Source organism: Bos indicus, chromosome 10 (assembly GCF_029378745.1).
Source record: "Bos indicus isolate NIAB-ARS_2022 breed Sahiwal x Tharparkar chromosome 10, NIAB-ARS_B.indTharparkar_mat_pri_1.0, whole genome shotgun sequence".
NCBI classification, from domain to species: Eukaryota; Metazoa; Chordata; class Mammalia; order Artiodactyla; family Bovidae; genus Bos; species Bos indicus.
Window position 1 is genome coordinate 11492688 of NC_091769.1, and position 288358 is coordinate 11781045.

The 288358-nt window shown below is 38.2% G+C and overlaps 3 protein-coding genes and 2 non-coding genes across 8 annotated transcripts; 2 read left to right on the forward strand and 3 right to left on the reverse strand.

The window, feature by feature from the left end:
• The first annotated feature begins 6954 nt into the window (after window positions 1–6954).
• On the forward strand, window positions 6955–60040 carry ERO1A (endoplasmic reticulum oxidoreductase 1 alpha). Of its 3 annotated transcripts, XM_019968113.2 has the most exons (16): window positions 6956–7350; window positions 16635–16754; window positions 17562–17645; window positions 24711–24749; window positions 30149–30225; window positions 30317–30390; window positions 38072–38192; window positions 40304–40350; window positions 43055–43066; window positions 48974–49000; window positions 49120–49212; window positions 50073–50319; window positions 50811–50880; window positions 55210–55296; window positions 55380–55513; window positions 56715–60040. In XM_019968113.2, the coding sequence occupies exons 1-16, from the start codon at window positions 7237–7239 to the stop codon at window positions 56773–56775; spliced, it is 1407 nt and encodes a 468-aa protein (XP_019823672.1). In that variant the 5' UTR covers window positions 6956–7236; the 3' UTR covers window positions 56776–60040. The 3 variants fall into 3 exon arrangements, with proteins under 3 accessions (XP_070652995.1, XP_019823672.1, XP_019823673.1); XM_019968114.2 differs by lacking the exon at window positions 43055–43066; XM_070796894.1 differs by lacking the exons at window positions 24711–24749; window positions 43055–43066 and having other exon boundaries at window positions 6955–7350.
• A 1320-nt stretch (window positions 60041–61360) lies between these two features.
• Window positions 61361–123750, reverse strand: GPR137C (G protein-coupled receptor 137C). The gene is made up of 7 exons (XM_019967729.2): window positions 123245–123750; window positions 88055–88098; window positions 86297–86525; window positions 67211–67360; window positions 65364–65489; window positions 65076–65194; window positions 61361–64171 (listed from the first exon to the last, which is right to left on the reverse strand). The coding sequence occupies exons 1-7, from the start codon at window positions 123662–123664 to the stop codon at window positions 63994–63996; spliced, it is 1266 nt and encodes a 421-aa protein (XP_019823288.2). The 5' UTR covers window positions 123665–123750; the 3' UTR covers window positions 61361–63993.
• A 503-nt stretch (window positions 123751–124253) lies between these two features.
• Window positions 124254–217639, forward strand: TXNDC16 (thioredoxin domain containing 16). Of its 2 annotated transcripts, none has more exons than XM_019968118.2 (21): window positions 124254–124364; window positions 131065–131182; window positions 132220–132517; window positions 133709–133791; window positions 141171–141244; window positions 142041–142115; window positions 157872–157993; window positions 162778–162868; window positions 168390–168540; window positions 173475–173641; window positions 174020–174080; window positions 178381–178498; window positions 182491–182634; window positions 183385–183444; window positions 188748–188916; window positions 189247–189383; window positions 198170–198254; window positions 199881–200019; window positions 204784–204944; window positions 208006–208196; window positions 215854–217639. In XM_019968118.2, the coding sequence occupies exons 3-21, from the start codon at window positions 132343–132345 to the stop codon at window positions 216120–216122; spliced, it is 2472 nt and encodes an 823-aa protein (XP_019823677.2). In that variant the 5' UTR covers window positions 124254–124364; window positions 131065–131182; window positions 132220–132342; the 3' UTR covers window positions 216123–217639. The 2 variants fall into 2 exon arrangements, with proteins under 2 accessions (XP_019823677.2, XP_070652996.1); XM_070796895.1 differs by having other exon boundaries at window positions 124303–124496.
• On the reverse strand, window positions 158442–158548 carry LOC139185551 (U6 spliceosomal RNA). Its single transcript, XR_011569122.1, has one exon. It is a non-coding gene; the product is annotated as a U6 spliceosomal RNA (small nuclear RNA).
• Window positions 217640–285491: 67852 nt separating the features above from the next.
• TRNAC-GCA (transfer RNA cysteine (anticodon GCA)) lies at window positions 285492–285564 on the reverse strand. The gene has a single exon. It is a non-coding gene; the product is annotated as a tRNA-Cys (tRNA).
• Window positions 285565–288358: the final 2794 nt, after the last annotated feature.

Consider the following 288358-nt stretch of genomic DNA (forward strand, 5'->3'; position numbering starts at 1 on the left):
CTTGAACGAATTCTCTATTTTCCCCCCATCTCTTCTTATCTATTTCTACATCTTTGTCTTTTTATTTCACTATCTAGAAGATTTCATCAACATTTCTTCTGGTGTTTCTATCGAAACTTCTTATTTTAGCTACCATATATTTGGTTTCCAAGAACTCTTCCTTGTTCCCTGCTTGTTCTTTTTAATGTAATCCCGTTCTTATGACTTTGATGATTCTGGTATAGCTTTTTGATTGTCTTCCTTTCTTCTCTCTGTGTTTCTTCAAAGTTCCCTTTTTCCTATTTATTTTGGTCTATTTTAATTTGGAGGCGTTCTTTAATCTGGTGAGCTTTAATTTTCTGATCATAGAATGAGTGAGGCACTAAAGTAAAAAAAAAAAAAACAGTAGTGTGAGTGGAGGGGACCAGCTGTTTTGTTGTTTTTGATGCCATTGTTTATTCCTAGAAAATTCTCCAATCCCCTTTTCTTTTTCTTTTTTTAGGCTGTTCTGGGTCTTCACTGGGGTACACAAGCTGTTTGTCTCAGCCTGCTAGTTACCCTACTAGGGATCAAACCCTATGCTTTGATCCCATGCTTTGGAAGACAGATTCTTAATCACTGGACCACCAGGGACTCCAGTCGCCTTCTAGAATGGAAGAGAAAAGGATCAGGAGTGATGAGGTGAGTGGAAAGAAGTGTATAAGGTCTGCAGTTTTGAAACTGAGCGTTATAGGTGGTCTGCTGAAGGTGGGGGAGGAGTTTTAACATTCAGCATGGAGGGATTTCACTTAATCTACACTTTTTCATTTTAGAATTTCCTCTGTGTTTGGAATCATGCTGAGTCTACAGTCCCTGGGTTTGTAGCCACCCTTGTTTCTTGACTGGAGAGTCCTGATCTTGAAATGTTTTCTAAATGAATTTTAGATAACGTTCTTTTATTTTTTCTAATGAATCAATTAGTAGTTGAGATTCTACTGTCATCAGTTTTCCCACATCCATACCTTTTGTTAATTTTCTATTGTCAATTCCAATTCTGCTCTGTCCTCTCCCTGATCCAAAATTACTTCTGCCCAAAATGATGGATTTGTTTCTAAGTTTCTAAGTGGTTGTTTGGATTGTAATCATACACTGCCCTGTGACATCTCATGCTGCTCGTATCTTTTTACGTTCGTTAGTTAATTTGTTTGTAAGTTGACTAACTCACTCAGAGGTCATCTTGTGAAGCACAAACATAATGCTGAGTGCTGGAAAAACTGAGACTACCAAAGGCAAGTTCCCTGCTTGCCTGTTGAATGTGGAAAACCTATACATAAGTTATATTTAATTCCATGTGGTAGGCACAATTATATGCTCTTATGAGACCAAAGAAAAGGAATCTATACAACCATAAACGAGGTGTTGGGGGGATTTCCTGGAGGTAGCAGCTGCCTGAGCTGAATCTTAAAGCAGTTGAAAGTGAAAGTGAAAGTTGCTCAGTCGTGCCCGACTGTATAGTCCATGGATTTCTCCAGGCCAGAATACTGGAGTGGGTAGCCTTTCCCTTCTCCAGGGAATCTTCCCAACCCAGGGATCAAACCCAGGTCTCCCGCATTCCAGGCAGATTCTTTACCAGCTGAGCCACAAGGGAAGCCCCTTAAAGGAATTAGCCAGGTATATTAAGTTGATGGGTGTTGGGACAGGGGAGAAAACATTTCAGGGGTGGAAATAGGGGGAGCAAAGATGTGGCATCTGGATACAAGCTCTCTGTGCATGCGTGCTAAGTCTCTTCAGTTATGTCTGACTCATTGCAACCCTATGGACTGTAGCCCGCCAGTCTCCTCTGTCTATTCTCCAGGCAAGAATATTGGAGTGGGTTGCCACTTCCTCCTCCAGGAGATCTTCCCAACCCAGGGCTCAAACCCAATGCCTTATGTCTCCTGCATTGGCAGGCAGATTCTTTACCACCAGCACCACCTGGGAAGCCCAGCAAGGTCTCTATGGGGATAATAGCAGTTCACTAGCTATAAGGCAGAGAGGTGTTGGAGATGAAGCTGGAGAAATAGTGGGGACCTTAAATGTTGTGCTGCGAATCTTGAATTTAATTCTTCAGAAGCACCAGATCAAGAGCATGCAGATTTTAGACAGAGATGTAATTTACATTTTTGAGAAATCAGGTTAGCAGGGAAGACTGTTTTTTGAGAGTACAAGCCTAGAAGCTGGGTGATCAGTTAAGGAAATATTGTAATAAATCAGGTGAGCAACAGTCAGGGCTGAAACTAGTCCTAGGTCATAAGGATGGTGAGGAGGGAATAAACTGATGACAGAACTGGTGGGATTTGATTGATCAGTAGATCATGGGAGATGAAAGAGAGGGGGAAACTGAGACTGATTCCTGATTTCTTGCTGTCAATATATATACGTGGTAATGTAAACAAATGTGAGAAAACCAGATGGCTGTGTTCCATAGAAGCTTAAGGGAGAGATCTGAACTGGAAAAACAGATTTGGGAGTTATTAGCATAAAGGAAATATTTAAAATCATGAGATTGGGCAAGTTTCTCCAAGGTAGAGTATAGATAAACAAAAGCACTGAAGAAAGGATAGAATCCTGGGGAAGACTCACATCTTAAAGGAGGGCTCAGGGACAGCCCATGAAGGAGACAGTTGCATAACATCAGACGACTATAAGGAGGATCTGGAGTGTTTACCACATAGAAAATTGAATCTAAGGAAGAAGGAATCAGCTTTGTCAAAGCAATGAAGCTGTTATGATTTCAATGAAAAATGGTAATTGGGTTTGGTGATAAGAAAGTCAGGTAAAGAGGAGTAGGAAGGTGGAGCTGGCACACAGTGGGCAAAAGTGTGAATGGGAAATTAAGAAGTGAAGTCAGTTACTATTTATAGTTTGCTCTTTCAGAAACCCAAGGTAAAGCAGATGATGACAGAACTTAGATGGCAGCTCTCCCCAAACTGGGCTTCCCTGGTGGCTCAGTGGTAAAGAATCTGCCTGCCAATGCAGATTTGATCACTAGGTCAGGAAGATCCTCTGAAGAAGGAAATGGCAAGCCACTCCAGTATTCTTGTCTGAGAAGTCCCATGAACAGAGGAGCCTGGCAGGCCACAGTCCATGGGGTGACAAAGAGATGTGACTTAGCAACTGAGCAAAACAACTCTCCAACTCAGATGATCTGAAGCAGCTCAACAGAAAGTCTACTGATAAGGCATGTGCACACACATTCAGTAAATATTACATAAATAGATCTAACCAAATATCAGCACAAACCTTTTAGGTGTTTACTTAGCCTTTCTTCCTCTTGTGTGTCATCACAATCTTTTTCCTTGACCACATTTTTTCCCTTAATCATTTCCTTCTGGTCTATTCAATGTCAGAAATTATTTTATGTAGCTAGAAGCTTCTCACAAAAATCTCCATGTCCCATTTTGAGAAACTGGCCTCAAGCCATTTCCTGCTTTGGTCATTAAAAAAAAATAATAGCTGTTATTTGCAGAGTAATCAGAATTCCATCAAGAAATGCGGTGTACATTAAATCTAAGTCATGTTATTGTTATGATTGCTAGTATTAGAATAACAAGGTGGTGACCTTGTTCATCTCTAAAACATTGGATACTGTTTAGTGAAGTTATAATAAATGAGAGGCTGGACTTTCAGAAATCCAAGGTTGAACTATGTACCCTGTGGATGCTCCTTAAATAGTTATTTGATGACTAATCGGTTATTTCATGGGCCTTAACATAGACGAGATGATGCCAGAGCAGGCAGAGTTGAAGAAGTGAGCTCACACAAAGGACCAACCCGAAGAATTCCCAGGGAAATGTCAGTAATAGTTGTAATATGTATAAAACATTCAAATATGTAAAAACCTTTATACAATCTAAAATCCCTTACAAATGTGGAAGGAATAATTATAATTATCAAGACAATAAAGTAAGATCCAGCAATCTCACTTCTGGGTTTGTACCTGGATATCTATACTTCTTTTTGTTTGTTTTTGACACCACACAGCATGTAGGATCTTTATCTATACTTCTTTTTGTTTGTTTTTGACACCACACAGCATGTAGGATCTTACTTTCCCAATCAGGACTCAAACCCGTGCCCCCTGCATTGGAAGCACAGTGTCTTAACCACTGGGCAAGTAGGGGATTCCCTGGATATTTGTACTTCCACATTCACCCAGCATTATTCACAATTGCCAAAGTATGGAAACAACCTAAGTGTCTGCCAATGGATAAATGAATAAAGAAGATGTGGTATACATATACAGCAGACTATTATTTCGCATGAGAAAGGAAATCCTGCCATTTGCTGCAACATGCATGGGCCTTGAGAGTTTTGTGTTAAGTGAAATAACTAGACAAAGACAAGTACCGCATGGCATCACTCATATGTAGAATAATAATAGGTCAAACTCATAGAAACAGAGAGTATAAAAGTGGTTGGCAGGGACAAGAGGGTGGGGAAAGCAGGAAGAGGTTGGTAAAAGGGTTCATTCTTTTAGCCGTAAGATGAATAAAGTCAGGGGATCTACTGTGTAACACGGCAGCCATAGTCGATAACACTGTAATGTATCACTGATATTTTCTGAGAGTTGAACTTAAATACTCTCACCAAGGGAGGGAAGAAGGATAAATATGTAAGATGATAAATGTGATAACTTGATGGCGGAAATCCTTTCACAATGTCTATGTATGTCAAATCACCAAGATATACTCTTTAATTATCTTACAATTTTATTTGTCAATTATACTTCAATAAGGCGGGCTGGGGGCAGACAATAAAGTAAAAAAGATTATTTTAAATGGTGATTGCTTCTGATATGTTTGCTAGAAATCTGTTCTGGGCAAGAGTTTTAAGTCATAGAATAGAGCCTTTTTCATGGGAATATTGATGTTTTTAAACTCTTCCAAATTTCGGGCTATTACATCAGCATGAAATTCAGAGCTGATTCATGTTGAGATTGCTTCTTTCTGAAATTTTAGGGTTTATTTAGTTTCCCCTTTTTCATATGGTGTCTCTCATTTTGATAGCTTAATCTTCAGACATTAATGCTCTGAAAATGAAAGTCGCTCAATCGTGTGTAACTCCTTTCAACCCCGTGGACTGTAGACTGCCAGGCTCCTTTGTCCATGGAATTCTCCAGGCAAGAATACTGGAGTGGGTTGCCATTCCCTTCTCCAGAGGATCTTCCTGACCCAGAGATCGAACCCGGGTCTCTTGCATTGCAGGCAGATTCTTTACTGTCTGAGCCACCAGGGAAGCCTGTTAATACTCTAGCCATATGAAATATATTCATTCATTTTTACAAGTGCATGCAAATATTTTCGGGAGTCACAGGCATAATCCCTGTTTAGGGAGTTAAAAGAGATCACAATTCAGTAATAGAGACATAAAGTAAAACTGTCATAAAAGATGACATGCTAAAGTCCATGGGGTGTCCATCCACGTGCAGGGACTGGTTTTCATACATCTCTGTATCTCTGATGTCAGGCTCATTCTGGCAGAGTGTAAGTTTATTGAATTGAAATTAATTTAGACATTGGAACCAGGTGAAAAGGAAACCAAGAAGACCCATAATAAGGGATCTAATGAGTTAGGTCTGTCCCTAGAGGGATATGAGAACCCATACACAGTATAATGAAAAGACAACTTTCCAGGTAAAAAGAGAGTGATTGTATTAACATGCATGTTGTAGAAGAGAAGGAAATGGCACCCCACTCCAGTACTCTTGCCTGGAAAATCCCATGGACAGTGGAGCCTGGTAGGCTGCAGTCCATGGGGTCTCGAAGAGTTGGACACGACTGAGCGACTTCACTTTCACTTTTCACTTTCATGCATTGGAGAAGGAAATGGCAACCCGCTCCAGTGTTCTTGCCTGGAGAATCCCAGGGACGGGGGAGCCTGGTGGGCTGCCGTCTATGGGGTCGCACAGAGTCGGACACGACTGAAGCGACTTAGCAGCAGCATGTTATAAATACTAGGATCAGAGCTACTCTGGTCCACCAGGGTATCAGATGACTGGTGACTTTTTAATTACATGTTCACTGGCATCGATGGACAGAGCAGAGGGCATGAGTCTCACCTCTATCACACTAAGTGATTTTTAATAATGTATATAAATTTTATGCCTATTTTTCTCAGTTAGAAAAATAGGAGTATAAAACCTATTTTAGGTCTACCATACTCTAGAGTTAAGTCAATAAGTGATGACTTCTTAAGAAAAAACAAAAAATGGTTTACCAAAAAATAAACGGAAATATTTTAACTTTTAATGCAATGTGTAAGACACTGGAGAGCTTTCCAGTTTCACCTTGAAAAGTATATCCTTTAAGAAACAAACAAAAAAAGCTGACGGACCAGTCCCGGGGCTGATCTCAGAAGACCTGGCTGTCTCACGCCAGCTGCCAGGCCTAGGTCATATCCCCTCACCTCTCTGGGCCTGTTTCCTCCTATAAAATAGAGTGATCTCCCACCTCGGTCCACACTTGACTATGAAATGTGGCTAGTTTGTATAAAATACATGACAGATTTCAAAGTTAAAAATGTAAAATATATTATGAATCGTTGAATATTGAGTTTTTTTTGAAATATTTTGCATATATTGGTTTCAATAAATCTATTATTAAAATTAATTTCACCTGCTTCTTTTTGCTCTTTTGATGTGACTACTAGAAAATCAACATACGTAGCCCTGGTATTGATGATCACAAGTATCCTTTTCAGCTTTATGACTCAGCCAGGGCCACCTTGGACACGTAATTCACGGTTTGATTTCCTCGCATTGAGATACGGAAGGATTGGCCAGGAATGAGGAGGCTAGGGCGGGGCCCTGCCGGGAGACACAGACCCCTCCGGCTTTGGCTCGGGCTCGCGGAGCTGGGAGGATCCCGACTCCCGCGCGGAGCTGGTGGCGGCAGCCTGGTCAAAAGCCCGGGGCGTTCAGGGGACTCGGGGCGGGGGCGGGCGCGGCTCTCCGGGCTAGGCGGAGTCGGGAAGAGGGTTGGTGCGTCAGCCACACGCGCGGGGAGGAAGCGGGCCTCAGGTCCCAGGCGGCCCGCGCGGGCGCCCCGGCACGTCCGCAGGCTGCAGCGAGAGGTGGCGGCTTCTGAGAGGAAGGAGAGACGAGGGCGGGCCTGGGAGGCGGCCGGGAGGTGGGGCGCGGCCGGGGGCTGGCCCGCGCGGGCTTCATCTGCGGACGCACGGCCTGCTCGCGAGCGCTGGGGATTCCGAGGCGCGGCACGACAAGCGGCTGGAGCGGCTATGGGCCGCCGCTGGGGCTTCCTGATCGGCTTCTTGGTCGCCGTGGGGTTGCTGGGCTTGGGCCACGGCGAGCAGCAACCCTCAGAGACGGCGGCGCAGAGGTGCTTCTGCCAGGTAAGGGGTATGCGCGGCGGGGCTGCAGGTCCCGGGACCCCTGGCTGCGCCTTGCACTGCGCCCCGCGCGCCCGGGCAGGTGGGGCGCGGGAAGTGTGTCTTTATTTCTCCACCCTTCCGGGAGAAGCCCCTTGTGCTTTTGCTCCCTGGCCGGGGCTGGGTCCTCTGCAGCTCTCCTGGGTTGGTGTGAGCAGGTCCCCCACCCGAAGACCCTGAACCGATGTCAGGGCGCCCTCCCGCGCTTCTGATCAGGCTTGGGGCGAGAGGTATGGGTACACCGTTGTCTGTTTCTACCTAGTTGGTTTGTGCACACACTATTTATTATTTTCACAGAACACACACACACACACACACACACAGTTTGTTATTTTCACAGAACCTGGGTCTTTTTAACTTCCAATTTGGCTTGGAACAGCGTGGGCTGTGCCTCTGCTGGGTCCCTTCTCCACCCTTTCTGGTCAGGACAGACTTTTGAAGGGGGCTGCCCTCAGATGGCTTCGTGTGGCTTTTCAGTGTCTTAAGCTCAACTGCCTGGTGTCTTTGGGGCCGCGGTTGCCCTGTGTCCTTTCCTTTTCCTGAGTGTAGTGGAACTCTTTAACCGCGGCATCCGTATTGCTGGTCCCAATTGGGAGACCAGTCCTCAGTGTACAAGTTTGATTACAAGCTTATAATTATTTCCTTCGGTTAGTAAGACATGTGGATTCCTTGAGCAAAATATTTAAAGAAACGTACAGGTTTTTGGCATCCACGAGATGTGATATTTTAATGTCATTAAAAGTCACCTTTTGGTTGATTTCTGTTGATAAAAACGACATTTGATATAACATTGAGGGATGGGGTATCCAAATTGTTCCTTTTAAGTAGATTTTACTGTTAACTTACTTAGTTCCGTTATGGTCATGGAACCTTCCGTAATGGAAGGGATGGGGGTGAGAAGAGGAGGAAGAGGATGGTAACAAATAAACATGAAGAGAAAAATGGAGACAAACATATCGACATCTATGTATCGACCAAATCAGAGGAGAGATAAAATTTTAAAAGTGGAGAAAGAAAAGGGAAGGTGCAAATGATCCATTCAGCAAACATTTATAAACACAACGTAAATTGATCTGAGAATTTGTAATACAGAAATACAGTGGCATAATTCTCACCCTGAAGAGCTCACAGTTTAGTAAATCATGTTCTTTGGGGCTTGAGGAGAGGCGGGGATCCTCAGTATTCTTTTTTTGTTTTAGTTAATAAATATTGCTGCTGCTGTTAAGTCGCTTCAGTCGTGTCCGACTCTGTGTGACCCCATAGACGGCAGCCCACCAGGCTCCGCCGTCCCTGGGATTCTCCAGGCAATACACTGGAGTGGGTTGCCATTTCCTTCTCCAATGCATGAAAGTGAAAAGGGAAAGTGAAGTCGCTCAGTCCTGTCCGACCTTTGCGACCCCATGGACTGCAGCCCACCAGGCTCCTCTGTCCATGCTGGAAACTAAAAAAGCAAATTTTCACCTAAGGTTTGGCAATAAAAGTTCAAATCTTCTCTGGTTCTATTAGCATTGGCCACAGAGTCCTTTTGATTCTTTTTTTGTTGCTAGTTGTAGCCCTATCTTCCTTCCTGTTGCCTGTCCTTACCACTTCTGCCTTGAGTTACCACACCATCACTCCTCACCACTGCTGCGTGGGCGCCTGGCTTGTTGTACATGAGGGTTCTGATTTGACCCAGGGCAGCATGTATTTAGGGCTTCTGTGGTAGCTCAGGGGTGAAAGAATCCTCCTGCAATGCAGGAGACACAGGTGATCCCTGGGTTGAAGATCCCCTGGAGGAGGGCATGGCCACCCACTCTAGTATTCTTGCCTGGAGAATCCTGTGGATGAAGGAGCCTGGCGGGCTACAATCATAGGGTTGCAGAGAATCGGACACACTAAAGCAACTTAGCAGCAGCATGTAGTTATTGGACCTCAGAAAGCCAATGAAGTATGTGCAAAGCTCTACAAATAATTGGACTGAATTCAACAGGCATTTATTGAGGCCTAATGTGAACAGACTTTGAGAGATCAAAAAGTTAATTAGAAAATTACAATTTAGTATCAATTCTTGCCACTCCAGAATACAGAGACTGATACATAATTCAGTTCAATTCAGTTCAGTCCTTCAGTTGTGTCTGAGTCTTTGCAACCCCATGAATTGCAGCACGCCAGGCCTCCTTGTCCATCGCCAACTCTCGGAGTTCACTCAGACTCACGTCCATCGAGTCGGTGATGCCATCCAGCCATCTCATCCTCTGTCGTCCCCTTCTCCTCCTGCCCCCAATCCCTCCCAGCATCAGGGTCTTTTCCAATGAGTCAGCTCTTCGCATGAGGTGCATAATTGGTGCTTAGCAAATATGTGAATGCTACACTAGCTGAAGTATATTCTTAATTAAAAATGGGTTGATAGCTCCCAATGCATTCCCCGCCCCCCCAGTGAATCTTTAAACTTAGTTATTGCATATGCCTGTTAGTTGATATCACATCCTAGTAAAACCATTTTCACTGTATGTTATAAGTTCTTTTGAGAATAGTGCTTCAGTTTAGTTGCCCACAATTAGTGACCAGTTGTCTGGAAGTTATGAGTCTCCCTTGTACATTCCTCATCCCCCTCGTAACTGCCACTCGTATCATTATGTTAAAAGATGTTAAAAAATTTTTTTCTTACACAGAAAATTGGCTTTTTTTTAAACCTTTTGGTATACAAGTCAGTGAAGTCTAACACATGAACAGTTTCGTGTAAAAATCCTGTAAATAAGGACTCACCCTTCCTTTAAATTAAAATAGTATTGTAGCAGGTATGGGCTTGAAGTAAGTGAAGATTTTTCAGAGTTTATTTCTTTTCGACAATTATTTTCTCATTATGCACCATTAGAGAGAATGAATATAACTGAACATTAGTCCCAATTCATAGAATCCCAGGATGCATTTTAAAGAAATCATCTCAAGAAGAGATATTGAAGCCAGGTATGGAGGCAGTATGGACACCTTTTTCAGGGAAATTAATTAGAAATGTGTTTGTAAACTTTTATACTCAGAATGTTTTGTCACTCAGTATAGTTAGTGCTAATAAACACTCAGGTCCACTTCTTTGAATTCAGTAAATCTCCATCAGCCTAATGAAAGGGGAATAGTTTGGATAATCCAAAATGGCTACGTCAGAAGTGGATTATTTCTTGCTTGGGACGCACTGTGGATAGACTCTATGTATATGTATTTTACCTGTCTGGGTGTCTTGTTCAGGTCAATTTTAAAAAGTTTGTCTTAGTCAGAGTGGCAGGACAATGGAAAAGACACTTGAAAATATGTTGGGTAGTGGGTGGAAATAAGCCCAGGATTAAAAGTTAATCAGAGGGATCTTTGAAACAGGTTATATTGGAGAGATGTCATTGGCTCCGAATGCCACCTGCATTCCAGCGTTTTCTGAACAAAGCATGTGGCAAAGTGTGTTTCATGTTGGTTGCTATGCTTTGGGTCATTTAACAATGATTCTAGTTATAGCAAGACCAAGACTTTAAAGCAGAAATTGCTCTTAGTGTTTTATGTCCTTAGAAAATTGCCTACTACCCAGGATAGAGTCTTTTTGGTGCGTCTACGCTTTCTTTTGACAGAGTTGTTCCAGTCTGCTCTGTCAACGAATGAATGTGTGTGTGTTTGTGTGTATGTCTTAATGGTCACAAAACTCAGTAACATTAAGTGCAACTAAAGTTCTTTGCCAAGTAAAGCACATTTTGAGCACTTTAAAAGCTGTTTCATTCAAGTATGAGGAGTATACTCTTACAGTGCTTTGCAAAAAAAATAATAGTCTATGGTAGGACTGGAAGTTTTTAGGACACAAGAAAACTCTTTAGGAAAAAAAACTATTTTGATAGTGTTTTTTATTTTGTCTTTTGTTGCAAAGTAAAGGATACCTGTATCCAAAAACTTGAGAACAAGCAGACCAGTGTTATTTTCGTTTCCCTTGCCTTTTATATTTTGGAATTTGGTTCAAACCGATCAGAGTCAATGGAGAAAGTAGTGGAGTTAACTTTTGATTGTCGGTTCTGTGGGCTACAGATGTAAAATTTTTGGAGAATTTTAACTGCAAACTTGGCTTTTTTTTTTTTTAAATCTTGTTCATTAAAAAAACAATGTTGTAGGGTGCTTTAGGGGAATAGTTAAGATCCCTATCACTGGAAACACTTAAGCAGTGGTAGAGCAATAAACTGTGGAAAATTCTGAAAGAGATGGGAATACCAGACCACCTGACCTGCCTCTTGAGAAATCTGTATGCAGGTCAGGAAGCAACAGTTAGAACTGGACATGGAAGAACAGACTGGTTCCAAATAGGAAAAGGAGTACGTCAAGGCTGTATCTTGTCACCCTGCTTATTTAACTTATATGCAGAGTACATCATGAGAAACGCTGGGCTGGAGGAAACACAAGCTGGAATCAAGATTGCTGGGAGAAATATCAATAACCTCAGATATGCAGATGACACCACCCTTATGGCAGAAAGTGAAGAGGAACTCAAAAGCCTCTTGATGAAAGTGAAAGTGGAGAGTGAAAAAGTTGGCTTAAAGTTCAACATTCAGAAAACGAAGATCATGGCATCCGGTCCCATCACTTCATGGGAAATAGATGGGGAAACAGTGGAAACAGTGTCAGACTTTATTTGTTTGGGCTCCAAAATCACTGCAGATGGTGACTGCAGCCATGAAATTAAAAGACGCTTACTCCTTGGAAGAAAAGTTATGACCAACCTAGATAGCGTATTCAAAAGCAGAGACATTACTTTGCCAACAAAGGTTCGTCTAGTCAAGGCTATGGTTTTTCCAGTGGTCATGTATGGATGTGAGAGTTGGACTGTAAAGAAGGCTGAGTGCTGAAGAATTGATGCTTTTGAACTGTGGTGTTGGAGAAGACGCTTGAGAGTCCCTTGGACTGCAAGGAGATCCAACCAGTCTGATTCTGAAGGAGATCAGCTCTGGGATTTCTTTGGAAAGAATGATGCTAAAGCTGAAACTCCAGTACTTTGGCCACCTCATGCGAAGAGTTGACTCATTGGAAAGGGCTCTGATGCTGGGAGGGACTGGGGGCAGGAGGAAAAGGGGACGACAGAGGATGAGATGGCTGGATGGCATCACTGACTTGATGGACGTGAGTCTGAGTGAACTCCAGGAGTTGGTGATGGACAGGGAGGCCTGGCATGCTGCGATTCACAGGGTCGAAAAGCGTCGGACACGACTGAGTGACTGAACTGAACTGAGGGTAATAATAATGATCAGCATTTACTGGGCTTTACTCTAGGTCATTTTATCCTGATATGAACTCTTTGAGATGAGAGCTACTATTCTGTTGGGTTCGCCAAAAAGTTCATTCAGGTTTTTCCATAGTTTCTTATGGAAAAATTCCAACAAACTTTTTGACTGCCTCAGTATTTTTGTACTCAGATAGGAAATTGAAAGTGTTAGTCACTCAGTTGTGTCCGACTCTTTGCTACCCCATGGACTGTAGTTCGCCAGGCTCCTCTGTCCATGGGATTGTCCTGGCAAGAAAATTGGAATGGGTTGCCATTTCCTCCTTCAGCGGATCTTCCTGACCCGGGAATCAAACCCTGGTCTCCTGAGTATCCTGCATTGCAGGTGAACTCTTTACTGCTGAGCCATTAGGTTGAAAAGCATGGGGAATGTCAACAACTAAGAAGTATCAGGGATGAGACTCAACCCTAGAAGGCCTAACTCCAGAGCCTGCCTGCTAACCCTGTTGTTACACACTGCCTCCCCTCGAGGGTGGGAGAAGGGGATTGCTGGGTTGCTTGGAAGAAAGCAATGTAAGGCCTTCAAAGGCTTCCCTACTCTTAAAAGACCAGGATTGAATAGTGTTAGGCCTACTTCGGTCCATATAGCTACCACCCCTCAGCAAGGGCCTTTCCATTGCTTCCTATTCATTTGGCCTCCTGCCCCGCCAAGGCTGATTATTACCTGAAGCCCAGAGCAGCAAGCTGCACATTTTGGCATTTATCAGTCACTTGTGTGTGTTGTGGGAGCAGGTAGGGGAGTGCATTTTTTTAAAAATTCAAATTCTTATGGTAGGGCCACAGTTCTGTTTCACTTTGGGAGATATGATAGTGGTTACTTATGCCCCCATAGCACATTCTGAAGGACAGCACCAAGCCATCCTTCTTATATATCAGCACCCATCTTTTGGTCTTAGTTTAGGTAATAGGACTCTGCTTCATTTTCAAGGTTCTGCTCTGGGTCCATTAACTGGAATTCTACCTTAGACTTTTCCTGAGACTGTTCTGGTAACATACATGGTTCTTTAATTTCTAGAACTGGGTCTGGTATCATACCTAATAGACTTCCTTCCAGGGATCAGGTTCTGCTGCCTGTTGGCAAGCTTCTCCGAACAGTCAGATGGTTTGGATTTCCAAGTATCTTCCTGCCTCTCCTTTGCTGGACTCTTCCATCCAGTGAAGCTCCTGTCACCCCTGTTCCACCTCCTTAGCTGCCCTTCGAGCTGAATTGTAGTTGATAATACCTCCCACTTAATATCTAAGGTAAGGGGCAGAAGATTTCTAAATCGACCATTGTCCTGCTTTCTCTTCTCAGTGGCCTCTAGGCTATAATCCACCTCTGCTTTGGAGGTATCATGTATTTCTTTCTGGTTTGGAGCTTCTTATCACTTTCTTTGTAATTAGGATGTGATCAGCAGAATATTGGACCCAGAGATTTGTTTCTTTGCTGCTTGCTTTCATTCTCCCGTGCGTGCCTTTCTGTCCTTTGACCTGGCATGGCCTGGGGCACTCACCTCCAGTATAGGTGACATGAAAGTGCCTACTTACAATTAGGCAGCGCGGTGCTGGGCTCCAGTGAATCAGAGTGACAGTGGACAGCTTTCATTCATTTATTCACCAATCCAAACCAAAAAAATCGTTGAGCATCTACTGTGTGCTTTCTAGAAGTACAGTGCTCAGTCCCAGGCATAAAAAAATGAACAAACATGAATTTGCTCTCAGGGTTCTTAACTCTAGTGAGAGGGAGTGAAATATAGATACATTCAATACAGTGAGGTCATTCTTGTGTAGGAGTATGTGGAGTGTGGTGGGAGCTCTTGGGAGAGACAGTTAACCCAGCTCGGGGTGAGTGGTACCTTAGGGGAGCTTCCCAAAAGACAGGAGGATAGTTTTTTACCTTAAAAATGAATTCCTCAGGGGGAGAAATGGATTGCCTCAAACCCTTCTTCTTCAGTCTGTTTGTGTTTTTTCTTCTGTGATTTAATGTGACTCTCTGTCCCCTGTCCCTTTGGCCTTTGCAGCCTTTGGGCCTATTATTCTTTGTGTAATAATTTGTATCCAAGGGGAGAAACAGTAGCTTATTTTATGTTCTTAGAAGTTTTGCCTTGAAAGCACAAAAAGAAAGAGGCATGAAAAATCAAATCATCTATGTTAGAAGCACTTTGGGCTTCCTTCATGGTGGTAAAAAATCTGCCTGCAATGCAGGAGACCCAGGTTCAATCCCTGGGTCCGGAAGATCCTCTGGAGAAGGGAATGGCAACCCACTCCAGTATTCTTGCCTGGAGAATTCCATGGATAGAGGAGCCTGGCAGTCTACAGTCCATGGAGCTACAAAGAGTTGGACACGACTGAGCAACTTAGACACACACGCACAGAAGCACTTTTGTTTTGTTGGTACCCAGAATTAGGACTCTAAGATTATTGTAAGATTATTGTATACTGAGAAAATTTTTAGCAGGAAACAAGGACACATTTGCATATGAAATGAAAATAGTTATTACAGTGACAAAATATGCAGCTCAGATTTCTAGAAACTGAATTCTTTAGTCCAAAACAAATAAGACTAGGCAAATTGGATAAAAAACAAACAAACAAACAACTTATCTCTTGAATATTGCTGTCATCATTCCGAGTATTCTTATTTCTTAGATGAAAATTTCCCTTACTGTTTTGTGATGTTTTAAAATTAAAAGATAGTGTAGGATTTTACATATTCCAAAAGGAGAACACCTAAATTCAGTATTTCAATGAATTATTCTTTATTTGCTTCCTTACCAATAGACTTTTAAGTTATTATTTTATTGGCAATACATCTCCCAGAAATATAATCCAAAGTAGTTTATAATGCAGATATTCAGGCCAAAGTCTAAGGATCTCTTTTCTGCAGCATGCTGTATATTAAAAAAATTTTTTAAGTTACTTAAAAAGCCATAATGTGTTTTTTACTTATTTAAGGCAATGCTTAATTAATTCTGTTAGACATTTGCCTAATCCCAAATAAATATCTCAGAATTTTACCTTCACAATTGATAACATTGTCTGATTATAATATGTTTTCCCACTGCATATGATTATAATATGATTTAATAATTTGATTTCTTAAATACAATTAGGACATTGGTTTTAAACATTTGAAGATCAGGATTGGCTTTGTGGGTTAATTTGCCATCTCAGTGTTGCTGATGATAAGTAATTTTTAGCATTATTTCAAATCTATAAAATTTATCAAGGCCAATATTTGAGGGTTGTTATATCCTTAAAATAAATTATTGTTTCACTTATAAATTCAGTATCACTTCTTACATTCACCAACCTTGTCTGTGACCTACACATCCTGTTGGAAACTAAAAGGAAAGAGAGAGACAACTGAATTATAGGAATACTGGGTCTCAAAGAATTCAAGGGTGGTAATGCCTTCAGGAAAGATGGTAGAAGTGGGAGCAGGCAAACTCTAGGGAATTTAGCTAGCATATGTTCTCCATCTTCTACTTCTGCTTCTTCTGATTCTTCTGTAGAATCTCTCCTCTCTCTGCCAGCTAGCTGGCTTATGTGTTCCTCAGTTCACATGATGGAACATGGTCTGAGTTTACTTCTTTAGTGACATGGGGAGACATCGCTCCTTCTTAGCCTCAATTCCAGGGTCCTGGAGTGGAGACAATGACTCGTTTTGGATTAGAAGCCCACCCCCGGTCAGTCTGGAGGGTGGGGTGGGGATACTGAGTGGCTGCAGGGAACCAACTCTTTGGGAATATGTGTATCATTTTGAGCTCAGTACACCCTCCCTACAAATGGTATCCACTGCATTCCTATAGGTATATAGTAAGAGCAATAGCATTACTCAATTAGGGCCATCTCCCAGCTCAGAAAATTATATGGAGGCAAGAGGCTAGGGGCTGGTTGAGTAAAGGGCTCTTTTATCATAACAATGTGAGGAAAAAACTCTGTTGCGTCTATGATATTTTGATATAATACTCCATTTTCTTTGTAACAGGTTAGTGGTTACTTGGATGATTGTACCTGTGATGTTGAAACCATTGATAAATTTAATAACTACAGGCTTTTCCCAAGACTTCAAAAACTCCTGGAAAGTGACTACTTTAGATATTACAAGGTATTTAAAAATTTGTGGGGTGGTATAGGAATACTTAAAGCTTAAATGGATAATTACATTTTCTTAGGAATCACTGACCTTCAAAATTGTGTTTATTATTTAAAATTGAGCAAGGCTATATTAGGAAAACACAGTTCATAAGAATGAACCATATGGTTCTGAAATGACCCATTGAATACTTTTAATTTCAAAAACTGAGTTTTGAACTCTAGTGTTGGAATCTAGCTGGTTAAATTGAAGTCTGAACAGAAACTATTATATTGTTATCGAAGTCATGAGTTGTTCATAACATTCCAAAACATCAGATTTGCTCCAATTAATTTAAAAAAAGAAGTATTTTTAAGAAGCATGACTTTATTCTGACCAGTACTATTTTAACAAGTAACTTGTGACGTTTTATCTTGAGATATCTGTTGAAAGAGTATAGAAAACCTGATCATTGGACTCTGCAGTACACTCTGTGTTCACAATTGTCTGTTAGCTATTACTTTCATTGAAAGTCTTCGAGTTGAAAAAAAAAAAAAAGACTGTAAGTTGAGCAGTGATGACATGAACTACTTTGGCTCCCAGTTGCCATCTGTTCAGGAACTGTTTAGTAGCATATTTTGTCTTTATGACCAAGTCTACCAATTTGCTTAGACCAGCTACGTGTTTATACCATCACTGAAACTTGACAACTGGTAAATGGATGAAGTAGAATAAGTGCAACTGATAACATGACCAGGTTATAGTATCATAATTCAACATCTGTCTGTTACAATCTTGAGATTCTTATTTTTATAACTTTTCTCTAATTTTATTTTGCAGGTAAACCTGAAAAGGCCATGTCCTTTCTGGAATGATATCAACCAGTGTGGAAGAAGGGATTGTGCCGTCAAGCCTTGTCACTCAGTAAGAACAGTCTATACATTTAAGAACTGTCACGTTTTTGGAATAATTGCAATTTTTGAAAGGGTCCAATATAACTAAAATAATATTTGAATCCTTAGGTTAAATATCAGTTCAGTTCAGTCACTCAGTCGTGTCTGACTCTTTGCGACCCCATGAATCGCAGCATGCCAGGCCTCCCTGTCCATCACCAACTCCTGGAGTTCACTCAGACTCACGTCCATCGAGTCAGTGATGCCATCCAGCCATCTCTTCCTCTGTCATCCCCTTCTCCTCCTGCCCCCAGTCCCTCTCAGCATCAGAGTCTTTTCCAATGAGTCAGCTCTTCGCATGAGGTGGCCAAAGTATTGGAGTTTCAGCTTTAGCATCAGTCCTCCAATGAACACCCAGGACTGATCTCCTTTAGAATGGACTGGTTGGATCTCCTTGCAGTCCAAGGGACTCTCAAGAGTCTTCTCCAACACCACAGTTCAAAACCATCAATTCTTCAGCTCTCAGCTTTCTTCACAGTCCAACTCTCACATCCATACATGACCACTGGAAAAACCATAGCCTTGACTAGATGGACCTTTGTTGGCAAAGTAATGTCTCTGCTTTTTAATATGCTATCTAGGTTGGTCATAACTTTCCTTCCAAGGAGTAAGCATGTTTTAATTTCATGGCTGCAGTCACCATATAACGTTGTTTAAAATCAACATACTAAAACTCTAAACTTATGACTATAAAGCCTATTTTGAATTGTTCTGTCTTCACAATAGTAGAATTTAGATTTTATGGGTAATACAATCTCTTGATTTATTACTGAGAGTAGTAAAAGCTATTGCTCTTTGGTGTGATATTTTTATTTATTTTTTATTGGCTGTACTGGGCCTTGGTTGCTGTGCAGACTTTCTCTCGTTGCAGCAAGTGGAGGCTCCTTTCACTGCGGCACACAGTCCTCTCGTGGTGGTGGCTTCCCGTTGTGGAGCACAGGCTCTTGGCGCACTAGTTCCGTGGTTGCAGAACTCAGGCTCAGTAGTTGAGGCTCGTGGGCTCTATAACTCAGTAGTTGGAGTGCACAGGTTAGCTGCTCCATGGCCTGTGGGATCTTCCCAGACCAAGAATCGAGCCCCTGTCTCCTGTGTTAGCAGGTAGATTCTTAACCAGTGGACCACCAGGGAAGTCCCTTTTGGTTTATTATTTGTTTTTCTTATGTCTTAACTAAAGTTATGTATGTAGTATTAAAAAAGTGAAATTTATTGAGGTACAAATGCAGTCTTTCCCCTTTTCTGAGGATGTATTCATTTTCCTCCTTGGCAGGGATTTGAACAAAACCACTGGCTTTGCTTAGGAGTTCTGAGAGCATTAAAATTTGAAATATTCTACTCTGAAAGCAGAGAATTTTATCCTTTTCAATGAAAGCATTTTTTTTCCTTTAAAGGTACATATTTTTATTTTACTTTCTTTTATTGAGATAAAATATATATAACATAAAATTTACCATTTTATTTTAGCCATTTCTAAGTGCACAGTTCATTGGCATTAAATACACTCACCCTGTTATACAGCCATCACCACCATCCATCTCTAGAACTTTTTCATCTTTCTAAACTGAAACTTCATGCTCATTAAACAATAAATTCCTATTCCTCCCTCCCTTCAGCCATGGGAAGTCACTATTTTACTTTCCTTCTCCATGGATTTGACTACTCTAGGTACTTCATATATAAGGGGAATCTTTATAATATTTGTTCTTTTGTGTCTGGCTTATCTCAACTTAGCATATTTTCCAGGTTATCTATATTGGAGCATGAACTAGATTTTTATCTCTTTTAAAGACTGAATAATATTCCACTGTATGTGTGTACTACATTTGGTTTATTCATTCACCTGTTGATTGACTTTTGGGTTATTTTCACCTTCTGGCTCTTGTGAATAATACTGCTATGAACATGGATGTACCAATTATGTTTGAATCTCTACTTTCAGTTCTCTGGGGTATATACCTAGAAATAGAATTTCTGGATCATTTGGTAATTCTTAGTTCAATTATTTGAGCAATACCATGCTATCTTCTGAATTTGGCAATAAGGAGTTCATGATCTGAGCCACAGGCAGTTCTTGGTTTTGTTTTTGTTGACTGTATAGAGCTTCTCCATCTTTGGCTGCAAAGAATATAATCAATCTGATTTTGATATTGACCCTCTGGTGATGTCCATGTTTAGAGTATTCTCTTGTGTTGTTGGAAGAGGGTGTTTGCTATGACCAGTGTGTTCTCTTAGCAAAACTCTGTTAGCCTTTGCCCTGCTTCATTTTGTACTCCAAGGCCAAATTTGCCTGTTATTCCAGGTATCTGTTGACTTCCTACTTTTGCATTTCAGTCCCCTAGAATAAAAAGGACATCTTTCTTGGGTGTTAGTTCTAGAAGGTCTTATAGGTCTTCATAGAACTGTCAACTTCAGCTTCTTCAGCATTACTGGTTGGGGCAGAGACTTGGATTACTGTGATATTGAATGATTTGCCTTGAAAACAAACAGAGATCATTCTGTCTCTTTTGAGATTGCGTCCAAGTACTGCATTTCGGACTCTTGTTGACTGAGGGCTACTCCATTTCTTCTAAGGGATTCTTGCCCACAGTAGTAGATATAACAAAGGTCTGTCTAGTCAAAGCTATGGTTTTCCTGGTAGTTACATATGGATGTGAGAGTTGGACTGTAAAGAAAGCTGAGAGCTGAAGAATTGATGCTTTTGAACTGTGGTGTTGGATAAGACTCTTGAGAGTCCTTTGGAATGCAAGGAGATCCAACCAGTCAATCCTAAAGGAAATCAGTCCTGAATATTCATTAGAAGGACTGATGCTGAAGCTGAAACGCCAATACTTTGGCCACCTGATGCAAAGAACCGACTCATTGGAAAAGACCCTGATGCTGGGAAAGATTGAAGGCAGGAGGAGAAGGGATCGACAGAGGATGAGATGGTTGGATGGCATCACCAACATGTTGGACATGAGTTTGAGTGGGCTCTGGGAGTTGGTGATGGACAAGGAGGCCTGGTGTGCTTTAGTCTAGGGATCGCAAAGAGTTGGACACTACTAAGCGACTGGACTGAACTGATGCTGTCTTCTACACTGACTGTACCATTTTACTTTCTCACTTGCAGTGTACAAGGGTTCCAGTTTCTCCACATCTTTGCTAACACAGGGGTTTCCCTGATGGCTCAGACATTAAAGAGTCTGCCTGCAGTGCAGGAGACCCAGGTTCGATCCCTGGGTCGGGAAGATCTCCTGGAGAAGGAAATGGCAACCCACTCCAGTATTCTTGCCTGGAAAATGCCATGAATGGAAGAGCCTGGCAGGCTATAGTCCATGGGGTCGCAAAGAGTCAGACATGACTGAATGACTTCACTAAAATTGCTAACACTTGCTGTTTTCTGTGTTTTTTTGTTTGTTTGTTTGTTTTTTGGGTTTTTTTTTGATAATAGCCATCCTAATGGGTGTAAAGTGATAGTGTTGTTTGAGCAGCTTATTTGTATACATGTAAATATTGCTACATATACGTGTCTAGTATGAGGAATAAGGCAAGTGTAAAGTGTTATTTATGAGTATTTTATCATTAGCTGAACGAAAAGCAAGTTTTTAGTTATTTTAAACATGAGCATATCATTAAAATGATATCAATTTAAATATTTCATTTTATTTCACTAATTCTAGGTATTTATATTTAGTAATAGGAAAAGTATTTGAGGAAATTCACATTTACCAAGTACTTTTTTTGTATGGCTTTTTAAAATGCTAAAACTATGGTGGATTCTTATTAAAGACATTTAATTGCACTTGCACATTAAATGGGCTATTAACATTAGTCAGAACAAGCAGTTTGGCAATTATTGCAAATTTGAATCTCATCTTGCAACAGCGTTACTTGTAATTATTTTAACACAGTGTAGAACTAGGGGTTGCCACCTTCAGAAGAAGATTGGAGAGGGCAGGACAGCCTGAGAGACACGTCGTATAAAGGAATAGCTTATTGATTCCCAGGTTGACAGACTGACAGATGAAATCCATTTCACTGTAAATCCTAGAGAAAACAGCCAAGTGTAGCATTTAAGAAGCTAAACCTTAAGATGTTTATTATCTGACTTGAGCCCACAGAAATACTAAAATAAAATAATTTGGTGAAAGCTACCAATTTGTGCTGAGAGACTGAGAGAACCTACTTATTTCACCTTCTGTAGAACTGGAGTCAGTTGCCTTTCATGCCAATACCCTCCCCCCTCTTTTTTTTCTTGACCTGGGTTCTTGATGGAGAGAAGTCTTTTTTTTTTTTAAAGATATTTGGGCTTCCTTGGTGGGTGCAGTGGTAGAGTCTGCCTGCCAATGCAGGAGATGTAGGTTCTATCCCTGGCTTGGGAAGTTCCCCTTGAGAAGGAAATGGCAACCCACTCCAGTATTCTTGCCTGGGAAATCCCATGGACAGAGAAGCCTGGTGGGCTACAGTCCATGGAATAGCAAAGGAGTTGGATATGACTTAGCAACTAAACAACAACAACAACAGAAAATATTTATTCACTCCATAAATATTCTTATATTTTAGTGTAGCAGAGGAGTGCCATAATTAGACCGAAGACTCAGAAAGATTATTGGTAGTATTGTGGAGAGTAGGGAGCGAAAGATGAGATGGAGTGGAGACTGGTGAAGGACTAGCAATTAGCAATTGAATGTAATTTTATTCAATAATGAATATTTTTGAGAGTCTACTATGTACCTGGACCTGGGCAAGTAAGATGAGCACTTGTCATGACGAAGTACTGGAAGAGAAACACTAAGTGATCATTTCAATACATCTAGGATAAGCCAATAATAGATATGCCGAAGGTGTACACACAAGGAGCAGAGGAAAGGGAGGGTAGAGGAGAGAGACACCAAGGAGCTCCACTCCAAATGACAACAAGGGAATGAGCCATTTTAATTCCTCTTAGGACAAGCCTGGTCTCAGTTCTAATAGTTCCTGAGTAGGGCAGTCTATCACAACTAAAGAGTGATTAGAAAAAATTTCAAATACTTTGAAATACTTGCTTCAGCCTAAATAATCAGCTGTCCCATCTAGCATTTTATATTGTACATTACTGAAATCTTGACATCTCACTATTATATTCTTCATTGTGTATCTTAAAAAGACATTGCAGGAATTCCCTGGCTGTCCAATGGTTAGGACTCCATACTTTCACTGCTAAGGGCCCGGGTTCAATCCCGGGTTGGGTAACTAACATCCCACAAGCCACATGGTGTGGCCAAAAGAAGAAAAAAAAAGGACACTGCATCATGAGTACAGTGCAATTATCACATGTGCAATACATGTACAAGGTGAAACACGGTTAACTCACTACTGCATAAGGTCTGCTGATGTTTTGTTAATACCTTTTTGAGCTAAATGAGGAACTAAGACCAGCTTCTTTTTGTCAACACTTTGATTTCTTTTTTCAGTTCATGTATATACTTGGTTCAGGTTATATGTTGGGACACAGTGGAGATAGAAAAATAATAAAAAATTGAAATTCTGTTCTTCATACGGGGCTTCAATGGAGAAGGCAATGGCAACCCATTCCAATATTCTTGCCTTAGAGAATTCCATGGACAGACCTTGGGGTTGCAAAGAGTTGGACACGACTGAGTGACTAATGCAGCACAACATTGGGGCTTTAAAATGCACATCTTTTGATTTGCACCCCTGATTCCAGAGAATATTTGAATGAGGCAGATTGTGTGCCCATGGAGGCTGGACTCTCTCTGAGAGTTATTTATTACCTTTACAGTTAATCAGAACAATGTTCTTTCACTTCCATTATTAATTGGCCAATGTGAAAAAGAAAAACAATATTCAGCGTTAGTCCAGGAGTAAGAAATGAACACTCTGGTGGATAAATCTTTTGGAGATTAATTAGAAAGATGTAGCCAATAAAAATAGTACATATCCTTTGACCTAGCAATTCTACAAAGATTTTCACTTATAATTGGATAGATGTCCAAAGATGACCATAAAGCAGTACTGAATATTGTAAAAATGTCAGTTCTGCTGAAATCAACCTATAAATTTGACCTGGTTTATTATATAAAAAAATTAGACACCATCTAAATATCTGGTCATAGAAAAAGACTATACATTGATCTAGTTCAAAGTCTAGATGAGTACTCAATAAAGTGTTCATCTCTGTGTGGGTCTTTCCCTTTGGAATCTATTTCAGGACAGCACTGAATATATTTAGCATTGGAATAGGACCCTGCAACTTACAGCACTCTCTCACATACGTCATTATCTCTACTAACAGCATCACTTTGAGAATAGGCAGATAGATCCTGTGTTATGCAGTGGTCAACACAGAACTAAAAACTAGTACCATTTTCCTCTGAAAAGAACTAGAGTTCCTTAAAAAATGGTTGATTCCTAGACTGGAACAAGAAATATATAGGAGCCTGGAGTGTCGTTTCATAACAGAAACAAAAAGTGCTGTTAAAGATTACTGGGGTAGGGACTTCCCCATGGTCCGGTGGCTGAGATTTCTTGCTCCCAATGCAGGGGACCCGGGTTTGGTTCCCTGGTTGGGGAACCGGATCCTGCATGTGGCAACTAAGGTTCCTGCATGCTGAAACAAAGATCCAGCATGCCAGCAACTAACATCTGGCACAGCCAAATAAATAGAAATATTTTTTTAAGAAAAGATTACTGGGGAAACATATAAAAGACACCAGTGCAGCTGAAGACACAGGCCACATAGAAAAGACACAGGCCAGCACTTAGTCTCCTAGTGGTCAAATGTGGGACAGTTTGAGCATTAAGAAGAATAATGGCCAAGATTCTGTTTTTATATTTCCATGCTCTAATATGTGTAATCAATCCACAGCATGACTTATTGAATTTTTTGTTTATTTTTAAGAAATAATATAAAGACTGCCTAACTGTTCTCAGTTAAATATTAGCCTGTTAACTTCAGTCATTTGTTCTGTGAATTCTTCTTACAAATCATAGAACTATAAAATATTTTTTTCAGAAGATAGAATAACTGTCATCTAAAGCATTTTAAAATTTCTTTCAGGATGAAGTTCCTGATGGAATTAAGTCTGCAAGCTACAAGGTTTGTATACATACTTATTAATGTGTCTAGTATTGGGCAAAACTAAAAAACTCACTTCCCCTACCAACTAAAACCTCACTTCTCTGGTCCCCTGTACAGTGATACTCCTTGAAAGTTATGTGTACTCAGCGGCTCTAATTCTTTTTTCCTCCATTTTCTTTACCTTTTTTTTTTTTTTTTTTTAAATTAAAGCTTAAAAGAAAAAAGTAGGGGGGAACCCCAAATTGTGTACGCGTCACCCAGCTTAAGGCATTACCAGTATATACGGTCAATCTTGTTTCATCTATCCCTTCCACTCCATTCTCCCAATTATTTTAAAGCCAGTCTGAGATAAATCATTTTGTTTACAAATACTTTGTATGCATCTCTAAGACAGATGATACTTTAAAAACCCCACATAACCAAAGTCAGGGTTCTAGTCTCTCTTGTTTCGTAAATATCTTAATGTATGTGCATGCGAGCCCAGTCGCTTCAGTCCAACTCTGCGACCCTATGGGCTGTAGCCTGCTAGGCTCCCCTGTCCATTGGATTTTCTGGCGTGGTTTGCTGTGCCCTCTTCCAGGGGATCTTCCTGACCCAGGGATCAAACCTGCATATCCGCATCTCCTGCATTGCAGGCAGATTCTTAACCCCCTGAGACACCTGGAAGCTCTTAATAGTCAATTTCAAATAGGATTCACACGTATTCCACACATTTCACTTTGTATGCATCATACCTGTTATATGTCCTAAGCTCCTAAGGTGCTATTTGTGTTAGTGAAAAACCTGGGAAATTATAGATTAAGTTTATGAGAAATATGTATGAGAAGCAGAGGATGAGTAGTCCTGCATAGAGAGAGTAGTCCTATTTTATAGTGGCTTTATCCTTCATTGCATGGTGCAAATCAACCACTTATTACTATTTAGTACTTTTAAAATTTTACAGTGAATCCTTTTGACTGAAAGAACTAAAAGAGGAAAAAGAAAGTACATGTTTAATGAAAAATGAAGTACTGAATTTCCACTTCTCACAGCAGTTGATGACGATATATAACTCACACAAGTGTTATTGTTTACCATCCATAAGAACCATGGAAGTATCACTGATCATATGAAAATCAAAACACACAGATCTGCTGACAAAGCCTGAGCATCTACTTTGTAAGTTAGTGGTTGTTTTAAGAAGAGTGTGTCTAAGACAGCTTAACATGTGCAGCTGCAGACGATACATTTACATATCATTTTGGGATGTGTGATTTTCCATTTAGACTAAATAACTGTTAATTTTCTGATACTTTTATTATGAAAATTTTCATACATACAGCCAAGTTGAAGGAATTTTCATGTGAACACTGGATCATACTAATCATACTAATCACCTAGATTCTACTATTAACATTTTCATAAACTCACTTTACTACATATCTGTCTATCTGTTCATCCTTTTAGCCGTCCATTAAACCATTTTATTTTTTGGATGTATTTCAAACAAGTTGTAAGCATCAGTATACATTGCCCTCACTATATGTCATTAACTATATATATATATATAATTAGAAGTATATCATTGAGTAGAGTTTAATATTTGCTTACATGTACCTTTAATAAAATTGATATACAATGAAGTGCACACATCTTAAATGTGCATTTATTAAATGCATACATCTTTGTAACTTAGGCTTCTGTTTCAATATAGAGCATTGCTGTTACCCCAGAAAGTTGTTTCCTACCCCATCCCAGTCAATCCATACGCCTTCCCCAGAGGCAATGGCTGTTCTGCACTTTTTCTGTGTTAGATTTAAACTAATTTTGATCATTTTTGATTCTGCATTTTTTTATTCATACACAAAGAATGAAGTCATAGCTATTAATGTGTTGGCTCTAGTGCAGAGCTTTGCGTGTAATTAAATGATGCCGTCATCAGCTGTTTCAAATAATCATTTTAATTCCAGAATTTTAAAAAAAATTATTTATTTTTGGTTGTGCTGGGTCTTTGTTGCTTTGCATGGGCTTCTCTAGAGTGCGGGCTCAGCAGTTGTGGAATACAGGCTTTAGTTGCTCTGAGGCATTTGTGATCTTCCCAGATGAGAGATTCAACCTGTGTCCTCTGCATTGGCAGGTGGATTCTTATCCAATGCACCACCAGGGAAGTCCCAGAAATTGTTTGATTTTTTTCATTCAGTTGATGCTCAAAGTAAAATTTTCAGAAGTTCATTCTGTTGAAGAAAAGCATTTGTCACTGAATGTTAGTATAAATTCATTTAAAGTTCAAAGTTGAAGATGAAGTATTTGTTTTGTGGGGATGATACACATATTAAATTTTGATGAAACAGTGTCCTGCTTCCCTGGCGGTCCAGTGGCTAAGACTCCATGCTCCCAATGCAGGGGGCCTGGGTTCGATCCCTAGTCAGGCAACTAGATCCCACACCCTGCAACTAAGAGTTGCAAGCCACAACTAAACATCCCACACGTCACAACTAAGACCTGGCACAGCCAGATAATAAAATATTAAGGAAAAAGAAACGATGTCCTGGTAAATCAAGAAATGTCCTTACTAAATCAAGAAATCTTAACTAAATCAGAATTGTAATTGGTTGAGGTACATACATAATTGTATCCTGACATGCTGTGATATGTTATTACTTAAGATAGAAGTTACTACTTCTATCTATTTGACGATTACTATTGTCAAAATATATATATTTGTCAAAATATATAGGAGATGCTGAAGGACAGGGAAGCCTAGTGTGCTGCAGTACATGGGGTCACAGAGTTGGACATGACTGAGCAGCTGAAAAACAAAATAAGATTTTGTATTTATATATACACTAAGTAATGACTGAAGTTTTGGGGATGAAGCTTATACTGAATAAAATATTACTTCAGCGTGGTAGTGGACTTTCTTTGGTCTCCATCATCAATCCAATTTTATAAATGCTTGAGCCTTTGAAGAACTATTAATAGTCCAAGAATGCTTCATTGATATTGATCATTTTTAAATAAATGAGCCCTCTAAATGTTGGTTGCATTTTCAAAATCAGTAGAGAATCATTATTCAAAGTATCTATTGGTGGACTGCTTAAAGAAAAGAACAAAACAAATTTCAGCTTTTGAAGCTTTAGCAAGTTGTACTTATTATAACAAAGCTTGTAAACAAAGACCTGGATATTCATTGATATGAAAAGTAGGAAAGAACTTTACATATTAAGTGAAGAAAGCTTAAATGGTATACTAGATTAAATTCTGAAATTTTACAATTGTGTTTTGGAGACTCTCCCCTTGTGGGAAGAGTCTCCTCTTGATGAACTCTTGCTTTTAACTGGATACATTTATATTCTGAGCTATGAGGGAGGCCCAAATTCTGACCTGAAATGGATTTAAATTAAGAAAGCTTACAATTTCATTTCTACTTTGAAGATAATTTATTTGATGATTTTTATCTTATTTATTAAAGAGATGTACTTAGAGGCAAAGAATAGAACTGTGAAAATATGTGGGCTAAAATATTTTCATATATTTACCTGTAGAAGTAATATTTTTCTCAGTTAAAGTGAAAGTGGCTCAGTCATGTCCAACTCTTTGCAACCCCATGAACTGCAGCCTACCAGGCTCCTCTGTCCATGGGAATTTTCCAGGCAAGAATACTGGAGTGGGTTGCCATTTCCTTCTCCAGGGTATCTTCCCAACTTAAGGATGGAACCTGGGTCTCCTGCATTGCAGGCAGACTCCTCACCAGCTGAGCCAGGAGGGAAGTCTTCTCAATTAAAAACTGTATCTTCAGAGAAGAGTCAGTTGAAAGTAGGGATGATTTCAAATTAACCTTAAAATTAACTTTGAAGAAGATTGTGGGCAATTTTGTAAAACATTGAAAATAATAAGCATCTTAGAAAAATTATTTTTCTCCAGAAAAAATGCCACTGACATAGTTTTGAGACAGATGTGACTTACAAAGCTAACTAAGTTATTAAATAGGAGCTAGGAATAGTTATTTTCTTTAACTTACATTTTAATATTCAGGTAATCAATAATAAACAACTTTTGCTTAAATATAGATAGGTATATTAAAATACATAAGTGTATGTTATCTTTTGAACAAATTTTGTTTACTTTTTGCTAAGTACTTTTAACTTTTTTATTTTGAAATAATTTTTAACTTATTGAAAAGTTGCAAGATTAATATAAAGACATTTGTACATTTTTTATAAACATTCACTAATTTTTAATATTTTGCCTCAGCTGTCTTAGCATGCTTAAATACATAAAGTTTTTTAAACCATTTAAGAGTTATACATCATATGCCTTTACCCGTTTATACTTAATTATGTATGTGTGAGCACATGCTCAATTGTGTCTGACTGCAACACCAAGGATTGCATCCCTCCAGACTCCTCTGTCCATGATATTGCCTGGGCAAGAATACTGGAGTGGGTTGCCATTTCCTTCTCCAGGGGATCTTCCCAACCCAGGGATCGAACCCATGTCTCCTGCATTGCAGGCAGATGCTTTACCACTGAGCCACCAGAGAAGTCCTAATTATGTATAAAAATAATTTTATTTTTGAAAGTAGTATTTGAGTTGAATTGTCTTTAGGTCAACCAGTGTGATGAAACAAATCATTTCAAACAGGTATGTTATTTCAGTTATTTCAGTGTTCACTTTTATCCTCAAAAGAGTCCTTGTCTGGACAGTCATTTGTACGATCATCCTTACAATAAGGACATAATAAGCACTCAGTTTATATTTGTTGAGTGATTGAATTTGTGGTCTCCTGCTTCCAGTGTCATCTTTTAGCTGTATGGTAGTGATGCCTGGTGTGTTGTGAAGTCTCATGATCCATATTACTTCCCTTGTACACAGCAAGCAGAATACATATCGTGACTTTGACTTTGCAAAGAAATACAGTTGTTAAAGAATGTATTTTAAGCACCTAAAGATATTGGAGTACTTTTTATAAGACTTGGTAGCCTCCAGGGCATTTTTAGAATCATGGTATTTAGAGTTGAAATAGATCGTAGACGCACATGATCTAGCCCAACCACTTATTTTATGGAAAAGAAAACTGATGCTCACAATTAGGTCATTAGAAAAGTGGAACACTGCGCCATGACTCCTTGCCAACTGATTTCTTTAACCTCTAAGATTTTCTTAGTGGACATTTTGATAGTTGTTGGACTATAAATTATTCTTTATTTTGTAAACATAATAGTAAATTGTGTTCTCCAACAAAACAAAGAGCAAAGCCTTTTACTTATAGTTTAGCTTCAGGAGGAATGTGAGGCTTTTTTTTTTTTTTTCTTGTAAAGTTTTGAAACCAAGGGGATGATGCTAGCTCTAAAAGAACCTCAAATTCCTTAGACAGTCTTCTTAAAAATTTTTTAAATACAATTAATTGAATTCTATTTCTTTCCCTTTTGTTTTAGTATTCTGAAGAAGCCAATAATCTCATTGAAGAATGTGAGCAAGCTGAACGACTTGGAGCTGTGGATGAATCTCTGAGGTTTGGTGTTTTATTTGCAGTAGTATTTTGTGCTTTTTCAGGTGAAATGTTAACTTAAGAAAAAGAATAACTCCATTTTCTTTGTTTAAAGTGAGGAAACACAGAAGGCTGTTCTTCAGTGGACCAAGCATGATGATTCCTCAGACAACTTCTGTGAAGTTGATGGTATAACATTTTTTATACTATGCATGTTAAGATTGTACCTAAGGAAAAATATTCTTTTGAAATAATTTAAAGAAAAAAATCCTCAGTTTCTAACAGTTTGGGAGTTCCTCAAAAAGCTAAACACAGAATTACCATGTGACTTAACGGTCAACTCCTTAGCATTTACCCCCAAAAGATTGAAAACAGTAAAGCAGATACTTGTACAACCTGTTCACAGCAGCCTTATTTGCAACAGCCAAAGCACCCATCAGCAGATGACTGTATAAACACAGTGTCGTGTACACGTACAGTGGAGTGCTGCTGCTGCTGCTGCTGCTGCTGCTGCTGCTAAGGCGCTTCAGTCGTGTCCGTCTCTGTGCGACCCCATAGACGGCAGCCCACCAGGCTCCCCGTCCCTGAGATTCTCCAGGCAAGAGTACTGAAGTGGGGTGCCATTGCCTTCTCCGCAATGGAATGCTATTTAGCCATAAAAAGAAAGGAAGTTCTGATACATGCTGCAATATGGATAACACTGAAAACATTAGGCTAAATGAAATAAGCAAGGTGCAAAAGGACAAGTGTCCTATGACCCCACTTACATGATATACCTAGAATAGGCAAACTGATACAGGCAGGAAGTGGTTTTAAGTTACCAGGAGTTAGCAGGAAGGAGAGTGGGAGTTATTGCTTAATGGTTTCAGTCTCTGTTTGAAATCATCGGAAAGTTTGGAAACAGTGATGATGGTTGCACAACACTGTGAATATAATTAATGCCACTGAATTGTAGTCTTAAACATGGTTAAAATGACAAATTTCATGTTGTGTATATTTTACCACAATAAAACAATTTAAAAAGATAACCCAGTTTCTGGAAAAAAAAAAAAATCACCTCCTGAGTTTGCAGTTCTGTGTACTTAGTAATATATATATTTAACTTTTGTAATATATTCAGGTACTTGTATAACCTGCTTTGTTATACTGACCTTGGATTGTTAAATATTTTCCTTAATGATGATTTGTGTTGTTTTTTGGAAAGAAAATAATGAACCATGAGTTATGTCTGTGACATTTAAATAAAACCAAGCCAGAGCTCTGGTATGATTAAAATCTGGAGTCCTAGAATGCATTAGAACCATTTGATTTATGGATTTTTAAATTAGATTTTTTTTTTGTATCTCCTTTTTTGTAAGTTTACTTGTTAGCATTTTAATTGGCTAAACAAAATTAAACTGAGTTGAGTTTTTGTATCCTTCTTTGTTTCTTTTGGAACAGACTAATGATTTTTTTTAAAAAAATCAGTGAAAAGAATGATATAGATCATTTTAAATGTAAGCAAAAGATGAATCTGAAACACCCCCCTCCCCAAAAAAGGGAAAAGAAAAAGGGAAAGTACTTGTATTTAATTTGTGGCTTTATTTTGGGGAAAAAAAGTACATAAACTTTACTTAATGAAAACCATGACCACATTTTAGCAGATACATATGTGTAATCCATTGTTTCTAATTCCCAAATCTGAAACTTTAAAAAATGACTATTTTTCTCCTTAAATTTAGTGCAGATTCACTCAGTATGAATATTCATGTTTTTTTACTACAGAAATATTTATGTGTTTGTTTAAAGGTTGCTGCCCCAATCTCTGCTGGAATAATATTCAGCATATGTTGCATGTACTATATTACTGTTCTAAAATCTGAAAAGTTCTGAATTTCAAATCACATTTGGGGCCAAGGGTGTTGGGTGAAGAACTGTGGACTTATACCTAGTGTTAGGCCAATAAGGAAAGGATGATAAAATGCTCTCCCAACCCTAATTTTGCCATCTTTTCTGCAAGGATTCTTTGGCCTATACATTGCTATGTGAGATAAAATTCACCTTGTAACATGGCAACTTATATTTTTATTAGGCCTGCAGTATTAGAGAAAGAATGGGAATACCTTTACCAAAGCGTCCTTTTAAAGCTACATGCTTACTTTTGTGTCACAAATCAGTAATTCACTCTGTATATGATGGAGTTCTGTTATCTTGGCTGAATAACTTGTCCACATATTTTTGTTTCTTCTCTTACAGGAAGGTGAATATATTTTTTTAAAAAGGACAGCTTTATAAGAAATAAATAATGTATGTAATGATAGGTAGAAGATAGGTATTTTGTAAATCTTTTTTTTTCATATATTATTTTTATTTTTCTTATAACAAGTCTATAAGATAAGCATTTGTCTTATTTAGGACTTGGTTTTTTTTTTGTTTATAGCCTTTCAGTATTTTTTTTTTAATTAATTATTTTAATTGGAGGCTAATTACTTTACAATATTGTAGTGATTTTTGCCATACATTGACATGAATAAGCCATGGGTGTACATGTGTTCCCCATCCCAAATCCCCCTCCCACCACTCTCCCCATCCTATCCCTCAGGGTCATCCCTGTACACCAGCCCTGAGCACCCTGTCTCATGCATTGAACCTGGACTGGCAATCGGTTTCACATATAATAATATACATGTTTCAATGCTATTCTCTCAAATCATCCCACCCTCACCTTCTCCCACAGAGTCCAAAAGACTGTTCTTTACATCTGTCTCTCTTTTGCTATCTCGCATATAGGGTCATTGTTACCATCTTTCTAAATTCCATATATATGCGTTAGTATACTGTATTGGTGTTTTTCTTTCTGACTTACTTCATTCTGTATAATAGGCTCCAGTTTCATCCACCTCATTTTACTGATTCAAATGCATTCTTTTTAATGGCTGAGTAATATTCCATTGTGTATATGTACCACAGCTTTCTTATCCATTCTTTTGCTGATGGACATCTAGGTTGCTTCCATGTCCTGGCTATTGTAAACAGTGCTGCGATGAACATTGGGGTACACGTGTCTCTTTTAACTCTGGTTTCCTCAGTGTGTATGCCCAGCAGTGGGATTGCTGGGTTGTATGGCAGTTCTATTTCCAGTGTTTTAAGGAATCTCCACACTGTTCTCCACAGTGGCTGTACTAGTTTGCATTCCCACCAACAGTGTAAGAGAATTCCTTTTTCTCTGCACCCTCTCCAGCATTTATTATTTGTAGACTTTTTGATAGCAGCCATTCTGACTGGCATGAGATGGTACCTCAGTGTGGTTTTGGTTTGCATTTCTCTGATAATGAGTGATGTTGAACATCTTTTTCATGTGTTCGTTAGCCATCTGTATGTCTTCTTTAGAGAAATGTCTGTTTAGTTCTTTGGCCCATTATTTGATTGGGTCATTTATTTTTCTGGAATTGAGCTGCAGGAGCTGCTTGTATATTTTTGAGATTAATTTTTTGTCAGTTGCTTCATTTGCTATTATTTTCTCCCATTCTGAAGCTGTCTTTTCACCTTGCCTATAGTTTCCTTCATTGTGCAAAAGCTTTTAAGTTTAATTAGGTCCCATTTGTTTATTTTTGCTTTTATTTCCATTACTCTGGGAGGTGGGTCATAGAGGATCCTGCTGTGATTTATGTCAGAGAATGTTTTGCCTATGTTTTCCTCTAGAAGTTTTATAGTTTCTTCTTACATTTAGATCTTTAATCCATTTTGAGTTTATTTTTGTGTGTGGCATTATAAAGTGTTCTAGTTTCATTCTTTTACAAGTGGTTGACCAGTTTTCCCAGCACCACTTGTTAAAGAGATTGTCTTTTCTTCATTGTATATTCTTTCCTCCTTTGTCAAAGATAAGTTGTTCATAGATGCATGGATTTATCTCTAGGCTTTCTATTTTGTTCCATCGATCTATATTTCTGTTTGTGCCAGTACCATACTGACTTGATAGTACTGTCTTTGTAGTATAGTCTGAAGTCAGGCAGGTTGATTCCTCCAGTTCCATTCTTCTTTCTGAAGATTGCTTTGGCTATTTGAGGTTTTTTGTATTTCCATACAAATTGTGAAATTATTTGTTCTAGTTCTCTGAAAAATACCATTGGTAGCTTGATAGATTGCATTGAATCTATAGATTGCTTTGGGTAGTATACTCAGTTTCACTATATTGATTGATTCTTGATTCATGAATCAAGATTGATTCTTGATTCTTCCAATTCATGAACATGGTATTTTTCTCCATCTATCTGTGTCATCTTTAATTTCTTTCATCAGTGTTTTATATTTTTCTATATATAGGTCTTTTGTTTCTTTAGGTAGATTTATTCCTAAGTATTTTATTCTTTTCATTGCAATGGTGAATGGAATTGTTTCCCTAATTTCTCTTTCTGGTTTCTCATTGTTCGTGTATAGGAATGCAAGGGATTTCTGTGTGTTAATTTTATATCCTGAAACTTTACTATATTCACTAATTAGCTCTAGTAATTTTCTGGTGGAATCTTTAGGGTTTTCTATGTAGAGGATCATGTCATCTGCAGACAGTGAGAGTTTTACTTCTTTTCCAGTCTGGATTCCTTTTATTTCTTTTTCTGCTCTGATTGCTGTGGCTAGAACTTCCAAAACTATGTTGAATAGTAGTGGTGAGAGTGGGCACCCTTGTCTTGTTCTTGACTTTAGGGGAAATGCTTTCAATTTTTCACCATTGAGGATAATGTTTGCTGTGGGTTTATCATATATGGCTTTTATTATGTTGAGGTATATTCCTTCTATTCCTGCTTTCTGGAGAGTTTTTATCATAAATGGATGTTGAATTTTGTCAAAGGCTTTCTCTGCATCTATTGAGATATGGTTTTCATCTTTCAATTTGTTAACGTGGTGTATCACATTGATTGATCTGCAGATATTAAAGAAACCTTGCATCCCTGGGATAAAGTCCACTTGGTCATGATGTATGATCTTTTAATATGTTGTTGAATTCTGTTTGCTAGAATTTTGTTAAGGATTTTTGCATCTATGTTCGTCAGTGATATTGGCCTGTAGTTTCCTTTTTTTGTGGCATCTTTGTCAGGTTTTGGTATTAGGGTGATGGTGGCCTCATAGAATGAGTTTGGAAGTTTACCTTCCTCTGCAATTTTCTGAAAGAGTTTGAGTAGGATAGGTGTTAACTCTTCTCTAAATTTTTGGTAGAATTCAGATGTGAACCCGTCTGGTCCTGGGCTTTTGTTTGCTGGAAGATTTCTGGTTACAGTTTCGATATCTGTGCTTGTGATGGGTCTGTTAAGATTTTCTATTTCTTCCTGGTTCAGTTTTGGGAAGTTGTACTTTTCTAAGAATTTGTCCATTTCTTCCAAGTTGTCCATTTTATTGGCATGTAGTTGCTGACAGTAGTCTGTTATGATCCTTTGTATTTCTGTGTTGTCTGTTGTGATATCTCCATTTTCATTTCTAATTTTGTTGATTTGATTCTTCTCTCTTTTTTTCCTTGATGAGTCTGGCTAATGGTTTGTCTATTTTATTTATCTTCTCAAAGAACCAGCTTTTAGCTTTGTTGATTTTTGCTGTGGTCTCCTTTGTTTCTTTTTCATTTATTTCTGCCCTAATTTTTATGATTTCTTTCCTTCTACTAACCCTGGGGTTCTTCATGTCTTCTTTTTCTAGTTGCTTTAGGTGTTGAGTTAGGTTATTTATTTGATTTTTCTCTTGTTTTTTGAGGTAAGCTTGTATTATCATGAACCTTCCCTTTAGCACTGCTTTTACTGAGTCCCATAGGTTTTGGGTTGTTGTGTTTTCATTTTCATTCGTTTCTTTGCATATTTTGATTTCTTTTTTTATTTATTCTGTGATTTGTTGGTTATTCAGAAGCGTGTTGTTTAGCCTCCATGTGTTTGTATTTTTAATAGTTTTTTTCCTGTAGTTGACATCTAATCTTAATTAGAAATTTGAGCTTTTGTCATCTGGCAAAATATGGTTATAATAACTTTATAAAATGAAGTTGGAGAGAGATGAAGTATGTCATAAGTAAAATTATGAGTCAGCTAATGTTTATCTCTAATGAGGCAGAATATTAAAAATTTAATCATTCTTTGGTGGTTTGTTTTCTGTCTTAAAATACTAAATGCTGAGTATTATTTATTTATTTTGAAAGCCAGTGTTATTTTTTATAAATTTATTATAATTTGCTATACTGAAGCAATCTCTATAGTACTATTAATAATTGAGATGAACAGAGTTATCTGTTCCTAAACTAGGTGATTCCATACAGATTTGTTTTTAAAGTTTTTATTTTTATTTCTAGTTATTTTAATTGCTACTTTTACCTTGAACTCTCAGTTATTTCTAGGTGCTATCACTGTGCTGTTTCCAGAAGCAAATTCCCTTCTAATTTATGACTCTAATGAACTGCGAATTGGGTTAAAAATAACCAAGCTTAGTTTATCTTAATTTTTTAAATGAGAAGTAGATACTGTAGAGAGCTTGATGGACTGTCATGTAAGCACCTTTTGGCTCAGATTTTTGTCATCCACTTTGGTTGCTTTGAGGCCATTTTCACTCCCTTCCTCATTCTTTGTTAGTTCATGCTGTTAAGCTTTATAGATTAGTTATTACTGTATTATTAACTAATTCCATAAGGCAACTGGAGGACTAGGGGTCATATTTTTTTGGTTTCATTTTAAAGTTTTAATACATTATACAAATTTATAGAACATATAAGAAACCAGTATCCCACCAATTTTGGTGTGGTTTTCATATATATCTATAATTATCTTTTCTATAGTGCTTATCTTTTCATTTTATTAGGTTGCCTTTGTACTTAATAGTTCTCTTGATTGTAAAGTGGTCTATTATATATCATAATACCAGTGGAAGTGGAAATGGAAGTGTTAGTTGCTCAGTTGTGTCCAACTATTTGTGACCCTGTGGACTATAGCCCACCAGGCTCCTCTGTCTCTGTAATTCTCCAGGCAAGAATACTGGAGTGGGTTGCCATTTCCTTCTCCAGAGGATCTTCTAATACCACTAGTTAATATTTATTTTACTCTTATTATTGTTCTCAGCACTCTGCATCTTTAAACTTCTTTAAGTCTCACAGTAACACTATGAGTATTATCCCCATTTTACAAAAGAGAATTTACATGACTTGCTCAGGGTTTCAAAGTCAATAAGTAGTAGGTTGTTTGTTGTTTTGCCACTCAGTTGTGTCCAACTCTTTGCAACCCCATGGACTACATCATGCCAAACTTGCCTGTTCCTGGCTCCTAGAGTTTGCCCAAACTCATGTCCATTGGGTCAATGATGCCATCCAGTCATCTCATCCAGGTACTCTGGCTCCAGAGCCTGTGCTTTGCTCTGTTGGACATTTAGGATGCTTCTAATTTTCCCTTTAATAAATAATACTGATACACATATCATCCTGCTTATAATTTTTTGCATATTTAGGATTATACCTTTGGGACAGCTGTGTAGTGGTCATGTAAAAAGGAAGTGGTACTAATACGTCTTCACTTACCTCAGTTACTTATGAACTACTTGTGGTTAATGTGATGGGAAATGTACATATATTCTTTGCCTGGATAGCTTACTGGAATCAAATTACTATGTTCCTTCAATTCTGTAATTCACATACTCCTTTTTTTTTTTTACCTTTGTAAAACCAGGATGCTTTTGCCACTGGTGTGTAATTTAATGTGGATGTTTTTGTTCCTTCTTCTTTTCCCTTGTATTTTTCTCCTTAAAAGGTGTTTTTAAGTCCCAAATGCATTGTTAACATTTGTAGTGCCTTAGAATCAATGCAATACAGTCTGTCATACTAGCTTTTTAAGGTAACTGAAAAAAAAGAAAGATTATTATAAAACATGTTGTTTTACAGATATACAGTCTCCTGATGCTGAGTATGTCGATTTGCTCCTTAATCCCGAGCGCTATACGGGTTACAAAGGACCAGATGCTTGGAAGATATGGAATGTCATCTATGAAGAAAACTGTTTTAAGTATGTGTCATTTTCCTTTCAAAATTCCTGAAAGATGTGCTCATTTCTCTTTATAAACAAACAGAATCATAATGACTTAAAATTACAAATCAAATTCATTTTATTAAAGGATGTATTTGGACATAGTAACATATTCATTCATTAATCCAGTTTCCCTCTGGGGAAACATGTAGACATGCATGTCAACAAATACTTTTTTAAAAGACTTAGAATAATATTAGACTTTTATGGGAGTGTTGTAGGCATTTCTCAAATGTTCCTTAAGTGGGTTATAGAATCTCAGGTGAGCTAACCTAGAGCCAGAGAGATGATATAGTTAGTGCAGGGAATAAATTAGGGTGTATAGCTGCATATTCTTTTCGGTGCTCTATACTCCTCTTTTTTTGTTGCTGTGGTTATTTTACCTGCTTTCAAATTAAAGTTAGGTTCTTTTCAGAGAAAAATATTACTTATTATAAATAAGTAATATTTGAGCACTCATGATGTGCCAGTTGTTGTGTTAAATATGTTATAAACATTTCCTCCTTAGTCCTTGTAACAACTCTGTGTTGTAGCCATCACTGTTTACACATGGAGAAACTGACACTTGGAAAGGTTAACTGATTTGTCTGGTGTCAAAGACATAGTCAGTGGAAGAGCCCTCTTTGTCCTCCTACCGACTACAGTGGAAGCTGTCAGTTTGAACAGTGGGAGACTGAGACATGCTTCAGGTTTTCCCACTTGTAAGCCTCTAGGTTGTAAACAGGGTACTTATTGGGTTTTGGAAGGGACGTGTGTGTGCACATGGATGTTATGCTATCTCAGAGGTGGGGATAATTCTGGGAAAATTTCAGGAGTTTCCAAGTATGGCAAAAATAGTTTTTACTTTTTGTGTCAACTGTAAGCATTTGAGATCAGCAGTTTCTTTTTTTGACTTGCAGAATTTCTGCAATTTAGAAAGTGGAGAGTTTTCATTATTTACTCATTTCTGCCATGTGTTACATTTAAATTCTCTTCACTCTTATTAGGAATGTTTGATTTATAGAATTTATTGACTTACTTTAGAGGGTTTTTCCTAATTTTTTTATATAAACTAAAATAGAGCCCAACTGAAGCATTTGTTAGATTTTGTATTAGTTATTAGTTAGTTATTGTTTCCTAATTGATTTATATCATTGTCCGCATAATATTTCTAAAATACAATGTAGGAGGCACTAAAATTGACTATATTAAAACATAGCTTACGTGTTCTGTTCTCAAAGTGTCTCAAGTTGTGCAATTGTAAAATAAATACAGTACATTAAAATGATCCCTATACTCTAGTAGTGATACTAGATTTAATTTGGGATTTAAAAACATTTTAGTGACATTACTCTCTTTTTTCTTATTAAATACTTATAAAAACTTATTTTAAACTTATTAAAACTTATTAAAAACCATCTTTATTGAAATTATAACAAACTTGAGGCCACAGAGCAAATTGATAGACTTAAAATTATCAAAGTGGAAAATAATCTAACCACAACTGTTTTTATCCCTTTTTATTTTAGTGCTTGTATTGAGTATTTGCCTCTTTTTCCTGCTTGTCTTTGAAACGAGTATATTTTATGACATACACATGTATATAACATATATAAAAATATGTTAGTAACTAGGAGAAGAGCTTGACTGGTGTTTTTTATCTTCCTTTGTTTGAAGAAATGATTATGAAATGACTTTTTGGCTGCTACAGTGGGAAAAGATCAGAAACTTTATCACTAAAACAAATAACCATCCTCCCTTATAGCAGTTAGAAAAAAGAAATATTTTATAAAATCAGTAAAACAGCTTGATTTTAGATATAGTTATTAACCAATGCAAGAGACATAAGAGATGCGGTTCAATTCCTGGGACAGGAAGATCCCCTGGAGGAGGACATGGCAACCCACTCCAGTATTCTTGCCTGGAGAATCCCATGGGCAGAGGAGCCTGTCCCTGAGGTTGCAAAGATTCAGACACAACGGAAGTGACTGAGCACACGTGGACACACATAATTAGTAAAAAACTTTCTGAGGTAATTTCACTTTTACTTGACTAATTATAGCATGATGGGTAACATATTTATATTTTATACTTTAATTTTTTGTTTCTAGGCCACAGACAATTAAAAGACCTTTAAATCCTTTGGCTTCTGGTCAAGGTAAGTTATTTATTTGCCCTGTTATTTATCGGCTAGTGAACTTTGGTTAGAAGGAAGGAGGAGGCAAGAGAAGGATTGGCAGGAGCATTTGAGATCATATATTCCTGTTTTCACAGAAGTTATGACTCATTCTTGCAGAGAAATTGGTGTTGAAAATATTTACACTTTAGTAAGGAATATTTTTGTAATGAATGTAGACTATCATAGGGTGAAGTTTAAATTATACATTTTTTATATATTTTTGCAGAATGTGTGCGTTCAGGCTTTCAGTTATTTTTACTCATCTTTTAGTTCAATGAATATCCAAAAAACTTCTGCCTCACTTCTTCCTAAAACTTGAAATTATTGTATATCTTGGGAGTCTGATTTCAAATTCAGTTGACTTTATATCTCATTAACATTTTTCATTTTCTGCTTATTCTCAGGGTCTGGCTTAAATGCTTCCTTGCCCACCCCATCAATTTCTCTGCTCTCCCCTAACTGGCAGTAATCTTTCTCCCCTCATAAAATGATCTTATGTATTATTTTGTTCCTCTTTCAGCTCTTTCCACTTACTAGCATTATTTTACTACTATTTATGTATCTATTGGCTTCCCAGCTGGTTCAGTGGTAAAGAATCCGCCTGCCAAGCAGGAGACTTGGGTTCAGTCCCTGGGTTGAAAGATCCCTTGGGGAAGGAAATGGCTGCCCACTCCAGCATTCTTGCCTGGGAAATCCAATGGACAGAGGAACCTGGTGGGCTGCAGTCCATGGGGTCGCAAAGAGTCAGACACGACTGAGTGACTAAACCACCACCACCATCACCATGTATCTGTTAATCTACCCTAGTACTTTGGACATATGAGTAGCATTTCTAGGTTTCATCCCTTAGTAAAGAGCCTGAAACTAATAGATGGATAGTTAGTTAAATGATCAATGAAAATCGCCCTCCTCATTTAATGGTCTTGTCTACAGTAGTGAAAATCACTTGTTCCTTCAACAAATGATTATCCACTATTTACTATGTGTTAGGCACTGGAGAAGGCAATGGCACCCCACTCCAGTACTCTTGCCTGGAAAATCCCGTGGATGGAGGAGCCTGGTGGGCTGCAGTCCATGGGGTCACTAAGAGTCGGACATGACTGAGCAACTTCACTTTCACTTTTCACTTTCATGCATTGGAGAAGGAAATGGCAACCCACTCCAGTGGTCTTGCCTGGAGAATCCCAGGGACAGTGGAGCCTGGTGGGCTGCCGTCTATGGGGTCGCATAGAGTTGGACACGACTGAAGCGACTTTAGCAGCAGCAGCAGCAGGCACTGGATAGGTGCAGAGGGGATGTAAAATTGAAAGTCACAAACCTTTCCAGTCTATAATAGGCAGAACAATTTGTTGAATAAATCATTTTAAGTGTATCATTTCAGGCTTTCTCCCTAGGAAATACATATCCATGTTTTCTGAATATATGCTTACTGATGAATTCTTTGATGTACTTTTAGCAAATGTGGAATGGTTTTCATTTTTAAAATTTATTTGAAAAACTGCTGATCTTATAGAGTCAACAAACAGAAATTTACTTCTGGAAAGCAGTGAGATTGCATCATTCCATAAATGTTGGCAGACTAGTCACTCTTAGGTTAGAAATGAAAGAATGTCTTTAAACACGGCTTATGAAGTCACATATGGTACTCAGTAGAAACTATTGATTTAATATCAGATGAGATGCAAATTCCTAGGCAAGAGATGATCTTCACTCTTAAGTGAAGTCAGTCACATTATGATCTGATAAGTTAATTAACCACCTTCGCTTATTTTAGATAAATGGGAACAACGTCAGTGTTTATCATCAGGGAACTGGTTAAATGAGTTATGGTATTTTTATATAGTGGAATATAGCCATTCTTAATGTTGCTGAAAATTTTGTATTCATTTATATCAGTGGTGATCAATAGCACATTTAGGAGACGAAGCAGGTATTAGTATGTATTAATATATTTTTTATAAAAACATAATTAGTATAATATCTCACTATCCTATGCACAAAGAAAAAAGACACCAAAATGCAAATGGTATTTATCTTTGGGCACAGGGAGTTATGAATGATATTTTTTATTTTGTCTTTGTCTTATCTTTATAATATATATTTGCAATGAGCATCTGGTACTTTAATAAATGATGGCATTAAATAAAAGTGGCAAAATGAAGGCAGTTTTTCAGCACTTAATGAGCAGCTGCATACAAACTGCTGGACTGTGCATATTTGGATCCTACACATACTCTTTAAAAATATTGCTGAATAAGGTAAATTTTTATAATGTCAGTTCTGCGAGTTTTGAAGCAAAAACACAGATCCTTAGCAGACACTGTCTTATAGCCGTAGGATAAATAAATAAGTAAAAAGGCTCTGACAGCCAAATAACTGTGAGTCCTTGAGATATTTAAGAGTACTCTTAGATGATAGATTACATTTCTCTTTCCTGTCAGCCCACATTAAATCTTGAACAAGCTGAAACTACTCTTTATCCAGGCTCTTGGAAATGAGGCCATTTAGTTAAATTAGGCATAATTCCTTTTATGACCAGGAAGAGTTGCATTCACAAGCATATCACTCTCAGATGGCATCTATGTGGGTGAACTGATGGACTAAAAGTAACGGAAGTGTAGCATTTTAAAAGGGGCATCTGGAAGCAGTTTTCAATAATATAACTTTTGTTTTCTTTTTTCAGGTAAAAGTGAAGGTAAGTATAATTTCTTTATCATACATGACTGATATGAATTTGCTTATATTCAGAGGTTTGTGGGCAAACTTGTTTTTTCTTCCCACACATGAGACTTGAGAAGTTACTTTTTATTTGTTTATCTAAGATGCTGACAGGGACAGCATAGGTTAAAGGAAAAATGACTCTTTGTGCCTGGGATCAGACAGTAGAGACAGGCTGCCTCAGACTCTGATAATTCACTCATACATTTTGTGTGTGTGAAAGTGAGGCATTTCCTGGCCTCTGTCAGGGAAAATTTCTTCTTTATTGACTGAATCTGGGATCTGCTGGGTCACCCATAGGAAGGTTCTAGGCATGATCACTGAGGAAACAATAGAATGGGAAAGACTAGAGATCTCTTCAAGAAAATGAGAGATACCAAGGGAACATTTCATGCAAAGATGGGCTCAATAAAGGACAGAAATGGTATGGACCTAACAGCAGAAGAAGATATTAAGAAGAGATGGCAAGAATACACAGAAGAACTGTACAACAAAGATCTTCACGACCCAGATAATCATGATGGTGTGATTACTCACCTAGAGCAAGACATCCTGGAATGTGAAGTCAAGTGGGCCTTAGGAAGCATCACTACGAACAAAGCTAGTGGAGGTGATGGAATTCCAGTTGAGCTATTCCAAATCCTAAAAGGTGATGCTGTGAAAGTGCTGCACTCAATATGTCAGCAAATTTGGAAAACTCAGCAGTGGCCACAGGACTGGAAAAGGTCAGTTTTCATTCCAATCCCAAAGAAAGGCAATGCCAAAGAATGCTCAAACTACTGCACAATTGCACGCATCTCACACGCTAGTAAAGTAAAGCTCAAAATTCTCCAAGCCAGGCTTCAGCAATACGTGAACCGTGAAATTCCAGATGTTCAAGCTGGTTTTAGAAAAGGCAGAGGAACCAGAGATCAAATTGCCAACATCCGCTAGATCATGAAAAAAGCAAGAGAGTTCCAGAAAAGCATCTATTTCTGCTTTATTGACTATGCCAAAGCCTTTGACTGTTTGGATCTCAATAAATTGTGCAAAAATTCTGAAAGAGATGGGAATACCAGACCACCTGACCTGCCTCTTGAGAAATTTGTATGCAGGTCAGGAAGCAACAGTTAGAACTGGACATGGAACAACAGACTAGTTCAAAATAGGAAAAGGAGTATGTCAAGGCTGTATATTGTCACCCTGCTTATTTAACTTATATGCAGAGTACATCATGAGAAACTCTGGGCTGCATTGAAGCACCAGCTGGAATGAAGATTGTCGGGAGAAATATCAGTAACCTCATTAATGCAGATGACACCACCCTTATGGCGAAAGTGTAGAAGAACTAAAGAGCCTCTTGATGAAAGTGAAAGAGGAGAGTGAAAAAGTTGACTTAAAGCTCAACATTCAAAAAACTAAGATCATGGCTTCTGATCCCATCACTTCATGGCAAATAGATGGGGAAACAGTGGAAACAGTGGCTGATTTTATTTTTTGGCCTCCAAAATCACTGCAGATGGTGACTGTAGCCATGAAATTAAAAGACATTTACTCCTTGGAAGGAAAGTTATGACCAACCTAGACAGCATATTAAAAAGCAGAGACATTACTTTGCCAACAAAGGTCCATCTAGTCAAGGCTGTGGTTTTTCCAGTGGTCGTGTATGGATGTGAGAGTTGGACTGTGAAGAAAGCTGAGTGCTGAAGAATTGATGCTTTTGAACTGTGGTGTTGGAGAAGACTCTTGAGAGTCCCTTGGACTGCAAGGAGATCCAACCAGTCCATCCTAAAGGAGAACAGTCCTGAGTGTTCATTGGAAGGACTGATGTTGAAGCTGAAACTCCAATACTTTGGCCACCTGATGTGGAGTTGACTCCTTTGAAAAGACCCTGATGCTGGGAAAGATTGAAGGCAGGAGGAGAAGGGGACAACAGAGGATGAGATGGTTGGATGGTATCACTAACTCAATGGACATGAGTTTGGGTAAACTCCAGGAATTGGTGATGGACAGGGAGGCCTGGTGTGCTGCAGTCCATGGGGCTGCAAAGAGTCGGACACGACTGAGCGACTGAACGGAACTGAACTGAGGCATGATCAGAGCGTTGATCTACTGGCTTCTAAGCCTGTGCTGATTCTTGGGTGTAGATATCATTGCCAGCGCTTTCAGTTATTGTAATGCCCCAAGTTTTAACATATTTTAGATTTACTGTGTCTTTTTGAGAATATTTTTGCTTTATGAATAAGATTGAAATGATTTTTGTTATTCCTTAAGGCCACGTGTTTAGCAATATGAGAAGACTCAGCAGTACGTAGCTTTACTCTAGCTAGATGGGATTGTTAAAATGTAAAGGATCACTTTTCTCTCACTCTAAATTCTCTTCTTTTTAAAACAATTTATTTATTTATTTATTTTTCGCTGTGCTGGATCTTTGTTGCCATGCAGGCTTTTCTCAAGTTGCAGGAAGCAGGGCCGACTCTCTAATTGTGGTGCGTGGGCTTCTCATTGCCGTGGCTTCTCTTGTGGCACTTGGGCTCAGTAGTTGTGGCTCCTGGGCTCTAGAACGTGGGTTCAGTAGTTTGGCGCACAGGCTTAGTTGCTCTGTGGCGTGTGGGATCTTTCCCTACCAGGGATCCAACCCATGTCTCCTGCATTGGCAGGTGGGTTCTTTACCATTGAGCCAGGGAAGCCCACCATATTATCTGTCTTCTGAGCATTATTTTTACAGGTTGCTTTAGATAACAGAATGCTAAAGTCTTATAACTTTGTTTTTTTATTATTATATTTTATTTTATAGTAATGGTAGCAGCTAAATAAAATATACTTTATTTTATAGTAATGGTAGTAGCTAAATAAAATACTGAATCATAACTATACTATTTGGAAGAGAAATTCTTTAGTGTATGATTATTTTTGCAAAGGTGTCTCATATTTTGTTACTAGTGGTGATCCTATAATTTCCAGTTATGAATAACTTTATTCCACCTTGGGTGTTCCCAGTTCTATGCTATATTCTGGCTACATTAAAAGAAGCTATTTCACCAGTGCAGAGCGCCCTTCCTCCTGGGCCATGGGGCATGGCCAGAAAGGTGGCCGCCCCCTCACCCATCATGCACCACACATTGGTGGGGAACCTGGTGCTGAACCATTGGTAGACGACCTGCTTCTGGGTCAGGGTTTCGTATGTAGCAGAGCAGCTGCCTCACTGCTATCTACTGAAAGTCAGCCCTCAACACAAGGGTTTATTTTAAAAATTTAATAAAATAAACATTTTAAAATAAAAAAAAGAAGCTATTTCAGTTTTTTAATACCATTTCAAGATCTTAACCTGTCTCATTATGAAAGTAAAGATGGTTAACCTGTAGAGGCTATCCTTAGAGAAAACATCTTATTTATGAGTGTAATTTTAAGTGTTCATTTTGGTAAAATATGAAAGCTGACATATTAGGCGATTATCTAACTGGATCATATTCACAGACAATCTACTTCAGGACTATAAAACTGAATGAAAATTCCTTTGGAAGACTAGGTCCTAACTTAAAAAAAAAAAACAAAACCCAAAACATAGAGGTTCCCAATAAGGAAACAAATTACTTGTAATCCCACAACCCCAAAATAATTGACATTAATAATGGCTAAGAAGACATGCCAGTACTTTTCAAAGTAATTTGCAAATATGAGTTTATTTAATCCTTCCAACAATTCCAGGACATTTTGTTAGGATTTTTATTTCCATTTTTATAGACAGAAAATGAATCCCAGAAAGGTTTAGCAACTCAGCTAAAACCATATGATTTGTAAGTAGCAGAGTTTGGGATTCAAATCAGGCAGTTTGGTTCAGGGTCTATGCTTTTAACTACTTCATACTGCTTCTCTGCTAACATTTTGATAATTATTATTATTTTCATGTTTATACCAATATTTTTGTAATATATAAATTATAATTTTATATATTATTATTAGCATGTCAGCTTGCTTCCTCAGCCTGTGTCCTCATCAGCTCAGGCTGCTCTAACAAAATACTATAAGCTAGGTGGCTAAAATAAAAGACATTGATTTTCCCAGAGTTCTGGGGGCTGGGAAGTCCATGGTCAAGGTGCCAGCAGATTTGGTTCTTGGGGAGGGACCTCTTCCAGGCTTACAGATAGCTGTAAAGACACTGATTCCATCATGGTGATCCCACCCTCATGACCTCATCTTAGCCTAGTTATCTCCCAAAGACCCACTTCCAAATACCATCATATGGTGGGGGGAGGAAGGGGAAGTTTAGGGCTTCTACATATGAATTTTAGCGGGGGACACATTCATTCATCCATAACAACTTAGATTTCTAGAAATGGATTTACTGGATCAAATGATAAGGACATTTTAGGCTCTTGATACATATGACCAGAAGATCCTTTTTGTCATTGAAAGGGTGTGCTAATAATTTACACCCCTTTCAGTCATTGTGCCACCTAGTTTTACCTGACTCTTGTCTAAATTAAGTACCATATTTCTTCTTTACTCTTTAAAGTTCTATCTTTACAGTTTTAATTTGCATTTTAATTTATTTTTTCATGAAGGTATAGTTGATGTATAATGTTATATGTTTCAGGTGTACAACATAGTGAGTCAGGATTTTTCAAGGTTATATTCTAGTTATAGTTATTTAAAAATATTTGCTTTGTTCCCTGTGTTGTACAAGATATGCTTAATTTGCATTTTTATTATTAGTGTGACAGAACAATTTTTATCTGTTATTACCATTTGTGTTTTTCCTTTATGGATTCTCTGTTCATATTACTCGCCCTTTTTAATGGGTGCTTTGGCATTTTTATTTGGTGTATGAACTTTTTATACACTTAAGATATTATCCTTTGTTGCATTTGCAACATGAATTTTACTCAGTTTGTTTGCATTTTGCTGATGTTTGTAAAGTTTTCTGACACAAATGTTTTAAGTTTTTATGTAATCTGTAAATATATAAATGCATGTTTATTCTATTTGTCATTTCTTCCATTACTTTTATGCTTGTTTGGTTCATTATTAATATTACTGTAAACAACTCTGGTGAAAAGGACCATATAGTACAGTGTCTGCCCTCTCTAGTAGATTAGACATAGAATGTTCACATAGGTATAATGTTTCTTATGCCTTTTTACATGTTATTTCAAACAAACCTTTTCATGCATTGTCTGTGTTCCACACGCTTGGCATTTTAAGTTTTATATTATTCAGTCCTGGTAACTGGTATTCTATCATGTTAGCTCAGGCCTTGCTGTGCATTTTAGTTATTTCAGGTTTTAAAAATTCTGTAGAACATAATCATCTTTCTACATATTATCCCGCCACCTCCATTTTGAGTTATTTCTTTAGAGCATAATTCTAAGAGCAATTATCAGGTCTAAGTATATGAACAGTGATTGCTGTAGATCATAGAACATAAGTGATATTTGGTTTTTGTTACATTTCCTTAAATTGTTCTTTTGAAATACTGCATGGCATAAAATACTATCAGCTATAGACTAATAATATACTTCGAATTTTATAATTTTGACTTCTCTCAGTTTAAAAAGTGTATAATGTGTTCTTAATTTTTATAACATGAATTGTTATTAAGGCTAAGTATTTTTCCATGTATAGGTTTACTATTTAATTTCTGTGCTTTGACCTCATATGAAACACTTTATCCAGAAAGTTATAAGGCTAGGGCCACCTAAGGCAATGCTAAAGCCTTCTAAAGACTGAGCAACTGAGTGGCGCTTAAAGTGAATCCATACCAAGAACATTTCTCCTTTGCAAACAAGACTGGGACCTTTAAATTGCTGTTTGGCACAAATTTGCTATAATATTTTAAAACTTTTGAAAAATGTATATTTTGGCAGTTTTACAATCTTGTGACTTATTTTTCTTTTAATTTCAGAGAATACTTTTTACAGTTGGCTAGAAGGTAATTGGACACTTTTAAACAAATTTAATTTTTTTTTCATTTTAAAATACACATAAAATTAATTTTATATCTTACAAGTTTCACATATGAAATTTCTATTTCCAAATTACCTTTTGTAGGTCTCTGTGTAGAGAAAAGAGCATTCTACAGACTTATATCTGGCCTCCATGCAAGCATTAATGTGCATTTGAGTGCACGGTATCTTCTACAAGGTATATAATAGTCACTTTTATTCACTTTACCACACTTAATTTCGGGTATTCTTAAAATCTTCTTGGTGTTTACCTGGATGGGAAAAGATTGGCCCTGTTAAATATTAGGCAGGAAAAATTAATTCCTAAGTGGCAGTAATCAGGAATGTGGAATTGTGAACATTATCAGGAAAAGTTCAGCCTGTTCTTAGCAGTCTTCACTTTCTTTTGGGAAGCTGCTCAAAATCATACACATCACTTTGGAAATGTTCTTTCGTTTTGTTGTGGGAATTGAAATAGCTTCTAAGAGCAAAGTTGTTTTCATTAGACACTACTGTATCTGAATCCTTATGTTTGCATGTCAGCTTCAGGCCTGCAGTTTAATGGGTAAAAGCGTTTTTTGTTTTTTTTTTTTTTTGCTGCTCTTCATGCTTTACAAGGCTGTTGAAAAATGAGAGCATGTTGGATTTTCATCAGTAACATGTTTATTCTAGAATTAAAGTATCTCTTACTTCTTAGAAACAAAATCATATAACTTTAATTAGGACTTCAAACTCATTAGTAATTTCAGATAGTCATCTTTGACTTCTGTATCTTGGTTTTATGAATATATTTATATTCAGAAATTTGATTAGATTAGTCCTGGTTTCTCAGTAAAGTAATTGAGTTTATTTTCCTTTTAAGTATGGGTTCTAGAAGATAAAATATTAATATGAAACTGTTAAAGGCTCAATTATGTAAAGCAGTTTTCATGGTTGTATTGATTATACATTTTAAAATATAAAATAAAATTAGCTTCTGCAAGCATAAATAACCTAATATAAGTACAATGAAACTTAATTTTAAAATTCGCTTTTTAATATTTAATTCTTTCTTCTCAGATACGTGGTTGGAAAAAAAATGGGGACACAACATTACAGAATTTCAACAGCGATTTGATGGAATATTAACTGAAGGAGAAGGTCCACGAAGGCTTAAGAACTTGTATTTTCTCTACTTAATAGAATTAAGGGCTTTGTCTAAAGTGGTTCCATTCTTTGAGCGCCCAGATTTTCAACTCTTCACTGGAAATAAAGATCAGGATGCAGAAAACAAAATGTTACTTCTGGAAATACTTCATGAAATCAAGTAAATTGTGTATTACAACTCATACAACTTATATATTAATAAGAGTGACAAGTGATATCCAAAATTAAATTCTTAAGGAATCAACTTAAAATTATCTAAAAAATAATTAAAAGCTAATTTTGCTCATAGGTCTTTTAAAATTGAGTTTTGGTTTTATTTTCATTTTGATTTTGTACTAAGAGGTGCATATTTTTAGTTTTAAGAACCGTTCTTTTGGTATTTGATACTTGGCATTATTTTTATATTTAGTTGAACAGGTTGGGTTTGGGCCCTAATTCTACTATGTTATACAGTTAGCTTGTATATTGAGGATAAGAATTCGTTGGGGGCATCAGAATTTTGATTTTTACTATATGTTCTATTCTGTTGTACTTGTATTATTCATCACTGACCAGCGAAATGTTGTATTAGCAGGACTTTTAATATTTTATAATACATGAAAATGATTATTTTTTTTGTTTTATTCAGAGAATATGTTTTATTTAATGCAGGTCATTTCCTTTGCATTTTGATGAGAATTCATTTTTTGCTGGGAATAAAAAAGAAGCAAACAAACTAAAGGTAATAATTTTATACTTTTAATTTAATTTTTAAATGTGAACTCACATGCAGATATGACTATAAGGCCATGTTTTTATTCTTAACAGTAAATCCGAATATACTTCTTGAAATTATAAGAAAAAATCAGAGTCATAATCTTTCTTTTCCTCAAGAAAAAGAGGAAGTCCAAAAGCAGGTCCAACTTAAGATTTAGTCTGTGTTGTTTTCAACATAACAACGGAAATGTGTGTGTGAATGTACTCTTTACAGAAGGGTTTCATTTCACACTGATTCTCGTGTAGTAAATAGAGCTTACGAATGAAAGGAAAGAGATCTAGGGCTGGAGAAGCAGAAACTGTCTTCTGCTGGAGAGAATTCTGAAAATAGTTTTGGCTAAATTATACGATGCTCTTTAGGGGGAGCGGGCGTAGTGTTGCTTTGTCATTCATATCATTCCCTGGGAACTAAAGGCATCTAGGCCTTCTTAGGTGGCTCAGTGGTAAAGAATCTGCCTGACAATTCAGGAGACACGGGTTTGATTCCTGGGTTGGGAAGATCCCCTAGAGAAGGAAATGGCAACCCACTCCAGTATTCTTGCCTGGGAAAATCCCATGGACAGAGGAGCCTGGTGGGCTACAGTCCATGGGGTCACGACGAGTCGGACACAGTGAGTGACTGCACACACAGAGGCATTCAGGTCCGTCAGCATGCAGTCCTGGAAAGAACAGAAGACCTGAGATCGCACAGGATGGGTTCTGGTCTTTGTCTTGCCTCTTAATGGAGGTATGACTCCAGGCAAGACCATCTTTGTGCCTGTTTGCCTCAAAATACAACAAATAAGAAATTTCATTGAAAAGATTTATTAAATGCTCATTGTGTGTAGAGTGTGATTTTTGTCATTAAAGGGAGAGATGGCTTCCATCCTCAAGGGATTTCTAAGTCTTCTTGAAGACTTAGAAGGGCTTCCCTTGTGGCTCAGCTGGTAAAAAATCTGCCTGCAATGTGGGAGACCTGGGTTTGATCCCTGGCTTGGGAAGATCCCTTGGAGAAGGGAAAGGCTACCCACTCTAGTCTTCTGGCCTGGAGAATTCCATGGACTATACAGTCCATGGGGTTGCAAAAGGTTGGACATGACTGAGTGACTTTCACTTTCACTTTGAAGACTTAAGTAAAATTATATTATTGTTCTCAATTATAAAGGTATAGGTAAGTAAAGCAGGTGGTCCTCAGTAGAAGTGGGCTTGATCTGGTGTCATCAGAATATTTATGACAGTCTACCTTCGTTTCTAATTTTTTGTTTCTTTCGATATTGAAAGAACCTTATTTTTTATAGCTTGCAAACAAAATACTTTTTGCATTCTTGTTTTTTTTGCTGTTAGATAATAGTTATTTTTGACTGCCTATCTACCTCCTACTTAAAGCATTCTTGCTAGAAATACATACCTCAGTGCTTATATAACCTCCCAAACAGATTCCAGGAACTTAGAAGTGAGGGGGAAGATGCTGTAATGACTCTTTTTCCCCTACTATTTTTTGCTATCTGTCTTATTTTTAGTACACTTGCTGGTTTATGGAGAGAATGTTTTGACATCTACTTGTTTTATATTGTGCAGATTAGAAATACTTCTCACATTGTTTTATCGAAACTCCGAAATACTCAGCTTTGATATCCTATGAAATTTAACACATAATTTTTCTGAGTCCTTTTACAAGAGAAGAATAAAACACCAAGGAAACTTGTTGATATTGGTATTAACTTTTTTTTGAAATTGTAGTTTATAGTGAACATCACGGATTTGAACAGTCATAAGCTTATTTTAATATCTCTTGTCTCCTTTACACTCTATCAGTGTATGGTTATAAGTAGAGGACTTGTATGAAAGAGAAGTGTTCAGTGTTCACTTCAACACAGAATAGGATCTCACTTGAAGGCTTATAAAACATCTGAGAATTGGGTGAGAATTGTGTTTTAGCCAATTGGTTTCATTGAATATAGATCACAGTGTTTAACCACAGAATGTTTGATCATTCTCCTCACTGTAATTTTTAGTATTGATCTTAAAACTATGTGTATTAACAAGGAGAATTTGTAAGTGACTTAGGGTCTGTTTATTTTAAGGATAATACATTTTTCTAATCTGAGTTAATTTTAGAATATACTCAGGTTATTGGACATGGATTGTTATTTGTGGAAGTCATAAGGATTTTCTCTTTGTTCTGGTCTAGTAAATTTCTAGCTTATTAATTTGGTTCTTTTATATTACATTCATTTAAGCATTTGTGCTTGGTTTTAATTTTACAATGTTACTTTGACTCTTGTTAAGCAACCACGTTTATTCTTCATATATGTCATACAAAGACTCAAGAGCTGCCACATTCAAGTATTTGAATTAGTGAACATAGATTCAGATACTGAGTTTAGACACTGTACAAAAGCATGCCCATTGTTTAGAGGCTTCCAAGCTTTAAAAGTGTAAGTCTAAGTCAAGAGCTTTCACGCCTTTCCACATGATAATAGTGTTTTACTAGTGAAAATATAACTGCCAAAGTCCACCGTGCATTTATTGACACTTGTAAAGTAAAAGCTGTGTTTTATTGACCATAATATTTATATCCATTTGGAAATTTATAGTGTGTACATGTGAGCTATTTGTTCTGTCTATATACAAATACTTGTCTACTCAGGGATTTTATAGACTTTTACACCAACTATTAATCCTCCAGAGGTCAGCACCTCATAGGATGGGAACATCAACTTCAGAGTAATTTTAGTGCTCTGTTTCTGTTTTTCTTGTTAAAAGTGTGAGTTTTTTTTAATTTGAAGTTGAAATACAAGTTTAAAGGAAACTTCAAATCACCAAAAATCTACTTAGAGTAATATTGCTGGGTAAATATTTTTTAAAAGTTGAAAATTAGAATTACTTCTTATTCTAAAGGGTATAGAAATACACGATATAGAATATTGCTAACATATGGTAACGTTTAATATTAATAATTTGGGCTTTGTATTAAATTAATAAGATATAAGACCTGGGACCTTATTATAAATCTTTTACATGGTACAGCTGTTGACTGTTTCAGTCTCAGGCTGAATGACGCATCTGGGGAAAGACATGTCTCCAGAGTGAACTGAGGTCTGCTTTGAATAGTAGGTTCCAGTCTTTGCTGATTTATTCCCACTATTAGATCTTTGCTTATGTTCTCTTCTGATTGAGCTCAGTGTGTGGTTTAGCACAATAAAAACAAGCAAACAAAATTATTACCAAATTATAGGCCATTTGATATAATGAATGTTTCATCTGAAATGTATGTCAGATTTCCTGCTTCAAGTACTGTAAGCCTGGGATTCCACTATAAATTCAGGACAGGGGAGTCATTGGAGAATTAATTAATAATTTCCACTGGTGTGAAAGAAGGATATGTTCTTGGCTTCCTTTCTTTCTTCCTTACCCCTTAAAGACATATACTGTTTTTGGATGAGTTTAATGAGTTTCTCTCTGAAACTTGGTGGAGGGTACATGGATTTCACTCTGTTCTGTAGATTTTTGTATGATAATAAAGTATGAATGATAATAATAAATGGTAAAAGATCTGGTTGTTTTTCCTTATACCAGAGAGAAGGGCTTTCATTTAACTATTATGAAACCAAAGGTTTTTACTTGTTGCTCCTTCCATTATTTATTCCTTTCTCCCTTCCTTTTTTTCTTTTTTGGTAAATGATGTCATACAACCTCTGCCCCCTCTCCTGATACTGACATGTGGTTAATAATCACATACAATAGAACATCTCAACTCATTTACTTTGTTTATATTTACAGATAGTCTAGTTTTGGAGGCAGGCAGTCCTGGGGTTTAGATTTGCTATTTACTAGATATGGGAATTTGGGCAAGTTACCTAGCTTCTCTGGACCTTATGTTTTTAATTCATTAGCTGTAGATTGTAATAATACCTTGGGCTTCCCTGGTGGCTTAGCTGGTAAAGAATCTGCCTGCAACGCGGGAGACCTGGGTTCGATCCCTGGGTTGGAAGGATCCCCTGGAAAAGGGAAAGGCTACCCATTCCAGTATTCTGGCCTGGAGAATTCCATGCATTGTATAGTCAATGGCGTTGCAAAGAGTCAGACACGACTGAGTGACTTTCACTTTTGCATTTGTGGTGAAGGTGAAATACAATTGTATGTGTAAAGATTCTGGTGTGTAGGAGGTGTTCCGTGTACACTGACTTCAGTTTTCTTCCCTTCTTTGGTGCTCTCCAGTGCTTTGCATACAGTGAGGCACATAGAAGGCACTCAGAGATACTTAGTATTTGACCATATACTACATCTTAATAAAATTTTAAATTATTTTTAGGAGGATTTTCGACTGCATTTTAGAAATATTTCAAGAATCATGGATTGTGTTGGTTGTTTGAAATGTCGACTGTGGGGAAAGCTTCAGGTAAGCATATCAAGCTCAATCCTGTTTTCTTTCTCTGCACAAGGAATTTTCTGATTTTTCTTTTTTTCTTATTTCTATTATAGACTCAGGGTTTGGGCACTGCTCTGAAGATCTTGTTTTCTGAGAAATTGATTGCAAATATGCCAGAAAGTGGACCCAGTTATGAATTCCATCTAACCAGACAAGAAATAGTATCATTATTTAATGCATTTGGAAGGTTAGTTTGCACCAAAATTTTTTTTGCTAGCCAAGTAAGCCTAATGCAACACATATACTCTCAGATAAAACTGGGTAAGAAATATCCTGTTTAGTGAAATTATCTCACTACAGAATTCTGTGATCTTATGAAATACTTTAACTTTGTAGATACATGCAATCATTAGATGATATTCTTTATTGTCACCTCTTGACTCTTGTAATCATTATTAATTCACTGAGTGCTTCAATATTCATCTTACAGAATTTGTAAACTTTTTCTAATCTATGTGCTATCCAAATGTTTTTTTGAAGGTCCTAGAAAAAATCATGTTGTGTAATGTAGGTGTACATATAAAATTTGTGAATTTGCCATTGTGTAAAAAGGCTAATCATGCTTTTAAAAATAATTTTCATCAAAATGATCAGAAAATAAGCTTAAAATTAGGAACTTACATTTTAAAATTTAAGTACAGATGCATTTCCTCCTGGCCTATCATATCTAAAGAATGCAGAGATTTATAAAAAAAAAAAAACCTAACACTTTCTAAGGACTATATTTCTTCACTTAAAAAATTGATTTAATAATTGACCTTCAAAATTATTCTTTAGTACACAGAAGCTTGACAGTTATATTTGAGTATTTTGCTACTTTTTTCATGGTGGAGAACAGAGCTAAAGTATACTTAAAATAACAAACTTTTTATAAGTTTGTGAAAACAATTTGGTCACACGTTTACTGTTCTCACTCTTTGTAGTCCAAAGGCTTTGATTCTTTGTGTATTTAATAAATATGGTAAATTGATTAGTTTAAGTGTTCATATACTTATGCATACTTAGAATACATATTTTAATGCTATGTACTTTATAAAGTATATACCTATACTTTATATCTAGGTATATACTTTAAATAATAAGCATGTGAATATACTTATGAATACTTAAAAATACAATACTTAAGCACTTTATAATTTTGTACTTTGAAACTTTAATACTTAGTTGTGACTAATTAAAAATAACTGATTTCTGGGGAATGTTATCTTAGTTTTAATATGTCAAATTAAGAACACAAGTGCATCAAAACAGATTAAATGTTTTATGCACCTTTATGTTTGCTGAAATAAATTAACATTTTTTTTCTGTGTTCTGAAAATGCAATGTGAATAACTTGTAGAGAAAAGTTATCTAAAATAGTTTCTGAGTGAAATTTATTTTGTTTACAGAATTTCAACAAGTGTGAAAGAATTAGAAAACTTCAGGAACTTGTTACAAAATATTCATTAAAGAAAGCAAGCTGAAAAGTGCCTGTTTCTGGACAGTGGAGGCCAAAGAATGGAATTTCATTCAAAGGCATAAATAGCAATGACAGTCTTAAGTCAAATGTTTTATATAAAGCTGCTTTTGTAAAAGGGAATTATGTTGTTTTAAATAACAATTTTTTAAATTGTGTTAAATCTATGTGTAATATTATTGTGAGTAAAACTTTGATAATGTGGTATACCTTTAATGTTTAATATTAAGTAAAATCATCAGGATTATCAAATTCACATATGGTAAATCTAAGTAAATGATGTTTTAAGTCTCTCAAACTAGAATTTTGTGTAAGAAGACATAATATAAATTAAACTATGGCCAATGTGAAAAGTGTTTATAAGAGAATGTTATGACCCATTATTAATAGCCTAAATGTTCAACATTTAGGGTGAACAGATTTAGTAAATAAAAATACAGAAGTGAAGTGAAGTGAAGTCACTCGGTCATGTCCGACTCTTTGCGACCCCATGGACTGTAGCCTACTATGCTCCTCCGTCCATGACATTTTCCAGGCAAGAGTACTGGAGTGGGTTGCCATTTCCTTCTCCAGAGGATCTCCCTGACCCAGGGATCGAACCCAGATCTCCCGCACTGTAGGCAAACGCTTTACCGTCTGAGCCACCAGGGAAGTCAAAAAAAAAAAAAATACAGAATGCCTAGTTAAATTTGAATTTCAGATATACAACAGTTTTTTTATATAAGTATGTTGCATGTAATATGGGACAAACATATACCAAAAAATTATTCCTCCTTTCAAATTCAGATTTACCTGGGAGTCCTGTGTTTTATTTGGCAACCCTACAATACATTGGTATGAAACAAATCACTTTTAGAATTATTTTGCTATTTTGATTGGCTTATTTTGGTGTGTAGAAAGATACAATGATAATGCAAGGGTGTAAGGGATTTCTAAACAGTGTGAAAAGTTGAATAGATTTATATATTTATTCTCATAGTACTTTCCCTGATTCTGAATAAAAATTTGGGGAAACTTTTTATTTTTATATAATTTCAAATTTATAGAAATGTTTCCAGGATAGTATCAATACAAAGAACTCTTTTACCAGATTCCTTAATTGTTCATATTTGCTTTCTTGCTCATGCTATCTCTGTATATATACACACATATACTATTTTTTTCTCTTGAAGAGTCAGTTATAGGCATCATGTCCTTTGAACCATGTGTAATATGAATAATGTTTCAATGATTTTTTTTTTCAGGAAAAATATCTGCAACTATATACTACTATAAGCCTTAGAATAAGGAATCATTTTGAGTTCCAATCTAAAATTCTTTTTTGAATTTTGTTACCCTTTTTATGCTGTATAGTTATAGGCATAAAATTTTGGGGTTTTGCACGTGATATTTCTTTCTTTCTTCTCCCCATAACTAAACTGTAATTTTTAGAAGTCTTCATTAAGGGAAGATCTTCAGTGATAAAAATATTTGAAGGGGTTTAGGAATTTATAGCACATGGTAATTGTAGGAAAAAAGGAAGTGTATACCTCAAAGTTATGGGTTCTTTCTGTATGTCTTAGCAGGTATATCAGGTTGAGATGTAACATTATTCATAAAGCAGGGTTTATTTATATAATGGCTTAGAAATGCTACTTAACACTACTGTATACTTTTTCTTCTTTATGTCCCTACGGCCTGATACAGTGTCAAGCACATAGTAGGTGTCCAATAAATATTTTTTGAGTGAATGTATGAAAATGTATTCAATATATTTAAATTAATTATCACAGAACTAAGTTTAATAATATATGTCCTATTTCCTTTCCCCCCTAATTTGAATAGGGCAGGAAAAGAAAGATATTAACCTACTATGAAGTCAGTATTCTTAGAGACTCAAAAGACTATGAAATGAGCACCAAATATAGAAGTGTAAGGACATTTGTGGTACTCTGAAAATCTGGTAGAGGGGTTTAAATTTATTTTAAAATTATTTTGCCTGTGTGACTCTCTCTCATCTTATGCCCCTACTCTCTCTCTTTTTTTAACAGCCAAACTTTTGGAAAGAATATTCCTGTCTTCACTTTGTCCCCCTCCACTTGCTCCCTTAACTGAAATTTGGCTTTTTTCCTTAGTAGCTAACAATCTTGCCTTTTGAAGTCTAAATCCCAATTTTAAATCTATGGTTTGGTTCACAAGCCATTTCTTACTTTTTTTCTGCATTTAACACTGTTGACAGCTCCTTCTTTAAAAATCTGTTTTCCACTAGGTTTCTTGTATTTCCCTCACTTCTGAGTGCCTCTTTTCATGTATTCTTTAAGTTATTCCTTAGGCTTTTATTCCTGCTGTCTTCAGCACTACCACTTCTCACTCTTGAGTCCTTCCAATTCAGTGATCTCTTAAATCTGTACCTTTAGCCCAAACTTCTCAGACCATCTTCATTCTACGCATCTTCACTTGGTTGTCCCACAGACACCTGTGTGTATCTTAAAAAGTTATTCTGCCCCAAACCTACTCTTATGCCTATGCTCCTTCCTTTGGTTAATTTTAGAACCATCACCATCTACATCATCTCTAGGCTAACCCTTCCACTCCCCTGTCCAGCCAGTGTCTAATCTCTATGGATTTTATTTCCATATCTCTGATATATCACTGTCTTTCCATTTTCATTGCTCTTGCCTAAAGTACAAACCTTTTTCCTTGTACCCAACCTGTCTCCTCTCTTTTGCTTCACAGTGTTACCAAAGTGGGCTTTCTAGAAGCACTCTCACAATGTTACTCCCTGCTTAACACACAGTGAATTCATGAACCTTTAGGAGGAAACCAGACTTCTTTCCTTGGTGAACAAAGTACTCTGATAGGGGTCTTTCTGTTTCCCCCAACCTCATGTTCTGCTAAAACAGACTTAGAATTCTTCAGATGCAGCATCGTCAGGCCTCCACACCTTGGTGCCTGCTGTTCTCTATCAAGTGCCCTAGCCATCCTTCCCCACCTGGGAAATTTCTATGTATCCTTGCAGGCCCAGCATAGCGATCGCTTCTGTGAATTCGCCCTTGCTCCATCCAAGGAGGATCATCTAAGTTCTTCTTTTGCGTCACCACTGTAATTACAACCTACCTCTACTGCGTCACTTATTGTACTGTATTGTTTTTGTTTTTTAAAGTTTCCTTTACTAGAATGTGAGCTCCTTAAGAGCAGGAAAAGAAACTTTATCCATGTTTGCATCTCCACGGCATAGTTTTTGGCATATGAACACTTAATAAATGTTTGTTGAATAAACTGCTTTTAAAATGACAACTTTATTATTGCTAGTGATCATACCTTCACTCCAAATATTCTTCACAGTAAGTCAATAGGTGCCCAAGGATTTCCGGACTTTAGGTGATCAATAAAGCTTCTGAAACTATATTAGAAATTTAGTGTGGTTTTGGCAAGTTATGAAAGGGGCCTATTATGGAAAAAATGGTAAGAACTCTTTTTTCAGGGGAAAGCATTACTGAAGAATTTCTTGAATAATCAAAGAAAAGCTGCCCAGGATTATGAGCTAGATAAATTTCTACCTGTTTAAGAATCTAAGGGGAAGGAGAGAGGTGTTGTAAGTTCTTTCACACAAGGATTTTTCTTAGCTTAATGTTTCAATAAACATGTACTATCTAATATGGTCTTCCCAGGTGGCGCTAGTGGTAAAGAACCCACCTGCCAATGCAGGTAGACGTAAGAGACACAGGTTCAATCCCTGGCTCAGGAAGATCCCCTAGAGGAGGGCACAGCAACCTACTCCAGTATTCTTGCCTGGAGAACCCCATGGACAGAGGAGACTGGCAGGCTGTAGTCCACAGGGTCGCAGAGTCAGACATAACTGAAGCGACTTAGCACTTACGCACGTACTATCTAATAACATTGGTATTTTAAAGTATGGCATTTCATATCAAATTAGTGTGTAATACTAATTAGTGTACAGCTAATGTCGTACATGGTTATCTCAGTGTTCAGTACGTACAGTTATCCACGTGTACAATAATAGTTCGACTTTAGATTTTTCAACTTGACAACAGTGCAAAAGCAATACACATTTGATAGAAACTGTACTTCCACTTTTGAATTTTGGTTTCTCCTCCCAGGCTAGTGATATGCGGTACGGACCTCTCATGATTTGGGGCAGTGGCAGCACCACAGTACCCGCTCAGCCACGCAGTCACAAGGGAACACAACCCATACCCAACCATTCTGTACCGAACACAACCATTTCGTTTCTCACTTTCAGTACAGTGTTCAATAAACTCTACATGATATTCAACACTCTGTTACAAAACAGGTTTCGTGTTAGATGGTTGTGCCCAACTGCAGTTTAATGTAAGTGTTTTGAGCATGTTTAGGGAAGGCTAGTCTAAGCTGTAATGTTCCAGGCCAGCTGTATTCAATGCATTTTCACTTAGGACAAGCCAAGGAATATCTGTAATGACAAGCTCACTTAAAGTAAACTGTCATTTGTAACTCTACATATTTTTCTCTTTCCTATGGTAGGCTTCTTATCCTTACATGACAGAAGCTCAATGGGTGTAGTCTGTTAAAAGAGATTAAGAAAACCCAACCTCCAAATAAAAGCACAAACACTTTTATTTTTAACAGTAGTGTTTTGTTACAATTTAGTGAAACAAATAAATACATTCATTGGCCACAGCTATACTTTTATAACCAGTTTGACACTGATTTTATAGCTGAGAAACACTTAAACAATAAAAAAGGCAGCTATGCTTAAAAAAAGCCACTTTAGCTATAAATTACATCTTTCATAAAACTACTACCAGCTATAATGAGTGGCAAGAGTTTCAAAATTAATGACCGTCCAAATGAAACAATAAAAACAAGTACTGCTAATCACTGTAGAATTACACACTTAAGCAATGAAATTCTCTTTTCTAGTTAGTGAACCAAAAAGAAGGTTTGAAATTGTCATCATGTGCTTCAGTGCAGGATGAACAGGGGATCGACAGCCCTTTGATTTGATAAACAACTCCTTCTTTCAAGACCAGACTTAAAGTGCTCCTAGTGCTTTGAAATTTTTAAGCAAAAACTGGGCCAGAAGCTTATCTTTCTTTGAATTTGGTGATTTATTGTGGAAGATGTCTTTAAGGAGACAAATGCAAGAATTCAGGTTCCCTGGTCAGGGATAAGAAATTTACAAATCTCAGATTTGGAAGAATCAACTAATGCAACTGAAAAAACCACGTTATTTTATCTGAAATATTTTTAAAAGAGTAATCCTCACTTATCTGGTCAAATAGGAGCATTATGTAGGGAAGTCTGGGGAAGCTTTCCTAGAAAAAATGTATCACTTTGAACCCCAAGGATTAACAAAGGCAACACATCTTCTTAGATAGCTCTAGATAATTAAATACCTAACATTATTAAGACAATAAATAGTCGGCATTCTGAAAAGAAACCCAGTAACTGAAGTTGCAGTAAAAATACACTCAGGTAAGTGCACGGTATGTTGTCCTGTTACGATCTATAAATTCTATACTATAAATTTTATAAATCCAAAGTGACATGTATAAGTTTATGATTTGGACTAAATTCAGAATTTTTTTTGTACTATAAAAAGATTAAATTTCTTTGTCTGTGTACCAGCTTCCCAAGAGATCAAAAGCATTAAAAATTTCATTTTTTTCTTGGGGTTTCACTTACTGTTATACTTCTGTGAAGTTACTGAATCAATCAAAAAGTTGAAAGATGTTTTATGTAAGAGCAGAAAAAGAACTTTCTAATCAAAGTAAAGACAGAAAAAGACAGTTGTATTAGTTCCAGTTCTGAAGAAATAGATTAGCAAATAACCGTATATAGTCATCTTTAAGCATGTTGTGACAACTTCCCAATGTTGCCTGTTACCTTGGGCTCTTGAGGTATTTAGCATCTACTTTTTTCCATATAGACACTAGTAGAAAGTGCATTTTAAAATTCTCTATCACTTTAGCCTACCATATATATATTATATATATATATTTTTTTTTTAGATCTAAGATAGGACGTTCAAGACAGTTTTAATGTAATTCTAAAAGTACTCCAATATTGTTAACCACTGGTTTTTATACTTACCTAGTTAGTACCTTCACATAAGTTGTTCATTTAGTCTAGTGCTGGGATTAATTTGAATTAATTTGGCTTTGCCCATATGCAAGATATAAAAATGAAAACTAAAGGAAAAATTATATGTATTACAAAGTATTGCACTTGAGCTCACTGCAATAACATATCATGATTTAATTTACCTGAGGTTAATCCTGATTCATAGGAATAATGGGTAAGATTTGCTATATTTTATTTCAGCTAATTGAATGCCTTTGAAAATGTATTCATGTTTAACTTAGAATTGTATATTTTCTGAATAATTCTTAAATGCATCTGTAAACTTTAGTCCTAAGAAGTTTCTATCAATATCTCCCTACACAAAAATTGCTGTTGTTTTCTTGAAGAATCATGCTTAAACTACTGTATTGTCTTAACCATACAGAATAATCACTTGACCAATTCTACTCAAAGTAGCCACATAATTTTGATTAGTATACTTTGCTCTTGAAGAAATGACTGTGACTTTCCAAAGAACACTGCTGGTCCTCACTGTAAAGGATTACTAGTATCATTTCTTTAAAATGATTGAATAATTTCAGTTAGTACTGTACAATCATGCTTAAAAGAACTATCTTCAATGATTACCTATTTTCAATAGATCTTTCAAAAGAATGATACGTTTTTATGCCTTCATTCTGTGCACTGTTCACACTATAAACTTTATTGGGTAAGAATTCCACATGGAGTACACTGCTGAATATACAGGCTTTGATTTTTGTAAGGAATCTGCCTCCTGATTTGATGTACAACATAACATCCCAGTGTGAACACTGGGTATGACTTTGGGGACTGCAGTGTACTCTTTCAGAACAAAGATAAAAGTGCAAATATGCGTTCGATATTCCAAAGTCAGGATGTACGGAGGCCATCGAGTCCCTTAAGATCTAATCCTTCTTTTCTCTGGCTCCAAATTTTCCATTGTACTTCATTTTACCAGGACGAGGTCAAAAGTAACAGCTGTGTCCTCCACTGGACTCAGCCACATTTCCAGGCTTTGTTTTCAGTTGTAACGGATAATGGAATGTTTATGCAAATGGAATTTAAACACACTGAATATACACATTCATGAAAAATGATTGAAGAATCACAACTTGATGATGCCATCAGTTTTGTGGTGTTACGTATAAGCTATGGTGACTGTTCATATCTAAGTTACTACAAGTAAAGAGCAAAGGAGCAGTGTCCGTCAGAGGTCCATTCAGGTGGGGAGAGACTGTGTAACTGCTGCTGCCACAGCCAGTCATGGTGCCGTACCAGCCCAAACCTTGTGAATTTGATAAACTGCAAAAAAGGGGCAAAAAAGGACTGTGATCAGGATATAATAACTCATGCTGGCACTTCTAGTTTTGAATGAATTATGTTCTTCACCAAATAATGGCTTTCTACAAAATTCAATAACTTATATCTAATATCCTTGATTCTATATCACATATTAGAAAAGAATGAATAAATACCATTCAAAATTAGTAGAACTTGATTATCAGATAATAATAATAGTAACATAGTGCTTATTATGTGCTGGGCTTTATTCTAGGACATACATATGTATGTTTACACACACATGCACTCAGCCTTCACAACAATCCTATCAGATAGGTTCTATTATTATCCCTATTTTACAGATGAAAAACAGACAAAAAATTGAGGTTAAGTAACTTGTCCAGATGAAGTGAGGGTTATAGAAAATGCTGCATTAAATTCAAAGCATTATTTAGTGTGCATTAAGGCTTCCTCGGCACTGATACCAAAGCTAATGGGATGGACTTGTAATGATTTTGGAACAAGGAGGGCACTGAAGATTTCTTATAGCAGCTAAGCTTCCCAAGAGTTTTATTTAGAGTTTCTCTGTGCAATTTGAACAGCATAGTAGATATGGAAACATATATAACAGTATTTCTTCTCTGCTCACCAACCCCCATCAGCTTTGAACTAACAAGGGATCCTGAAATGAAAGGGTGCCATTTTACCCCCAAAGGCATTTCTCAAATAAAGGTAATATGTGGACTTAGAAGCAGATGATAATTCTTTATAGTACAGGTCTCATCATGGGTTTAACATCTACTGTTCTACGCGCCAATGTTAAATGATCTTATTTATTGACATATATCAGCAAATCACCCTTTTCATATTTGGGTTAAAGCTTTTTTAAAAAAAATCTATGTTGGTACCAATTCAGTGCAACTACCTTCCTTCTCTTGAACTTCCCAGTCTTGGCAAGTCATCATCACTATCATATCGCCTCGGATTGTCGAAGAAGTATGCTCTGGAACTATAACTGTGACTGTTTATCATGCCAGCAGGTGCCTGTGAACAATGTAGTAGATAGAATATGAAGATTTACTTTTCAACTAAGAAAGGAGGCTGAGATCTATAATCCTTTTTAGTCTTTGCCAAAAATAGAAAATCAATATAAATGTTCTATTATTTTTAAAAATAAGGAGAACAGGCATTAGGTAATGTTATGATATCATACCAAATTCTGGTTTAATCTCTGTGCCCGGAAAAACAGTACCACTGACCATGCTGGCACATGTTCCCACAGAAAGAGGACCATTCCAAATACAATATACTCTTCTCCACTTATGTCTTTTACATGAGCCTGTGAATAGAATATGGTCGAGCAGTTTTAAAATCAGTCTTACATGTAAGGAATCACCCTCCACAAACAACTTGCTCCAGGTAGGGTAACTTAAAAGATCAACTTACAAGCACATAGAACTCTAAATTAATTTTCCATATTTTATGGCTTCTCATGTAATGATATTTATCCTTTAAAGATCATAAAATGCTTTGATGTTAAGTAGAATAAAGAGGTATTAACTTTTTCAACACATCAATTTATGAAAATATTTTTAACACATGGGTAGTGGTGTGGGTGGTTTAGGTCCTGTAGTCTGAGGAGGGTTATAAATGAGACTACAGGTTCCAGCTGCTCCAAAGGCAAAATAATCGCACTTACCCTGAGTTACACCTGTAGAGAAATGTAACATGCAGGTCACTCAGCTCTGTTGCTATTTAAAAACATGCTTTTGGGCTTAAATTCCATGTTGAATTTGTTTCTATTCTAATAAATGTGGGGAAAGAGAAATGGGAAAAGGAGTGAAGGGAATCTGCCACACGGAACCAAATGTGAAAATTCCTTCTTTGAAAGATAATTAAAATCCTGATAAAACAGCATTCCAGGATGCTTAAATTCAGTACGAAGCTAAATTAATATAAATAAAGACATGACATGCACTTAGGTCAGGCTACTTCTAGCAGAAGGATGGAGAATGCTGGGAGGTCAGATATGCACAGCAAGCGTGCCAGGAGTCACTACAGAAAACACCTAGACACCCAAGGAACTATGAATGCGCTCCCATTTTCAAGACTGATAATGCCAAATTTTCATAAAAGTCATACATCTAAAACTAAACCAAATATTTAGGTTATATATAGTTCTTGGGTAAGAGAGAATTAATTTCATCCTAGCAAATTAAAGACATAACCATATTTACTAGCTAATGACAGAATATCAACTTATAAAGAGATACTTAAACACTATCCTTTACAAATTAGTAAAGCAGAGACACTACTTTGCCAACAAAGGTCCGTCTAGTCAAGGCTATGGTTTTTCCAGTGGTCATGTATGGATGTGAGAGTTGGACTGTGAAGAAGGCTAAGCGCCGAAGAATTGATGCTTTTGAACTGTGGTGCTGGAGAAGACTCTTGAGAGTCCCTTGGCCTGCAAGGAGATCCAACCAGTCCATTCTGAAGGAGATCAGCCCTGGGATTTCTTTGGAGGGAATGATGCTGAAGCTGAAACTCCAGTACTTTGGCTACCTCATGCGAAGAGTTGACTCATTGGAAAAGACTCTGATGCTGGGAGGGATTGGGGGCAGGAGGAGAAGGGGACGACAGAGGATGAGATGGCTGGATGGCATCACCGACTCGATGGACATGAGTCTGAGTGAACTCCGGGAGTTTGTGATGGACAGGGAGGCCTGGCGTGCTGCGATTCATGGGGTCACAAAGAGTCGGACACGACTGAGCGACTGAACTGAACTGAAAATAGATTTATGACCAATAGATTTAATACACTGTTAATATTATTCACAAAAAGAAAATAAAATACTATTTTGGGAGAAGTTCTCTCTGAAGAATGATTTCAACTGCTACATATGAATGAGAATTTTTAAACATAGAACTTTGAAGTATGATTACTGATAGTGGCTAGAGATTCCATAAAAGTGTTTGCAAGTCAAACACTCAAAACATTCTCCTAGTCAGGCTAACTTCATTATCATACACTTAGATTTGCAATACATGTTAGGTTCTTACCTTATCTGAAAGATTATCCCAGCCATAATTAAATGGACTTTCTAATGTATCCTGAGATATGGTGATCACCACCAAATTATAACATGCTCTTGAAGAGTACAGAAGAATGACCACAGAGCCTACGACAACAGTCTGGCATAGAGACATACCCTAAAAGAAATAAAAGTCATCATCACAACAGTATGCACATTTATCATGATATACATTGTCCACGTACAATATAGTCACCTCTTGCAATGCACCCCTAGAAAACACTGAGTGAGTGCCAGTTGAAATCAACTCTTGATTATCATGCTTTACAATTCCTATTTTTAGAACCACTTGTGTTTCAACTACCCTGTTAATACATATAAGTTCTTTGTCAACTTTCCCAGCAGCAGCTGGAGGAAGATTTTGTTCGGCCAAGGTTACCTTACTCCTTTAAGTAATATATGAATAAACAAGTTGGCAAATGATTGATGTTAATCAGAGAGGTAGTTTAGGCACAATGAGAAAAGAATGGGAGATAGAAACATTAGTCCATTTGATACACTTAATTTCCAATAAGAAGTAAAATTAGAATAGAAACACAATTCCTGTACTATTTGCTTTGTTCTATTAGAGTTGATGTTAATCCTCTGTTGATATTGTTATGTTGATGACAAAATGATGCAGGCACCCAAATGCACTTTCAAATCCAAAATATTTTAATACTAAAGCTTTCACCATTTCCTGAAATATAGAAAGAAAGCCTTACATAACAGTGGTTGTAACAGTGGTTGTCAGCTGGAGTGTGTATATTGGAGAAGGGTGTGGTATCCACTTTTGCAGAGATTCTTAACCTGAAATATTTGAATACAGTTGGTTTCCTTTGTAATCCTATTTATCTTAAAGACATTATTCTGAAAAGTGACACAATTGCCAAACATATATTGTGAAAAACACCTAATATGGTGTTTTGGAAGTTTGTGTTTTAGTGTCACAATGATTAAGCGGAAATGATGGCATTCACCACACAAGGGCCAGGGCTGCTGGATGATTGACAATTTACAGGAGAGTTCTCCACGTAAGAGAATTATCTGACCTTCATAATGTCCCCATGTCCTCTTGGACATTTATGAAGATGAAAAACTTATCCATAATGATCTGAGCCAGAACCTAAATCTGTTTTAAATATAAACAGAGTTTATGCTTACACAGTTTTAAATAGATGCCAACATATCCAGAAACACACATAACATGTAAATCGAGGGAAATTTGTCCTTTGTTTTTTGTTCAGACCTTTATCAAGAACAGTCAAATATTTCAGAAAGGTATGAAAGTGACAGCAATACTGCTTGTGGTGTACAGTGCAAAAGCAACACACCTGGAACAGTCTGCATTTATAGTCTCATCCACAGTTTCTATGTGTAGATACAAGCATCCGACCACTGTAGCATACCCTCAAATCTACACATTCAAATATTTATTAATTACTTTCCTTTTATTTTCTCATTATATTACAATTAGGGCAATTGCACTGAATTTTTGAAGTTATGTGTGTATGTATGTTACACAATCTATTAATTTCAGCATAGAAATAGGTGATTAAAATTTATGAGAAGGTTTCAATGGGTTTGATAGGATTGAAAAATATTATTATAACTGATATCCTCGTAAGAACAACACATTTTTAGAGGTGAATGAGAAGAAAGCAAACTTAAAGATGAAATATATCTTGAAAGATTTTGGGATAGCAACAGCATATCTTCTCTGATCTAACTCACTATTACAGCAAAAAGTATGTGTGAAAATAAAATCCTAGCAAGATTAAAGTTTTTAATCAAGACTAAGCTTTTCTACAATGTGCATTTTTACTGTGCATATTTATTATGAATCAAAAAAATGTTGCTAATAAAAAGCTAATCTAAAAGCAATCCAATTTCCATTTTAAAAGTACTATATTATTACAGAAAAGTAACAAGTTAGAATGCTATAAGCATTATCATCCTTTAATATAACCATAAGTAAATTTATAGTCACTGCTTTAAGAAATACTATGACTGCTAAAAGTAATAACATCTTATAATACGGAGTTTCTCTACTTACACTTGTAAATATTATAAAAAACTGCAAAGAAGTGTGAGCAAAGAATAGTATCAGAGCAATTAACAAAGCAAAATTGCAGCCAAATTACATACTTATAATAGAGAAAGAAGTCCACCAATTTAGAAAACAAATTAAGATTCTTCCCACAAAATATAGGGTCATAAAACAAAAGATATCAGCCACATGGAAAGTTACAGAAAATTTTTCTAAATCGAATAGTCATGACAAACAATTCCACTCAGGAGCAATCCTCAAAGAATGATTCTCCCTTCCTCTACCTCAGACATTTACATACCACTGTTTTAGGAATTCCACACTTGACAAGTAAAGAAGAGTTAGATCTCACTCCGGTATGCTTACCATTAACTAGAGTTCAGTATTTGTTTATAGGTACTTTTAGGACACAGATATGTCGATACCTCAACTTACCATTCATTGGTTTTGACAACTGGTGTATACAAATAAAAAACATTACCATCACTCTCAAATGTTCTCTGACATCCGTTCCCCACCAGCCAACCCCTCAGACACAAATATTCCCCTGCTTCTGCTTCTGTTTTCACTACAACTTAGTTTGGCATACTCTAGAACTTCACATAAATGGAATTATAGAATATGAACTCTTGCGTAGGTATCACGCACTCAGCGTAACGTTTTGAGGCTCATCCATGCTGTTGGATGTACCAGGAGTTAGGTCTTTGCGCTGCTGAGGTGGACAATTACGGTGACCAACTCCTGGTTTGCTCAAAAGTTTCCTAGTTAAAAAAACGTTCCTAGTTTTAGCACTGAAAGTCACGTATTCCAGAAATCCTTTGAGTCCCTGGCAAACCAGGACAGTTAACCCCACTAATTCCACTGTATAATTAATTACATGAATTTGTTTATACGAGAATTTGTTTATTCACTTTTTCTGTTGATGGACTGTTTCTGTGAATGTTCTTACTCGAATCTTTTTGTGGACATATTCTTTCGCTTTTCTTGGGTAAATACCTCAGGATGGAATTGCTGGGTCATGTGATAGGTTTAAGTTCAGCTGTATAAGAAACTGCCAGATCTTTCCCCAAAATGGATGTACAATTTTATATTTCCAACAAAACATGAGAGTTCCAGTTGTTCCAATTCCTAGCTAACATTTGGAGTTGTCAATCTCTTTAATTTTAACCATGCTGTGGATATTTTGGTTTTAATTTGCATTTCCTCAGATGACTAACGATACTGTGTTTATTGGCCATTTGTACATCTTTTGTGAAAAGTCTGTTTATATCTTTGACCATTTTTAAATTGGGCTGTCTTTTTAAAAATTATTGAGTTGTAGACAGTCCCTGCATATACTGGAAATGATTCCTTGTCAGATGTATGCATTGCAAATATTTTCTTAAAAGTCTGTGGTTTGCCTTAGCATATTCTTAGTCTTGCCTTTTGATGGGAAAATTTAATTTTGATTAAGTCTAATTTATTATTATTCTTTTGTGATTACTTTCAATGACCTGCTTAAGAGATCTTCTAAAGGAAATTAGTCCTGAATATTCATTGGAAGGACTGATGCTGAAGTTGAAACTCCAATACTTTGGCCACCTGATGCGAAAACTGACTTATTGGAAAAGACCTTGATGCTGGGAAAGAGTGAAGGCAGGAGGAGAAGGGGATGATAGGGGATGAGATGGTTGGATGGTATCACTGACTCAATGGACATGAGTTTGAGCAAGCTCCGGGAGTTGGGGATGGACAGGATAGCCCAGAGTGCTGCAGTCCACGAGGCCACAGACAGTCAGACATGACTGAGTGACTGAACTGAACTGAAGAGATCTTTGCCTGTATCCAAATTGCAAAGATAATCTCTTATGTTTAGTTTTAAAAGCTTTAGACTTTTTGAATTATATTTAAATTTGTGACCCATTTTGAATTTTTGTGTGTATATGAGATGCAGCTAGAGGTTCATTTTATTTCATGTGGATATCCAGTTGTTTCAGCACCATTAGCTTTCCCTTTGAATTGTTTTAGCACCTTTGTCAAAAATCAAGATTGTTTCCAGGCTCTCTATTATGTTTGTCTTTGTTTTAATTACTATGGTTTTACACTAAGTTTCCGGAGAAGGCAATGGCACCCCACTCCAGTACTCTTGCCTGGAAAATCCCATGGACGGAGGAGCCTGGTGGGCTGCCGTCTATGGGGTCGATAAGAGTCGGACATGACTGAGTGACTTCACTTTCACTTTTCACTTTCATGCATTGGAGAAGGAAATGGCAACCCACTCCAGTGTTCTTGCCTGGAGAATCCCAGGGACGGCGGAGCCTGGTGGGCTGCCGTCTATGGGGTCGCACAGAGTCAGACACGACTGAAGCGACTTAGCAGCAGCAGCAGCAGCGGCACACTAAGTTTCAAAGTCATGTGGTCTAACTCTTCTTTTTCAGAATTACCTTCTGCATTGTTCGCTACAATAACCGTTAGCCACATGTATTTACATAATCACATTTAAACACGTTAAATGAAAAGATCAGTTCCTTTGTAGCTCTAGCCCTCTTTCAAGTGCTCAATAGTTACATATTGGCTAGTACAGATACAGAATATTTTCATCATCACAGAAAGTTCTATTGGAAAGCACTACTTTTTTAAGTATTTTAGGTCCTTTGTATATCCATATAAATTTTAGAATAAATTTGTCAATTTCTGTTTTTTAAAGCCTCAAGGTACAATTATAATTGGGATTGCATTTTATTGATCTTTTGTGTGGAAAACTGTCATCTTAAAAATACTGTATCTTCTAATCCATAAATAATGGTCTTCAATGATTTAGATCTTTAATTTCTCTCAGCAATATGTAGTAGTTTTCAGTATAGAGGTACTGCTTATTTTTTGCAAAATTGATTCCTAAGTATTTTGGGTTTTTTACGCTATAGAATTGCTTTTTGAATTTAATTTTCAAACTGATTATACCTTGTATATGTATGAAAATCATGTAATTTTGCATTTTGACTTTGTATCCTGAGTACTTGCTATATTCATGATTCCTCGGGATGCTCTACTTAAACAACCATGTTATCTGCAATTAGAAACAGTTTTCTTTTCTTTTTTTTGATGGGCTAGGTGGTTTTTAAAAAATATTAACTTATTTTAATTGGAGTATAATTAGTTTACAATATTGTGATGGTTTTTGCCATACATCAACATGAATTGGCCACAGGTATACATGTGTCCCCCCATCCTGAATCCCCTTCCTGCCTCCCTCCCCACCCTATCCCTCTGGGTTGTCCTATTATACACAGTGAATTAAGTCAGAAAGAGAAAGTCAAATACTGCATATTAATGCATGCATATATATGGACTTTAGAAAGATGGTACCAAAGATCCTATATGCAGGGCAGCAAAGGAGTCACAGATGGAAAAAACAGTTTTACTTCTTAATTTCTAATTTTATACCTTCTGTTTTTGTTTTATTGGACTATTGAATAGAAATGGTGAGAACGGACTTCCTTGCTTTGTTCCCAACCTTAAGGGTAAAACATCCAATACTTTCAGTGTGACACAGATTGCAGGGTTTTTAGAGATGTCTTTTATCAGATTGAGGAATATTCCTTCTATTCCCTATTAGCTTAACGTTTCATTACGGTTATTTTTAAATCATGAAGGGTGCTGAATTTTGTCAGATGTTTTTGCTACATCTATTCAAATGATTATTTATCTTTTCTCCTTTGTTCTCTCAATGTAGTGAATTACATTGACTGACTGATTTTCAAATGTTAAACCAATGTTGCTAGATTCTGTATCTCTAAGTACAAGAGATTATGTGTGTGTGCTCAATCACTTCAGTCATGTCCAACTCTGTGTGACCCTATAGATTGCAGCCTTCCAGGCTCCTCTATCCATGGGGTTATCCTGGCATGAATATTACAGTGGGTTGCCATGCCCTCTTCCAGGGGATCTTCCTAACCCAGGGATTGAACCTACATCTCCTGAAGCTCATGAATTGGGACTGAGCATAGGGCGCTAAAAGCTCCAACTATGATTGTGAGGATTTTTATCCCTTTGTTTCTTACTACCTGGTAAGCTCCTCCTCTTTATTCCTACTATTTGGCTTCATATACACATCTATTATTTTTATGTGTTTGATGAACACCTCTTTATATTTCATAATATTCTTTGCTTAACTTTTATATCTGGTAATACCCTTTGTCTTAACAGTTCTTTTGCTTAATATTAAAGTGCCTTCCTCAGAGAAGGCAATGGCACCCCACTCCAGTACTCTTGCCTGGAAAATCCCATGGATGGAGGAGCCTGGTAGGCTGTGGTCCATGGGGTCGCTAAGAGTCGGACATGACTGAGTGAGTTCACTTTCACTTTTCACTTTCATGCATTGGAGAAGGAAATGGCAACCCACTCCAGTGGTCTTGCCTGGAGAATCCCAGGGATGGGGGCGTCTGGTGGGCTGCCATCTATGGGGTCACACGGAGTTGGACACGACTGAAGCGACTTAGCAGCAGCAGCAGCAAAGTGCCTTCTTACACTTATTGAATGAATAGTATATTAGCTTCCTTGTTCAACTTATATCTATTTAAAGTGCCTTCTGGAAGTCAGAGTATAGATGGGTCTTGTTTTTTTTTTTTTTTTAATTCATTTTGACAGTCTCTACCTTTTAACAGGAGTGTTTAGTCCATTAACATTTAATATAATTAGTGATATGTTTAAATTTAGGTCTTACATTTTACTATTTGCATATTTATTTGTTGTTCCTCTATCCATTATTTTCTGCATCTTTTGGTTAATTGAATATCTTTTAGAACTCCATTTTAATTTATCTACTGAACTTTTAACTATACTTTTATATTCCTTGTTGTTTTCTTTTTGCCTTAAGTGGTTGCTCTAGGGTAGCAGTCCTTAAAGTGTGGTCCTGGGATCTTAAAAATCAAAATCAAGATGATTAAAAACAAGAGTACTAAGATGTTATTTGCCTAATATATTTTCATTCTCTTTTGTAGATACAGCAGAGTTTTCTAGAGGCTTTATGATATGTGATGGTATCAACACTCTGTATCCATGTGTGTTCTTGTGTTTTCTATTAACAGATTCCTGATATAATAGACTTAGGGTATAAATACATTCATTTTCAGAGATTAAGTCAGCTTGTTCTCTGTATCTTTATTGGGTTCTTGTTAATTTTCTTTAGTTATACCTGATATAGCAGCTAAAACCTCATTATTATCAAACTATTAGGTTTATTTTCTTTTTTGGCAATGCCCATAACATGGCATGTGGGTTCCTAGTTCCCAACCAGGGATCAAACCCATACCCCTGCAGTCGAAGCACAGAGTTTTAACCACCAGACCATCAGGGAAATCCCCAAACAAGTAGTTATTCTGAAATCCTAGAAGAAAAGAAGGGAAAGGGGGATTTCCATGGTAATCCAGTGGTTAGGACTTGATGTTTTCACTGCTGTGGCCTGGGTTCAATCTCAGGTAGGGGAACTAAGATCCAGCAAGCCACAGCGTATAGCCAAAAGAAAAAAAAATGAAATCCTAAATTTTTCCTTGTATCTACATGGCAGCACAACAAGAATAGGTACAATTAATATGTTTGTTTCATAATATTTAAGCATTTAAATAAAAACTTAAAATATTAAATTTAACATTAAACTCATTTTAGAAATTAATCACATTTTACTCTAAAATGAAAAATTATAATTCTTTTCATATTTAAAAGTGGATTATTCAAGAGACATGTGTACCCCAATGTTCATCGCAGCACTGTTTATAATAGCCAGGACATGGAAGCAACCTAGATGCCCATCAGCAGATGAATGGATAAGAAAGCTGTGGTACATATACACAATGGAGTATTACTCAGCCATTAAAAAGAATACATTTGAATCAGTTCTAATGAGGTGGATGAAACTGGAACCTATTATACAGAGTGAAGTAAGCCAGAAAGAAAAACACCAATACAGTATACTAACACATATATATGGAATTTAGAAAGATGGTAACAATAACCCTGTGTACGAGACAGCAAAAGAGACACTGATGTATAGACCAGTCTTATGGACTCTGTGGGAGAGGGAGAGGGTGGGGAGATTTGGGAGAATGGCATTGAAACATGTATAATATCATGTATGAAATGAGTTGCCAGTCCTGGTTCGATGCACGATACTGGATGCTTGGGGCTGGTGCACTGGGACGACCCAGAGGGATGGTATGGGGAGGGAGGAGGGAGGAGGGTTCAGGATGGGGAGCACGGGTATACCTGTGGCGGATTCATTTTGATGTTTGGCAAAACTAATACAATATTGTAAAGTTTAAAAATAAAATAAAATTTTAAAAAATGGATTATTGGCTTAGGAATGGGGACTTATCTTTTTATTGGTACAAACTTTCAGTATGGGATGATGAAGATGATCTGGAGATGGACAGTGGTGATGGTTACACAACAATGTAAATGTACTTTATGTCCGTGAACTGTACATTTAAAAATGGTTAAAATGGTAAATTTTATGTTATATATATTCATTAGAATAACAAATATTTTTCTCTACACACAGCTTCTCTGTTTACTTCTAAGATACTGAGAAAGTTGAAAGTGTTAGAATTCTCTGACTCAGTGAAGAAAGAAATCTATATAAAGTAACTAGGTGAAACTGATTTCCTGTTTTATCAAATGAAATGCAATGAAAACTACCTTTCAATAAGTTTTATAAGTGTTAATAATTTACCTTATTGTCTTTTGCGACAGAACATTTTGTCCAAGTTAAGCTGCAGCATCATTTTGAGATCAATCATTCAGAGATTAAAGCAAAACAACTGTAATTGTAAATGCAGGTGTGGTGAGCATTTAAATTCCACAAATTGTTTTTATAACTTTCCAAACTAGAAATTAAGAAACCATTCAGGCATTTTATAGGCGAAGTTGTTATACTGCATTGGGTGGCAAACCAATCACAATAGCTGAGAGACTAGTAAAGCCTTGAAAAGTTTCATCCTGGATGAAACATGCATTACCATTTTCCAAGATAGAAATTCACTGATTCAAAGATTTAACTAAAAACATAGTGATTTAATGTCTTATCAATAGATGTGTTACTATTTTTGCCTTAAAAATAAATAAATCTGATAGAGCAGGACTAATTTTGTTTGTATTCATCTGGTGTCAGCACCAACTAATCATACAAGAAGATACTCTTCTGGAATGCCTGAGAAGTACTACTGAAATATTCAAAGTGTTGAAAATTCTTCTGACCATTTATCCTGGGCCAATTGCGCTGATAATCTCACTAATGGTACAGAAACAGTCGAGGTTAAAACTGTGGGCTGTAGCACAAAGCAATGCAGTGGTACCAAACAGTATTGTGTTCTTTACTACTATGTACTCCCAGTTAAAAAAGAAAGTTCATTTAAGAATATCCCTGATGAAACAGTGAAAATATTTATTAAGTATTGACCCCCCAGTACCTATCTATTTACTATTCTGTGTGATTAGATAAGATATGCACTGAAGTAATTCTTCTGTATACTGAAGCACAGTAGATGTCTTGAGGAGAAGCACTTATGTGGTGGTGGTTTGACCTGTGAGCTGAATTTGTGAGCCACTTTTTTCATGAAATCCCATTTTCTACTTGACAGACAGCTATGACTATCAAGCTATCATTCAGACTTGGTTAATAAGCATACTTCTTTTTGCAAAAATAAATGAAATGAGCCTGTCATGTCAAAGAAAACATCTAATAATATTTATTGCCAATGATGAAATATGAACTTTCAAGTGAAAATTAGAATTTTTGAAAACCTGTAAGTACCTGTATCCACTGTAAGACTGGCAGTTTCCCAAACTTAAATACTTTCTTTGATGAGGTTGGTGGTGGTATTAACAAAAGTGATTCTGGATATTGTCTAATGAAATGTATCAACATTTTGAAGATCTGTGACCACTTTTCCTATGATCAATGCATGATGTTATAACTCATTCAAAGTGTAAGACAGACCAATGGAGAGTACAGAAAGTTCACTAATATGGCTTTAGATTCTATATGGCAACTAACCTTTAAGAAACCTCCACTTCAGAGTTTTGGTGTAGTATTAAAGAAGAATATCCACAATTATCTGAAAAGGCTATTTAAATTCTCCTCCATTTTCCAACTACATATATGTGTGAGGATGGATTTTCTTCATATACTTCAACCTAAACAACATATCACAACAGATTGAATGCAGAAGCAGACATGAAAATCCAGATGTCTTCTATTAAGTCAGACATTAAAGAGATTTGCAAAATGTATAACAATGTCAATCTTTTCACTAATTTACTTTTGTTTTGGAAAATATAATTATTTAGCATAAAAACATTTTATTCATGTTAACATAGAATAGATTTGTTATTGATATTTTAATGAATGAATATTTTTAATTTATCATTTTTTCTAAAATGTATATATAGGTATATATAAGTTATATAAACAAAATCTCTTTGGGGTCCTCAGTAATTCTTAGTATTGTAATGGGATCTCAATACCAAAACGTTTGAGAATCACTGCTCTAGGGATTATAAAATATATCCTTAACTTTTCATAGTCCAAATAATTGTTAATATTATACCACCTGGTGTAAAATATAAGAACTGCAACAATATAGGCCCTATCCTTTATGCTACAGTGCTGTAGTTGTTCTATATACTATACTGAGAATTATGTATTATATCTACACACCTAAGCCTCACATTATCAATTTTGCTTTGCACAGTCATATTTATTTTAAAGAAATTAAGAAATTATATTTACCCACATATTTTTTATTTCTTGTGTTCTTCATTCCTTCCTGAAGGGCTAAAATTCAAGCCAATTTTATTCTTCTTCAGTCTGTAAAATTTTCTTAGCATTTCTTATAGTGTAGGTCTGTTGGTAGTGAATCTTCTTTGTTTTCTTTTTCTTTTATCTGAAGATGTTTTTACTTCTTCATGATTCTTAAAGAATATTTTTGCATGATATAGATTTTAGAATTGACAATATTTTTCTTTTAGCATTTCAAAGATATTGTTTCCATGTCTTCAGGCTCTATTACATCTGATGAGAAGTGATTGATCCTTTGAATCAATGTTCCCTTATGTATGTGTCATTCTTCTCTATTTGCAAAATTTTTTTTTTTTAGGTTTTAAGCACTTCAGAGCTTCCCTGATGGCTCAGTGGGTAAAGAATTCGCCTGCAATGTAGGAGACACAGGAGACGTGGGTTCGATTCCTGGGTCAGGAAGATTCCCTGGAGGAGGAAATGGTAACCCACTCCAGTATTCTTGCCCGGGAAATCCCATGGACAGAGGATCCTGGCAGGCTACATCCAAAGGGTCACAAAGAGTTGGACATGACTGAGCAAATAACACTTTCACTCTCACTTTAAGCACCTTGACTACAATGAACCTAGGTGAGATTTTCTTTCTAGTTATCCTGATTGGGATTGCTGAGGTTCACGAAATTGCAAATATATGTCTGTCATCAAAATTGGAAAATTTAGGTCATACGTCTTCACATGTTTTTTTTCCCAATTTCATTTTCTTCCTCTTTTCCTTTGGGAATTCCAATTCTACATAATCTGACCCTGAGACTCTGTTCATTTCATTGTCATCTCCCCTCCCTGTCCCCCAGCATACTCTGGTCTTCAAATTGGATAATTTCTGATTGATTTAAGTTCACTGACTCTTCTTTCATCTCCAATCTGCTGCTAAGCCCAAGTAGTGACTATTTAATTTTAAATACTGTATTTTTAAATTCTAAATTTTCTGATAGTTTTAAAAAATAGTTTCTATTTCTCTTAAGAGTTCTTATTTATTCATTCATTCAAGTATTAATGTATATTTACTTCACATCCTTGAGCATATTATAAATCATTAATAAATTCAACATCTGGGTCAACATCTGGGACTGCCACCAATGATTGCTTTTTGAGTTTTTCTTTCTGCTCTTGAGTATGAGTTATAGTTTTCCTGTTTCTTCATATACCTAGTGACCTTGGATTCTGTTCTGGACATTGTGAGTGCCATGTTTTAGAGTTTGGATGCTGTTATAGTTTTCTAAAATATATTGATTTTTTTTCTTTTCCCTTAAATTTTTTTTATTTTTAGCAAATGATTAAGCTGGCTAGACTCAAATCTCAAACTGTCTCTCATGTATGAATAGCAGCTGAACTCTCAGTTCAATTTCTTTAACCTTCACTGTGCTGCTGCTTAGAGTATATCCTGAACACGTCTAGTTCAGGTATCAGATAAAAATTTGGCAGAGTTTAAATCAGAATTTGGACCTTCCTCTACTTGGCTGTCTTCTTCCTGAGATTTTCCACTGACTTTTCATTTGGAATAGTTTCTTGAATTTTGCCCTGTGATTCTTCAAGCAAGTAAAACAGCAGGTTTCTCTTGAAGTTTTGGCTGCCCCATGGACGGGACTTTTCCTCGGCCTAGAAGCTGTAAAAAACAAGAAACTCACGCAGCGTCAGTTCCTTCTTCTAAGAGGCTGCTCTCCAGTGTTGTCAGTGCTTTTTATATTTTTTCCAGGATTTATCTTTGCTTTCTGCAGAAGGTTGAGTCCAATAGAAGCTACTTGGCCAATAGCAGAAGTAGAACCCTGCACATGTTTCTGAATCCATCTCACAAATGCTATTTCCATTTTGAAATTAGAATGCCAAACTAAGCATCAAAAATAAGAAAACAAAGTAATCTCAATTAGTAAATTTAAAATGTATTTTGATAATTATAAGGCCTAAACAGTTTTAAAAATAGTTTCATGGTGCTAAGACATAGTGAAATTAGATCTCTGGCTTTAATGACTCTACTGTTACAGATAAGATGGCTTTAAGTTGATGAACTTTATGTCCATGGAAAAATTTTAAAATTCTGAAAATGCTGGCTGGTCTAGTAGAAGAATTTAGAAGTATAAAGGAAAGGTACTTGAGCTTAGGAAGAGATAACAGATATAAACCCAGTGTTGTAAGCAGGGATTTTTCAAAAGGGACAAGTGTGTGGTAGATTGGTTCAGCAACAGAATAGGAAATAAGACTTGCAGTATAAGAACTGGAATAATGAAGGCAGTAAATTAAAGAAGCACCACAGCTTAAAATGAATGAAAAAAATTCCAATGACTCAAGAGAGAAATCAGAATACTGGGAAGGTAGCAATCATATCTATTATAGAGGATGATGCAGGCTCTGGTTTTTTGGGGTTTTTTTAACCATCATCCTCAACAAATTCTGGCAAAGTCATATTTCAGGGTGGTGGATGACAGACATTAATGGTATTTTAGCCTATTACTTCGGAGAAAGCAATGGCACCCCACTCCAGTACTCTTGTCTGGAAAATCCATGGATGGAGGAGCCTGGTAGGCTGCAGTCCATGGGGTTGCTAAGAGTCAGACATGACTGAGAGACTTCACTTTCACTTTTCTCTTTCATGCATTGGAGAAGGAAATAGCAACCCACTCCAGTGTTCTTGCCTGGAGAATCCCAGGGACAGGGGAGCCTGGTGGGCTGCCGTCTATGGGGTTGCACAGAGTCGGACACGACTGAAGCGACTTAGCAGCAGCAAGTAATCATAAACTACTTCTTTAGTCTTATAGGATCAGCTGGTCTCCATGAATGGTCAAAAATATAGTTTAGTTGAAAGTTACTGTGTCTCTGCAAGATGCTGATGATGCCTTCCATCCCAATATAGTAATTAATATGGATCAAGAGTTAAGAGAACATGGGTCAGAAAGGTTTGCATAGTAATTAAAACTGTTAGACATTCAGGAAAGACAGACAGAAAATGCATTATTTGCAAACAGCTAACTAGGCAGGGAGACAAACTAACCTTGAGTCAGACAATGATTTGTTTTACACTCTTATCCAGATATAAAATTGTACATGTCCTTAATCAGAGATGTAAGGCTAAAAGCTCAACTTTTGTACTCACCCTAACTTTGAGTGGCCTTTCATACAGATAATCCCAACTTGCCATTATTTTGGCTCCTATAATGGCAAGTTGGGGTTATCTGCATGAAAGACCACTCAAATTAAATTAACTAATTTGAAACCTTTTTTGTGCCACTATTTTATCCATTAAAAATAACATGTCTCCTATATTCTTATAAATATGCTTATTTTTCCTAAAATGGAAATTAATATTAGAATAAAAATAATTTTATTGTATGTATTTTAATGTTAAAAGTTATATTATAATTCTGAATAAAAGTAAATAAATTCAAATATACCACAGAAAACAAACAAAGAAAGGCAAAGCAAAGAGCAGTTTAAAAAACTTAATTGCTTGGGGCTAGTGCACTGGGACGACCCAGAGGGATGGTATGGGGAGGGAGGAGGGAGGAGGGTTCAGGATGGGGAACACATGTATACCTGTGGCGGATTCATTTTGATATTTGGCAAAACTAATACAATCATGTAAAGTTTAAAAATAAAATAAAATTAAAAAAAAAAAGAAAGAAAACGAAAAAAAAAAACTTAATTGGAGAAAAGGACTAATACTGACAAATGATCATATTAATAAATATAATATATTTGTTTACCCTATAAAGAGTTTGTAAAAAAGAAACATTTTATCTAAAGTTAATGAGACACAGTTGAAATGTTAGCAATATACAAAAAGTTTAAAAATAATATTAAGAAAAAAATTAAAAAACAAATAAAAAAGGTCATTATATACTTTCAACAATACATGTTCCAAAAATTTCTAAGAAAAATGACTCAATTATTATATGAAATGTCGGAGACTTCAACCCTTACAAAATCTGTGCAGAATGGAATATAAAGAGTCAAAATTAAACTATTTAAAAGAGAAATCCTATTCTCCAGTAATTCTTATCTTTTTCACTGTTCCTTTGGAGAATTTGATATATAGAGGATCTGTCTCCAGACACATTTTGCCAACAATTTTGGGTATTCAAGAACTTTTTAAAGCTACATTACCATTCTTTTGTATACATTAGGATCATAATAGCTAACATTTATAAGGCCGTCCTAAGTGCTAGGAATTATACTAAACACTTTATATGCATTTTAATTTAATTTTTATAACAACATTATAAGGTAGGTACTACTCTTATCCTCAAACAACCTATGAGATCAACATTATCATTATTTTCATTTTACAGACCAGGAGAGTGACCATTAGAGATGCTGTTACTGAAACAGGAGGGAAGGTGGCAAGGAACAACTTTTAAAAGAATGATATAGTCATAGGACATGACAAAAACTAGTTAGAACCAACTAGGTCCAATGTGGCAGAAGATCTGACTTCCAGTGGACCTCGTTATATGCCCATCATAACACATTAGCAAAAGCTAAGTGACACACCCACCAGTGCCATGACAATTTCAAGCTGGACTGTCAAAACCAAAAGGTTGACAATAGTCCAATTCCTGGAAATCTCTGTCCCTGCCTCAAAATATTTGGAATAATCCTTCCACTCATTAGCCTATGAAATTACCCAATACATAAAAACTAACCACCCCGTATTTCAGGGCCTCTTGCCTTCTGAGATGGCCCACACTCCATCTGTAGATGTGTTTCTCTCTAAATAAATCCACTTCTTACCTATCACTTTGTCTCTCACTGAATTCTTTCTTCAGTGAAACATCAAGAATCTGAGTTTCATTAAGGGCTGAGACCAGGTGTGTGATATCAAGACCATGGGTTCAAATCCCAATCTGAACAATCTGCACAGTTTCATTACTTGTCCAATTGCTCAATTGGTCATACAACCAATGAACAAGAGAGATAGGATCTATTTATATCCTTATCTCTCTGATCCCAGGGTTTGGTTTTGGTTTTTTTTTTTTTAGCTCTTAATCACTATGATACACTGTCTCTCACTAAGGTCATTTCAAATTAATTAAAAAATCAATATATATGAAAAAGGATGGGGTAAGATGTGGGGATGGGGTAAGAATGTGAAATGAAATGAGAGGTAGACCTGGAACAAACCTGGGTATCATAAGATCACCTGTGATTGATATAAAGATGAGCCACAGATTTGCCGCTGCACAACACAGTAGCCAGGGAAAAGAACTTTAATATTTTTCTTGGTACTCAACTGGAGAAAAAGATCTTTTCTAGGGAACAACAACATAATACGATAAGACTTTAAGACAAACGTTTCTCACAAGAAATTTCTTACACATTTCCTGACATAGACCAAAGCATGATGTGCCAGTATATGTCAGGAAAGACAATTCTATCCAGGGTATAATGCAGTCTCAGAATACAACTCTATAATGAACTGGATTGAGCAGAGGATATATATGGAATAGATGGGATTATGGATAGATTGTATATCCTTCAGGTAATGTTTCTGGCAATTAAGCTTTTGAGTTTAAAAACTAATATTTTCTCCAACAAGAACCTGGAGTACAGAAATTCTACATTGTTCAGGAGGCCAGAGTCATATGTATGGACAATCATGCAGAGGGTAAAACTGATAACTTCTGTGGAAGTTAGGGGGCCCAAAGAGAACATATATCTGAATATTAGACTTTTCACCAAAGTGAAAGTAGAATAGTATCTATCTATGTGTAGAGATAATATCTAATTCACACCAATGTGTAAATATGTAGTATTTAAGACATGGCTGAAATCCAAAGGATGTTGCTATAATATACAGTAATGATATTATGGAAAGTTGCCAAGGCAGTACTTGAGAAAACACATTGCTCTAAATGCCTTTATTAGTTTAATTTAAAATAATAAATTAAGTATCTATATAAGAACATAGATATGGAACAAAGTAACAACCTTACATATGTAAGAAAATCAGAAACTGAAAGAGAAGAAATTAACTATTCAAAATCATAATAATGAATATTTAAAAAGCAAGTCAGAGTTGCTACTTTGAAAAAGAACCAAGTCACAGCACTGATCTAGTAGCTTAAAAGAATAAAATTAAGAGAATTCAAACAGAAAATTATTTCTAAATTTTATTTTGGAGATGAAGAAGAAGGGACAAAATTAAGGTCATAAAAAGGAGAAACATTAAAGTTATGCCTTAAAGTTGGGTAAGATAAGGACAAACCACGGAATAAAGCACTGGGAGTGGAAAGACATTTTGGGGAAGATGAAACAGCCTAAGGATATAGAGACAGAGAAGCATACCTGTACTACTTAGAAATAAGGTTGGTAAGACTGAGATAAATCATGGAGGATCTCATTGTCCTGATTATGTAGAAGAAGGAAGGCAGAATAAAGAGAAAAACAGAAGACCAAAGTCTGAACTTTAAGGAAACTCTCTTAGGGATAACAAGAAACAAGGTCAGTTTGACAGTGGAGGAGACAGATGCTCAACAAACATTTGCTAATTGAATAAAAGAAATGGCCATTACTATATATTGTTATAGAAGTCAAAAAACAAAAATGAGTCTAGAGATTTTACAAAGAAAATGTGAAAGCAAGATGATGTACTATTTGAATAAACCTAATTAGGAAAACCAAGAACTACAGAACAGTATAATACAAATAATTTACTATCTCATATTATATTTACCTTTATAGGTATGTATTTGAACATGTTTCTCTGTAGTGTTCCGAGAGAATTCTGAATACATGCACTTTTAAATTTAAGTGAATATCTTTCATATGATAGTGATGGGAAGGTATTTAATTCTGGAGGAATTATCAGATTAACTTCCCTCCTCACATTGGTAACTTAACTACATCCAGAGAATTCTGTATATCACAGTGAGCAAAACCAAACTTAAAAAGTTTCTAAGTATTCAGAAAACAAGCCTTCAAATTCAGCCTCATTTATTTATGTTTTATCACTAGACCAAAGAGGTAAGGAATTTATCCTGATGTTGTCACACTATGAAAAGATGCTGTTGCTACATCAAAAGATTATGCACCACAACAACGGTGGTTGTATTCTTCTTAACACTTATATGGAAGCCAGAATTAACTAAAATATTTGACTTTTAGGAAGTAAACTGTTAGAAGTTGAATTAAAAAATTTCCAGGCAAGATTAATGGGTTTGAAAGTAAGTCTATGTCTCTCTCTCTCTCTTTCTCTCCTCTATTTCTATTTTTGTTTCTATATTTATATTTCTATTGATATAAGTTTAAAAAATAAAATTAAAATCTTCACCTAAACTTAAGGGACAAGTTGATTTTCATGCTTTAGTAGGATTATATTAAGGGTAATAATAATACAGAAGTCTAAAAAATATTTCAGAGAACTGTTTAAGAAACTATCTTGCTTATTGTCAGTGAATAGGCAATGATGCCAAATTAAAGCAACCTCCTATGTACATATAACCCCCCACCCCAATATCCATACACATATACCCCACACCCAATGCCACATATACACTGTGATACCGATTCATCACTCATCCATACTGTCAATCAGCAACAGCAGAAACATTCATGGTTCTCTGTTAACAGGTTAACATTGGCTTTTGTTTCCTGACCCAAAAGTATCCGGAAAGGGAGAAGCAAGGCATTTATAAATTCAGTTACATGACTAGCTGTTTCAAATACCATAGGGACTTCATATTATGCAGTGAAGTAACATTTTCTAAAACTTTATACAAATAAACAACACTATACCAGTATGACATCTTGACATTGCTAACCCAAATATATATAGACATAAAGTGGTAAATCTGTTAAATGGCAATACTGCCACCCTTACTGATGAAACCTAAGTTGTTAGTATGGCAACTTAGTTAGTTGAATATCAGACTATTTGTGATACATTTGTATACATTCTGGCTTATGTAGTTTAATTATAGCCTCCAATGCAGAGGATATATCATAGAAAATACAATATGTTCAAGATAAGTGTCTTTGTTTAAAAAAACCATGGTTTAGTGAGCACCAATTTTTGAATACTTTTTAATTTCTTGTGACCATTCTTTCATGCTCAGAAATGTACCTGACATTCAGAATGCTTTTTAAAGAAATATAAAATTTCCATTAAAATATGGTTCATAAGATGAGGATTTGAAGTATAAATTTGTCAAGTATAAATTTAATGATGAGGATTTGTCAAGTATAAATTTAAAAAACACACTTACCTTTGATTCGAGGTAGACATTTGCTGATGACATTTTTGTAATTTTGCATATGTAACTAACTAAAGAGATGGCACAAAGAATAAACAGGCTATCATTAATTAATGCTCGAACAAACACAGTCCATTTCAACTGATTTTCTGGGACATCTCCATGGACTAACATCGCGCAAGTCAAGTTCACCACTAAAAAAAGAAGGCTTGCCAATATAAAGCCCAAATGCAACAGAATTCTGAAAGAAAAAATGAATTTATTAGATTTTTATAAAACTAATGAGAAGCTAAATTTAATACTGAATTAATGTGTTACTTTAAGTACAATAATTCCTTCAGTTTAAACTGTTTATAATTTCATTAAATACAAATTTAATAATTACACAGAGTTACTTAGGATATTTTTGAAATTATGATATTAGTAACTAAGCCATTTAAAAATGGCATCAGATTTTAAACCATGAGTTTAAAAATAATCTCATGTGGACTTGAATTCAGTTGCCTCTATCAGGAAGAGTAATATAGGATTATCTTAACTAATTAAAGTAATCCTGAATTTTTCATTTTGTAACTGCTGAGCATATTTTCATTGACCTTTCCATTCTAAGAATTAGCAGGCTTCTAAAATTTGCTTGGAAAATTAATATACCATATATAAATTTAAATTGATCACTAATATTAACTTTAGAAGGTAAGGGAAATGTGTTTTAAACAATTCTCCCCTTTATGAACATCTGATTATAGCAAACATTTATTTCAAACAAGACTAAAGAGGAACATAGGGACAATATATGTAGAGTTTCATATACCCATCAATATCTCATCTTCTTCTAAAGTGGCATATTTATTATGCATACAGAACTACTCCCAAAGTAGAATGCTAAACTACTTCCCCTTAAGAAAAATTAGACCACTTCATAAAAACTCTTCAGGTAAGGTGTGGCTCTCTGTATCAAGTAGCTGGAATAGCTATCTATACGAAAGTAACTCAATTCAAATACATTTATACTCCAAATTAACACGATCAAGAAATTTATTTGCCATTCTAGTAGCCTCTACTTTGGATTACTTTTACTAGTGGGAATCATAAAACATTGTTTGCCTTTGTAAGTAATTTACACAAGGAAAATGGAAGGCAATGTGTAATCTGTAACAATCAATCTTTATTAAGTATACATGCAAAATACAAGGATTCTAGTTTGAGACGTTTAGATCTTAATATTCTCTCAGGTTAAATAATAAAAATAATAATTATATAGCTTGAAACCTAAAATGAACCTTGAAATTATCCATACATCCAGGGAATTATAGTGGTTTAAGAAAAAAAGCATCAAGAGGTTAGACGAGGAGCACTGCTGGCAAGTTTATAGAAGAACTGGTCTGAAACCCAAGGCTCCTGACTCCCCAGTTTAGCAATCTCATTTTTGAGGTGAATCAGAACAGAAACATTAAATATTTCATGGAATGACACTATACATTCTCACTCCAAACAGCATAATCTGATTATGAGAGTATAGTTGATCTTGAGAATTTGTGGACCCTATGAAACTACATTTGACATCTGAAGTGGGACAGTGGCAGAGCACCAAAACAGGTATGCTGCAGCAATACTGCTGAGGGGGGAAGGCCAGATTACTCAGTTCACTTTCTGTGAACTAATCTAAATGCATGATCTTCTACAAAACTGCTAAAGCCTTCAACTACCAAGCCTTCTACCTTGAGAAGTATACTGTAAACAAAATTTACATATGCTACTCATGAAACTTACTTGTGTTTGTCAAGTTCAGTTGCACATCTGACTTTACATATAACCTATAAAGAGAGTATAGAAAAAAGGTTTTGAAAACATGTGTAATATAGTATTTTTAAATTTGCTTTGAATATGTGTTTCAAAGTGATACAACAAGTAATAATAGCAAGTAAACCTCAAATGTTAACAGTTCAACCATTGAAGCAAAAATAGGCAGGTTTTCAAAAGCTTAATATAATAAATTAATAACTTTCTTTGGTATAATTTTAAACTTGAATTTCTATCTTTAAATTTTAAAATTAAAATTTTTAAACTGAAATAATTCAGTTTCAATATGTAATATTTTAAACTGAAATAAATATACATTTATTGAACTTTTATTTTGAGCCAAACATTGTGCTGGATGGCTTGTAACCTATTTTAAACGTATCTTAAGATGGAACAACTTACTTAAATATGAATATGGCTGAGTGTTCTCCAAATATTATTTCCCCTTAAGATGAAATGAAGTCATTAAAGGAAACAAAGGACCAAAAAATGAACACAAAGATGATGAACATATATTTAGTAAACTTACTTCTTTCATAAGGTCTTGCAAAAGGCAGGTCCTCAAATACTTGATGAATCAAGATTAAGCGTAGATAAGGTGAATTTGAAATAAACATGGTAACTTCTGAGAACATGGGTGGAAGGTCTAAATTCCTGACTGGTTAATTTGGATTTTACTTTTTATATAGTGGGAAGATAATGAAGGTTTTCATGTAAGCACTCCAAAATACTTCATTAATCTGGCATCAATGTACAGGCAACCACAAAGAAACTAGGCTAAAAGTAGAAAGACTAGGGACTTCCCTGGCAGTCCAGCAGTTAAGACTCTGCACAACTGCAGGGGGCACAGGTTTAATCCCTGCTTGGGGAACTAAGATCGCATATGTCCATATGAGGCTCAGCCAAAATAAATAAACGTAGAAAGACTAGCTACAAGACTATTGAAATAGATAAGAACTTTGAGTGGGGGTGGGAGTGGGGGGGTGGGGGAATCTAGAAAGAGGCAAGTACAGAAGGTTATAAAGAAACCTAATGTTAGTCTTTTAATAACTTATTGATTTCATTCAAACAATTACTGAGCACACACTATGAAAGGTACCATGGATTCATAAACCTAGTAACTGTTTCTGCCCTCAAGGAGCTCAGTGTATGAAAGACAGAGATAAACCAACTATTTTGAAACATGGTGATATCAATGCAAAAGATACTGTCACAACATCTAAGAAGGGAGAAAGACTAATTCAGTCTAGGAATGCATTGGAGAAGGAAATGGCAACCCACTCCAGTGTTCTTGCCTGGAGAATCCCAGGGACAGCAGAGCCTGGTGGGTTGCCGTCTATGGGGACGCACAGAGTTGGACATGACTGAAGCGACTTAGCAGCAGCAGCAGCAAGGCGAAAGAGGAGAGATTGTCTAGAGTCAGTGAAAGTGAAAGTCACTCAGCGGAGTCCAACTCTTTGCGACCCTATGGACTATACAGTCCATGCAATTCTCCAGGCCAGAATAATGGAGTGGGTAGCCTTTCCTTTCTCCAGGGGATCTTCCCAACCCAGGGATAGAACCCAGGTCTCCTGTGTTGCAGGCAGATTCTTTACCAGCTGAGCCACAAGGGAAGCCCAAGAATATTGGAGTGGGTAGCATATCCCTTCTCCAGCGGATCTTCCCAACCCAGGAATCGAACCCAGGTCTCCTGCATTGCAGGTGGATTCTTTACCAACTGAGCTATCAGGAAAGCCTGTAAAGAGTGGTTTTCCAAAGCCCAGGGAGGGCTTTGGAAGCTACATTTGAGTCAAGTTATGGTGGAGAAATGAGTATTAGGTAAATGCTCAGGCAAAGATAGCAGCTTGTGAGTTTACTTGTATCTATTACATTTTGGTTAACAGTGCCACCATCTACCAGAAGCTAGATGTGATAAAGGATTCTAAAATATCACCATATTAATCTCTAAATAGTACCACTAAATCATTCTCAGATGTATCTTTCTTTGTCACTAATACTATACTGAATTATTACTACAGCCTTTTAATTGGTCTCTCTGCTTCCATTCTTAACTCCATCTATATCTTTAGAACATAACTGGGCATTTTGCCATTTTCCCTTTATTCTCACTTCTCTACATGTTTTATTTTTATTCAAAATTGTACTAAAATATATATAACATAAAACTACAACTTAACCATTTTCAAATGTACAGTTCAGTTGCATTGAGTACCTTCACATTGTTATGCAACCATCACCATCAACATCCACCTTTGAGATTTCTTCATCCTCCTGAATTGAAACTCTGTATTCATCTAACAATATCTCCCTGTTCCTCTCCCCTCTAGTCTTTGGCAATCACCATTCCAATCTCTGTCTCTATGAATTTGGCTACTCCAGGTACCTCATATAAAAGAAATTATACAATATTTTTCTTCTTGTGATTGGCTTATTTCACTCAGCATAATGTCTTCAAGGTTTATCCATGTACATCACACATGAGCATGTGTCAGAATTATCTTCCATTTTAAGCCTGAATAATATTCCACTTATGTATATACTATATTTTGTTTTATATTCACCTCCTGATGGACACCTGAGTAGCTTCTGCCTCTTGGATGCTGTGAATAATGCTGCTGTGGGTACTGTGGATAATACTGCTTGGATACTGTGAATAATTCTATACATGAATATGTTTTTTTGTTACTCATTCGCTAAGTCGTGTTCAAATCTTTGTGACCCCATGAGCTGTAGCACGCCAGGCTTCCCTGTCCTTCACTATCTCTCAGAGTTTGTTCAAACTCAAGTCCATTGATTCAGTGATGCCATCTAATCATCTCATTCTCTGTCGCCTACTTCTCCTCCTGCCCTCAATCTTTCCCAGCATCAGGCAGGGTCTTTTCCAGTGAGTTGTTTCTTTGCACCAGATGACCAAAGTATTGGAGCTTCAGCTTCAGCATCAGTCCTTCCAATCAATATTCAAAATATGATTTCCTTTAGGATTGACAGGTTTGATCTCCTTGCTGTCCAAGGGAATCTCAAGAGTCTTCTCTAGCACCACAATTTGAAAGTATCAGTTCTTCAGTGCTCAACCTTCTTCATGGTCCAACTCTCACATCCATACTATATATGACTTAAATCATTCAAGAGTAAGTTGCATATGCAATGCTCCTTTACCTTTAAATATTTAAATGTATATAATACTTCCTTTATAAAGGAAATTATCTTATATAACCTGTATAATTATAAAAATAATAAAATTGATATTGATAAAGTATCATTATCTAGTCTGCAGACCTTATTCAGATTTTGCCATTTGCTCCCCAAAGTGCCATTCACAGGGTGGGGGAGGGAATCCAAGATTATACATTGTGCATAGGTTTATTGTATACTTAATTCCTTAATTGTTATTTTTTCCCTTTGTCTTTTATGATATTCAGTTTTAAAGAGTTCAGACCAGTGATTCTGTAGAATGCTTCTCACTGGGTTTATCAGATAGTTCCTCATGTTAGATTCAGAATACGTATTTTGATAGGAAAACCACAGAAATGATCGCACTGCATTCTTCTAGTGCATTATATTATGAAGCTCAAGATGCTGATTTGCCCCATTACTGTGATGTTAACTTGGATCATTGGTTTGATCAGATGGTACCCACCAGGTTTCTCCAGGTTTAAGACACTGTTTTCCCCACTGTAATGAATATCATGTGGAGAGATATTTAGATTCTTTTTTTATTATGTTTATTTTTAATTGGAGGAAAATTGCTTTACAATGTTGTGTTGGTTTCTGTAGTACAACAACGGGAATCAGTCATAATTATATATATATTTGCCCCCTCTTGAGTCTCTCTTCTCTCCCCCTCATCCTGCCACTCTAGGTTATCACAGAGTACTAGGCTGGACTCCCTGTGTTATCCAGTAGCTTTCTGAGATATTTAACTTCTAGTAAATATCTTTTATTCTTCAAACTTTCATACACTAGTTTTAGTATCTAAAAAAATGAATCTGATCATACTATTCCAGGAAAAAGCCCACACGCCTTTGATACAGCAAGGCCTTTTACCACCTAGCTCCACCTTCCCATCATTGTATCCTTTTATCCCTGTCTTCAGTCTTACAGTCTGCTTATTCTGAGTTACTTACAACTTTCAGATAAGGGGTTTCATTTCACATCTCCATGCCTTTGTACATGTTTTTACTTTACCTGAAATATGATTTCATGGTCACATAACAAATTCTAATTTATCCTTCAACACCTTATTCGAGTGTTGATCTTTGTTTCACCATAAGTGCCTCAGGAAGAAGGAAACCACTCTGTATCCTTGCATTACAAATCACACTCTATGGCATTTATTCACATTTTTATCCCCCTCTTAAGAGAGACTGTAACTTACTCATATTTATAGTCCCAGTGCCCAGCATAATGCTTGGTTCATAGCAGAAACTGTTTGAATAAGTGAGCAGTGAATTTAGGTCAAAGCAAGTACTTTGGTATGTTGTTGTGGTGTAAGTGAGTATAGGAAATATGGCACAAGTAGAAACTGAAGGGAAAATCAGTCGTCCAATAATGGAAGACTTGTGTAAAACTGTAAAAATATTAGACCTTAATTCTCACAAACTGTATAATAGTTTTTATGCTTGAGTAATTTATTAGGTGTCAGTATAGACAATGGATCAGAATGCCAAAAAGAATTTGAGTTAAGGCTGTTGCATTTGAGCAAATTGACAGTGTTAGTAACTCAGTCCAGGCTCCTCTGTCCATGGGATTCTCATGGCAAGAATACTGGAGTGGGATGCCATTTCCTTCTCCAGGGGATCTTCTTAACCCAGGGATTGAACCTGAATCTCCTGCACTGCAGCCAGATTCTTAACTTTATGAGTCACCAGGAAGGGAGTCTACTTTTCCTCATTCTCAAGTTTTGAATCTAAAGAACTATTAGAATCAAAGTCCTACTGACAAAATTTTTAAAGTCAGGTCATGTAATTGATTTTTAGTTTTAAAATTTATTACATATAGGCAGAAATAGAGATAACAGGTGAGTTTTGGAATATAAGAAATAAATCATAATCACCTAGAGAGGTGATAGCTGCAACTCAAAGTAGAAGGTACTTGGGAAAACAAATGTAGAATGAGAAATCAACCTGTGATATGTTCACATTTTACAGTAAAAGTGAAAAAGCCCAAAAGGTGAAGAAAAGAGAGATGAGCAAGGGAGAGAGCCTTAAGAATCAGACTAGTCATAGGAAGCAGTGGAGTAGTTTAGAGGTAAAAGGAAGAAAGTATAGCCTTTGTTCAATTCTGCAAAAAGTCAAGAATAATTAAGAAATGAACTTTTGACTGGGATAACTTGAAGAGAATAGTTTTCAGTGGAATTGCAGAAGAAAAAGCAAGGAAGTAAGACAACAAAGGCAGTGAGCACAGACTATATGAGATATTTTTAAAGATAGGAGATAAGAGGAACCTGCGTATTTTTTTGACTGGAAATCATGTATTGGAATATTGCATGTTTCTGCATGGTCCAGGGTTTCTGCTATGCAAGGGATTTACACAGTGAACATCCTTGAAAACTAGAAATGGTGTCTATCCCAGTGGCAGAGGGAAGATCTGTCTCTTGACTGGTACAACAGAGAGAACATCTCTCTCCCTGAAGACATTCCAGGGGAGTAAAATTTTCATCTCCCTCCCTGGTGAAGATTTGCTTACATTTCAGAATACAGACAAGGTCTGCCTGTCTTATTTATTTGGGGTTATCTCTCCTGTAACAAACCTTGCTGCACACACAGTTAACACCTGACCCTCACTGGTTGCCTTATAGGAACTGGGCTTGTGGAACTGGTTCAAAACACTACTTTGGTTGATTCTTGTTTTTTCCCATGAGCAATAAATGGCCTTTTTCTCTGACCTATGGGTCTTCTGCTTTCTTTTGGTATATGTCTATAAAACTGTGGGAGGCTAACCTATCAGCTTTCAAATAGAATAAAATCTCAGACATTCACAATTTCTGATTTAATGATCTGTTGATCCGAAATGAACTAGAGAGGGTGAAATGGTAAATGGAGGAGAGTGGGAGAAAGGAAAGGAGAGCTCAATTGTTAAAGAAGGCTCTAGGTGAGGCAGGTCAGCCCTGAAAAGGAAAACACATACTTTTGAGATAAGAGAGAGGAAAAGATAGCTGAATAAAAACTTGGAGATCTGTACAGAAAATGTAAAATAATCTACAAACCACTTTGTTAAAATAAGAAATTTGGATGTAGCAATTTTGATATAGAGAAAATGGATGAGGGAATTTGGCAGATGGATTCTATTTTTTTTTTTTTTTGTTAAGTAAAGTAGGAGGCAAGGTCATATCCTGAGACGGGATGTTAGATTTAAGCACTTGGAATATGGGAAACATTTGGAACACATGGATAGAGGGCTATAAAATATTATTTCCAGAAACAGAGAGGTCCAGTTAAAGTCAGGCAGTTGACAGTGGATGTGTCAGCAAGGGTTCCTAATTTTAAAATTGAAACAACCTAACAGGGAAAAAATGGATGTCATTAAAAAGTTAGGATATGTCGGACAGTGTTTTGCCTATGTTCTCCTCTAGGAGTTTTATAGTTTCTGGTCTTACGTTGAGATCTTTAATCCATTTTGAGTTTATTTTTGTGTATAGTGTTAGAAAGTGCTCTAGTTTCGTTCTTTTATAAGTGGTTGACCAGTTTTCCCAGCACCACTTGTTAAAGAGATTGTCTTTAATCCATTGTATGTTCTTGCCTCCTTTGTCAAAGATAAGGTGTCCATATGCGCGTGGATTTATCTCTGGGCTTTCTATTTTGTTCCATTGATCCATATTTCTGTCTTTGTGCCAGTACCTTACTGTCTTGATGACTATGGCTTTGTAGTAGAGCCTGAAGTCAGGCAGGTTGATTCTTCCAGTTCCATTCTTCTTTTTCAAGATAGCTTTGACTATTCGAGGTTTTTTGTATTTCCATACAAATTGTGAAATTATTTATTCTAGCTCTGTGAAGAACACCGTTGGTAGCTTGATAGGGATTGCATTGAATCTATAAATTGCTTTGGGTAGTATACTCATTTTCACTATATTGATTCTTCCAATCCATGAACATGGTATATTTCTCCATCTATTAGTGTCCTCTTTGATTTCTTTCACCAGTGTTTTACAGTTTTCTATATATAGGTCTTCAATTTCTTTAGGTAGATATATTCCTAGGTATTTTATTCTTTTCGTTGCAATGGTAAATGGAATTGTTTCCTTAATTTCTCTTTCTATTTTCTCATTATTAGTGTATAGGAATGCAAGGGATTTCTGTGTGTTGATTTTATATCTTGCAACTTTACTATATTCATTGATTAGTTCTAGTAATTTTTCTGGTGGAGTCTTTAGGCTTTTCTATGTAGAGGATCATGTCATCTGCAAACAGTGAGAGTTTTACTTCTTCTTTTCCAATTTGGATTCCTTTTATTTCTTTTTCTGCTCTGATTGCTGTGGCCAAAACTTCCAAAACTATGTTGAAGAGTAATGGTGAAAGTGGGCACCCTTGTCTTGTTCCTGACTTTAGAGGAAATGCTTTCAATTTTTCACCATTGAGGATAATGTTTGCTGTGGGTTTGTCATATATAGCTTTTATTATGTTGAGGTATGTTCCTTCTATTCCTGCTTTCTGGAGAGTTTTTTTTTTTTTTTATCATAAATGGATGTTGCATTTTGTCAAAGGCTTTCTCTGCATCTATTGAGATAATCATATGGTTTTTATTTTTCAATTTGTTAATGTGGTGTATTACATTGATTGATTTGCGGATATTGAAGAATCCTTGCATCCCTGGGATAAAGCCCACTTGGTCATGGTGTATGATCTTTTTAATGTGTGGTTGGGATTCTGATTGCTAGAATTTTGTTAAGGATTTTTGCATCTATGTTCATCAGTGATATTGGCCTGTAGTTTTCTTTTTTTGTGGCATCTTTGTCAGGTTTTGGTATTAGGGTGATGGTTGCCTCATAGAATGAGTTTGGAAGTTTACCTTCCTCTGCAATTTTCTGGAAGAGTTTGAGTAGGATAGGCGTTAGCTCTTCTCTAAATTTTTGGTAGAATTCAGCTGTGAAGCCGTCTGGACCTGGGCTTTTGTTTGCTGGAAGATTTCTGATTACAGTTTCAATTTCCGTGCTTGTGATGGGTCTGTTAAGATTCTCTATTTCTTCCAGGTCCAGTTTTGGGAAGTTGTACTTTTCTAAGAATTTGTCCATTTCTTCCACGTTGTCCATTTTATTGCCATATAATTGCTGGTAGTAGTCTCTTATGATCCTTTGTATTTCTGTGTTGTCTGTTGTGATCTCTCCATTTTCATTTCTAATTTTATTGATTTGATTTTTCTCCCTTTGTTTCTTGATGAGTCTGGCTAATGGTTTGTCAATTTTATTTATCCTTTCAAAGAACCAGCTTTTGGCTTTGTTGATTTTTGCTATGGTCTCTTTTGTTTCTTTTGCATTTATTTCTGCCCTAATTTTTAAGATTTCTTTCCTTCTACTAACCCTCGGGTTCTTCACTTCTTCCTTTTCTAGTTGCTTTGCACATCCCAGAATATTGGAAATAAAAGCAAAAATAAACAAATAGGACACAACAAAGGAAACTATAAGCAAGGTGAAAAGACAGCCTTCAGAATGGGAGAAAATAATAGCAAATGAAGCAACAGACAAACAACTAATCTCAAAAATATACAAGCAACTCCTACAGCTCAATTCCAGAAAAATAAATGACCCAATCAAAAAATGGGCCAAAGAACTAAATAGACATTTCTCCAAAGAAGACATACAGAAGGCTAACAAACACATGAAAAGATGCTCAACATCACTCATTATCAGAGAAATGCAAATCAAAACCACTATGAGGTACCATTTCACACCAGTCAGAATGGCTGTGATCCAAAAGTCTATAAGCAATAAATGCTGGAGAGGATGTGGAGAAAAGGGAACCCTCTTACACTGTTGGTGGGAATGCAAACTAGTACAGCCACTATGGAGAACAGTGTGGAGATTCCTTAAAAAACTGGAAATAGAACTGCTTTATGACCCAGCAATCCCACTGCTGGGCATACACACCAAGGAAACCAGAACTGAAAGAGACACGTGTACCCCAATGTTCATTGCAGCACTGTTTATAATAGCCAGGATATGGAAGCAACCTAGATGTCCATCAGCAGATGAATGGATAAGAAAGCTGTGGTACATATACACAATGGAGTATTACTCAGCCATTAAAAAGAATACATTTGAATCAGTTCTAATGAGGTGGATGAAACTGGAGCCTATTATACAGAGTGAAGTAAGCCAGAAAGAAAAACACCAATACAGTAGACTAATGCGTATATATGGAATTTAGAAAGTGGTAACAATAACCCTGTATATGAGACAGCAAAAGAGACACTGATGTATAGAACAGTCTTTTGGACTCTGTGGGAGAGGGAGAGGGTGGGATGATTTGGGAGAATGGCATTGAAATATGTATAATATCATATATGAAACGAGTCGCCAGTCCAGGTTCGATGCACGATACTGGATGCTTGGGGCTGGTGCGCTGGGACTACCCAGATGGATGGTATGGGGAGGGAGGAGGGAGGAGGGTTCAGGATGGGGAACACATGTATACCTGTGACAGATTCATTTTGATATATGGCAAAACCAATACAATATTGTAAAGTTAAATAAAATAAAATTTAAAAAAATAAAAATAAAACTTCCCATTAAAAAAAAAGTTAGGATAACTACATTGTACTTTTCAAGTAATAATTTAGAACTGTGACATGTGGAACTACTGTAGAGAAAGAAAGAGTGGGTGAGCGAACCACAATGGCACAACATAGTCAAGAGAAGAGAAATACTAGACAGGCCAGGTACTAAATGCAAATCACACCAGACAGAAGCTAATGGAGTGGGGAAAACAGAAAGGGTAAAGTGAGTAAAGGTTAGGATGAGGGTGAAAAACAAATAAAGGGATGAATGCAAATGTAAAGGGGAAGAGAAAAAACTGGTTGAAAAGAATTGCTTAATTTTCAAGAACTGATCCAAGGCATGATCATGCTACTGAGCAGCTCAAATAGAAATGGAGGGCTTTAGAGCTTTGAGAAACCACTGAAGTGAGAGACATTGGATGGGTTATCAATATGGGCTTTGAAAAAGATCTATATAACAAGAGACCAGGCTAGGAGAAGGAAAGTAATGATTCATCCATGGAAGTGGAAGTTATTATGATAGCCAATGATGATCTAGTCAGATGGCATGTGTTTAAGAGCAATGGTGATGGTGTAACTTTAGTAAGGAGTATTGGGAAACATAAAATAGGCCGATTATTCTTCCCACAAGTCTGCAAAAAGCTAGATTTCAGTGAAGGCATCTAAAAGGTTCAAATGAAGAAGAGAATAGGGACAGAGTAGAAAGTGTAATTCAAAAGGTCATGGAATGGGATAAATAATGGGTATGAAAGGGAGTGGAGCTGAATAAGGAAAAAAATTAAAGGTCAGCAGTCCTCCCAGATTTGCAATATGTTACAATGCATCATATAAACACAACTAGTTGCTTTGATCACATTTAGATTATAAAAAGATTAAAAATGATGACCTGACAGTAGATTCCAAGTATTTTATAGAATATAGCTAACAAGACATGACGCTAGGCAAAAAATTAATATCATAAAATGTCAAGCAATTATGATTTACTAAGATGTTAAGACAGTGAAGGATAGTCCATGAAACACAGTAAACATTTACTTGATGTAGATTTCCAGAAGTTCCAAAAGTTTTTGATGGTAAATAACATATAGCTACGTAATTCACCAATGACAATTTATGGTCAGAGGGGCCATATCTTTTCAGGTCTTTCTTAATATCAGAAAAACTGAATAAATGGGCCATTTTATTTTTTAATCAAACATTAGGAAATTGAAGTATAGTCGATTTATAATCAGTTGTGTCTGACTCTTTGCGACCCCATGGACTATAGCCCACCAGACTCCTCTGTCCATGGAATTCTCCAGGCAAGAATATTGGAGTAGGTTGCCATTTCCTCCTCCAGGGGATCTTCCTGACCCAGGGATCAAACCCAGTTTCCTGGGTCTCCTGTATTGGCAGGCAGATTCTTAACCTGCCACCTGGGAAGCCCTGATTCATAATATTATATAAGTTTTAGGTGTACAACATAGAAATTTAAAATTTTTTAGTAGATTATACTCCACTTAAAGCTATTATAAAGTATTTGCTATAGTCCTTGTGTTATATAGTATATCCCTCTAGTTTACATACTGTATATATAGTAGTTTGTACCTCTATCCCTATCTTGCCCCTCTCATCTTCTCTTTCTCCCTGGTAACTGCTAGCTTGTTCTCTATATCTGTGAGTTTGTTTTTGTTTTGTTATAATCATTCATTTATTTTTCAGATTCCATATATAAGTGATAATACGCAGTAGTTGTCTTTGACTTATTTTACTATGTGTAATACCCTCCAAGCAGGGTGACAATATACAGCCTTGATGTACTCTTTTTCCTATTTGGAACCAGTCTGTTGTTCCATGTCCAGTTCAACTGTAGCTTCCTGACCTGCATATAGGTTTCTCAAGAGGCAGGTCAGGTGGTCTGGTATTCCCATCTCTTTCAGAATTTTCCACAGTTTATTGTGATCCACACAGTCAGGTTTTGGCATAGACAATAAAGCAGAAATAGATGTTTTTTGGGAACACTCTTCCTTTTTCCATGATCCAGCAGATGTTGCCATTTGATCTCTGGTTCCTCTGCCTTTTCTAAAACCAGCTTGAACATCTGGAAGTTCACAGTTCATGTATTGTTGAAGCCTGGCTTGGAGAATTTTGAGCATTACTTTACTAGTGTGTGAGATGAGTGCAATTGTGCGGTACTTTGAGCATTCTTTGGCATTGCCTTTCTTTGGGATTGGAATGAAAACTGACCTTTTCCAGTCCTGTGGCCACTGCTGAGTTTTCCAAATTTGCTGGCATATTGGGTGTGCAGCACTTTCACACAAGCTGGAATCAAGATTGTCGGGAGAAATATCAATAACCTAAGATATGCAGATGACACCACCCTTATGGCAGAAAGTGAAGAGGAACTCAAAAGCCTCTTGATGAAAGTGAAAGAGGAGAGTGAAAAAGTTGGCTTAAAGTTCAACATTCAGAAAACTAAGATCATGGCATCTGGTCCCATCACTTCATGGCAAATAGATGGGCAAACAGTGGAAACAGACTTCATTTTTTGGGGCTCCAAAAGCACTGCAGATGGTGACTGCAGCCATGAAATTAAAAGACGCTTACTCCTTGGAAGGACAGTTATGACCAACCTAGATAGCATATTCAAAAGCAGGGACATTATTTTGCCAACAAAGGTCCGTCTAGTCAAGGCTATGGTTTTTTCAGTGGTCATGTATTGATGTGAGAGTTGGACTGTGAAGAAAGCTGAGTGCCAAAGAATTGATGCTTTTGAACTGTGCTGTTGGAGAAGACTCTTGAGAGTCCCTTGAGAAGATTCAATCAGTCCATTCTAAAGGAGATCAGTCCTGGGTGTTCTTTTGAAGGACTGATGCTAAAGCTAAAACTCCAATACTTTGGCCACTTCATGCAAAGAGTTGACTCATTGGAAAAGACTCTGATGCTGGGAGGGATTGGGGGCAGGAGGAGAAGGGGACGACAGAAGATGAGATGTCTGGATGGCATCACCGACTCGATGGATGTGAGTTTGAGTGAACTCCGGGAGTTGGTGATGGACAGGGAGGCCTGGTGTGCTGTAATTCATAGGGTCACAAAGAGTCGGACATGACTGAGCGACTGAACTGAACTGAATACCCTCCAAGTCCATTCATGTTGCTATAAATGGAAAACGTTCATTTTTCATGGCTGAATAGTATTCCATTTGTATGTATACATCTTCATTTATCTGTTTGTGGACATTTAAGTTATTTCCATATTTTGGCTATTATAAATGATGTTGCTATGAACACTGGGGTGCATGTATCTCTTTGAATTAGTCTGTTCTCTTTCTTCAGATATATTCCCATTAGTGGAATTGCTGCATCATAGGGTATAGCTCTACCTTTAGGTTTTTGAGAAACCTCCATTGTTTCCTACAGCAGTTGTACCAATTTACATTCCCACAAACACTATACAGGAGCTCTCTTTTCTCCACATCCTCACCAACAGGTTAGTTGTACCCTTTTTGATTGATGATAGCCATGCTGACAAGTGTGAGGTAATATTCAATGTGGTTTTGGTTTTGTATTTCTCTGATTAGTGATGGTGAGTACATTTTCATGTGCCTGTTAGCCATCTATATATCTCTCTTGGAAAAAAATGTCTACTCAGGTCTTCAGCTCATTTTTAAAATCAAGTTGTTTGTTATTTTGATGTTGCATTGAACAAGCTGTTTATATGTTCTGGATATTAACTCCTTATTAGTTGTATCTGCAAACATTTTGTCATTCAATACGTTGTCTTTTTGTTTTGTTGATGTTTTCCTTTGCTATGCAAAAGCTTTTATGTTTGATTGGGTTCCATCTGTTTGTTGTGGCTTTTGCTTCCTTTGCCTTAGGAGACAGATCCAAAAAAATATTACTATGATACATCTCAAATATTACTATGATACATTCTGCCTATGTTTTCCTCTAGAAGATTATGGCTTCTGATCTTTAATTTTGAGTTTGTTTTTGTATATGTATTTTTGTACATGTTCTAATTTCATTCTTCTACATGTTTCCCACACCACTTATTGAAGAGTCTGTCTTTTTCCCATTGTATGTTCTTGTCTCTTTTGTCCTAGATTAATCACCATAACAGTGTGGGTTTATTTCTGGGCTCTCTATTCTGTTCCATTGATCTATGACCCTGTTTTTGCGCCACTACTACACTGTTTTTATGACTGTAGCTTTGTAGTATAGTCTAAAGTCAGGGAGCATTAATGAGTTTACTTAACACAGGTATCTCAATATTTGAGGAAGAGTTACAGTGGAAATGTGTATCATTTACTGTCTCCCAGGGCATGTAGAATAATGGTGCTTAGAAATAGTAGATATTGAAATACCTATAGAACGTGTGCTTTTCTATAGAATTTTTTTGTCAATTTTCCTTCATTTGTTGATTTGAAATAGAAAGTTTACTGGAGGACATACCTATATAAACTTTGAAATTGATGCAAAAATAAATTGTGGTGAATATACTCTCTTTCCCATGGTACATGGAAACTGAAACTGAAGTTGCTCAGTCATGTCTGACTCCTTGTGACCCCATGGACTACACAGTTCATGGAATTCTCCAGGCCAGAATACTGGAGTGGGTAGCCTTTCCCTTCTCCAGGGCATCTTCCCAACCCAGGGATTGAAACCAGGTCTCCCTCATTGCAGGTGGATTCTTTACCAGCTGAGCCACAAGGGAAGCCCATGGTAAACAGAAAGACATGTATTTCCAACTAGGTAGCTTTCTTTCAGAGAAACATTTTCCTTAGTTTCCATCTCAGTTTAAGTTCCTGTGGAGCACAGTGCACCATTCCCAAGTTTGTCATTGCTACTGTTGCAGATTTTAAAAATTAGACTTTTAGTTACCTTAGCTATAAATATAATATTTTTATATTATTTATATTTATATTATTTATTTATATTATTATAATATATATTATATTTAATTATATAATTATAATTATATAATATATATATAATATATACATATAAAATATAAAAGACTTTCCTCACATATTCTCTTTCAGTGCCTATTTTACATTTCATGTTTTAAAAACTCCTTCTAATCTTCTAAATATTTTTTTCTTTATAGAAACTTATTTCTAGGATACATAGAATATAATATCTGTCTGTCAGTTTCTTAGGATACTAGCACCTTTTTAGATTTCTTTGCTTAGTCTGATTTTTTTTCAAGTTGCTTAAAAATGATTTTATACAATTAAATTGAGGTGTTTTGATTTATAATTCAATAAGTTCCAGATTAATACTGAAGATATATATCTAATTTTGTTCTCACCTGAAACTCCGCTAAGACAATAGTAAAGGGATTTTCTTAAAATAGATAAACCTATAAATGTGAGTAGAATGGGAAATGATAAATAAAGTGTTAGAAGCTAGAAAGCATATGGATACTGTGTGCAGAAAAGAGTTAACATAGTATTCCTGAGACTGTTATCCTTACCCACTTGTAAGGCTGGTACTTGGCTGGCATTGGGAACTTGGGATTTTGGGGAAGATTTTCAACATTCCCCAAATGAGAAAGGTATTTCATTGTGCCCAGGCTATTTGTACAAACAATATGGTTTATACTCAACACTTGCTTTCTCTATGGGAGTCTGGAATTTGGGGGTTGGGCAAAGAGTGTTTATATAACTAAGCCCCAATAAAAAAACTTTGGCACTGAGTTTCTCAAGAGCTTCCCTGGTAAATAACATTTCACATGTGTTGTCACAACTCATCAAGGAAGGAATTAAGCATATCCTCTGACTCTCCTCAGAATTCTTGGAAGCTTGTGTCTGGTTTCCTCTGAACCTTATGCCATATATCTTGAAACCTTTACTGATTTTGCCCTATCCTTGCAACAAAATGTAACCATGGTATATAAGTCCTATTAGCAAATCACTGAGGCTGAGGGTGGTCTTAGGGATCATCAACACAATGTGATGAATCCCAAGCTAGTAGTGAGGAGGACTGAGAACCAACTTGATAAATATTTCAGAATCTTCAAAAGGTTTAGGAACCAACAGAACCAAGTACCACTGGAACTGAGAAGTGGAAGTGACTGAAACAGAGATTGATAAGAGCTGTTTATGAGCAGTTAAGTCCCTAAGTGCGAAGAAAGAAGTAAAGAGCTAAAGAACTAAAGAGCCTCTTGATGAAAGTGAAAGAGGAGAGTGAAAAAGTTGGCTTAAAACTCGACATTCAGAAAACTAAGATCATAGCATCTGGTCCCATCACTTCATGGCAAATAGATGAGGAAACAGTGGAAACAGTGACAGACTTTATTTTGGGGGGCTCCAGAATCACTGCAGATGGTGAATGCAGCCATGAAATTAAAAGATGCTTGCTCCTTGGAAGAAAAGTCATGACCAACCTAGACAGCGTATTAAAAAGCAGAGACATTACTTTGCCAACAAAGGTCCGTCTAGTCAAAGCTATGGTTTTCCCAGTAGTCATGTATGGATGTGAGAGTTGAACTATAAAGCAAGCTGAACACCAAAGAATTGATACTTCTGAACTGTGCTGTTGGAAAAAACTCTTGAGAGCCCCTTGGACTGCAAGGAGATCAAACCAGTCCATCCTAAAGGAAATCACTCCTGAATATTCATTGATAGGACTGAGGCTGAAGCTCCAATACTTTGGCCACCTGACGTGAAGAACTGACCCATTGGAAAAGACCCTGATGCTGGGAAAGGTTGAAGGCAGGAGGAGAAGGGGACAACAGAAGATGAGATGGCTGGATGGCATCACCGACTCGATGGACATGAGTTTGAGTAAACTCTGGGAGTTGGTGATGGACAGGGAGGCCTGGTGTGCTGCAGTCCATGGGATTGCAAACAATCGGACAGGACTCAGCGACTGAACTGAAGTCCCTAAATCTCTTTCCCTAGTCCATGCCCTGAAATGCCACTTATTCATTCTGGCAGATACCTGGGTGTTTATTCTCTGTAGAGGTTACTCTGACCTAGAATATAAGTTAGATGGCAGGCACAGTTGATAGTTTGGTACAATTCCAAAAACAAGGAGACTAGTGATAAATATCAATTAAAGGGAGTCTCCCATGCTCAAACTCTCTTCCATGACTAGATTCACAAAGTGTTGTAAACCACAGCTTTATTCTCTGAAGGATTTTTCCTCCTGAGAAATCTGATTAGTCCAAAAGGAAAGACACAAATATAACAATTCCAGTATCAGGGGTTCCCTAACAAATTGTCTAGCCAGTCTGTCTACTGTGTACATGCCTCACCCATATGCTGAGAGCTTCCACTTTTAATTATGAAAAGACAGCCAAGGATAACTTGATAACTCAAAAGTTTTCAATGAAGGATGGTGATCCCAACAAACTAATAGAAAAAGAAAAGTACAAACAAAAAACTAGACAAACAGCCCATCATTAGTAGACTTGGAGAGATAAGAAAATCTACTGCACTCAAGAAACAAAAACAAGATGCTATTAATAAAAAAATTCAGAGAACAAAAAAGAGCTCTTAGAAATTAAACAAGCTAATGGAAATGAAAATGTCAAGAGAGGGGCTAGAAATCTTTCCCAAAAAACCTAGAGAATAAAGACATATTGAAAAATAGAGAAGAGGTAAGAAAAAGATCTGTCTTGGAAGTCCAACATCCAAATGTTAGGGGTTCCAGAAAGAGAGAACAGAAACAAAGGAGGGGAGAAAAATCAATGAAAAATTGAAGAAATGTTTCTCCAAACCAAAGCATACATATGGCTAAACTGAAAGGGCATGTTCAATGTCCAGCAAAATGTATAGAAAACATGAAGAGAGATCATTTTGGAACTCTAGGGTCAAAGAAAAATCTAATAGGTTTCAAGAAAATAAAAACAATTCACATGTAAAGGATCAAGAAACAGAATGGCTTTCAAGCTTCAATCACAACATTCAAAGTGGAGCAACACCTTAAAAATCTTTAGGGAAAATTATCTCCAACTTAGAATTCTATAGCTGCTTAAACTATCAATAAAATATAACAGTAGAACAAAAATATTTGACATGAAAAGCCCCCCAAAATTGCTTATCAAGCATACTTTCTCAAAAAGGTTCTAGAGAATTACTTGACTGAAAGGTATGCAATAAGGGATTAACTCAGCAGGCCTGAGTTGTATAAACTCTGCACATTACACAGAAAGATCTGGTTCTTGCCTAGCACTTGGGAGGTATTTCTGAATCCTTGGAGTATCCTGCCTGATAAGAATACCTTTGTTTACCTGGGGACTTGGGCCATACCAAATAATTTATGCTAACAATGTGATTTATGGTGGCCATGTGACCACCATAATAATTTATGCCAATATATGATTTATATGACCTAAACCATTTAATATGAGTTTGACCTTTGAAGAGGTGGGAGACTGAGTAATTAAAATCCACCAGGGAGACCATGCCTATTTGACCGATTCCCAATAAAAAAACCCTGGACACCATGTCTTAGGTGAGTTCTCCTGGCTGGCAATACTTTATAGGTGTTGTCACATGTTGTTGCTAAGAGAATAAGCACTGTCTATAAGAATACTGGGAAAGGACAACTGGAAATGTATCCTGGTTTCTCCTGGACAAAAAGAAACCTTAGAGATTTAATTCAATAACTTAATTTTATAAATAAAGCTATGCTTTAGAGATGAAGTGGACTGTCTAAGAACACATGAGAAATTAAAAGGATTAAAACCTAGGTGTCCTGACTCCTAATTCAAGGCTCATAGGGATCCTGGTTTTCTCTGATACATCTATACATTTAGATCTTTGATGGTACAGAGTTCAATTCCTTAATTTCCAAGGAGACAAATACTGCTTTATTAATAATAGTGTCATACATATGTCACTGCAACTACTTGTTCATTGTTCAAGATCTGCAGAATTAACATGCTCAAGAAAAATATACTCAGAAACCAAATAATCTGTTTAGTAAAATATAATGACCTAGAAGCAGTTTAACATCTTTATTTTGTGCTCTTTTGCAGACTATAAAGTACCTTTACTATATCCTTTACTTAACTAGAAGTAGATTTTTTAAAAAGCATAAATAACTATTTCAGGAATGAAGTATTAATTTTTTAAGGAGGAAAATTTGTAAGCTGTCATTATTGAAAATCATCCCAAAATATAACAGGTTACTATGGGTTACTCATTAGTTTACCATGCATAGCTCTCTTATTGAAAATTTAATATACCTTATATTAAGGAATAAACATAATTTATTTCTGAACTAAGAATTTCATACATTATAGATTTAAACTTCTTTGGAATCTAAACTGAATTTGTGATGAAACTGTGGTACCCTTTACAAAGTTTTTCCATATAAAATTCCTCATTATATATTACTGATTTTTCATAAAACCTTTCATGCTTTCCAAACTAGGAAGATAGCAGAATTGCTTTGTGTAAAGAAAGAGACAGAGAGCCAAATTCATTGGACAATATCGTTCTAATTGATAATGGTGGTCATAAAAAGAGGCAGAATGTATCAGAAGTAATAGAATATCCCAGGGGAGAAAGAAGCAGAAAGTGGGTTGCCATTTCCCATTTCAGGGGATCTTCTCTACCCAGGACTTGAATCTGCACCCCTGCGTCTCCTGCGTTGGCAGGTGGATTCTTTACCACTGTGCCCCTTGGGAAGCCCTAAGCATTTTTTTGAAAAATTCATTTTTGATTGGAGGATAATTGCTTTACAATATTGTGTTGGCTTCTGCCATACATCAATATGAATCAGCCATGGGTATAATGTCCCCTCCCTCTTGAACCTGCCTCCCACTTTCTAGCCCTCTAGGTTGTCACAGAGCACCAGATTTAAGCTCACTGCATCATATAGCAAATTTCCACTGCTATCTAAGTTGACATATGGTAATGTATATGTTTTAATGCTACTCTCTCTCAATTTGTCCCCCCACAATCATTTTTCTACTGAGAGACTAAAGCTGAAAAAAATTGTAGCACATGATCAATATGCTAATGGAAAATGGCAGCTGTAATTGAATTTTTGTTAAAAGTTAGAATATACATATTCAAAATACAGTTATATCTTATCATATAAAGCAGATGATTCTAAATATTTAAATATTTGTGTCCTAAACAAACTAAACTTTGATTGATTTTAACATGATATGTGTAACTTAAAATTCACAGTAAGTTAAATCTAATCTAATACAGACACTGTATTTTAATCTAATACAGACACTGTATTAGATTTCAGAACTAGGTCACACAGTAAGAAGAGATTATTTTTTAAGAAACCCTCAAATTCTAGATGCTTTATCACTGTCAGATAATGACAACTACATGTCTTAGATATCAGTGAGACTAACCATTTTACAAATTAAACAATTGGCTCAGAAAACTAGTGATTTGGAAAATATCAATTAGCCAAGTAAAACAGAATTCGGAGTAGAACTCAGACTTTCAGAATTGATGAAATTATACTACTTTAAACAGATCCCTTAAAGTTATAACAAAAAGATAACAAGGATACTTAATTCATAAAAGTTTGTCTTTATTTAAAACAAATTAGATGCAAAGTTCAACTTGCTAAAGCTAGAGATTCTGATTGTATCTGTGCAGATGAAAAGAATTTCTTTTAAATTCCTTTACCTTACCATGAATTTGCTCTACCATCCAAATCATTAAGCACCGATCTACATATGTAACAGTGCTAGGTGCCGAAGAGCATGCAAAACTTCCTTCAAAACAAATATACAATAGTGACTAACCTAAAGCAATGGACAGTATAGCAGACATTGCTGGTGTATCATGGGATGTATGGTACTTTCTTTATACTTGTTCAAACTTAGAACAAAATCAACTTCCCATAAGGTGTAAATTATTCAGAGTTCATTTTAACTAATGTTGTTCAGTCACTAAGTCATGTCTGATTCTTTGTGACCCAAGGATTGCATGTCAGGCTTGCCTGTACTTCACTATCTCCTGGAGTTTGCTCACATTCATGTACATTGGGTCGGTGATGCTATCTAACCATCTCATTCTCTGCCATCCCCTTCTCATCCTGCCCTCAGTCTTTCCCAGCATCAAGGTCTTTCCCAATGAGTCAGCTCTTCACATCAGGTGGACAAAGTATTGGAGCTTCAGCTTCAGCATCAGTCCTTCCAATGAATACTCAGGATTTGATTTCCTTTAGGATTGTCTGGTTTGATGTCCTTGCTGTCCAAGGGACTCTCAAGAGTCTTCTCTAGCACTTTAATTCAAAATCATCAATTCTTCGGCACTCAGCCTTTCTTATGGTCCAACTCTCACCTCCATATATGACTACTGGAAAAACCATAGCTTTGCCAATAAGGACCTTTGTTGGACACTTTAGGTCTTACTCTCATTAAATTTCAAACAAAACTTTGCACCTTTTTCAGGAAGGATCCATTTCATTGAGGTATAATATATGTATGCAGCTGTACAATTTGATGAATTTTGTCATACTTCAACAACCTAAGAAACCACTATTTCTGTCAAAAACAGAGTATTTCCACACCCTCTAAACTTCATCCTGCTTCTTTGTTGTATATATCCTTCCCTTCTGGCTCAGGTTCTAAGCAATTGGTGATCTACTTTTTGTGTCTGGGTTTTCTAAAATTTAAAATAAATGTAGTGATATAGTATGAGCTGAGCTTATTTTTTTCATCTGACCTACTTAATTTTAGATCCATCCTTGTTGTGCTTATCACTAGCATGTTCCTATCTTATTGCCAAGTATACTCCTTTGTATACTTTATATCATATTTTTTTATCCCTTTGCATTTTATGGCTGTCTGGGTCAATTTCAGTTTTGGCCATTGTGAGTAAATCTACTTCAAACATTCACACTCAAGTTTTTGCAGAGACATATGCTTTCCTTGTTTTATGATGTGTTTCACTTTTTAAAAACTGTCCAACTGTTTTTCAAAGTGGTTATAAAATTTTACATTCCTAACATCAGGGTATACTTTCTTATTAATTCACATCTTTGCCAATACTTGATATAATCTTTTTAATTTGTCTTTCCAGTCAATATTTAATGGTATCTCATTGTGGAAATTTTCGTTTTCCTGATGAGTAATCTTGAGCATGTTTCATGTGTGTTTTTTTTGGCCATGCATATGTATTCTTTTATCAAGTGTCTTTCAAAATATTTTGCCCATATACTTTGGATTTTCTTATTGTTAAGGAAAATTAGAAAGAGAGAAATTAGAAAATATCTCAAGACATAAAATGATGTAGCTTTGTTACACTGAAGTAATTTTTTTCCTATTCTTAGTTTGTTGAGTTTTTACCATAAAATGGTGTTCAGTTCATTTCAGTTGCTCAGTCATGTCTGACCTTTAGCAACCACATGGACTGCAGCATGCCAGGCTTCCCTGCCCATCACCAACTCCCCAGGCTTGCTCAAACTCATGTCCATCGAGTTGGTGATGCCATCCAACCATCTCATCTTCTGTCGTCCCCTTCTCCTTCCACCTTCAATCTTTCCCAGCATCAGGGTCTTTTCCAGTGAGTCAGTTCTTCACAACAGGTGGCCAGAGTATGGGAGTTTCAGCTTCAGCCTCAGTCCGTCCAATGAATATTCAGGACCAATTTCCTTTAGGATGGACTAGTTTGATCTCCTTGAAGTCCGAGGGATTCTCAAGAGTTTTCTCCAACACTCCAGTTCGAAAGCATCAGTTCTTCAACAATCAGCTTTCTTTATAGTCCAGCTCTCACATCCACACATGACTACTGGAGAAACCATAGCTTTGACTGGATGGACCTTTGTTGGCCAAGTAATGTCTCTGCTTTTGAATATGCTATCTAGGTTGGTCATAGCTTTTCTTCCAGGGAGCAAGCATCTTTCAATTTCATGACTGCAGTCACCATCTGCAGTGATTTTGGAGCTCCCCAAAATAAAGTCTCTCATGGTTTCGTTTCCTCAACCATTTGCCATGAAGTGATGGGACTGGATGCCATGATCTTAGTTTTCTGAATGTTGAGTTTTAAGCCCACTTTTTCACTCTCCTCTTTCACTTTCATCAAGAGGCTCTTTAGTTCCTCTTTGCTTTCTGCCATAAGGGTGGTGTCATCTGCACATCTGAGGTTAAATTTTGTCAAATACCTTTTCTGCGATCTATTGAAAACATGTGCAATCTTTTATTCTGTTAATATGGTGTATCACATTGGTTGATTTTCCTATATTGAACCATTCTTACATCTGAGGGGTAATTCCCACTTGGTCATAGTGTACTGTTGGATATTTTTAATGTGCTGCTGGATTCAGTTTGCTAATATTTTGTTGAGAACTTTTGAATCTATGTTCATTAGGAATACTGACCTGTAGTTTTCTTTTCAGGTGGTATCTTTGACTTTAGTACCAAGGTGATGATTGTCTCACTGAACTTGTTAGGAAGTATTCTCTCCTCTTCAATTTTTTGGAAATATTTGAGAACTGACATTAATTCTTTAAATATTTGGTTGAATGGTCCAATGAAGCCACGTGTCTGGAGTTTTCTTTATTGGGAAGTTTTTGATTATTGATTCACTCTCCATGTTAGTTATAGGTTTGTTCATACTTTCTTCATGATTCAGTCTTGGTGTGTCTCTGGGAGTTTATCCATTTATTCTGGGTTACTCAAGTTTTGGTACATAAATAATTGTAGTAGTCTTATGATCCTGTTTATTTCTGTGGCATCAGTTGTAATCTCTCATCTTTCATTCTACTTTTACTTGTCTTCTTTATTGTCTAGCTAAGAATCTGTCAATTGTTTAGCTTTTCAAAAAACTTAGTTTCATCAATTTTTATATTATTTTTAAATTCTATTTTATTTCTGCTCTAGCCTTCCTTATCTCCTTCCATCTGCTAATTTTGGATTTAGTTGGTTCTTTTTTTCCCCAGCTCTTAGATATATGAAGTTAGGCTGTTCATCTGAGATCTTTCTTCTTTTTAAATACAGATGCTTATTAGTTTAGAAATCTCTCTTAATACTGCTTTTTTGCTGTGTTTTCTTTTGTCATAACTTATTTTCTAATTTCCTTTTTGATTTCTTCTCTGACCCAGTGGTTGTTCAAGAGTATATGAATTTCCATACAGTTGTAAATTTTCTAGTTTTACTTCTGCTACTGAGTTCTAGTTTCATTCCAGTGTGGTCAGAAAAGATACTATGCATGATTTTAATCTTCTAAAATATGCTAAGGCTTGAGAAGAATGTCTATTTTGTTGCTGTTGTGCAGAATGTTCTATATATGTCTGTTAGTGCCATTTGGTCCATAGTATATTATGGACCTAACAGAAGCAGAAGATATTAAGAAGAGGTGGCAGGAATACACAGAACTGTACAAAAAAGATCTTCACGACCAAGATAATCATGATGGTGTGATCACTGACCTAGAGCCAGACATCCTGGAATGTGAAGTCAAGTGGGCCTTAGAAAGCATCACTATGAACAAAGCTAGTGGAGGTGATGGAATTCCAGTTGAGCTCTTTCAAATCCTGAAGGATGATGCTGTGAAAGTGCTGCACTCAATATGTGAGCAATTTGGAAAACTCAGCAGTGGCCACAGGACTGGAAAAGGTCAGTTTTCATTCCAATCCCAAAGAAAGGCAATGCCAAAGAATGCTCAAACTACCGCACAATTGCACGCATCTCACACACTAGTAAAGTCATGCTCAAAATTCTCCAAGCCAGGCTTCAGCAATACGTGAACCATGAACTTCCAGTTGTTCAAGCTGGCTTTAGAAAAGGCAGAGGAACCAGAGACCAAATTGCCAACATCTGTTGGATCATCGAAAAAGCAATAGAGTTCCAGAAAAACATCTACTTCTGCTTTATTGACTATGCCAAAGCCTTTGACTGTGTGGATCACAAGAAACTGTGGAAAATTTTGAAAGAGATGGGAATACCAGACCACCTGACCTGCCTCTTGAGAAATTTGTATGCAGGTCAGGAAGCAACAGTTAGAACTGGACATGGTAACAACAGACTGGTTCCAAATAGGAAAAGGAGTATGTCAAGGCTGTATATTGTCACCCTGCTTATTTAACTTATATGCAGAGTACATCATGAGAAATGCTGGGCTGGAAGAAGCACAAGCTGTAATCAAGATTGCCGGGAGAAATATCAATAACCTCAGATATGCAGATGACACCACCCTTATGGCAGAAAGTGAAGAGGAACTAAAAAGCCTCTTGATGAAGGTGAAAGAGGAGAGTGAAAAAGTTGGCTTAAAACTCAACATTCAGAAAACTAAGATCATGGCATCTGGTCCCATCACTTCATGGGAAATAGATGGGGAAACAGTGGAAACAGTGTCAGACTCTATTTTTGGGGGCTCCAAAACTACTGCAGATGGTGACTGCAGCCATGAAATTAAAAGACGCTTGCTCCTTGGAAGGAAAGTTATGACCAACCTAGATAGCATATTGAAAAGCAGAGACATTACTTTGCCAACAAAGGTTCATCTAGTCAAGGCTATGGTTTTTCCAGTGGTCATGTATGGATGTGAGAGTTGGACTGTGAAGAAAGCTGAGTGCCAAAGAATTGATGCTTTTGAACTATGGTGTTGGAGAAGACTCTTGAGAGTCCCTTGGACTGCAAGGAGATCCAACCAGTCCTTTCTGAAGGACATCAGCCCTGGGATTTCTTTGGAGGGAATGATGCTGAAGCTGAAACTCCAGTACTTTGGCCACTTCATGCGAAGAGTTGACTCATTGGAAAAGACTCTGATGCTGGGAGGGATTGGGGGCAGGAGGAGAAGGGGACGACAGAGGATGAGATGGCTGGATGGCATCACTGACTCGATGGACGTGAGTCTGAGTGAACTCCAGGAGTTGGTGATGGACAGGGAGGCCTGGTGTGCTGGGATTCATGGGGTCGCAAAGAGTCGGACACAACTGAGCGACTGAACTGAACTGAACTGGTGGTTCAAATGCTCGCTTTCTTTATTGATCTTTTGTCTGGATGCTTTATCCATTATAGAATGTAGAGCATTGAAGTTTCTTACAGTTATGATATTAGTGTCTTATTTCTCCTTTCAATTTTATCAATATATGTTTTATATGTTTAGGTTCTCTGGTGTTGGATGCATACTCATTCATAACTGTTACATGTTCCTGGTGGATTCACCCTTTTAGCATAATATAATGTCCTTCTTCAGTTTTTGACTTGAAGCCTATTTTGTCTAACTAAAGTAACACCTACATTCTTTGGTTATTATTTTTATAGTTTCTTTTTCCATCCTTTTACTTTCACTCTATGTGTGTCCTTAAGTTGAAAGTGAATTTCTTACATATAGCATATTGTTGGGTCTTTCATTTTCTTAGTTCATTCAGCAACTCTTATGTCCTTTGACTTCAGAGTTTAATTTACGTTTAAAGTACTATTAAAAAGAAATTATTTATATTGCCATTTTGTTGATGTTTTCCTATTAGTCTTATACCTCTTTGGTCTGTTATTTCTCTCTTGCTGTCTTCCTGTTTTGTTCATTTTTGGTATTAATACATGTTGTTTTCTTTTCCCTTTTAATTTTGTGTAACTTCTATAGCATATGTGTGAGTGCTTACCTTAAGGCTTACAAAAATATCCTACATAAAAGTCTATTTAAAGCTGATAACTTAAATTCAATTGCATACAAACTCTATACTTAAACTTCTGCCCACACTCCAACCTTTTAGTGTCATCATTTATATTTGTTTATCTTGTGTATCTTTTAATATCTTTAATAGTCTTTATTTTTACATTTTTCTTACCTTTTATACCAGAATTATTTACCCACCACCATTATAGTAATACAATTTCTGTACCTGTCTGTATATTTGTCTTTATCAATGAGTTTCATACTTATGCTATTGTGTTACTTTTTAGCATCATTTTCAACCTGAAGAGTTTGCTTTAGCATTTCCTATAAGACAAGTCTAGTAGTGAACTCTTTTAGCTTTTGCTTATCTGGGAAAATCATTCTCCATTTTTTTGAAGGATAATTTTGCAGAGTATGTTATTCTTGCTTGGCAGTCCCGTGTCTGCCACCCCCCTTTATCCCTATCCTGCTTGTTTTCTGACCTGTGAAATTTCTGCTGAAAAATCTCTCATAGCCTTATAGGGGTTCCCTTGTATGTGACAAGTTTTTTCCTTCTCTGCTTTCAAAATTCAAAGGTCTTTGACTTCTGATAATTTGATTATAACATGTCTTGAAGTGTGTGCATTTCTTTATATTCTTTTGACTTCTTGAATCTGGATGTCTATTTTCTCCTCCACTTTTGGGAAGTTTTCAGTCATCATTACTACTGAATAACCTTTCTAGTATTTTCTTTTCTGTCTGGGATTCAATGTGTATATTGGTTTAATGCTGTACCAGTAAGTCCCTTTAGCTTTGTTTATTCCTTTTTCTTTTTCTGACTGAATTATTTCCAACGATTTGTCTTCAGATTCATTGATCCTTTCTCTTGTTTTATTATCCAATCTGTTGACGAACCACTGAATTTTTCACTTTAGTTTTCATGTTTTCAGCTCCAGGATTTATATTTTGTACTTTTTAATATATACATATATATACATTTTTGTTCACACTGCGTGGATTGTGGAATTATAGTTCCCTGACCAGTGATTGAACTTGTGCCCCTTGCAGTGGAAGTGTGAAGTCCTATAACTGGATGATCAGAAATTGCCTTAATATTTTCTATCTCTTTTGAAATTCTGCTTTGTTGAGATTGTTCATGCTTTGGTCTGTTGCCTGTGGTTAGCATCTTTATGACAGTCATTTTGAATTTTCTGTCAGGCAAATTATATAGCTCTGTTTCATTGGGGTTTCTGGATATTTATTTTGTTTGAAACATCTTTGATTCATTTTCCTCAGCCTCAACTCTCTACATTAATGTCTGTGCATTATACAAAATAGGTATCTCCCCCAATCTTCACGGACTGGCCATGAACAGCAGAATACTGTCATCAACCAACTTTTTCAGAGACTCTGGGGGCCTCGACCAACTCTTTCCCTCCTCAGGGAGTAGCAGTAAGTTGTTGCCCAGGTTTCTTCACTCTCTGCTGAGAAGTAGGGGAGCTACGCTGTTTGCCAGTTGAAGGTGCTGTCCCCATTCTCCTCCAGGCAGTTAAACTGTATTGGACACCTCAGACTTCCAAGACTGGTAAGATAGAAGGTCTCACCTCTGGAGAGCACCCTACAAAACACTGGGGTGCTCGACATATGACCTAACCCCTTCCTTTGGGAGAAGCTCAGAGCTAGGAGGTCTCATCCCAATTGTATGGCACTGTGCTGGGGTCAGGGACTCTAATGTGAGTCTGTCCCAAACCTCCTTACTGGTTTTGATGATTTTTGTTTTGTGTTCACCTGCTATACAGGAGACTTTCGATTAGTTTCTGGATTTCTCACACAGGCAATTTGTGAATTGTTGCTGAATTGGTATGTTTGTAGGGAGCTGGAGGGTCCATCACTATCTTGCTGATGTCACCCCAACATGGCTTCTATTTTTTCCTGTTGTTGACAGTGTTACTGTGAGCAGAATTTTAGGTTAGCGGTTATTTTCTCTCAGCAATTTTAAGATGTTTCACCATCTTCTGGATTCCTTAGTTGTTAATGAAACACCAAAACAAACTAATTTCCATTCTTTTTTTTGTAATATCTGTATCGAGTTGTTTTAAACACAGTTTGTCTTTGGTATTTTGAGATATTACGCTTTGTTCATTTTCCTTTAATCTGTCTTAGGATTTTTTTGGCTCTCTGAATTTAAAATTTAGCATCTTTCATAAATTTGGGCAAATTCTAAGTCATTATTTTTTAAAGTAATTTCTCTAAAATTCCAATACATTGTACCTGTTCATTATATATTAATTCTTTAATCTCTGTTCTTATTTTCCATCTTTTATTTCTCTGAGATATATTTTGGGTGATTTCTTCCTCATATCTTTCAGTTTAATGATTTCTTTTTAGCTATTTAATTTGTTCAGTTCATTTCAGTTTGTAATTTTAAATTGTTTTTTCATTAAAAAATGATTTCCCAATGTGTCTAGTTAATTTACATTATTTATTTATCATGTATCAATAGTGTTACTTTATTAAATCAAATAAATAGACATTTTATACTATCTGTTTGATAATTCTGACATCTTCAATCTTTGAAAGGAAGAGTCCTCAGAGTGATTTTTCATTTTGAGCTCATGTTCCTTTGAATTTTGTCAGAATTCTCGGTTTATAGTATACTTCTCAACAGATTATTTGGATTTGCTCCCTCCAGGTGCTTGAGGTTACCACCAAGTCATGTTAACATTAAACTACATTTTTCCAGTTGAGCTTTTTCCTCCTCTAAAATCAAAGAAGTGTGATTTCAGGCTTCAAACCTGTGTGAGAATAAGCTTGCTATGCATTTTCAGAGAAGACATTTTTCCTCAATTTGTATCTCCTTCACCCAGAGCCATGGCAGAGACAGGCACAAATTCCACCACCAACCTCTAAGAACCTTTCTTTCTCCCTAATTCATTTACTTAAGATGTGTATTTCAAGAACTCTGGCATTAAACTGGAGGGGATGAGTGCTCTGATTAGATCTCACCACAAGGTATTGCCTCCAATGTCACCTCTTCATACCAAGGTGTTGTCACCCCAAGACATTGAAATTCAGGATTTAGGTTAGCAGGAAGCAGCAAGCAACCACCCCCAAAACCCAAGACAAACATCTGTGTGGTACTTTACAATTTCATATTCACTTCTTTCTTTGTGGCTTCTTGTCTCTGAAGAACTTCCTCACTTACAAACTCAATCATTCACTGAAAGGGATTAAATACTCTCTGCAGCATTTTAAGACATTTCTCTGAGTCTTTGTTCAGCCAGATGGGCCTGGTTTCTACTTCTATAAACTAGGAGGTGAGGGTCATAAGCTGAGTAAGAAGGAGGAAAAAAGTTTGCTGAAGAGTGGAAAAGGTTTGAAATGGTGGGAAATGGGAAAGCAAGACAAACAGTGAACACTAAATAATAAGCAGTATAAATGGTATTCAGAAAAGTTCATAGGCAGGAGACCACTTGACAAGACTTTATAGATCATGGGCTATACAGTAGTCTCATTTCTAATACATATTAGACATAAAACCTTGGACAAATCCCACTGTTTATACCTACCTATTTCATAGGGATTGTGAAGATGTGACGTGCTTTGAAAATACTAAATCACATAGAATGTAAGACATTGTAATCATGTTTTTGCCATAGAAATGTATCTCAAACTCTTGCTTTACAGATGATCCAAGAAGGATAGAATCAAGTTAATGGATAGAACAGTTTAGTAGATTTGCATAAAAACAGTTTATAATCACAGTTATGGATAAAAATCTAACACTGAGAAAAGTATAGTTTCCAGTAGATAGTAACTGACTCATGAGGTGAGACTTAATTTGTTTTGCAGGCTTTTCTGTTTAATAGAATTTGTTGAAACCAAATTAGCAAAGCCCTAATTATTATGGGCCATTTGCCATGCTATAAAAATAGTTTTGCTAAGTAAAACTCTAATATATTAAAGCAACTTCATCAGTAAGATTTTACCTGTAGTAATCAGAAGTAACTAATTGAACCAAGAAAATCTAAGAGAATCTTAGCATTCATATCATAGGCAATGTTTTAGGCACAAAATATAAAGATCCCAGAAAGTACACAAATAATTTACGTCATATATTCATCAAAATTAACTCTCAAATTTTAGATGGTTAAATATTTTCAAGATTTTGGTCTTTTCAAGATTGTCATCCAAAAATATATTCACTATTGTTCTATGAGTTTAAAATATGATGAAGTAACTTCTTATCCTTAGGGAGTTTCTATTTTAGGTGATAAAAGTACTTTTGTGAGAAATCATAGACCATTATAACAAAATGAAAGTACCTGTTAAGTTGAACTCCATCATGTTCTCTGACATTCCATCAATATTTGGAAGAATATATCGAATGTCAGGGACAATGACAGCAGCCATGTATGTAAGAGTTAAGATTCTGAATTTAATTTTCCTAGCTGTACTGGCATTGTGATTTAGTAACTGCATTTTATTGTGATTAAGCAACTGGCACTCATGTTACAAAACTGCAAGAAAAAATGTCAATATGGGTCATGGAGGTGAACTCATTGATTTTGGCATGCATCAACAACACCGCAAAGGTACTATCAACTCTCATTTTAAGTCCTTTTACTTGTTCCAATGGTAGGTAGCATGTTTAATAGAATAATTTGTTTTAAAGACTGAACCCTTCTCTGGTAAAAGCATAGGAGTGTGAACTTTTCTTTGGTAAAGTACATATTCTATTAATCATGCTGGAAAAAGTTCAATAGGTGCTTTAAACTTAGTGCATAGGTTTATTATTTTTTTCCAACTATTTGTTCTAGGAGGTAAGTATGTAAATCTAATTATTTCAGAAAGGGCTACCTCCCCCTACCTGAATTCCATTCAAGTATGGTAAAGAAAAGAAAGAGTGGTTTAGGCAGTCTTAACTTTTTGAAAACTTATTTTTAGAATAATTACCACAATGTATTCAAAGTAGTAATGGTTATTTTACAAACCTTATTTTTATACTGCTCTATGGTTCTTTGTAACTAAGTCTTTAAGTTAGAATTTAATTTTAAACTACTACTATATGTTTTTAATTAGTGAGAAGTGGATACAACAAATACTTAAAAGAAGTCAAAAGTAAAATGAAACTGGCATTTAATAGACAGCCTGGGTAATCAAGAAGCACAACTATTTAAAACAGATATAAGGGTCTCTTGGTAAACTAATACAATTATGTAAAGTTTAAAAATAAAATAAAATTAATTAAAAAAAAAAAAAAGTCAAATGTTAAGTTTTATATTTGTCACCATGTAGATTTTCCCTACCACTCTGCTGTAATACAAAGAACTCATTGGGAAAGCCTTATTCATTCAGAGTGATCAATAGTTCTTCCAATTACTTGGAATTGATATAAAAATTTGAATTAAAAAACTGGACATGTAAATTGCTTGTATGTAAAAAAAAAAACAAAAAAACTGGACGTGGAACAACGGACTGATTCTAAATTGGGAAAGGAATACTCCAGTGTGGTATACTGTCACCTTGCTTATTGAACTTATATGCAGAGTACATTATGCGAAATGCTGGGCTGGAGAAGCACAAGCTGGAATCCAGATTGCAGGGAGAAATATCAATAACCTTAGATATGCAGATGACACCACCCTTATGGCAGAAAGCGAAGAAGAACTAAAGAGCCTCTTGATGAAAGTGAAAGAGGAGGGTGAAAAAGTGGGCTTAAAACTCAACATTCAAAAAACGAAGATCATGGCATCTGGTCCCATCACTTCATGGCAAATAGATGGGGAAACAATGGAAACAGTGAGAGACTTTATTTTGGGGAGCTCCAAAATCACTGCAGATGGTGACTGCAGCCATGAAATTAAAAGACGCTTACTCCTTGGAAGAAAAGCTATGACAAACCTAGACAGCATATTAAAAAACAGAGACATTAGTTTACCGACAAACGTTGTCTAGTCAAAGCTATGGTTTTTCCAGTAGTCATGTATGGATGTGAGAGCTATACTATAAAGAAAGCTGAGTGCCGAAGAATTGATGCTTTTGAACTGTGGTGTTGGAGAAGACTCTTGAGAGTCCCTTGGACTGCAAAAAGATCAAAATTGTCAATCCTAAAGGAAGTCAGTCCTGAATATTCACTGGAAGGACTCAAGCTGAAGTTCCAATACTTTGGCCACCTGATGCGAAGAGCTGACACACTGGAAAAGACCCTGATGCTGGGAAAGATTGGAGAAGAGGAGAAGGGAATGACAGAGGATGAAATGGTTGGATGGCATCACTGACTCGATGGACATGAGTTTGAGCAAGCTCTGGGAGTTGGTGATGGACAGGGAAGCCTGGTGTGCTGCAGTCCATGGGGTCTCAAAGAGTCAGACACAACTGAGTGACTGAACTGAACTGTTTTAAACAGATTCCTTTGTATTTTTTCTATTGAATATAGAAATGATTTCTGGTTAAAAATGTCTCTTTTTAAACAGGTAAAAATATGTTCTTTTAAGTATAGTTATGTGTCTTAAAATCGTTCGTTTTATAAAAAGACTAGGATAGACAAATAATTTACACTCTTTCTAGGAGACACTCCAAAAGGAAAAAAACTTTAGCCCAGCTTCTTTCCAAATTATGTTTTCTAGGATAATAGAACCTTACTGTGTTTTAAAAAGTACATGACATAAATAAGATATCCATTTAATAGGAAGACTTTTAGACATTCAAATATCTTCCTCACTAGCTTGGAATAACAGCAATCAAAAGTCTGAAAATCCAATCTGGATACTGTGTAGTTTACACTGTAGAAGTATACTTTCAGAATTTCAAGCTTAAATATAGATGCTTTTTCCCTATGGTGATAATGTTTAGTCAATTTGTGTTTACCTTAGGGTGAGAGGTATGACTGGGAAAAGGCACAAGGGGACCTCCAGGGCACTGAAAATGATGCATATCTTATTCTGGGTGGTGGTAACATGAGTGTGTGCATATGTAAAATTTCACGTACCTGTGTACTTTATGTACTTTATGATATATGTTATATTTCAAGAAAAAGTAAAAAGGGTGTTTAGCTACTTATGAAATGCCCAACTGTTTTACAATGCCTCATTAATATGACTTTGTTAGTCAAAATGGTATCAGATCAGATCAGATCAGATCAGTCGCTCAGTCGTGTCTGACTCTTTGCGACCCCATGAATCGCAGCACGCCAGGCCTCCCTGTCCATCACCAACTCCCGGAGTTCACTGAGACTCACATCCATCAAGTCAGTGATGCCATCCAGCCATCTCATCCTCAGTGGTATAAGGAAAAAACAAATTATCTGATATGCATGGCTTAAGGACTGCTAATCATGCTTAGGCAAACTATATCTGAAGCTAGAGCAAAGTTTTAGTGATGAGATGTGCTGGTAGTATATCAGAAATTGCCAGGAAGAATACAGTGTATCAGCTTAACTATAAAGGACTGAAGTACTGTAACAGTTTAAGCAACAACCAGAAGATCAGAACATCTGCAAATAAATGATGTGACTATGGCATGTTTATTTGATTTATTAACCCATACTTTTTATTTCTGCTTACTGTTTGGGTTTTTGTCACTGTATTGTTTGTACTTCCAAATGATTGGGAATTCTGTTACATATTCTAAACTGTTGTTTTTAGTGTGGTAAAAAGCTGAATTTATGATTGTGCTTTTAAAATTATGCATTCAACTTCATAGCTATTACTGGAGAAGAGTTGGTTTACGCAGGAAATACAAACACACAATCTGCCTCAAATGATTTTTACTTTTGCTCAGAACCATGTTAATTCTCATCACCTCCAAAAGCCTTTGAGAGGATTAGCTGCATAGACCAATATTGTTCTATATTAGTCAGTATTAAGCATATGATGTCACCTTGTTTCCTCCCCTCCTTAAGCTTTTTTTTTTTTTTTTGCGGGGGGGAGGGGAGTGGGGTTTTTTTTGTGTGTGTGTGTGTGTGGTAATTTTCAAAATTCCGTGGCTTAAATACCACTAGCTGGCACACATGATTGATAAACTTACACTCTCAAACCTGTTTGAAATGGGTCAAATACCTAAGTGCTGCAGAACAATGCAAACCAACCAGCAATTCCTCATAAAAGAGAAAGGGGGTGTGATTAGGTGCCAGCTATTAAGCAAGTTATTGCAAAAACAGTTTGGTGGTTTGTTTCTGCAATAGGCGCAGGTTAAACTAGTATTTTCTCTTAATTAGCTGGAAAAAATAAAAAAGACTAGGCTTTAGGAGGTAGAATAAATAGTCGAGGCATGAAGCCACTGGGGCAAACACACTCGGGGCTTTACGGAGGTCTTTATACTGACCCTCGGGATTGGTTAGTGATTATTAACCCCGCCGGGGAACTATCGAACGAAATCTGTGTGAGGCTTATCGAGCGCCGGGTAAGGAGATGCAGGAGGGAATATAAGCTTCTAATAAAAGAAACGCAGTAACAATAGCAGAGGAACAGCTCTGCCTGGTGACGTAATGGCTGGCAGCAGTCCAGCTTCAGCAGAGCTGCTGCTACCTCAGCATCCAACCTCTCTCAACAGAGTCCAGCTTCGGCAGAGCTACCCCGGCTGCTACTTCTTGCGATGCCACTTTGTCGGTGCCACCGACACCTTCGCGTACAAGGGCCAGGACGCCAAACAAAGGCTGGTCCTGCTGTTTCAAGTTGTCTGAACATACACTCTCACTCACCACCAGCCCTCCCCTCGCCGACTCCCCAAGCCCCTCAGTAGTCGAGTCAATCGGCTGCTTAAGTTTAGGGCCAGAAACCTGGCGCACACTCCAGGCGTGCCTCAGTTTCCCCGGGCTGCTCTCGGATTCGCTTCTCCCGGTCCGCACCCCACCCCCCAACCCGCCACCGATCCTCAGCCCGAGTGAAACGCGGCGGCCCCACTCTCCCGCCCGGCCCCGCGTGCCGGTCCTCCCGCCTTACCTCCGCCAGGTAGAGGTTGAGGAGACAGAGCGTGGAGAACTGGAGACAGGAGGGGAAGCAGTAGAGCAGCCAGTGGGGGAAGAAGTGCAGGTGAGCGGGCGGCCGGAGCAGGGGCAAGGAGCCGCTGAGCGAGAAGGCGGCTGAGAAGAGGGTGGTCCTGAGCGCTGCCCACAGGAGACAGAGGAAGAGACAGAGGCTCTGGTAACTCAGCCGCCGCTCGCGGTACAGGAGCAGCCGCCACAGCTGCAGGTAGGCAAAGGCGAAGAGCGCGGCGTAGAGCAGGGCGTGCAGGATGCTCAGCGCCAACTGCACCGAGCCAGGCACCGCGGCGCCTGAGGCGGCAGCGACTGCGTCTCCGCCGCCCCCGCCGGGCGTCGAGGGCTCGCGGCCGGCCGCGGGACCCGGCACGGACACCCTCATGAGGGGGCTGGGGGGCGGGCGAAAGAGCGCGGGAAGGAAGGGGCCGGACTCGGAGCCGCCGTCGAGGGGGAGAAGGATGTCCCTCTGACCCCCCACCCACCCCAACCTCCAACCCCAGGAAGCGCCGTGACAGGACCCAGAGCCCCGCGGAGAACAGCCGCGGCTCCTCGGACCCCGCCTCCTCTCCCCGGCCCCCCACCCCCGGGGGTCTCGGCTCCTCCTGCTCCGGCTCGGCTCGGTAGATGCAAAAAACAACTCTCGGCTGGAGACAATCAGCTGAGAAACCCGAGCATTTGAGGCGCTCGCTCCGCACCTTGGGCTCCAGCCGATTGGCCCAGGAGGGCACGCCCCCTGGGCGCCGCGCTCGGAAGACCACAGGCCACAGGACCCGTCGCTCAGGGACCCCACGATCTCATTGGCCGCTCGCTTTCCCCGCCTGCTCCCTCCCCTTCATTCCCTAACCACGCTGCCGATTGGCCCAACTACTGTACGGCCTACTCGCGCTGGCGGGCGGACTAGACGTCGCCTGTCACCGGGGTGGCTCTTGCCCGCCCCCTGCGCTTCCCATTGGCTGGAAAGGCCGCACGTAAGGCCCACGAGGACAAGGAGGAGCCTCGTGGGTTGTTTTTTGCCCAGCCGTCCGACTCAGATGAGCGGTGCAGGCTGCTGCTGCGGAGGCGGGAGGAGAGTGAGCTCGCAGGTAGGGGGAGCGGTTCGCGGTTACTGGGCAGGCAAAGCACGGCCCCGCCTTCTGGGTCTCATCCTTCACGTGGAGGGAACTGTCGGTCCGCAGTCCAGATCCCAGCCGGCAAGTCTTGTCCTCAGGTCTCGGGTACGTAGGTGGCAGCGCGGGTCCTGGAGACCAGGGCTATGGTATCTGCAAGCAGGGATGCTTGCCGGCATTCGGACCTGGTGGGTTTACCTCAGCAACGACCGCACCACCCGGCTGTGGAGTTTGGCTTAAATAGGGTCTCACCTGGATGCTTCTGTTTTGTTTTCTTCTTTTTCCCTAGCGTGAGCGCCTATAAAAAGTGAGCCTTTTGTGGGGAGGAATGAGGCGAAGGCTGAACGGAAGGTCTAAGATCTTTCCCTCCCTCAGGACATGTTCCAGAAGAGAGTGGAATGGAATAGGAAAGAGAGTGGAAAGAGAATGGGATGGGTATGGAAGCCGTCTCTGAGTAGGGAGAAAGTGGGCATTTAAAACTTAGAATTTGGAAAGATGCTGTGAGCGTTAGGCAAAACGAGAGAATCAGAATTTTAAGTATTTGATGGATGTCTGGAGAGGAAAAGGGGAATAGTCTGTGCTTTTTAAATTCCAGATGTATTCCTTCAAAGACCGGACCTGTGTGTGGGTGGATAGTTGCGCTGTATCTAGGGCTCAGACATAAGGAAACAAAATGCTATATTATGTTACTTAATGCTGTAAATAAATGAGGAGTAAATAGATCTTCCCACGTATAGTGGACTGACATATGTTTTGACTTGGGGGGAGGGGAGTTGTTTGGTAACAAAATGAGCAAAGTAGTGCAAAATGATGAGAGAATCATTTGTGTTCCCCGTAGGATGGGTGGCGCATTGTTATTTAAGTATCCCTGTGAAAGACACTGCTACCTTTATTTGTGTAGCTAAGACTCGGCCTTTCCTAACTCACCATCCTAAGAAGCGTGTTGCTGCCTTCTTTCCTAGCTAAGAGATTCACAGAGAAGGTTAAAGTCTCCAGATTGTGGGACAGTAGTTCAACCAGGTACCACATGTTGGTGTGTTCTGGGTTCTGTATAGGGTGTGCTGACAAACTGATGGATGTTGAGGTCTGGTACTGTTCTGTGAAGATCCCTCAGATGAAACACTCAGCTGAGCAGGTTGTGCCGTGCAGCCAGCCTACAGTAGGGCAAACTTGGAGCGAGAAGTTCACAGGCCTAATCCAACATCAGTGCTCTACAGAAGGATCTTGGTTTGTTTGTTTGTTTGCAGCTTAAGGCATTTGCCTCATGGATTCATAAAGAATGTGGTTAGGCCAGTACACTGATTTGAAAGGGTTCAGAGAGCTCCTCGCCCCAGTGAACTAACTGATTGCAGTTATGTGCTTCAGTTCAGTTCAGTCCCTCAGTCGTGTCCGACTCTTTGTGACCCCATGAATTGCAGCACGCCAGGCCTCCCTGTCCATCACCAACTCCTGGAGTTCACTCAGACTCACATCCATCGAGTCGGTGATGCCATCCAGCCATCTCATCCTCTGTCGTCCCCTTCTCCTCCTGCCCCCAATCCCTCCCAGCATCAGAGTCTTTTCCAATGAGTCAACTCTTCGCATGAGGTGGCCAAAGTACTGGAGTTTCAGCTTTAGCATCAGTCCTTCCAAAGAACACCCAGGACTGATCTCCTTTAGAATGGACTGGTTGGATCTCCTTGCAGTCCAAGGGACTCTCAAGAGTCTTCTCCAACAGCACAGTTCAAAAGCATCAATACTTTGGCACTCAGCTTTCTTCACAGTCCAACTCTCACATCCATACATGACCACTGGAAAAACCATAGCCCTGACTAGACAGACCTTTGTTGGCAGAGTAATGTCTCTGCTTTTGAATATGCTGTCTAGATTAGTCATAACTTTCCTTCCAAGGAGTAAGCGTCTTTTAATTTCATGGCTGCAGTCACCATCTGCAGTGCTTTTGGAGCCCCCAAAAATAAAGTCTGATACTGTTTCCACTGTTTCCCCATCTATTTCCCATGAAGTGATGGGACCGGATGCCATGATCTTCGTTTTCTGAATGTTGAGCTTTAAGCCAACTTTTTCACTCTCCTCTTTCACTTTCATCAAGAGGCTTTTGAGTTCCTCTTCACTTTCTGGCGTAAGGGTGGTATCATCTGCATATCTGAGGTTATTGATATTTCTCCCGGCAATCTTGATTCCAGCTTGTGTTTCTTCCAGCCCAGCATTTCTCATGATGTTCTCTGCATATAAGTTAAATAAGCAGGGTGACAATATACAGCCTTGACGTACTCCTTTTCCTATTTGGAACCAGTCTGTTGCACATCAATTAAGCATGGATTCAGAGTTATGTGCTTTTAGGCACTTGCCAAAATCAGGAAACCCACTTATTTTCTGGCATGTTTTATTTTTGTATGTTTTATAATCAATGAATCAGGTCATGAATAGATTTTCTCCATGAAGGGGTTTTTCTCTTTTCCCCAAATTCTCTACTCAAAGTGAGAGTAAACCACACATGGGCTTCCCAGGGGGCTCAGTGGTAGAGAGTCTGCCTGCCAGTGCTATAGAAACAGGAGACACAAGTTTGATCACTGAGTCAGGAAGATCCCCAGGAGAAGGGAATGGCAACCCACTCCAGTATTCTTGTCTGGAGAATTCCTTGGATAGAGAAGCCTGGCAGGCTACAGTCCATGGGGTTGCAAAGAGTTGGACACAACTGAGTAAACACACACACACACGTGTTTCACATCTTTGCTTGTGAGTTTTTGTTTTTTTTTTTATTTCAGAGTCATAGGAAATCGGGATAGTTACCTTTTTCTCCTTCCTTTTTGGGGCCATGTATATGGGGAGGTGTAGATAGAAGATTTGCCTCACTCCCTCAGGGAAACTCTGTAAGTGGAGATGTGTTGACTCCTTTTATTGCCTCCTTTGGGTCATAAATGATAAACTGTGAGATTTATCATTTATGAGATCTAATCAGCATTTTATTGGAGGCTGGTTCAGTGAACAGGTTCTGTTCTCCAATAGCAGTGTTAAACTGTAAGTAAGCTAATTTTTGACAGGATGTTCTTACAGGAACTTTGCAAGTATTATTATATGCCCCATTTGTTGCAGAATATGAAGTGTGGCTTTTCCCAGAGAATGATGCCTGCAGATCTTTGTTTAATGTTTAGAGTTGCTGATTTCCTCTTTCTCAAAAGGGGAAACCATTAGTTTTATGTTTAATGATAAGGGAAATTTAGGCTTTTACAGAAGAAACTAACCAAGGGTCTTCTAGAAAAGCTTGTGCCTGGAAAACCTAAAATATGGAATGTGTCCCTGATGCACAATGGTTGAATACTGTTGTTTCGGGAGAGGAGATTAGCACAGTGGTCTTTGAAAGCAGAACTGTTTGCCAAGTGTTATATATGGGACCCAGTTCCCCAATGAGATTGCTCCAACTGAAAAGGGCCATCAGCTGCTCCATCTGCACAGAAGGGCAAATCCTTGTCTACACCTCTCACTAACAGGAGTATCAGTGTTTTTCTCCTGAGGTACTTCCTCCTCCTTTCTCAGAATTCTGGTGCTGAGCAAAACAAACTTTTGTTGCCGTTAACATTTTATTTACAAGCTTTAGCCCTTTTTGTACTAAACCTTCATGCATCCTTTCTTACAGTGTTTGTCAGCCTCTTGTATTTGTCCTTGGTTAAATGTCACATACTTTTTCCCAACTTTTAAATGACCTGTGCATGCATACTTGTTTAGAGTTTAGGGATGAGGCAGAAGTTACATCTTACATACTAACTCTGATTATTCATCCAGGAGCATCGTGTTGAACTGAGGGCTCTTTCCAGATCCAAAGGCTAAGAGTCGCACTTAGTGGGGAGGTGTCTGTGTGTAGCATTGGCAAATATTTGCGCATGAGTTCATTTTCTTTTCATATTGGCACTGGTTGTGGTAATAGTCAGTTGCATTGTAGAGTCATCTTCCCTTTTAAAATCTTCCTAACTTGAAATTGGGTCAACTTCTTGTGAATTCTTTGAAATATATTCCTTTAAGATCTAGGATATGTTTTTATGTTTAAGTCACTCTCTTCTTAGCTGTCACTAAAACAAATAGGGCTAGGTTGGGTTATAGTGTAATAACAACCCTAAATCTTTAGAAGTTTAAAACAAGATGTTTATTTTATGTTAACACTAGTAGGCTGGGAGCCTTGTCCCATGTTGCCCTCTTCCTGAGACTTGGTTTAACAGTTGAGTATTTTCAATCATCGTGGCAGAGATAAAGTTTATCATGACTCATACACATTGACTTTTAAAAGCTTTTGGAAGTTACATATGATACTTTGCACATTTCATTGGCCAAATCAAGTCATGGCCATATGTAACTCAGGGAAGTGGGGAAGTGGAATTTTAACACATGTAGAGACCTAGAAACATTTGGACACTCTACCATTTTTGTGAGTAGATATTGTCCTTCCTATATGTACTTCAAAGAATCCACCTGCCAATGCAGGAGACGTGGGTTCAATCCCTGGGTCAGGAAGATTCCCTGGAGAAGGAAGTGGCAACCTACTCCAGTCTTCTTTCCTAGGAAGTCCCATGGATAGAGGAGCCTGGCAGGCTACAGTCTATGGGGTCCCAAAGAGTCAAGCACGACTTAGTGACTAAACAACAACTATATTCTTCTTCCTATATGTACTTCATCCTTGGCTCTTCCATGTGGAGATAACCCCTAACTCCCGTTCAGTCACTCTGTCATGCTCAAAGTCTGGGATCTCTGAGTAATGCTTAGTAGCCATGATCTCTGGACTTCATAAGTTATCCGTTTCCCTTACACTGTTGAATTCATAGAGTAGTTGTAGGGACATATAACTACAATACGTGTTCTTACTAATAATATTTGAAGAGAAGAATGGAAGACATAAACCAGACACTGAACTGTAGTGGTTTTGGAACCTTGCTGGACAGATATTGCTAGGGCTCAAAGTATAAGAAAAATGAAATAAAAAAGCATATCAAATGACTAGTTAACATTTGATTAGCCCACAGATTTACTTTGTGAAATTGCTATAAAAGCTGCTAAACATTTATAGTCAATTTCTGTGTTTTTCTCATTATTGTAGACCAGTGCTGCTGCTGCTGCTGCTAAGTTGCTTCAGTCGTGTCCGACTCTGTGTGACCCCATAGACGGCAGCCCACCAGGCTCTGCCATCCCTGGGATTCTCCAGGCAAGAACACTGGAGTGGGTTGCCATTTCCTTCTCCAGTGCATAGAAGTGAAAAGTGAAAGTGAAGTCTCTCAGTCGCGTCTGACTCTTCGCAACCCCATGGACTGCAGCCTATCAGGCTCCTCTGTCCATGGGATTTTCCAGGCAAGAGTACTGGAGTAGGGTGCCATTGCCTTCTCCTGTAGACCAGTGACAAACAGTTAATATTCTAGCACATGCCCTGGAGCATAGTTCTTTATGGTCCTTGGCTTTGGCTTGCAAGAGGTCCTTTGATTTTTATCATCTTTGGCCACATCTGAAGTTGGACTTTGGAGAATATGGTTTTTTTTCTGTGGCTGAGCAGTTTTGTTAGTGTTTCCTGACCCTGCAAAGGTGGGGACTTAGGAATTGTTTTAAGTTTTGAACAGCTAGACTTTTAGATGGTGGTGCTTCTTTGAGTACCTTTCTTTTATTTCCTTGTTAAACGTAATCAACAGCAACTGTCACATGCTACTCATCTTCTGTCTTGCAGCCATAAATAAGTTCTTTAGCCACATGAACCTAACTACAGCTCATAAATTCATTAGGTACTTCTCATTTCCAAATTATTGTAGTGACAGTTATATCAAATGTTTTGTTATTCCTTAACACAAATCATTTGTTGAGGTCCTGTCTCTGTGTTTCCTCGAAGAGAAAGAGTTTCCATGAGTAGTCTCAGAACAGTTTCCTGCTGCTTGGCTCCTGAGCCTATGTGTGGGGTTCTTGTTAAGGCAGCACCTCACTTGTGATTTATATACTGGTGAAGATAAACTAGATTATGCTGCAGTAATCCACCCCCTGCCACACCAGTCTCAGTGGTTTAAGACACAAACCTATGTTATTTCTTCCTATGTCATATATTCATTGCATACCACCTGGGGGTTCTCTGGGCTGCACCCCATCTAGGACCTATGCTGACACACAGCCACCATCTGAGTGTTTTCAGTGACTGTGACGGAAGAAAAGAAAGCCAGGCACGTTGCACAGTAGCTGTTAAACTGTTGTGTGAGACAACCTTATGTGCTTATAGTGTTGAAAAAGCAAGGTATATGGGGTTTCAGTTTATCAGCTCTATTGTAAATTGAGAACTAAATTGTTTCTCATTATCCCTGAAATGTTAAATTGAAGAGTAAATGGTCTTCATGACCACTGAAATGATAAATGTCTAATTTAGTATGATTTTTTTTTCCCTAAATTTTCCATTCTCCATTCTTTACTGAAAAGTTCCACTCCTATCCTTATGAGTAATTCTTGCTACTTTTTTTTTTCCTGTCTCCTGTTTTGACATAGTGATCTTTTGCTTAAAAGATAAGGAATCTATTTAAAATTACAGTTAAAAAATAAATAAATAAAATAAAATAAAATTACAGTTAAAATTCTCACCTGTACCTGTTGGTGTATCTTTACTTTCTAAAAGTATGATGTTTAATATAAAAACTAATTTCCCCAAACTATGTTCTTTTAAATGTAGATAATGTATATCAGCAGTAGAAAAGCTTCCTGAAAGAAGAAATTGTTCAAAAGAAATTTGAAAGTAGCAAAAGTATAAGAAAAGAGAACTGACAGTGGACACAGAAAACAGCATGGGAGTAAGTACAGCATGAAAGAAGATGAGAAGATGGTATATAGACTAAATCTGCGTTCAGAAGATAGAACTGAATTAAAATATGAGTTGAAGGAGCTATTTGCTTTTCTAAACTGTTTAAATCCATCAAACGTTACTAAATGTATATTTGGAAGGAATGTTCTTAAATAGTTTCAGTAGATATCCTCTAGGGTAGGTGGCCCCAACCTTTTTGGTGCCAGGGACCAGTTTCGTGGAAAACAAGTTTTCCATGTATGGGGGTAGGGAGCAAGAAGGGTGGTTTCAAGATGATTCAAATGTATTACATTTATTATGCACTTTATTTCTATAATTATTATATCAGCTCCACCTCAGATCATCAGGCATTAGATCCCAGAGATTGGGGACCCCTGTTCTAGAGGATTTAAAGTAAAAAGAATGTAGACATATATTTTGGATCTCATTTTCATGTTAGTGGTTTTAATTGCTATTTGAGTATTAATTGTAAATCTACTCTGGGTAGAGAATGATTAAATGCCCTGTTTAAAAAAAATGGATTGAATAATGTTTGAGAATTAATTTTAGAATCCTTAGAAATGACGGCTTAACACACACCAGTAAGTGGGGCTTCCCTGATGGTTCAGTGGTAAAAATCCACCTGCAATGCAGGAGATGCAGGAGACTCAGATTTGATCCCTGAATGAAGTTGGGAAGATTCCCTGGAGGAGGAAATGGCACCCCACTCCAGTATTCTTGCCTGAAAAATCCCATGGATAGAGGAGCCTAGTGGACTATACAGTTCCACTGTATAGTGGTTCACAAAGGTTCACAAAGAGTCAGACACAACTGAGAACACACACACACCAGTAAATAGCTATTAAACATAATATACTTAGTATTGTGTTTTCCAGATATCCTTGATATCTTTGTATCAAAAATTAATAGTATTATAAAATCAATGTCATTATATATCATCCCCTCTCACATTTGTACTAGAAGGAAATAGTAAAGTATTAGCAAAATCAAACCTGAGACTAATTTCTTCTATTATTCTTTTTACAGATTTTACTTCATTCATTCATTTAACAAATTCCTGGGGCACAACTTTGTCGCACACCTACTCTTACCAGGTATTGTCCTGGGCAACAGAAGACAGCAGTGAAAAGAGTAGATTCTCCTGTCCGTATGCAGCCGCAGCTGATGATGCCTTCCAGTTTCAGCGTGTTTAGAGCTGGCATCTCTTTTGTCATGATGTGCATTTTTTATACATCAGCAGTAGACTCTCCAGAGCTGAGTCCTCAGACATTCTTCAGTACATTGCAACCAGGAAAAGCCACCTTAGTTTATTTTTGTCAAGCTGGTAAGTATTTTTTATATTTTAATATGATTTTTGTGATGTTTCTATTGGTGTTTAATCATTATGCTCAGGGAGAACTTATTGTCAGGATTAATAAAATGTGCTTTAAAGTTGCTCCTATGATATGCCTACCTGGGTTTGAATCCTGACTTTGCTTCTTCACCTGTTGTGTGACCTGGGTCAAGTCACTTAATCTCTCTGTGTGTCTTTTTTGTCATCCATAATGAGGAAGTAGGGTGTGCTTTATAAATTTGTTGTGACGATTAAGTGACTTAGCTCATGTCCCTAATCCATAGTAAATACTAGGTGAGAATTAGCTATGAGTAATATCATTTCATTATCATTTCTAAAAGTAAACATTTTGATATTTTTAGCATGTAAATATTTTTAAAGTGTTTTAAAACTTTAAATATAGTAATACTGATGCTTAAGTTTAATACTCTGCTTTAACCATACTGTTGATTATACTGAATTAATTAATACAGCTATTGAACATAACTGATCACTGTCACAGTTCTATTAAAATTTCTCAGGCCTTAAAAAATACTATTCTTGGAATTAGTAAGTGAATTCACATATTTGTTGGCTCCCTTATAGGGGTTCTTTGGTGTCTTAGAAGGTAAAGAGTTTGCCTCCAATGCAGGAGACCTGGGTTCGAACCCTGGTTTGGGAAGATCTCTTGGAGAAGGGAATGGCAACCCACTCCAGTGTTCTTGCCTAGAGAATTCCATTGTCAGAGGAGCCTGGCGGGCTACAGTCCATAGGGTCACAAAGAGTCAGGCACGACTGAGTGACTAACACTTTATTATAATTAGGATTTGAAAATGGTATGTTAAAATCATTTTGAAATTTTTGTACATGTATGTTTGTGTATAGTATTAAACTTGGAAAAATAATGACAACTGTTCCATTTAAATTAAACGTTTATTTATCCAGTTTATGTCTAGAAAGCTTCTAAGGTCACAAAATGAAAATATTTCATGATAAAAATATTAGAAATAAGAATAATGAGGCAATAGGAAATAGGGTACAAAAATATGTAATTGGTTTGTTTAGTTACTTATTTGTTGTTGCATAGTAGTTGAGCAAACTAATATATTTCTTTTGCAGTTTGCAGCTTTTGGCTTTAATTTTAAAAATTCATTTTTCCTAAGGGCAAGTCATAAAACATTCATAAAACATTTCTTATTTTAGAGTCTCCAAGAACTTCTATGTTTCTTGAAGAATTGAATGAGGCTGCTAAACCTCTCCAGGACTATGGAATTTCAGTAGCAAAGGTAAAAACATATTTATGTTAATAAATTATTAGTGACAAACATTCTACAGTTGTGTGACCTGAGTGAGTATCTAAAAGTAATATGTTGTTTCACATCTTTTTTCAAACTGGAAAAATATTTTTTCTATCTTTTTTTTCATAAGAATAAGCAGAAGTATAGATGGTTCCAAATTATTGTACAAGTTAGTACAAATACAGAGGAAAAAGCTATTTAGAATTCTTAGAGCTTTATTTTGTAAACCATTCTATTGGAGCTATAGTGTCATTTTTTCAGTCTTGTATATAGGCTCTTTTTATTTTGCCTAAGAAATATATCATAATAGATATTCATAACTATTAAAACATTTGTATTAGCACAAACTGAGGTATCAAAATTGAAGTAATTGAAGTGTGTGTTTTTGTTTTTTCTTTCATATTCTGTCTTTATAATTGCTTATGTTGTGGTTGTCATATTTATTTTTAGAAAAATGTTAAGACGACCTAATTTGAAATTACATATTTAATTTCTCAAAAAGTGTTCAAACTTGCTGTGGAGTATTATGGAAAATTTCCAGATGCATCATGGTTTAAATAGCTTCATGAGCCTTTCATTTAGTTTAAACTTAGAATTTGTACCTCAGAAAGTGGAATGATTACTTACCCAGTGATTATTAAATTCTTCAGATTAGTGTCTCCCTGACTTTCTGTGTACATTTATTCTTTTCTAGTTCATTAACCTTCCTCCTTTGAGAGATGGCTACTGTCTGTCTTGATCCCTGCAGCTTGAGTTCCCAGGGCAGGAAACATAGAAAAGTTAACTGACTGTGACTTTTAAAGGGAAACTCTTCACTTTCACCACAAAACACTTCTGACACCAAATGTGTGTGTTTTCCACACCAAGCAGGTCTGACACCAACAACCCAGCGTTAGCACAGACCCCTCAGGGGAAGGGTACAGTCCTGTGAGATTGCTCTCACTTTAGATTCCAGTCACAGGGAGTGAGAAGATCCCCAGGCTTCCTACGACTTGGCTACAAATGGGGGTTCTCACAACCCCATCCTCAGGGTCCATAATTGGCTACAGTGACTCACAGAACTCAGGGGAAGACTTTACTTAACTGTTACTGGCTTCTTACAAAGGATATCTTAGGAACAGCCAGGAAGAAATACATGGGCAAGATCTGGAAGAGTCTCAAGTGCAGGAGCTTGAGAAGGGAAGGGAAGTGGGGCTGAAAGTTACCACTCTAATCTTGCCTTTTGCTGGCAACCAGCCCCCTTCCTGAAGCTATCTAAGGGCCCCAACTGCCAGTCATTTCATTTGCATACAGACAGACTCTTATCACTGCCAGAGATTCCAAGGGTTTTAGAAACTCTTATATTTGGGGTTAAAGGACCAAATATTAGAACAAAAGATACTCCTACCACTCCATCATTCAGGAAATTACAGGGTTTTAGGTACTTCCCTAGTGGCTCAGTCAGTAAAGAATATGCCTACAATGCAGGAGACCTGGGTTTGATCCCTGGGTCAAGAACATCCCCTGGAGGAGGAAATGGCAGTCCACACCAGTATTTTTGCCTGGGAAATCCCATGGACAGAGGAGACTGGTGGGATACAGTCTCTGGGCTTGCAAGCGTCAGACATGACTTAGCAATTAACCACCATAACCACCACCAGGAGCTCTGTGTCAGGAACGAGGGGTAGAGACCAAATATATATTTCTTATTATATCATAGTTATATTCCTTGGAGAAGGAAATGGCACCCCACTGGAGTATTCTTGCCTGAAAAATCCTGTGGACAGAGGAGCCCGATGGGCTATGGTCCAAAGATCACAAAGAATTGGACACAACTAAGCGACTAAGCATGCATGTATATACCTTTAAAAAAAAATCTTTTTTTTTTTAAAGTGTCAGTTCTCTTTGTATAGAGGTCTCAGGGTCTCGATTAATTGTGAACCAGTTTATACTCTGGAATGATAATGGTGCCCAAGCTTTGAACAAAAATTGGGATTTAGAAACAAAATACTGGGTTGGTATGACACTCCAAAGGGATAATCATACTGTTTATCTAGCAGTCAGTAAACTGATGACTAGTGACTATGTGTTTGCTCACTGGAGTAGAATATGAAGGTTCATGCCTAAAGATCACCTTTATGAACTAACAGTTCATAAAGCTTTTACAGTGAGGGCTTTGAAGTTATGTGGAAAGGAAACCATGGTGAAAGAGACAGACCTGGACCTCGAGTACCTAGCTCAGTCCCTGGTGCATAGTAGATGCTCAGTACTGCTTAGGAGGCTGAAAAGAGCTCAGGATTATTTAGTCTCTTATTGGATTGTAGACTTAAAAAGTATTCACAACCTAAAAGTTGAGAGTTATGTTTTCTTAGGAGGGGATTTTTAGGACTTAAAACCCAGGAGCCAGCACCTCAAGTAACCCTGAGAGAATAGCTCTGAGGAGTTGACAGGGGCAACCGGATTTTGTAGAAGTTTTGCCAAAAAGGGCAGGTAGTCCGAATGTCAAAATTGATTGCTGTTAATTAAAGGAAAGTCAGATATGGCAAGTTAAGGAATTTAGTGGTTTTCTGTGTATGGGAATATGCAAGAATCCGGGCTCACTGAAATCATTCCTTTGATACGTACCTCAGCTATCTGGTGCCAGTATCCTGTATTTTCACATCCTGAGTTTTCTCAGGGCTCACCTTCGGTGGTGGCTGCAATAGCTGATCACCGTGACATCCTTTGTTTGCTGATACGGCAGGAAATACTCCATTTCTCAAGACGGAAAAATAACTAAGATCCCAGACTTTTCTTTGGAGAGTAGATATCCAAAACACATTCACAGACCTTTTTTTTTTTTTTTTTGGTTACGCTGCCCACCTTTGGGAATCTTAGCTCCCTGACCAAGGATTGAATCTGGGCCCTTGGCAGTGAAAGCTTGGAGTCCCAACCACTGTACTGCCAGAGAATTCCTGCAGACCATTATAATAACTGGCAGAACTTGGTCATTATAAGAGGTACAAATATAATGCTATAGAGGTTTAAAAGAAAGAAATCTTACATGATTATCAAAGTGGACATCATATTATGGTATTGGGAAAGACTTCACAAAAAGTAGCATTTTCAGATTGTCTTCAAAAGTTAAGATTTCTTTAGGCAGATGTAGATGAAGAAAACATTAAATTATAAATGGACTAAATATTCCAGGTAAGAAAACGATTGTCAGGCTGGGAACAATCAGATCAGATCAGATCAGTCGCTCAGTCGTGTCCGACTCTGCGACCCCATGAATCCCAGCACGCCAGGCCTCCCTGTCCATCACCAACTCCTGGAGTTCACTCAGACTCACGTCCATCGAGTCACTGATGCCATCCAGCCATCCCATCCTCTGTCGTCCCCTTCTCCTCCTGCCCCCAATCCCTCCCAGCACCAGAGTCTTTTCCAGTGAGTCAACTCTTCACATGAGGTGGCCAAAGTACTGGAGTTTCAGCTTTAGCATCATTCCTTCCAAAGAAATCCCAGGGCTGATCTCCTTTAGAATGGACTGGTTGGATCTCCTTGCCGTCCAAGGGACTCTCAAGAGTCTTCTCCAACAGCACAGTTCAAAAGCATCAAGTCTTCGGCGCTCAGCCTTCTTCACAGTCCAACTCTCACATCCATACATGACCAAAGGAAAAACCATAGCCTTGACTAGACGAACCTTTGTTGGCAAAGTAATGTCTTTGCTTTTGAATATGCTCTCTAGGTTGGTCATAACTTTCCTTCCAAGGAGTAAGCGTCTTCTAATTTCATGGCTGCAGTCACCATCTGTAGTGATTTTGGAGCCCAGAAAAATAAAGTCTGACACTGTTTCCACTGTTTCCCCATCTATTTCCCATGAAGTGATGGGACCGGATGCCATGATCTTCATTTTCTGAATGTTGAGCTTTAAGCCAACTTTTTCACTCTCCACTTTCACTTTCATCAAGAGGCTTTTGAGTTCCTCTTCACTTTCTGCCATAAGGGTGCTGTCATCCGCATATCTGAGGTTATTGATATTTCTCCCGGCAATCTTGATTCCAGCTTGTGTTTCTTCCAGTCCAGCGTTTCTCATGATGTACTCTGCATAGAAGTTAAATAAACAGGGTGACAATATACAGCCTTGATGAACTCCTTTTCCTATTTGGAACCAGTCTGTTCCATGTCCAGTTCTAACTGTTGCTTCCTGACCTGCATACAAATTTCTCAAGAGGCAGATCAGGAGGTCTGGTATTCCCATCTGTTTCAAAATTTTCCACAGTTTATTGTGATCCACACAGTCAAAGGCTTTGGCATAGTCAATAAAGCAGAAGTAGATGTTTTTCTGGAACTCTCTTGCTTTTTCTATGATCAACCAAATCCAGTTGTAAGATATTTAGAAATGCATCTTCAAGACTTTAGAAACTCTCAAAGTAAATGAAGGAAAAATAATATATCATGCAAATAATAACCAAAAGAAAGCTGGTGTGACTATATTACTTTATCAATGTAGATTTAAAAGCAAAAAACCTTTGGGTCATCTTTTTTCTATCATAACCAATCCATTAATAAGTCCTTCAGGTTCTACTTCCCTGGTAGCTCAACTGGTTAAGAATCCGCCTGTAATCAGGAGACCCCAGTTCAATTCCTGGGTCAGGAAGATCCGCTGGACAAGGGATAGGCTATCCACTCCTGTATTCTTAGGCTTCCCTTGTGGCTCAGCTGGTAAAGAATCTGCCCGCAATGCGAGAGAGCTGGGTTCAATCCCTGGGTTGGGAAAATCCCCTGGAGAAGGGAAAGGCTGCCCACTCCAGTATTCAGGGCTGGAGAATTCCATGGACTGTACAGTCCATAGGGTTGCAAAGAGTTGGACACAACTGAGTGACTTTCACTTTCTCAGGTTCTACTATCAAAACCATGCATACTTGACCACTTCCGGTATCTTCATTTCCAGTATCTTGTCCAAACATCCTCACTTCTCCTCTGGGAAACCACAACAGCTGCCTATTTGGCCTTTTTCCTTTCACTTTTGTCTCACCAAACCCTTCTCCACACATAAGCAAATGTATCAGATCTCAGAAAGGCTTCCCATTAGAGTTGTGTTAAAATCGAAACTCCTCTTTGGATACTGACTTCCTCTTATCTCACTTTCTGTTCCTCCACCTTCCTCAGTTTGTTCCTGGCACTTGCTAGTTGTCTTTGTGTTACTTGAACCTGCTAGATTTTCCATAAGGCCTTTGCAGGTATTTCCCACTCATCTCTTCCACATATTTATATATTTGCATGCATCATTCCGTTACTTCAGTTCTTTGTTCACATGTTACCTCCTCAGAGAATCCTTCTTTGATGAAGATAAGCCTTCTTTAGGTAAGCCTTCTTACCTAAAATGTCCTGTCATACACTATCCCCATAGTAAGTTTTTTTTCCTTCATAGTGCTTAACATTACATATTATTTAGTTTTTAAATGGTCTATCTCTGCTTTTAGAATATGAGTTCTAAAGGGAAAGATTTTAATTTGGAACCTAACTGTGCTCCCAGTGAAGAGAATAGTGACTAACATACGATAGGTGTTCAAATGTGTTTTGAGTGAATGAATGGACAAATCTGTTATCATAATATCAACCATCCCCTATGCTCTGACTTAAAAAAAATTTTTTTTTTAATTATAGTAAAATTCATGGCTTTTGGTTATGACTATACTCTGACTTTTAATTCTGGTTCTCTATTCCTCATATCCTTTCTGGGTATCAGTTCTCTTTTAGTAGCTGTTTGAAAAATAAAACAAATGTAGCTTTTCCACTTGTCACTGTGCTTCCTCAAACTCCATTAAAGTTAACCTGAAAACCAAAACCAAAAACAAAACAAAAAAAACCCATTAACAAATGCAAATTTAACAAAATCCAAAACAAAATACTAACTGTTCTTCCTATCTTAGTTTTGGTAAGTTATGTTTCAGGCAACCCACTTGCCCTGTCTGACAGCCTCTTCATTCTCTCTCTTTCCTTCCCCTCTATGTCCCGTGGTGCATATTATACGCTCAGTCTTCTTAGTTTTACTTTCTGTATTTGTGAAAAGTCTCTTGAATCTCTTCTGTCCTTTTCTGCTTTACTTCAGGCCCTTGTCAGCCTTGACCTGTGAAAGTGAAAGTGTTAGTCGCTCAGTGGTGTCCCACTCCTTGCAACCCTATAGACTGGAGCCTGCCAGGCTCCTCTGTCCGTAGGATTCTGCAGACATGAATACTGGAGTGGGTTGCCATGCCCTCCTCTAGGGGATCTTCCTGACCCAGGGATCCAACCTAGTCTCCCACATTGCAGGTGAATTCTTTACAGTCTGAGTCACCAGGGAAACCCTTCTTGACCTGTGGTGGTGGTGGTTTAGTTGCTAAGTCATATTTGACTCTTGCAACCCCATGGGCTGTAGCCCGCCAGGCTCCTCTGTGGAATTCTCCAGGCAAGAATACTGGAGTGGTTGCCATTTCCTTCTCCAGAGGATCTTCCTGACCAGGAATCGAACCCAGGTCTCCTGCATTGCAGGCAGATTCTTTACCAACTGAGCTATGAGGGAAGCTTTGACCTGTACTGATGTGATACTCTGTCATCTGGCTTCCTTGCCTTTGTGCTATACCTTCCATTTCATCTGCATGTTGCTGCCAGGATCGTCCTCATATTTTTCACAGAGTCTTCATTGTAAACTATCAAGAGTGTTGTGGCTGCTCTAAAATCATCAGGGACTCAGACTCGTTCTTTCTTTTGCACCATCCTTAGCAAGGGTTTCTCCTTTAAGGATGCCTTATGGCCCATGATGACTGCTGGTGCCTACCTGCCTTGTTAGGTTTTTTTCTTTGTCATCAAGGAGTGGGAAGAGCATGAGTATCAGACAACCTCCTTTAAGACCCTTCTAGGAATGCCAAACCTGTGACTTCTCCGCACATTATGTACCTATCCTTAGCTTTTGGGGGAGTCTGGAAAAGTCTTTTAATGGGGGAACTTGCTATTAGTGACATTCTGTTAGTGAAGCAAAGAGAGTGGGATGGATTTGGGGTGGGGAACCAGCAGTATCTGTCATACCTGTGTTCCAGCTACTGAGATGCTTCTGTGGTTCCAACTTACCATTCACTTCTCTGTTTCCTGGCTTTTGCCCATGATTTTTTTGTCTTGCTTTTATTGTTTCCTTCCTTTTCTACGTCATTATCTCCTACTTCCTTCATAAGATTGAATTGAATTGTGCGTGATTAAATATAACTCTTCGGTATAAGTGAGCAGTTACAGCATATAAGTCAGAAAAAAAGTAAAATAAGAAATGTGATCTGGAGATACACTGCACTATTTAACTTTCCTTTGTGTTTCCCTAACCAAGAAACTCTGCCATTTGCTCTACACTCTTAAGCGTTAAATATAATCTTTTAAAGGTTAATTGTGTCACAGAAGAAACATCGAGATACTGTGGAAGTGAAAAGGATTTGATAAAAGCATATTTATTCAGGTAAACTAGTTTTTTTTTCACTGGGATGGATAAATATAAAGCTATGCCTCTAAAATATTCAAGTATACGAAATGTCACGAAGCCAGAAGGAAGCTCTGTGTAATGGGGATCATATGAAGCTTAGCAAAAAAGTCTAAGTAATAGATTTGTTACCTCCACTTTGGCTTCCTAATCGATAGATTGAGGAGAATGATACTTAACTGTCAGGGTTGTTTTGGATATTATATGAGAATCTTATGTAAGCTTTGACTGCAAATGCCTGGTAAGTAAGCACTTAGTATATGTCATGTTCTAAGTAGGTATGTCAGGTCAGGTGTGAAATAAATGTCTTACTACTTTATTTTTGAGGGGTCTACAGGTTTCCAGGTTATAGATTTCTCCATACTGGGGTCTTCTAATCTGAGTCAGCAAACTCTTGGGATTTGGCCTAGGAAGTAGGGACAGGTCCTTTATCCTCCGGGACCTACTGCTAAGGACCCTTCTTTGTCTCTTCTGCTTGTCTCCTTCCCAGCCCATTTGGGGCATCTGTGTATGCTGTGAGAAAGGGAGGCAGGAGGAAGCCCTGTTGGGACTCATGTTTTTTCCCAGTCTTTTTGCCAACCACAGAGCTTTTCAAAGTGAGCCTGTCTATGAGGTGTGTATAGTAAGTATTTCAGTGTGTGTTATGACCAGTGCTCTGGTAGGTGCATCGGATAGTGGATGAGACACAGGTTCTAACATCAAAGAACTTCCAGTCAGTGTGTTAGAGCCACAAGTGAATTGAATGCTAAGGAAATCTTTCTGTAATGCTTTACAGGGGCAACATACCGCTGAGAGAATTCCCAACGGATACCTTGTTTGACGTGGATGCTATCGTTGCTCATGTGCTCTTGTAAGTTCAGGGGGCACTTGTTTACTTACTCATTTGTTATTTATCTATTGATTTCATTTTAGACAATCGCAATCCATTGTAATACTTCAGGGCCTTAACATTATATTTGTAAGCATCAGTTTTATACATATTGCTTGTCTGTTTTCCCACGTAGTGAAGTGAAAGTTGCTCAGTCTTGTCTGACTCTTGGCGACCCCATGGACTAAACAGTCCATGGAATTCTCCAGGCAAGGATACTGGAGTTGGTAGCCTTTCCCTTCTCCAGGGGATCTTCCCAACCCAGGGATTAAGCCCAGGACTCCCACATTGCAGGCAGATTCTTTACCAGCTGAGCCACAAGGGAAGCCTGTTTTTCCATGTAGGGTATCTATAATTTCTTGAATGGCAAAGTATACAGAAACATGGAAATATTCTGCATAAAAGTAGGAAATGGTACAACATGGCCACCTGGGTCATACTATTGCTCTTGCCTTTGATTCTGTCGGTGGAGTGAGGATTTTACCAGGTCAGAAGCTCATTTTTGCTATTCCCACTAGGGTTTTTGAAGTGTCTAGCCTCCTTTTCACCTCTGCCTGATTTTTTTCTGGAGTCTGTAGCTCTGTGCCTGCTCAGTAAGTACAGAAACATTTCAGATATCCTCAGCACATATTGAATGTTTATTGAGGGAGTGAATCTAATTTAACTCTCCTAGCACGGAATCATTAGGCCTGGGATTCAGACTCACCTGGAGTCCATTCCTCCTCAAATGAAGCAGTAATATCTTTGGTGACAGAGCTAACAGCTACGACTTTTCAGGACATGACTTTGCATGGACTTTTTCAATTTAACATTTACTGTGGTTCTTTTGCCACTGAGACCTTTTCTGAAATTGAGTATCTTATTTTCTGTGTGGCTCCCATCTTCCTTCTCTTCTACCTGATTCTCACAAAAATGAGACTTTGGGTGAAAGTTAGTGTTAGTCACTCAGTCATGTCTGACTTTTTGTGACACTATGGACTGTAGCCCACCAAACTCTGCTGTCCATGGGATTTTCCAGGCAAGAATACAGGAGTGGGTTGCCATTGCCTTCTCCAGGGGATCTTCCCAACCCAGGAATCAAATTTACATCTCCTGTGTCTCCTGCACTGCAAGCAGATTCTTTACCCGCTGAGCCATGAGGGAAGCCCTGGGTGAAATTTAAGTTACAGGACATTCTCAACTTCAAAGGTGAAAAGTTGTGGTTATCACATGTTCCAGTACTAATATTAGTGAATAGTCTTTAGAAATCTCTGCTAACCGTGAACCCTGAGGCCTGTGGCCTGAACAGCCAGTTGTAAGTGATAAGAGATGGTCTTTTGAAGAAGGAATTCTAAAGAGCTCCTGGGCTGTCCCAGAATAAAGAAGGGATGGCTATCTTGATAGTGGGAGTGATAAAAAGCTTAGCAAAAAATTCAAGTCATAGATATATTAGTTCTCAAGAAGCTTACTCATTTATGCTCTTTTTACAGTGGACACCCATTGACTATCTTTGACCCAGAAGTAAGGGTGACAAATCAGAGAAAGGTTCTTTAAGGGATGGGGGAGGGGATACTAAGGTTGTCTTTGACAAGTTTGACAGCAAATTCTGGAGCAGCAGGTTCACGCTAGCTCCATGACAAAGGTGGTTTTGAAACTATTGGGCAGTAGATGTAGAGAGGCTGCCCGAGCTGGAGACCCTGATACCTGAACTGGGTAGCCTGTGGGGCTTATGTCATTCAATCCTTCTGTGGTGTCCTGTTCCTTTGCTGTACAAAGGCTGATTTATAGAACACTACTACCACAAATAGAGTATTCCCCAGGGTCCTCCTATATACCAGATACTTGTAAGGCATTGGAGATGCAAAACAGAATAAGATACAGTTCTGTCCTCTAAGAATTTAGCATTTTGTTGCAAAGACAGATATGATAAACAGAAAATATTATATAGTAAGTGAAATAGAGCTTCATAAGGGCTTAAATGTCAACAGGGTAGAGAATATTTCCTTGGGTCTAGAATGAGGGTGGATATTTGGTAAGAAGCCTTCCTGAAGGAAGGTAGCATTTGGGGTGTGTCTTAAGGGATAAACAGGCGTTTGCTCAGTGAAGAAATGAAAGGTGGAAGAAGCAGAGGGAACTATGAGCCCAGGCAGGGAGGTCAAGACAGTTTGGAGAGGGTAGTTTTTACTGGCGTTTCAAATGTATGTAAAGCAGGAGGTGAGAGCAGAGAACTTGGCATGGGGTCAGCGGAGGGGATCTTTGTTTACCATGAGAAGGAATTGAAGCTTTGGGGTAGCCAGTGAAGGGTGAGGAGGCTGGCTCTGGGCCACAGTCCTTGTGGATCTTCCAGGCCCAACCACAGGCAGCTGCAGGCTGTGTCTGGCAGGCCTCATAGAGGGAAGGTGCCCGCTCACATCAGAGATAGGAGCCAGCTCTTTGGGGCTCCTTGGAATGAGATGACTCCTGTGCCCAGTGGCTCTGGCCTGGAGCTGTTCTGTGGTTGGGGAAGGGAATGGAGCTTGTGGAGCTGGTGTCTCTCCTCCCCTTTTGCCTCTAGCACTGTCGCAGTGAGTAAATAAAGGCTTGGTTGTGACTTTTACTCTTTGTCCTAATTGACCTGATTGTTCAGCAGAAGGTTGTAGGCAGTAAGAGATGTGATCGGATTAGCACTTAAGAGCTCCTTCTGGTGGGTGAGAGACAAGTCCATGGGATCCACACACATGTAGACACCATTGTGTGGCCATTGTAGAATCTAGGGAAATAAAGATAGCAAAGAGGAGGTTTCTTTTTAATGGTGAGGAGGTGAAATTTTTAAGAAATACTTATTTTTTGGTTGTGTTGGGTCTTACTTGTGGCACAAGGAGTCTTTGTTGTGTCCCGTGGGATCTTTTGTTGGGGTGCACAGATTTTCTAGTTGTGGAAAAGAGGCTCCAGAGTGTGCGGGCTTGAGGCCATCGGCTTAGTTGCCCCGTGGCCTATGGGACTCTTAGTTCCCCAGTGAGGGATCAAATCCACGTCCTCTGCATTGAGAGGCAAATTCTTAATCACCAGGCCACCAGGAAAGCCCTCTGCTGCTGCTGCTGCTGAGTTGCTTCAGTCATGTCCAACTCTGTGCGACCCCATAGACAGCAGCCCACCAGGCTCCCCTGTCCCTGGGATTCTACAGGCAAGAACACTGAAGTGGGTTGCCATTTCCTTCTCCAGTGCATGAAAGTGAAAAGTGAAAGTGAAGTGGCTTGTATCTGACTCTTTGCGACCCCATGGACTGTAGCCTACCAGGCTCCTCGGTCCATGGGATTTTCTAGGCAAGAGGACTGGAGTGAGTTGCCATTACCTTCTCAGAAAAGCCCTCTAAGAGGTGAAATTAACTGAATTTGGTAGCGATTAATTTGAATAATCCCTGATCTCTTCTTTTCCTTCCTTCCCTCCTCACTCTACCCCATCAGATGCTGATCTGATCACCATCTGAGATAGGCAAAGGAAGAAGGGCAAGGTTACAGGAAAAAATAAGTCTAGTTTAATAAGTCAGATGCTCATCTTATCTGAGTCTCCAGTAGGCAGTTGTAGGAATTTGCATTCCTAAGGAGTGTTGTCAACATGTAGGTCATCTAGGGAGCATTCTAGGACAGAACAAACATATAGAGGAGGAAGAAACTGGGCAGAAAAAAAAAGAAATATCAGGAAAGTAGAATTCTAAAGATGCAATGTCCTCATTTTTGTTTAAAGCATAAGAAAAATGACTTGTGGAATACAGTAATTTACAAAAATTTTCAGTAATGATATGTAGGATCTTGAAGAACTGTGCTAAATAAATAGTATGCAATATCAGAGCTGTACTTTTTTTTTCCTCCACGAAGAAAGAGAATGTCTCTTAAGCCATCATCCTACTTGTTTGTGCTAAGAGCATCAGTTTGAAATACCCAGTTCCTGGCAAGCAGTTTCTCTCTTGTACTCTTTTCAGTTGCATACTATTCATAGAAATGAAACTGAACTTGTTGCTGGATATTTTTTGCCCTTTTTTCTATCACATTTTGAACTTTCTTATTAATTGCAAAGTACTTTCTGTATATAAAGGAGATAGAAACTGTACATTTTCCTGTTTGTGATTTATCTTTTGAATTTCCCTATTTATTTATTTATTTTTTTTTTTCGTCCACAAGCTTTGTGGCCTTTTAGGAAAGGGAAAAATGGGTGGGGCAGCACTTGAGAAATCCTGAGATACAACTGTGAGTACCATAGAAGCCGTCAAGTAGAGTACAGTAAACCTAGGAACCTTCTCCCAATTGTTACTATGCTACTTCTTAGCAAATAATGTGCCATGCGATTTTTATGATACCTCTTCAATACAGAGTGTTAATATGCAGTGTCATTATGATATCAACTGCCAGAATACCACTTTGTAAAAACTCTGTATGTGAACTTTTTGGGGTGAAAAATATAATAATGAAACTGAGGGTAAATTCGTATTATTAAAAGATTTTGATTTCATGGAAATATATTTACTGTGTGGTTTCTTTGAAAATATTATCAGGTCAAATTTATCTTTTCTCTTTTAACTTCCGGATTTTAAGTTGTACCAACGTCTCCCTTTTGCTTTTGTTACAAAGGAATTCACTTAAAAACTTAACAGATGTTTTTTAGAGCAGGTTTAGGATTACAGAAAGTTGAACAGACAACGCAGAGAATTCCTCATTTCTCCTCTGTACTCAGTGTCCTCTGTTACCGTATTACATTGGTGTGGCACCTTTGTCACAGTTGATGAATTCATATTGGCACATTATTATTAACCAAAGTGCATACTTTTTAGTAGGATTCACTCTTTGTTGTGTAGTTCTATGAGTTTTGACAAATGTATGATGACATGTATCCATCGTTATTTATCAAACAGAAAGTTTCACAGCCCTAAAAATCCCCTGCACTCCTCTTAGTTATCCTTCTCTGCCACTCCCCAACCTCTGATATTTTTACTGTATAGTTTTACCTTTTTGAGTGTCATATAGATAGAACTGTAACCCAGAAAAAGGGCTCATGTGTCAGAGTTTCACAGAAAGCCAAGCTCTGACAGTGACTGCAGCAAGGTAAGGATTTATTGCAGGCTGCTGAGCAAGTGAGTGGGAGACAAACCTCAGGTCCACTCCAATTTGGTCTCTGAGTTAGGAGCTGGGGGAGAAGAACAGAGAAGCTGGGGTTATTCATTGTCTAGTGACATTTCTGTGACATTTCTTACTTGTAGTTTCAGAAGTCAGGATACCTACATTTTACTAACATCTGGTTGGGTGGACCATGACCCCAGGAGGTGGTGTTGGGGAGGTGGGGAGGTCTGATAGCTCATCCTGCCCTGGAGAAAAAACCTGAGTCTGTAAGTTAATGATAAGTTATCCATGACAGCAATTTTAGTATGTTAACAGTGTTATAGGCAACAGCAACTTTAGTCATCTGACTGTTGATTACTGTTCAGTTAGCACAGAGTTGAGGTCAGAGGGCACAAGAAAGGGAATACAGTTTTGGATATAGAAGTTAATCATAAAGTTGTCAGGGGGACTTGATTTTAGAGGGGGCTCAGTTTCAGAATCATACAGCATGTACCCTTTTCAGATTGGCTGCTGCATAAAATTAGCAGTATGTTTTAAGATTCTTGCATGTCTTTTCATGGCTTGGTAGCTCATTTCTTTTTTATTGCTGAGTAATATTCCATTGTATGGATATACCACTGTTTATCTCTTCACCTGTTGAAGGACATCTTGCTTGCTTCCAAGTTTTGGCAGTTATCATTAAAGTTGCTATAAAGCTCGTGTGTAGGTTTTCTCTATTGATGTGGTTTTTCAACTCATTTGGGTTAAATCTTCGGGGTATGATTTCTCAGTCATATTTTAAGACTGATTCGGTTTGTAAAAAACTGCCAAACCGTCTCCAAACTGTATCATTTTGCATTACCACCTACGTCGAATGAGTTTCTGCTGCTACACATCCCCACCAACATTTGGTATTGCTAATTTTCTTCTTTCTTTTTTTAACTGTAGCTATTCTGTTAGGTGTGTAGTGGTATTTCGTTTTAATTTGCAACTTCCTAAGGACATATGATATTGAGTATCTTTTAATATGCTTATTTGGCATCTGTATATTTTCTTTGGTGGGGTATCTGCTCAGATCTTTTGCCCATATTGTAAATGTTTTTTTTTTCTCTTTTTTTCTCATTGTTGAGTTTAAGAGTTCTTTTATATATTTTGGATACACTCCCTTTAAGAGTTCTTTTATATATTTTGGATACAAGCCCTTTATCAGATATATATGTTTTGCAAATATTTTCTTCCAGTCTGTGGCTTGTTCGTCATTCTCTTAACAGTGTCTTTTGTAGAGCAGAAATTTTTAATAGTAATGAAATCCAACTCTATAATTTTTTTAATGGATCATGTTTTAGGTTGTATCTAAAACTTCATTGCCAAATCCAAGGTCACCAAGATTTTCTTCCATGTCTTAACATTTAGGTCTCTGCTCCATTTTGAGTTATTTTTTGTGAAAGGTGTATAGTCAGTGTCTGGGTGCACTTATTGGCATGTGGATATCCAGTGGCTTTAGCACCCTTTTTTGAAGTCTAGCCTTTCTCCACTAAATTGCTTTTGCTCCTTTGTCAAAGATCAGATTCTATTTATGTGGGTGTATTTCTTCTCTTAATGTCTTACTGGTTCATTTTTACATTTAAATCTTGGCTTTGTTTGGAATTTAGGTGAATGGTATGAGCAATGAACTTAGCTATATAGTAATCAGGTGGTTAAATAGTTATCCCAACAGAACTGAGATTAATCTCAGTTTTCAAGATGCCATTTTTTATACTAAACGCTCATATATATTTGGGCCTACTTTGGACTTTCTGTTTCATTAATCTGTCTTGTTTTTTTTCTTTTTTTACTGTTATCTTAATTACTGAGGCTTTATAATATACTGTCTGAAAGATCCTGGACACGACTGAGCAACTAAGCACAGCACAACACAGCATATCCGAAAGATCCAGGTCCCTTCATGTTTCTTTTTCTAGAATTACATTTTTATTCTATTTACATGTGACATTTAAAATTGGATTGTCCAATTTCTTCTTCTCCCTGACTAAATCCTACTGGCATTAAATTTATAAGTTATTTTAGGGATACTTGGCATCTTTGAATGAATCTTCCCATCCCATAACCAGATGTCTTTCCATTTATTCAAGTTGTGTATCCTCTAAGTAGTGTTTTAATTTTTTCTTTGTGTATGCTTGGACAGTAAAATTTATTACTAGGCATTTTTTATGTCTTCTATTCCTATTGTAAATGGGTTCTTTTCTTCCATTATCCCTAATACACACATACTGATACATTTGTATGTGATTAGTAATCTACAGTTATTTATACTTGAAATAGAAAAGATTAAGGTTTTAGACAATTTCTTAGTCTCAGAAATTAGAGAAAGAATTGAGTTAGTAAAATCTTAGAATAAAAAGTGTAAACTAAGGTAATCCTACACTAAATAGTTATAGAACTGCGTATTTTTGAACCATAATGGCCAGTTAAATCATGGAGTTTTTTTTTTGGTAGGACATTTAAAATATTCCTAAAACATCAGTGATTAAAAGTATGTTGACTTAATGGTCTATTAAGATTTTTCACACATTGATTTTTCAGGATATATTAATGACATAAACCAAGTGTTTAGAGTATAGCAGAGTTCTGTGTGTATAAGAAAGGAAGTGTTAGAGTCTAAAACTCTGAAGGGTCTTCGATGTTACCCTCCTTACGTATATACATGTAGAAATGCCAAGTCTTGGAATCGGCGATCACACACAGCAATAACAGCAGTCAGAGTAACGTGATAGTACTGGATTGCTTTATCCAGTTCTCCACAGAGCTGCAAGGTGAACGCTGTATTCTTAACATCTGTATTTACAGCAAGGTCTGGAGAAGAGCTTAAATTATGAATCTCTGAGTTTATATAGGAGCTGGCATATCTACTTTTTCCTTCTAGAGATAAAGCACTTATCTTTTTCTCTGGAATTTAAGTAAATAGCTTGGGGTGGGAGATAAAGGTTTCTGTCCCTAAATATAAGAGTGTAGCTCCAGGGGAGATAAGAAAGATTTTATTACCTTTGAATGGAAGCAGATGGCTCCAGAGAAAAGAAGACAAGATTAAGAGGAGACATTTTCCATCTTTGTGTCCTATCAGTTTTCATCTTCAGGAGAGCTGGACTGTACAGGAACACTGAGATATCTAGGAGAAATAGTCTTCTAACAGAGGCATATATAATATATATTTATAGCATGTATGCATTTCAGTTCAGTTCAGTTGCTCAGTTGTGTCTGACTCTTTGAGACCCCATGGACTGCAGCATGCCAGGCTTCCCTGTCTATCACCCACTCCCGGAACTTGCTCAAACTCATGTCCATTGAGTCGGTGATGCCATCCAGCTGTCTCATCCTCTGTCGTCCCCTTCTCCTTCTGCCTTTAGTCTTTGCCAGCATTAGGGTCTTTTCCACTGAGTCAGTTCTTTGCATCAGGTGGCCAAAGTATTGGAGTTTCAGCTTCAGCATCAGTCCTTCCAATGAATATTCAGGACTGATTTCCTTTAGGATTGACTGGTTGGATCTCCTTGCAGTCCAGGGGACTCTCAAGAGTCTTCAACATTACAGTTCATAAGCATTAATTCTTTGGAACTCAGCTTTCTTTATAGTCCAGCTCTCACATCCATACATGACTACTGGAAAAACCATAGCTTTGACTAGATGGACCTTTGTTGGCAATGTAATGTCTCTTCTTTTTAATATGCTGTCTAAGTTGGTCATAGCTTTTCTTCCAAGAAGCAAGCGTCTTTTTATTTCACGGCTGCAGTCACCATCTGCAGTGATTTTGGAGCCCAAGAAAATAAAGTCTCTCACTGTTTCCATTGTTTCCCCATCTATTTGCCATGAAGTGGTGGGACCAAATGCCATGATCTTCATTTTTTGAATGTTGAGTTTTAAGCCAGCTTTTTCACTCTCCTCTTTCACTTTCATCAAGAGGCTCTTCAGTTCTTGTATGTATTTAGTATAAATATTTCAAAGTTTCACAAGAAACTGATGATTGGTTTATGGAAATGGAATGGGAAAGCTAGGATGGGAAGAGAGAATTGGAGGTAGACTTTTCACTCTTCAACTTTGCAGATACTTTTTGAGTCCTACAAAGTGTTAAAATGTGCAAAATAAATAAAATTTAAAATAGAGGTAAGATTATAGGTTTAGAGTCTAAGAATTCTTAGCTCTATTTTCTAAAATATATATAGTCAAAAAGTTTGGTAACTGTAAGGAAAATTTCACTTCCCAGCTTTAAGATGGCATTAAGAAAGGTAATATTTAGAAAAAGATAATATTTAGTGTTACTTCACTAAGTAACAATTAATCTTTATTTGTTGATTGAGAAAACCTTATGTAACACTCCTGAGGCAAGTCAGATAGAGATATAGGAGACTGAGGCACTGTAATCTCAAAGGTGGGCTTCCCTGGTGGCTCAGATGGTAAACAGTCTAAATGCCAATAAAGGCCATTTCCCCTACTAGTCATTATTGATGTCTAGAAATTTATCAAATGATCCAAAAAGGAAAGATTGTCTAGTGCTGCAGAGAAACACTTAAATCTCATTAACTCTTTATTAAGGTGTGCTAATTGATATTCTTGTGGCAATATTTAGTCAAATGGAAGGTTTCTTTCCTCTTAAGGTTAATATACTCCTGACAATCATACAGATATTATGGGAACTATTTTCAACTATCATAATTTCTGCTAACAGTTTATTTTTAACGCATTACTGCAGAGCCTGGGTACTGCGACTTTAGGTGATGTTGCTATAGAGCCTCTGGGGAAAGATCCTACTGGAGGTGTCTTCCTCTAAAACTCCTGAGCTGTGCCCAGGCTGGTCCCTTCTGATAGGTTGTGAGCTATTGTTAAATCCTTTATCTCTATCAGATTTGTTCCTACCCAGTATTGTCACCTGGGTTCCTGTTTGATAGTGACATACTGGGAGAAACTGTAATAAAATAATTACTTGTCTTAGATTTGAATTCCTCACAGCTCTTTGTTAATTTGGTAGTAACTAATATTATAAACACACATCCACCTCTATCACCACAAGCATCCTGTTTTGGTAGTAATGGTTGTATCCTCAGAGTGTGCCCTCTTATACACAATCCTTCTACCAGAGCATGGCATCGTGTGTGACATGTGTTATGTGTTCAGAAAATATCGGATTGGTGGAAGAATGAAATGGGAAGCTTCACTTTTTGGTTGTTAAAAATTAGAGGAGCAGAAATCTTATGTTACAAGCCTGTAAGATTATTTCTGGTGATAAGAATTTTTTAAGTGGTAAGCCAGTAGGAGAATGTATGCTGTTGCTGCTGCTGCTGCTGCTGCTGCTGCTGCTGCTGCTAAGTCGCTTCAGTCGTGTCTGACTCTGTGCGACCCCATAGATGGTAGCCCACCAGGCCCCGCCGTCCCTGAGATTCTCCAGGCAAGAGTACTGGAGTGGGTTGCCATTTCCTCCTCCAATGCATGAAAATGAAAAGTGAAAGTGTAAGTCACTCAGTCGTGTCCGACTCTTAGCGACCCCATGGACTGCAGCCTACCAGGCTCCTCCATCCATGGGATTTTCCAGGCAAGAGCACTGGAGTGGGGTGCCATTGCCTTCTCCGAGAGGAGAATGTATAACATATGACAAAAAGACCAAGACTGATGCTTTGGAGAAAGATCCTACTGGAAATATCTTCCTCTAAAACTCCTGAGCCAGGCTGCTCCCTTCCTGATGTTTTTGAACTTTATTACTTGTTTTCTCAATTCACGTTTCACTGGCTTCAGTTTTTTTTTTAATTGTATTATTTAGAAAATGTTGAAGTATTTGGGATATTTCATTTTATACATGGATCTGCCTTGTGTAATATACAGTCATCCCTCAGTATTTGAGGGGGACTAGTTTCAGCACCCCCTAACCCCCCTCCCTTTCTGACCCCCTCTCCCCCATACCAGCATCCTCAGATACTCAAGTCCCTTACATATTAGCATACAACCTATGCACACCTTCCTGTAAACTTTAAATCATCTCTAGATTACTTAGCCTAATACAGTGTGAATGCTGTGTAAATAGGTATCATTATATGGCAAATTCAAGTTTTGCTTTTTAGAACTTCCTGGAATTATTTTTTTGGAATACTTTCCATTCACAGTTGGCTGAATCTGTGAATGCAGAACCCACTGGCCAACTGTAATTAATTTAGATAAAGTAATTTGTCTGTCTCCCCGCGCTGTTTCCCTCTTTTCCCTACTCCCTCTTTTTCATTTTGCCCTAAGAGTTTTGGTAAAATAGAAGGTAACTGTTCCTTTTTATTGAATTTTTTTAGAATTTGAATAGTGACAGAACATAATAAAAAGTGGGGTTTTTTCCTGAAAAAAAGGCTAAGCAACCTGCTGCTCTAAAAGCAGGGTAGAGTAGACTCCTGAGTCCCCCCGCCCCCACCAACGCCTTTTTTTTTTCTGACACCCACTGAAGTCTTGACCATATATTTTATGTGCCTAGTGGTTGTATTAGGAGAGTCTCAGCAAGAGTATGCCAAGGGAAAGGAAGGCCTTTCTGGGGCAGGAAGAGCCCCCAGGTCAGAACAGGCTCACGTGTTTTTATCGCATCTTTGGAGCAGGAAAATCCTAAGACAGATTTTTCCTTTAACCCATTTCTCCTCCTTGGAACTGGAGTAAAGGAGCACTGGCTCGTGGAATGGATCCTAGAGATCCCTAAGTGTCCGTATATTCTGGAAATTAACATTTAAAAATATATTAAAGTTAGGAAGCCATTGGGAATAATCCCAGAGATCATGAGAATATGAATGTCATAACCAAAACTAGGTTATTATTACCTCGTGGATCACTCACTTGCTCTTTGTGACCTGATGGACTGCAGCACACTAGGCTTCCCTGTCCATCACCAACTCCCAGAGCTTACTCATGTCCATAGAGTTGGTGATGCCATCCAACCATCTCATCCTCTGTCCTCCCTTTCTCCTCCTCCTACCTTGTGAATAATGACTCTTTAATAATAATAAGCTTTGGGACTTTAGACAAGATGACCTCTTTAAGTCCCATGACCTTTTCTACATAATGGAGTTAATGATAGTACTGATCTCAGATGGTTGCCATGAAAATTAAGCAAGACTAAGAGCGTACCTGGGTGTTCTTAGTTATAAACCCCCAAATCTGGGTCTGACTGGCTTAAGCAGAAAAGAATTTGGAGAGGATATAGGGATTCTCAGTCTCACTAGAAGGGTTGGAGAGCTGGACTCAGATTTATGTGGCTCTGAATTAGTCATGGTCATGACACAGAGCTAGTCTCGGGAGGACTGCTACATCTCTGCTGGCCATCAAATGCCACAGCTTTGCATTGCTGGCACTGCGGCTGTCGTTAGCAGTGTTGTCATTCCTGCCTTTGAAGCTGACTCTTGCTGCCACTGCTTCTGGAAATAATTCTGCACCGTCCCTGATTCTTTACATCACTGGCTCCCAGTTTAGGATGTCAGACAAGTGATTCTGGGCCATACAGCCTAGCAGCAGAGAACCTGGAAAGGCAAATTTACAAAATGATCAGCTTGTATGAGGGGACTTGGACTTTGCTCACCATGAAGACAGAAAACTGGGAATTTCTGAAGCAAGAGCGTCAGTCAGTCCCAAACTGATAAATTGCCACTACTTATAATATACTTAGTACTATGCCTGACATGTGGGAAGTGTCCCCCCAAACACTGGCTTTTATTAATTTATACTTTACAGTTTTTGAGGAAAAGGTTAGATTTCTACTCCTGGGTTTGGTTTTTGAAGCAAAAAAAAAAAAAAAAATTGCTTCTAGAGCAGTAAAGGTAAATGGATGGATGTAATTCCCAAGAAGAATTTACATGGCAGTCCGATTACGTTCACTAGATGGTGCCTCCCAGTGATTTTGAAGTAACTTGAGGGTAATTCTGGTCTTGCTAGCCAAAATGTATAAGCAGCCAGTAACCCAGATTGCCACTGAGACTTTCTTGCTATTTATTAATTGCCTCTCTTTTTACCTGGCTTACCATTTATGAAAAGTGAAAGTGAAGTCGCTCAGTCATGTCTGACTTTTTTCGACCCCCTGGACTGTAACCTACCAGGTTCCTCCATCCATGGGATTTTCCAGGCAAGAATACTGGAGTGGGTTGCCATTTCCTTCTCCAGGAGATCTTCCCGGCCCAGGGATTGAACCCGGGTCTCCCTCATTGTAGGCAGACGCTTTACCATCTGAGCCACCAGGGAAGTCCTACCATTTATGAGGGGTCAGTAATAACAGTTTAGAAAGTTACAGGCAAAGTGTCAGAAAACCTGGGTTTGAAAATCTCTACCAGTGACTCCTGGTATGTCTTGGAGCATGTTACTTAACCTCTGAGATTCTTTCCTCTGTGTGTCTGTATATATGTTCCTCTGTGTGTGTGTGTGTGTGTTTGTGTAATAAGAAATTTCCCAAGAATATTATTGAGAATTTAAATGTGCTAAGTCACCTGTGATGGATTCATTTTGATATTTGGCAAAACTAATACAATTATGTAAAGTTTAAAAATAAAATAAAATTAAAAAAATAAATAAATAAAAAGAAAAAAAAAAAGAAATGTGCTAAGTCACTTCAGTCATGTCTGACTCTTTGTGACCCTGTGGACCATAGCCTGCCAGGTTCCTCTGTCCATGGGATTCTCCAAGCAAGAATATTGGAGTGGGTTGTCATGCCCTCCTCCAGGGGATCTTCCCCACCCAGGGATCTAACCTGCATTTCTGACATCTTCTGCATTGGCAGGTGGGTTCTTTACCACTAGTGCCACCTGAAGATTTAAATGAAAACGTGTGAAAATATCTAGGAAATAGTGAGTACTTCTCAGTAAATATTTCTTTTAAAAATAAAACAAGACCCTGGGAATTACAGAAATTTAAGTTTCACATTTCTTTTAAAAAGTGGAAGAAATCTGTAATGTGTAGGTAAATATTTAAGCAGTGTAACTTAGGGCAGCCATTTTAGGGTGCCCCTGAAGTTATGATATTTTTATAATATTGAGATGTTTGCCTTTTTCACTTTCATTTTTTTATGAATGCACTTTCTAAAGATGACGTGTGTGTGGTGTCACAACAGACTGAACAAAGAAGCAAATATGAGAATCTACCTGTCTTCTATTTAGTTCAGTGTTACAGAGATTTACAAAAGTGTAAAGTAATGCCACTCTTTTTATTAGACTTTTCTTTCATTTTGAAAATTTTAGTTATTTTTAATAAAAAGTGTTAATGTGCAATGGTGTTTATTTTTATTTTTTAAAGAATTAACATTTTAAATTGCTGTTTTAATTTCTGTTTTGGCAACTATTGATAGATGAAACCTACATAAATGCAAACCCATTGAAGAGCTCAGTAATTTTTAAGGGTATAAAGAGATTCTGAGACCAGAAAATTTGAGAATTGTTATATTAATGGAAAGTGCTATGTTTTTCAATAAGAGGAAACTATGATTGACTAATTTATTGGAATGAACCTTGGGCTTCCTTGGTAGCTCAGACAGTAAAAAATCCACCTGCAATGAGGTTCAATCCCTCAACGGGAAGCTCCCCTGAAGAAGGGAGTGGCTACCCACTCCAGTATTCTTGCCTGGAGAATTCCGTGGACACAGGAACCTGGCAGGCTGTAGTCCATGGGGTCACAAAGAGTTGGACATGACTGAGTGACTAACATTTTTGCTTACTAAGTAAGTGGACTCGGAACAACTTTCAAAATTCATAAAGTCTAGCTTAACAAAAATACACATACAGACAGAGATATGCATGTAGAGATTAAGTGGAATTTGTTGTTAGTTACAGAGAATTTATATAGAAGTAGAAGTTTTTAAAAGGAGATTCTTTTCAATGAACTAATGTGATCAGTTATTCTGATCTATACATTAAATGTGCCAGGTTCTATTCTAAGTTATTATGGAAATACTGACAAAATAGACAAAGTCCTCGCCTCAAGAAGGTAACAGTTTAATGAGAGAGGCAGGGATAAACAAGTAAAAAAATATATATGAATAATTATAAATTGTGATAAGAACTACAAAGGAGCAAATATTATGAAATTGAAGAGGAAAATGATGCAGACCTACTTATACAAGAGAGGCTTCTCTAAGTCAATGATTTTTAAGCTGAGGCGGTATATATGAGAAGGAGCAGAGGGAATAGCTTTCTGCAAAGAGAATGGTGTGTGCAAAGACCCTGAGGTGTTGCCTAAAGTAGGGTAGACATGAGGAATGGTAGAACAAAATGATGTTGGAGAAGTAGGCAAGATGTAGGCCATGCAGGGCCTTATAGGCAATGGAAAGAAGGCTTTAGTTTAGACGTGTGAAGAGCTCAAACGTGTCTATGGCTGAGAGGTTTGTAAGGGATTATTTGGCCAGAAGAGAATGTTAGTAAGTATAGTTTATATTGAGGTAGTTGTGATAGAGGATAAGCAGTTATTTCTCATAACTGTCCCTGGTTGATGTTCTCAGTGACAGAATAATGATTTCGAGAGTGATTTTAATTCAGTATTGAAATTCTTAGGTTCTTACTACTGAGAGTTTGTTCAGAAGATTAAATTTCTTTTTTGATTAGGTTCTTTAACTTACTCAAAATATGTATTAAATAACTAAGTGCCTATCAGATTTTTCTACCAGTTATATATGTTTGTTTCAGTGCTCTTCTTCTTTTTTTTTTTTTAGTGCTCTTCTTTTTAATGAAGTAAAATATATTACCACCCTGGGAGACCTTCAGAACATAGAAAATGCTCTAAAAGGGAAAAGAAACATTGCATTCTCATATGTCAGAGCCATTGGAACACCAGGTATTCATCGACTTTTGCTTTAATCTTTGCTGTGCATCTATGTTGAAGGACTTAACACAATGTATTTTAACTACCATCTTAATGTTTTAAAATAAATTTAAAGGATCTTTTACCATTACATTTTCTTTCTTCAAGTATGCAGCATAGTATAGTGATTGAATAAGAACTCTGGAGCCAGACACCTAGGTTAGACTCCCTGTTCCACCACCTACTTACAGTATGACCTTGGCATGCTCAGTTGCTTCAGTCATGTCCAGCTCTTTGTGACCCCATGGACTGTAGGCCGCCAGGCTTCTCTGTCCATGGAATTCTCCAGGCAAGAATACTGGAGTGGGTTGCCATTCTCTCCTTCAGGGAATCTTCCCAACCCAGGGATCGAACCCATGTCTTCCATGTCTCTTGCATTGGCAGGCGGGTTCCTTACCATTAGCGCCACCTGGGAAGCCCAAAAAATACAGAATGCTTCACACATTTGTGTGTCATCCTTGTGCAGGGACCATGTTAATCTTCTCTGTATCATTCTAATTTTAGTGTCTGAGCTGCCAAAGCAAGCACATGACCTTGCACAACTGATTTATTTAACCTGTTTCTTGGTCACTAAGATGGTGAAAATAATTGTGCCGACTTCTTAGTGTTATTGTGAGAACCAAGTGAATTTGAAAAAATAAAAAGGTTGCTGTCATATAGTAGGTGCTCTGTGTCTGCTATTACTGTTTTTATTTCCTAACAGTCCTCATGGTACCTGATTTAGTATTCAGTAGTTTATAGTATTTGGTAAATGTTGTTGACTGACTTGGCTTCCATTTTTATTTTGGTGTTTGCTGTTTATGACATATTTTTCTTGACTTTTAAAAAGTTTTGACATCACCTTAGCCTTAATAGGTAATTTTGTCATAAAGAAATTTATAAATGTTTTATAAACAAATAGTAATTATGCTTTCATGATTTTTATGTTAATGGTTATAACTTGGACATGTTAGTATAAAATGTTGTTAAAAACATTTAAAATTGTATATGCTCTATGAAATAAAATCATTTATTGGAAAATTCTGTTTTTACAGACATAAAGCTTGATGGCTACATAGTTTAAACTTAATGTACATGTAAAATAATACCCCACAATCAGCCTATTAATTGTTTCCTTTTCAGGGCCCCTCAGGTTATTGTATTTTGTCCACAGTCTGTAATTAAAGTCAGTAAGAGGAATGAACTATACAGGGACTTACACTGCCATAGTGGAGCCAGAAATCCATGATTTATATTTTAACAGGATCAGTCTGACTTCTGGGTTTGGAATAGAGTAGAAGGAGCAATAGTAGAATAAGGGAGAAAATCAGGAAGTTATCACAATAATGCAGGCAGGAGATGGTGGTGGGTGGTTTGGACCAGGGTATCAGCAGCAGTGGCAGTGGAAATACATTCGAATTTTAGCAGTAGTTTGCTAAAATTGTAAGAGGTACTGAATTTTCTGACATATTGGATATAGATTGAGAGAGATAGCAGAGACAAGGCTCTAGGATTTTGGCCCGAGTTCCCTCCCTGAATGGTGAAATTGCTAATAACTAAGGTGGGGCATACTGGAAATAGTTTGGAGAAGAAAGCTCTGCAATCAACTTTCGGACACCATACTTGTGAAATACCTGTTAGACAGGCAAGTAGAGATATCAACAAGGTAGTTGTAGTTGGATATTACTAGTCTGCATTTGATGGTGGAATACAGACTAGGGATATACATTTATGACATAAAGTTGTGAGACCAGAGGAGACCATGAAGGGAGTGAGGCTAGATGGAAAAGAGACTGAACTCATTAGATACTTCATCATTCACAGGTCAGTGGAGGAGGTGGAAGGAATGACCTGTGTGTAATGAAGTGAAGATAGAGTTTTAGTGAAGAGATAGTAGCAATTGTATCAAAGGATGCTGAAAGATTAATTAGGATAAGAACTACCAGTTGGCCATTATGCTTAGCAATATGAAGTTACCCATGCCCTTGATATACATGATTTTTGTAGAGTGGTAGGGATAAATGCCTGACTAGGGTATAAGAGAATAGGCAGAGAGCAACTGGAGACTGTGACTATGGAGTCTCATACAAGATTTTGCTATTAAGGGAAGGAGGATACGAGGCAGTGGCTGGAGCAGTATGTGGGGCTGAGTGATGAATTTTTTAGGAAGCGTATTTGTATGTTGACACGAAAGATCTTGTGGAAAAAGGAAAATACATTATGGAGAAAAAGGAAGGAAAAATTATTGGAACAACATCTTTGAGTAGACTAGGGTAGATGAAATCTAGTGAATGGGGGAAGGGGTGGCTCTTTGCTGGGAGAGTGGAAAATTCACCTGTGGTATTAGGAGAGAAGACAGAATATTGGCTTCAATTTAGTTAAGGGGGCAGATACATACGATGCTGGGAACTTTTGGTTTTACTTAATTGATTCATTTTCTTAATGAAATAGAAATAAAGTGATCAGATAGTGTGAGGAAAGAAGAGATGAACCAGTTGTTTTAGAAGGCCTGAAAACAAAGAATGGCTGTTATGCAGCAGTGGTAGTTGATGTCAGTAATCTGAAGTGAGACCATGGGCGTGGTTATGCTGGCAGGTTCTTGTTTTCTTCCCCCAGTCATATTCATTTTTATGGGTGTAAGTGCAGAATGGGCAAATTGTTTGATTTAACTTGGACTGTGTTTTGGCTAGACAGGCGGGTGAGTGATTATAAAGACTGACCATGGAATTTAAGCTGGACTAGGAGGGATGAGAGGACCTGAGGTGGGTGAAGGACAGTGAAAATGGTAAGACTGTAAATTCAGGAAGGTTAAGGTTATGTACTAGATGAGTGACCCAGAGATGGAAGGGTGTGTGTGTGTGTGTGTGTGTTTATTTTTGGGGGGATGTGCTAGACATTGAAAATTTGGAGGATTTGCAGATTGATGATTACAAGCCTGAAGTGGGACAGTGGCTCTGAGTGGTTAAGGCAGGGCTGAAGAGAAATCACTGGAGTTTCCAGATAAGACCAAGGACTGAAAGGCTAGGATTTTTCAAGGAGAGCCTGACAGTGTGACAGAAGCTAAATTTTTCATGAGATGAGGGGATTAACCCTGGGTGGGGTAGTAGATGACTCCAACAAGGCAGAGCGGTGAGTGGAATAATCTGATGAAATGTGATTCCAGTGATAGAAGATTCGGTCAGGGAGGGGAAGATAACTACCTGGAAATGGCAGTGAGAAAAAAAAGGAAAATAAGATATGGAAATGAAGAAGTTGTCAAAGGAATGCTTTAAGAAAATTTCCCCGAACTGAGGGATTTGAGCCTCCAAATTACAAGGGTTCACTGAATCCCAGCAGATGACACCATCCTTATGGCAGAAGCAAGGAAGAACTAAAGGGCCTCATGATGAAAGTGAAAGAGGAGAGAACATTTGAAAAATGAAGATCATGGCATCTGGTCCCACCACTTCATTGCAAATAGATGGGGAAACAGTGGAAACAGTGAGAGACTTTATTTTTGGGGGCTCCAAAATCACTGCAGATGGTGACTGCAGCCATGAAATTCAAAGACGCTTGCTCCTTGGAAGAAAAACTATGACCAACCTAGATAGCATATTAGAAAGCGTTACTTTGCTGACAAAGGTCCATCTAGTCAAAGCTATAGTTTTTTCCAGTAGTCATGTATGGATGTGAGTTGGACTATAAAGAAAGCTGAGTGCCAAAGAATTGATATTTTTGAACTGTGGTGTTGGAGAAGACTCTTGCAAGTCTCTTGGTCTGCAAGGAAATCCAACCAGTCAATCCTAAAGGAAATCAGTCCTGAATATTCATTGGAAGGACTGATGCTGAAGCTGAAACTCCAATACTTTGGCCACTTGATGTGAAGAACTAACTCATTGGAAAAGACCTTGCTGCTGGGAAAGATTGAAGGCAGGAGGAGAAGGGGACGACAGAGGATGAGATGGTTGGATGGCATCACCGACTCGAGGGACATGATTTTGAGCAAGCTCCAGGAGTTGGTGATGGACAGGGAAGCCTGGTGTGCTGCAATCCATGGAGTCACAAAGAGTCAGACACGACTGAGCGACTGAACTGAACTGAACAATATGAAAACTGACTATTGATCTAATAAAAACTAGAACTATATTGGGCAAATTGAGGGGATAGAATTGTGTACATTTGTGAAATGAGGTTTCAGAAAAGAGAGCTATTTATCATCTTTCATAGTGGGAAGTCAGTAGACAATACTAACACACACAAATAAACAGGAAATAAGAGTGTAAGAGTGTCATTTAGGGATTTGGAGGTAAATACCTAAAGAAAGAGTGAGAAAGTTGGAAGTAGTTGTCCCTTGGAAATTGGAAATGGGGTCAAGGGTAGAGGAACTGTTAATTTTAAAAATATACCTTATAGAATTGTCTCTTTTTAGATAAGAATAAGTTTGATTAAAAAAATAAGCCATAAATAGCATACAGACATATTCATATATAAAATATAACATATAAAAGTTGTGTGGTGAATTCATACTCTCTGCCCTACTACTGGGAAAAAAATATCACATATTTGTTGTATATCTTCAAGTATAACTCATTTTTAACTCCCTCTTAGTTCTGCTCTTACCTTGACTTGACTAGAACAGACTTTTTATAACTTCTTTAACTGCCTGCATTTTCCCAACTGGGATCCCTACAAAAGATTTTTCTTTAAACATAGTAGAGCATAAAAGGGTGTAGGAAAGTATTCAAATAGAATCACACAAACTAACCTCTCCTCCCTCTCACCTCCCCTCTCTTTTTTAGAGCACAGAGCTGTCATGGAAGCTGCTTTTGTATATGGGACCACATACCAATTTGTCTTAACCACGGAAATTGCCGTTTTGGAAAGTATTGGGTATGTATAAGACACATAAGTAAACTATTTTAAGTTTCACCTATTTCACATTACGTTTTCAGCATTTCTGTCGTACTTTTACAGCGTGGACTAATCTGACAGGAATCGTAAGCAGATGTGAATATATAAATGAAACCTGAAATCTTCTTCATTACTATCATGTGAAAGTGAAAGTTTCTCAGTTGTGTCCGACACTTTGCGACCCCATGGACTATACAGTCCATGGACTTCTCCAGGCCAGAATACTGAAGTGGGTAGCCTTTCCCTTCTCCAGGGGATCTTCCCAACCCAGGGATTGAACCCAGGTCTCCTGCATTGCAGGCAGTTTCTTTACCAGCTGACCCACAAGGGCTGTACTAAAATGAGCTTGAAGATACAGAAGTGATGTTAAACTAAGGTGAACCAAGACAATATGGATAAGCCACAGATGTGATCCCTTGAGTGGTCATGTGTTTAGAAATATATCTACCCCAGTAATCAGCTAGGGGATCAAATAACAGCTTTTATGACTAAGCTCTAGAGATTCTTTGAGAGTTCCATCAGTTACTATACCAGAAAAATCTTAAATATATTTGAGTACAATTTTGAACAGGTGTTTTCTAAATGTTTAATTTTCTTGTCTAGTTTCTAGCTTATAGTTGTAGGTAGAGACCTTCTTTGGACTCTTTTTGGCTGGGCAACCTAGGGGTAAAGTTTTTCTTCCATTTAGTATATAGGAACACCAGTGCATTTGAATGACTTTTAAGTTTGGCTTCAAGATATTATTCAAGAAAATTAATCCAAAGCAAGGCAAAAGGGTGATTGTGTGACCCTTTTAAAACCATGCAAGAGTTTTTAATGAGTCCTCTTGCTCACCGCTCAGAAAATAGTGACTATTTGTTAAACTATACACAATTAAATCCCAGATATTTTACAGTTTGGTAAATTTGGATGTTAGTGCATAGAAAACTGATAAAGTGAAATGATTTTTTTCGGGGGGGGGGGGTTGTTGGGAGTGCATAGGCAAAGAATGAAGTACTTGCAAAGAAAATTTATTGCTCTGTACAATATCAACCAACATTCCTTTTCCCCTCTTCTTCGTATTCAACTGCCATTCTGCTAGTTCCCTCATTGAGTTAAAGAAAACTTTGATGCATGTTTACTATTTGTATAAGAATTAATATTCTTAACAATTTGAGAAACATGCTGGCAGTATAAAGCTCTATGATATTTAGTCACTGCATCTCAAGATACAATGAGCAGTAGTTTAGACAGCCTCTTTGCTACTGCCAGAGTAGACTGCCAGATTTCCATCTTGGGATGGGGGAACCTGGCTGTTCTCAGTCCCATGGTGATTCTGGGGTAGCCCCACAGTTTCTCTGAGGATTGTTTGTACTTTCTCTTCTGTTATCATCTTCTTTATTTTTCTGCTAATGAATAATTGCTAATAACAGTGACATGCTTCAAATATAGAGGGTTGGATATTTACCGGCAAGGTATGGGTCCTCTCATTTGTCTTACAAATCTGTTCAGCAAGACCAGACTATATGATGATCAATGACTAAACATGGTAGTGTTCTGGAAAGATTTTTGCTTGTCTCCATTTTTAAAATGAGAATTAAAAACACAGTTATTCTGTTTTTCATAAATTTGTTAGTATATGACACATTGGAGAGGTTTATTCATGGCTAACAAAGTGGTGAGGAGTCATACTTGGCCCCGATGTGGTAAGGAAGGACTGTGGATTCAGAATATGTAGTCAGTGGCTCAGATGGTAAAGAATTTGCCTGCAACGCGGGAGACCTTGGTTCAATTCCTGGGTTGGGAAGATCCTCTGGAGGAGAGCATGGCAACCCACTCCAGTATTCTTGCCTGAAGAATCCTCATGAACAGAGGAGCTTGGTGGGCTACAGTCCATGGGTTCACAAAGACTCGGACACAGCTGAGCAACTAAGCATATGACATCACTTCTAGATGAAGTAGTTAACTGACTTTGAGTTGTCACCTAATGGAGGAGAAGTGTTAGTCACTAAGTCATTTCCAAATCTTTGTGAACCCATGGACTGTAGCCTGCTGGCTCCTCTGCCCATGGGTTTTCCCAGACAAGAATACTGGAATAGGTTACCATTCCTTTCTCCAGGAATCTTCCCAACCCAGTGATCGAACCTAGGTCTCCTGCATTGCAGGCAGATTCTTTACCATCTGAGCCACCAGGGAAGCCCCACCACTTAATGGAGGAGAGATGAATGTATGTTTTCTTCCATCTGTTTTTTTTATTTCTTCTTTGCTTTGTTCATTCTCTCATTCAACAATTATCTGTTGAATGCTGTCTATGTTCTAGGTACTGTTCTTCTTGCAGGGTGATAACTTTGGATAATCTTGTATATTAATAGTTATGTTGGACCTGAGTATGTTTGAAATGGTTAAGAAGGGTATGTGTGCTCTGGAATGACCTATGTGAGAAAAGAAGAGGATGTATGTTTATGTATAACTGATACACTTTGCTGTACACCTGAAACTAACACAACATTGTAAGTCAACAAAACTCCAATAACAATTTTTTTTTAATGGTAAGAAAAGAAAAGGGTATATATGATGGGTAGTAAAAGAGGTAGCATTCTGTAGAGACACATGTACTTTCTGCTACCTCCCCATATTCCCTTCTTAAAGTATCTGTGTATAGGCCAAGAAGGGTGTTACCCCTACTTCATACTTATCACAGTCTGTTAAGTTAGAGGTGGCCACCTGACCTAGAGTCAACCAATCCATGGGCTTACCTGAGCAAAAGAGATGTCTTCTTCTAGGAACTTGGAATTGAACATGGGAGAAACTGGATTTAAAGCACTTTGTCTTGCTTGCTTGCCGGGGACCAGCCCCGGCTGATCCAGGGAATTCGAAGCGGGGACGGCGTTGGCGAGGATCAGGAAACAACTGCTTAATTAAACGTTTATTAAGGATATAAAGAGTGGTGAAATAAGGATAGCTCAGTGAAGAAATTCAGTGAAGAAAAGAGGCTGAAATAAGGATAGCTCAGTAGGAAAATTCAGTGAAGAAAAGAGGCTGAATAATTCAGCCAGAAGGTAAGAGAAAGAACGACATGGGGAGACCAAGTTTCAGTGAACAAGGCCCGCACTTTATTTTCCAAAGTAGTTTTTATACCTTAAGTTATGCATAGAGGATAATGGGGGAAGGGGTAGAGTCCTGCAGCAAGCCAGGCTTTCTTCCTGCAAACTTATCATATGCAAAAGCTTAGGTGATTTGCAGTATCTTCTGGCCCAGAGGCCTGTTAACATTTTAAGAAACTTATTTTTCTCTAAAGGTGATTATTCTAAAGTCAGGCGCCAGCCTCCAAAAAGCATTAGATAAAGTTGCATTCCTACAGAGCAAAGGTGTGGTGGGCTATAACAAGAAAAAGAATTAACTCAAGGGTCCCAGGTTACAAACATTAAAGCTACTACTTACACCAATTATATTAATCAATACACTGCCAGGGACACAGCAGGTAAGGGATATGGAAACTTAGCAGCAAACATTGGCCCAACAAGTGAAAATCCCTTCACCAACACAATTTCTAATCAATCTTTTAACTACTCAAAAGAATCTGTGTTTAGACAGTTTAGAACATCTCCTGCCTCTCACAGTTGGGAGGCTCTGAACAATCACATGTGGCTAGAAAAACCTATTCAGGCAAGCTAGAGGATTTCCAAAGGAGTTTGTAGGTTGAAACACTGTCACACCCAGGAATTATTAACTGGAGCTGTAAGCTAACTCTTTTTTCAGAGAGGTAGTGGGGGACAGCCCCCCGTAAAGTCAGAGGTGTAGGTGAAAGCACAAAGCAGAAAGTAGGCAGACTCTGGTTTTGGGGGTAGATGGAGGACTCCTGAGGCTCGATCCCGCCTTTGCGTATGCCGAGCCTCCTTCCTCATGACCTTTGTCATGGGCGGAGTTCCTCACGCTGGCTCCCGGCAGTGATAGAATTCCAGTTGAGCTATTCCAGATCCTGAAAGATGATGCTGTGGAAAGTGCTGCACTCAATATGCAATATGCACTCAATATGCAATATGCCGGCTCCCGGCACTTACTGAATGTTTTGCCCATGTAGAAGTAAAGCAGAAAGAGTGGGGAGCTAAAAAGTGTTAATGCAAAATGAAGGACCCTGAACTCTTGCTGTTCAGATCTGTGCATTTGTTCTCTGATCTAATTACTTGAATTTTCCTTGTATTCTGTGAGATACCCTTCTAAACTAGTAAGTTCCCCCTACCCCCACTTTTTTGGTTTCTGTTACCTACAACCAGATGATCTCTGATTAGATAACTTTCTAACATAATTTTATTATTTCATAAATTATGGTATGTAGTCCAGCCTAGCTGGGTCATCTTGCTCTCAACACTTCCCATTCAGTAATATGTGACTGTTTATGGTTTCCCTCCAAAAAGTTATGTACTTTGGGGCCTTGGCTATATTGTTCCTGTTGTCTGAAATACTCCTTAGTCTTATCTTCTTGGAGAAGTCATTCTCTTACTGTTTTTAATCTCTATGATGATCTTCCTTTCCCTTTGCTTCCTTCTCTTCCCTGGCTTGAGCAGAATGAAATGTTTCTTTGTTTCTCATAGCACCCTGTATATTATAGTACTTATGAACCACGTTTTTGTTTTCTTTTTTTAACTAAATATATGTCCTTTAGCCCTTGCCCCTCAAGGATTTGAAATATCTTATTCATCTTAGTCTTTTATATTTAGCACAGGGCCTAACATAGTAGGCATTAAGTAATCTTTGAGTGATCATTTCTTTATTCATTGAATCTATTAGATATTGCTTTGTAATGAAATTTAAAGTCAGTGAATCTTGGCGCTCAGTTGAAACATGTGTCAATAATTAAAATAACATTGTAGAAATAAAAATTTGCAGTATTTTGCCAGACTGTACTAATGCCATATGGAGATTTATAAAATGTTATTTTAATTTTGGCAAACCTTACTTACTGTAAGTTTATCTTTGAATTTTCATTTTGAAGGGTATGCCAAAACTCAAATTATAAGCCGCATTTGCTGGGTTTTCTAATATTTCAGACACAAACTCACTAACTCTCACAAAGTGTCACATGGTGTCTATCTTAAGGCATGTTTTGGCTGAAGTTTATTCAAAACAGATTTGGGTTTAAATTAAACCTAGAAGATTTGTGTTACAAAGCTTTATTTAGCATAGCTGTAGAAAAGAAACTATATTTTAAGGTAATCTCATTGTCCTCAAGGTGACAGTCTTTTATTTAAAAATAATTGTGTAGACCTGTCTCTAACCTAATTTAAAAGTTACCGTATGAAACAGTTCAGGAAAAAAAATTGTTTATACATCTCAAAAATTCCTTTTATTCTCTTTTTTTGCTTTGGTCCACTTAATTTTGTTATCCTGTTTTAGGCTTTTACCAAAACAGTAATCCAATAGCATGAGACTTAGGACAAAGAGATTTATTATGTCTTTCTGCATAGTAGAAGAATCACACATTGAACTTCAAGTTGGTCTGTCCCTCATTTTTAATTTGCAGCCCTGAGGATATAGAATATCCACATCTCTACTTTTTTTACTGTAAACAAGTCTTGGACTTGACCCAGCCATGTAGGAGAATACTGATGAAACAGTCACTGACTACACTGAACATTCATCGATTTATTAAGACAATGGAAGCACCTCTGCTGGTATGTGTCTTATTTAAATATGTTAGATAATTCGTATGTAAAATTTATTGTTTTGATTCATAGATATGCATTTAACTTAAATGAGCTATATCTTTTCCCCTTGAACGTATTTATTTCATGTAGGCAGATTTAGGAGTAGTACCTTATTACAGGTAGATTAGAGGATAAACTGTGTATTCATAAAATGGTATTTTAATGCCTTGAAGTGTTGTTGTTTTGAACAACCCAATATAGCATTGTGTAATTATAATGATAGTTATAATAAACTGTGGAATTATTCTGTGGTAGTTATAATGAACTGTGACCATTCTAAGATCACAAAGATTACATCATGGGCTAAGAAAAGACCTCTTCTGTGAATGTTTTGATTCCTGTTTTAAAAGTTTATAAATATTTGCATTATAGAATTTTTGGTGTCTCACTTTCCTTAGTGTCAGACTGAAAGACTCTTAGACTCAGTAGCTGATCAACTGACTTCTCTCTGGAAGTTTAAAGGGTTGTCCTGAGCATATGTAAAACCTTCAATAGGCCTTCTCACTCATCATATCCTTTTTACATAAAAGTTGTGCATATGTGCTATAAATAATTCAAACAGTGCAGCAAAGTATAAAAAATGAAAAATTTTAAAGCCACCAATTCCCATCATTCAGAAATGAACTGTTAGCTGCAGCCAGTCATCTCTGCATCCACATAGATACACACAGATAGAGGGATGAATGGATTCATGGGCGCTTTATAGTAAGAAGCATCAGATTTAACCTTATTTGAATTTACTAGAAGAAAAAGAAACTGATAAGAAACTAGAGGAATTATGGAACTTTTGAGAAATTGTTTCATCATTAGAAGGCTGTTTAGGAAATACTGTCTTAAATGTTGAAATGATTATGGAAAACACTGAGAAGTGAAAATTATTATTTTAAGAAAACTGCTTGTTTTCATTTTAGATAATATTGATTTACTCCTTGGTGTAAAAGATGAGAATGTTAACTTCATATATTTATTTCCATCTCAGTTTCTCTTTACCCTCCAGATTTTTGTTTTGTGTTATTTTACATTGTAAAGGTTATAATATTTATATTGTGTTCTATAGCCCTGCTTTCATATTTAAATAGATTCAGAGCTCATCAGTCCCAGTTCTACTGGCTTCATTCCTGAGTTCTTTATTCTGGTCAGTTGTTATTGGGTTAGATTTTGACTTCAAGCAACTAAGAAAAAACAAAACAGTATATAGGTCTTTTTCCTTTCTGTTCACATGGGAGAGGGAAATATTTATCTTAGGTCCTTTGGGAGAAGATCCTCTGATTTTGGTTTGATCTTCCACTTCCCCACAAAGCCCTCAAAAGTTCATTGTACAATTCTTCATCATTTCTCTCCATCCTCATTTCCTTTTCTTCCAGTGTTGGGATATTAAGAATTCTCAGGATTTTGTCTACTCACCAGTCAGCATTATCTATAAACATTAATAAAAATGGAAGCTGGGATTCAGAGTTTTTGATAAACTTCGGATGCATGATCATTGCAATTATATGCATTGTTTCACTTCTAAACATATGAAAATAGATGCAGGTTGGAGAATCTGTGTGTTTGTGTGTTAAGCAGATAGGGTTCCTGGACATTTAACTGTTGTAGATACATAGCACAGCTGCATCTTATTATCATGACAGGCTCATTGTTGAAACCCAGCAACTTGGCTGTGACATTAAGCCTGAGGATAAATCATGTGAAAAGAAATTGAGGCCCCTAGCCCACAGCTCCGGAGAAGGCGATGGCACCCTACTCCAGTACTCTTGTCTGGAAAATCCCATGGACGGAGGAGCCTGGTGGGCTAGGTCCATGGGGTTGCTAAGAGTCAGACACAACTGAGCGACTTCACTTTCACTTTTCACTTTCATGCATTGGAGAAGGAAATGGCAACCCACTCCAGTGTTCTTGCCTGGAGAATCCCAGGGACGGGGGAGCCTGGTGGGCTGCTGTCTATGGGGTCGCACAGAGTCGGACACGACTGATGAGACTTAGCAGCAGCAGCAGCAGCAGCCCACAGCTCTGACTGAGCTCATACTAGTCAACAATAGCTTGCTAACTAGTAAATGAGCCATTTTTAAAGTGGAACCTTCACCCTCCAGTCAAAATGCCCCACAAATGCAACATGGGCCAGAGATGAGTTTGTAGACATACGGACAACAGAAATGATTCTTTTATTTTAAGCCATTAAGTTTTGGGGTGCTTTGCTACATACACAATGATAGAGGCTCAGAACACACCCTCAATCTGTTTCTATGGCGTTAACTACTCTTAATTTTTAAATCTGAATTTTCAGGTCAGATTTTTCTTTGAAGTTCCTGTCCCTTATATTTAACTACTAATTAGATGTCTCTCTCCTAAGCTCTATGTGTCTGACATTAATGTGTTGTCTTTTACCATCTGTTCTTGCTCCATTATCTTGGTTAATTTACTGTCCAGTCACTCATGACAGAAGCCTAGAAATCATTCTCAATTCCTGCATCTCTCTGCATCTGATTTTAGATCTGAAATATCTTCTCGAATTCTTCATTCTAACAGCCAGTGCTTTAATCCAGGTTCAAACAATCCAGGTTTGAATGTTGAGTCTCTTGAACTAGTCCCTCAATTTTATTATCTTCCTCTCTCTTGTGTACTACTTTAGTAATAAGAATTGACCTGGTCTATATTCCTATATTTCCCTCTCTTTTAAGTTCATACTCCCTGTTGCTTGCATAGTAATATATTTTAAACACACATATATGATCTTGTTCTGGTAATTTTTGCAGTTCCTAAATGGCTTCAATTATTTACAGAATGAAGGCCTACTTTCTTAGGAGGATATACATGGTTTTTAATGATCTGGTCCTTTGCCAATTCTCCAGCCTTACTTGTCTGTTCCCGTTTTTACTTTTTAATATTGAATTGCTTATGGTTCTCCAAATACTCAAAGAAGAAACCAGGCTTTTCTGTTCCTTCAGGCTGTTATACCCATCCAGGTCTTGACAATTCAGTTCTGTGTGGTTGTGAGGCTGAGGTTTCTACCTTCTCACTAGCTTATGGCTGGTGTTGCTCTTAGCTCCTATGGTCTGTTCTCAGATTCTGACCACGTGGCCCTCTCAAAAAACATTGCAAGTTTCTCCTTCAAAGCCAGCAGACAATCTTGCTCCATTGTGCTGTGATAGTCTTACATGGTATAATCTAATCAAGGGAATGACTATGCTGTGAGTACCACCCCCGCTCAAGGAATTAGGATTCTACAAAATGTGTACACCAGGAATTTTGGGAGTCATTTTAGAATTATGTCTACCGTAGCTAAATACAGATTTCTCTCTGGAAACTTTAAGGATTAGAAAAATGATTTTCTATTATTAGACAATTTGCAAGAAAGCATCTTTCTGCGTATCTGCTTTTATCCCCTATGCTGGTTTTACTCAGTGGGCTCTTTCAATCTGGCAGCTCGTGCTCCTTTAGTTGTGGGAAATTTCTGTGTTTATTTCAGTGATGTTTTATTCTCTTCTGTTTTCTCCCTTCTCTCTTTCTGGGACTCCTGTTTGAATGTTGAGTCTCTTGAACTAGTCCCTCAATTTTATTATCTTTTCTATTTTCCAGCTGTCTTTGCCATACTTTCTGGCAGATTTATTCAACTTTAGTTTTCATTTTTTGTAGATATACTATCTTCTCATCTTTTTGAGCTTATCGGTGGTGGTTTTCTGAACCTTTCTTCTTCCTGAATAATCTGTTTCCTCCATGTTACTTGTTTTTCTGTTTGTTCTGGTCTTTCATGTTAGAGGCTTTCGTCAAATGCTTATTACTCCTTGTTCGTGATTTAGAATATGAAACTAAAGAAGTTGGCTGGAAATTCTGAGACTATGGATCAGACTTGTTAACTTTGAGCTTCATAGGGTGGTTGGACCTGGGCAGCGTTTTGGTGAACCACAATGTCAGTAGCTTTAGGCTTTAACTTGTGGTTGTTCAAGATCCCCAGAGAAAGATCTTCCAGTTTTCTGCTGAAATACAGAAGTCTAGCTTCTAGCTACCAGAAACTGAGTGGGGAGGGGACAGAATGAGTCTCAGCATTTGGTTGCTCAGTCCCTCTGCTTTGAGCATGGTATTGACACTCAGCTGTTCCTGCAGTCCCCCCAGATTTCTTCTGGTGTGATGCAGGGGTAGTTGCCTAAGCTCATGGAGTGAGGGAAGAGGATCTAGAGATCTAACTGCTTCTCCAAAGGTTTTGTCTATTCTTTCTTACTCTAGAGCCTTCTTGCCATCATTCCCCTTCTGCTCCTTCTTTCCCTGTTCCAGAGGCTCCAGGCACTGACAGTTCCTGAGCAGTTTTAGGATTCTGCAGTTAAAGTGAAATTGTTTCTTACCCTTTCCTCTCACGGCTTAGGATTTTGTTGTTCTCTAGCTTCTAAGACTTTGCTGCCTTTACTCTTTTCCCTTCTTCATGTGTGTATGTTCATCTGTTTTGAAAAATCCTACTGCTGAAGTTGTCCTGGGATTTCTGAAAGGAGTGAAGTTAGATGTGTGTTCAAGCTGCTGTCAGCTCAGATGTTCCTCATTGTTCTGTAAGATGTCATTATATATGTTAAATTCTTATATGGAAGAATTTGTTATGTGTTTCGTTTTTGTTTCAAATCTCTTTCTCTTTATTCAGCAGCACCACAGTTTTATTTATTGCTTTTTTTGGTTTCTCTATGATATCCTTATTCTTTTTGGTTGTAAATATCTGTATAACTACTTGTAGAATTTGTTAGTTTAAATTATATAGGTTCATGGGAGCATGAAACTTAGAAAACCATGAGACCGTTTTTGTAAATTGTGGATTTATTTCACAGACTTGTTTTTTCACTTATTATTAGCAGGGTTTAAATCCAAATGTTGGAACATTATTATCACATAGTGAAGACGTTTTGTTCTTTTTCTAAATGAAGACTGAAGTTGCTGGAGATCCTACACAAGTTTCAACTGTTCATCTACAACTAGGATTACCACTGGTTTTTATTGTTGGTCAACAAGCTACTTATGAAGCTGATAGAACAACTGCAGAATGGGTTGCTTGGCGTCTTCTGGGAAAAGCTGGAGTTCTACTTTTGTTAAGGTATTTTAAACATGGAATAGTAACTGTTCTGTTTTTAGCAGGACACTAGTATTTTTCTTGGTAATGTGTTCACTGGTAAATAAATTCAAATCTCTAATAGATTCTAATATAGTTAGAGCCAGTTGCTGAGTTGAAGTCTTTAATTATCAGCTTGATTAATATTTAGACCTTTAAACTTTACTAAATGAAGTTGTAGATTAAGATAGAGTATAGAAAACCTGGTCTGTATTTACATGAAAAATTTCTCAGACTCACTAAATTGTAATCTTTTTTCATAAACATTTTTAGTATAAAATTTTCAGTTCAATTTTAGATTGACCTCCTGGATATTATTCCTGAGATTGGCAACATATAACATTTATTTCCATTTTGATAAAGGGACTCTTTGGAAGTGGACATTCCTCACGATACTAATGTTATCATCAGAAGAGCAGAAGAGGTTGGTCATTTTCTATATTGGTCGATAACGTGTGCTTATTTAAAAGAGGTTAATACACATGGTCCTAAAGTAACATATGCTTATTACAGGAAAATTCTATGAATTTTCACTATTCAGAGATAACTGTTGTTAACATTTTCAACTATTGTGTGTTATTTTCATTTGTTAATCTCTTTTTCCGTGTGTGTTTGTATATTTATATAATTATATGTGTATCTGATGCTGCTGCTGCGCTAAGTCACTTCAGTCGTGTCTGACTCTGTGCGACTCCAGAGATGGCAGCCCACCAGGCTCCCCAATCCTGGGATTCTCCAGGCAAGAACACTGGAGTGTGTTGCTGTTTCCTTCTCCAATACATGAAAGTGAAAAGTGAAAGTGAAGTCGCTCAGTTGTGTCCGACTCTGAGCAACCCCATGGACTGCAGCCCACCAGGCTCCTCCGTCCATGGGATTTGCCAGGCAAGAGTACTGGCGTGGGGTGCCATTGCCTTCTCCAATATGTATATCTACATATGCATATTTTAAAAGAAATTTAGGTTCATGCTGTATTCATCCCACCTTTCACATACAGTTGTATTTCATTACTTGGTATTGTGCTGTGATGCCTGCCTTTAAACACTGTTTTGGACATCACTGATTTATTTCCCTTTGCTAAATTTCTGGAAGTAAATTTTGTTAAATGAGATTTTTCTTTTTTCAGAGCTCGGGCCTTAACCACTTTAATTAATCTTTTTTGTGATTTAAAAATTTTATAGATTATATTTCATTTAAACTTATTATAAACTATTGGCTGTATTCCTTATGCTGTACAATATATCCTTGTGACTTATTTATTTTATTCATGATAGTTTTTACCTCTTAATCCCCTCCCCCATTCCCTCTTTCTACTGGTAACCATTAGTTTGTACTCTGTGTCTGTGAGTCTGTTTCTGTTTTGTTATATTCATTAATTTGTTTTATGTTTTAAATTCCACATATAAGTGATAATGTACAGCATTTGTCTTTTTCTGCCTGACTTATTTCGTTGAGCATGATATCATCCAGGTCCATCTATGTTATTGGAAATGACAAAATTTCATTCGTTTTTTATGGCAGAGCGATATTTCTTTGCATATGTATGCCACATCTTCTTTACCCACTTGTCTGTTCATAGGCACTTAGGTTGCTTCCATATCGGCTACTGTAAATAATGCTACAATGAAGCCTGGAGTGCATGTATCTTTTCAGATTAGGGTTTTTGTTTTCTTTGGATTCTACTGATTTACTTTTCATGTGTGAAGTTAATTGACTTTCATATTTTTTTTTCTGAATGTGATTTTTCTTTCTTTTCTCCCATGGAAAGGCATTTTATTTTAAATATAGCAGTGTGTACATGTTAATGGGAATTTTAAAGACTTTTAAAATACACAGTCAAATTTCCTTCCAGAAATATTATTTTACCAGAAGGATTTAGAATTCCTTGTTCTTTATACATCTTTGCCAGTACTGAGTAGTAATCTTTAAAAAAAATTATTTCTATACACAAAATAAGTTTCCATATTAATTTGCATGTCTTTGATAACTTTGACTAGTGAGATCACCTGTATTTCCTTTGTAAATTTCTTAAATTTTTGAATTTTTTAAATTCTTAAAAATTTCCCCAAATTTTTCTTAATTAAGAACTCTTTGGAATATCTTCTAAATATTTTATTAAACATATGCTAAAAAATTGTTGATATGTTTACAAATGGTCAGATAGTTTAAACTTAAATTCTCTTGCATAAGTCTATGGTATGACTACTGGATTCAGTTATCAAGATTGCTGGGAGAAATATCAATGACCTCAGATATGCAGATGACACCACCCTTATGGCAGAAAGTGAAGAGGAACTAAAAAAGAGCCTCTTGATGAAAGTGAAAGAGGAGAGTGAAAAAGCTGGCTTAAAACTCAGCATTCAAAAAACTAAGATCATGGCATCTGGTCCCATCACTCCATGGCAAATAGATGGGGAAACAATGGAAACAGTGAGAGACTTTATTTTGGGGGGCTCCAAAATCACTGCAGATGCTGACTGCAGCCATGGAATAAAAAGACGCTTGCTCCTTGGAAGAAAAGTTATGACCAACCTAGATAGCATATTAGAAAGCAGAGACATTACTTTGCTGACAAAGGTCCATCTAGTCAAAGCTATGGTTTTCCCAGTAGTCATGTATGGATGTGGGAGTTGGACTATAAAGAAAGCTGAGCGCCGAAGAATTGATGCTTTTGAACTGTGGTGTTGGAGAAGACTCTTGAGTCCCTTGGACTGCAAGGAGATCAAACCAGTCAATCCTAAAGGAAATCAGTCCTGAATATTCATTGGAAGGACTGATGCTGAGCTGAAACTCCAATATTTTGGCCACCTGATGCAAAGAACTGACTCATTGGAAAAGACCCTGATGCTGGGAAAGATTGAAGGCAGGAGGAGAAGGGGACAACAGAGGATGAGATGGTTGGATGGCATCACCAACTCGATGGACATGAGTTTGAGTAAACTCTGGGAGTTGGTGATGGACAGGGAAGCCTGGCATGCTGCAGTCCATGGGGTTGCAAAGAGTCGGACACGACTGAACAACTGAACTGAAGTGACTGATGAATACTGAGTTAAAAAGTCAGAAGACTTGACTCCATTGCTGCTAGTTCTGGGCCCAGATAACTGAATTAACTTCTTCCAGCTCAGTTTTCTCATTTGTGAAATAGTTATAAAACCTCTCCTTCTAACTTATAAGAAATTTTATAAGACCAAATAGGAAAATACTTTGAGAACTGTAATATTGTTCAAATATGTGTATTGTGAGGTCATTATGCTTTGCTTTTAGACCAGGTAATGGAAAGAATACTTACTGAAACTATTTTTTTTTTTTTTTTACTATTAGATAAAGGATTCCAAAATAGGACATTACTTTGTTATTGGGAAAAAGGTTTTATAGAAGAATTAAAGTTCATGCTATTTTCCCAGTACATATGAAAGTTATGTTTATACTATACTGTAGTCTGTTAAGTGTGCAATAGCGTTATGTCTAGAAAAATCAATGTATGTAGCTTTAGTTAAAAAATAGTTACTGCTAAAAAATGCTAACCATCATCTGAGCCTCTAGTGAGTTGTAATCTTTTTACTCATGGAGGGCCCTGCCTTGATGCTGATGGCTGCTGAGTGATCAAGGCAGTAGTTGCTGAAGGTTGGGGTAGCTGTGGCAATTTCTTAAAATAAGATAACAGTGAAGCTTGCCACATTGATTGACTCTTCCTTTCACAAATGATTTCTCTGTAGTATGCAATGCTACTAGGTAGAATTTTACCCACAGTAGAACTTCTTTCAAAATTGGAGTCAATCCCCTCAGACTCTGCTGCTGCTCTATCAACTAAGTTTTTGTAAGATTCTCAATCTTTTGTTCTCATATCAACGATCTCTGGAACTGCTTCACCAGAAGTAGATTCCATCTCCAGAAACCATTTTCTTTGCTCATCCATAAGAAACAACTCCTCATCCGTGCAAGTTTGATTGTGAGATTGCAGCAGGGATGATTACTGAAATAATCTAGTGGCCTAAAATTTCATGTTTTAAAAAAGTTTTGGTTGAGCCTTAGTGTAAGAAATTTTAATAGAATAATTTCAATGGAATATAATTTGGTATTCTTAAAATACCTGGAGCCAGGTATTATTTTTATGTTTATGGCTAAACAGTCAATTGAACTTTGTAGTGGAATTATTTATTTATTTATTTATTTTTATTAAATTACTTTTTCCCCCTTCTTTTTGGCCATGCCACACAACTTGTGAGATCTAAATTCCCCAACCAGGGATTGAACCCAGGCCAGGGCAGTGAAAGCCCCAATCCTAACTGCTAGGCCACCAGGGGCCTCTCTAGTGGACTTATTTTAGATTAAGTATTATTTTGAGTGGTGGTAGTGATTTGGTCACTAAGTCATGTAAAATATCAAAAGAATTTTGGTGCTGTTTGCAATAAAATTGCATATATTTGTATCTTGTATTGAGGTAGGACTTACTGTTACATGTAAAATACTTCAGATTTCAGCAGAGTGTAACTGTGACAAGAAGCAAATGAGACTTTCCAGTTCCACGTTTTGCCTTCTTTTCTAGTAGTATGCACTATCTTTCTGTAATGCTTAGATACTTTTAATATTTTGGAGTTAATTTCCCATTTTTAAATATTAAAATTGAAACTCACAAGTTTAGTTTCATTTTAGTGTCAAACAAGTAAAATATATTAAAATGGTTCATTATATTCTAGTCATATCTTTTAAAATTAATGTATTTCTAGGACACCCAAGTGGAATTTTTGGCGTTAAGTCATATTGATTTAATAGTATTCCATCTGGAAAGTACCATGAACGTTGAGGAAATGGTCAAATATGAAGACATGGCAGAGCTAAACATAGGTAATGTGTTTTTTGATGCTCATGTTCCCCTCCCATTTCTGCCCAGCATCCTTAAGGTCAGTGAAATTTCAGTGAATTAACTTTCACATTCAAGAATATGAAGAGACCTGAAGAAGTTTGGAATCACATTTTAGCAAGTTGATTAGGTGAAAAGATACAAGGATGCTCAATTTTGCTTAGTGTGATACCTTTCATTGTTATATATCAGGCTTCTCTCTTTCCGCCTGTGCCTTTATCCTCCAGATCAGTTCCTTCAGTGCTGCTGGTCTATTCCATGTTTAAAAAGGACCCAGGAGCCACAATATGATATTTATTTTTGTTATTCCTATTAGGGTATGAAATTCTGATGAATGTAGTTATATTTGTAGTTGTAAATGAATCCAGTTGTTAACAGTAAAAGGAGTAAACTTTGATAACACTTTTATACTTATTTTTAACGTTATTTTTAATAACGTTAAAAATAATTATTGTTTTAACATTTAAACATTTAACATTAGTATTTTAACGTTAAATTAATTTTACCATAATGTCAAAATAATTTAAATTAATTTTAACAGAATTTTGCCAATTTTGTTTCTCTTTTTATTGTTCTATCACCTATGTTTTGAAGTATTCTATAGTTTTCAAGGCTATTTCCCACACATTATTTACTTTGATTGTTTTCCTCTGAGTTAGTTGAGGTCACCTTCATTGTAGATGAAAAATCTGTGTTTTGGCAGAGTTAAATGATCTGCACAAAGTCACAAATGGCATGCGGAGCATTCTGACTTGAAATTTCATTTGTGACCATTATCATTCCTGATACTTCTTTATAACATATCCTATTCTGAAATTGCTCATTTGCTTTTCTCCCTTCTGTACTGGTCTATTATAAACTTCTAAGGCAGGGATTATGTCTTGTGCATTTACTAAATGTATCCTGTTTAGTAAATTATTGAATTTTTATCATGAGTCCCGTTGAGTAAATACTTTTTATGTAGTCCTGTTGTTATGAGTCCCAGGAAGGAAGGAATTTGCATATTCTTTTCATGAGATCAGTTTATTATGATGATCAAAATCTGTATTATAAATTTAGTAAGGCCTCTGAGCTTTAACTGGTACATGACCAGCCTCATGGTTTGAGCACTGCTCTAGTTTTCTGGTATACAGAGGTTAGAACTGCTGATGATTTAAGCCGGAGTTCTTCTCCATAGCATCATCATTATACAGGCAGGTCTGTGTTCTGGTCTCTTGGTCCTTGCTTTGTTCCTATCATCGTTCATATATTCAAACTTTCAAAGTTACAGGAACCATCCAGGTGTCAGTTTTAACAGGATTCCTGTCCTCAGCGGAAGTTGCCTTTTTCAAAATTTTGTTGCCATGTCTCGTTTTACTTAGTGACTCTGGCTTCAAGATAGCTTGCCCTCTGGTGCTGCCTTCTCGTTTTTTCTCTCTCCTGTCTTTGCTCCTCAGCCCAGTTCTTGTGTTTTGGGGGTGGGGGTGTTTGGTTTTAATTTCCTATGTTTGTAATCCATATTGACTTGTAATATAGTATGATGTTGTGCCCAAATACACAATTGCCCTCTTATTTTCATTCCTTCTCATTAATTAGGAAAAATAGATGAGGTTTGGAAAGACTTTGTTACCATGAAAAAGTGAAATATAAAGAAAAATGCTCTTCAGAGGAAATGAACACACAGTGAGTCAGAATTAAATGAACTGGGTTCTACAAAAAGAGTATGAAAAACACTTATGTGACTAAAAAGAATATATATACATGTTGATAAGTAGGTGAAATGTAGAGCTGAGGAGTGAATATATTTATAAACTTAAGTGGCTTATTAAGAGAATGGGAAAGCAGAAAGGTGTTAGAACAAGGTAAGAGAAGAAAGGATGGATTAGGAAATAAGAATGGACTGGCAGGAAAATGAAAATATGTGAATAATAAGAAAATACTGTAAATGAGAAAATTGGCCTTCATTAATTTTGACATTGAGGGCATAACTTTTAGTGTCATAGAATGTGATATTTTAAAGTATCTTAAAATTAATAGTGTAAGTCTTATGGTTCACAGGTTTGAACACTGAAATTCCTAGAGTTATGTAATTTACTAGAGTCACACAGCTAAAAATTGCTGATGTGATACTAAAATCTAGATATAGTCTTTTATGGTATTGGAAATCATATGGAAAATAATAATTTAGTTTTCTGAATGCATTGTCTTTCTCACTTCCTTTCTTTTTAATATGTTATTACAGAGAATTATAAATGTATCATAAAATAGGATAATAGAACAAACCTCCAGATAACCATTTCCTGGCCTCACTCAACTACCATCAGTCAGTGGCTAATCCTGTTACATTCATAGCCCTTTACTTATTATTTTGCACCTAATTCCAAACATATAAATTCATCCATAAATATTTCTCTGTATTTCAGACATGTAAGGATTCTTTTAAAATTAACATAATGCTATTACTTCATCTACATGGTTAAGAATTGTTGATATCAGATGCTTAGTCGACATGCAGATTTCCAGCTTCATCATGCTTCTTCATGCCACTGTTGCTTTGTACACGCTGTTCGTTTTACTCATATGCCTCTACTGCCTCCTTAAGTTTCATTTTTCTTTTAATAATGTTCAGCTAGTGTCAACTTCTAGGAAGCTTTAATTGTCTCTAATCAAGTTGGATGTGCCTCCATTGTTACCATATGATCTGTACAAACTTCCAACAGGACATTTGTGAATTCAGAATATGTGTGTGTATGTGTGTTTACTACATATTTGAATGGATAGATGAATGAATGGGTGGGTGGGTCTGTCTGTCTTACTGAAGTTTTTTTTTAGATTTAATTGATATGTAACATTATATTAGTTTTAGTTGTATACCATAATGATTCAATATTTCTGTATATTGTGGTTAATGAAACGATTTTTACATATTCAGAATCTACCCATAACTTAATACACATAGAATAAAATAAAAATTTCTTGGTTTATATGACCTCTTATGGCTTTCCATGTGGTACTAGTGGTAAAGAACCTGCTTGCCAATGCAAGAGAAGGAGACATAAGAGATGCAGGTTCAATCCCAGATCCGGAAGATCCCCTGGAGGAGGAAATGGCACCCACTCCTGTTTTCTTGCCTGGAGAGTCCCATAGACAGAGGAGCCTGGCAGGCTACATACATACAGTCCATGGGGTCGCAAAGAATTGAACACAACTGAGTGACTGATCCACACATGATCTAGAAACCCTAGAGTTTTCTCACGTCATTCCTTCAGTCTATTTCGTTTTAGTCAAATGTGCCTTCCCTCAGTGCCTAGAGTATGCTGAGCTCTTTTATGTCTCCGAGTCTTTGCTATGTTGTTCTCTTTGTCTAAAACGTTCTTTTCTTGATTATCCGGTAGACTTTGGATTGCCCAATTTAAATCTCCCTGTTAAAATCTCTCAGTGTGCCTTTTGCCTTTCTTCTTAAACTGATCACGTTTATAGTTACATATTTATTTAGTGATGAGTTTATCGACTGATTTTTCCATAGATAGAAACCGTGTGGTCAGGGACTACGTCTGCTTTGCTCACTGCTTTCCTTAGTGTCCATCCCAGTGCTTGCCGTGTAGTAGAAGCAAAAGAAATACTGTCAAACGTGTGTGGTAGGACTTTTTTAGGTTATAAATTAATATACTGATTAGAAACAAATGTTATTTGTTGACAAGTTTATTATTTTTATATTTATATTTATTATATTATTTCTTGACAAGTGTAAGTAATTCCTTTTGGAATTAACTAAAACTTGATCATTTTTAGGTCAGGAAGCATCTGAGAGTCATTTAAGATAGGAAGCCAGACAACTGGAAAGTTTTCTAAATATCATGCATTTAAAATATTAAGATAGTATGAATTCATGAGTTTCTATGAAGTGCCAAATTTTCATATGCTTGCCTGGGAGAAGAGCTTAAATATTTTAAATTGTACATTTATGTTTACATTAATTTCTCTTCAAACATTTCAGAAATTCAAGATGATGAAGTGGAAGAAACTGTTTACAGAGACAGAAAGAGACAGTTACCTTTGGAACTCACTCTGGAATTAACGGAAGAGACATTTCATGCGACAGTGACGGCTTCTGACAGCATAGTGCTTTTCTATGCTGGCTGTGAGTATTATGAACCTTTAGAGGTGACTGCTGTACTGCACATTAGGACATTTAAAGTAGGCAGATTTTACTTTTGCATTCTGTTATTACACATTGTAAAATGACATAGCTTTCATATGTCCCACAGTTTTAAACAATTTACTTCGAAGCTGTTTCTAGGGTTGTAAAACTGATTATATATAGTATAGTCTAAGTGGTAGTTGCTCAGTCATATCTGACTCTTTGCAATCCCATAGACTGTAGCCCGCCAGGCACTTCTGCCTGTGGGATTCTCCAGGCAAGAATACTGGAGTGGGTTGCCATTCCCTTCTCCAGGGGTCTGAGCCTCGTGCATTGCAGGCAGATTCTTTACCATGTGAGCCACCAGAGAAGCCCTGATTATATAGTTGATTATAAATTGAAGATTATGATTAAACTAGATGTTAAGCTTACTAATTTGGAAAATTGTTGTTAATCAAGCTAATGATTTTAATAGATTAACAGTTATTGGAGGTTTATAGGCATTATATTGCTTTTATCTTCAAACAATAGCCATTCAACTATACTCCTTGCCATATGAATGTAGAAAATTAGTTGTATTTGGAACTATCTTGAATGTGTGGACAATACTGAGTGCTGCATATTAGAATATTTCTTAGTATAAAATAATTTTGAGATACCCCATTAATCTATATGTTTGTTATATATAAGTATGGATGCTTTAGAAATATGTATGTTGTAATATCTATTTATTTTTTTATTTTAATGTAGGGCAAGCAGTATCCATGGCATTTCTGCAGTCCTATATCGATGTGGCAATTAAACTGAAAGGTATTATTTTCCTGGTTCTGAGCTATAGCTATTTGTAAAATTGTGTCTCGCTAAAGGTGTAGAAAACCACATAAAATTTCAGATTATTATGTTTGTGTCTCCACAACAAACATAAGTTAATACTGAACATTAGACTATTCCACTTGAAACATGATTAAGTATTAAAACCATTTTATAGCAAAGAAAATTAAAAAGTGATAACTTCAGTATAAGTTAATACTCCACGGTTAATAAGTTAAGGAACCATGAGTTTCAAAACTGTTAGGAGCATTCCCTTTGATTGTCTTCATTAAACTGTCTTATAGCTTTATACTTAATCCAGTAAACTTTTTGGCTGAATTCAGTCATTCAGCAAACATTTATTGAGTGCCTACTATGTGCCAGTTACTGTTAAATATTATTAAACATATACTAAATATTATTAAATAAAAATTTGATAGATAAACCTATATCTCACAGTCTAATGAAGGCTCTAAGATCCCAGTGTTCTTGAAGCTATACAGTTAGCTTTTCATGGGTAGGGAATTTCTTAATAGCCAGAATCTTTTTATTTTAACTATTCTATGAAACCTGATTCAGTGGTAGACAAACAGTAATCCAAGCAATGAACTCAAAATGTCTATGCCACTGTCACAGCAAAGAAAAGGAGGAGTGGGGAGGCCTGTTAGTGTTAGTAAGAGAGAGAGAGTAATGGATTAGGTAAGTATAGTATTTTTTAATCATTCGAATAAGACAGTCCATATCATGCTTTGTATCTTTAATATGATTTCTTCTTACTCTGTTTTTCTTGTTAATAAAAGCTGTTATGGCTAAATGGGCTTTTTCTTGGCTACTCCAGAAATGCATCCACCATTTAGTTTTTTAGGACATTAGCTTATAGCCTCTTTTATTATTTAGTAAGTTCCTTATGGGAAGAAAGTATGCCTTATACTCAGTTCATTGGACTTGGTGCATTGTCTTACACTACAGAATATCTTGTGTTTAATAATTGTTGAGTAAATAAATTAGCAAATATAGTAGAGTTTCATAAATTTTATTTTATTTTGTGGAAAAGGTGTACTGGTATACAACGTGTGTGTGTGTGTGTGTGTGTATGTATGTGTGTATGTATGTATATATATGTGTGTGTGTATATATACATATATATACATATATATATACATATATATATATATATATGTATATGGGGCTTTTGTGAATTCAAGAAGTTGATTCCAGAAAGTCAACCCTAAATACAATATGTTCTATAATAATAAAAGCATCGGAGATATAAAAAAATCATTGTTGATCCATTTCTCTTCCATTCAATTCCAAACTACATTTGATCCATCGTTTGATTATTTCATTCCCCAAGTGAAGGGATGATTAAGTCTGTAGATAATATGATCCCTAATATTTTTTTTAAAGCAAATCCTGTCACTCTCTAGTTCTCTTTTATGATCGCAATCTATAGACTGATATAAGTTTCTTCTCTTAGGTTTTCCAGCCTTACTAGAAGAAAGAAAAAGTAGGAAAATATAAAAAAAATAACCATATATATAAATATAAAATATAAATAAAATATAAATATAACCATTTATATGTATAAAAAAAGTAGGAAAATATAAACCATAATAAAATAGTAATTGGATAATGTCCCTGAATACTAGAATTATCCCCTCTCCCCAGCCCATTTGGCTAGATACCAAATGACAATGGAAGGAGGTTCTCTTACTTTTTGTCTGTTAATGACCACATAAAGACCTGACCCCTCAATGCAAGGACTCTGAGTTGTATGTGTTTGTAGAATAAAAAAGAAGATTAACCACCAACCTAAAGACTTGATTTCTTTTTTCAATTAGTATGTTCTTTATGAATAACAATTCTTTTAGTAATTAGATATCAGATAGGTGGATTATTTTGGAAGTTCATGGGGCTTCATATAGAAATGCATACTATAGGTAACAATAATGTTTTATGTCTGTGGTAAAGCCTATACTATAATTTTATAAACTAGGACAATATTGTAATACTTTGGGGGTTGTATAATCTTTCATGTTGTTTTGGGAAAAAGCCACTTATTTAATCTTAGTCCAAGAGGATGAAGAATATTTTATACTTAGTCACAAGGTGGCAGCAAATGTCTGTTTTTGTTTTTCTTTTAAATTAGGATCCTTATTTGAAATTACTGTGTTGTTAAAGTACGTGGAGTGTAATACTACAGTAATCTTAGAACATTAGACTATTCCACTTGAAACATGATTAAGTATTGAAACCATTTTACAGCAAAGAAAATTAAAATGTGATAACTTCAGTATAAGTAGCCTTATCATTTTTTAATAATATATATCAATATTCTTTTTTTCAGTTTTAAATTTAACATCAAAGTTTTCAGCTTGGACTGCTGGGACATTTTAAGCAGTGCTAGACCCACTGAGGATGCTTATTGAAGGAAGAGAACTACATTTATTATGACACCATGTTCCATCCTTTGGTGGCAGTGCATAGTATGATACTCCATCTGAGCAGGCACCAGCACATGCACCACTACACATTTACTGACTAAATGACTAACATAAAGGAGCAGAGAACTTTATAGATCCAAGCTTAGAAGGAATAAAGGTTTATCTTTGTATGTCATATAATATTCAGGTATTAACATACTTCAATGTAAACACCGAAAATTTGTTCATGAAGAAATATCAGGGTACATTTCACAAGTTTTTACTGGATACATAATAGGTAATAGACATTGTTCTAGGTAGCAGGTTTATAAGACAGACTAGACCCTGTGAGATAGAATCTAGGATCATAACGTAAAGATGGATTTTTAGTATTAAAACTTTTGAAGATAAAATATTAAAATATTGCATTTTGCAATTTTAGTCATATGGGTAGGTTACATCCTAATTTAGAATTTAGGATTAAATTGATATACAAAAATTCCTTCTTTGATCTAATACTATATTAAAATTTCCTTTTATTAGATTTTCTTCCTCTCTTTCATTAGCTGAGTTTTATGGTACTTTGTTATTTGGTTTTTGATATCTCTGCACCTAACTATATATTTTGGAGAACTGGAGAACTTTGCATATACAGTTGACTTAGACAATGCAGGGATTAGGGGCGTTGACTTTCCATGCAGGAGAAAATCCAAGTATAACAGGCTTGGCCCTCCGTGTACACGTTTGCTGGAGAAGGCAATGGCACCCCACTCCAGTACTCTTGCCTGGAGAATCCCATGGACAGCGGGGCCTGGTAGGCTGCAGTCCATGGGGTCGCTGAACAGTCGGACATGACTGAGCGACTTCACTTTCCCTTTTCACTTTCATGCATTGGAGAAGGAAATGGCAACCCACTCCAGTGTTCTTGCCTGGAGAACCCCAGGGATGGGGGAGCCTGGTGGGCTGCCATCTGTGGGGTCGCATAGAGTCGGACACGACTGAAGTGACTTAGCAGCAGCAGCAGCATACACGTCTGCTCTGTATCCAAGTTTCCACATCCATGGATACATCCAACCTTGGGTCATGTGGGACTGTAGCATTGACTATTGAAACAGATCTGTAAGTGGGCCTGCACAGTGCTTTCCAAGGGTCAACTGTATTAGTACAGAACAAGTAGGAATTTCTCTTTGAGGTTCTGCTATGTGTTTTCTCAGGCTGAAAAGAAATTATTTAGATTAAATAAATATGTATGAAATTATACTGTTGAGACAGGTTGGGTATGTGAAAGTGAAAAGTGAAAGTTGCTCAGTCGTGTCCGACTCTTTGTGACCCCATGGATTATACAGTCTGTGGAATTCTCCAGGCCAGAATACTGAAGTGGGTAGCCTTTCCCTTCTCCAGAGGATCTTCCCAACCCAGGGATAGAACACAGGTCTCCCACATTGCAGGCTGGTTGTTTACCAGCTGAGCCAAAAGGGAAACCCAAGAATACTGGAGTGGATAACCTATCCCTTCTCCAGGGGATCTTCCCAACCCAGGAATCAAACTGGGGTCTCCTGCATTGCAGGCACATTCTTTACCAACTGAGCTATCAGAGAAGAGAAGTGAAGTGAAGTGAAGTTGCTCAGTCATGTCCAACTCTTTGTAACCCTGTGGACTGTAGCCTACCAGGCTCCTCTGTCCATGGGATTTTCCAAGCAAGAGTACTGGAGTGGGTTGCCATTTCCTTCTCCAGGGGATCTTTCCTATCCAGGGATCGAACCCAGCTCTCCCACGTTGTAGGCAGACACTTTACCGTCTGAGCCATTAGGGAAGTCTGAGCTATCGGAGAAGCCCTAGGTAAATATCATGGAGGCCCTAGATAGTATATTCACACACATATTTAAGGTATTTCATGTACGAGGACTGCTCTAGATTCTGGAAACTCAGTGATGAGGAAACCAGACACAGTCCCTGCTCTCAGGAAGCTCAAATCATACAACACAAATGAGTACATAATTCCATGATGAGGTAGGGAAAAGAGCATGGTCCTTTAGGAGTATAAGAATCAGATGTAGATCAGGGTGTCAGTGGAGGCTTCTCTGAAATGGTCACACATGCAGAGATCTGAAGGGTGAGAAAGACCTGACTGGTAAAATTGGTAGAGGTGGGCTGATACCAAAATAGATTTGAGTTTTGAAAAGATATCTCTAGCTTCAGTGTAGAGACATACTAAATTCTGGGAGATGAATTAGAAGTGATGACTAGAATGGTGGCAGTAAAGAGAAAGGGACAGATGCAAGAGGTACTCAAAATTTAGGTGGTAAAATTGGAAGGCGTGCGGATTGATAATGTAAGACCTGCGGAGTTTAGGAATGAAGAGGTGTGAAAGGTGATACTTTGCTTTCAGAGTTGCTCAGGATGGCAACGTTCACTACTGTTCAGAGGAAAGAAACCATGTTTGGTTTTAGACGTCTTGAATTTGAGGATGTTTCTGTTCAAAGGGACCTAGAGAAGGCAGTATGGATACATGGATCTGGAACTTTGAGGATCCTGGGCCAAAGCTATAAATTTAGGATTTATTAGGTGGTTGTTGATTATTGAGATTGTCTAAAAGAGAGTGAAGAACAAGAAGAGAAAGCAACTTAAACTGAGCCTTGAGGGAACTCCCGACTCCACTGGCCGAAGAGCCTGCAAAACGGAACAAAAGGAGGCAGCTGGGGAGAGGTTGGAGCGGATGGGAGGAGGTGCTGCAAAGAACCAAGGGGAGAGAGTCCCCCAGGAGTACATCATGCTGCCGAGAAGTTGAAATCAGAACGGGATATAAAGACATCAACAGTTCTCAACAACTGAGTTTTCTGCATTAACATTTATAAAAATGTGCGTTTTCTTTTTATTTAGGCACATCCACTATGCTGCTTGCTAGAGTAAACTGCGCAGACTGGTCTCATGTGTGTACCGAGCAAAATGTTACCGAATTTCCTGTCGTAAAGATGTACAAGGAAGGCCAGAACCCGGTATCTTACACTGGTATGCTGGGAACTGAAGATCTCTTAAAATTTATTCAACTGTAAGTATTCAGCTTCACCCTAAGATTTTTTAAGTTTTAGATCTATTCAACTCCTAATTCCCTTACTTATTTGACACACCTTGGATAGGTTAAGGAAGTATGAACACTGATGAGAAGAGCCTGTCTATTACTTTTTATCACTTTTGGGGAGATAGAAATTTTATTTAATGAGACTGATTTTTTTTTGTTTTGTTTTGAATAGTGTTGTCTTTATTTTGTCAGATGTTTATCCTATGGAATATACTAAGTTCAGGATACATATATATATATATATTTTATAAGCTGAGATGTATTTTTTAAAATTAATTTTGACTATAAATATTCATCCAGCAACAGGATTTCATGCCCAGTGAACATTACATCTGTCCAAGAAGCAGAAGAATATTTAAATGGGGAATTATATAAAGACCTAATTTCCTATTCTAGCATGTCAGTACTGGGACTGTTTAGTCCAACCATGACAAGAGGTAAGTGGAACTGAACATTTAAATTATATAATGTATAGTTGAAGGCTTGTTTACTTGTTTTCTTTTTAAAGAATTAATATCTTTTAAAGAGAACTCAATTGTAGAGAATTTTGAAAATACAAAGAAGTTTGAAGAAAAATAAAAATCTTCCGAGTTGTTAAATTTTAAGATAATTTCTTCCCTGTTTTCTTGTGAACTTATGTCTTAAATATTAATATACATTTTAATGTAATTGGGCTAGTACTGTGTATTTAGGTTAGTATCTGCTGTTTTTATTAACATTAAGTGGGTGCATTTTTCCATGTGATTAATATTCTTCAAAAACATCATGGCTGTATAATATTTGATTGGATGAATATACCATAATTTATTTAACTGTTTACCAACAAATAATTTCTTTTATTTCCTTTTTGCTTTGTATTGTAAAGAGTATTTTTATTTATGAGTCTTTGTGTAGGTTTTAGACTATTTAATAGCTATGGATTCCCAGTAGGTGAATAACTTTGTCTTCTGTAAACTGTATATGTGTTATTCATTTTTTTTTTAAAAAGGTTTTAGCATTTGTCTAAGGAATTACTATGAGATTATTATATACTAAAGATATTAAGCTTTTGTCATTTGATTAATATTCCAATTATTTCCCCCAGCTTGTTGTTTGCTTTTTAGCTTTGCCTAGTAATTTTATATGTAATAGTTAAAATTTTTTTCAAATTTATTCATTTTGAGATTTCTTCTATTGCTTTAGCTATAGAAAATCCTTATCATTTTGATTAGTTAATAGTTACCTGTCTCTTCTTGTTGCTTTATATTTTCTTATGCTATATTGTCTTCTTGTTTTGAATATTCTTTTTAAAAATTTGTGAGTGATAAGACACAGATAACATGAAACTTAGCCTCTTAATCATTTATAAGTGTATAGTTAACTAGTGTTAACTGTATTTCTATTGTGTGCAAATTCTGATTTCCAGAACTTTTTCATCTTACAAAATTGAAACGCTTGACACGTTAAAGAGCACTCCCTTTCCCTGTTTCCCTGCTGCTGCTAAGTCGCTTCAGTCGTGTCCGACTCTGTGCAACCCCATAGACGGCAGCCCACCAGTCTCTCCCATCCCTGGGATTCTCCAGGCAAGAACACTAGAGTGGGCTGCCATTTCCTTCTCCAGCTCCCTTTCCCTGTTTCCCTAGCACTTGGCAAACACCATTTTCCTGTCCATTTCTATGAATTTGACTACTCTAGTACCTCATGAAAGCCAGATCATGTAGTGTTTGTCTTTTTCTGAATAGCTAATGTATATACACATATCTTTTTAAATGTTTTCTATTTTATTCACTTTACCTATTGATAGTCTATTTATTTTATAAAGCATGTTGAATATGATTGGGTTGTCTCTTTTTCTTTTTGACAACTTCTTATCTTTTTTGCCTATTGACTCTTCTAAGTGAACTTCAGCCATTTACACATATTGTCTAAACTTATTCAAATTTTTGTTGCTTGTTTTATGCTTCATTGGTATTTCTTTTTTTTTAAAAAAATTTTTTAAAATTTACTGAAGGATAGTTGATTTATAATGTTGTATTAATTTCAACTGTACCTCCGAGTGACTCAGTTATATACATATATTTTTTTAATATTCTTTTCCATTATGGTTTATCATAGGATACTGTAATATTTCCCTGTGCTATACAGTAGAACCTTATTGTTTATTCATCCTATATATAAAAGTTTGTATATGTTAATCCCAAACTCCCAGTTCTTCCTTCCCTCACACTTCCCTCCTTGTCAACCACTAGTCTGTTCTGGTTTGTGAGGCTGTTTCTGTTTCATAGATATTTCATTTATGTTGTATTTTAGATTCCACATATAAGTGATGTCATATGGTATTTGTCTTTCTCTTTCTGACTTACTTCACGGTCTGATAATCTCTAGGTCTATCTGTGTTGCTGCAGATGGCATTATTTCACTCTTTTTCATGGCTGAGTAGTATGCCATTATATATGTATGTACCCCATCTTCTTTATCTGTTCATCTGTTGATGGACATTTGAGTTGTTTGTGTCTTGGCTATTATGAATAGTGCTTCTGTGAACACAGGGGTGCTTATGACCCTTCAGATTTTAGTTTTGTCTAGTTTTATGCCTAGGAGTGGAATTACAGAATCATATGGCAACTCTATTTTTGGGTTTTTGAGTAACTTTCATATACTGTTTTCCTATAGTGGCTGCACCATTTTATATTCCCACCAACAGTATAACAGAGTACCTTTTTCTTCACACCCTTTCCAACATTTATTATTTGTAGACTTTTTAATGATGGCCATTCTGACTGGTGTGAGGTGGTACCTCATTGTAGTTTTGATTTGCATTTCTCTAATGATTAATGATGATGAGCATCTTTTCATGTGCCTGTTGGCCCCTGTATGTCTTCTTTGGAGAAATGTCTGTTTAGACCTTCTGCCCATTTTTTCAATTGGGTTGTTTGTTTTTTTGTTATTGAATTGTGTGAGCTGTTTGTGTATTTTGGAAATTAAGCCTTTATTGGTTGCATCCTTTGCAGACGTTTTTTCCCAGTTCATAGGTTGTTTTTTTGTTTTATTTTTGGTTTCTTTTTCTATACAGAAGCTTGTAAGCTTCATTAGGTCATATTTATTTTTGCTTTTATTTCTATTTCCTTGGGAGACTAACCTAAGAAAACTAATTCATCTTATTTTTGATGCATTTCAAATTAATGCTTTTGCCTTCAGCTTTGATACAATGCTTATACTAACAAGTTTAATTTGTTTGTTTTACATAGTATCATTGGTTTTCCGTAGTATCATAAGCCTACCAGTGGGCTTCCCTGATGGCTGAGATGGTAAAGAATCTGCCTGCAAAGCAGGAGCCCTGGGTTCGATCCCTGGGTTGGGAAGATTCCCTGGAGAGTGGAATACCCACTCTAGTATTCCTGCCAGGAGAATTCATGGATAGAGGAGCTTGGCAGGTTATAGTCCATGGGGTCGCAAAGAGTCGGACACAACTGAGCAATTAGAACTCTCTACACTGTTGGCTATAGTGTTCTTTTAATATTAAAACCTCTCTATACTTAAACTGCCTCTCTTTACTTTTTTTGTCCTTCAAAGGACTGTGTCTTTCAATAAGTTTTAAAGAGAGAGTCCACAGAACATTTATTCTAACCAATGGTGTTGCTTAGAATGTTATTTTCTTGGCTTTGGAGATGGATGGCCTCTTGACTGGGTAGCAAAAAGTGTTTTCTTCATCATGTCAACTGAGGAAAAAAAAAGCACAATGTGAGAGTTGTGAGTTAAGTTTTATTGGGGGGCAAAATGAAGATTATAGCCTGGAGCCAACCTCTCCGATAGTTTTGGGGATCTGCTCTGAAGAGCTGAGCGGGGAGGCAATATATATGTAATTGTGGTGAAGAGGATTACATGCGGTCAAGCACACGTTTTAATAGAAGACTGCTGCTAGTCACAATGAGCAGATGTCTCTGTTAATGATTTTAGTGCTGCTTTTCTAGATACGAAAAGATATAAGAAATTGGGTCCATAAAATCTTTTGAAAATATCTATCTGAAGGCTTGTTCTGCCAGTTTTGCCCAGAGTGCCGAGTGCCTCATTCCTGATTTCCACCCTGAACTCCTTTCAGGGTGTGTTCAACTGAACACAACTAAAATGGTTGGTTGCCTCATCCTTACAGAGGCAGGTGGCAAGTAACAATGTTTAGTTGGCATTCTCATGCTGTTTCCATTTATGTAGCAAACTTCCTCTTTCGTTTTTCTTTTATTTAAGATGAATTTCAAAGTCTGAATGAAATATTTTAAGAGTGTTTGTATGGGAAGAAGATCCCCAATGTCCAGCATTATAATTGTATATAGGTGATACTATTAACTATTGATTCTTATTAAATTTTGCTTTCTAAAAATTGCTGTCTAGTAATTTTTGCTTTCTACTTTGTCTTCAAAATTAAAAAAAAAAAAAAGAACTCACTAGAAAGAAGAATAAGACTGTTAATGTGTGCCATGTGGCTTACCATCTTAGAAAGCAAAATCCAGAGGGCGTAACTTTTTAATTTCTATTCTATGAAAAATCATGAAGTAAATGCCTCTATGTTTTACTCCTTTTTCCCTTTCTCATGTTTTTTCACCCACATTGACCTTGTTTTCTGCCTACCTCAGGTGCCTGGTGTCCTGAAGTTCTTGTTTATTATTTACACTGGGCCTCCTTCTGAAAAGAATTAGTCTTTAGATAATAAAAAGCACAAATACAATAAAATCATTAAAACAAGGATAAGAGTCAAGCAATAAAAGTAGGAGATAATTAGGTAGAATACCTAGAAACAATGCAGTGATCGTAAAACTTAACCCTGAGCAATCTGGTAGCAAATAGAAACAAAGATGAAATTTTTGCCAATTATCATCATTATATAATAAATGGCAAAATACTAGTTAGGGTGCTGAGTCACCCATAGAGAAAATATTCTCTGATTGTACATGCTGAGGGGAATTTTTCATATATGTGTGTATATACATATGTATTTTATTTAGAGATCGACATAGGAACAGTGTGTTGTTTAGTCGCCAAGTTGTATCCAACTCTTCTGTGAGCCCATAAACCGTAGCCTGCCAGCCTCCTCTGTCCATGGGATTTCCCAGGCAAGAATACTGGAGTGGGTTTCCATTTCCTTCTCCAGGGGATCTTCCTGACCCAGGTATTGGACCCACATCTCCTGCATTGTCAGGCAGATTCTTTACCACTTAGGCACTTGCATGACCCCCAGAAACACTGTACTTGACCATATTTCTATACAAATGATGATAAAATTTACATATAATTACCTCTCAACAAACTTGAAAAGCATAATGCTGAAGTATTGATACATAAAGGTGGTTCTGGTGTACCAGAATGGTGTAGTCTGGGTATGATGCTTTTTTTTTACTGGCTTGGTTGCTTTTAAGCCTTTTAAGTCAGGTATTAGTTCCTCTTCTTTTTTGTTTGTTTTTGTTTGCAAAAACTATCATGGGATAGTTGTTGGACTTTCAGCGTCTACTGAATGAGAAAACATAAAACAATAAAGGGCTCTTAAGAATCATAAAATTTTTATGTTCATTTTGATTATATTCACAAATGCTAACTACCAGCATTTGCTGAGCACTTTTTGTATGAGATACTAATTGTTATTCATGTAGATTCTAATGGTTTGAAGACTAATGTGAGTCCCGTGAAAGCTGAAATGTCTCTTTTATCTGCTGGTTTATTTTTCAGGCCCTTCCACTAGAAAGTTACTACTTTTCCCCTTATAGTTAATAAATACTTTGTGGGAATATAATTTAAAACTCTGTAAATGTCCTGTTCGGAGAAGGCGATGGCACCCCACTCCAGTACTCTTGCCTGGAAAATCCCATGGATGGAGGAGCCTGGTAGGCTGTAGTCCATGGGGTCGCTAAGAGTCGGACATGACTGAGCGACTTCACTTTCACTTTTCACTTTCCTGCATTGGAGAAGGCAATGGCAACCCACTCCAGTGTTCTTGCCTGGAAAATCCCAGGGATGGGGGAGCCTGGTGGGCTGCCGTCTGTGGGGTCACACAGAGTCGGACACGACTGAAGCGACTTAGCAGCAGCAGTAGCAAATGTCCTGTTTCTCATCTTACTTTGCATACTGGTTTTAGAATCCACTCACTGCCTGAAAGAGGTATTACTATGATAGTTGCCAAGTGGGCACTTTCCAATTCCATTATTCCTTCTACCTTTATTAGTTGGCATACTACTCGTTTGTTTATCAGTATGGTTAGCTGAGTTCTTGTTTTATTCAATGGATTATAATCAGCCGCTATCATTAATTTGCTCAGGTTGTCCTAGGATCCCTTTCATCCTATTACACTTTTTTCCCCATCATCCCTGGTACCTGTGACCTTTTGATATGTCTGCATTGTTTTTTGAATGTCCTTTTGCCACAAAATGTTCCCAGCCCCGTTCCTAGAATCAGCCAGTTCTCCAGGGAATCCAGTTTCCTTTAGTGAGACATTGAATCTAAAAGCTGAGATCTAGGGGTTAGGAATGCTTTTAATTACTGGGGTGTTCTTGCCTCTTGCTAACAGAGCTAAAATACAGATGAATCTACATATGTGTGTGTATAAATATAACTATGTAGTAAAATGTAACAGTGGAAAGAAGCAGTATTGCTAAATTAATGTATTTATTTTATGCAGTTAAATATGCTTAAAGTTAAAACAACTAAATATTGTAAGTCACTATTAATATTACATTTCAAGTATATTTATAGTGGTTAAAAAACTTTTTATTTAGATAACTGATCATTTCCTTATATTTGGGTTGGCATATATTCTGACATACATGGCAGTTTTCACCAAAGAGGAGAATGTGCCTGGTTTCAAATATTCAAAGGGGAATTTACACTTTGATTTAGTGGAAACGGATATAGATCTGAGGTCTACAGTCTTAAATACTCCCATTCCCCAAGGAACTCTTAGGATTTATGAACAAGTAGACTCATGAAGAGCCTTCCAAGAAACATATTCATGAGTTTAGAATCTTATGAATGAGCAAATTATATGAAATGTTAGTATCTTTCCCTGCTGTTTTTTATTTAAAAAAGAAGACGCTAAAACAGATTCCACTATGTCACTGCTTTAGGTAACAGTCATCAATTATGGATCAGAATTTAGGGAAATTTCTCTTAGAAATGAGAGTGTAGGCACTCAGTTCCTTCTGGTTGCCTTGTTTTCTTACGTATCTTTTCTAGCTTGGTATAGCACAGGCTAAAGAAAATGTTTTCATGGATTACTCATTTCTCACTAACTTGATGATCATAAATGAGCTCTCAGTGCTGCTTGCAGCTGGATCTCGCCCTAGTAAGTGGCTTTACTACAGTGTCTCTCAGTCTTGTGGAAAGCATGCCTCATTTTTAAAGACAATCTGGTGATTACCCAGTGTTAATGGTGTTGGTGCTCACATCACGGACATAGTACTGACTGCTAAGAGACAGATCTTCTGGGTTCAGCATACCCAGACCGCTAGGTGCTTTATGATTCAGCTCTTCCATCGTTGTGTTTCTATTTGAACTGCTGTGAACCTTTCATGCAGCCAGCCGAGGTATCATCTGACCTTCAGTTGGCAAGAATACATCATTTACAAAAGTCCATCTCTGCTCTTTTCTCATTAGTCTATAGCTGTTTAATTCAGACTTGCTTCTGGGTTGTAAGATCCAGAATATGCTGTTATTTATGAAAATGTATTCACAAAACCTAGAGATAATAGTTCTTGTTTTGAATATGCATATCATAACAAATGGGACAAGACTAACACACAAAGTAATCAAAGTTCAAAAGTAACAAAAACACCTTACAGAAAAATACAGGAAATGAAAAAAGAAGATGCAAATCCCTCATAATTGTAGAACCCTAACACAGACAGTGTCAGAGGACTAGAATTTCCAGTCTTCTGTCTTTTTCTATGCATATAGGTCCTTTTAGGTTTTGTGATATAAGGTGTGCATCATTTCACATACCTGCTGTCTTTCCAGGCTCCATATAGCACAGCTGTCTCCATTTACCTTGCCTTAGGAGTAGATTACGGAGAAGGCAATGGCACCCCACTCCAGTACTCTTGCCTGGAAAATCCCATGGGTGGAGGAGCCTGGTGGGCTACAGTCCATGGGGTCACTAAGAGTCGGACACAACTGAGTGACTGCACTTTCCCTTTTCACTTTCATGCATTGGAGAAGGCAATGGCAACCCACTCCAGTGTTCTTGCCTGGAGAATCCCAGGGATGGGGGAGCCTGGTGGGCTGCCGTCTGTGGGGTCGCACAGAGTCGGACACAACTGAAGCAACGTAGCAGCAGCAGCAGGAGTAGATTAAAAGGCAACAAATATTTATTTAACAAATTTGTATGATCAGAACCCTATAAATCTTATAAATTACAGTTGACCCTTGAAGACGAAGGGGTTTGGGTTGCTGACCCCCTGTGCAGTGAAAAATCTCCATTCTTCTGTCTCTGCCTTAAAAACAATTGGTTTGATAAATGATCTACCCAATGGCAGGAAGCTCAGTTTGGGTAGAATTAGGACTCAAAGCCTCTTTCTTTTGGTTCCACATATTTGTCATCTCTGATTGAGATCTCCCCATCTCCCCATTGTGAACTCCCCATCTCTGAGTTTATGGAGAACATAAACCTTTCCTCACACCTAGTTTAAATGTCTATAAAATGAAAATACAGGTACTCTATTTATTGAAAAAAAATTCATGTTTAAGTGGACTTGTGAATTCAAACTCAATGTTGTTCAAGGGTCAACTGTACATTTAGAGTACATTTATTTTCAGAACATTACGATATGTACATTATCTATGTTGCATTATATTAACGTACATTTTTATAATAATCAAATGTCATGATAACACAGGTTTATTTTAGAACCAACAAGGTATGTAAGGTCTGCACTTGTTTAGTCACTCAGTCATGTCCAGCTCTTTGTGACCCCGTGGACTGTTGCCCGCCAGGCTTCTCTGTCCATGGACTTCTCCAGGCAAGATTACTGCCATGGGTTGCCATTTCCTTCTCCAGGGAACCTTCCTGACCCAGGAATTGAACCCACTTCTCCTGCTTTGGCAGGTGGATTCTTTACCACTGAACCACTAGGGAAGCTCCAGGGTCTATACTGAAATATATTTATAATTAATAATAAAGCACTATCATCTATAAATCTGTTCATCAGTTGAATAGCACATATAACTTTAAAGGTTTCAGATTTTTATCTTGTTTGTATATTTATAGCCAAAGAAGAGTTCACTGAAGCAGGAAGCTACCTAAAAGGATATGTTACCACAGGAATTTATTCTGAAGAAGATGTTTTGAGACTGTAAGTGTATTATAATTTTAGGGAGGAGGAAGTTTGCAAAATAATGTATTACCTGTCTTCACATGATTCTTTTTAAGGAAAATAGGGCAGCAGCATACCTAAATTTTTAATTTCATCCCGGGAAAATCTGTAAAGTACTATCTGGCTATTTAGAATTTTTACATACTCAAAATTCTTCTTGAAGCTAGAGCCCTCCATGAGGCAACATTGGATTCATACCGCTTCATCTTCCTATAAAATTTTTCCTCTTTGGATTCTGTTACCTGCAGTTTAAATTCTTTGCAGTTATAGTTTTTTGAGGAATTTTACATCTTGAGTGTCTGGGTTTTGATTTGCCATCAAGGTATGCATAAAAATCAGAGTTTTTACATATTTCTCCCAGAGTTTTAGGTGATGAACCGATAGTTTTACTTACTTTTGTTATTGCAGACGTACACGTAAGCAGTGCTTTTTATAGCCACTTAAGTTGCTTTATTTGTAGAATTTGGGGCTCCTGTAAACTATCAAATGTTTCAATTGCTGCAGAATGAATGAACTGAAAATTTAGACGTTATTAATACACATCACATTCTACACTAACGACTCATCTTCAGATGCACGTGGAGTTGTTTGTGTTTCTTACCCTCTGACTATATTATTTCCAATTGTGATTTCTGAGCTTAATTAAATCTTTCATCCTGAACACTGGTGACGCATTTGATGATTGAGCTCCTGTTCTATCCAAGAAATCAGTGACTTTTGAAAAGTGAATACCGAACTCTAGACTTTTAGGGAATGTGACACATGGCTATTCACTGACACATGGCTATTCAACTGACACATGGCTAATCACCCACTGTCTTCTAGACCAGTAGTTTTCAGAGTATGTTTTGTTTATAACTAAGAGCACCTTCCAGGTAATCTGAAGACTGGGCAGTAGAAAGCCCAGTCTTCAGATTTATACTTTGTTTTAGCATGAATTACGTTTTTGCATGATATAAATGTTACCATATCACTGGTAATTTCACACAGTCATTTTTTCCTGTTTAGTGATTTTCTTTTAGGTTTAGTTAGCAAAAGTAGTGGTAGGAGAAAGCGGATTTCAGGTTCTCTTTCAATGGAGAGAGCTCAGACTCTGTATCTGGAATACCTCAGTGTGAATTCTGTCTCTGCTATTTATCACTCTTTCATCATCTGTAAAATGAGGATTATAGGGCCATTCTGAGGGTTAAATAAAAATGTAACTAGAAGCACCTGGTATAGTGCCTGGCAAATACAGGCCTATTCTCATAAATGCCTATCTCCTTGCTCAGCAGTTTGGTGAGCAGTCCGTAAAGTTAAGAACCATTCAGTGTGTTCCTAATCCTGTTTAGACATTTTCTTGATGAGTAACTTGTCTAGGAAAAGAAAAACCTGGCTAGATTAGTATCTGTTGTTTTCTTCTAATCGAGGTTGTCAAGGCTCTTGAACTTGCTCAGATAGCCTCACATAAGAGCTAAGTTTGCCTGGAAATGTTTTTTTTTTTTCTTTTTTCTTAGTAGGGCTTCCCGTTTGCTGCTTCCATTGTGACTTCTTTGCCTAACTGTTCATGTTTTCGATGACTTGCTGTATTTTGGTTGGGAATTTTAATACTCCGTTTCTCCACAGGTCAAGTAAATATACCGTAACTCTTCCAGCCCTGCTGCTTGCCAGACACAAAGAAGGCAAAATAGAGAGCATTCCATTAGTTAACGTCCATGTGCACGACATAGTTCAAATAATAACAAATGCATCACTGGAAACATTTGTGAGTATATAATAAGGATGTTTGAAATAGAATCTAGAGCAGTTAAAGGTAGTGTAAAGAACTTTGCGTGTTTTAATACATGGTTTTCCATCTTTTGTTGGCACAGGGCTTGATGTTTGGTGAGCTCTAGATTCATTGGGTTGCTCGGTTTTATTTTTCACCCATCATGCGTATAGCTTCTTTAATCCACTGCCAAAAGTCTACATGTCTTTGGATTATTTTTCTTGCTGAGATGCTTGTGGCTGATGGCCAGTTGAAGTACTCCATCTGGGCTGAAACTTGGCAAGAAGCAAGTTTGGATTCCAGAGAGCGGCATGCTAGGCTTCCAATCCTTGCTTGCCTCCTTACTGGCTGTATGTCAGCGTCTCTCCACATGTGTAAAATGGTTATTGTAAGGACTGAATGAGAATGGGTGTTCAGTGCTCTGTGTACAGTGTTTAGCCTGGTAAACACTCAGAAAATGTTAGCTAGTATTGCTTACATTGTTGTAGAGAAAAATATGTTTTATCAAAGTCCTTTTCTGATGCCTACTTTGTATAATAGTGGATTTAAAGGCACAACAGATGTAACCTGCATTTCTTGATTTTGATTGTTTTGCATTAATATTAAACACAGCTAGACTATTATAAATTGATACTTTTCTACATTTCTAAAGTGACATGGGAGCAGTATTATCAACTATAAATACTGAATGAATATCCTCTTGTTGTTGTCTTTTGTCATGATGATCTAAACAATATTACAGTTTAGGCTAAAGAATGTGTTCTTTAAGTCATTTTTTGGCCTCAGTCCCACTAACTCCCCTTCCCTAATTAAAGTTACGGTTTATAATTAATCAAGTCATTAAAATTTTTAGGATGCGGTTTTCTAAATTATTTATTAAAGTAACATTTTTGTTTTTAATGACTTTATTAAATGACTGTCTCTTTAGCACATCCATAGTGTTAATATTTTTGGAATTTTTATAAGATGTTAGCTTTTTTCCCCAGATAATACAGAAAACTATAAAGAAGAAAATTAGAATAAATCATAACTTCTTTAACCAAGCTTAAATTTAGGGATAGATTTTCCCAAACTTAAAAAAATTCCATGAGTGCTGTTGTTAAATTTCCTAATGCTGCTTTGTGTTAGAGCTTTTAAGTCGAGAGCATCAGTGACTGTATACAGTAGCTAGCTAGGAGTAAGCTATCTTCTGGCCTGCCCTTAGGTACTAGAAAGACTCCCTCTGGATAGGAAAGAGCAGTGGATGGCCAGATGGTAAACATTTTTTATATAACATCAAACTTTTATTTTAATGAACCTGATGACAAATTAGTCCAGGTAAATAATGCTCATAGTTAGTTAAATGTTAGTTGCTCAGTCTTGTCCAGCTCTTTATGACCTCATGGATTGTATGTAGCCCACCAGGTTCCTCTGTCCATGGAATTTTGCAGGCAAGAATACTGGACTGGATTGCCATGCCCTCCTCCAGGGGATCTTCCCTGGGATTCAGTTCCCTTGCAGGGATTGAACCTGCATCTCTTATGTCTCCTGCATAGGCAGGCAGGTTCTTTACCACTAGCGCCACCTGGGAAGCCCGGAGAATGACATGTATACCATCTATGTAATGGCTCACAAATTCATATGGCCAACACAGACCTTGGGCCTGCTCTCCAGGCTCCTATATACAGTTGTCTACTTGACAGTTTGTCTTGAATGTCTTTGAAAGTGAAAGTGGTAGTCGCTCAGTTGTGTCTGACTCTTCATGACCCCCCTGCCAGGCTCCTCTGTAGAGTTTTTCAGGCAAGAATATTGGAACTCTCTAGGCAAGAACACTGGAGTGGGTAACCATTCCTTTCTTCAGGGGATCTTCTCAACCCAGGGATTGAACCTGGGTTTCCTGTATTGAAGGTAGATTCTTTATCATCAGAATCATCAGGGAAGCCCCAGATCATAGCTAATTACATGCTAATTAACTATGTAGTTATTCCAATTAAGCAATAGTATATTTAAGGCTGTCACACTTAGAACTATTTGTTGGGTAATATGTTTAGCATTTTTCTCAAATACATTGAGTTCATTTTTGTGCTTTTATTATAAATAAGAATATGGGAACACACATAATTATAGTCTCTTATATACTCAAATAGCCAACACTCATCTTCCAGTAACCACATTTGATGACTTTTTCTTCTCTGAGTAGCCTCTTGAGTAGCAATCAAAACCCTTGATTGTGCTTTTCCTTTTTAAGATTCTCTCTTTTTTTGGCTTTTGCAGTTCCGTCCTCTCCAGGTACACCTTCAACCGTCTTGCCACTCTAGAATTACATCTTCAACCATTTATTCTTCTTTTGCTACATTCATTCTTTGGGAGACTTAGTATCTATACCCATAACTTATATGGGTCATTATACCAGCTGATGAATCCTAACTTTTGAGTTTCTAATCTTAACTAAACTCGGATAACTCTTAGTCTTTCTTTCCTGACAGGAAAGAGCAATGCCTGCCACTACTGGCCTGTCTTTCCACAAATTCATACTCTAGTTAGTCATCTAAAACAGGCCTGACCGTGTGACTTATTTGGTACAAAATCTTCTCAGTATTTCTGGGAGCTAGAAAGAACCTCTCTAGTCATTTTCCCACAGCCATATTTGCTTCTGCCTGCCTGAGTCTGGTACACTTCACTATCACTGTTCCCCAGATACTCTGTATGCCTAACACCTGTCTGCACTCTCATTCACCTCTCTGTTCCCTGTATCTGGAATCCCCACTCTAGCACACACTTCAGTCTGTAAAGGTCTTTTTCCTTATCCAAGGCCCAGGTCAAATATCACTTCCTAAAATCACCCATGAGCTCCCCTACCTTGTTTTTTAGTTTTAATTTAGAGGCAATAGGCTTCCTTATTTATGCTCAGTCACTTCAGTCATGTTGGACTCTTTACAACCCTATGGGCTGTAGCCCACCAGGCTCCTCTGTCCATGGGATTTTCTAGGCAAGAATACTGGAGTGGGTTGCCATGCCCTCCTTTGGGGGAACTTCCCAACCCAGGGATCGAACTGTGTCTCCTGCATTTCAGGCTGATTCTTTACCACTGAACCACTGGGGTCTTCTTATTGTCGTACATTAAAATTTTTTCTTGGATCACAGCAGTTTGCACACTTGTCTCCTCCTCTAAACTATGAACTCTTTGAGGGCAGATTAAGCATCTTACTTCTTTTTGATTCAGTACCCAGCATAAGGGGCTTCCTAGGTGGTGCACTGGTAAAGAATCTGCCTGTCGATATAGGAGACACGGATTTGATCCTTGTGTCAGGAAGATCCCCCCTGGCAGTCTGCTCCAGTATTCTTGCCCAGAAAATCCCATGGACAGAGGAGCCTGACAGGCTATGGTCCATGGGGTCACAAAGAGTCGGAAACAACCAAGAGACTGAGCACACACTCATGCACCCACCCAGCATAAGATCTTAAAATTCTCAATAAATTTTTGAATTGAGCTGTGATGGCTCCATCACACCATATCCATCAAATCTGTTCTGCTGGTTTGATAAGAACTGTCAGTTTTAGGAAGGGGACATAACTCATGTAGAAGAGAAATGACGATAGTTAACATAAGACAACATGGGGGAGTTTGGAGAAAAGGGGATCTAAGATTTAAATCATGAAAGAGGAAGGTGTGAGAAGAGGATTTTGAGTGGTCAAAGAGAAAGAATTCAAAGAAAAATGAAAACTGGCAGAGGAAAGTGGCTTTGAGAACTAAGTAGGGAGAAGTATGTGCCAGAGTTCGGTGTTTGAGGGTGAATTGGAGGTGATTGGCACCATAAAAAAATTGTTCATTTGGATTTCTAGTGTGATCCAGTGAAATGGCATACTGGTAAACAAAACCCCTGGGTGCTAGTTTCATTTAACTCTTCCTCCTACTTAGCTGTGTGACTTCAGCAAGTCAACTTCTCATCCTTGGTTTCCTCATCTGTCAGCTGGGGATTTGTTTTCTGATGTAGGAAGATTTAATCCAGCTCACAAGTATATCCAGAAGATGAATTAATAGATGTGATACTAAAAATGGAAAATGGTAGAAGCCTTTAATACTCTTAAGTCACTGCTGTTTTTAATCCTAAGTATTTTAACTTTGTTTCTTACTCTTTCCAATTCTTGTTAATAACAGCCTAAACAAACTGTCTTCTACAAATATATTTTTAAAAAATGTTCTCTTTTAATTAATAAAAAGAGTAAGATTTCTTATTCTTACTACTTTTTCTTTATTTTAAACCACCCCAAAATAAGATCCTTTAAAATTTGTTTTAGCATATTATTGGATTACTTTAATTATGCTAAAAACTCAGTTTTGAAACAAAGTAAGACTTATTAATTTTTAAGTAATCATAGATGTTAAAAGATTATATCTTTAAAGCTTAGCTTATATATTTGTTTAAATTTTATGCTAGAGGAAAAATACTTGTCATATGTGTGTTGACTAGTTTGATCCAGATTTTAACATAAATGACTAGAAATGCTACATGCTTAAAAAACAAGGAGCTCCTTTATTTTCAAATTCTGTTAGTAGTTTTATTTTGAAATAACTAATTCATTATTGAAATAAGATGAGTTTAAATAAAAAACACTCTTGAGATTCATACTTGTTAATCAATATAGTAAAGTCTCCACTTAAATGAAAATTTGTTTGAAATACATTTTAAAAACTAACATGCATGAGTGATTTGAACATTATTTTCTATTTTATGTATTATAACTTCCCATTTTTTCTTGATTTGTTTTGTTTTTAAACAGCCAGAGATCACTGTGGAAAATCTTCCCACTTACTTACGACTTCAGAAACCATTACTTATTTTATTTAGTGATGGTGGCATAGATCTTCAGCATGAAAAAACAATACTGAGGCTGGCAAGAAAGAAATACTTGGATTCAGTTACCCCTTGTTGGTTAAATCTGTAGGTATATTTTTATTTTTTAATATGTAAAAAGTAAAGAAAGTAATAAATATTATTAAGTTTTCATTGGGGAATGAAACTACCTTTGGAGTTAATGTTATTAAACCAATATAAAAGTCATCATTTTAGTAATTAACCCGCCTCAGATGGTCTGAGATGATCTTGTTTTAGATTGAATTCTGTTTTACAATAAATTCTTTTTTTTTGCTGTGAGTTTTTTTTCAGCTTTATTCAAGCATAACTGACAAATTTGTAAGATATTTAAAATGCACATTGAGATAATTTAAACACAATGCATACATGTATGCATTGTGAAAAAACTCTTTCATCTAGTTAATTAACACATCCATCACCTCATATATTTGTTTTATAAATGTAAATTTTGGGATGGGGTGGAGTGAGAACATTTAAGTTCTACTCATGTAGCAAATTTCAATGATACAGCACAGTATTATCAACTATAGTCACTGTGTTATACATTAAATCCTTAGATCTTATTCATCTTGCAACTGAGAAGTCTGTTTCCTTTTACCAGTCTCACCTTCTTTACCCCACCCTGCAGTCCCTGGCAACTTTTCTATTCTGTTTCTGAGTTTGACTTTTTTTTTAGGATTCCAGGTATTAGTGTTACTGCTGTGTAGCATTTGTCTTTCTCTGTCTGTCTCTTTAAGTATCTTCTTATTTTATAGTTTGTAGCCATTTATAGTTTGTAGAGTGCCTGATGAACTATGGAATGAGGTTCGTGACATTGTACAGGAGACAGGGATCAAGACCATCCCCATAGAAAAGAAATGCACAAAAGCAAAATGGCTGTCTGAGGAGGCCTTACAAATAGCTGTGAAAAGAAGAGAAGCAAAAAGCAAAGGAGAAAAGGAAAGATACACACATCTGAATGCAGAGTTCCAAAGAATAGCAAGGAAAGATAAGAAAGTCTTCCTCAGCAATAATTGCAAAGAAATAGAGGAAAACAACAGAATGAGAAAGACTAGAGATCTCTTCAAGAAAATTAGAGATACCAAGGGAACATTTCATGCAAAGATGGGCTCAATAAAGGACAGAAATGGGATGGACCTAACAGAAGCAGAAGATATTAAGAAGAGGTGCAAGAATACACAGAAGAACTCTACAAAAAAGATCTTCACGACCCAGATAATCACGGTGGTGTGATCACTGACCTAGAGCCAGACATCCTGGAATGTGAAGTCAAGTGGGCCTTAGGAAGCATCACTACAAACAAAGTTAGTGGAGGTGATGGAATTCCAGTTGAGCTATTCCAAATCCTGAAAGATGATGCTGTGAAAGTGCTGCACTCAATATGCCAGCAAATTTGGAAAACTCAGCAGTGGCCACAGGACTGGAAAAGGTCAGTTTTCATTCCAATCCCAAAGAAAGGCAATGCCAAAGAATGCTCAAACTACTGCAAAATTGCACTCATCTCACATGCTAGTAAAGTAATGCTCAAAATTCTCCAAGCCAGCCTTCAGCAATACGTGAACTGTGAACTTCCTGATGTTCAAGCTGGTTTTAGAAAAGGCAGAGGAACCAGAGATCAAATTGCCAACATCTGCTGGATCATGGAAAAAGCAAGAGAGTTCCAGAAAAACATCTACTTCTGCTTTATTGACTATGCCAAAGCCTTTGAGTGTGTGGATCACAAGAAACTGTGGAAAATTCTGAAAGAGATGGGAATACCAGACCACCTGACCTGCCTCTTGAGAAATCTGTATGCAGGTCAGGAAGCAACAGTTAGAACTGGACATGGAACAACAAACTGGTTCCAGATAGGAAAAGGAGTACGTCAAGGCTGTATATTGTCACCCTGCTTATTTAACTTCTATGCAGAGTATATCATGAGAACTCCCAGCCCAACGCTGGGCTGGAAGAAGCACAAGCTGGAATCAAGATTGCCAGGAGAAATATCAATAACCTCAGATATGCAGATGACACCACCCCTATGGCAGAAAGTGAAGAGGAGCTAAAAAGCCTCTTGATGAAAGTCAAAGAGGAGAGTGAAAAAGTTGACTTAAAACTCAACATTCAGAAAACTAAGATCATGGCATCCAGTCCCATGACTTCATGGCAAATAGATGGGGAAACAGTGTCAAACTTTATTTTGGGGGGCTCCAAAATCACTGCAGATGGTGACTGCAGCCATGAAATTAAAAGACGCTTACTCCTTGGAAGGAAAGTTATGACCAACCTAGATAGTACATTAAAAAGCAAAGATATTACTTTGCCAACAAAGGTCTGTCTAGTCAAGGCTATGGTTTTTCCAGTGGTCATGTATGGATGTGAGAGTTGGACTGTGAAGAAAGCTGAGCGCCAAAGAATTGATGCTTTTGAACTGTGAAACTCTTGAGAGTCCCTTGGACTGCAAGGAGATCCAACCAGTCCATTCTGAAGGAGATCAGTCCTGGGTGTTCTTTGGAAGGATTGATGCTAAAGCTGAAACTCCAATACTTTGGCCACCTCAGGCGAAGAGTTGACTCATTGGAAAAGACTCTGATGCTGGGAGGGATTGGGGGCAGGAGGAGAAGGGGACGACAGAGGATGAGATGGCTGGATTGCATCACCGACTTGATGGATGTGAGTCTGAGTGAACTCCAGGAGTTGGTGATGGACAGGGAGGCCTGGTGTGCTGTGATTCATGGGGTTGCAAAGAGTCGGACACAACTGAGTGACTTAACTGAACTGACAGCCATTTAATTTTGAGCTGACATGATCAGATACTTGACTATACTTGGAAATAAATATATATTGATTATATCAGGACAAAATTGATGATCCTGTGGACTGTGTCTGTTTTTTTATTAAAACTCTCATGCTGCCATTTTTCTCCTAAGAGATATACAGTACATACCTCATGTTAAAAGAAACATTTTACGATTCTGATTACTAGTGATGTAGTTATAGACTTTTTGATTTTTAGGACTTATTTCCGTAAAATAAACTTCCTGGTATGGTGCTGTATTTAAAGGTGAATGTTTTACAAACAGTTGTTCTTGTTATTTTGCTATAGAAAGAAATATTCATTAACATGTTCAGTTGCTCTCTTTTCTAGGAAGAAGACGCCAGTGGGGAGAGGAGTCTTACAGGCATATTTTGGTACCCTGCCTCCCCTTCCTCTTCTTGTTGTGGTGAATCTGCATTCAGGTGGCCACGTGTTTGCATTTCCTTCAGACCAGGCTGTCACTAAACAGAACCTTTTATTGTGGCTGAAGAAATTAGAAGCAGGACTAGAAAGTCCTATCAGTAAGTTTCCTGTTTTAATGTGTACAATTTTACATTTTGTTTCATGGATTTTTAAACTTGAATTATAGCTGATGAATGCTAGAATTAATTGAATTGTAATGTTTGTAAATATTCTAAGTATTAATATGCTGATAGCATTGTCCATACAGTCTGCTCTATGGTGGATGTTCTTACCCACAGAAAATGAGTGCTGTTATATTAAACTTAATAATAGCTAAACATTTATTGAATGCTCAGTAGGTATCATGCACAAAGTTACATGCTTCACATGTATTATCTCGTTTATTCTCACAGGAGTCACAGGACATACCTGTAGAAGAGCTAAATAACTAGTTCAAAGTCATATAATTAACCAGTAAATGAGGAAACTTGGATTTCAACATGGCTCTGTTGTACTCCGGAGCCAGAATTTTGAACCACAAGAAAATAGATCTTGGCCCAGAATTCACAATGCTGGTTTTATGACATGCCATGAAAGTGAAAGTGTAGTTGTTCAGTGGTATCCAACTCTTTGCGACCCCATGGACTGTAGCCCACCAGGATCCTCTGTCTATGGAATTCTCTAGGCAAGAATACTGGAGTGGATTGCCATTTTCTTCTCCAGGGGATCTTCCCGACCCAGAGATCAAACCTGGGTCTCTTGCATTGCAGGCAGATTTTTTACCGTCTGAGCCACAAGGGAAGCCCAAGACATGACATGCCATAGTTGCTATTTTTCTAAAACCACTGTGGGTTTGTACTTGTGGCATAGATGTGTTTGTTAGTTTATGTACAGTTGTGGCAACAAGCCTGTTGCTATAATTTAATTAACATGTAATAACCTACATCATTAGTCTGTTGAGGAAATAGTGATGTTATGAAGTTTCCTAAGGCTTGTAAAGGTTTTGTTATTGGAAAGCAAATGAACTATTTTATAATAACATATAATGCTGTTCATGACTGAGTTCTGCAATAAGTTTGTGTATGTGTGTATGTGAACACATGTGAATATATGTGTACATGCACACACACAATTCTGGTGTATAAACTCCAATTCAGTGTTTCTCTGTCTCTCAGCTTGCATTTTGTGAATCTATCACTATGTATGTTTATGCATATTTAATCATATTCTTGAATTTATTTAAGTATCAATGGTTGCAACATTCTTTTTCTTCCCAGGAGGTCTATCCATTTCATTTTTGTTAAATTAGGCAGTTTTAACTAAATTCTTATGTCTAAATAGTCTATAGATATTTGGATATTGAAATACAATTCACATACCATAAAGTACACTCTTTTAAAGTGTACAATTCAATGTGTTTTGGGGGTTTTTTTGTTGTTGTTGTTATATTCGCAAGATTGTACCATTCACAACCATTACCACTACTGAATTTTAAAATATTTTCATCACCGCCTAAAGAAACTCTGTACCCATTCACAGTCACTCTCCATTATCCCCTCTTTTCATTCCCTAACCACTGATTTATCTTCTGTCTTTCTGGATTTGTCTAGTCTAGACATATCTTTTTTTTTTTTAATATAAATTTATTTATTTTAATTGGAGGTTAATTACTTTACAATATTGTATTGGTTTTGCCATACTTCAACATGAATCCGCCACAGGTGTACACGTGTTCCCAATCCCGAACCCGCCTCCCTCCTCCCTCCCCATACCATCCCTCTGGGTCGTCCCAGTGCACCAGCCCCAAGCATCCTATATTCTGCATTGAACCTAGACTGGCGATTCGTTTCATATATGATATTATACATGTTTCAATGCCATTCTCCCAAATCATCCTACCCTCTCCCTCTCCCACAGAGTCCAAAAGACTATTCTATACATCTGTGTCTCTTTTGCTGTCTCACATACAGGGTTATTATTGCCATCTTTTTAAATTCCATATATATGCATTAGTATACTGTATTGGTGTTTTTCATTCTGGCTTAACTTCAGTCTGTATAATAGGCTCCAGTTTCATCCACCTCATTAGAACTGATTCAAATGTATTATTTTAATGGCTGAGTAATACTCCATTGTGTATATGTACCACAGCTTTCTTATCTATTCATCTGCTGATGGACATCTAGGTTGCTTCAATGTCCTGGCTATTATAAACAGTGCTGCAGTGAACATTGGGGTACACGTGTCTCTTTCAATTCTGATTTCCTTGGTGTGTATGCCCAGCAGTGGGATTGCTGGGTCATAAGGCAGTTCTATTTCCAATTTTTTAAGGAATCTCCACACTGTTCTCCATAGTGGCTGTACTAGTTTGCATTCCCACCAACAGTGTAAGAGAGTTCCCTTTTCTCCACACCCTCTCCAGCATTTATTGCTTGTAGACTTTTGGATCGCAGCCATTCTGACTGGCATGAAATGGTACCTCATTGTGGTTTTGATTTGCATTTCTCTGATAATGCTTGATGTTGAGCATCTTTTCATGTGTTTGTTAGCCATCTGTATGTCCTCTTTGGAGAAATGTCTATTTAGTTCTTTGGCCCATTTTTTGATTGGGTCATTTATTTTTCTGGAATTGAGCTGTAGGAGTTGATTGTATATTTTTGAGATTAGTTGTTTGTCAGTTGCTTCATTTGCTATTATTTTCTCCCATTCTGAAGGCTGTCTTTTCACCTTGCTTATAGTTTCCTTTGTTGTGCAGAAGCTTTTAAGTTTAATTAGGTCCCATTTGTTTATTTTTGCTTTTATTTCCAATATTCTGGGAGGTGGGTCATAGAGGATCCTGCCCTGATGTATGTCGGAGAGTGTTTTGCCTATGTTCTCCTCTAGGAGTTTTATAGTTTCTGGTCTTACGTTGAGATCTTTAATCCATTTTGAGTTCATTTTTGTGAATAGTGTTAGAAAGTGTTCTAGTTTCATTCTTTTATAAGTGGTTGACCAGTTTTCCCAGCACCACTTGTTAAAGAGATTGTCTTTAATCCATTGTATATTCTTTCCTCCTTTGTCAAAGATAAGGTGTCCATATGCGCGTGGATTTATCTCTGGGCTTTCTATTTTGTTCCATTGATCTATATTTCTGTCTTTGTGCCAGTACCATACTGTCTTGATGACTGTGGCTTTGTAGTAGAGCCTGAAGTCAGGCAGGTTGATTCCTCCAGTTCCATTCTTCTTTCTCAAGATTGCTTTGGCTATTCGAGGTTTTTTGTATTTCCATACAAATTGTGAAATTATTTGTTCTAGCTCTGTGAAAAATACCGTTGGTAGCTTGATAGGGATTGCATTGAATCTATAGATTGCTTTGGGTAGTATACTCATTTTCACTATATTGATTCTTCTGATACATGAACATGGTATATTTCTCCATTTATTAGTGTGCTCTTTGATTTCCTTCACCAGTGTTTTATAGTTTTCTATATATAACTCTTTACTTTCTTTAGGTAGATATATTCCTAAGTATTTTATTCTTTTTGTTGCAATGGTGAATGGAATTGTTTCTGTAATTTCTCTTTCTATTTTCTCATTATTAGTGTATAGGAATGCAAGGGATTTCTGTGTATTGATTTTATATCCTGCAACTTTACTATATTCATTGATTAGCTCTAGTAATTTTCTGGTGGAGTCTTTAGGGTTTTCTATGTAGAGGATCATGTCATCTGCAAACAGTGAGAGTTTTACTTCTTCTTTTCCAATTTGGATTCCTTTTATTTCTTTTTCTGCTCTGATTGCTATGGCCAAAACTTCCAAAACTATGTTGAATAGTAATGGTGAAAGTGGGCATCTTTGTCTTGTTCCTGACTTTAGGGGAAATGCTTTCAATTTTTCACCATTTAGGATAATGTTTGCTGTGGGTTTGTCATATGTAGCTTTTATTATGTTGAGGTATGTTCCTTCTATTCCTGCTTTCTGGAGAGTTTTTATCATAAATGGATGTTGCATTTTGTCAAAGGCTTTCTCTGCATCTATTGAGATAATCATATGGCTTTTATTTTTCAATTTGTTAATGTGGTGTATTACATTGATTGATTTGCAGATATTGAGGAATCCTTGCATCCCTGGAATAAAGCCCACTTGGTCATGGTGAATGATCTTTTTATGTGTTGTTGGATTCTGATTGCTAGAATTTTGTTAAGGATTTTTGCATCTATGTTCATCAGTGATATTGGCCTGTAATTTTCTTTTTTTGTGGGATCTTTGTCAGGTTTTGGTATTAGGGTGATGGTGGCCTCATAGAATGAGTTTGGAAGTTTACCTTCCTCTGCAATTTTCTGGAAGAGTTTGAGTAGGATAGGTGTTAGCTCTTCTCTAAATTTTTGGTAGAATTCAGCTGTGAAGCCGTCTGGACCTGGGCTTTTGTTTGCTGGAAGATTTCTGATTACAGTTTCAATTCCGTGCTTGTGATGGGTCTGTTAAGACTTTCTATTTCTTCCTGGTTCAGTTTTGGAAAGTTGCACTTTTCTAAGAATTTGTCCATTTCTTCCACATTGTCCATTTTATATAAAAGGAGTCATACAACATGTGGCTTTTTGTGTCTGGCTTCTTGTGTAGGTTTTTAAGGATCATCAGTGTTGTAGCATGAATCAGTGGTTCATTCCTTTTTATGGATATTCCATTGAATGGATATATCCCATTATCAGCTGATGTACATTTATACTGCCTCCATTTCTTGCTATTATAAGTAATGCTGCTATGAACATTCATGTACATGTTTTTCTATTAACTGTACAGATGTCTTATGCCAGTTATCCCACTGTCTTGAATACAACATCTTTGAAATAGGTTTTCAAATTGGGAAATTTGAATCCTCCAACCTTGTTCTTTGTATGCAAGATTATTTTGGCTATTCTGGGTCCTCTTGAATGGTATTTTTAAGTCTTAGTTTTCTGAGACAGTGTATTAGTTTTAGCATTTAGAAATGTAAAAAAGTAACTAAATTGACTATTTGGTTTGTCATAATCTGAAAGAAGCCTCTCTGTGGTTGTCATCACTCACTGATGGCCTCTTCATTCTAACCACACAGCAGAGGGGTCCTTTCAGGCACAGCTCTTGAACTCTTCAGATAGGCTGCATTCTCTGTCCGCATTGCTTTTTTTAGAAGCATCTGAGTGCTGTCATTTTGCAGTTGCTGTGACACAGAGGCCTCATGGACTCTGACTACATCAGACAGGATATGTAAGTCAGGCCAGAGTACCTCTCCACTGAACAGTTTTTAAAAAGGTCATGTGATGTTTAGAGATAAACCTGAACTTCTGACCCAGCTTCCTTGACTACTAACTGTGTTTTTTTTTCCCCTTATTTCCTCCCGATAGTCCCTACTCTATGTTACAGTTATTTCAAAAATTAAAATTAAGTGTGCAAAGACATACGTTTAAAGTGTAAAACCTACAGTATTTATTATTCTTTGTATAAAGATCCTTTCCTACAAGGGGCCTCCTTAGGGGCTTTGATTTCTCAACTCAAACCATTACCAAGGATCAGAATTATCTGAGTTTCCTGAGAGATTAGTATTTCTTCCATTGCAATGATGGTGATGTCTCTGGTTTCCATTATTTCTTTGTATCACTGCTCCTGATCTTAAGTTATTCCTGCAGCCTCTGCAGCAGGGAAGAAGCCAAGGTCCACACAGGACCTTTCTGTCTGGCGGCCCGTCCTCCGTGCTGCCAGGACCTGCTCTCACTACATCCTGGGAGGCAGATCTGAGACACGAATGTTGTAGCTACCCTTAGGAAAGCCCGCGTCTGTAACACGGTGCCGCTGGTCTCCGCCTCACCTTGCTTGCTGCACATCTTAATTTCTGTGAAATTGTGACCACTGGCTGTTCTTATTTGACATTTACACTTAATTTTGGTCAAGTTCTCTGACCTTTCTAGGACTTGGTTTTCTCATATATAAAGTTGGGATAATAATTGTACTTACCTCATGAGGTTGTAAGGATTAAATACATAATTCCTGATACATAGTAAAGCCTCAGTCAGTGTTAGTCATTATTATTATTATCATTATTAATTTGATAATAGCATCTTTCTTGTCCATATGTGAGGAGAGTACAGTTTTATTTAAGATCTTTGTAGCATTCCTGAGGAAATATTGAGCAGAATTAGAATGTCCAGTTTCAGGCATTTTGTCATTGTCTCAGACCACTAGGCTGCTGCTGCTAAGTCGCTTCAGTCGTGTCCGACTCTGTGCAACCCCATAGACGGCAGCCCACCGGCTCCGCCGTCCCTGGGATTCTCCAGGCAAGAACACTGGGGTGGGTTGCCATTTCCTTCTCCAATGCATGAAAGAGAAAAGTGAAAGGGAAGTCGCTCAGTCGTGTCTGACTCTAGCAACCCCATGGACTGCAGCCCACCAGGCTCCTCCATCCATGGGATTTTCCAGGCAGAAGTACTGGAGTGGGGTGCCATTGCCTTCTCCGACTAGGCTGCAGTGCTTACCATGAAAATAAACATTGCTAAATCTTTGCTGTGCTTTAAATTGGACTTCTCTTAAAGATACTTCATCTGCATATTGCACAGTACAGTTATTTTACTTCTTACCTATTCATTATATTCAAGAAACTATTTTATCCATTTGTCACTGTTGACACTGACAGCAGACTATATTTGAGTCTGTTATCTGGGCAACACTGTAATTTGAAACATCAGTTACAGGGGTAACTTAAATGTAGTACCTTGCTGATGTACCACGGATTTCATATTCTTGAGCCTGAGTGAAGAAATCATATCAATGAGTATAGACATACATATGTACTGATGCAGGTTTTTGTTTGTGTTTTAATCCCAAATTAGAGTTTGTATGAATGTCCTAAGCTTTTATTTGATTTATGAGAGATGCTTGAGTTTTTACTTTATGAGCTTTACTTTCTTTTCATATAACAGTATATAGATTCTTTCATTGGAATTTAATTTTTAAATGTTTAGTTTGCACCTTTCCTTATGTAATTTCTCAAGTAGTATTTTGAATAGGCATCTAAACTCTGAAATTGTGTGAAATCTGTTTACTAAATGGAGTAAAGCTAGTCTATTTATCCCATATATATGTTATCAGCTTAAATCCTTTTTCTTCTTTTAATGACCAATATTTTAAAATAATGTTAAGACTCACTGCCATGAAGCCCTCCTAAGTGCTTCTAATCACTGCCTGTTTATAGTACAGTTGATTCCATAGCAATCTTCCAAAACAGAAAATGCTTTAAAATATGAGATATTTTTCTAAATTATATATATATATATATGTGGTCCAAAACTTTTCTAAATTTCAATGTATATAAAATATATATATATATATATGGTCCAAAATTTTTATCTGGAATGATTTGTAGTTACAGTACTTTGGGTATAAAGACAGGAGGAAGGAGGGAAGCAAGAGACTTCTTCATTTTAACTTGTCCCTGGCTGTATGTAATCTCATTACACATATTGCTATTTTTTAACCCTCAGTAAGGGTTAACAGGCAGCGAGATTATGAACCTTTATGTTTTTTGCCTATTAATACCTGTCTTTATTTAAAATAGCACAGCCTATAAATGAAAATGTCTGGTACTGACAAATGTATCAAGTTTCTTAGACGATGATAATAAAATGTAGCTTTCCCATAGATAAAGAAAACCAATAAGGCCTTCACTCCTGTAAATATATTTTTCAAAAGAAAACATTTTCTAGTATATTCATGTGATGGGATTTTATATCTGTTCCTCTTTAATCCTTGATTCTACCTTCCTTGCAGAAGTTTTACCTGCTCAGGAATGGAAACCTCCTCTGCCTGCTTATGATTTTCTAAGTATGATGGATGCGGCAGCATCTGAGCATCTTGCTAGGAAAGTTCCCGAGTGTATAAAAGAAACTGACATGCATGAAAGTGATAAAGAACAGCCTGACGATAAATCTGCCATCACAGAGGAATCAATTGGAACATCGAAAATGAAGCATTCGAGCAGAAGTAGTTGGCTTGAAGAAATCAAAAAACCGCTCAGGCATGATAATCAAGAATTATGATACTCAAAAGTGAGCTAATTTTATAGGGCTGTGAAAAGCTTCCCAAAGTCTTTTTGGCTCGTTTGATAGACTTGAGAATTTATTTCACTAAAAAGTAATACTGAATCATTTCAAGTTTCTAGATCAGGGCTGTTCAATGAAATATAATGTGCAATATATGTAATTTAGAATTTTCTGTAGCCACATTAATATAAAACTGAGCAGGTGTAATTAATTTTATTTCACCCAATTTAAGTATACCACCCCAAAATAGTTCAGTTAACATAAAAATTGTGAGTTATTTTACATTCTTTTTTTGTATCAAGTCTTCAAAATCCAGTGCATATTTTACGCTTACTACACATCTCACTTCAGAGTAGCTACGTTTCAAGTGCTCAGTAGCCACATATGTCTGGTGACACAGGTGAAGCCATACATATTCATGTAAACTCCACTCCCATCCAGTCTGCCACACAATATGGAGCAGAGTTCCTTGTGCTATACAGTTGGTCTTTCTTGGTTATTTATTTTAAACATAGCAATGTGTACATGTCCATCCCAAACTCCCTAACAACCATAAGTTCATTCTCTAAGTCTGTGAGTCTCTTTCTATAAAACCAGTGTTTCTTAATCAGGGGAGAGTTTTGCCCCCAGAGGGGGCATTTGATAATGTCAAGAGGCATTTTTGATCATCATTACTAGGGGCATTACTGGTGTATAGTGGGGCTAAGTAGAAGCCAGGGATGCTAATAAGCATCTTACAACGCATTGGACAGCTCCTCCCGCCCCAAACAAAGAATTATCCTGCCCAATTGTCAATAATCCCAAGTTTGAGTTAAACTAATCTGGGCAAACTGTTAAATTCCCTTATATTTTTAAAGTAATGAAATAACCCTAAAAAGAATGCAGAGTAAGATATATATAATATATATTATGTTATATATGTTATATAATGATTCTCTTATATATAATAATATATATTACATATAATATATATATAATTCTCATATATATACAGTTGGCCCTTAGACCAACCCAGATGTGAACTGCACCATTCTACTTACATGTAGATTTCCTTCACTGAATACTTTCTACAGTACTATCGCGTCCGTGGTTGATTGACTCTGCAGATGTGGAACCATGGATATGGAGGGCTAACTGTAAAATCGCTGTTTGTTCGGGGGTTGGCTCCCCTAAATCCCACATTATTCAAGGGTCAACTGTATATTTCATTGTAACATAGATCATTTGCTCCTCCCAGCACCCTTCCTAGATGTTTTTGTTATGACATGTAATCTGTATTATTTCAGTTCATTCTCATTTGTTTTTTATTTCTTACATGGGAGATATGAGAGTGAACTCCAAATATAGCTTGTATAGTAAAATGTCACCAGCCTAACCATTAACTGCAAGCACATAAAAACTTGAAATCAATTAGTCATTGTACCATAGCCAGAAATTTTGACAGTTATTAATATGTGTTTTTAAAATAATTTTAAATAAAGTATCTGGATTTCAGGCTACCTTTAAAAGCTTCCTGTGGCCTCTGTCATGCTGTCTGTTGGACCACTTTCCCTGTATCAGTAGCATTTCTTTGGTTGCAAGCAACAGAAATTTAGCTTTGATTAACTTAAGCAAAGTAAGAATATTGGTAATTCATAGAGTTAAGCTATGCTTTGAAAAAATACAAACAAAAGCTGTTTGGGGATTTGTATAGCAGGAACCAACCAGCTCAGTAATTTTTCTGTCTTTCTCTCCAGCTGTTTTTCTGTCTTTCATGTCTCAGGGACTCCTGGGAATGTTGGTTAGGGGAAGACTAACTGGCAGCCCTAACCAGATTTCCACAATACAGAAGAGGTGAGCCTTACAGAAGAAATCTAGATTCTGTTTGCTAAGAAAAGGGAGCGTGGGTGTGGAGAGGGAAAAAAAAAAAACAGCAAAGAGAAAATCTGTGAATCCTCAAAACACCACTTGCTGTGCTCCTACCTAGCCTTTTATCCTTTTCAGGAGTTTCTGTCACATCCTCCTGTTGATCTGTAAGAGTTTCAGACGTTCTCTCTCTACCTTCAAGTGTTGAAGTTTTCCTATGTGTCTCCCTGAATCTCTGTAAGAGTTGGCCAGTGCATATGTACTTTCTGAGTAACATTTCATTCCTCATGAATCAAATTATTTTACCGTCTCCTGACTCACCTATGCTGGAAGAAACATCCTTGGTCCAGCCCTTATGATGAAATATTTCATTCATTTCACATTTCCTGGAGTTCATTACCCAAACTTATGCTTCTTTTAAAAACTAACTAAACATGCCTAGGCAGAACATTATATTCAAAGATCTGTAAGTGTCTATCATTGGTAATAGAAAATAATCAAATAGGTATACCTTGGGAGTTGTGCTTCCATTTAAGATGTCGAAAGCTGCAAGAGAATGTTCCTCCCATCTTAATAAGAAAACAAAAATGAAAACTTTTCTATTACACATCAGAGAAGGCAGCCAAAGGAACTGAATTCCAGAATGACAGGCCTCTTAGAATACTTGAACTGTTTCACCTTTGGCAGAGAATAGGAGGCTGCCAGTAAAGACACTTGGAAAGATCTAAGATGTGTCCCTGCCTGCAACTTATAAGTTAGCTTGCCACAGTTTCTTGTATCAGAGACAAGGGACTTCATTACTTAACCTAGTAGTATCAATCAGTGTCAGTATCTGTGCTGGTTCCCTGATCCCCAGTCCCATAGGGCAATGAGAAAAGGGCCAGGTGACACCTATACATGCAGTGGGTTGCATTTCAGGGAGGTACTCTGAGCTGCAGGAACCTAAATATTTTATAATGAGTGTTAAGCATGCTGGTCCTTTGCTCTGGAGGGAGACATCTTCATTATAGTAGAAAGTAATCAAATGTGTCTCTTCCCAAGGAAGATGCTATCTCTTTTTACTCAAGCTGAGAAGGTGGTTGAGACAGAACAGAGGCAGTCAGTGCCTCTCCATAGATCATGCACAAACATGAGAGACCCATGAAAAAGTATCTCCCAACAAAAATCAGCTAAACTTTTGAAGAATTTAGGGGCAAGTATGGACTGAATATTAGCTTAGAGTAAGTGGGAGCTTATCTCTCCTTGCTATTCTTTGGCACTCTGCATTTCAGATGCTTATATCTTTCCTTTTCTCCTTTGCTTTCCACTTCTCTTCTGTTCACAGCTATTTGTAAGGCCTCCTCAGACAGCCATTTTGCTTTTTTTGCATTTCTTTTTCTTGGGGATAAGAAAGCCTTCCTCAGTGATCACTGCAAAGAAATAGAGGAAAACAATAGAATGGGAAAGACTAGAGATCTCTTCAAGAAAATTACAGATACCAAGGGAACATCATGCAAAGATGGGCTCGATAAAAGACAGAAATGGTATGGACCTAACAGAAGCAGAAGATATTAAGAAGAGGTGGCAAGAATACACAGAAGAACTATACAAAAAAGATCTTCATGACCAAGATAATCAAGGTATGATCACTTACCTAGAGCCAGATATCCTGGAATGTGAAGTCAAGTGGGCCTTAGGAAGCATCACTACAAACAAAGCTAGTGGAGGTGATGGAATTCCAGTTGAACTATTTCAAATCCTAAAAGATGATGCTGTGAAAGTGCTGCACTCAATATGCCAGCAAATTGGAAAACCCAGCAGTGGCCACAGGAGTGGGAAAAGTCAGTTTTCATTCCAATCCCAAAGAAAGGCAAAGCCAAAGAATGTTCAAACTACCGCACAATTGTACTCATCTCACATGCTAGTAAAGTAATGCTGAAAATTCTCTAAGCCAGGCTTCAGCAATAAATATGTGAACCATGAACTTCCAGATGTTCAAGCTGGATTTAGAAAAGGCAGAGGAACCAGAGATCAAATTGCCAACATCCGCTGGATCATCAAAAAAGCAAGAGAGTTCCAGAAAAACATCTATTTCTGCTTTATTGACTCTCTCTCTCTCGAGAGAGAGAGACTATATATTTATATATATAGAGAGAGACTATTTATTTATTATATGCCAAAGCCTTTGTGTGGATCACAATAAACTGTGGAAAATTCTGAAAGAGATGGGAATATGAGACCACCTGACCTGCCTCTTGAGAAACCTGTATGCAGGTCAGGAAGCAACAGTTAGAACTGGACATGGAACAACAGACTGGTTCCAAATAGGAAAAGGGAGTATGTCAAGGCTGTATATTGTCACCCTGCTTATTTAACTTATATACAGAGTACATCATGAGAAACACTGGGCTGGAGGAAGCACAACCTGAAATCAAGATTGCTGGGAGAAATATCAATAACCTCAGATATGCAGATGACACCACCCTTATGGCAAAAAGTGAAGAAGAACTAAAGAGCCTCTTGATGAAAGTGAAAGGGGAGAGAGAAAAAGTTAGCTTAAAGCTCGACATTCAGAAAACTAAGATCATGGGCATCCCGTCCCATCACTTCATGGCAAATGGATGGGGAAACAATGGAAACAGTGACAGACTTTATTTTGGGGGGCTCCAGAATTACTGCAGATGGTGACTGCAGCCATGAAATTAAGAGATTCTTACTCCCTGGAAGGAAAGTTATGACCAACCTAGAGGCATATTAAAAAGCAGAGACATTACTTTGCCAACAAAGGTCTGTCTAGTCAAGGCTATGGTTTTTCCAGCAGTCATGTATGGATGTGAGAGTTGGACTATAAAGAAGGCTGAGCGTTGAAGCATTGATACTTTTGAACTGTGGTGTTGGAGAAGACTCTTGAGAGTCCCTTGGACTGCAAGGAGATCCAACCAGTCCATCCTAAAGGAGATCAGTCCTGAGTGTTCATTGGAAGAACTGATGTTGAGGCTGAAACTCCTATACTTTGGCCACCTGATGTGAAGAGTTGACTCATTGGAAAAGACCCTGATGCTGGGAAAGATTGGGGGCAGGAGGAGAAGGGGACAACAGAGGATAAGATGGTTAGATGGCATCACCGACTCAATGGAGATGAGTTTGAGCAAGCCCTGGGAGTTGGTGATGGACAGGGAGGCCTGGCGTGCTGAGGTCCATGGGGTTGTGAAGAGTCGGACACAACTGAGCGACTGAACTGAAGTGGGAGCTTTGACATGACAGTTCACATTCTCCTTGGCTCCTTTCCACCAGCTTCTACTGGGTGCTATGAGAACTACTGGGGCAGGAGTGTGGTGAGAAGATATCCCTCAAAGACACAGGCATGCAGTTAGTGGTTGATCTGATGTTCTTGGGTGACAGAGGTGAAACACTGACCACTTCCTCAGACTTTCTTTATTTTGAGTGAAAAACATTAACCACTGCTGGAGAGAGCATAACTTCCTGCCTCCAGGGCCCAGGCACAGACCGACTGCCTCTGGGGAAGGAGTAAATGCAAAAACCTTTGGCCCCTGGGGAGAGGTAGAAAACCTCTTCCGCCCAGGATACTGTACCAACACCAAGCGGAGATCTGCTATCTATGGGAGAAGTGCAGTTCACCACTGGAGGAGCTTGAGACTGTGGGGTGACGCAGGGTAAGCAGGACTGGCTCAAAGCTGAGGGTGGAGAAGGAGAACAGATCCTCTGGCACCCAGGTCTGACCCAAGTGCAAGATGACTTCAGCCCATCCCTGAAGGTACACAGACTGTATTACACCAAAGGTAAAAATAATAAAAGCCAAGCCTGTTTTCACTGACTTGATTCATTCAGTCCCTCACACTAGTGGCCATGTATAAATATTATTTATCTTTCTCAACTGTTCTTCACAAGATGTGTGGCATTCAAAAATTCTAAGACTTAAAAGTAAAACAATTCATAGTCAAGAGATGAAACAAATGACACAACTAAACTCAGAAATGACCCAGATATTGGAAATTGTGAGGCAGAGACTTTTAACATGATGAATGTGTTAAAGGATTTACTGGAAAAACAAAAGGTAAACTTGAGCATATCTGCAGAAAACAGGCAACAATAAAGTCACCAAAGTGGACCTGAAAAAGAACCAACAGAGAACTTTTATAAATAAGATTGCAATAACTAAGATTAAAAATTTAAATTAGACACAGCTGAAAAGAAAGCGATAACTAGAAGACAGATGATAAAAATTATCCAAAATATACCACAGAAAGATAAAAAGATGAAACATACAGAAAAGAGATTAAAAGTCCAGGATGATGGAGAGAGAAAGATTAACATCTGTTAATAACTAATAGGTATTCCACAAGAAGAGGGAGAATGGGGGCAGAGATACCAAATATGGAGACAATTACTGAGGATTTTCCAGAATGATGAAAGATACCAATTCACAAATTCAGAAGTTTATAAATTTCTAAGTGGATTAAATAAAAAGAAATCCACACTAGACACACAGTGAAACTACAGATCAAAGGCAAAGAGAATCTTAAAAGATGTCAAAGAAAAAGACCAATTACATCCATACTATTAGAAGCTGGACAACAGCTGAATCAAAGGCTGTGGCAGGATATTTTCAAAAGGTTGCAAGAAAAATATTTTCTAACCCAGAATTTATATCCAGTGAAATTTTTTTTTTTTTTAAAAAAGGATAAGATAAACACAGTTCAGAACTGAGTGGCCATCAAGAAAAATAAGGAGATTCCGGATATTTATTTCATGTGGAAGGAAAGAGATCCCAGATGGGAGGGCAGAGAAGACAAAAGACATAAAGGAGCAAAGTGATAAATACATGGGTGAATCTGAATGAGAGCATGAAACACTCATAAATGCAAAACTTAAAAGAAAACATGATGGAATTAACATATTAACAACAACAATGTATAAGTAGGGAAAGGAGTCAATAGAGATAATGTACTCTTAAGTTCCCTGGGAAATGGAGATGGTTATTGATTAATCTTAGCTTATGACAGGCAGTAAGTATGCATTTTGTAATTTTTAGGGTATCCACTAAAAGGATAGAAAACTTTCACACAGTGAGAGGGAAAAAATGAAGGTATCAAAAATAATCAACAGCAAGAAAGGAAAATAAACACAGAACAGGTGGGATAAATAGCACAAAATAAGACAGCAATTTAAACAGAACTGCTAGTAAACAAGTGCAAATGGGTCAAATATTCCAATTAAAAGAGCATCAGGTGGGATCAAAAAGTCAACTACACAGAGTTTATAAAAGACACACGTTAAATATACAGAAAGGTTAAAGGTAAAAGGACAGAAAAAGAAATGCCATTCAATTTCTAGGTAAGAAAAAGTTGGTCAGATTAGACAGCCTTAATATCAGATAAGAAAGACATTAAGGCAAAAAGCATTATTGAAGATAAAGAATCACTTCATAATAATAAAATGTTCAATTTGTAACACTTGTAAATTCGTGATCACCTAATAACAGTTTTCATACCGTTCATGGGGTTCTCAAGGCAAGAATACGGAAGTGGTTTGCCAGTGCCTTCTCCAGTGGACCATGTTTTTTCAGAACTCTCCAATGTGACCCATCCATCTTGGGTGACCCTATAGGGCATGGCTCATAGTTTCATTTAGTTAGACAAAACTGTGGTCCATGTGATCAGTTTGATTAGTTTTCTGTGACTATGGTTTTCATTCTGTCTGCCCAATGACTAATAAGGATAAGAGGCTTATGGAAGCTTCCAGGTAGGAGAGACTGACTGTGAGGGAAACTGGGTCTTATTCTTATAGGCAGGGCCATGCTCAGTAAATCTTTAATCCAATTTTCTGTTGTTGGGCAGGGCTGTGTTCTCTCCCTCTTGTTTGACCTGAGACCAAACTATGGTGGAGGTAATGAAGATAGTGGTGACCTCCTTCAAAAGATCCCATGCACCCATTGCTGCAATCAGTGCCCCCGACCCTGTAGCAGGCCACTGCCGACCTACGCCTCCACCAGAGACTCCTGGACACTCACGGGCAAGTCTGAGTCAGTCTCTTGTGGGGTCACTGCTTCTTTCTCCTCGGTCCTGGTGTGCACAAGGTTTTGTTTGTGCCTTCCAAAACTCTTTCCCCAGGCCTGTGTAAGTTCTGTAATCAATTCCCACTGGCCTCCAAAGTCAAATTCCCTGGGGGTTCTCAGTCCCTTTGCCAGATTCCCAGGTTTATTGACTACACCAAAGCCTTTGACTGTGTGGATCACAAGAAACTGTGGAAAGTTCTGAAAGAGATGGGAATACCAGACCACCTGACCTGCCTCCTGAGAAATCTGGATGCAGGTCAGGAAGCATAGAACTGGACATCTAACAACAGACTGGTTCCAAATCAGGAAAGGAGTACGTCAAGGCTGTATATTGTCACCGTGCTTATTTAACTTATATGCAGAGTACATCATGTGAAATGCCAGGCTGGATGAAGCACAGCTGGAAGGAAGATTGCTGGGAGAAATATCAATAACCTCAGATACATGAATGACACACTTTATGGCAGAAAGCAAAGAAGAACTAAAGAGCCTCTTGATGAAAGTGAAAGAGGACAGTGAAAGAGTTGGCTTAAAACTCAACATTCAGAAAACGAAGATCATGGCATCTGGTCCCATCACTTCATGGCAAATAGATGGGGAAACAAAGGAAACAGTGAGAGACTTTATTTTCTTGGGCTCCAAAATCACTGCAGATGGTGACTGCAGTCATGAAATTAAAAGACCCTTGCTCCTTGGAAGAAAAGCTATGACCAAGCTAGACAGCATATTAAAACACAGAGACATTACTTTGCCAACAAAGGTCCATCTAGTCAAAGCTATGGTTTTTCCAGTAGTCATGTATGGATGTGAGAGCTGAGCGCCGAAGAATTGATGCTTTTGAACTGCGGTGTTGGAGAAGACTCTTAAGAGTCCCTTGGACTGCAAGGAGATCAAATCAGTCCATCATAAAGGAAGCAAGTCCTGAATATTCATTGGAAAGACTGAGGGTGAACCTGAAACTCCAGTACTCTGGCCACCTGATGTGAAGAGCTGACTCATTGGAAAAGACCCTGATGCTGGGAAAGATTGAAGGCAAGAGGGGATGGGGATGACAGAGGATGAGATGGTTGGATGGCATCACTGACTCAATGGACATGGGTTTGAGCAAGCTTCAGGAGTTGGTGATGGGCAGGGAGGCCTAGTGTGCTGCAGTCCTGCTGCTGCTGCTAAGTCGCTTCAGTCGTGTCCGACTCTGTGCGATCCCATAGACGGCAGCCCACCAGGCTTCCAGGTCCCTGGGATTCTCCAGGCAAGAACACTGGAGTGTTTATTGCCATTCCATGGGGTCGCAAAGAGTCGGACACGACTGAGTGACTGAACTGAACTGAATAGCAGTTTTAAACTATATGACACAAGGTTAATAGTTCACAAATTATCGAGTTTCATTTAATAATCTTACTTTGCTTGACCACAGAATATTCATTCTTTTTGTGCATACATGGAACATTTATAAAAACTGACATGTGCTGAGCCATAAAGCAAGTCTCAATAATTGTTAAAGGACTAAAATCATACAGAACATGCCCTCCAGTGCAATTAATCTAGGGGGAAAAGAAAGACCAAATGATAACTAGGGTATGTAGAGTTAAGGGGATGAGTATGCAAGTCTAAGCTTTAGATGAAAATCTGGGAGTCATACAGTTTATTAATGGCAAGACTTGGAGTTAAATCTGAGTCTTTTTTAATATTCATTTAGTGGCATGATACCATATAAAGGCTTTTCTGTCTTTTTTTTTTTTTTTGCACTGAAAAAATACTGCAATACTTCTTTTTGGACTGAAAAGTCAGTACATATAATACGTAAAAATAATACTAAAATGGCCTATTGCTGGATTATTGAATAAGCAGAGAATTCGAACATCTCTCCCACTTAGAGTTGTTTCATGTTCTCACACTTTATGGTTGTAGGTTGTAATTTCATAGTCTTTTAAAATACGCCTTTTTTTTTTTTTTTTTAAACTAAGATTATCCAAGACTTAGTTTGGATAAGCCAGGGCCAAGTTCTTATATAGACCTCAAGAGCTATTAAAAAAACAGATGAGAATCTGGAGTCTTGCGAAATACTCCAGACAGCCGTTCTGACTTATAGTAGGTGAAATTTCACGTCAGCCTTTTAACCAAATAAAGTACTCATTTCCTCTGACCTTAGGCGCAGTCCTAATTTTCTGTTTCTTACGTAGATAGTTTATAATAGTTACAAAGTCTGTTTCTGAAAAACTAATTTTACTCTCACCTAAACATATTTCCTGGCTAGAGAAACAACATAACCTGCTACCAGTTCTTTGTGCCATGAAACTCCTCCTGAGTGCATGGTTTCTTATACTAAGAGTAACCAATGCATTTAAATCCCTTCCCCAAAGTTACCAGAGTGGAACTCTAAGGATGCATCAGCTTTACATGGTCTTGACAAGTGTGAATAGTTAAGTAATTCCTACTGAGACACTGAAACAAGGTAGGATCATTCTTGTTTCTAAAGATAATTGTACTCGAGGGAAGGAGAGAGGGGAGAGGGGAGGAAGTTATTGGAAGACAGTTTCCTTAAAAAGAGTCTAAGGAAAGCATCATTCAGTTGTTATTACTAACAATTTGTTTTGTATTTGACCGAAATATTTCACTTCTTATTTTTAGTTTTTGAGATGCCTATGTTAGAACATGTTTCTTATTCAGGTTTGGTAAAAAGAGTTAAAAATATCTACATATCCAGAAACATCTGGGAGAGGCGGTATTGCCCTGTACTTAGAGTATGGGCTGATTTGGACTGAAGAGTCTTCAAGTCCTTATTCTTTCAATAGCTAGCTGTATGGTGTTGTGAAGTTACTTGAAGTTTTTACGTCTTAGTTTCTTTATTGAACATACTGCTCATCACATAGTGTTGTGGATTAAATGGGAGAATGCATAGAGAGCATTTGATAAAAACCTTCTTAGAGGTGGTTTTATTTATCAGAAACTTTTTCCTATTAGCAAAGTAATACATTCTTGTAACAAAAATTCAAAGAATAAGGAAATCTAAAAAAGCACAGTAGTTGTCTCACTTCTCTCTGACTCTAATTACAGAACCAAGTGTTAACCACTACTAATAATTTGGTTTGTATTTGACCTAAATATTTCACTTCTCATTTTTAGAGTTTGAGGTGCCTATGTTGGAACATGCTTCTCATTCAATTTACTTTTCCTTTCCATATATAACATTAGAAAAATGTTTCTTTCCCTCTCTGGTTAAATCTATATTTAGTGTTCACACAGACGTCTAGAAATAGAGGTTGTAGAAGAATCATTTGATCATAAATATACTCCATATTTGCCTTAGAATTGGAGTTTGCTTTTCCAACCTAAACTTAAAAAATTAGCATAATTATACCTACAGTGTCTCCCCAGGCATCCCAGAGTACAAGGCCTAAGAGCATCATTCTGAACTGAGTAGCACACATCCAGATGTCCTGTTAAGGGCAGCATCCCCCGTATACCTAGGTATCGCTTGTGCTAGTGTCTGATGAATACTACTGGGGGTGTGAGTGTCATATCAACTAAGAATGCTTTAACTGCACGTAACAGATAACCTGACAGTAGCTTAAATATGTAGGGTTTTGTTTTACCTGATGAGAAGTCTGCAGATACAGCAGTTCCATGGTAGCACTAGGTTCTGTTTTTTGCTTTGCCATCCATATTGTAATGGCTTGTTTCCCCTTCTCTGCAAGGCGCTTGCTGAGGCTCAAGTGTCCAGCAATGTATTTAAGGCAGTAAAAAAGGAGGGAGGGTGGTGCCAGATGGGTCTTTCCCCATTTTATATGGAAAACCAAAAGGGTAATCAGAAGTCCTGGGAGACTTCTGTTTGTGTATCATGCTTGGACTAGAACTACTCCTACCTACAAAAGAGCTGGGAAGTAAGTCATGTATTTGGTTTCCCAATCTCTTATTGGGAAACAGCAATGGAAAATAATGCAACCAACTCATAGTCTCTGGCACAAGGAGGAAAAGTGGGAGATGAGGGGGTGGATTATAACTGGTCTGCTGCTTTTTTTCTTCTTAGTGCTGGTCTGAAGACACACCCGAGTCATAGCAGTGAAGATGACTCACAAGCTCTCCAATGAGAAGCTCCATACCAAGGGAAGGCCTGCTGCGGCTGCTGCTAAGTCGCTTCAGTCGTGTCCGACTCTGTGCGACCCCATAGACAGCCCACCAGGCTCCGCCATCCCTGGGATTCTCCAGGCAAGAACACTGGAGTGGGTTGCCATTTCCTTCTCCAATGTATGAAAGTGAAAAGTGAAAGTGAAGTCGCTCAGTCGTGTCTGATTCCTAGCGACCCCATGGACTGCAGCCCACCAGGCTCCTCCGTCATGGGATTTTCCAGGCAAGAGTACTGGAGTGGGGTGCCATTGCCTTCTCCAGGGAAGGCCTGGATCCCCCCAGTTGTTGCATCTCTTAATGACCAGCTCCCTTGGTTCATACATAGCTACCTGCCCAGGGTGCCAGTGCCCCCTGAGGCAGGGTTGAGGCAGTTCTGACATCTGCCATCTCTTGAGACTCAGGCTCTTTGTTGCTGTTCTCTATCAGTTCAGTCATGCATTCAGTCAAAAATTATCATAACTTTCTACCCTCAAAGGTTTGTTTTGGGGACTCTTCCTTCCCATCTTCCCTGCTCCTGAGCATGGTTGAGGGTCACTCTGGCCCACTGGGAAGACCTCTCAGAGTCTTATCTGCATAAGATATCCTTATGCAAATAAGTCCACCCTTTCTTGAATTTTGCCTACCCAGGGGGAGTGGACTTCATGTGCGCTTTTCTGTAGCCAGAGGATCCTGGCTTACACTTGCTTAACAAGTAAGAAGCATTCAAATGACTCTCTGAAGAACAAGGAATATCATCCAAGGTGACTGGACTGACTACTTGCTTATCAGAGAAGTGGAGTTCACCTCCTCCCACCTAAAAAAAAGAAAAGCTGGCTACACAAAAAATTAGAAAATATGCAGTAATTGCAACACTTGCACATGGCATAATTGATTCTGAAGTTTCATGCAACATATCTTTAGATCACGTTATTCATTCATTCAACCATCTGTGGTGCCCATAAGTGCCAGACCCTAAGCCAAATACTATGGATATAAAGTGAAATCAGGCATTGTCCTTTACCTGAACGACCTTAGCATCCAGTGTGTGCGGGAGATATGGAAACCATTTTCGCCTGTTGCCTTATGAGTGCTAGGGCGGAGGGGTGCCTAGGATGATAGGGAATCCCAGGGGATCCAGGGCAGCTAAACAAGCTAAGGGCCAGACAGCTTTCTAGGGGAGATGATACTTGGGCTGAATTTTTAGTATAAGTAGAAGTTGCTAAGGGAATTTCCAAGGAGATGAAAGAGCATGTGATGACAGGATGTCCATGGTATTTTTTCTGCTACACACACCAGGTCATTTCAGCATAAGCCAGCTCATTATACAACTGGTGCATGAAACAAGAGAAGGAATTCCATACAGAGAGAAAGGTATTTGGTGAAACGGAGTCCAGGAGGCCAGAGAGGAACAGGAGCCAGGTACTACAAATTGATGTTAAACTAATGAGCTTGAACTCTGGATCATAGGTTATAGATTTAAGTTACAAGCTTATTAGGTGATTTTCCCCTCTAAGAGTGAAAAAGTAAACTTTAAATGTTTCTATTTTAATGAAAGGGAAAAATTAAAACATCAATGATGGGTTGAGTGCAAAGCCCCATGGTCTTCCTGAAAAGATAGTTACAATTATTTTAGAGTAATAGTCCCTTTCTGCCAGTCTGTTTGCTTGCATTAGCTTAAGTAGATTAAACCCTCTGAGGATTTAAAAGTTGTAGGTGAATGTTTTTTCCTGGAAATTATAATGAATTAGAAACTCTCTAGGGCCAGAGTCATTTCCTACAGTAATTTTTCCAGGCTATTACAGTACAATTTACTCCCTTGCACTAGAAAATGCACAAAATGGAGAGTGAGTTAGTAAACCTCTCTTGGCATCTCAGTTGTTACAATTCCAGGAAATGACGAAAGTATGGGGAAAACAAAGACCAATATTTGCACATCAATTTTCTTTCTTTATTTTGGCTTCAAAGTGTTCCAGTATTTCTCTAGTTTCCTAGAAGACCAGGACTTTGAGAAGCAAATTCTCATAATGAAGTCAATATAATTCAAGTCAGAAAGAGTGAATTTTATTTTTAAATTTTTTTTTTAAACTTTAAATTGCAGTAAAAGTATTCATTTACTGGTTTTAAAACCCCTTTATGTGTATACATACCACAGTGCTGCGATGAACATTGGGGTATATGTGTCTTTTTCAATTATGGTTTCCTCAGGGTATATGCCTAGTAGTGGGATTGTTGGGTCATATGATAACTTTATTCCTAGTTTTTAAAGAATCTTCATACTCTTCTCCATAGTAGCTGTATCAATTTGCATTCCCACCAACAGTGCAAGGGGGTTCCCTTTTCTCAGTGGAACATTACTCAGCCATAAAAAGGAGCACATTTGACTCAGTTCTAATAAAATGGATGAACCTAGAGCCTACTATACAGAGTTAAGTAAGTCAGAAAAGCAAATACCATATATTAATACATAGATATGGGATCTGGAAAGATGGAACTGATGAACCTATCTGTAGTGCAGCAGTGGAGATACAGAGACTTGTGGCCATGGCAGGTGTGGGGAAGATACACTGAGAGGAGAAGGTATGGTGAATTGAGATAGTAACACTGAAACATATGCATAACCAAATGTAAAATGAGATAGCCAGTGGAAATCTGCTCTATGACACAGGGAGCTCAAATTCAGTACTCTGTGACAACCTAGAGGTGTAAGACAGGGTGGGAAGTGGAAGGGAGGTTCAAGAGGGAGGGGATATACATATACTTATGGCTGATTCATGTTGATATATGGTGAAATCATACACAATATTGTAAACCAATTGTCCTCCAACTAAAAATAAATAAATTTTAAAAAGAAACCCTCTTTATGCATTTTTAAAATAGTATCCTGGCCCACCCTGAGATTTTATACTGTGAGAATATCAGAAGATCATCAGTACTGATCGTTTCTAATGTTCTGTGTATGATGCTTGTTGCCGAAGTGATTAATACTGAACTTATTCCTCTCTAAACCCCACAAAATATTGACTCATAATTATATTCAGTTTTCTAATTTATAACACTATTTTCCCATATATTGCCTGTTTAACCTTCATAATATCACTGTAAAATAAGACTTGGCATTTTATAAGCTAGGAAAATAACTGAGAGGTTCTAGCAAATAAATCTCAAACGTAAGTCTTCATTTGCATCACCTACAGGAGCTTTTCGTAAAATAGACTCCTGTGTTTACTCTCCCACTCAAACTCCAAGACTCTGATTTAACAGTTAAAAAGCTGCCTGAACGATGCTGATAGTGAACCTAATTGGGAACTCCTGTTTAAGAGGACTTTTCTAGAGCCCTTAAGGAATGGAACCAGAACTCAAGCTAGAAATGCTGACTGTAGGTCGACAGATTTCCCCAAAGATCACAAGTCAGGTGGAAGAAGTAGGTAAGCAGCAGGGATTATGGGAATGCATGCAGGTGGATGTGGATCGATGGTAAAAAGATACATCTTAGAGCAATTTTCCTTCAAAGAATTTTCAACAGTAAAGATGGAGTGACAGTCAATGAAGACAGAAATCTTCAGATTGGTAACATTTTATAGGATGGTGGGGGAAGAGGACAGACAGGTTAGTTAGTATGCATGTGATATTTGTTTCTATGCATAAAAAAAATAAGAAATATGGGAAATGAGACAAAAGAAATAGTGAGCTGGTTCCTTGTATCTTTTCAAAAGCCACAGTGGAAAAAAAAACCATGATAAGTTGGAAAATTGAAAACAAATAATTGAAAAAATAGTTGCCTTCAAACCAAAGTAATTCCTAGGTATTTATATGGGGAAAAGATGCTGCATGTTTTAGAAGATGAATTATAGTGAAGCACTAGGAAGGAAGACCTGAGTGGTAGGTATTTCCAGTTTTGTATTACAAATGATGAAACTATGGTTCAAGGAAGTAAAGGGTATTACTTAAGATGTGTCGTGAGTGTGTGGGAGAAGGAATTGGAACCTGTGAATTATTAAAGTTTTCTATCAAACACTGTCTATAATAAATAGCAGCACCAAGAAGAACCCACAAGAGGAGAATAGATTCTAGGAGAAGAAAAGAAGGCCTAGGAAATGCAACCTTCACTCCATTCTGTGATGCGGATGGAATGTAATGTTGCCTTCCTGTGTTTTTGTCGTCAAAACCACAGAGCTGTGACCATGAAATTTCTTCTTGGAGAGTTGACACTGGGACTTTCCAAATTTTTATTATTCAGAAGACAAAATTTCAGCCTGAGGCAAGATTTTAAAATGGATTTTGTAGAGAATAAAATTTAGAAAATTTCCTTGGCTGCTACTTATCAACTGTTGGTTGAGAATTTTTGTTTCAGATAATGCCATCTTAAGTATACTACAAGCACTTTCTGCTTGTAAGTGTTTGTAGTCGTAATGTATTTCATCAAATGTATTTTTTTTCACAGCTATACAGGACTTCTAGAAGTTTATTTTGTTATTTTTAATCGTTGATAATCTATGCACTGGATTGATGCATTCCCTCCAATAAAGCCCCCTTTCATAGAGAAAGAGAGAAAGTTGCTCAGTCGTGTCCGATTCTTTGGGACCCCATGGACTATACAGTCCGTTGAATTCTCCAGGCCAGAATACTGGAGTGGGTAGCCTTTCCTTTCTCCAGGAGTTCTTCTCAACCCAGGGATTGAACCCAGGTCTCCCACATTGCAGGCAGATTCTTTACCAACTGAGCTATCAGGGAAGCCCCAGCATAGAGGTTGTCATATCCAGTCATTATTTCATAGTTATCCAGGTTTCCTCAGAGGCTATGTCTACTTTCCATTTCTTTTCCAGAGGCCTTTTCATGTGCTAAGACCCAAGTTAGGCCTCTCACGCCTCTTATGTCTTAGATAAATCTGAGCTTAGCTTCAGGAAAACAGTAGAGACAACTAGTACCTAAAACGTCTTCGGTCTGAATGTTTTGATGCATCCTGAATCACTTCCCACAGTCCATGGAAGGAGTTTGATTGGGCTCTGCTTCAAAAACTGTCTGATCATAATTTGTTTTTCCTAAGACAAAGTAATCTTGTATATCATGAGCAGGAACCCAAGAATCCACAGCAGTCATTTTCTTATAAGAACACGAGAGATTATTTGCCTTTCTAAAGGTAAATGCAAAACCTATAAACTGCATGATTGTTCTCTTCTAAGTCTCTAGAAATCACCTCAAATGCAATTATTATAAACATTTAACATACAGTATTTAACATTGAGAACATTAAAAATTCTTTTATAATTTTATTGATTTTTATAATTTTATTTATTTCTGTCTCTGTGAGGTCTTCTTTGCTGTGTGGACTTTTCTCTAGTTACAGCCAGCTGGGGCTACTATCTAGCTGCAGTGCACAGCTGCACTGTGGTAGAAGAGGTAGCATCCTCTTCTTGCTGAGCATGGGTCTCTAGGGCACATGGGCTTCAGTAGTTGTGGCTCATGGGCTCAGTAGCTGTGGTTCCCGGGCTCTAGAGCACAGGCTCAATAGTTGTGGCTCATGGACCGAATTGCCCCGTGGCATGTTGAATCTTCCTAGATCAGGGATTTAGCTCATGTCTCCTGCATTGGCAGGCAGACTCTTTACCACTGAGCCACCAGGGAAGCCCAATTACATAAAATTAAAAAAAAATAAATATATATATATGTTTGTTCATAATGGAACCAGAAGCAAAGCAATACTTATCATATAGGAACTTGTTTTTTTTTTGTTTGTTTGTTTCACTCTTCCTTCTCATAGTTATTAACAGACAGATGCTGTAAAAAGAATTTAAATTCAGTATTGGTGGGAAAGAATTTCAGAGTTATTTCTAGTAATTCCCTTGCTCCCTTAATGGTATCAGAATTTTTAAAAAATACGTAGCTGACTATTTTGTTAACACTTGCTCTAATCTTAACTTCATCAAATGGCTGTTTTTCATCCCCACTAACAGAACTGGAAATCTGATAGTTCAGGGTCTTTGAATGGTTTTTGTTCCCCTTGAGAATTGTCTTTAGCTTTTTGCCTACGAGAGAAAGTAATGATTTTTATAGCTTTCAAGAGTCCTTTTAAAAATAGAGACTTCTCTTATTTTGATGATAATTTCAACTCACTATTTATATTTTCTGAATGGATAATCATTTCATATATACATATGGTAGGCAGTTGAATAAACAAAATTTCAGTTAAATAAACCATTTTGTAACTTAAAAAATTAAGAATTGCATTCTAAATGAAAATTCATACATTCTGGATATGTTTATGCAATTTCAGAGCTTGACTATGTATGCCTGTATATGTATCTGTGTATATGTGTGCGTGTATATATATATATATATATATATATATATATATATATATATGCCTGTATGTGTGTTTCTGGTAGAAACTGATTTAAGAAACTATTTTAACAGAAAAAAAAGCCCATAATTAGCTCATTCATGCTTTACTTTTATTGTATGAAATTTAGCACACTGAGTAGTTTGTTCTGTTTCTGGTTTTATCTTGTTTTGCTTGTCATTTCTGTTTTCCAATGGTTACCAAAAATAATATTTGTAAGTATTTGTAACACCAGGCATCTTGTTTCATCTTTAGTCTAATGGTCTAAAATTCTTTGATCTTGAATACAAATAGAAATCCCAGGGCCTTTCAGAGGGTTGAAGGGAAAATGTTGAAAAGTAATTTGAACTCAGGACCACATGCAACATACACCTGAATGTGGTATGCTGCAAACTGCTGGACTGCGGCAGCGGTGGCTGTCGTAGAGTGTGCGTACTTGCTCCTGTGGACCTCCTTTCTATAAATATTGTATAGCAAAAGAGGTTCTTTACTTCAGGTCTATGATTCATGTAGGCACAAGGGAGTGTACAGGTGGACATAGGCACTTTTCTGAGGGATAGATCGATAATCTTTCTTTAGACTGTCAAAGGATTTCATAATGTAAAAATGGCGAAATTTAATGAACTAAAAGCTTAGAAGATGACTGTATACAATTAGCTATACATTTCAGATTTTCTAAGCATCACTTATGTATCAGGATTCTCCAGAGACACAGAACCAATAGGATCAATCTATCTATCTACTGAAGAATAGATTTGCTATAGGAATTGTTTAAGCAGTTGTGGAAGCCCAGAAGTCCCTTGATCTGCAATCTATGGGCTGGAGAATCAGGACAGTTGTCCACATGCAAAGGTCTAAGAAGAAGGGAGCTGATGGGATAAATCTCAACCTGAGTCCAAAAGCCTGAGAAACAGGAATACCAATGTATGAGGCCAGGAGAAGATGAAAGTCTTCACTCAGGAAGAGAGTGTGTTCTTCCTCCACCATTTTTTTTTAATCTATTCAGACTCTCAACAAATTGGATGGTGCCCACCCACACTGGGGAGGACCACGTGCTTTACTCAGTTCACCAATTCAGCTGCTAATCTCTTCTGGAGACCCTCTTAGAGACACATCCAGATAAAATGTTTTACCAGCTATCTGGGCATCCCCATTAGCCCAGTCAAGTCGGGACATAAAATTAACCATCACAACTTAACAGCTCGAGACTTAAATTCATGACTTTGTTTTCTGCCTCTTAAGATTCAGATGCCGGTCAGAAACTAAAGAAAAGTAATTGACTGAATGGTACAGGCATATGACTAGAGCAGAGAAAGCACAATTTTATTTTATGAGTAATGTGTTCCTGAAGACTTGGCAGAATTCAAAACTTGCATATTTCATATCTAGTTGCTCCCACAGGACTGACAGTGTTTACTAGTGAAAGTGGCCAAGGCATATGCCAATTACAAAAACACATTTGGTAACTTATTCATCCCTCTCCAACTTAAAATTATAATTCTTCAAGATTAAAAAATAGATTTACTTATTTCTAATTTTGTGCTGAAAGCAAAACTTTATTGATATTTTAGGTTCAGCCTTTTCAAGTTAATTCTAATTTGCATATATTTGCGTTATGTATGTGAGAAGGCAATGGCACCCCACTCCAGTGCTCTTGCCTGGATCCTGTGGATGGAGGAGCCTGGTAGGCTGCAGTCCATGGGGTCGCTAAGAGTCGGACATGACTGAGCGACTTCACTTTCACTTTTCACTTTCGTGCATTGGAGAAGGAAATGGCAACCCACTCCAGTGTTCTTGCCTGGAGAATCCCAGGGACGGGGGAGCCTGGTGGGCTGCCGTCTGTGGGGTCGCTTAGAGTCGGACATGACTGAAGCGACTTAGCAGCAGCAGCAACATGTTACACTCTGTGTGGTAACTGAGCCTTCTCAAAATTAGAAAGAATGAATTTTTAAAATTTTTAACTCAGTAATTTTATCTCTTATAAGATGCCATTCACAAATAATTTTGTACAACCAATAGTACCACTAACACTACTGTTGGTAAAATTACTGTAATTGATGGCCCAATTAATCTATAAATGCGAATAAATTTCTGTCCATTTTCCAGTAGTTGTCTATGTTTTGTTTCTTTTATATCCTGTAGCAGTCTGACAACTAAGGAAATCCAACTAGAAGGAGAGGTTGAGCCAAAGAAAATGTCAATTAAAAACAGGTTTGAAAATATATATCTAACTCTTATTTTCATAAAGTGCGTGTGTGTGTTTAATTTTCATTTTGATTCAGTGTTCTGTGGATAACTTTAACACTTGAAAAATAGTTTGAACAAATTAAGCCATTCATTTTGATTCTTGGACTTTATGGTTTCCAATCCCTAATTGGAAAGGAGATTATAAATACCCTTGATCTGACTGTATACTTCAGTCACAATAGTATAAGTAAAATCTTTCGGGCTTTACAATAAAAATTAAATGAAGTATGTCTCTTTTTTTTGCATTTGAGAAATTTGAATTTTTTTTTCTTTTTTTTTTTTTTAATAGAAAATTATTTAATTAGTGTACATGTGTTCCCCATCCTGAATCCTCCTCCCTCCTCCCTCCCCACACCATCCCTCTGGGTCGTCCCAGTGCACCAGCCCCAAGCATCCAGCATTGTGCACTGAACCCTGACTGGCATCTCGTTTCATACATGACGTTTCACATGTTTCAATGCCACTCTCCCAAATCTTCCCACCCTCTCCCTCTCCCACAGAGTCCACAAGACTGTTCTATACATCAGTGTCTCTTTTGCTGCCTCGTATACAGGGTTATCATTACCATCTTTCTAAATTCCACATATATGCGTTAGTATACTGTATTGGTGTTTTTCCTTCTGGCTTACTTCACTCTGTATAATAGGCTCCAGTTTCATCCACCTCATTAGAACTGATTCAAATGTATTCTTTTTAATGGCTGAGTAATACTCCATTGTGTATAGGTACCACAGCTTTCTTATCCATTCATCTGCTGATGGACATCTAGGTTGCTTCCATGTCCTGGCTATTATAAACAGTGCTGCGATGAACACTGGGGTACACGTGTCTCTTTCCCTTCTGGTTTCCTTGGTGTGTATGCCCAGCAGGGGGATTGCTGGATCATAAGGCAGTTCTATTTCCAGTTTTTTAAGGAATCTCCACACTGTTCTCCATAGTGGCTGTACTAGTTTGCATTCCCACCAACAGTGTAAGAGGGTTCCCTTTTCTCCACACCCTCTCCAGCATTTATTATTTGTAGACTTTTGGATCGCAGCCATTCTGACTGGTGTGAAATGGTACCTCATAGTGGTTTTGATTTGCATTTCTCTGATAATGAATGATGTTGAGCATCTTTTCATGTGTTTGTTAGCCATCTGTATGTCTTTGGAGAAATGTCTATTTAGATCTTTGGCCCATTTTTTGATTGGGTCATTTATTTTCCTGGAGTTGAGCTGTAGGAGTTGCTTGTATATTTTTGAGATTAGTTGTTTGTCGGTTGCTTCATTTGCTATTATTTTCTCCCATTCTGAAGGCTGTCTTTTCACCTTGCTAATAGTTTCCTTTGATGTGCAGAAGCTTTAAAGTTTAATTAGGTCCCATTTGTTTATTTTTACTTTTATTTCCAATATTCTGGGAGGTGAATCATAGAGGATCCTGCTGTGATGTATGTCAGAGAGTGTTTTGCCTATGTTCTCCTCTAGGAGTTTTATAGTTTCTGGTCTTATGTTGAGATCTTTAATCCATTTTGAGTTTATTTTTGTATATGGTGTTAGAAAGTGTTCTAGTTTCATTCTTTTACAAGTGGTTGACCAGATTTCCCAGCACCACTTGTTAAAGAGATTGTCTTTAATCCACTGTATATTCTTGCCTCCTTTGTCAAAGATAAGGTGTCCATATGTGCGTGGATTTATCTCTGGGCTTTCTATTTTGTTCCATTGATCTATATTTCTGTCTTTGTGCCAGTACCATACTGTCTTGATAACTGTGGCTTTGTAGTAGAGCCTGAAGTCAGGTAGGTTGATTCCTCCAGTTCCATTTTTCTTTCTCAAGATCGCTTTGGCTATTCGAGGTTTTTTGTTTTTCCATACAAATTGTGAAATTATTTGTTCTAGCTCTGTGAAGAATACTGTTGGTAGCTTGATAGGGATTGCATTGAATCTATAAATTGCTTTGGGTAGTATACTCATTTTCACTATATTGATTCTTCCAATCCATGAACATGGTATATTTCTCCATCTATTAGTGTCCTCTTTGATTTCTTTCACCAGTGTTTTATAGTTTTCTATATATAGGTCTTTAGTTTCTTTAGGTAGATATATTCCTAAGTATTTTATTCTTTTCGTTGCAATGGTGAATGGAATTGTTTCCTTAATTTCTCTTTCTGTTTTCTCATTATTAGTGTATAGGAATGCAAGGGATTTCTGTGTGTTGATTTTATATCCTGCAACTTTACTATAATCATTGATTAGTTCTAGTAATTTTCTGGTGGAGTCTTTAGGGTTTTCTATGTAGAGGATCATGTCATCTGCAAACAGTGAGAGTTTTACTTCTTCTTTTCCAATTTGGATTCCTTTTATTTCTTTTTCTGCTCTGATTGCTGTGGCCAAAACTTCCAAAACTATGTTGAATAGTAATGGTGAAAGTGGGCACCCTTGTCTTGTTCCTGACTTTAGAGGAAATGCTTTCAATTTTTCACCATTGAGGATAATGTTTGCTGTGGGTTTGTCATATATAGCTTTTATTATGTTGAGGTATGTTCCTTCTATTCCTGCTTTCTGGAGAGTTTTTATCATAAATGGGTGTTGAATTTTGTCAAAGGCTTTCTCTGCATCTATTGAGATAATCATATGGTTTTTGTTTTTCAATTTGTTAATGTGGTGTATTACATTGATTGATTTGCGGATATTGAAGAATCCTTGCATCCCTGGGATAAAGCCCACTTGGTCATGGTGTATGATATTTTTAATGTGCTGTTGGATTCTGATTGCTAGAATTTTGTTTAGGATTTTTGCATCTATGTTCATCAGTGATATTGGCCTGTAGTTTTCTTTTTTTGTGGCATCTTTGTCAGGTTTTGGTATTAGGGTGATGGTGGCCTCATAGAATGAGTTTGGAAGTTTACCTTCCTCTGCAATTTTCTGGAAGAGTTTGAGCAGAATAGGTGTTAGCTCTTCTCTAAATTTTTGGTAGAATTCAGCTGTGAAGCCATCTGGACCTGGGCTTTTGTTTGCTGGAAGACTTTTGATTACAGTTTCAATTTCTGTGCTTGTGATGGGTCTGTTAAGGTTTTCTATTTCTTCCTGGTCGAGTTTTGGAAAGTTGTACTTTTCTAAGAATTTGTCCATTTCTTCCTCGTTGTCCATTTTATTGGCATATAATTGTTGATAATAGTCTCTTATGATCCTTTGTATTTCTGTGTTGTCTGTTGTGATCTCTCCATTTTTGTTTCTAATTTTATTGATTTGATTTTTCTCCCTTTGTTTCTTGATGAGTCTGGCTAATGGTTTGTCAATTTTATTTATCCTTTCAAAGAACCAGCTTTTGGCTTTGTTGATTTTTGCTATGGTCTCTTTTGTTTCTTTTGCATTTATTTCTGCTCTAATTTTTAAGATTTCTTTCCTTCTACTAACCCTGGGGTTCTTCATTTCTTCCTTTTCTAGTTGCTTTAGGTGTAGAGTTAGGTTATTTGACTTTTTTCTTGTTTCTTGAGGTGTGCCTGTATTGCTATGAACTTTCCCCTTAGGACTGCTTTTACCGTGTCCCACAGGTTTTGGGTTGTTGTGTTTTCATTTTCATTCGTTTCTATGCAAATTTTGATTTCTTTTTTGATTTCTTCTGTGATTTGTTGGTTATTCAGCAGCGTGTTGTTCAGCCTCCATATGTTGGAATTTTTAATAGTTTTTCTCCTGTAATTGAGATCTAATCTTACTGCATTGTGGTCAGAAAAGATGCTTGGAATGATTTCTATTTTTTTGAATTTACCAAGGCTAGCTTTATGGCCCAGGATGTGATCTATCCTGGAGAAGGTTCCATGTGCGCTTGAGAAAAAGGTGAAATTCATTGTTTTGGGATGAAATGTCCTATAGATATCAATTAGGTCTAACTGGTCTATTGTATCGTTTAAAGTTTGTGTTTCCTTGTTAATTTTCCATTTAGTTGATCTATCCATTTAGTTGATTAGGTGTGAGTGGGGTATTAAAGTCTCCCACTATTATTGTGTTATTGTTAATTTCTCCTTTCATACTTGTTAGCATTTGTCTTACATACTGCGGTGCTCCCGTGTTGGGTGCATATATATTTATAATTGTTATATCTTCTTCTTGGATTGATCCTTTGATCATTATGTAGTGACCTTCTTTGTCTCTTTTCACAGCCTTTGTTTTAAAGTCTATTTTATCTGATATGAGTATTGCTACTCCTGCTTTCTTTTGGTCCCTATTTGCATGGAAAATCTTTTTCCAGCCCTTCACTTTCAGTCTGTATGTGTCCCCTGTTTTGAGGTGGGTCTCCTGTAGACAACATATGTAGGGGTCTTGTTTTTGTATCCATTCAGCCAGTCTTTGTCTTTTGGTTGGGGCATTCAACCCATTTACGTTTAAGGTAATTACTGATAAGTATGATCCCGTTGCCATTTACTTTATTGTTTGGGGTTCGAATTTATACACCATTCTTGTGTTTCCTGTCTAGAGAATATCCTTTAGTATTTGTTGGAGAGCTGGTTTGGTGGTGCAGAATTCTCTCAGCTTTTGCTTGTCTGAGAAGCTTTTGACTTCTCCTTCATACTTGAATGAAATCCTTGCTGGGTACAATAATCTGGGCTGTAGGCTATTTTCTTTCATCATTTTAAGTATGTTTTGCCATTCCCTCCTGGCTTGAAGAGTTTCTATTGAAAGATCAGCTGTTATCCTTATGGGAATTCCCTTGTGTGTTATTTGTTGTTTTTCCCTTGCTGCTTTTAATATTTGTTCTTTGTGTTTGATCTTTGTTAATTTGATTAATATGTGTCTTGGGGTGTTTCGCCTTGGGTTTATCCTGTTTGGGATTCTCTGGGTTTCTTGGACTTGGGTGATTATTTCCTTCCCCAGTTTAGGGAAGTTTTCAACTATTATCTCCTCAAGTATTTTCTCATGGTCTTTCTTTTTGTCTTCTTCTTCTGGAACCCCTATGATTCGAATGTTGTAGCGTTTAATATTGTCCTGGAGGTCTCTGAGATTGTCCTCATTTCTTTTAATTCGTTTTTCTTTTATTTTCTCTGATTCATTTATTTCTACCATTCTATCTTCTAATTCACTAATCCTATCTTCTGCCTCTGTTATTCTACTATTTGTTGCCTCCAGAGTGTTTTTAATTTCATTTATTGCATTATTCATTATATATTGACTCTTTTTTATTTCTTCTAGGTCCTTGTTAAACCTTTCTTGCATCTTCTCAATCCTTGTCTCCAAGCTATTTATCTGTGATTCCATTTTAATTTCAAGATTTTGGATCAATTTCACTATCATTATTCGGAATTCTTTATCAGGTAGATTCCCTATCTCTTCTCTTTTGTTTGGTTTGGTGGGCATTTATCCTGTTCCTTTATCTGCTGGCTATTCCTCTGTCTCTTCATCTTGTTTAAATTGCTGAGTTTGGGGTGTCCTTTCTGTATTCTGGCAGTTTGTGGAGTTCTCTTTATTGTGGCTTTTCCTCACTGTGTGTGGGTTTGTACAGGTGGCTTGTCAAGGTTTCCTGGTTAGGGAAGCTTGTGTCAGTGTTCTGATGGGTGGAGCTGTATTTCTTCTCTTTGTTCAGTCGCGCTGTGGGGAGGGAGGGAGGGATGCTGCAAACAAATAACACTAGCGTGTGCTCGCAGTGCCTCAGCCACACTGGGTCTGCCTCCGCTCACGGCGCGTGTAGCCTCCCTGCCCACACTGCTCGGGCTCTAGGTTGTTCCGCCAGGAACAATCCGAGGCTGGCCCTGGGTTGCATGTACCTCCCAGGTCCAAGCCGCTCAGGTTCAGGCACTCGGGTAGTCCTCAGAGGCACAGACTCAGTTGGGCCTGAGTTTTGTGCTCTTCCCAGGTCCGAGCAGCTCAAGTGATTAGGTGTTTGGCGAGCGCCAATGCTGCGACTTATCGCCTCCCCGCCACTCGGTTATCTGGGTGTAAAACCGGCGCACCTTCTCAGGCAGATGTTAACCGTCCAGACCCCCAAGAAGTTTTAGTTAGCAAAGAAGCCTGCTTACAGTTTTATAGATAATGTCTCTCTGGGGCTGCGATTGCCCCCTTCCGGCTCTGGCTGCCTGTCACCGGAGGGGGAAGGTCTGCAGCCAGCTATCTCTGTTCAGTCCTTTGTTCCGTGCGTGGGCCTGGCGGTCTTAGGTTAGGGCTGGCTTTTCACGTGGTAGATATCCCACAGTCTGGTTTGCTAGCCCAAATTATTTTGCTCAGATAGTGCTCAGGGTATTCAGGCCAGATTCTTACTCTAAGCGATGCAGCCCACGCTGCACCTCCCTGCCCAGCCCCCGCTTGCTAATGGCTCGTGCAGGCGTCTGCGCTGCTTCTCCGGTGGGGGAGTTACCGTAGGACTCGCAATCTTCGAGTTTTAATTGTTTATTTATTTTTTCTTCCTGTTATGTTGCCCTCTGTGCTTCCAAAGCTCGGCACAGATTCGGCAGTGAGAAGTTTTCCTGGTGTTTGGAAACTTCTCTCTTTTTAAGACTCCCTTCCCGGGACGGAACTCTGTCCCTCCCTCTTTTGTCTCTTTTTTTGTCTTTTTTTTTTTTTTCCTACCTCCTTTCGAAGAGTTGGATTGCTTTTCTGGGTGCCTGATGTCCTCTGCCGGCATTCAGAAGTTGTTTTGTGGAATTTACTCGACGTTTAAATGCTCTTTTGATGAATTTGTGGGGTAGAAAGTGTTCTCCCCGTCCTACTCCTCCGCCATCTTGGCTCCTCTCCGAGAAATTTGAATTTTAAGGACACTATGATTTATCATGAACCAAACCTCTGGCTTTTAGGTGTTTTGGTCTCAACTTGCAAAGCTTCTTTATACAAGTTAACCAAAAGTGGCATGTTTGGTCTTCAGGTTACAAGTAATACTGACTCTCTTGATTGTCTCAAATAAGAGAGTCTTACTTTAAATACACAGGGGAAAAGAGTAAGGAAAAGAGGCATCTAGGGCCTCATGGGGACCAAGTAAGAGCAACAGAGCCAGAAGTCATGTAAAGACAGCCAACAACACATATCTGGGCTCCATGGCGATCACAACATAGTTTGAGAACTAGAAGATTTCTATTCCTCAAGATCCAGTTCTGTCTTTGGGGACCCATCATGTCACCCCCGAATAGTGGAAGTCCAAGGAGCCCCCCAGAAAGCCATCCTTAGTCACCTCAGTGTCCCTTCTCTGTGTTCCCACAGTGTAACATGTGATGTCACACTCTGGGTGTAACTTGCGATGCCAGGCTTTCCCATGTTGCTCTGTATTTCTCTTTTACTTGTCAAACACCTCTGCTAGATTGTGAAATGGTGTTCCGTGCCTTGGTCATCTCTGTATTCCTATCCTCTGGCTTGTCTCTGTGATTTTCAGTCTTTGCTCCCCTTACCAGCTGCTTTTAATTGACTTTCTTTTTAGGATTGAATACTTTCTCAAAGGGAGAATTAGATTTGTCATTTAGTCACCATCTTCTCGGAGAAGGCAATGGCACCCCACTCCAGTACTCTTGCCTGGAAACTCCCATGGACGGAGGAGCCTGGTAGGCTGCAGTCCATGGGGTCGAGAAGACTCAGACACAACTGAGCAACTTCACTTTCACTTTTCACTTTCATGCATTGAAGGAAATGGCAACCCACTCCAGTGTTCTTGTCTGGAGAGTCCCAGGGATGGGGGAGCCTGGTGGGCTGCCATCTACCGGGTCGCACAGAGTCGGACATGACTGAAGCGGCTCAGCAGCAGCAGCACCATCTTCTCGGGGGGCCAGAGCTTTTGTGCCATATTACCTCCCAGGTTGCAGATATAAAAATGGCTGCCCTGATCCAACAGCTCTGGCTAATTGATGACATTATATTACCAGCATAATAATTTCTGTAGTCCAGGTTGGCAATGGGTTTGGTGGGGTGGGAGGATGGGGTGAGGTGGTGGGTGGTTGCATTTTGAGACCTGAACTGTGCAGTTCAAGAGATCACATCTTTGTTTGATCCAAAATCTTGTTGAGTGATTAAATACATGAACAATCTATATTGGTTATCATTCGGCCTCTCCTTTCTGAACTATTTTCTTTTAGACTGAAGAACTAATATTCCTTTGGGGAAGAAGTATGATCTCAGTTTTCAACAGGCAAAAATTTCATTTCCTTCATTAACATCCCTGGTAACAAGAACCAGTTGCTGAGAAATAGGTCACAGTTACACAAGAAACGCCAAACTGCTGGTGTAATAACCTCAAATGTCAGTAGATGTTTAATGAAAAGTTTTCAGCGGCATTTTGATGACTAATTTCTACTCTATAATTTGTATTTTTACAAATATAAATTTGTACCGCAAATTCATCAAAATTAGGCCTGCTTTTCCCTGCCTTTCCCAATACAGTCCTTGCTAGACCTTTATTTACATTATTCATTTCAAAAAACCACCTTTGGCCACATTTGCACTTCAAGCTGTTTGTTCTTCACCTCTGGTCGCCCAGCCGTTTCTTACTACTGTAGTACCTAGGAAAATCAGTGCAATCCGTTTCAGCTCCGGCGATGGTTAATGTATTTGCCAAATTAACTAGATTATGGTGCCAGTTGTTTGGTCAAACACCAGACTAGCTATTGCTGTGAAGGTATTAATATTTAAATCAGTAGACACTGACTAAAGCAGTCTGCCCTCCATCATGTGAATGGGCTTCATACAACCAGTTGAAAGCCTTACAAGCAAAGACTGAAGTCCCCGGAGAAAGAAGGAAGAAGTCCTTCCTCCAGACTGCATTCAGACTCCAGACTGCAAACTTTGGAAATTCCAGCCTGCTGGCCTACTCTGCAAATTTCAGGGACTGAATTTCAGTGATTGCCAGTCCCTTGTAATCACATGAGCACATTCCTTAAAAGAAATCTCTCTCCCCTTCTTTCTCCCTCTGTATGCATTGTACATTATATACACACACACAGACTAAGTGAATTAGAATACAGACACATACACATCCTGTTGGCTCTATTTCTCTGGAGAATTCTGGCTAATATAGCTACTCTCACCCTTAATAATAAAGTGGGACTATTTATGCCTGCTGCTGCTGCTGCTGCTAAGTCACTTTAGTCATGTCCGACCTGTGCGACCCCATAGATGGAAGCCCACCAGGTTCCACCGTCCCTGGGATTCTCCAGGCAAGAACACTGGAGTGGGTTGCCATTTCCTTCTCCAATGTGTGGAAGTGAAAGTGAAGTCGCTCAGTCGTGTCCAACTCTTAGCGACCCCATGGACTGCAGCCTACCAAGCTCCTCCGTCCATGGGATTTTCCAGGCAAGAGTTCTGGAGTGGGTTGCCATTGCCTTCTCTGATTAATGCCTACTGGAATAAATTAGATCAGTGATTCTGAATCAGGGGGCCCGTGGAGGTATCTCAGAGACCAGCAAAGGGAACGAGTAAAGCTTGGAGAGGAGACATTCTGTTCCTCCCTTTCTGAGCTTCAACCAGAATGGTCCCACTTTTATCTTATATATTGGAAGATGGTGTAAAGGTGCTTAGAAAATATTCCACTGCTAAAAATAGAGCTTGAAGATTACATGGTTACAGTTAGGATGAACCAGTTTCTCAAAGTTTACATGTATCTGGTATCTGAATTTTTTTTACTAAATATTTCCATGTAATTTTTGACTTGATGACAGGGGAATATCCCTAAATGTGCCAAATGTATATTTTTGTAGGCTGTGAGGATATCATCTTTATGATAAAGATTTTTCAGGACATGTCCCTTCCCAGTACCTATATTCTATCCAGCTCCATAGTTTTATAAACATCTGGCTTCCCAGGTGGTGCTAGTGGTAAAGAACCTGCCTACCACTGCAGGAGACCTAGGAGACGTGGACTCGATCCCTGGGTCAGGAAGATCCCCTGCAGGAGGGCATGGCAACCCGCTCTACTTTTTTTGCCTGGAGAGTCCCATGGACAGAAGAGCCTGGTGGGCTACAATCCATGGGGTTGCAAAGAGTCAGATATGACTGAAGCGACTTAGCACACACAAGAAGATATAATTAACTTTGTTTCTCACCTGCAAGTCCATCTTCTTGAGAGGCCTTTCATTAGAGCAACAATCTCTAAGAATCATGAAACATAAGGATTTGTTTTTTACAGGATCAATGGAAATCAAGATTTGGCCACAGGACCAGGGAAGGGCTGGATTCTCTCTGAGTTGCTGTGTGCAGGAACTTGGGAAGGAAAAAAGGAAAACCTGGACTGATGTCTACCAAGTTCTGAAGCATCAGTGGAAAGTATGAGGAGGAGTAAAAGCCTGTGAAGTGGTGGGCTGATGTGTTGACAGCATTGTGGTTGCGGAACTCAGTGGTAGGCCTGAAGGAATTTGATCTTTCATCTAGAACTAGCTGGAAGTGGTGTCAGAATCCTCTGCATTTACTCACATTGTTTGGGTAGGATTAATAGGAGAAGATGCACCTTGTAATGGAAATGGGCTTCCAGAAACATCTGATGGGCTGGGGTCCTGCTATCCAATATTGCCTGGGCCAGCAAACCATGAAGTCTTAAGATTTCTCTGAGTTAGAAGGTCATCATGGTGGTTTTGCTATTGATGGGGATGGGGATTTTGTGGGGAAGTAGCAACCTGAGCAGAGTCTTAAAATGCATCTGTGTAATCAGAACAGTATGGTACTCACACAAAAATAAAAACACAGATCAACGGAACAGGATAGAAAGCCAAGAAACAAATTAATCTGTGAAAGAGGAGGTAAGAACATACAATGGAGAAAAGATAGTCTCTTCAATAAGTGGAGCTGGGAAACCCGGACAGCTACATATAAAAGAATAAGAACATTCTTTAACACCATGCACAAAAATAAACTCAAAATGGATTAAAGATCGAAATGTAAGTCCAGACGCTATAAAATTCTTAAAGGAAAACATAGGCAGAATACTCTCTGACACAAATCACAGCATTATCTTTTTGGATCCAGCCTCCTAGAGTAATGAAATAAAAATAAACAAATGGGACCTAAACTTAAAAGCTTTTGCACAGCAAAGGAAACCATAAACATGCATAGAATGGGAGGAAATATATGCAAAAAATATGACTGACAAGGAAACAATCTCCAAAATATACAAAGAGATTATGTAACTCAGTATATATATATATATAAAACCCATGGAGAACAGTGTGGAGATTCCTTAAAAAACTGGAAATAGAACTGCCTTATGACCCAGCAATCCCACTGCTGGGCATACACACCAAGGAAACCAGAATTGAAAGAGACACATGTACCCCAATGTTCATCGTAGCACTGTTTATAGTAGCCGGGACATGGAAGCAACCTAGATGTCCATCAGCAGATGAATGGATAAGAAAGCTGTGGTACATATACACAATGGAGTATTACTCAGCCATTAAAAAGAATACATTTGAATCAGTTCTAATGAGGTGGATGAAACTGGAGCCAATTATACAGAGTGAAGTAAGCCAGAAAGAAAAACACCAATACAGGAATTTAGAAAGATGGTAACGATAACCCTGTATGCGAGACAGCAAAAGAGACACAGATGTATAGAACAGTCTTTTGGACTCTGTGGGAGAGGGAGAGGTGGGTATGATTTGGGAGAATGGCATTGAAACATGTATAATATCATATATGAAACGAATTGCCGGTCCAGGTTCGATGCAGGATACAGGATGCTTGGGGCTGGTGCACTGGGATGACCCAGAGGGATGGTACGGGGAGGGAGGTGGGAGGGGGGTTTAGGATGGGGAGCATGTGTACACCCGTGGCGGATTCATGTTGATGTATGGCAAAACCAATACAATATTGTAAGGTAAAAAAAAAATCAAAAAATGGGTTGTTAGAGAAATGCAAAATGAAACTACACTGAGATATCACCTCACACCTATCAGAATGGCCATCATAAAAAGGCTACAAACAATAAGTGGTGGAGAGGGTGTGGAGAAAAGGGAACACTCCTATGCTGTTGGTGGCCATGTAAACTGGTACAACTATTTCAGAGAACAGTGGAGGTTGCTTAGAAAACTAAGTATAGAACTAGCAGCATGATCCAGCAATCCCACTCCTGGGCATATATCCAGAGAAAACCATAATTTGAAAAGATACCTACACTCCAAAGTTCATTTCTTATAATAGCCAAGACATGCAAGCAACCTAAATGTTCATCAACAGATAAAGAAGATGTGGTACATGCTGGAATATTACTTAGCCATAAAAAGGATTAAATAATGCCATTTGTAGTAATATGGATTGACCTAGTATGATCGAGGTTATCATACTAAGTGAATTAAGTCAAACAGAAAAATACAAATATCATGATACAGCTTATATGAGGGATCAAAAAAATCATACAAATGAACTTATTTACAAAACAGAAACAGACTCACAGAATTAGAAAACAAATTTATGGTTACCAAAGGGGAAAGGTGGGGGGAAGGGATAAATTAGGAATTTGGGATTAACAAATACATACCACTGTATTTAAAATAGATAACCAACAAGGACCTACTGTGTAGCACAAGGGATTCTACTCAATATTCTATAATAACCTAAATGGAAAAGTAATTTGAAGAAGAATAGCTATATGTGTGAATAACTAAATCATTTTGCTGTACTCCTGAAAGTAACAACATTTAAAATCAACTATGTGTTCTAAGTCACTTTAGTCATGTCTGACTCCTTGCGACGCTATGGACTGTAACCCACCAAGCTCCTCTGGCCATGGGATTCTCCAGGCTAGAGTACTTGGGTTGCCATTTCCTCATTCAAGGTATCTTCCTGATCCAGGATTGAAGCCATGTCTCTTACATCTCCTGCACTGGCAGGTGGGTTCTTTACTACTCGTGCCACTCCAATATATATGCATTTTTAAAAAAACTTTAAAAATGCATCAGTGCATCTCACTCTTCTCAAGTTCCCTTCCTATTATAGGATAAAGTCTAGGTGAGTGTTTTTCAGACTGTAGAGTACATCATAATAACCTGCAGAAACATCAATTGCTAGACCCATCTTCAGAGTTTCTAATTCAGACAGCAATGAGATCAAACCAGTCAATCCTAAAGGAAATTAACCCTGAATATTCATTAGCAGGACTGATGCTGAAGCTGAAGCTCCAATACTTTGGCCACCTGATGCGAAGAGCTGACTCATTGGAAAAGACCCTGATGCTGGGAAAGATTGAGAGCAAGAGGGGAAGTGGGCAACAGAGGATGAGCTGGGTGGATGGAATCACCAACTCAGTAGATGTGAGTTTGAACAAACTCTGAGAGATGGTGAAGGACAAAGAAGTCTGGCATGCTGCTGTCCATGGGGTCACAAAGAGTTGGACATGACTTAGTGATTGAACAACAATAATAAGGTCCAGGATAGGACCTGAGAATTTACATGTTAATAAATTTCCAGGTGATGTTGATACTGCAGGACCATGGACCATGACACTGAGAACCATTAGCCTAGGCTACTTAGCATCCCACAAATGGACTTTCTTAGTTCAGTCCTTGCCAATCCCTTTTGTCTATCTTCCCACCTCTTGCCCTGAACTTTGTGATTCAGCAGTTTGGAACTACTTATGGTGAATTTGGCAGTCACTGTGCTCTTTCCTGCTGCCTAGGTTCATGTCCTTCACTCTGCTTGGGGTGCCCATCCCTCCTTATCCCATTTATTTACCTGGTTAATTTGTACTTAGCTTTTATGAGTCTATATCCGCCATCCTTCAATAACCTTCTTTATCATTTATGTTGCCTCCCACCTCTTCAGCTCCTCTTCTAGCCAGACAGTCCTCCTCTAATGCTTCCATAGTCTGAACACCTTTCTGCACTGCACATATCCCCTTAGACTAGAATTGTCAATTTGTGTGTCTGTTTCTTCCGTGACACTGTCAATTCCTTGAAACCTGAACTGAATCTTTTTCTTTGAATGCACAGTGCACTGAAAATAGAGGTTCTAGATAAATTTGAGGGAGGGAGTAGAAGGAAGGGGGAAAGTGAAACAAACGTGTGCCCTTGGTTACTGGGGCCTCTAATACACAGACAGCATATGGCCTGGCTTAGAGTCAAGCTTCTGGTGGTTATCAGGCAGTAAAAGGATTCTTTCAATTACATCTGTTCTTGATCCTGTAGTCTATAAACATTTTGGTGCAAATCAAACAAACAACACATTGGGGTTATATAGCAGGCAATCTTCTATGCGGTTAGGCTGTGACCACTGTCCATAGCATGGAGGCTTATGATGAGGGGCTCTATGTGATTAGTATAGCAAAGTCTGGCTGGTGTCACCTTTAACTTCTCCTCAGTTGAATGAGGTACACCCTTATTAAAATGTAGGACAATTTCAGTAATTTAGAATACATAGTTATTATCACCTTGCTTCACATAGTACACGAGGACCATTAATTGCATACTGAAACATGCACAGGAGGTTCACTCTGTGAACTCTGGTTCACAGACTCCTTTAAATAGTCAGTGATTAGGCTTTCAGTTTTTCCATTCCTCCTGTCTGTCTTCATTATTTATTATTCTGCTCCATCCAGGGCCCCACTGATGATGAAAGACCTTAGTCCATTTTACCAGGAAAGAGCATAAAGAGAATGCCATGTAACCCTCTCATTTTCTTGATGCTGAGCACAAGGGATCTGTCAAGTCCCAGAGCTGGCTCCAGTGGAGGACTGGAATCAGGCTCCTGCTCTCAGCACTGCACCAGCTGCCCTGTATCATCTGTCTAAGAAGCCCCACTTTACATTTTCAAATTCTGCTATTCCCAAAGCATCAGTTTGGGAATAGTAGAATTTGAAAAATAGCTGCAAAACAGACTCAATTAGAAAGCCCCTAAAATAGGATAGAGCAAATTTAAAGGTGAAATCCAAGAGATAGACTGCACAGGAAGGTATGGTTTATTATGCCAATTGTATAATCACAAGTGATGTGTACTGAGGGTTTTCTCTGTTGTGGGCACCACACTAAGTGCTTTAAGTGTACTATCTATGTGTGGATCCTCGCAGCCACACTATGAGCAGGTCCATTGTTATTCCCAGTTTACAGATTGGAAACTGAGGCTTAAAGGCCAAGAGGCACCCCTCAAAATCTACACTAGTAATACCAAAATTCAAGTGCAGGCGGCTTGTCTCCAGAACTCATGCCCTTCACTGCTACACTGATCAAGTAAAACCAGATAGAAATCCCAGTCTGGTTGCACTAGTGACCGAAGCAAAACAATTGCTACCAAAGGTAAATAGCAAGACGACAAGGTACCCATGGGCACCTCCTATTCTACCTTGGGTTTGTGAAAGCACGGGCATTGTAATGGGCTGGTATCCTTATGATTTAAGTTCTTGTCATAATAATTTGTAGATGAATTATAAAAACTTAGGTTTGGAAGACACCACAGAGTTCACCCAGTTCAGCATGACCAGATCAACATGGCCAACCTTCTGCAGGATCCCTGGGGAAAAGTGGGAGGTCTTTGCTGAAGACCAGCCTGTGATGGAAGGTTCACCTCAGGAGAGTCTGCTCAGTCAGTACAGTCTTGCCTCCCTATCTGTGGGGGATCGGTTCCAGGACCTCTACAGACACCAAAATCCAAGGATGCTCAAATCTTTTATGTAAAGTATCTGTACTACAGGTGGGCCCCATGGCCGACCATGTTTTGTTGTTGTTCAGTCACTTAGTTGTGTCCAACTCTTTGCGACCCCATGGACTGTAGACCACCAGGTTCCTTTGTCCATGGGGTTTTTCAGGCAAGAATACTGGAGTGGGTTGTCATTTCCTTCTCTAAGGGATCTTTCCAGACCAGAGATTGAACTTGCATCTCCTGCATTGGCAGGTGGATTCTCTACTACTGAGCCACCTGAGAAGCTGATGACTGACCATGCTGCTGCTGCTGCTGCTAAGTTGCTTCAGTCGTGTCCAATTCTGTGCGACCCCATAGACAGCATCCCACCAGTCTCTGCCGTCCCTGGGATTCTCCAGGCAAGAACACTGGAGTGGGTTGCCATTTCCTTCTCCAATGCACGAAAGTGAAAAGTGAAAGGGAAGTCGCTCAGTCGTGTCCGACTCTTAGCGACCCCATGGACTGCAGCCCACCAGGCTCCTCCATCCATGGGATTTTCCAGGCAAGAGTACTGGAGTGGGATGCCATTGCCTTCTCCGATGACTGACCATACTGTCTTGTAAAACCTCGAGTCCTCCTGTGTTGTTGACTCTGCATATTTTGCCTTATTTTTCCAACTGGATTGTAACCTATATAAAATCAGGTTTTGGGATTCATTCATCCTGTTATTTTCCAAAGCACCTAGCATTCTGTAGCCTTAAAATAAAAGTTTACTGATTGAACATGAATCCCTCAAACTTACAGATCTCACAACTCTGTCCTCTTTGGGGGATTGGATATATATTGCTCTAATGAATGGGTGGTGGAAGAATGGAAGTGTTTCTTATTCTACAGATATTTTTCAAAGGAATGGGCTACTTTCTAACTATGAATTCAGTATAATCTTATTTGAGATTAAACATATTAGTATTAGGACTTCCCTGGTGGCTCGGTCAGTAAAGCATCTGCCTACAATGTGGGAGACCTGGGTTCAATCCCTGGGTCAGGAAGATCTCCTGGAGAAGGAAATGGCAACCTACTCCAGTACTCTTGTCTGGAAAATCCCATGGATGGAGGATCCTGGTAGGCTACAGTCCATGGGGTTGCAAAGAGTCGGACATGACTGAGCAACTTCACTTAGCTTAATATTAGTATTATTTCATTTGCCTGACACTACATTTTAGCTCATCTCCAAATACCTATTTAAGAAGAATTAGTCATTTGCTAGACATAATCTGAATCTCTTTTATATCCTATTTTTATTTCTTACTGGGGATTTCCTACAAATCATACATGGCCCATGAATTTCTCTTTAGCACTCCAATTTTGGGGGGAAAAAAATGATCCTGTGTGCTGGTTTGGTTTGTTCTAAATACACATTTCCTTTTTCCAAATGCACATCTATACCATGTGGGTTTACCACAAGTGAAGAATAAAGGTCAAAAGAAGTTAATTGGTACAAAAGGTCATTAGGTTAAAAAAATGTTGTTTGTCATAACATGAAATTTTTAAATGCATATTTGATTTAATATATAAATAAGCACAATCAATGGAATATAAAAAAGATTACAAAATGTAAATTCAACTGGTTATGATCTTTTATTGACTTGAATTCAAATTCACTGGGACTTCCCTGGTAGCTCAGTGGTAAAGAATCTGCCTGTCAATTCAGGAGACGTGAGCTTGATCCCTGATCCGGGAAGATCCCATATACCTCAGAGCAACTAAGCTCTTGCACCGAAACGATTGAGTCTGTGCTCTAGAGCCCAGGAACTGCACCTGCTGAGCCCATGTGCTGCAATTACTGATGCCGACCCACCTAGAGTCCGTGCTCTGCAAAAACAGAAGCTCTTGATTGCAACAACTAGAGAAAGCCCACGCAGCAATGAAGACCCAGCACAGCCAAAAATCAAAAAGATAAAGAAAATAATTTAAAAAATTATTTTCGCTGTGCTAGAAAAAAAAATTAAAACTCACTACTTAGGTAGTTGTAGCACTCTTGGATAGTGATATGGGGAGTATCAGTGCCATTTTGAACATTGCTGTGTACTTACAGTATTTATTCAACATTCAACAGATATTTATTCAGCCCCTATGTGTCAGGCATAGTGTTCTGAGGTTACACTAGTAACGAAGACAGACAGTTTCTGCCCTTTTGCAACTTACATTCCAGAAAGCCTCCCTCCCCAGATAAAGAAACTCCAGTGCAGGTCCAAATCTGTCTGTGGTTTGGGTTGCTACCTGCCTCATAAAGCAAAGTAGGGGGTTTGTCTTCTGAAAAGACAAAAACCTCTGAAAAAAACCTCTTATACAGTAGGAGGGGAAAAAAGTAACTAAACCAAACAAGTAACCAAAATGACAAATAACTGCAAGCTCTAATAAGTCCTGAAAGGAGGCTGAGATAGAGAATCAGTTTGAAGTGAGGTTGGGGGAAGAGTTAAAAGGCTTTAGAAAGCATGGTTTGGTGTTGGCCTTTCTGAGGAGGAAAGAGTGAAGCTGAAAATTGAAGCATGAGTAATAGACGAGAGATGCGTGTGCGTGTGTGCATGCGTGTGTCTGTGTTTGTGCGCACATGCACCCCACCAATGGAAGCCACGGTTATAAAGACTGTGAGGCAGGAAAGAACTTCAGGGACTGAGCAGCTCAGAGAAGCCCCTTTTGAATGGTACAATGTAAATGATAGAAAGGGAGCGGTAGCAGAAGAGGTGGGCAGGAGCTGGTTTGGGCAGGAGCTGGTTTGGGCAGGGCCTCACCAGTCATTGCAAAGGAGATGGGATCTAAGTCCAACGGACGCCATTTAAGGGTGTTACAAAGGGACATGACAAGATCTGATTTGTGCCCTAAGAAGGACACTTTCACTGTGGTGAGGAAAATAGATCCATGGAGGAACAAGGATAGAAGCAGAGGCTGAAGGAGAGCAACTATGGTTTTGGGGTGAAAAATGATGGTAACTTGGACTAGGAAGGCAGTAGTGAAGGCAGACTGGAGTGGATGGGTTGTTGATGGGATGGATGAACACGAGGTTAGGGAAAGAGAAATGAAGCTTGACTCTTCTTTTTGACTTAAGCCAAACATAATTGAATGTGGGGGTGGGGAACTGCTTTTGTGGGTGGTATTATTTTGAAAATGTTATGTTTGAAATGTTTGTATGCTATCCTAGCTTAACAAACAATGTTGAGTTGAGAGATGACAAGCTTAAATCGTGTGGGGCTATAGGAGGGGTCTCAACTAGGAATATCACTTAGGGAGTAATTCATTATAAAAAGAAATATTTGAAGAAGTTCAAATATTCTTGAACAGAATGGGAAGGGATGGGAATGGGAATGGATGAGATCACCTAAGAAAAAGAATTCAAAAGAGAGAGTACTGAGGAGAAATTCCTAAGAAACACTACCAAAATGAATTGCTCTTCCAAAGGGCCCAAGGAAAAGGTGGTCAGTGGGGTAGAAGGAAAACCAGGAAGCTGCCAAGAAAGAATAATGTTAAGTAGTCAAAATTTGGACAAACTACCAAAATTTGGACAAATCAATATTTCCAGGCTTCTATTTCCTCATTGCTAAAATAGATTTATACATTTTCATTAAATAAAAAATGTATAGTAGCATATTAGTTTTATATTGCTTCTGTAACAGTGCCATAAACGTGGCTTAAAGCAACAAAATTGTGAAGCAACTTACTTTTCTGGAAGTCGGAAGTCCAAAATAGGTCTTTTACACCAGACTAGTATCAGTATATCAATGGGCCTGCTTCTTCTTGGAGGTACTAAGGGAAAATCTGTTCCTTTGCCTCCACTAGCCTCTCGAGGCTGCTCACATTCCTTGACTTACAGCCCCCTTTCTTCTTCAAAGTTAGCAGTGGCAGGTGGAGACGTGCCATCTCTCCCAGCAAGCTTCTGACATCTCTCCAAGCAAGCTTCCAACATCTTATCTCCTTCCGACTCTGCCACCTCCACTGCCTCCCACTCTCTTCAACTGAACTGAAAGGCCCTGTGATTACATTGAGCTCACCTGGGGAGCCAGGCTACTCTCCCTATCGCATTGTCAGTTGATTGGCAACCTTAGTTCTAACTGCAGCTCAATTCTCCTTTATCATACAAAATATTTGTTGAGTGACTACATGGCACAATGCTTAAGAAGGTTTAGTGAATAAATGACTGCAGATGGTATATTTCAGATAGAGCTACAGAAGCACTGCACTAACCTCATTTGATTTTACCTTTGCCAGAAACTTGTGGGATGGACTGGCATTCCTCCAAGCCAGTTTGTTTTCTTGACTTCTCCATTGAAGTTCACAGACCCACCACTTACTCATGTGTGAAAACTCGAAGTTCTTTTATGGTATACTTTGAATTATTTATATCAAGTCTACTTTCTCTTCCATCTTTTGTTCTTTTTGACACTTTCCCCACTTCATTCATTCAACAGACATGACATCAAAGTCTATTACATGGGACCTCCCTGATGGTCCAGTGTCTAAGACTACCCAGTGCAAGGGGGCAAAGGTTCAATCCCTGGTCAGGGAAGATCCCATATGTCATGTGGCCAAAAAAAAAAAATAAGAAGTCTATGTACATGAACCGAGAACTTCCAGATGTTCAAGCTGGATTTAGAAAAGGCAGAGGAACCAAAGATCAAACTGCCAACATCCATTGGGTAATAGAAAAAGCAAGAGAATTTTAAAAAAAAATCTACTTCTGCTTCACTGACTACGCCAAAGCCTTTGACTGTGTGGATCACAACAAACTGTGGAAAATTCTGAAAGAGATGGGAATAACAGATCACCTTACCTGCCTCCTGAGAAATCTGTATGCAGATCAAGAAGCAACAGTTAGAACCCAACATGGAACAAAAGACCGGTTCCAAATTGAGAAAGGAGTACTTCAAGGCTGTATATTGTCACCCTGCTTATTTAACTTCTATGCAGAGTACATCATGAGAAACGCTGGGCTGGATGAAGCAGAAGCTGGAATCAAGATTGCCGGGAGAAATATCAATAACCTCAGATATGCAGATGACACCACCCTTATGGCAGAAAGTGAAGAACTAAAGAGCCTCTTGATGAAAGTGAAAGAGGAGAGTGAAAAAGCTGGCTTAAAACTCAACATTCAAAACACTAAGATCATGGCATCTGGTCCCATCACTTCATGGCAAATAGATGGGGAAAAAATGGAAACAGAGACTTTATTTTCTTGGGCTCCAAAATCAGTGCAGATGGTGACTGCAGCCATGAAATTAAAAGACTTGCTCCTTGGAAGAAAAGCTATGACCAATCTAGACAGCATATTAAAAAGCAGAGATGTTATTTTTCCAACAAAAATCTGTCTAATCAAAGCTATATTTTTTCCAGTAGTCATGTATGGATGTGAGAGTTGGACCATAAAGAAAGCTTAGTGCCAAAGAATTGATGCTTTTGAACTGTGGAGTCTTGGAGAAGACTCTTGAGAGTCCCTTGGATGGCAAGGAGATCAAATCAGTCAATCCTAAAGGAAATCAGTCCTGAATATTCATTGGAAGGACTGATGTTGAAGCTGAAACTCCAATATTTTGGCCACCTAATGTGAAGAACTGATTCATTGGAAAAGACCCTGATGCTGAGAAAGATTGAAGGTGGGAGGAGAAGATGATGACAGAGCATAAGATGGTTGGATGGCATCACCAACTCGATGGACATGAGTTTGAGCAAGCTCCGGGAGTTGGTGATGGACAGGGAAGCCTGCCATGCTGCAGTCCATGGGGTCGCAAAGAGTCAACAACTGAGTGACTGAACTGACTATCAGCTGGTTAGGACCCTCACTACCTCTCTTGGCTTCTGTGGAGTCAGTCTCCATGGCCTCTGCCACATTTCTTTACTAGAGCACAGTAGGACTGTTCTCCAAATGTGCCTAATATTTGCCTTCATCTCTTGTTCACTTTGTTTCTTCTGCCTAGAATGTCTTTACTCTTTTTGCCAATTAGCATTATATGCCCTCACTTTTTCAGCTCCAGTTCCCACCCTACTCTTAGAAGCCTCTTTGACCCTGACAACCATGTCTTTTCTCTCCCTGAACATTCTTGTCCTCTTGATTTCCTGCACAGTCACCTGGGTTGTAAGCATGTCTGCACGCACTCAATTTCTCCCCAAGAGGCTCTCAGCTTGTTCAGGGCAGTAACTGCATTTTCTTGTAGCCACACAGGCTCTAGATTTCAAGTTTGAATCCTGGCTCTGCCACATTCAAGCTCTGTAGCTTTGGGCCAGTTATTAACCTTTCTCTATGCTTCAGATGGAACAACAGACTGGTTCCAAATAGGAAAAGGAGTACGTCAAGGCTGTATATTGTCACCCTGCTTATTTAACTTCTATGCAGAGTACATCATGAGAAATGCTGGGCTGGAAGAAGCACAAGCTGGAATCAAGATAGCTGGGAGAAATATCAATAACCTCAGATATGCAGATGACACCACCCTTATGGCAGAAAGTGAAGAAGGACTAAAAAGCCTCTTGATGAAAGTGAAAGAGGAGAGTGAAAAAGCTGGCTTAAAACTCAACATTCAGAAAACTAAGATCATGGCATCTGGTCCCATCACTTCATGGCAAATAGATGGGGAAACAGTGGAAACAGTGTCAGACTTTATTTTGGGGGGGGGGCTCCAAAATCACTGCAGATGGTGATTGCAGCCATGAAATTAAAGATGCTTACTCCTTGGAAGGAAAGTTATGACCAACCTAGATAGCATATTCAAAAGCAGAGACATTACTTTGCTAACAAAGGTCCATCTAGTCAAGGCTATGGTTTTTCTTGTGGTCATGTATGGATGAGAGAGTTGGACTGTGAAGAAGGATGAGCGCCGAAGAATTGATGCTTTTGAACTGTGGTGTTGGAGAAGACTCTTGAGAGTCCCTTGGACTGCAAGGAGATCCAACCAGTCCATCCTAAAGGAGATCAGCCCTGGGATTTCTTTGGAAGGAATGATGCTAAAGCTGACACTCCAGTACTTTGGCCACCTCATGCGAAGAGTTGACTCATTGGAAAAGACTCTGATGATGGGAGGGATTGGGGGCAAGAGGAGAAGGGGACGACAGAGGATGAGATGGCTGGATGGCATCACTGACTCAATGGACGTGAGTTTGAGTGAACTCTGGGAGTTGGTGATGGACAGGGAGGCCTGGCGGGCTGCATTTCATGGGGTCGCAAAGAGTTGGACATGACTGAGCCACTGAACTGATGCTTCATATTCCTTATCTGCTCAATGGCATTAATGATATTCCTGAGTCAATAGTGTTCTTATGAGAACTGATTAACACAGGGACTAACAAAACACGTGGTAAGCACTCAATAAACATGGGTTGAATTTCCACATATCTAGATGATTGAGAATTTTATATTACCACTTATTTGAGGGAGAACAAAGATTTTAAGAGTTAAATTAGTTCAGTTGCTCAGTTGTGTCCAACTCTTTGCAAGCCCAAGGGCTGCAGCACACCAGGCTTCCCTGTCCATCACCAACTCCTGGGGCCTACTCAAACTCATGTTCATCAAGTTGGTGATGCCTCCACCCATCTCATCCTCTGTCATCCCCTTCTCCTCCTGCCTTCAATCTTTCCCAGCATCAGGGTCTTTTCCAATGAGTCAGTTCTTCACATCAGGTGGCCGAAGTATTGGAGTTTCAGCTTCAGCATCAGCCCTTCCAATTCAGGACTGATACCTTTAGGATTGACTGGTTGGATCTCCTTGCAGTCCAAGGGCTCTCAAGAGTCTTCTCAACACCACAGTTCAATTCTTCAGATTCTCCCCAAATTAGGAAAGAACTAGGTTTAGAAGTTGCATCACTTCAGCTCCACTTCCCAAATACCTCCTACTTCTGAGTTGGAAGGAATAGATTTATTTTATTTAAGAGTGTTTTATCTTTTTCTTAAATAGAAGGCTAGAGTCAAGCTACCTGATTTTATGTACTCTGGTTTTAACATATGGGAGATGATTTGGGCAAACTTCTCAGCCTGTAAAAATGTTCACCTTCTTATGGCTGAGTCCCTTCGCTGTTCATCTGAAACTATCACAACTTTGTTAATCGGCTATATCCGAATACAAAATAAAAAGGTTTTCAAAAACATTCACATTCTACAGTATATCTGGCCAAGCCCCAAATCTTCATTGTAAACTTCTTGACCCTAAACCCGTGAAATACTTGGAAGCAGGCTAACAGTTCCTCTCCATTACATGAAATTCCCAGTGTACTGGAGGACCTCAGTGGTTCCAGGAGGGTACATGACATTGTTCCTAGTTCCCTTGTTTTTTCACTCCAGGTTTTGCTGGGGGCCGGGGGAAGCACTGGAATGTAAATCTTCAAAGTGCCTTAGATGATACAGATAACTTTTAAAATTTAGGGGGAAAATAAAATTACTCCAGGGCTATCGCTGGCTGGGAGTTTTCAGAATGGACACGGGGGCTTCAAGGTTTCATTCAACTGTCAACCTCTTGGGGCAGACCTTGAAATGTCAGTGTTTTGAGGACCCTTCTCTGCTTCAGGAAAACCACAAGTTGCAAATGCAAATCCCGTGGTAGCACCACTTGTAGAAGTAGGGCGGAAAAACTCGAGCAGCTCGAGAAGGGGTGAGACACTTGCATACCCCATTTGCGTTCTGTACTGGTCTGCTTTAAAACAGGTCTGTTTAAAACCAGTCACATCATTCTCCGGTTCAGACCATTTAAATGGCTATTTACTGTCAACAAGATTAATCTAGACTCTCTGGCCTAGCCCGTAAGATCTGCCATCACTCAGCCTTAATTTACCTAAGACTGACTTTCCCAGGCCTGGCAGCAGCCACACTCCTTTTTCTAATCATTCTCTAAATAAGTACACGTGTACTCTAGTCTTGCTGAGGCAACGTTAAAATATAATCTTAAAGGGGGAAATAGTAATAGCCCACTTCTAATCTCACAGGGTGCATGATAATATTAATAAAATTACTACATAACAAGCATTGTACAAAAAAAAAAAAAAGCACTTCGTACACATTAACCCATCGTACTCTTCGTAACCTAAACACCATTACATTTTTATTCATAAGGAAACTCAGGGATTAAGAAAATTGCCCAGAGTCCTATAGTGAGAAAATGGTGGAATCAGGATTCCAACTGATAGTCTGGCTTCTTAACTGCTGTGACCTTCCAGAAGGGTTATTCTCCAGCGAGCGATTGTTCTGTTGACATCTGAACCTTCAGGAACTTTTACTGTCTCTGCTGGCTTCTGCCGACTTAGCTGGTTAAAATGGAGCCTTACAAGGGGAAAATAGACCAAATAAATCTCCCTTAAAGCCCATGTACATCCAAGAGCCACAGAATGCAGTATAATTTGATAATTGTCTGTTTTTTTTCTGAAAAGGACCAAACAAAACTAGATTCTCTGCATCATCTCCCTTGCTGAGAAGTCTTATTGAATTACAATTTCATAAGAGAAATGTTTACGTGAGTTGTATAATGTAACTAAGCTTTCCATGAGAATGCCCAAGTTAATGGCTAACAGCTGTGGGGAGCATAAAAACAACTTGTTCATACCTGGAGTGCCTTCAGACTTGGAGAAGCTGGCCTGCAGTGGCTCTCCATCGGCACTGCACGTTATAATCACAAGAGAAACAGAGCTTTTGAGAAATGCCTGGTCACTGGGCCCCTCCCCAGACCAGTTAAATTGTATTCTGGTGCATTGGTAAGTGTGTGTGTCGGGGGTGGGCGGTGGTGAGGAGTGGGTGGGCAGAGGCACTGGGAGTTTTTGAAAGCTCTCCAGGTGATATTAACATGCAGCTGCGGGGACTAGAACTGCTGGGCTTCCCTGGTGGAGCTAGTGGTAAAGAACCAGCGCCAGTGCAGGAGACATGAGAGATGCAGGTTCTATCCCTGGGTTGGGAAGATCCCCTGGAGGAGGGCATGGCAACCCACTCCAGTATTCTTGTCCAGAGAATCCCATGGACAGGGAAGCCTGGTGGGCCATAGTACCATCCAGTTGCAAAGAGTCAGACACAACTGAAGTGACTTAGCACGCACACACAGGGACTAGAACTACTGAGCTAGAGAAGAAAGATGTGTATTTGTTTTTAATGATCTGCAATCCTTCACAGTGATTCCAATCCCTAATTCAGTTAAGACTTGGACAATTTGGGCCTTTTTCAGCTGTCCAAAATATATTTTTAAAAATGAGAACAAATGGCAGTACTCTGAATGCATGCACGAGTTAATGAAACAAAACCCAAGTGTGGTTTGAGGGTGGGCACCACCAGCCAGACCTGGGATCTGGTTAGAGGCTGGATGTTAGGCCCTCCTGGAGAGCCCCACACTTTTCAAAACCCATATATTACAGCGTGAGAAGCACTGCCTTGGACATCATCTTTTCCAGCCTCATTTTACAAATGGGGGAAAAGGGAACAGGGTACGAACGAGTTGATGGAACTCCCATCTAGAGCCTGGACTCCCATCCTGGGAGCCGAGAGGCCAAGTCGACTGCTTTCCTGGACTTGTTACTTTCCACTACATTATGCTGATACACCTAAAAAGTCAATTCTGGGTTCCTTTCCCTGAGTGGATTCAGATTCTTACCTTCCCTTTCTATCAAGGAGGCTTCCACGATGAGGCCTCTAATGATCAACTCATGTTTGAAAAGGGGAGAAAGACACCTATGATAAAACATATGCATGAAAAGTAGAATTGATCTGTAAAATCTAATTTTACCTTGGCCTCAAAGAGAAAACCATAGTAGAACTACTGTAAAATTTTTTTTCTTAAGAGAGGAAAAAATCCCTTAAATAGGACACCATAAGATGGAATTATTTAAAGTTTGATGGATAAAAACACATCTTAAGTAACAAAAGTTGGGTGTCACTCCAATGTCTCCATTTCAGCTCTGCTTGAAGTTGTTTGTTGGTATACATTTTTACCAGGGTACAAATTTTTCATGTGAGGAGATATAATTGCTTATGTCTCTCCACACTGAAATGACTTTGCTCCATAGCACTCAATTCTGCCAATGGTTGCAAGATTTAATATTAGCAATTCAGGGTCCGTTAATCAAGCAGTCTCTTTGGATTAAATGCTGAGGCAGAAATATGAGTCTTCCCTGTCACATGAAGGGTGAGGTTGGGGGCAAGGGTGCTTCTGGAACATTTGGCACTGGGGCAGGGTGCAGGCGCCACTTGGCACTGCTTGTCGAACTGAAGGGCATCCCCTGGTCTGGTCCCATCAACACACCTGGTGTCTGTTGCCTATCTCTGCAGCTTTGCCGGCTGCCCTCAGGACCTTGTTACCTACTCCCCTTGGGGCCAGGTCACCTGCATTTGCTTTGTCTCAGCAGTCCTTTCTGCTCCAGGATCTCCCGAGCTTACCTGTAGTTTATCCTGTTCTCCCCACCCTCTTTCTGGCTGGGTCCAGAGAAGCAGAGGGCAAGGCACGGGCATTTCTCAAAGACACAGTGCAGCTGAGCCTGAGTCTCAGAGTCCAGGGATCTCTCTTGCCTTCCTGGGTGTGTAATGCCTCTCTTTTTGGTGGGAATGGCTCTTACATAATTACGTACTTTTTCTGTTACATGGTTCATGATATAAATCCTATGCTCTAATTTGACCAGCTTGTGGCTCCTGATATTTAAAAGGAAGTTTTGTGTGTGTGTGTGTGTAAAATTTCAAACAATCCTTTACCCTCAATTCCAGTCTTCCAGCTAGGTGCGGGTCTCCCTGGGTGCTCAAAAGCCAGGTGCTGAAAGGGTCTTTCTCTTTCCAGCCATGTTACTCACAGCCTGAGAACAGTGCACAAAGAAAGCTCTCAATATAGCAGGCTGGGGATGGAGAGAAGAGCAAGAACAAAACGCCGGACAATACATTTTTAAACCAAAACACGATCCTGCCAAACTCCTATAAACCAGGCCATATTTTAAGTCCAATATGCCACCTTTATTCTTAAGGCATCTATCTATAAGAGACAGAGAATTCAGTTGTATGAACTTTCTTTGAACCCGTTGTGCAGGACATTTCATAAGGTCCTACACAGTATATATTATACTTGTCCTCAGGTGTCTATTAGGTACCTCTTACTGTTGTAAAGGACTATCACAAACACAGAAACTTAAAACAACACAATTGTATTATCTTAACAGTTCTGGAAGTCAGAAGTTCAAACCTGGTTTCACTGGGCTAAAATCAAGGTGGGCTTCCCTGGTGGCTCAGACCGTAAAGAATCTGCCTGCGATGCAGGAGACCTGGGTTTGACCCCTGAGGTGGGAAGATTCCCCAGAGGAAGGCATGGCAACCTACTCCAGTATTCTTGCCTAGAGAATCCCCAAGGACAGAGGAGCCTGGTGGGCTGCAGTCTATAAAGTTGCAAAGTGTCGGACACGAAAGTGACTAAGAACACACGCACAAAATCAAGGTGTTGGCAAGCCTGTGTCCTTTCTGGAGAGTCTAAAGAAGGACCCATTTCATTGTCTTTTGCACATTCTCAAGGCTGCTTACGTTCCTTGGCTCATGGTCTCTTCCTCTGTATTCAAAACCAGCAGTGGTGCCTCTCTCCTCTCTGGCCTCTGCTTCCATCCTGTCTTCACTCTCTGATTGTGACCCTGCTTGTTGTTGTCCAGTTGCTAAGTTGTGTCTGACTCTTCGCGATCCCATGGATTGCAGCATGCCAGGCTCCCCTGTGAAGACTATCTCCTGGAGTTTGCTCAGCTTCCTGTTTATTGAGTCAGTGATGCCATCCAACCATCTCATCCTCTGTCGTCCCCTTTTCCTCCTGACTTCAATCTTTCCCAGCATCAAGGTCTTTTCCAATGAGTCAGCTCTTCGCATCAGGTGGCCAAAGTATTGGAGCTTCAGCTTCAGCATCAATCCTTCCAATGAATATTCAGGGTTGATTTCCTTTTGGATTGACTGGTTTGATTTCCTTGTAGTCCAAGGGACTCTCAAGAGTCTTCTCCAGCACCACAGTTTGAAAGCATCAATTCTTCAGTGTTCAGCCTTCTTTATGGTTCAACTTTCACATCTATACATGACTACTGGAAAAATCATAAATTTAACTATATGCACCTTTCTTGGCAAAGTGATGTCTCTACTTTTTAATATGCTGTCTAGTTTTGTCATAGCTTCCCTTCCAAAGAGCAAGAGTGTTTTAATTTCATGGCTGCAGTCACCATCCGCAGTGACTTTGGAGTCTCCTGCCTCCCTCTTATTAAGACTCTTGTGTTTGAGTCCCTTGGGCTCCCTCAGAATATCCAGGATAATTTCCTCATCTCATGATCCTTCATTTACTCACATCGGCAAAGGCCCTTTTAGGGTATAATGTAGCATATTCACAGGTCCAGGGATTAGGATGTGGACACCTTTGGGTAGAGGAGGGCATCAGTCACCAAGAGGTGCCCAAAGGAGAGGACAAGGTTGAGAAATTTCCTGTGATACAATTGATTTTTGTTGTTGAATTTTTAAATTATTGTTTTATATTGGAGCACAGTTGATTAACAATGTTGTGTTAGTATCAGGCATACAGCAGTGATTCAGTTAGACATATACATGCACCTATTCTTTTTCACATTCTTTACACAGTTAGGTTATTATATTAGGTTATCCAGAATATTATGCTGAGCCCCCTGTGCTCTACAGTAGGCCCTTGTTGGTTATCTATTTTAAATATAGTAGTGTGTACATGCCAAGTTGATGCTTTTCTTCCTGTATCTTTTTCTTTATCTTCCTTCATTTAAGTAGGGAGCCAGGTTCTGACTCTGCCTTAGAGTGGGGAGGAAGCAGAAATTGCTGGCAGGACACTTCCCTTTCTGATTTTTGATTTTTAAAAGCCTAAGTGCAATGAGGAAATTGCACTGGGAGATCAAGGAGAGGTGGGAGGGAAGCAGGAGGTGAGAGGGGTTTCCCTAGCCTTGGAGGTGAGTGGGATTAGGAATGGGGTGCGGAGCCCTTGCTCCATGGAGGTGGTGAGACCTCAGAAATAAGACTGCGTATCTCTTGGTCTTGAATAGGACCCTAGTGCCCTCAGGCACCGCCCAGAATCAGCCCAGCGGCTAACTGTGCACGTGTCCAGTGTCCTGGTGACTGACATCCAGAGGAACCTCCCCAGGGTCTTGGTCCTGCAGGGCGCCTAACAATGTGTGAAACTAAGATACACCCCAGCATGGCAGGATGGAGGCTTAGAATCAAAATAAATTGGATGGAAGAAAACAAGGAAATTCAGTATTTCTTGCCCAATTGTCTAAATCATAAATATAAGATGAAACAGGATCACTGCTTAATAGACACATAGTGAAGAAAGCTAAGTTTCTTTGTTCCCCCCAGCTCCCTTTATGTCTAAGGTGTTGTGAAGTCAGATCATAGGGGATTGCTCTAGTGTGCGCGTGGTGTAATGGAGAGGGAAGCGCAGAGTGCAGAGGCGCACCTAATTCTAGCTCGGGGGGTCAGGAAAGACTTTCGGAAGAATTGGCATCTAAGCTGACTGGGAGATGCCAGGTCTTAGTGACTGAAGGAAACAGTGACAGTAAAAGGAAAGATGGGAAGAAGAATGTCAGCCCAGGGGTTGAAATTCAGCAGGTGTTTTGCAAGCCAAGCTAAGCGCCCTGGCCTGCACACCCTCCTCCCTATTCCCCTGGAGCAGGGGGAGGGCATTTTTCATGTTTCTCTTCACTTCCTCGTCAACCCTCCCTGCACCCTCAACTCTAGGGAGCTCCTAATTAACATTCCCATAGGTCTCTGGGAAACCTTCTGGATGTCCTGGTATGAGATGTGTCCAAGGCTTTGGACAGTGTGTGTCTGGTGCTCAGACAAGTTGCACCAGAAGCTAGGATTTGACCACGTGCATAGAGGTGTGACCCTAAGCTGAGAAACTCGATGGGCTAAATAAGGTAGAGAAAGTAGAGATGCAAGAGAGGAAAATGGTGAAGAGAACCATGAGTTTGATTGTAGGTTGGTGGAGTTTAAAATGCCTCTCACCTATATATATATATATATATATATTTTAATCAAGTGTTGATTTAGTTTTCCTGGCCAGTCTTTACATCATGATGTAAGAAGGCCAAACTATAATATTCAAAGCAGTAGAGAAATCCCTTCTGATTACATTTCTACTTGTTCCAGTTTCCAACCAGGGAGTCCAGGAACTCTTATTTCCCTGCCTTTCACTCCCAGCCTCTTAGTTACACGGGCCTGACTTCCACATATGCCCTAATGACAGTGGTGTGAGATGGGGTAGGGGGCTTCCTCCTGGCACGGGCTGCAGGGGAGGGAAGGAAGCATCTGTGGAGATGGTGAGGGGGATGAGAGAGCAGGAGCAGTGAGGCAGAGGCCCCTGCCTGCTGGGTGTGCAGGGGAGGAGCTCACACAGCTGTGGTTCTTAAGAAGCTGGTTTCTGGGGTGCTAGGCAGCATACCTCTGCTTTTCCTACAAGGATTACAAAAAATAATCTATAGTATGAATCCTTTTATTTTTCACTCAATTTCACTTCTGACTCTGTCTCCCTTCACCTGTTTACTGCTACATAAAAAGCATAGCATCAGGTCCTCTTGGGTTTCTCATCTGGCACCCCACTCCAGTACTCTTGCCTGGAAAATCCCATGGATGGAAGAGCCTGGTGGGCTGCAGTCCATGGGGTCACGAAGAGTCGGACATGACTGAGCGACTTCACTTTCACGCATTGGAGAAGGAAATGGCAACCCATTCTGGTGTTCTTGCCTGGAGAATCCCAGGGACGGGGGAGCCTGGTGGGCTGCCGTCTATGGGGTCTCACAGAGTTGGACACGACTGAAGCGACTTAGCAGCAGCAGCAGCAGCATCTCTTCTTTAATTCAGTATCTATGGTTTGAGGTCTTCAGAAGGGCATTGGAGGTAGGAAGGAGCATGTGGCCCTGGTCTACCCTGGCATCTGTGGAAAGAGATGACCACAGCTCCTGAGGCTTGGCCAATGCTTGGACCACAGGAATTTTGTGAGGCTGCATCTTTTCCTTCCATCAGTTCAGCCTTGTGTGGCCTGTAGGTTGAGTTTAACCAAACACAGATACTGCAGTGGAAGAACATTTATGTCCCTTCCTCTCTCCCAATTCATAAATTAGAATCCTAACCCACAAGGTAATGGTATTTGGAGGTGGGGCCTTTAGAGGGTGATTAGGTCATGAGGGTAGAGCCCTCAGGAAAGGGACTAGTGCCTTTGAAAAAGAGGACCCAGAGAGCCCCCTCGCCCCTTCCGCTATGTGAGGACATAGTAAGAAGCGGGCTATGAACCAAGGACCAAGCTGAATTGTCTGGTTCCAGAATCTCAGACTTCTCAGCTTCTAGAATTTTGAGACATAAGTTTTTGTTGTTTATAACCCCCTCAGTCTGGTATTTTGTTAGAGCAGCCCAAATGGACTAAGACAGGTATATAGTTAGTTTGACCTGTACAACTGAGCCCATTAAAAATTAAGTTTGTCTTAAACTCTGCATTTGAAAAATCAGAAGGCAGTGGTGGGCCCACACTCCCATTGGGCAGCTATCAGCAGACCGTGGGTTCACCGTTGCCATCCCACGTGGGCCATTCCGCTCCAGGACACTACAGCCTACAACTTCTTGCTGACGTTTTACAACCATCTCTGCCTCCTTCACTGATGTCAACTATTCAGCCCCTGTAGGCCTCTGAGTTGTAACTCCTAGCCTAGATACAGACATTTATTTTGTGGAATCTTCCCCTTCTTACCCCTGTCTCCTGCCCCACCTGGCAGCTACTGAGAACAGCGAACAGCGTACAAGTTATTTCTGTTCTAGAAACTGGAAAGATCTCTTTCTCCCTCTGAGTGCTTCTCACATTCTATCCCTCAGCTTCTCCATCCAGCGGCTTCTTTTCCTGTTTCTGACTCTGCCTTCCCCTCGCTGTTCAATAAGACAATTTGCTTAGGCACATAACAAATTCTCTTCCCCTAAGGGTTTGTGCTTTTGGAACATAACAGCCAGAATGACTGGAAAGGCTATTTTTAATTTTTGTTACCTTCCTGGAGGGAATGAAAAACAGAGCCTGCTTGAATAAAAGAGAGGGAAGAAGAAAGACAACTCCACTGTAAATTAATCTATAAAAATATCACACAACCATGATTACTTGTTTTAAAAAGTTAGACATGCTCACTGTGATAGTTCAAGCATTACACAGATGATCTATCAGGAAAAGGAGGTTTCTAGATATCCCACCACCCAGAGATGACTGCTATTCACGTATTCTTTCAGAATTGCTATTAGGATTTTCTTCAGAAATGGGCTTACACAATTATATTGCTCTATACCTTGATTTTTTTTTCACCTTTCTATGTCAGTCCACACTGATTTACCTCATTGCTTTTATTGGTACTGAGTATCCCTGTACATGATTGAACCCTTGTTTAGTTCTCAGATCCGACATTGCTGGCCCTTTCGGTTGTTTTAGATTTTTGTTATAACAGAAGCAGTGAACGTTCTTCTACACAATTCTCTTCACAACTTGTGTAAGTAGGTCCCAGAAGAGGATCAGCTGGGGCAAGGAACATGGACATTTAAAATGTTAGTAGATACTGCCAATGAATCCCCCAAACCCTACAGTGTCAATAACATTGAGTTAGAATTTCTTTTTCCACACCCCTGCCAACATTAAGCTCTATCAAATAAAGCTGATTTGAGTCATTCTTTGCATATTAAAATACAAACAAAATACACTTTTCTGCCTTAGAAGAATATAGTAAGTATATTGGCAACAATGGAAATTTTCTTTAATGAGCAAGCATTTTGATGTGTTCCACTAAGGAGAGGCTTAATGAAAAATGATCAGCAAGAAGAAACAGACATGCAGGGGTCTAACAGAGACCAAGTCCAAGCAAGGGTGTGGAGATGAGGCCAGCCTCAAATCAGGTGATGGGGACCAAGTAGGTGTGCAATTTGAGGGAGAGAAAAATAAAATTATTTTTTAGTGCAAATGGCCCTCTAACTAAATGTAGGGAAAATATTTATGAGTAAAATTTATGAATAAAGTATCATCATATCTATTAAATACAGAATACCAAAAAAAAAAAAAAAATACCTTCAATCTCTGATGGAAAAGCCATTTAAGCTTTTGTTGACTTGATCATGAATCAGTTAAAATTTTTGAGTTATGGGTTTCAGAGGACTGGAAATAGAAGTAGGAGGTACAAAGGAATGTTAAAAATGGTTTATTTACTTACAGTTTGAAATCTAATTGGAAGACAAAATTTAAATACAGGAAAGTTGAATAACTTTCCTAGATTAGAATATGAGGATTTATCATAATTTGGAAAAGAAAACTCCTTGATGAGGTTTTCAAAGACATTGGCAAGATGAGGCAGTCACTGGCATGTACAGAATTCTGGCTGAGTTCTGGGATGATTCTGACCCGAGAAACGAGAAATTATATTTCTCTGCTACTGCTCCCACTGCAAGCCCAAATAGTCAGACAGAAGGTAGGCCAGATTATTACCCACTTACAATTGAAAATTGTTTGGTTTGCTTGGGCTTATGCATATGGCAAACATTTGGAAATTCTGGACTTGCTGCCTGCAGAACGTTTTAACTAAAAGCAGGAAAATGAACACAGATTTTGGACTTTTAGCCAGATCATTTTTTCTGTACACATTGCCATTTCTGCTTCATACTGAGAGTTTTAGCTGGCAACCTTAGGGAGTTTGCATGAGAGAAAAGTTGACTCCAAAAGAAACGCAGAGAATGCGAATCTCGTTCAAAGTTTGGCCAAAGTAAAGAAGTAGTTACACTTCAGCATGAGTTGCCAATAATAATGTTATAAAAAATGTTTTCCGGAAGCCAACAATCTTTTTTTTCTTTGGTCTGCATGAAATAACTGAAACCATACTTAGTAAACAGAAGTTCTGGATACAATTTAAAACAATGGATCTCCATTGTGTGACACATACAAATAGAAAGGTAAAGATGGAGAACTTATTCATGCAAAGGTAACTAAGGTTTCCCACAATAATTGGATCTGAGTAAGCAAGTACTCATTGAATGCCTTTTATGTGGCCAGCACTATGAAGGGATTGTGGAGGAGGGGAAGGGGACTAATGAAACACCATACAAAGCCCCTGATTTGAGGACCCTTCACCGATACGGAGGGATAAGAAAGAAACGCATGAAACTGCCAAGTAACCATATAAAGCAGTGTGAGGTGATAGATTTGTGCGAGTAGTGAAATTCTGTAAGTGTGATGAGTGGTTGAAGAAAGTGAAGGTATTAGAGACTGAAGGAGGTTTTCATGGACCAGATAGTGTGGAGAGGATAACCCCAGCGAGGGACATTCCAGGATGGGAGTAGCAGGAAGCAAGGGGGCATGTAAGGGTGGGAGGAGTGGACTGGTCTGGAAGAATGATCGGGTCAGAGTGACCCAGTCACTTTCTAGCAGGTAGAAGTCTTGGCTGCCTGCCCACACCTGCTTACTGTATCCGTCCCTTTTGTTTTACACCCAACTCTATCTCTTAGCGCTGCTGGAACCATTTGTTTTTTCTGAATACTGTGTTCCTCTCTCCCTACTTAGGCTGTTTAAATACTGTATCAGGAGTTAGACTGCTTGGGTTGAATCCAGGCTCCTCCACTTACCAGTTGCGCAAATTATTCAATTTCTTTTTGCCTTTGTTTTCCCATCTTTAAAGAGGAGTCAATAATGATTAAATTCATTAATGCATATAAGGTTTTTACAACCATGACTAGTACATAGTCAGCAATCAATGAATGTTAATTATAATATTAGCTATTCCTTGATTGGTGGCAAGGATTCATTTAAAAAAATTATACTGGTAATATATGGGGATCATCTTTGGAGGCACTAACAATAATCCAGAGTCCAGGTAAGAGAGGCTGAGTGAGGGTGGATATAGTGGCTTAGTTGAGGTGCCAACCTTGATGCCCTCCCAATAGCCTCACCAGTACCAGTGTCATTTCTTGGCACTGGCCCTGTCTGATATCCCCCACCCTCAGGAAACACTTCTACAGGTGGTGATGGTCAAGAGTAGATGGATGAAGACGTAGATTTTGTTTATGGACAAAGAGGAGACACTGAACGGAGACAGGATAAGATCCAAATAGCTTCTGAGAATAGTTTAAGGAATTGATTCTATAGATAGAGGATGTGAGACTTGGAATTAGGAAACCATGTCCATGAATGTGAAGTTTAAGGAAAGGGAAGAGAAAGAGGAGTCAAAGAACAGCAGTCAAAGAGAAGGGAGACAAACTAGAGAAGATGACCTTGTGGAAGCGGGGAGAAGAGTTTCAAGCAGAAGAGATTTTTATTTGTGACCCAAATGAATGTCGCATTCTCTCCTCAGAACTTAGGCTTCCTTTGCCTATGGTTTTTCAAACATTTCTCACAAACCCTAACATTTGGTGGCCCTGTCAACACTTTTCAGTGGTTCTTGTGATTTTGCTCATTATTGGCAAATTCTGCATACGCTTCAAAACTAAACTTGACCTTTTGACTCTTAAACTCAAAAGGACCTAGTTCATGGGGTGCCCATCACTACCCATTCTTTCTGCCACTAGTCTGGTTTCTTCTTTCCTTAAGCAGAAAGGCCAAAATATATTTGTGATGATTTTGAAATTATAGCCATGTATCAAACCAGTCAATCTTAAAGGAAATCAACCTGAATATTCATTGGCAGGGCTGAGGCTGAGGCTGAAGCTCCAATACTTCAGCCACCTGATGCAAAGAGCCCACTCATTAGAAAAGACCCTGATGCTGGGAAAGATTGAGGGCAGGGAGAAAAGAGGGCAACAGAGGATGAGACGGTTGGATGGCATTACCGACTCAACGGACATGAGTTTGAGCAAACTCCAGGAGATAGTAGAGGACAGGGAAGCCTGGTGTGCTGCAGTTCATGGGGTGACAAAGAGTCGGACACAACTTGGCACCTGAACAACATATTTTAAACTCTTTGCATTTTTAAATGATGTAGTCCTTGTACATAATTTCCATTTTCTTTCCTATCTCAGCTTTTCACATGTGGTGGACTGACATGTAGCTGCTGATTTATGATGTTCCCCTGAGCAAGTCCCTTCCCCCTCTGTCTTAAGCTTCTCATTCAGGAAGTTACCAATTAATGTTTAGTAAACTATCTCAGAATGATCCAATAAAACAAACCTATTCCAAGGATTTATAAATTTATTCAAGATTCTCCATCTTTCTCTCTGATGCCATCAGTCATATTTTTGCTTTCCTTGAAGCTCCCTAAATGTAGCCACAGCCCAGGGCTCATGTGTTAGCTCTCTGTTCTCTCTCAAGGTGTTAATCTACCCTAAGGGTTTTATGTATCTCTTCTATACTGATGTCTTCAAATCTGTATCTCTGCTCATCTCACCTAAACTCTAGCTCTACCGTTTTCATTGCCCTTGGTTGGATGTGCCACCATCAGTCCAAACTGAGAAAGACCAGGCTCAGCATGGCACCAGCTGCCAGTCACTGGGACTCTCGTCCAACTTTTCACTTTCCCCTGCCCTCATACAAGTTCGGTGGATGAGCCCTAGAAGTTTTTATAACAGGGAGCATCCTATTCTGCTCTCTAAAACAGTCCCTCTTAAACTATAATTCCTGTTTGGTTTTAAGCTTTTTGAGGATAAGGATTATACTTTGTTCACCTTTAAATTCCTATAATCCTTTATCTTTGAAAATAGACATGCAAAAAACATATGTTTGAATTTAGAGTTGCAAAGAGAGTGTTCCATGCTGAAATATGTTTATAAAGCCTGAGTTGAAGTTAATTAGGATTCCTTATTAGATTGCTAATGGTTATTATTATTAATTCCTAAAATGAGCATTATAGTACACAAGTGGGTCAAAACTTCATTGATCTTAGGATCCATTTTCCCCAGCACCAACTGCATCTCTCTGAACAAAAGTCCCCAGAACAAAGTTTGTCAAATGTGCTAGGATGACTGATTAACTATCCATATACAAAATTACAAAATACAAAAATTAAACCCACGTGGATCAAAATGTTATCTATAAGATACATACACATATACATACATTTAAAACAACTAAAGAACTTTAAGAAAATATATGTGAATATGTCTCAGTCTTGTTGTGGGAAAGAATTTTCTAAGTATAACACACATAGCAAGAACCACAAATATTGACATATGTAACTATATATTTAAAATTTTTTTAATATTTCAATGCATTTTAAAAATTTTGAGATTAATTCCAACACCAGAAGATAGAACATTGTGAATAAAACATTGTAATGTATGTGACAGATAAAGAATGGATATCCTTATCATATAAAAAACTCTTAAAAAATAAGAAAAAGATGTACATCTCCAAAAGAATAATGGGGAAGATACACACGTAAGCCATTCACAAAAGAAGGGATATCTACAGATGGCCAAAAACAGCTGCTCAACATCACTAATAACTAGAGAAATGCAAATTAAAACTACAAAAGAGGGATCACCTCACAAGTCAGAACGGTCATCATAAAAAAAATCTACAAACAATAAGTGCTGGAGAGGATGTGGAGAAAAGGGAATCCTCTTACACTGTTGGTGGGAATGTAAATTGGTACAATCATTGTGGAAACCATTATGGCTGCCCTGGTGGCTCAACTGTAAAGAATCTGCCTGCAATGCAGAAGACCTGGGTTCAATCCCTGGGTTGGGAAGATCCCCTGGAGAAGGAAATGGCAACCCACTCCAGTATTTTTGCCTGGAGGATCCCATGGACAGAGGAACCTGGCAGGCTACAGTCCATAGGGTTACAGAGTCAGGACCCAACTAAGCAACTAAACTTTCACTTTTCTTTTCGTTATGGAGAACAGTGTGAAGGTTGCTTAAAAAGCTAAATATATAACTACAATATGATCCAGCAATCCCACTTCTTGGCTAATAGCTGGAAAAAAATGTAATTCAAATAGACACATGCACCCCAGTGTTCACTGCACCATTATTTACAATAGCTAAGACATGGAAGCAATTTGAATGTCCCTGGACAGATGAATGTATAAAGAAATGTGGTACATTTATACAACAGAATATTACTGAGTCATTAAAGAGAATAAAATAATGCCATTTGCAGCAGCACAGATGGGCATAGACATTGTCACACTAAGTGAAGTGAGTCAGACAGAGACAAATCATAAGATGTCACTAATGTGTGGAATCTAATTTAAAAAGTGATACAAATTAACTTATTTACAAAACAAAGACAGACTCATAGATCTCAAAACCAAATTTATGATTACCCAAGGGGAAACGTGGGGAGAAGGGACAAATTAGGAGAATGGAATTAACATATACACACTTCTGTACATAAAATAAATAAATATACACATCTGATTCACTTTGCTGTACACTTGAAACTAAACACTACATTATAAGTCTACTCCAACAAGTTTTTTTAAAAAAGAAAAGAAAACAAATTAAAAAACTAAAACTGATAAAAAGAAGAAACGCCAATGGTCAATAATGTTAGGGGACAAAATTCAACCAAGCTATGTATTTAATTAAATACAAGTTAATATAGAAGATTTGACAAGAATATGAGGGGAAATGGGCACTCTATTACAATGATGGTGGAAGAGCAAATTTGTATAATTATTTGAAGAGTAACTTGTCAATATTTACCAAAAGCTTTTGAAAGTTGCCTCTCTTTTTACCCAGCCCATCTATTTACATGAATTTATGTTAAGAAATTATTAAAACGAGTATTCAAAATGAACGTATAATAGTATTTGTCAGAATGTTGTTAATAATATTAAAGAACTGAAAAAAAACTGGAAAAATCCTAATTGTTCAATTGCAGATGGAATTTTATATACCAACATTTAACAGCTAAATTGGGGTTAGAAGTGATCTGATTTTCTTTGCACTGTGTGCGTGTATGTTTCCACACTTTCTAGTTTCAGCATGCATTTTTTTTTTATTTCTAGAAATAAGTGACTTCCAGTTATTTTTAAAAGCAGGTTATTTACACATAATGCAATATTCAAGTTTCTGAATAAGGAATTGGAATTTACTACTTCAAATATCATTATTTTCATATAGTTCCCTTTTTAATTTTCATTCCTAATTCTTTCCCTTCTCCTAATAAAACACACTCGGAGGAACACAAAAGTGTCTTCTGGATGTGGTATTCCAATTCCCCTACCGTAAGTCTCCCCTTTCCCTAAATAATCCAGCCCTCCAATCTGCCCGTGTGTGAACTTCCTCTCTTTGAATGTCAAGTTTCTTGGCTCCCTTTACTCCAGCTCCGCCTCCACTCCTGAATAGACTCCGGAAGGAAGCCTCAAGGCAGTCCAGACCCTGCCTATGGGGTCAAGGCCTTCCCTCTCCTAGAAACCTGAGAGATTTTTAGTCTAACCCATGTGACAAGTGCCTGTTCAAACTAGAGACCCAAATCTTGCTTAACTGGTAGCACCGTTTGCTTGCAAATCTCTCCTCAGCCTCAGGATCTGCTCCTGGGGGTTGAGCAAGGATGAAAGATGTGTTTTTAATTTGCCACAAGATAATTGTTTCTCTGAAACCAGGTTAATCATCACCAAAGATTTGGTTGATCATTCTTTGACTTCTCTTGCAAGCACATTTTCTCTTTCATTCTCTGACCTTCCCAGACTCTGCTCTGATTCCTATCACTACCAGATCCCTAAGTGTGCTTCCAAAGGTCCTGACTTCAGCCCCTCCCAAACACCCTCAGCCCAGGCTGTCACATCTTCAGTGCTCACCTGCCAGCTAACACTACCCAAAGAAGCTTTGCTCCAGTGCAATGGCTTTCTGGCTCCAACTCCACATGCCCAGCCTACTTCTGGAAAGCTACTCCAGGCTGCCCTCGTGGTGCCTCAGACTCAATAAATTAGGTCTGTAATCAGCTAACTATGCCTTCCCCAAATCCCCCGACCTTCCTGTTTCTGAAGTAAAACTGCCTTTTTTCCTTTTTACTAAGCCCCAAACCTTAGTCACTTTTGACCACTTTCTCTTTTCCTTCCTTTCTGAAGCTCTCTCTACCTCCCATCCTCAAGTCCAGTTAAACCTTTCTTCATACCCTCTCTTCCATCCATCTTTTTTTCCCTCTAGTGCTACCATCTTCCCCTGAGCCCAGCTCTATCACTCAAGCACAGAGGCTGCTGTGATCTCTTGACTCCTCCCTGTCACCCCAACTCACCACCAAGCGAATCTTCCTAAGGCATTGCTTGGATCTGGTCATTCCTCCCTTAGACACTGAGAAGGCTCCTGTTCAGTCCAGTCCTGCAAGCCTAGCATTCAAGGCCTTCCGTCATCTTTTCCCAATGGCAATCATCAACTCCTATATCTTACTGCTTTGTAAACAAGTTTGGGGCTTCCCCAGTGGCTCAGTGGTAAAGAATCTGCCTGCCAATGAAGGAGACTCAGGTTTGATCCCTGGGTCAGGAAGATTCCCTGGAGTAGGAATTGGCAATCCACTCCAGTATTCTTGCCTGGGAAATCCCATGAACAGAAGAGCCTAGTGGGCTAAAGTCCATGGGATCACAAAGAGTAGGACATGGCTTAGTGACTAGACATCAACAACAATAACAAACACAAACTTAGTATCCAGTTCACCAGATATTTTGACCACTGTGTAATTCCATCTAGCCCTTCTTGTCTTCATACTTTGGCAAAACTTCTTCTCTCATATTTCTTTCCCTTCTACATAAGTACCACCTCCTGAAATTATCACTGCTAGGTTCCTAGAGAGGACTTTGTTTCAAATGGCATATAACCCATTCTCTATTGCATTACTGTCTATGTTCATGTCTAATCTCCCCTACAGGATTAAAGTCTTTGTCTTACACATCAATGTATATTCACATCTCCTGGCACATATTAACTACTAACTATGAAGTACTTGTTTAATGAGGAAATGAATGAACACTTATAACAAGTTGGCAGCTTATGTTTCAGCCTTTCTGCCTCTTAGTGGGAATCATCTAGGGATGGCCAATTGGCTATATCATTAAAATCAGCCTGTTTTGGCAAAGATGCTCACATACAGCTACCATTTTGTAGTGTGACTTCTGTCTCTATAAAACAAAACACAAATTGTTGTGATGTGTTAGTGGAGAAGACACCAGAAAAAAAAATTGCCATATGAGCAGGAGTAGGGTCAGCTCTTCTGCCTTAGATGCTTTTGTTCCTTGTCTATGTGGAAACCCTGCCACCTTCTTTCTAGTAATGGACCCCGCATACTTTCTTGGCCCCATTACCTCCAGCCACAAGAATCAGAATGTGACAGGTAACATGCAGTCTTAGGAGTCTATTTGCATGTGGACTCTGAGCTCAAATCATACCAGTTAGATACTTCACAGAGACTTTCTTTTGGAGCTAGAAAGGAAGTGGAAATAGAGTATTGCTTCCCTGGTAGCTTAGTCTGTAAAGAATCGGCCTCCAGTGCGGGAGCCCCAAGTTCAATCCCTGGGTCATGAAGATCCCCTGGAGGAGGAAGTGGCAACCCACTCCAGTACTCTTGCCTGGAGAACCCCATGGACAGAGGAGCCTGGCAAGCCCCACTCCATGGGGTCGTAAAGAGTCAGACATGACTGAAGTGACTGAGCACACACCATGGAGCACATCTCCAACTAGAAAACAATATAGTTCTCTTAAATTTTATATATCCTAAATAGAGTTCTTTATCATGCTAATGTATTTTTCTCCATCTTTTCACATCAAAAGAAATGGCACCAGGATCCACCTGATTAGCCTATCTCAACAAATTCTACGGATTTTCGTCTAAATGGTCCAAATCTGGCCCTTTCTTTGTCTTCTCTGTCGCAGAACAAACTCTCTGCTGGCCTCCTGGCAGCTGTTTGTCCAGCCTCATTTCATACCAGTCCTCTGCCTGTTCAGTAGGCCCCAGCCACACTGGTCTCCTTTCTGCTTCTCTGATGTCCCTTTCTAATGACTTCACACTTTGGTTTTTGTTGTTCTATCTACCTAGAACATTCTTTCCACAGCTCTGGAATAGCTAACCATTTGCGGGTCTCATTTCAAATGTCGCTTCTTTAAGAGCTCTCATCTGGCAGACTCTACAGCCCTCTCCCAACTTCTTCGTCCTGTTTCTTTATGACACTTATGACAATGAATAATTATCATGCTTAATTTGTTTACCTTTGCTTTTTACTGGAATGTAATCTCTCTGAAAGTAGATTCTTTTTTGGTCTGGCACTTAATGAATGTTTATGAATTATAATAACAGTAATTATCTATAATATTTCTACTCTTTCTTTCTTAACATTTCTCCTCCTTCAATATCTGAGACATGAAATTCTGTTTTCTGTCTTGCTTTTCTTCCTCTTCCATCTTCTAAGAGTATATATTCTCTAAATTCTACCTTTTTTTCCCTTCTCTTTGGTCTACATTCTAGAAAATAAATTCCATGAAGGCAAGACCTCTGTTACTCTTGTGTCCCTAAGATCTCAGACAGAGATCCTGTGTTTGGTACAGAATAAGGGCTCAATAAAAATTAATTGAATGAATGAATGATTTCTTTCCCATGGTACTTACATGACTTCAGTTCTTCCTGCATGGGACACACTCTGACTGATCTTCTGATAATCTGTCCCACACTTTCAGTTCCTACTCGGGGTTTGCTCCTGAACTTTTTGTGAACACATACATGTTGGTATATCCATAATTGAATTCATCATTTCTCTTTAAGCCCTCTTCCTTCTCGGTTCCTTTCTGAGTTCCATTATCATTTCTGATGCCAACACCATCATTTTTCTAATCAACCGGAGTGAAAAATCTGAAGAGTCAGTCTTACTTATGCCCCACATTTGTTTGCCAACTCTTGTTAATTTCACTTCCCATCCATCCCCTTTCCCTTAGTCCCTCTATCCCTGCCCTGATTCAGTTCTCTACCACATGGCTGGAGTTCTCAGCCTTCATAGATTCCAGCTTCCTTAATGTTCTTGCTCACTCAAGCTCACCCATTTTCAATTCTCACTGCAGACCACTTCCAGACTTCTTTATTGAAAGCACTCTCCTGCTTGAAAATATCAGTTGTTCTCTGGAATGAATACAGTCAAATCTAGGCTGGAAATTTAAAGTTCTTCTTTAACCATCTCTAACTTCCATTCTGACTGCATCACCTCCTACCTCCTTTCAAATTTTCTCCTCTCTGGCAGTCCAGAATTAATGAACATTCTGGTATCTATCTTGTACTTTTCGTCTCTGATACCTGTGCTCATGCTATTCACTCTGTCTCTAATCACTATGAAAGTGAAAGTGTTAGTCACTCAGTCATGTGTGAATCTTTGTGACCCCATGGACTACAGCCCACCAGGCTCCTCTGTCCATGGAATTCTCCAGGAAAGCATAGTGAGTGGATTACCATTCCCTTCTCCAGGGGATTTTCCTGACCCAGGGATCAAACTCAGGTCTGTTGTATTGCAGGCACATTCTTAACTGATTGAGCCACCAGGGAAGTGATGTTTTAAATTCCTATTGCAATTAATTCTCCTTTATATTTTACCTATTTGATTGGATCCTGTTTATCCTGTTAAATCATAAACTCCTTGAGCACAGGAACCATGTCTAATCATGTGTTTAACCTCCAGAGGTCCAGTATGGTGCCCAGCACATATCTGTCGAATGCTGAGAGGCACCATAATAGAGTATTTAAGGGTATGGAGGACTTGGGTCCAAAATCCAGCAAACTTGAGCAAGTAATAAGCCTTGTTAAGAGTCAGTTTCCTTTGAGTTGAAAAATTGGAAGAATGCTGCCTACTTTGTGCAGTTGTTGTGAGAATTAAATAGAACATTTAGAGCACCTGGAGCCTGATAAGTACTATTATAAAATGAAAGGGACCTCTCTCTCTCCTTGATCATGAGGAGGTATAAAATTTAAAGAACCCACTATGCAGTTACAGCCATTTCTTTGGGGGAATTAAGGCAACTCCATGGGAAAAGTTCAATATAAATTATGTAATTCTACATAACGGATCATTTCCACTTTCATAACAGGTTACAGTATATTCATAGAATTTCAGAGTTTAAAAGAAGCTTAACCGTTTTCTCCTTGAATTCTCTCTTTTGATATGAGGAGACTAAAGCCATAGAAACAAAGAAATCTGGCCAATGTCATACAGTTAGCCCCCTTTGCATTGTGCATATTTTACTTGTTATAATAACAGTTTTAGGTCATTACCATAACAATCTGATGAGAAGTTTCATGTAATTCTTATGAAAATTACAACTTAAAAACAAAATGACATTAACCAAAAAAAAAAAAGTCATTAATCTTCTTCAAGATTTTTATGGATAACATTTAACAAGTATAATACAACCCAGTAACCCCACTTCTATATACATCCAAAGGAATTAAAATCAAAATCTTGAAGAGCTATCTGCACTCGCATGTTCATTGTAGCACTATTTACAATAGCCAAGATGTGGAATCAACCTAAGTGTCTATCGACAGATTCATGGAGAAAGAAAATATAAATATACAGTGGAATATTATTCAGTATTCAAAAAGAAATCCTGCCATTTGTGACACTATGGATGGACCCAGAGGATATTATGCTAAGTGAAATAAAGCAGACAAGGAAGGACAGATACTACAAGACACTATTTACATGAGGAATCTAAGATCGTCAAATCCATAGGAGCAGAGAGTGAATGGTGGTTAACAGGAGCTGGGGGGAACAGGAAAATGGGGAGGTGTTAGTCAGAGGGTACTAACTTTCAATTATGCAAGATGGATAAGCCCTAGAGATCTACTTCACAGTGCAGCGGCTAAAGGCGGCCACACTGTCTTGTTCTCTTAAAAACTTGCTAAGCGGGTAGAACTTATGTTAAGCGTTCTTATCATATACATGCAAATAATAATAATAATTTTGTAGGAGAAAAGTTTTGGAGGTGATGGATATATTTATGGCATAGATTGTGGTGATAGCTTTACAGATGTGTACTTATTTCCAAACTCATCAAAACTGTACACATTAAGTATGTGCAGCTGTTTGTATGTCAATTGTACCTCAATTACCCTAGCAACTGAAAAAGAAGATGATACAGATATTATATAACAACTTCACTAGCCTATGTATTGTTTTGCTTCAGTAAATGAAAATTCTAATCTATTGACACTTTTTAAATGTTCTGAGATCCTCGGTTGGGTGGACCAGTGGTGGTGGTTTAATCACTAAATCGTGTCCAACTCTCGTGACCCCACGGACTGTGGCCTTCCAGGCTCCTCTGTCCATGGGATTTCCCAGGCAAGAATACTGGACTGGGTTGCTGTTTTCTTCTCCAGGAGATCTTTCTGAGCCAGGGACTGAACCTGGGTCTCCCGCACAGCAGGCAGATTCTTTACTGACTGAGCTACCATGGAAGCCATGGAGCAGTAGATACTTGTAACGTGGTCACTTCCTGCCTTGGTGTTCTTTGATAAGCTGAGAACTAGATGTCATGTTTGGCCATAGAGGAATTTAACTTTCTATTGATTGTGTGACTTGACTGAACAGCAATTCATCTGTGGCTTGCTGTGAAATTTCTAGGTTTCTCATACCCCCAAGAAACACTGAATAATCTACTGTGGGAACAAACTTAATTCATTTTAGCACCACTTTGGAGCAAAGGTCATAAGGACAGCGTGTCTCTGGTCTATTATTACCCAGTTGCTCCTGTCCATAATGGATGTTTATGACTCATTTCTTACTGAGGAACCACTTCTTTTTTTTTTTTTTTTTTTGAGGAACCACTTCTATGGAAAATTGCCAAATACCTTCCAAAAATCCAAAACAAAATGTCTTGGCTCCCAGGGTTTGGGGTTAGATCTGAATGGCTCATTTTCAAGTTGTTCAGGGTCATACCTCAAGCTATTGGTAGAAAAGATCAAGGAAGCTTAGGAACCTAAGCCTAGGCTGGGGGTGTGGAGTGCCAGTCTCAGAACCCAGGCCCTGCTGAAGTTCTTAGAGGAGGAAGACTTCCTGATGCCAGGCTCGGAGGAGAGGTGATGTGGGCATGGTAACAATTCTTGTGCAGTGTTTTCAAGGCATGGCAGACCAGAGAGGATCTATCTATATCTTCCCACGCCAGGCTTAAGGGGTCACTGGCCTACTCATTCTTGGAGCACTGGTCACAAATGATGCTCCGTGGAAATGTTAAGAAGAACAACTTTGGGAAATAAAACAAAATTAAACAAATTTCTTTACCGCAAGATTTCTATGAGCCTTCAATATAGATTCATATTCATTATGGTTCATTGTGAATCTTCTGTAGATGCTATTTTTTTTCCCAAGTCTATTTGACCAGGAGATCTCCCCTCCTTTTCAGTGGTACAACTATTAGCATTTGAAGAATTGTTTATGGGGTTAATGACATTTCAATCTTGAGAAAAACACAGGAAGCTCCAAACCAACTTTGTTTTGAAGAGTTTCCAGGACTTTTTGATGGTTATCTCAAAATGAATGGCAGGTCGAACCCTTAGGTTTTTGGGTTTTTGTGTTTTCCTTCAGATTTTGAGTCTGGGTAGTGGGTCTTAAAAACTTGAATGGCTCCAGAAGCGATCTAGTCTCCCTGAGGGCTTTGTACCTGACTGGCCCTACTGGAGCTGTGAAAAAATAGTGTGGTTTAGTGCTTGAGAGCACTAGCTCTGGAACTGTGAAACATGGATACGGTACTTAATCTGTCTCAAATTCCTCATCTGTAAAATGGAGATAATAATAGCATCTAACCCATGGAGAAGGCAATGGCACCCCACTCCAGTACTCTTGCCTGGAAAATCCCATGGACGGAGGAGCCTGGTGGGCTGCAGTCCATGGGGTCGCTAAGAGTCAGACACGACTGAGCGACTTCACTTTCACTTTTCATGCATTGGAGAAGGAAATGGCAACCCACTCCAGTGTTCTTGCCTGGAGAATCCCAGGGACGGGGGATCCTGGTGGGCTGCTGTCTATGGGGTCGCACAGAGTCGGACACGACTGAAACGACTTAGCAGCAGCAGCAGCAATGTGCTTATATGAGAATTCGGCAAATTAATACATTTTGGTGGTAGTGGTTTAGTCGCTAAGTTGTGTCCAGCTCTTGCAATCACATGACTATGCCCACCAGGCTCTTCTGTCCATGGGATTCTCCAGGCAAGAATACTGGAGTGGGTTTCCATTTCGTCTCCAGAGGATCATTCCAGATCCAGGAATTGAACCTGGGTCTCCTGCATTGCAGGCAGATGATTTACCAACTGAGCTATGAGGGAAGCCCTACATTTTAAAAGCACATAAACAGTGCCTGGCACAAAGTAAATACTAAAGAAAAAAAAATTAGCTATTTTGGGACCTGGACTTCAGTCTCTGAGGCTGCCCTGTACATGGAGATGGTGGGAAGGGAAGCCCTCTGTCTCTGCATTTGCTCAAGTTAGAGGCTCTTGACTGTGGATCCAGTCTAAGTGCAAATTAGCAACAACATTTTTTCACAAATGCAATCTTGCCTCTCAAAACTGACCACACATAAATAGCACCGATAGGGAATGCCTAGAAACACAGGCTTTTTTCTCAGAAAAATTAAGCATTTGTTTCCATCTGAATGAAATATGATACCCGGCTTACATGATTATTATTTATGGCGGGGTACCTTTGTGTTTACGAAATGTTCAGGAAGCACAGATCCTCTGCATAGGAAATAAAAGTATCCATAAGGCTGAATAAATTTTCCTTATCTCATCTCGCTATGACCTTCAGAACTTGCTTATTCAATTTAAAAATTACTGGTGCTGATATACAAATTGTGGGCTGCTTCCTTCTGATTCAGCCTCAGCAGTACAACTTTGAATGGGAGAGAATCTAGGGTTTCTGGCCCATTCTGGAACAACATCAGGTCGTCAAAAGTTTAGGGAATATCTATGAAGACAGGGATGAACAACACATTCTACTTATTCCCACTGCATTCCACTGGAGTTAAACTTATATATATTTTTTGCCAGATAATATCATCTAATGGTGGTCTAAGTTGAGACAACCTGATTTATTTTAACTAACTGAATTAAATGAACTCAAACCAACAGTTTAATCAGTTTAACTAAAGCTACACATCAGCTCTCACATTTCCCCCAAGCAAATATGAATGAAAGAGTCATCTCGTTATCTACTTGTGGATGGAAAACAAGACAATGACAAAAAGGAAAAAAAATGAACTATGAACAGTCATTAGAGACCTCTTCATCAGTTCACGTGCTGTTCTGGGTTTAGATGCTCAGTCATGTCAGACTCTTTGCGACCCCATGGACTGTAGACCACCAGGCTCCTCCATGGGATTTCCCAGGCAAGAATACAGGGTTGCCGTTTCGCACTCCAGGAGATCTTCCCTACCCAGGAATTGAACCTGGGTCTTCCTGCATTGCAGGCAGATTCTTTACCAACTGAGATACAAAGGAATCCAACAATTCATAATTTGCACTAATTATTGATTTATTTTGCTCTTAACATTGGATTATTTTCTTTTCTCTCATATCTTTCTAGGTAATATACGATTTGTACATATAAATGGTTGTAATGAAATGCTTTAATGGTAATTATTTACGTTAACATTTAATATGTTAATAATTAAAATCATGCTTGGCTTCCCCGGTGGCTCAGCAGTAAAGGAATCCACCTGCAATACAGGCGATGCCCAGGAGACCTGGGTTCAATTGTTGGATTGGGAAAATCCCCTGGAGAAGGACATGGCAACCCACTCTAGTATTCTTGCCTGGAAAGTCCCATGGACAGAAGAGTTTGGCGGGCTACAATCCATGGGGTTGCAAAACAGTCAGACACAGCTTAGTGACTAAACAACAATAACACAAATCATGCTTAGTAATTCAGAAGTTTAGGTTTTATGGGTTATTTCAGCTGGGTTCTAGATGTTATTTAAGTGGATTTCCTTGAAGAAATCACAGAATAGCTAAAATATTGAGATTCTTGGTTTACAGCTGAAGGTAACACAGTATCATAACATCAACTACCTTTTAGAGATCCAATACTTGGATTGAGCAGTCCTTATTAGTATAAAATAAGAAAACCTGTAAATTTATTTGCAGTTTGATAGAAAAATAGTTCTTGGGACCATGGAGAAGGAAATGGCAACCAACTCCAGTATTTTTGTCTGGAAAATCCAATGGATGGAGGAGCCTGGTGAGCTACAGTCCATGGGGTCACAAACAGACACGACTGAGAGATGATTTTTTTTTTTTTTTATGAAAGAGAGAAGGCTATGCGGGTCTAAGATTTCCCCAGGGGAACTAAGATTTGTTTAATTAAATAACCTGGGATGAAGGGAGTATATATACCAACAAAATTGAAAGTTATTTATGGTAGGTAAATTATAATATGTAAATAATTATATAACCCTTAACTAATTAAGAACATTGTAATTAATAAAGCAAGTGAGCAAGGAAGCAATGTCCTAATGTCTCATAAATGAATATTAATTATCCCACAAGATGATATAATCCACCAACCATCCTTGATTCTGCTGAATATCTCGGTCACCCCCAAGGTCAAAGCAGTTTGAAGATACATTCTGCACCTAAAGATGCTAGAGTAATACTTAGATTAAAAGTTGGAAGCAGAAATTCCACTTGTTGGAGTCAGTCTTAGAGAAACCCTTGCACCTACACACTTAAAGTAACGCACAAGGAGGTTCACTCAGCAGTATAACCTGTAATATTTGAAAGTTTACAATTTTAAAATTCCTACTAGCAGGTCTAATGCATGAACAAATTATAGTGTGTCCTCATAATGGAATACAACCAATAGTTAAACTGAATAAACGGGCTATATTATGAATCTTGAAAAAACAATATTAAGTGACCAAAACATGTTGCAGGCTAAAACTTTATAGTGTGATAGGACTTGGATAATTTATTGTAAAAATTGTTTAAGATGAGAAAAACTATACTGTATGTTATATTTCTCATACATGTATATTCATATACATTTCACATACATATGATTTTCGTATCTGTGAATTCACCTTTCCATCTATATACAGTAAATTCAGGAAAGTAGTTGCCTCCAGGAGGGAAGGAGACTAGCTTCAGGGAATGATATGAAAGGGACTTCAACTATATGTGTAAAGTTTTATTCTTAAATAACAAATACATGAATCATCTGTTAAACTTTTAATATCTAAGTGGCAAGTATCATTGTACTTCACATGTTCTTCAAGTATTTCATAATTTAAAAAAGAAGGGGACTTCTCTGGTGGTCCAGTGGTTAAGAATCCACCTTGCAACGTAGGGGACACAGATTCAATCTCTGGTTGTGTAACTAAGATCCCCACATGCCACGAGGCAACTGAATCTCTATGTACCACAACTACTACAGCCCACACGCCAGACCTAGAGAGTGCTTGCACCGCGACAAGAGATCCCACATGCTGCAACTCGACTAAGACCCGATGCAGAGAAAGAAAGAAAGAAAGGATTTTTTTTTTTAAAGGATTAAGCCATAGGTATAGGCTCTTTTAGACTCACCACAGTTGTTCCACCTTTAAAGGATAAGGAGACAGACAGATTTGTTTCGAGGAGGATGTTATTTGCCTAGCCAAAGCCAAGAGACGATCCAACTGCTTCTTTTGGACAGAAGAAACAAGATGTTTTACTATTGCTCCAAGACAAGTTTGCAGTCTGGAAGGACTCCTAGCTAATAGTTAATACTCCTCTAGGAGTATTACTTTGGGGAATTCAAGTAATGCACTGTTGTTTGTAAATAAGCTGGAGTCTGACCTTTCATCCAAGTTTATATGTGTTTGGGAGAGCCTGGCCCCATTTCCCTGGCCCTGTCTCTCCCAGATTTTCCCAGCTGGCCCTTCAGCTCTCTCCATCAGCAAATGGAGCACCGCTGACTTCAATCAGGAAATGCCTAACCAGCTTCTCTCCCTGCCTTACTGCCTCTGTCTGGTCAGGCTTGGTAAGGAGCCCATATATCTGACAGATTAACATATGACAAGGCATCTGTGTGGGTCCCTAGAGATTCTGTCTACACCTGACTGGCCTCTGGGCCCATCTGGAAGCTGGCTCCAAGCCCCAAACCTTCAAGTCCTCTCTTGCTACCAAGTATTCAGCTGCTTCTTTTCATGAGCTCCCAGGGTTCTATTGCATTTGGGAAAAATACATTTCTCCTGCATTTGGCTTGGCCATCACTTCCCCAGCCAAGGCCAGATCTCCTGGTGTTAGATATTCTCCT

Coding starts and splice junctions, on each gene's coding strand:
- ERO1A (XM_019968113.2), top strand. CDS start 7,237: ATGGGCCGCCGCTGGGGCTTCCTGATCGGCTTCTTGGTCGCCGTGGGG. Junction 30,391..38,071: donor CAACTTCTGTGAAGTTGATG/GTATAACATTTT, acceptor GTTGTTTTACAG/ATATACAGTCTCCTGATGCT. Junction 50,320..50,810: donor GAAATACTTCATGAAATCAA/GTAAATTGTGTA, acceptor TATTTAATGCAG/GTCATTTCCTTTGCATTTTG.
- GPR137C (XM_019967729.2), bottom strand. CDS start 123,664: ATGAGGGTGTCCGTGCCGGGTCCCGCGGCCGGCCGCGAGCCCTCGACG. Junction 65,195..65,363: donor AGAGATTAAACCAGAATTTG/GTATGATATCAT, acceptor CATTGTTCACAG/GCACCTGCTGGCATGATAAA. Junction 64,172..65,075: donor GGAAGTTCAAGAGAAGGAAG/GTAGTTGCACTG, acceptor CCTTTTTTGCAG/TTTATCAAATTCACAAGGTT.
- TXNDC16 (XM_019968118.2), top strand. CDS start 132,343: ATGCAGCCGCAGCTGATGATGCCTTCCAGTTTCAGCGTGTTTAGAGCT. Junction 168,541..173,474: donor CAATGGAAGCACCTCTGCTG/GTATGTGTCTTA, acceptor TTCTAAATGAAG/ACTGAAGTTGCTGGAGATCC. Junction 200,020..204,783: donor ATGCATCACTGGAAACATTT/GTGAGTATATAA, acceptor GTTTTTAAACAG/CCAGAGATCACTGTGGAAAA.